The 281573-nt window shown below is 39.9% G+C and overlaps 2 protein-coding genes across 2 annotated transcripts; one reads left to right on the top strand and one right to left on the bottom strand.

Annotated features, from left to right (window-relative positions):
- Positions 1–13387: 13387 nt before the first annotated feature.
- Positions 13388–44298, bottom strand: LOC106500350 (interleukin-6 receptor subunit beta-like). Its single transcript, XM_067316474.1, has 15 exons — positions 44253–44298; positions 44006–44056; positions 39968–40079; positions 35487–35653; positions 34258–34397; positions 31705–31846; positions 31462–31544; positions 28784–28994; positions 26772–26930; positions 25608–25730; positions 24885–25037; positions 22993–23136; positions 20967–21063; positions 17925–17988; positions 13388–13876 (listed from the first exon to the last, which is right to left on the bottom strand). The coding sequence occupies exons 1-15, from the start codon at positions 44296–44298 to the stop codon at positions 13388–13390; spliced, it is 2181 nt and encodes a 726-aa protein (XP_067172575.1).
- Positions 44299–128828: 84530 nt separating this feature from the next.
- LOC106485819 (microtubule-associated serine/threonine-protein kinase 4-like) lies at positions 128829–266090 on the top strand. Its single transcript, XM_067316436.1, has 6 exons — positions 128829–129086; positions 191222–191375; positions 207263–207384; positions 243386–243460; positions 264542–264573; positions 264791–266090. Exons 1-6 carry the CDS (start codon positions 128829–128831, stop codon positions 264819–264821), a joined length of 672 nt encoding a protein of 223 aa, XP_067172537.1. The 3' UTR covers positions 264822–266090.
- Positions 266091–281573: the final 15483 nt, after the last annotated feature.

Genomic DNA, 281573 nt, shown 5'->3' with positions numbered 1-281573 from the left:
ATTTTCCTTACTAGTATATAACTCGTGTACCCCAGTCAGCCTGCCTAGTCTAGTCTACACTAGGTGTCTAGTAATACACTAGACTAGTCATGCTCTAAATCATATTAAACTATGTTCCAGGTCAGCCTGAAGGATAATCTATATTTCTAGGACCTGAGATATAATACAGAATAGAGAGATGTTATGAAATGGTGTATATTAACCAGGAGCAAACATGAGGCTTTTTGTTTTTGTTTTGGTGTGCCCACTTGAGTTCTCCTCCTGTCAGAGGAGGTTTTAGGAAGATTTGTTATTAAAGAGGATGTTAGGATGCAGATAGTGGGCTAACCTCTACAAAGGATGTGGAGTGAATATTTATTATGTTAATTGTAAAGCGCTATTTGATCTGGCCAAATTCCATTTGTATCAGCTAGGAGACCCTTATGACCAGTTAAAGATCCTATCCTTAGAGATACGATATGTTTGCTCTGTTACTTAGTCTCCAAAACAGATGGAAAGATGACAGCATTTATGGTGTGGGCCTGAGAGAGCTGGAGGCTGGTTTATAGTGTCGTTTCTCAGATAATGTGGGACATTCAGTCATTCAGTGTTGTGTTCTGTTCATTGCTCTTCTAATTTTCTATCAGGATTTACAATGCTTGCTTTGTTCAATCAAAGTGTGGCAATGCTGAATTTATAGCTCATTGAAAATAGACTTCAGAATCTTTTGATGGAAGAAGGTGTTAGATCTGGGTCATCGCACTGCACTGAATATATTAGAAATGGGCATTTGCTGTGCTTTTATGCTAGATGAAAGATGGCAGACAAGTATTGCATAAGCTCATTTTGTTCTAATAAATCAGATTCCTTTTGATCATTTTCACCTGGAGTAATTTATAATTCTAGGGAATGTAGTAACTCAGTAGATCATAATAAAAGATGAAAATCCTATTTTGATTTAGGTACTTTTTGGTCTGATGTAAAACTCTATTCCAATAGTAGCTCAACAATTGGAGCATATTCCATAGCAATTGGAAAGAGCAGTATACCCCTTTTGAAGTGATCTTATTTCCTGGTCTCTGTGTCATCCCCTGCCTTTAAAAGAAAAACTTTTGCCTTTATGATCTTTATAGAGAGACCTGTATAGAGAACTATAAAGATCATAGAGGCAAAAATTATTCTTTTGGAGGCTAGATCAGTCTTTTAGCTAATAGTTCTCAAGAGCTTTATAAAACTATTCAAGCATCATTCCTCTCTCCTGCCTCCCACATGTGTAGGAAAGCACAATGGGTGTGTAACTGGCTAAACATGCTGGTTCTACTATTAATTCAAATCTTCTGATTTACAGGTATGCATGCCAGATGCAAAATGCATAGAATAAGTGGTCAAACATTTCTGGCTATAGTACTGTGATAATTTATACCATGTTAACTGTTGCTGATGCTTGATGTTTAGCTAATAGGAAGCCATGAACAATGTTCCTGGGGTTTTTTGGACAACAGTGCTCCCTATTCCTTTTTGTATTATAAGGAGGTTGATGTTTTACCTAAAAGGTGGGACAAGATGTGAATGGTGTACTAAGAACTATGAATTGAAATAACTTTTGAGATGGAGTGGAAGTCCACATGTGTAGATCATGAAAGATTAATGGCTTTACTGGTTGAAGAGGACTGCACATGGGGAAGCAGGGTAATTGCAATGTGAAACAGAGGAACGAAAGTGATTTGTAATGAGGCCCTGCTGCTATAGGGAGTGTTTAGGCAGAATGCTGATATTGGGCTTACACCAAAGCTCAGCTTTACCACTGTGGTTTGATAACCCTGAACGTGGTATTCCAGTAAGCGGGTGGTCTCTTACTGTTGGATCTGTGGGCTATTGTTGACAGTACACCCTCTTCATCGCAATGCTTTGAATCCGTAAACAGGAACCTTGCTTTTTTACTATGGTTCTATATATCACTTATTAAGGCTTTGGAAATTGCAGTCTGGGATTTGCTGTAACGATGCTTTGTTTTGGAAATGTTCTTTGCTGCTGCAAACATGTGTTGGTTATAAGAGAGGTCACCAAGAAAGGTCTGAGCTCTTTGAGGCTTATTGAGGGAATTACAGTGGAGAAACAGAAATGATGAAGCCAGAGTCAGTACTGAAACTTCAAAAAATAAAGGTGTGATAGCTAGTGTGAGAAGAGCATCATCTTCAAGAAGTTATAATATACTTCATTGAAGTATAAAATTCAGTGTTAGAGCATCCCCTTTTGAGCTATCACAGAAACTTTTCAGATATCATTTTGAAATATTGCATATTTAGACATATAGTGCCATAGAGACTTAGTTACAAGCCTACTACAAAAACCACCACTATTTTTACCTTGTCATTGCTATTTTTAGTACCCTGATGCAGCAGTAATCTGCTAAAATACACTGGTATGTGATATACCTATTTGTACATTAATAGGAGATATTCTGTGCAGGGGTTACAGGGCATTTTTAGTCAAGTCTGCAAAAGCTTAACTGCTGACTCTGAGGACATGCCACATACGTTACCCAGTGCCTTTCACTGATACTAGGGGATTGAGGCTGATACAGGGTGGAGGTTTGTATTTGATTGCATGCAGCCAAGTGACTGAAGAAATGTATTTATTTGAACTTTTTTGAGGGGAAGGGTAATTTAAAATGCTTGGGAAGTTGCTTTTGCTTATTCTAAATCAAGAGGAAATGAATTAAATGTAAACTACGTAGTCCTTAGTCTGTGACATCAATGAGAGTTGGGCCAGAGAACACAACACACAGGGACAGTAAGTTCTGATTCTACTTACGTAGCAGTGTGCAACCCTGGGCCTCACAGGCAGCACCGCTCGTTCCAGGTGCATGAGATATTGGGGCTATTGAAAGAACAGAGTAGGTAAATGTAGGAGGATAAGGAAAAATAAACACTATGTATCTTCCTTTCAGTTCCCAGTGCTCAGAGCAGCCCTTTACTGTGTCTGTCAATCAACATGTTCTCTTTTCCAAACCTTCCTTTCTGTTCCTTGAAACTTTCCAATAAGCAACCCCTATTTAAAAAAACCCTAACCTTAGGAAGATGCTGTCCATAGAAGTAGAAAAAATAGCATTCTCTGTTATGCCTGTAACTGTTCCCCAATGTAATTTCTTCATGTGCTAGGATCAGTGCACCTTTTCATCAGGTGCACTTTATCGGAGCAGGAACTGAGTCACTTATAGTATTTCAAACAAAATAAATGACTATTTGCTAATAAAACATTTGGAAACAAAAGGCTGGACTTGAAGATCACTGCAGTAGGGCAATTTCAAATACAAAAACATTCAAATAGGAGAAATATTCATGATTGACGAAATACAAGAGTAAGAAACATTTTTATAGCAAATGGTATCAAAGCAATTGTTTAATAGGTTTATGAGTACACACAAAAACCTTCTTTGACTTGCAGACCCCTAAATCTTTCTAATGCAGATGTGGCCCATATATAATGTATTTAAGTATACTGATGTAGCTTGGCTTTTCTTCTTACCTTTTGTGAACTTCCAAGGGTCCTCTGACCAAGGTTGGATGGTCATTGAAATAGGGCAAATAGAAACACAGACACTGGTTTGTGTTTCAACAGTTTTGGAGCCAGGACTTTGGTGTTTACTCTCAGCATCCTCCAAAACTCTATTTTATTAGTGGAAATACACATATATTTTTTTTCAATAGGATCTTTGCTGGCATTCTTAATTTTCATTGAATCAATGTATTCTATATCAGCTTTATCTTAATCTTTCCACAAATGCTCTAAAGCATTGGAATTACATTTGTGTGCCCCAGACCAGCCTTAAAGTTAGGCCAGGCATAGTATTAAGCCAGTCCTAAAGTTAAGCCCAGCCTAAAGTTAAGCTAGATTTAAAGTTTAGTTAAGAGAGGCTTAAGGTTAGGTCCGCCTTAAGGTTAGGCGTGTGTCTATGCATATATGTGTGTGTGTGTATGTATATATATGTGTGTATATGTATGTATATTACCAGCTTCAGCTTCTCAGACGTACTGCAGCCGATGGTTTAATGCTAGACTTAGTGCAGGTGTAGGTCATTCATATTCACTTCTGTAACTTATTGTTGTGTTACAATGTTCTTGCAGTATATGATTATAGAAAGGGCTAATATAAGACCTCTAATACTGCAAATACAAAGGTCATTGATTTACAAAGCTATTTACTCAAGACCCTCACTGTCATACTGTTGCCAAGAGGCTTCATCTGAAGCCAGGTCCAGGTCCAGCTTTTTTGTAAGAGAAATCCTACACCTTCTTTAAGTGCAAAATGGAGCCTTAGAGCAACCAAATCCTGCGGGTCTCCATTTGTCCCTACTAATTATGCTAAACTGGCTTAAAATAATTGCAGAAACACAGGTAGCCTTTCCAAAGAAGCAAGCATGTAACACGGTGGGAATGTAGCATGCAAAATCACTGTGGCCACGCTCATTTCAAAGCAGAGGGTAACAGGCCGGACTCATTTGGGTTCCCTAAATGGCACAGAGGTGCATAAAAATACCTGTTAATTCTGGCCTGGTCAGCTACCCCTGCTCGCTTGGCTTCCTGATCCCAGTGCCTGCATTGGCGCAGTTCGTGCTGAGTCACGAATCGTTCTGCTGCACTTCTTCATGCACTGGGGAGGGCCTCTAGGTGCTCCTTGGTGGCATGCCCCCAAAATGTGTCTAGTTGTTTGGCTTGCATTGTCCTCATTGAGATGTTTCTTTGTTGGATGATAACCCTATCTGTTTTGAGGTGGACTGTTTTGTACAGAACTGCTCATTACCCATTTCTCACATCGTGTAGCCCAGAAAACAGGTTAGCTCATTCACAGACACCCCCCCCCCCCATCAGGATTGGGATGCAGAATATGGGGAAACTGCAGCATTTGTATTGTTCTTAAAAGGACTGTAAGACTCCCATATTCTCTGTGCTGTGGCATTACATTTGAATTATTTGAGTGCTACATCCTAGCTGCATGGTAATGATACCAAAAAAAAAAGGGGGGGGGAGGGGACATGACTAAAAGTGAAACCTAACACTTATAAATTTAAAATTACAACTATAGTTAATCCCCAAGTACAATAGGTTAGCTATTCATCCATGGTCGGAAAATACCAAAGCCAACAACAAATCAGACTTAGCTTTTGTTTTGGGGTTATTCCTGGGGTTTCCGCCACATGACTGAAATGTTGAATTCCTTTTCCTCCTGGCTGCACCAAGACTTTCAAGTGAGTCAGGGTTTCTAGTTAAGAAAGGCTCCATCTGACACGCTAATAATACCTCCAGTCAGCTTTACTACATCAAATTCTGTTCTAGGCAGTAGGATTTTTAATTAATTTCACTCTATATGGAGAGATGCATGAATTTTTCTGTCAGTGAATGTTTGTGGACATAGCAGACAACAGCATAATGGAGGCAGATGAGAGAGAGGGAGATAGAATGGAAAAAGTACGGAGGAAAAACAGGTTCTCTCTTCCAGAACTCTTCTTTACTGAATCTCAGGCTGGATATCAAAAACTCTGTTATGTTATTTCAGAAATGTTGGTCTTTGGGGAGAAAATCAGGACTATTTTAAGTGCATGCAATTCACAGCAAAATCAGCCCCCAACTGTTGATGGAACAGGAGGAGAGGACTCATCAGCATTGCTAACTGCAGTATCGGCTCTATAGAGTCTAAGCCTCACTTCTGCCATCTCTCTCTAATAGAAGGTGAAGTTTCATAAAAAGAAAATCGCTCTTTAACTTTAAAATTCCATCTTCCACTTCTAATATGGAGGGCTCTAGGTGATGAATGTCTGTATTGTTCATTTTTATTCACCTTTCTGTTTACTTCCAGATCAAGTGCTTTTTTTTTCATCTATGTCATTTGTACAGCTTCCTTAATTAGCTGTGCGAAAGATATCTGACTGATAGTCCTACTCACATATTTTGTAACACAAGAAAACTGTCTTTCATCAGGTACATGATCTATCTATCTTTAGTAAGATCATATAAATTTTATTTTAGTATATTTTTGCATACCGAATGCCTCTGATCAGTATAAGACTCCTCTTTTCTCCATAGCATTGGGGGATTTACAAGTGTTGTACCAGAACAGAAATGCTTACATGGCAGTAATCTTAAGAAGTGATTATTTCTAAATGTCAAAGATAACAGTACTCACAATTTAGCAAACTGAAAGTCTGAGTTAGTGTTTGGACCAGAATCTGATTTGGGAGTGAGGGGGACAAAGTGGCGTATGTTGGCCTGGCCTTTGAGATTAGCTTTGAATTTATGATTTTCAGTTAAAAACCAAAGGCAATTCTCCATTAAGGCCAGATAACAGGCACAATCAAGTAAAAAAAAATCCAGTCATTCAAGCTGGTCTAACTTAAGATAGTAAACCCTCCAGATGTTTATTTATAATTGCTTTGTGACAATTGAAATAAGAGTCACTAATGATCTGCATTGCCCCAGTGTTCTAGTTTCAGGATCTCCCTTTCTTCGCAGAAGCCACGAAGCCCTGCCTCCCCTGGTAACCTGTGGAAGAGGCTGGATGCCGAGGTGCTGAGCCATCCTGCAATAGAAATGCTGCTATGAGATGTCTTTATCTGATTAAATGGACTGGCACTTGAAGCTGATGTTCTTGTACTTCTCTCGCCAGGGGAGGCCCATTCTGTTATGGTATTTATTTGAGATGACAGAGTCTGATCTTGGGCTATATCTGGCTGCTCATCATCTTCCAGTGAATGGAACTGGGGTTTGCACACTCACCTGAAATGAAACTCCTCAGCAAGGCTTCCTGGCCTTCAAACGTTCCTGGTAAAATGTAAACTTAGTGCTAGGATGTTGGGACTATTTCTGTGCTGCTAAATTACATATACCAGTGATATACCAGTGATGACAGATGGCATAGAATTGCTTGTATTCTTATTATCCTTTTACACCCTCCAAAAAGGGTGTCTGCATGCAAACTGCCTGATGGAAATAGTGTTTTTCTCCTGCTAACTTTCAGACTGCACCTGGAATTTGTTTGGAACAACAGTAGTTGGCTTGGACCAAAACCATGCCAGATTCATAGCACAGACAGTGGAGTTCTAGTGGCAGGGAGTGTTTTCAGGCACTGTTTCTAGCACAGCTGTAGTCTTATAAAACAACTCTTTGAGCTACTGGTGATTTGCTTCCTATTGCAGTTGGCTATGAAAATACTGTTTTTGATGGTCATTGTGTGTTCAGAAGCATGGAAGATTTCTGAACTCTTGTGGCTGCTCCTTCCTTTCTGGTACCTTTTCATGGATAGGGTGACCTATAACCAGTCTTGGATTTCTTCTCAAGGCTTTCCTTGAGTTCTAAAACTTAACATTATCTGCTCTATTTATTTATTTATTATTTTTATTATTTTTTTAGTTCTTTAATTAAACCCCTACTCTTCCAAAGTTGAGATCACTCTTCATCTTTTCAGTGTTTGGAGGGTTGTTTCTTTTCACATTGACAGAATCAGTCCTTCAGATGATTCTCAAGGTTGTTTGTGTCAATAACTGACAGCACCGGAGGAACAGCCATTTCCACAGTGTTTAGACAGTCATTACAACAAAGAGACGAAACATAAGCAAGAGTCCCCCATTCGTTCATGTGAATGAATCAAAAAATTGATACAAAAAAGTTGGAGAATGGGCTATTGGGTGGAAACTGTGTGGAACTTCCTCTCTTCTATTCAGGTGCTCTCCACCAGCGACACCAGGGGACCTCTGACGGATGCCTCCATTCTTGAAATTTCTGATCAGCCAGTTGGAGCTCAAGACATCCTTCTGTCAACTACTATACCACTGCAGAGCCATTCAGAGGAGATGTGATACCAGGTAGAGCAGTCCTTGCTCAGGTAACTGCGAGTACATGGGTATTACCTGTAAATCATCCACTACAGTATGCACTTGTGGACTATCACCCAAAGATACTGCAAAGATGAGAAGTTCTGTGATCTGGAATGACAAAATATATCGGTGCATGGTGTGCAAATCCATGTGTGCCCTGCAATTTTCAACTTTACTGATTACAGGTGAGTAATCTCTTTCCTTTTGAGGACCTTCAACAAAAATCAGTTTTAACTAGAGACTGTGTTAGACCAATTTGGAAAGCAAAAAGTTAGCTACTAGCATTGTTGTGACTTGATGTACCATTGCAGATGGCTTTTATTATGAACACACAATTTCAAGTTTAAATATTCTAAATTTGTGGCAGCTGAATGAGTTACCCAATTCCTTATGCAGTTAGAAATCTTACCACTCATTTGCAGAAATTCTAGATAGTTTAATTTCTATAAAAATGCAATCATTTCAACTTTTTGATATATTAACATAAATGACTGGGGGACTTTCACTTACATTTTGTGTCTTTGGTGTAATGACTGTTTAAACATTGTGTCCTATTAAAAAAGAAAAAAAAAAAAAAGGACATACTGTTGGTACTCTGTGAACAATAAACCAAAAATAATACATTAATGTTGTTACACAGCAACATCAGCTCCACAGATTGAATACAAGCTGAAAGACTAAGGAAAAAAAGAAAAAAAAAGAGGCAAACTAAGAATGTATACGCTTCATTAAAATAATGCCATTACTATGTACCAGCACTTCCAACTTAGCCCCAACTTCCTTGTGATTGTTCTTTGGGATCATAGCAATGCTTCTTATTATGAGAGTAGTGAAGAGTGGAAAGAAACAGTCACGAAGGAATGATCCTTCAGAAATGTTATAGCCTCTAAGAATCCAAAGCAAAAAAAGCATGTCTTGCTTCATAATTCCCATATTCTCTCAGTCTCAGTGTCACTTATGCCCTCCCAAAGAATGCTCACAAATAAATTACATAGCTTTACAATCATTGTCATTAATACTCCTTTTTAAATTTTTGCTTTTTTTGTAAGGTGCATGTAAGAATTCTGGGGTCAATGACTCTCTGAAAATGATTTGCTGGAGAATTGTAATCAGTTTTCTGGCAGGTTTCATAATAGTCTGGCAATAAGGCCTAGAAATACGGGATTTCTGGCTATTTTAGCCTCTCAGTGCAGTGGCCCACCAAAGCCATGCGGGTACTGAACACACAGCCACATGTATCATTACCAGGATGGCATTACTGAAGGTATTTCAACCTTATGGGTCCTAACTCCAATGATTCCCAGTAGCCATTCACTTTAAATGCATGCTGGAATGGTTACTTAATTGCTGCTCACAAGAAAGGGGAAGGTTGCTGATATTTGTGTACCGCTACAAGCAAAGTTCAGCAACAGTAGCTGCTGTTTGGGAAAGGTCAACAAAGCTTTAGTGTCCCGCTATCTCTTTCCATATTAGTCATCTATCAAAAAAGGGCTGTAACCTGCAATTTTTCAGGCCAAGCAGTGTGTTTTTACTGTTCTCCAGCCTACCTAGGCTCCAGTGTCTCTTGTAAGGACTTGAACCTGTTCCACCACAAGATCCCTGGCCCGTGCTGACTACTGCTGGGCCTATGATTCCTCTGGGATTTTTCTGAGTCCTGCCTGTGTCTACCTCTTCGATAAATCCAGATTACTTCCTTGGTCAATCTCTTACTATAAAGTTTCCACCTTCACCAGGGGAAGGCTGTGTGCTAAGAAACACTGAAGGGGTCTCTGGAGGTGGAAGATGTGAATGACAGTTTCCAGCACAGTTTTGTTAGTCCGACTGGTGTTTCAGCTGTAGAAATAAAATAGATAGAGGGATAAGATTATTCTCCCTATAGGCATGAAGTGATTTGTCATAGTGGCTATTCTGTGTAAACAGTGTTCAGAAGTGATTGATGTAAGTAGTCCAGAGTTTTATTACCTTCTTCCACACTGAGCTCATCAACGCAGTACTAGAACACAGTTAATGTAATTCAGGCAATAGAAACATACTTCTTCAGAAAAACAGTACCATCACAATAGGGAAAAAAAGGTAAACCAAGAGCCTGTGACACAGAGCCAGAAGCTCTCACAAAAGCATCTTTTGTAAGTAGAGGGCTTAAAATAGGGGGGTTGTTATTTTACAACTTCTGTAACCATAACTAGCATTGGCTCAGATTGACAGGATCCCCATGCCCCCTGTAGTCTCTGCTTTTAGACACTGTGTTCTGTTCAAATGCTGTTGTAGTAGGAAGTGGCTTTTGAAGTTGTCAAAGTACCCCCCAACTCCTAGTATTTTAGGGGGGTTATAGATATTCTATTATATTATAATTTATAGATATTCTATCATTATTATTATTATATTTGATAGTTAATACAGATTGAAAAAAACTCTGGAGTATCGTGGTTACTGCAGTCTACTATATTTCTTGTACCTGAAACATTGCCTAGGTAATGCACTGTGGTCTGACCTTAAGTGTCAAAACCACCACCAGCAAAGTGTAGAAAAATATATTTTTCTTTGTGTATTAAATTAAAGTGTACAAGAACAACCTGACCTACTCAAGGTATGTACCAGAAAAATAGATATGTACTAGACTGGCTCTTTGCTGGTGCTAATGTGCTCACTACCATAACTATATTCTTTTTGGTACCACAGCTGACTCATTCAGTAATGTGCCATGACTTGCATAACTTGGAATGCACAATTTTTTATTTTTATTTTTTTTTAGGTTACCTACCTAACTGTTGAGTGTGTGTTATTAGATACACTTTAGAAATGGGTTTACTGAACAGAGTTGGTTCTTAGAAACATAAGGATGGAAGCACTCCTGTCCTAGCACAAGTTTTGCACACTTTGTCTAATCCTTTCTCTGGCATCATGCACTATGTTGCTGGCCACCAAGGTGATGGACCTTATCTGTGCTCTCCGCTCATCTTGACTATTTAAATGGTGATAAAGAGCCTGATATTGCCCTTTGTTATTCGAATAAAGGGCAAATTCACATATCTTTTGAGTTTACCAGTCTTACCTCATTCTTCATTGTTGTCCTATACCATGATCCTGGATGTTTATTTTTAAACCCTCTACTACTACTCGACAGGCCATATTAGAGCCTGAACATTAGTTTATTTTTTCTGTAAACATGAAATGCTAAAACACTGTAACCCTCCTGTATAATGCCCCATGCTCTACATCACTATGCTTATGTGCCTCCAGACCTGTAGGTAAGTATCTAAGTTTTTATAATGTCTAAATTCTTACTAATGCTAATAGTGCTCATCTTGAGCACCTTATGCTTACTAAGAAAATATATTCAAAATGCCTTGGCATTTATGGTCCTGAGCTTTTATATTTGTAATTTCACTCACAATGTGACACATAATACTGAAACTTAAGGACACTACTGAAACCACATGAACAGTGCTATATCACATAAATCACATATATCACATATATTAATAGAAGTACCCTTCTGCAGTCATTATACATATGTATATGCACACACTTCTTTTAAAATAAATTGCCCCTAATCTGAAGACCTAAGCACTATGTATCTCCTAATCTATGTCCCTGAGTAGATACGTTATTCCACCAAAGCCACCTTTTTAGTTTGATGAAACTGTTTAGCAAGCCTGCTGTTCTATTTCTCTCCACATAAAAGGTTCTTTCTTTGCTCTCAGAGGGTACATCATGATGGGCTAAATTCATCATTCATATGTAATCTCCATATCAGGATTTTGTATGTATCTTTCATTCTTCCAAATGTACCGTTTACAGTCATTATACAACTATTCAGTGTGGTATTGTTATAATAAGATATCAATAAAGAATTACATGTACTGTGAGCTTTACAACTGAAAGTGGAATATATTCATCCCTTATATTTGAGCCAAATATGTCCATGAATACTTTTAGTGAAATTCTCCTAGCTTGATGAATGGATTTTCTTGAGCAAGATGTCAGTCAATGATTACTGTCATGGAGGCAATACTGACTGGGTCAAAAGCCCAGAATGCCTTTTGAGTTTTACATAGGAAGGCCACTTCGTATATGCAAATGTTCACAAGCCATTAGTTTGATTCTACTTATTACCTTATACTTTCTACATCGTATAATAATATTTAGGTGCAGAGGTAAGAAAAAATGAATTTTTATGGCATAACAATGGTTTTTAAGTGCTGAGAAAGATCAGCGCAAAACCCACAATGAAATGTGGGTTGGCTCCTGCTCATCCTAACAGAGGCACAGGGTTAAAACCAGTGGACAAAACACTGAACCAATCAACCAGGGGATCTGCAGCTTATGTGAGCTCTTAGCAAGCATGGCTATTCTATAACTCGTACTGCCTAATGACCACTATGCATTGAAATATTTCTGTGAATGCTAATCAGCCTTCAATTTAATGAAAGAATTTTAAACATATCAGTCTAATGAGCATCAGGCTTTCTCTACAAAATAATTTTAATAAAATGCTTCATAAACTAGAGGAGACAATAATAAACTGGGTCTGCAAACTGCAAATAATGCCTACAGAGTTCATGGTGAGAACATGTTGTAAGTCACTGGAAAATCAGCTTAGACTCCTTGCATTGTGGAACTTCATAATAGCATTATATAGAGAGCATATTATGGAGATCCTTTTAGCCCCAATATTCCAATGACACCTCTGTGCCAGCTTTGGGGGGGGATGTCTAAGCTGGACTATCTATTCAATTCTTGAAGTCTGTTCTACAGATTTCATTATCTCATCCAGTGTGAAATGGTATCTGCAATTACTCTCATTGAATGTGAATGGATTTCTGTGTCCATATGGATACATATAGGAAGAAATAGCCATAATTTAATGTAAGTGAAACTCCAGTAATAATAATGATAGTTATCATCTTTACTTACACAATACTTTTTATCCAACATAAAGTGCTTTATGTAGGTGGATAAGTATCATTTTGCCTGCTTAAATTCAGGGCTTCTCACTTTTCTGTTTGGTCAGCTTGGAAGAACTGGGGAGCTTCTTCAGAGTGGTAGACACCTAGAATTTTTACTAAAGAACTTCAGACATGAAAATAGGTCTTAGATATCTAAAACTGATCAGAGAACTCTTCTGATGACTTGAACAATATTGTGTTGAAATGGCTTCCTGACTGCCCTGGAACTAGAACTGAAGTCTCCTAAATGCAAGTACGGTAACTGAGTCAATTGGCCATGTTGAATTTATTACATTCTCTGCAAGTGATCAGATTAAAAGGAATTAGCAAGGAGATGTACCTTACTGGAAGATTTTTCATACACTTCCACACAAGTTTTGCTCATGTGAAGACTGTAGGAATTAGCACAGAGTATCTGTGGTGAAATAGCTAATCTAATTTTATAATTAATCTATTTCACCTAGGAAGCTTATTGAAGTAGAGAATTACCATTGTCACAAACTCACTATTGTATATAGTCCTAATGTCTCTATTCAAGTCTCAGAGGTTTTGGAACTTGCTTTATGGTACGGGAAAGTATGAAGATGCTTCAGTTCAAATTGATGTGTCCTCTTAAAGTTGGTCCAGATGGCATAAATACTACCTGGCTTTGTTTCAGGTAGTCTTGAGGAGCAAACAAAACTTGTTGCTCAGTTTTTGTTGACTTACTGCTTAGCTCCATTTCCAGATGGGGATGAGCAGCTCTTGCAGGCAGCTTCACTGTCAGACTCATCAGGGCTTTCTGGCTGAACTCCATGCTGGTGTAGTCACTCAGGAGTGGTACTGTAATGGAAATGACCCCTTCATTTTCACTTGTAACAGCTTTTTCAGGGATTTGTGCATGCCTTAGGCTTATGTCTATGTTATTCCTAAGTGTTTCTGACTGGCATGTGTCACACTTGCTGTTGTCTTCTACATCATCTGTAAAGAGCTCTAGGTTCAAAGGAGCCTTTGACTCATGCTCTATGACATGCAGGCTGGTGGTATCATTGTCTGTCAGGGCCTGAAGCAGTGATCTTGAAATGGGTTTCCAATTAGTCTGTAAGACAAAACAAGGAGAAAGCAAAATTTCAGTATCAAAATTTGCATGTCAAATCATATCAAAGTGCAACTGGCAATTTACGGAAATAAATGACAGAAGAATAAAGCTAGGAGACAGGCAGCCTGGTCTTGCCTATATAATAAGGCTAACTAATGCATTTTATCTTATCTCCATTGGTTTTAGGAATATGAATGAAAATGCTTATTAAGAGGATTTCTCCCCTCCTTTAGTATTTAAGTAAAGTTTTTCTTGCTTTTCTGTGTGCTAGAAAGAAAATGTAGCACTGGTAAAATGTAGGTTTTAGGATATGCTGTTCTGAGACCCACAGCTTTCAAAAAGCATAACCCATACATTAATTGAAAAGTGCAGTGGTTTGAATTGAATGACAGACAAACTAGCTTTTGATATCAGCCTCTACCTGCAGTTTGTTATTCACCTTAATGCCATGTTGTGATTTGAGTATATATTGGGTTACAAGTTTTTGAAAATTCTGGATGATTAAATGGAGAACAGTTTGTAATGCCAAGCATCCTCCTTTTCTGCTTAGGTTGTTTTGCTGGGTCTTCCCTCTTTCTCCATAATATATTTTACATTAAGGCCAGGACGGTATGTTCTCTGATATATTTATTAGCCTCCTCCTTCTTTTTCTCCTCAGTTGCTCTAAATTTCTTTAAAGTGTTATGGTCCTTATGTGAGAAATAAATAAGGATAAGCTGTGTTTCCTTTCCTTTCTTCCCACAATTTCTGTTCTGAATTGGAGAATGAATGGACTCTTCTCTGAAATCTCAGCAACCCTACATAAAATATCAATATTTTTCTAACTAGCACTTGTAATGGGATAAGCAGACACCTGTTCATGGTCAGCATTTCCCTTGCTTTGAATAAAGACTTGTATGGTATTTGCCTCCGTTATCATGTTTATTATGAACAGCAGCCCAAACTCTACGCCTAACATATATGTAAAATAAGCTCCATGTGAACTTCTATCTGAAAGAGGGACTAATGTGTGAAGAAGAAGCATTGGCTGTAGATTTTCCACCTCCCAGGACCAACCTGTGCTGAAGAAGTAGGACAAGGGCTATGCGTGCCTGCAATAGCCTGATTACAATACCAAAGCACACTGTGTGCTGGCCTTTGCATGCGCACATGCAGGCATACTGGTATCTTCTTGACTCTTGATGTCTTAGGCTATTTCCTCAAACTAAGATCAAGGTCCCATACCATCCACTCTTACTCTTCAGTTGCAGCCCAGCACTGTGCCCTCACTTTGTCTGCAGTCTCACCAAGACAAGATTCTGCTCCATCCCCTTCTTCCCTGTTCACATCAGCTGACTGGCAATGCCTGCAAAGAGCTGCTTACTGTTCAGCTCATGGTGAAAACCTCTAAGTCGTTATTGTGTTGAACCAATTGCTTTTTGTGCAGGTGATTAACTATATTAACCTCACCAGGATATTCTCATACTGTAACCTGGGTAAGTACCTTTCAACAAGCACTCACTATTTGCCTTGGCATGCCATTTGCAAGTTTACAGGTGTCAGAGTTTGGTAATTCTTGCATTAAAGCAAAGTCCTGCTTAGCTCACTTCTGTGAATTTACTGCAGGCTTACTGACTGCAGTAGATATACATGTAGAAGTGAAGACATTGCAAATCCCGGTGACTAGAAAATACTGTTCCTACATCACTGAATATAAAAAATAAATAAGGGCAGATTTCAGATTTTTTTGGTATATAAGGAATGTTTGATGAATGGAAAAACAAATGCAAGTGATTTAAAAAAAAAAAAGGTTTTCTATACCATGTACAGTCTGGGAGAGCCATCGTTACAAGGTACATATCACTGAATTTAACAAGACTTGAATCAGTACCTGCCATATAGATGGTTGTTACTTAAAACCAATTTTCCTTGATTTCTGAAATCCCATTGCTTCGTGGAATAAACTGTTCCCTCTTGAAGTGAGGTTAGGCCCGTAACTATTCCCTACAAGAAGTCTGATACCCTTCTTTGAAGAATCTTGTCCAAGCATGAAGGACAGGACGCTGATGGGGTGACTGGCTGGCTGTGTTAGTCACCATAGTTCATTTTGCTGATCTGTCTGCTGTCTGAATTGAGAGCGATCTCAGTTCCCGCTGGTGCTCTGTACAATGGGATTTGTATTATGGCCTTACATTGCAGTATCAGGTGTTCTGTCTGCATTTAAAGTACAAATTCTCTTGCTACCAGTCTGGAATGTGTGTTTGTTCCTATCAAGATTTCATACATTGTGAGAAGGATCATTCCTGAAACAATCTGCAAATGTATATATATATATATACATACACACGCACACACACACACACACAACGGTAAAATTTCCTAATTGCTTCCCATTTAACAGTTTTATAGTGCTCATTGGGTATGCCTTTCTCCACATTTCATGAATTGTTGCTAATGTCAGCTTACTTTAGGAAAATCTCTGGTAACTGCTTTATTCTGTTGTCTACTCAGAGCTCTTTCTGCTTTCCCAAAAGACCTTCTCTGATATCTGTTATTTCTATTTCTGCTACATTATCAACCCAATAATATTCCTCTAGTGGACTGGGCTAATACAGGTTTCATTTACTTTTATAGCTGCTCTGCCTCTGCAGGAACAGTTAAATGGATTTTTAAATAAATGCATTTTTCTTTTAAAGTATTTATGGCATTCTAGTCCGTAAAACCTCTTTGTTCTTTCTGTCAGATGCAGCCTCAGTGTATTTCATTTGCACTTCTTCACAATGGCAAATTATTCTTTGGAGGGCATGCCTAATATGACATTAGGGTATTTAGACTGGTTGTTCTTACTTCTTTCTTGCTGACCTTCTCCTGTCCTTCTATCCAACTTGCTAACTCCTCATCCCCCCAACCTTATCACATTAAAAAAATCCTTCAGGTCTTGCTCTTTGTTTAAGGAAGCAGCCCTCTAACTGCTAAATATACTAGGTGGTTTTTTTGCCTTTGAGGAAGTCTCGTTTTGAACAAGTATTGAATTTTTAGATCTCCCACTTTCTAAATGCATTCAGAAGAACCAAGAGAATTAAGAGGAGTTGTTTTTACTGGAGTGGCCAATGAAAAACAGCTGAATCTGAGAACTGTGAATTGAAAGTTGCCCAGTGCTCATAAACAGATCAAGTTCTTTAAAAGAATAAAATAGTAGAACTACAGCCATCTAATAGTGTCACTTCTGAAACTCTGAACTTGTACATCTGCCCACCTGATCCTCCTTTGTTCTGTGACATTTTCTGGCTTTTGCAGAATGACTCCCTGAGCCTACACGTGAGCTCACAACCTCTTTAGATAAAGTAGCTACATTTAGGTTCAAGAGGCAAGACAAGGGAAAGGGAAGGCCTGCCTGTCAGGGTTGTCTTAAACTTTCTTGCTACTGATTTTATTCTGGTGTTTTCTGTCTTAGATCTTGGACAGTGTCTTGTTGTAGAGACCTTCCAGCTTCTGGCCTGATCTTTGATCATGCTCTTGCCTTTTCCTATGGGAATATTTGGCTTTGAACTCCCCAGTCCCTGACTTCAGCTTAGCTTGACAGTGGTATATACTTCCTGTCATCATCCTAATGCCTGGGAACAAGGAAGTGACAAATTTGTATCTCTCCAGCAGTCTCCTTCCAGCAGCTAAGTTTCAGGCACTACTTCAGGCCTGAAATACAGGTATCCTTATCACAAGCTATGGGTAGAGCAAGGCTTGAACGTGCTACTGAACTTTGGTACTTCTTCACTAGTAGATGCCTTTTCAGACAGCTACCAGCTGAAAAACGAGAGCCCCTGGATTGCTCTTGAAGCATGCAGAGATCTTGAGGGGTGAGGAATGGATTTTGGAAAAATACCACATATATTATCTTGTTTTTGACACTTTTGTGGCATTAGACCATGATGTATTACTCACAAGTTACAGGTTACTTTTGAGTAACTTGTGCTCTAGAGCTCTCAGAAAAGAATAATAACTAGTGTTACTGATTAATCACTAAGAAAAAGCTTCCTTGTATGTTTTTTCATACCATTGGAACAGTACTTGCCATATCTTGGATTGCAGTGCTGTTTCTTGGATTCGGTACACTAGGCCAGCACCATTCCTTCAACCTGTAAAGAAATACTCCAAGTTTATTTTCAGGTTAAATGACTGATATTTCCGATGCATTTATATTAACTGCCATTCATATACAAATTTTATTTACAGTCTGAATTTGGCCCTTACCAGGATCTATTACAATATTTTACTATTTCATCTGATCCTGATCTAAACATGCCTTTACTGAAAGCTCACACAAGCTGCCTCTGAAATAGCTATAGATGAAGGGGCAATTCATTCCAGCTTGCTACAAAACCCAAATCCACCGTGTTTGTTTCAGAGCTCAGGCCGTATTTCTGCCTTGGCACTCAAACCCCCCAGCGCCTGAATGAAGACGAGACTGGGGGGTTTCAGAGGCAGAATGGAGTTCATGGACGGAGCGGTTCAGGCTGGTTTCAGCTGCCTGCCTGTCGACAGCCATCTCATCCAGGTCATTTCTTTCGAGCTCCTTTCTTGAGTTCAGGAGCTCAGAGATAAGAAAACCCGAAATAACCGCCAAGCTCTCCAGTGTCCCCGGGGGCAGCGCTGCCCACGTGGGCGTGTGGACGAGGCCCCGGGCCCCGCCAGGCTGGGGTGCTGTGGGGGCCGGGTGGGAAGGCCGAGGCGCACCGCGGCTGCAGCGAGGGGCGACACGGACGCTCGTCCCACAGGCGGGCTGGCCCGTGGGGCCGAGGTCGGCCGCTGGAGGGCTGTGCCTACATCCCAGCTGTGTGTGTGTGTGTGGGGGGGGGGGCTGCTCTGTACCCCTCGCCAGGCGTGGGGCAGGGGCAGCCTGCAAAGGGGCGTGCGTGGCCGCCGGAGAGGGGAGCCAGCCTGGAGCAGAGAGGGCAGTGGGCACCTCCGCGGGCCGGGCCATGCCCCAGGGGCAGCCCCACGCCGGCAGGCCTCTGGCGAGCCCCGGGCTGGGGCAGCCCCATGCTGGCAGGCCTCCGGCGAGCCCCGGGCTGGGGCAGGCCGCAGGCGAGCCACGAGCTGGGCCAAGCTCCCTGAGGCACCTTCCAGACCGAACTTGAGGTGAGGGGTAAACGGGACAAAAGGCAGACCTGGATTTGGGAAGAGTAAATCTTTGTTACAGTCTCTGTATAAATCTCAGACTACTTTTCATTTTGTGCTTCTTTCCTCCCCGCCCGCCCCGCCCTCTGCTGATTTCCTAGCGTCGCGCTCCTTGGCTCTTTCCCAGAGGCCAGGCCGCCGCCGCCCAGTGCCCATAGCTCCCCTCGTGCTGGGCTCCCAGTGCCGGCTCTTGCCTCCCCCATGCTACCAGACGCTGGCTGTTATTCCCCTGTAGAGGGGAAGCAGTGGGAGTGGTATACGAATTTCAAGAGACTTTTCTTTTGGGCTGACTCTGATCCCATTGACATCAATCAGCAATGACCATTAGTCACCATCTTCTGTGGGAGTGGAGGAGGACCAGCTCTGAGCACTCCTGAGCTGATCATCTCTATCAGAAGCGGCTGCTGGAGCAGCAGCGTGTGACCTTTGGGTAATGATTCACTTCACAGAAAAAACAGCTGTGAGGTACTACGAGGTTATCTAGTACATCACTGCCTCAGTGTCGACTTCAGCATTGTCTGGTCTTCGAGTCAAATCCAGACTTCATTACATGTGAAATACTTTGTCTCTGTTTAGGTTGTGGTTTGAGGTGAAGCCTGAGGCTATAAAATTGTCTGATCTCTGCTGATCCTGTGAAGATGGGTGTTTATCTGGCCCGGTGAGTCCCTTTTTACAAATCTAACCAAAACGATTAAGAAGAGGGGTCCCTTGGGACCCTTTCTCTCAGTTACAGACATTCAATGCTACTACAATTCATTGTCATTTTGTAATGCTACACTGGGCTTTTGGTTGCTGTTTTTTTTCTAGTTATCTGAGAGTTCTTTCCTAGTGAGCTAGGCTAAGCATGATCTTATCTTTAACAAAATAAAGTCCTTTCTGAGGCAAAACTTTTGTGTAGGTTTCAGACACTCTCATCAGAGGAAAAAAAAAAAAAGTGTGACGTTCTTTAGAAAGGCCAGATCAGACATGGAACAACTTAAAGTAAAAAAAAGCTGAAAAAAGAAAGTGAATAGCAGGCTTGCGTGAAGTGATGTCTTCTGTTTCTCAACAGCAAAGGCAGGAGTTTAGCCTGATGCATAAACTAAAATAAGTTATGTTATGCATTACGGCTTTCAAGCCAGTTTGTACAGTCTGTTGCTCTACCCTTTAGCAGCTGCCCTTTTAATATCTGAGGTAGGTGCTTTTTAAAAGGAGAAAAAGGAAGGTGATATTCTAGGATATCACACTAATAATATGACTGGCTGCATGCAACTGGACTGGTTGTATCTGGAAATAAGTAATCTGTTACTTTTCAGGCCATTTTTCTTTCAGTGTTGGTATGTGCCCCCAATATTTGTACCTCAGATTAATTTGGGGGGGGCGGGTGTACTTTATCACTACAAAGAATAATTTTTCCCCAAATAAGAGGACCTCTTTCCCTCATCCCTATCTTGTAGGCATCCTTGTTATTCTCTCTTCTTCTTACCCATCCATCCCTCACTCCTTCTCATCTCTACAGATGCTCCCTACATACCTACTATGTGCTTAAATGGCAATGTCAATCTGTGTAAGCTGCTGGAAGCTGTTGTTGTATTTCAGTTATAAGAGACATGATCATCACTTGGGAATGAAAGACCAATATAATCAAGTGTACGCTTATTCTGAATATAACCTATTTTTGATTCTGAGAAATGGTCCATGTTCATCCTAATGGTGTTTGAGACAGGAGGTACTCAGATAACTATCAAAAGTAAAAGATTATGGTTTTTGTCAAAGTATTTTAATCAGCTTGTTACTGGTTTCTAAACGCTCTCACTGTATAAATGAGTAGGGTGGCCTTTTTGTCTTGTGCTTTTGAATTGAATTGCTTTTAATGACAAAAAAGACCCAGTGCTATGAAATTCAGGGTTAAGTAAAATGGAAGTGCAGCTAACAAGTTCACTCAATATTCCCTTACCTTTTAAGCACCAGAGAACAAGTGAGAGGTGCAAAAACCAGAATGAGCATCATGCTGAAGCAAAGGCCAGTCACAAAACCTTCAAATTCCCCTTTATCTGATGGGAAACAAACAGGGAGATGGAATCAGACTTATGGTACCAAGTATGGAGAGGCACTATTGCCTTCATTAGAGAAGCATTTCAAACAGAATTCAAAGTCAAACTTCATATATGTTCTGGGATTCCTGTAAGTGAAATCTAGTTCAAACAAGGTTTGGGATTTGGGGAGACTGTGAGGTTTTTAGGTTTGTTTTGTTTTTTTTAAGATGTCTGGGTACATGCTGATTTTTAAATTCACCACCCAAAGAAAAACACTACATAATAGAAGGCAGAAGTATACCTCCTCCCCATGCAAGCTCTATCTTGTTTAATGCGTCAGGACCCTGCTGCAGGTCTGGCTTTATAAGAAACTATTCTATAGGAAGTGGCTTTTAAACAGTTTCAGATTTTAGTTGTGGCTTTTTTTTTTTTTTAAATAACCCACCTGGTCCTGGTAACAGTAATGTAGATTGTGTATTTAGTAGGTGATATGCCTGCTTCACCTGCTTGGAACATTAAGATAATCTTATTCACAGTCAGCAATATGTCAGCCCTTGCCATGCACCTGTATTGCCTACCATTGCTTACGTTAGTACTTGCTAGAGATCCTTCTTTTCTGTCTTGACAGGAGACAAAGTACTTAAAAAAAAAAAAAAAAAAAAAAAAGCAGGCAGCAAGACTAGTATTGCTAACACAGGAACTGAAGCATCTGTGATGAAGGATGGATCGGTCAGAGTTGAGGTGTTCTCTACAGATAGTTAAATCAAAAATTTAAAAATAGCATCAGGAAAATGTGGTCAGTTCATGATCGTTTTGCTGATACTGACAAACCATACTTGTGAAAAGGCTCATTGCTTTTTCTTTTCCTACCCACCCTCCAACAAAAAGTACTTAGTTTTGCTTTAAAAGATATTTGAAAAGGTGCTAACTGCTTTGGTGCTGAAAAAGGGATTTATTAAAATAAGAAGCCTGAGATTCTTTTAATGGATTTAAAGTAACCTTTGAAATATTGGGGAGGCAAGAATAGCACATGTAATCTTTAAATTCAGTATAATTACTTGAATTAAACAAACAAACAAAAAGTTAAATTAACTCTGAGTTCTTGTTATTTTCCACAAAAACAGAATCTTATCTGAACATAGATTCAATAGGGTGGGTGGAATAGAAGTCTGGCAGATAAGCTCTGGTGAAAGCCTTTTGATTTCTTGTGTTCTTTGTCAGCAGAAAGGATTTTCATGGTAAACTTGATTTAAGTTGATTTCAAGGGAAAATTTTAATTTCTTTCCTCTTTCTTTCTGCTTCATGCCTTTGACCCATTGTATAAACACAAACAAGAGGTATAAACACAAAAAGCTATACTGGGGAGAAATCATTTGCATACTTCTGTCTCTCTGAATATCACAGGTTACTTTTCCTGTGGCTGTTATTGTCTCAGCCTGTGCGTGGGTTTTTTTTTAAGGACGCTTCACTTGAGTTATGGTTAATGGCTTAGGTGGCTAACTGGAAAGCAGTTCTAGATGATTGCTCAGGGTTTTGTGAAGCACAAAGACCACTGAACTTAACCAGTCACAGACAGAATTTAAACTGCTGCAATCTGTGGTTGGAGCCAGCAATAAAGAAAGATCTGTGAATATAGTTAGCACAACAAGGTTGCACTAACTGAAAAATCACCAAAAAGGTTTCGGTGATAAGGAACCTTAGCTAAATCTTCTCTGCATGTTAGGCAGTGATCTATAGACACAGTTGTTCCATGACATGTAGCTTATCTGTATCAAAGGAAGGATTTTGTGTGTTTGCTATCAGTAAACTAAGCACTGAATAATAGATCTTGTGTGTGAGCCCTCCCTGAAAAGCAGGGGAAAGGGAGAGCAGAGAATAATGCTACAGGCAGTGCATAAAGCCAAGACTGATGCCAGGCAGCACAGTTGCACAAAGCTTCCACAATACCATATTTTGGAGTCTTGAAAGGTTGTGAAAGAGTCTGAGGTCCTTCTCCAGCATTGGTGAATCCTGAAATCTGCACACGGTAGATAGTCTTTTCCTTAAGTCCAGTCAGATGGTAACTCGTGGTAGAAGAATTGACAGTAACGGCTGAAACACAAGAAGGGTTAGGGGATAAGAATATTAGATGAATTCTGGTGTCTGAGTTTATGAATATAGATCTCTAAGGGGAAGTAGCAAAATTTTATTTCTTGAAAAATGGTTTTTTTCTTTAAAAAGCTTTACTTGGGTAAAGCTGTGGTCAAATCAAAAAAGAGTCTACTGCTGTGTTAGACTCAGTCTAACTGATAATGTGTTTGAACCCAGAAGTAAAAACCATGAGCTTCTCACACACCAAGGATGTTTCAGTGGTGACTGCAATAGGCTAGGCACACTACATGACAGGAAATACATGTAACATGCTGAACAGTGTGTTTCATGAATATCCCTGGCTGTAATAGCTGAAATAAAGACTTGCTTTCACAGCAGTAGTAGAATGAATGTTCATGTTAGTCCTGTGTTTGACCCTGGAATTAGCAAAGGGTTTGAAATGCCCGTAAATAATCACTGAATAATATTTGCAAGAGTAGACCCTACGACATGCTTTACCCTCACAACAGCAATTAGTATTTACTCGCTTTGCTTAATACCAGTGCAATTACTTAGAGCACTCTCTACAGAAAATAGGCTATGTATTCTGTTTCACCTGCTCTGTAGACCTTTTTTGTTCAACTTTTTTTTTTTTTTCCTGATGATGCAGTGAGTTTTCCTCTGGCAAGAATAATGCAACCAGCAATTCTGACATGACAGAAATTATTTTTCAAGCTTGCCATTGAGAATATCTCTATAGAAGGAGAAATGGTGCTGTAGCCTGTAGGCTTCCTTCCTCCAAGTTCTTAGTAAAACTTAAAATTATTCTTCCTGCCTGGAGAACATGGCAATCAGCTGTTGTGCCACTGTTGTACTGACTGATTAGGGGAGAGTTAAATAATAAAGCTCAGTCCTGGGCACTACACTTCTGTCTCCTCTTGAGATATCTGATAGGTCCCTGTAGTGGAATAGAGTCCCCTGAAGACAATGCTAACTTCAGGGGAGCCAGGGCTTCATTCCTGAAGCTTTTGTTGCTTTTCTTGGCCCTTTAAAAGTATGTGCTGACATGAATCATAGAACCCTTGTTACTCTCCTTTGTGGGGTCTTAGGTGCTATTTGTTATCCATATGTCTTTGATTTTATATAAATGTCAATCTGTGCAAAGTTAATGCATTATTTTTCATGACAAGAGGACTTTCCACAGCAGAACAGAAGGAAAATGTTTATCCAAAGAGATGACTTTTTTGCAAACCTAAGTAGTTTGAGATCATAACTGTTCATTTTATAATGTAAAAGTTTAATCCTTAGTAGCTAAACACAAAAACTATCAATTTAAGATAATTTTGCTAAAAATGAAATTAATAACTGTCTTTCAAAACAGGTAGAAAATACATACTTATTTGCTGCTTGTTGGGTCAATAAAAGAAATGCATAATTTTTGAAGTTCTGTAGTAATGCTCAGAGTCAAGCTTGCCTAAGTTACAATGAATTATAAAAGTATTGTGACTGAAATCATAATACCTCAGAAATACCAAAGGCATGTATCTTCCTTTCACTGTTACTAGAAAATTCTACTGTAATCTTAGAATCATAGATTGTAAGGAAATTTTTTCTCATCACTGTTTAATTTGAAATGGCCCTATAAATTCCCACAGAAATCAAAGCAATTCAACTGTGTGCTGTGAAAGCGCTTAATAACTCTGTATGAAACTTTTCTGTCGCGGCACTGAGACTGAGCTGCCGCGTTGTTCTGAGTGATGGTGACTTACCCAGAGATTTTGTTCTTGCTGAATCTATGTATCTTATTTTGTATCCCCGGAGAAAGCCCAAACAGTCTTCGGCAGCTATTTCAGTCCACCTCACAAGTGCAGTATGCTTTGTGATATTCAGAATTGTCACATTAGTGGGTCCTATTCTAGGAACTTAAAAACCAGATGATAATGTAAGTTCTACATTAATACAAGGTTGAAACCTAGCTGCTATCTGGAGAGCTCCTTCCCTGATTCTAGTTGTCATAAACATAACACAAAGGGTGAAAGAGAAAAGAGAAATCTCATTGAGTAAAGCAACCTGATCTTAAGCAATATCAAAGTAGGCAGAAATTGTGACTGACTTGTTATGGATACTTTCACTGTAATAGTCACACAGCCCTGTTAATTTCAGCTTCCAATGTAAGCCGTCACTGAATTTGAATCAGAAAATCTGACTTCGGTCATAGATAATTTTGAACTATGGGGACTAGTAACTCAGGGACCCTCTTGCTGTTATTTTGGTAATGTCATTTGTAATACTAACATTTCAGTGGCCTGTCAGTAAAGAACAATATCCAGGTCACTCATTTTGCCAGTGCATAACTGCTAGGACCAAAGACAACACTAAACGGAGAATGCTGTTAAGTCACCTGAAAAAGAAACTTCTGGTAGAACTTTTTTATGGCTGCAGATAGGAAATGAGAAGAAATACAAGGGATGAGGTATAAAGGGGAGGAATACCTCCTTCAACTGAGTAAAAGTGGGTCACTCCGAAAGTCTTTTCATGTCTTGTGAAATTTTCACAGTGACACACATCAGATCCATGTACCATTATTTTGTACAACTTATATGGCTGAAAATTGTCTGGAAAACAAATAAACTTACATTAGTGATTACTGAAAATTTATAAGCGAGAAGGAAGGGGAGGAGGGACAACAGCTTGATAGCTTTTCTCTATAATGCTTACTTACTGATCCTCAAAGCATAGTATAAGTTTACAGTGAGTACAGCTTTGTACACTGACTACAAAATACATGCATCTTTCCTCATGGTCTCTAGACCATTCTTGCAAACAATTTCAAAAGTAGAACAAGACATAACACTGGTTTGCTTTTAAAATATGCTGGACCTGCTTATAGTCCTCCCTTGGAAGGTCTGAGCTGCATAATGAAAAGAAGGGAGCTAAAATGTCTGTAGATATCCTAGTTTAAGCATAGATATTCCCCCCTCAGCTAGCATATTTAAAAACATTACAACTAGATGTAATGTGGCAGTGCAGATGTAACAGGAGGACCAAGGAAAATGGTGGATTGATTTGTATAAGCCTGAAGTTAGATGTGTACATAAAAGCCAGTCCTGACTGGTCTTTGCAAGAGTCAACTATATGATTTCAGTCTAGATTTTTGAATGACTGTCCTGTAAACTGATCCCTGGCAGCAGCTCTTTGTGCCCAGCTTAGTAAGTAGAATATTGGAGTTGAGAACTATTGTGCTTTGACAGGGACAAACATGGGGATAAGAAGTAATCTAATGGAAAGCCTGTAACAGAGCAGTTTATATTTAAGGCTAAGTTTACCTAAGAGCAGGGGAAACATTTTTATTTTCCTGCTGCTGCATATGGCCAGTAGTGCATAGGTCCCTGTCTGGAGTTGGGGAAGGAGAGGCCTTGTACTGGCAATAGCAGTTTAATTCCATCTCTTGCCCTGATATGACCGGAAGAATCCTGCTGAAGACTATTCTTTTTGTCTGCTAAAAACTGGGTATCATCTCGGTGCAGAAGAAAGATACAAGTTGTACTTATCTGGATCTTCAGTTTGCTCTTAAAAACAGGATGAAAATCCTTTTCTCCCAAAAAATAACCAGAAAAGGAAATGGTGCCTCCATCAATAGATGTTGTTCCTGTTACCTAGTGTGAAATTTCCGGTAGCTGTAGCTATTATTTTCATGCGCATATCCTCTTTACTAGTGCCCCAGTCAACCACAAAACATTTTGGACTGTATTCTGGAGTCCAGGTGACAACTGTATTAGTTCCCTGAGGGTTGACGTTGATTTGGCCAGGCAAGTCTGTGAATGAATATACCGTTATAGATCAATAAGCAGGAAAGCAATGTCTCTTTTGCTCTGACTTTTTTTAAGAATCTTCGTTAAGGAGTTACCATGTAGGTGCCCAGTAAGTAAGGTTTACGCTACCATGTCAATAAAACAGATTTAGCACCTGCTACTTTGCAAAGGTCTCTGGAAGATCCTGTGTTGGTTGCTGCCCATGACCTTTAATTCCTCACAATCAGAAAGGGGGAGATGGCTGTTCTAAGCCTCAGGAAGAGGAAGCTTGACATTGCTAAACAACCTTGAACTGGTGTATAGAGAGCAACTGTGAAATAGCTTTTACTTGGGAGAGGAGGAGAGAGGGGTCAACTACAAATTATAGCTATATAATTTTATATTTAATCCTCTTGCTGAAAATACTAAATATTTTAAACATCTTAACATTTTCTAGGGCAGATTATCAAACTAGGAAAGACCTTCTGACTGAAACTAAGCTGGGAGAGGAACAACCTTTCAGTTGTGGTAAGAAAGGAATCTCGTGACAGACAGATACAATTCTCCATTTCATCTCCTATCTGAAAATCAATGTAGTAAAGTAGAATTCAAGAAAAATAGTTGTACTAGATGAGGAAGAATTCTGCATACTACAAATGAATTTATCTTGGGAACACACTTAATGCCTGCATCTTCCCAGTAATTCATCATAGATATAGAGGATCTACACATAAGTAAAAGCATTTGTTTTAACAAATGTCTAGAGAGAGCCATGGAGAACAAGGTGATAGATTCAGTAAACAAGGAGCTGCCAGCTGAATGATGGCTTGGGGTAAGCGTAAGTATTTTATTAGAAGACTGCTAAAGCAGTCAAATGCAAGAAGTGAAATAAATTATTAAGTATTTGCAGGGCAAAGGAGAACAGAATGAGGAGAGTGGGCTAGAAAATTTTGGAAAACCAGTTAGTTTCAGCTTTCTGGAGATCAACAATGGTACTTGCACGATGATTTACTTGTGCGTGCTGTATAGCTCCATTTAAAAAAAAAAAATCTTACCCTAGAAGAAAGAGTTTTTCTTATATTACAATAACTATACCTCAATATTTTTAGAAGATTATAGCAAATGAAACTGGTTTATATATAAACAGAATCATTGTTAAATATTGTTATTGTTGAAATGAAAAACCTGGGTATTTAGGCATCACAAAAGTTTAACATCATCATTTGAATATGATGTGTACCTCCTGCAGTTCCTCCTCCCATGTGCCAGTAGGGGTAGTAATGAAATAAAAGTTGCTTAACTCAAAAACGTAGATTTGCAGATAATTCTGAGAACTTTCCGTTTAAACTACTGACATCTATTTAACTTTGTGCATGCTCCACAAGCCATTCTGACAGGTAAACCTAATACATAGTTGTTTCTCTAGTCTGAGAAAACAAGAAGTTCTGCAAGTAATGTTAAATTGGTTGTCACAGAATCACAGAATGGTTGAGGTTGGAAGGGACCTCTGGAGATCATCTAGTCCAACCCCCCTGCTCAAGCAGGGTCACCTACAGCACGTTGCACAGGATCGCGTCCAGGCGGGTTTTGAATATCTCCAGAGAAGGAGACTCCACTACCTCTCTGGGCAACCTGTTCCAGTGCTCTGTCACCCTCACAGTGAAGTTTTTCCTCATGTTCAGATGGAAAATTGTCTGCTAGTTAATTTCAATAGAAATCCTTTCCTAAGAAACAATATCAATCTCACCATGCAAAAATAGCAGCCTAGTAAATATTCAAGAGAATGCTTGTCCCCACCCCAAAGACTGTCAAGGTAGTCTAAAGATTGCTCATTAAACTTCTCTACTGCTTTAATGAGTAAATGATAAAGTAAGTACCTGTTGCAGAGAAATCTGGGACGACGTAAATGGTTTGTGGAGATTCTCCTGCTTGGTTATAGGCAGAAATATTAATTCTATAATAAGCCATAGAGAGATTTAGAAGAACTTTTTGGTCCTTTAAAATGATGGGTTTTGGTAAATGCCTGCAACTGTTGGGTACTCTTTCTACATTAACGTAGTATCCAAGGACATTCCTGCTTTGTGCTGCCTAAAGAGGAAAAAGATTATCAGTGAGCATTGTTACTATGTCCTATGTAGAAAATCAAGAGCAATGAAGTCATATAAACAAAATGTCACCTTTAATGATGGGAATAAAATCATACTATTTTAATTAGGTTATCAGGAATCAATGAAGCAACTCATTTACTTAAATTAAGAGCATGCTTAAATCCCATTTAAATTTAGAGGATTTAAGCACAGGATTAAGTGTTTTCCTTAATTAGGATCTCAGTTATGTGTATCCAATTAGTAATAACAGCAGTGAGGCAGCTGTAACATTCTGTACATTTCACTGGAACATATCCCTCATAATTAGGAACTTGAAAGTTAATGAGAGGTGTTTAATTGCAGTTTATGCCTCTGAGAATCTTCATCTACTAGACTCTGTTAGGCATCTGGTCTCTTTGAGGATAAATGCTAGTAATTACACTACAACTTTAGAACATGTTATATATCCATTGATACAAATTTTTAACAGTGATTGTCCAATCCTTATTTTAGTGTACTAATCTTCAGGGGCTGGAAAGCGAGGGCATGGAAATTACTGCAGTCTAGATGGAAACTTAACTCTATACATAAAAGTTTTGGCATTCTGCAAGGATTGTTTCTGAGACGGAGCTTTGCTGCTATTTCTTCAGTGACCTTTGCACAAAAAGTAATAGTGGGATGATGACACAAAGCTAGGAGGAAGACTGGGTTATCTTAATGAAGCAACTGGATACCTTTGGAGTAACATAGATGGGATGATATTCAGTAATTCAAAAGGTAAAGACATACATATGGGGATGAATTTTTGCAAAAGCTAGAAGCTCCTGATTTGGAAGTAACAGAACTATTTCCCAGGATAGGGAGGGAAGAATTGGTACCATTATTTGAAGCTCTGGTGAAGCTGCCTGGAGAATAGTGTTATGGTTCTATCACTAGGCTTTGAAAGTGGAAAAGGTTCAGTGAAACTGGAAAAGGTTTCCATGTAAGAGAAATGATTCCTATGATACATGAAATAGAGGGCTTTATTGAGCAAGAAGAAACTAGAAGAATTTAGCCTTTTTAGGTTAGCAAAATGAGACTGGAAAAGGCTAGCACTGTCCTATCTTCCTTAGTCCTGCAGGAGGTCCTGTGTTAATTCCAGCTGTCAAAGTAATGCACACTGCTTGGTAGAGCTGAAGCCAGCTAACTCCTGCCTGTTGGTCCAAACTCAGTAAAGGTTGAACATTAGCAAAATGGAGAAGCTGTGGCTAGTCTCTAACATCTTAAAGGTTTTTTTGTGCTTCAGATCAGCTTAAACAAGTAGGGCAGTGGAGCCCAAGTTTTCTTTTTTCTCCCTGTAACATGTTAATAATTAAGTATACCCCTTCCTTTTAGCCTTTCAATGTTTATTGAAGCCCTCTGGACTTGAACATCATTTAGTGTAACAGGCTAGTACAAGTGTTTTCTTGAATGAAGGTCCTAGCCCTGATCCTATATTTAATCTATGTATTTTTAACTAAAGTCCTTGGATGGAGAATAATTTCTTCTTTTAGCTTAACATTTAAACTGACATATACAATCTATTGCTTTATCCCTAAATGAATTATTTACTATTCAGCTTTGCCTTCTTATCAGGAGATAAGGGAATAAGGGGGATATCTCATCCTTATCAGAAGATGAGGTGCTATTTCCTCAGCTAAACAAAAACACAAGGGGTAATTGCAAAACTTTCCCCATCTTCTGATATTTCAAAACTCTGCTAGTCTCTGTCTGTTCTGCCTCTGGTATTGAAGTTACCTGCGAGTGTAAATGCAAGACTGTCAATTGTCCATTTTTTTACCAAGATAATGGTAAAATGGTTTTCATCTAGTAAAACTGACTGAGGTACAGTAGTCAGTCAGCTGATAATGACACCTGTTGCAGAAGAGGGAATGCTTCTGTTTTGGAGGTTTGGACTTTAAATGTCATTATGGGAAACGGGCAGCTAGATGCTGTTCATGTAAGTCAGTGGCTCTTTTTCCTTCCCGATTAGAATGTATCTCTTCTGAATTTGTAAAGTAGTAGCTTAACTACATGTTTTTCTAAAAAGTTTTGGTCTCTTGAGAATATTGATGCTCCTTAGGAACATGTGAAATGCAGGGTGTTACTTGTATAGGCAAGCTTAATTCTAAGAAACAAACCTGAGACACACCAATTTTTAATGTGAGCTGAAAAGAATCTTTATTCTAGTCAATGATTCAAGTCTAGAAATGGCTGCTTGAATAATTTTTCAAGTTTACAGATTGGTGTAGTTTTTCCTTGCTAGCCTGTATCACTCAAAACACCACCCTACAAATTTAGTGAATCCTGAAGGAACAGTACAATATTCAATGTCTTTTGCTTGTTCAATACAGTCCCAATACAATGTGAAAGTATATTTTTTCCCTGTAAAGTAATGGATTAGTAGCATGGATATAACAGAATGAACCCATACCCAAAGTGAACATTACCTCCCACTTAAGAAGAACACTTCTTCTGCCTGGAGAGATTTCTGTAGTTATATTATATGATAGTGTTGGCTTCTTAGTGAGCTCTGGTAAACATGAAAAAGATGGAGATATGCACTCATATGAGTCAATTTGAGCTTTATTTTTTCAACAGTATCTGACAACCCTCTTTCATATGATACAAAATTTGAAAAGGCTTTTACATTCATGCTTATTCCCAGAACAACAAAACTGTATTTCACTTACTGTGGGGGACCAAAATCTCTCTACTCCAAACACAAACACAGTGATGATCATCCGTGGCTATGCATCTGAGCTGAACGATGTATGAAGACATAACATTTAAGTCTGAAACAGTGATGTTGACAGCATTGCTTTCTGTGGTCACCTGAAAACAAATGATGTTTAGTATGTGTGGCAGCAATAAAACATAATCTTATATTAACTGTTTTCTGAGTCAAGGACCAGTCTTATGACTACAACTGAAAGTAGGGGTCCCTATCATCAGAGAGGAATTACTGCACACTTTGTCCAATTCCTTTTTCATTCTTTGAGGGCAGGTTCTCTGATTGTTTTTCCTGAATACATTCTATTTAGCATGTAAGCAGTAGCTTAGACCTAAGCATTGCTTTTAAAAACAGTTAGACATTAAATATACTGAAAAATAATCACTTACTTAACTGAGGTCCTTGCTGGCATTCTGAAGAACAAGATGTCAAGGTTGAATGAAATATTGTGCACGCATGCACACACTCACACACACGCATTCTCTCAAATGTTACAGTATGTCTAAATGGATCCATAAGGCTGATATGAGGGGCATCGCTGGGCTGAATATGTGACTGCCTATGCCTTAGCACCTAGAACTACTGTGTATCTACAACTGATGACAGCATTAGAACTTCAGTGACTGTATAGGGAATGTAGATTGTCTTTGTACAAAGAGATCATCTGTGTCTGAGGAAAACCCTGAGCTGAAAATTGTAGGAAGCAGAGAAAATATCAAAGAACAGTATTGCTATATGATTGCACTATTTTATACTCTTCCCTAGCCATTCATTTTTGGCCACTATCAGAACAGAACATCCTGCATTACCTTTGCTCTGACACGTTCTGTCTGTTCTTATGTTATTGTCAAAAATATTATTGCAAATTAAAATATTTGTTTTAATATTTGCCTGCCAGGAAGTTTTGTTTTCTAAATATATATTTCTTAAAACAAAACAAAAAAACCCAAACCACTATTATGTGGTCAGCTTTTCTCTTTGGTTTTCTGAAATGCTTTGTTTTTTATAAAGGTTGTAATTATCTTTATATATTTTTGTTACTAAAAGTAGTGTGGTTACAATAGAAAAAAACTACGCAATATCACAGAAAGACTCTAAATCTCTTTGACTGTTTTGTAAAAAAGAACAAGCGTGAAGTGAGTTGGATTTAGGATCCCAAGTGTTCTACAGTACATTAATCATGTTCTTGGTAAATGCTTACTGTTGCTCAGCTGTTTTACATCTCCTCTGTGCCTGTATGTCCACACTCACCCTTTTCTTCCAAGCCTATGTGTAAATGCAGCCTATATATATGTGATTATGAAGAGTTCAGCACAAGTTCACAGGATCAGCTGGGATATGGGGGATGATGAATATTCATGATGTGCAGTCTTAGAGTACTCACTCATTTTCAACATTCAGTATGGCTGTCTCTTCTAGTCCTTCATTTTAGTCACTTGAATCCCATATCTCCCTTTTCTCCAGAACTTGTAGTGCACAGTCCCCTCATTTACTGTTCTTAGCTCTCTGTTCCTCCATATGGAGCATATCAGACAGCACATAGCTATCTACTGTACTAACAGGAGGAGAACGCATGAGTATCCGGCTGTCCTAGAACAGTCCAGGATTTGTGTCACTGAACAGAGACTCTTCCAAGGACTGCACATTCTTTGTACTGAGACGAAAACTTTCTTATGTGGAGCTCTTAATAATCCTAAGCAATAATCCTTTTTAAGAGGCTAAACAAAGCAGCAGCCAGCTACAAGAGAAATGAAAGGAGATCACAGGTCTTCTGAAATAAGAGGGAAGACCTGTAAAAGAAGCAGAGAGACTCCTGAAAGAGTAGAGATGTTTAAGAAGTGGAAACAGTTGCATTTTAGACCATTTCCTCCCTGGAGTTCTGTCCTGGCTGATGTCTTCATATTCCTCATCCAACTACAGCTAACACAGAGCTTGAATAATATTTTCACTGTTGTACATCCTGTTGTGCATCTGGAACTGATCTTGTATCAACAGCAGATTATGTGCCTTCTTGTCAAAAAAGAAAACTGGTGCAAAACAAAAACACGTAAGGTATGAATTGTTACCTAAAAATCACAGCAGCCTACTCTCTAATCTGTTTGAAAATTTAATGATATCAGCAAAAAGAATAACACTTAATGAAGTGTTATCAAGACTTGCGCTTATATAGCATTTCTGATACCCTTTGTGGATCTTCAACTTTTGCAGTGTTGATGCTTGCAGTGTCTCACTGACTGGTTAATGAACCAGCTGACATAGCATTCTTGTTTTTCTCCTGTATAAAACTATTCATCTTTCTCTCTCAGTTTAGAATTGATCAGAACAAAACTAACAGGAGGCCTTCATGTGATTCAGCTACAAACTGTGCATATTCTGTGCCACCTTGCTATCTGCATGTTATGTGGGCTCTTCAGTAGCATCCTGTTTATGTTCTGCCATGTGTGCCACGTATTACTGATCTTAGAGTAAGTCACTTCACTTTCTCAAGCAACTGTCATCTGGAAGTACTTACCAACATCCACTGAGTGGATTCTGTAAGTGCTTCTCTGTATCTCAGCTCATATTTTGTAGGAGTTGCAGGCAGGTCCCATTTTATTATCACTTGGTTTGTGATCTGATGAGCATTTATGTTAGATGGTGTCAAGCACTTCTCTAAAATGGGGAACATACAGATGTTATCAATACAAGTGTAGCAGGAAAGCTTTGATAATTATGTCTGTCAGGTGTGTTTTATTGAAAAGAAATTAGAAGACTTGGCTCAGAATACTGAATGCTGAGAGACTTTTAAAAGGCTGGAAATAAATAATTACTAAATCTTTATGGTATCAGCAGAACAGGATTGTTCATCTTGCCTTTCTTTTGTGGATGCTTCTACTGATTTCAGGGAGACCTTCTTTTGTAAACAGATGCTATTCTGAGTAAGCCTGAAAGGCAAAATCAGAATGTCAAGAATACCTATAGTCATGAATTTTAGAAAAATTTCCAGAACTTTTTAATGAGTTCCAACTTGAACAACTGTGTTTAGCTAAATAATTTTGTGTTCAAATACATTTTGTTTTCTCCTCTAATACATGCAAGGTGGCCGGAAGGCCATAGTGATAATTTGCGTCTTACTGGTAGTGCCCTCAAGCAGTGAGAAGCATCATTTTTTCTTGGACTATAATTACTCTGAGAAGGCCAGGTTTTGGGAAGCTCTTGAAGTTATCGCAGTGCTTGGTTACTATAAGGAATCTCTGAATAAACATCTAAAATGAATAGTTTTTTTTTTTTTTTAATCTCCTCTGCAGCACTGTGTAATGGATGAGTGGCCTTATAAAATGGTCAAAATTTGAAAAGTTTTCTCAAAATGCTCATGTTCTATTACTAGGATTCTTTAAATGCAGGCTACTGAGTCAACCTGCTCTTTGTAAAGCAATAAAGAAGTTCAAAAAACCATCAAAGAAAACACAGGAAACTGGTTTAGTACTATACACGTGTTACTATATATTTTTCTGGATATGACTTCTTTATAGTCTAGCAAGTGATTTAAAGCAAAATCCTTCTGCCATAAAAACTGATAGATTTTTGCTATTGACGTTAGTGAGGATTTCATCCAAGGGAGCCAAACTGTGGCTTAGCTCTCTGAATCAGTAATAAGAACAACTGCATATTGGGAGTTATAATTTGGGAAATAATCTTTAATAAAATTCTATCACTGCATCAGCTAGGGCTGCAGTAATACAAGTTGTGAAGATGCTGTACCTGCTTTGCTTGGTGTAACTGAGATGTTCCTTCCTTTCAAACAGCTCTCATGGGCATAATTCACAGCTATCCAAATAGATGCAGAGCGTTTCATGTAAAGATCCTTTCGTTCTATTTTGATGAAAGGCAATGACGTGTTTCTTTGCAAAAGTTTTGTGATTCTTTCCCTTCAGAGAAAGGTAATCAGAATGAAAAACAAACATTTGATTGGATTATCATATACTGTTTTTTCAAAAAACATCATTATAGCAATTGATAGGTTTCCAAGTAGCTATGTACAACATTCAGCATTTGGAAATCTTGAAGGTCAGCTCTGAGCAGCTTGAAACAGCGAGTGCAATTCTAGCAACCGAGTAATTCTAGCTAATTTATACCTGCAAAAGCCTTGTTGTATGGCAGAGAACTACTAAACTCCTTAAACTTATAAGGTACAGAGAGATACAAGGAAAAATCTGTATAGCCTTCACTGGTGCTTAAACTGGGATGTAAACAGCATTTGGAAGAAATGAAATTAGGTTAGGAATTAATTCATAAAGTCTACAGCTATTTGCCACCTACCACTGAGGCAACTACATTCATTTTGAACAGCAAAGTTTCCCAGTTGCCTAAATATAAATTACCACAAAGGTATGAAAAAACTCTGGTCTTATGAGTTAGGTTCCTCTCTGACTTAAACTCTGATGCTTTGCAGGCAAAGATGTTTAAATGCCACCTAAACTTCTCATCCCTGTAGACTTGCCCTTTGTAATCTACGACGTAATCTACATAGTACAGAAAGTCCAGGAGGTATCTTTGTTTTCATCTACACACAGTGGTTGCTGGTGCCTGTGGTGGCTGGTTGCTGTGTGTTCACAGTTACGACATTCATCTAGGAAGGGAACTCCAGGTTCTTCTCAGCCTGAAGGTTATTAAAAGTTAGGCCTCCCAGACAAATATCCTGTTCTCCAGATTTTACATTTGTAGCCTATACTCCTGTAGGTAGTGCAATACCTAAACTGAAGGTGCCTAAGCAGGTACTCTTCTTACCAACCTGAGTTACTTGCCTTCAAGAGCACTTTTCCACATATGACTGACTCAAAAGAGACTGACTTTGTGTGATCGAATGTGAGTGTTTGGAAGAATATCAAGAATATCAATAATACAAATGTATGCCAATTATACTCTTCCAGGGGTATCTTCAACTGCTTTACCAGTGTCTCATTGTGCAAGTTTAACTGTACTCCACATCAGTATACAGTATCTGCAGTTCTTCAAATACTCCTTTTCCCCGTCAGCAGCCTTGTGAAATGGCTGAAGCTGAGCCAGCAGGAAGGGGCACAGGGCAAGCCTCCCAAGTACGGAATACATTTGTAAGATTGCGGAAGAGTACCTTCAACTCGTGGTAACCATACAGTCAAGCTTTTATGTATTAATGATTTTCATAATTGTCATGTGCTTCACAGCAGGCAGTGTAAAGATACTTTGTGCTATGTTGATTCTCAGCCAAACCAATGACTGGCCACATCTTTATCATAAATTCAAACAAACTCAGTGGCCATAAAGTATATTGACTGTCAAGAGCTATTTGGGGCCAGTTAGGCACTTTGATCTGCTTTGGCTAAAACCTTTTACTGCAGGTAGGAGTTCACAGAATCACAGAGTCACTGAGTCTGGAAGGGATCTCTCGAGATCATCTAGTACAACCCTTCTGCTCAAAGCAGGGTCAGCTGGAGTAGTTAAGAGTGAGGAGACAGCTGGTGTAGGGGCCAGTCCTGCATGCACATGCCCTGTCCCCTGATTCCCTTTTACGGAGGCAACCTACCAGTTTCTGGGCTGCCTGAAGCCAGCTGAGCTTTTGGCCTTTTCCTGTCATCTACAGTGAAAGCTGAAATTCTACAAAATGTTCTACATGTATCCAGTAGCTGCAGAAATGTGGTCTTGGAAAGCCCACTATTGGGGGACTCTAATTGAACTAGGATGTGAATGTAAAGAGTGTGTAAATACAGAGGATAATGAATAAACACTTAAAGAGAAGAGGTTTAGCTTTACTGTGTCCTCACCACTCAGCCATGTTTCCTTAAGGAAAAGCCCTTAAACAGCAGGCTGTTCCCATCTGTCTGGTCTCTTCCCTTTCTCTCTCTTTCTCTCTCTCTCTCATTTACCCTCTGCCTCATGCAGGATTTTTCAAGGCTAAAGCTGTGCTAGTTCAGTGTTCTTAGAAAGAAATGGAGTGCATTCTTAATGCTAGGCATAATAATTGCCTACCCACATATTTCAAGTATTAAATGTGCTAATAATGATACAATATTTAATAACTGAAAAAAAAACCACTTGAGGGTTCCATCTATCTTCTGCTTCAGCCTAGCTGTGAATCAGCCATATACTGCAAATATGCAAATATATAAAAATACTGCAAAGCATGATTTTTGAATGCTTGGTTAGAACATCTCTGTAGGAGTGTTCTCTTTAATCCTTTTCTTCCTGACAACTAAATCATAAGGATAAGGAACAATTTCAATTTCAAACTGATGTTCCTTCCAGAAAGCGGTGATGTCCTCTTCTAGGCTTTTGAAGGGGCTTTTCACTTGCTTTATTGTTTCTCTTTTAACCCAATAAAAAGGGAGAAAAGTTTTTGTTTAAGAGCATTGAACTGAAGTTTAGGAGGCTGTGGTTCCAGTCCTGTCTCTGCTTTGGGAAAATCGGTATCTCTGTGATGCAGTTGCCTCCCTCTTCACCCACCTTCTCTTCACTCTTTTTCTGCCTTCATAACAGTTCAGAACTCTGCAGTTCACATCATCGACTCTGCAGCTTAGGAACAGCACAGGCTGTGTTTGGCTGGGGACTCCAGGAGCAACAGATGCTTTAGCTGATAGCATCTCTGTAGAAGCAGAGCTGTTTCACAGGTGCTGCTACCATTCCAAGAAATCAGGGCTTTGAAGTCTGAGGAGGCAGGAGAGCAAACACAGGGGGGTACTATTGCAACTAGGCACCTGCTGCTGCATCCAGCGGGAGAATACGGAAGCCGGTGGGGGAGTAAGCACAGCTCTGAGGTGGCTGCTTTGCTGCTCTGCAGTATGCAGAAGATTACCCTGGGGAATTTCCCAGTGTAGTGACATTTCATCAGCATTAGGAGGTGCTCCTAACCACAGCCCTCTTTAATGCAAAGAGCGATGTGTTATGTGGCAAAATAATCAGTAATGAACATCATAATTTGCCAGTGACATACCCCATGAGATGGCCCCAAGACAAAGATTTTGCCTTCTGATCTCAGTTCTCTCTTTTTAAACATACTCTTAATGTCACAGGAGATCCTAAATATGTAGATATAAAATGAGGAAAATCCCTTTTTAAATGCAGGTAGTGAGACAGCAACCTGCTTCATCATTTTAACTAACCAGTGGGCAGATGTTGATTTAATCTGCCAGTCTCTATTTTACCTGGGTTCTTTGCTTTAACCTCCTCAGTTAATGAAGCAACTGAAGATACCCATATTTTAAGGTCATCAATTTGAGGTTAACCCATACAAGTTCATTCCATCTATTAAACGAATATTCAGTAGTTTAGATGTGCAATAAAATACTTCAAAATTTATTTTTCCTATGTGCCACATTTGACATCTCCCTGGATACATGTATTGCATAATATGTAAAGCAAAATGAAAAACAGCTTAACATGGTTTTCACTTGGAATGCATTACAGTGTAAAACATTCTATAAGAGTCAATAGAAGTAGAGAAAAATAATTGATTAAAGTGATATTTGAAAATAGTATTTCAAACAGATGTGCTGGAGGCATGGCAAGATGTATGATGCTCTAGCAAATTATCAAAAGAAGAAATCATTGTTTCTCAGATAAGTATGATTTGCTGAGCGTTTTTTACAAGATCTTTTCTGTGATCTCCAGTGAACAGTGAAGAAAACTGCAGGTTTACTGACCTCATTTCCTTCCTCCACAAAATAGCTACTAATTTATTTACACATTTGCTCTGTTATCTTTTCTTTAAGACTGGGAGGGGTGATGGGGGTTTCCGGCTGGTCAAAGCTTAATGAATTGGTGCAAGAGGCAGGTACTCACAGTTGCTACTCATGAAGTCCTCCCATTTTGGTCCTGGGGTGCTTTGCCAGTTGTCCCTCATGAAACTGGGAAGTGGTAAGCCACTCTTCCTCAGATTAGACAAAGTGATTGTTGACTCTATGCACCTATTTCAGTGTTTTCTATAAATCTGTTCCATTCCTTTTTTTTTCTGCATTGTCTACTAACCTAAGTTTTGTTTTGGCACTCTGTGAGCTTTTCAGTCTTTCACCCTCTCTCAGTTTGGAAAGCGCAGCTCTCACCAGATCAACAGCTGGTGATACAACTGTGAGGTCTGAGGAAAGATTTTGACCGTTCTGGTGTAACAACCTACAACACGACGAATATATCAGGACAGAACTCAGGCAGGTCGGAATTATGCCAAACTGCAGTGACAGCTTTTCATTTTCTGAAGTGACGTTTAGACTTACCATTTTAAGTTTACAGTATAAGTAACAGTATTTGGAGCATTGGGTACTGGCAACCAGGTACATGTCAGATCCTCACTTACTTCTTTGTAGCATATCAATTCATTGTCCCAATCTGCAAGATGAAAACATGTGGACTGGAAAAGACCCATCATAGGCAACTATTTGCTATTAACAGGGGCAAGCTGACTACTAGAATCAAAAAACAAACAAATATAAAACAGCCATACCTCTTGTGTAAGAAAATAAATACTAGCTGTATTGTATGTATGACTACTTATGTCAGGTTTACTCTGGGTTTACATTCATTAATGCTTAGAACAAGGGACAGAGACATTTAGAGAGATTAAAGGTTACCAGTCCTAATGTTTCCAAGTAAAACCTAGTTTTCCTAGGTGTATGTAAAAAAGGACAAACTGTCCCGTGTTTTATGGTTCCATTACTGACTATTACATAGTGCTGAAATGTGTGCCATGGTGTTTCCTCAGTTTTGGTGTTGTTACACTTTTGAACCGTTTTTCTCTTGTAATAGTGACACCTTGCTTGCTGCTTGTTTCTGCACTAATTTAAAATTTAAATTGTTTTTTCAACTCTGAATGGAGTTTTTTGTGTATAGAAGATGCAGGAAATATTGCTGTGTTCTTTGAGTACAAAATTTGCAGAGACTAATTGTATGTATACAAGGAAGCATTTCTTGCTTTTGACCCTCTGCTTGGGTAACTTTGAGAAAAGGTATTGCCAGGTAATCTGCCTAAAGCAGACGGTAAAATTACTGTGCACCTCTACCTCAGCAGGCTTGCGATTTTTATCTCCCAGCTCTGCTCTCTAGTTTCACACCTTCACCACCTGACAGACTGTGCCTGTCCTACCTTCAGCGGTTCTGCATAGTTCAGTGGGAACTGTGCGGCAGGGCTCAATCGTTTGCTGTTAAGCACAAATTTGTAGATATTTTTCAAAGTACAAGGCCAGAACTGAGGCTATCATAGACCTCACGCACATTGTGAAACCTCTTAGAAATTAATTCTAAGCAAGTAAGTGGAAAAAAAGAGAAGAGAGAGAGACTGCATTTTAATGATATCATGGGCCAATGTGATGTTTCCAAAATTTCCAACCTGCAAGAATTACTGGGGAGTTTTCTTGCAAAGCATTATACCGCTGTAGCTTTAGACTAATCAGCAGCATTAGAGCTGATTGACCAGACTGCAGGATTACTCCAAAACTACCAATATCATCTCTATCTGGAGTTCAGAATAATAGATTATTGCTAAAGAATGACAATATGCTGTTTATACCAGCAGCTTTATACCAACCACATTATGAAGCAGCAGGAGAGTAAGTTTAGAGACAAAATGACTCTTGCTTCTTTTTTGTAAGAAAAAATATATGCTTTTTGCAATTAAACATATATTTTCCAGTGGAAGGGAAATTAAACAATGACACTCCTAAAGAAACTAATCTTTTCATCTCTAGTGTTTAAGCTTATTTCAGTATTTCAGAAATTTTTCATCAGAAACTTTAGTCATAAAATATGACTATATTCCTTTTTGCTTTGTGTCTTACTGCCTGAACTGTTAATTCAGAATTATCAGCCATTATGTCTCTAAGTACCACCCAGACTTTGAAAAAAAGATGCAGAAATAAAATGTAGTGTAGGGTTTTTTTCTCTGTAGAGATGTAGATAAGGATTTTGACATGTACACAATACTTAAGGTGATAAAAATGAATGTTTCCTTATAAGTACAGTCACATGTTCCTTATATCTAATAGGTTTAGCAAGTTACCAATAGGCTTATCGATCTTGAATAAGAAATATTTTTGCTATTTGGAAAGTATAGATGAACACCTCTGGAGATGGTGTTACAACATGACTATGGTTCAGAGATTCATCTAGGATATGAGAGCTAAAAGGGCAATTGTCCTCTTTTCCTGATTCAGAGCAATTTCTTCTTATAACCTGAGTTATAGAGGATCTTCAGTATTCCTTTCATCTTTCCTATGGCAGCTGTATATTTAAATTAAAAGCTAGTTTGGACAAAAAAGTATGTCAGATGAGTATGGCTCAACCAGTGGTGAAGTTAATAAACAGTCAGACTTCAAGACACCCCCCCCCCCCATGACACCTCCTTTCTCCTACCAGAGAAATGTGTTTTCCTAATGAATTAATGCATCAGTTGAGGTGTGTGTAGCTTCCTTTTGTGAAGGTGGAGATCAGTTCTTCCTTGTTTCTATGGCAACGTGAACAATTGTTGAATTCTTTTCTTTCCTAGTCCGACCACCAAAGCAAATTTTGGTCACCCACATCCTGGACACTGTCACATCCTCCTCTTCTCTTAATCTGAATCTAGCCTTTCATTTCCTTGGTGTTTCTTTTTTTCTTTTTGGGAAACACCTGGAAATAAAACCTTTTTGGAAATGCTGAAACACTTCACATCAATATGTTTGTAGCATACTGCTGCTGAAACTATTTGCAGCAATAGTTCTGGAGAGACTGGGGAGGGGAAAACAAGTGGAAATATTTTGACCCTTCTAGATTTCTACTAACTTCTTCCCCAGATCATTTCTATTAACTGAGATCCCAGTGGTGACCACAGTACTGCAGACCTGTCTCTATTTATGGACAAGAGGGGCTTGTATGCTTTGAAGAAGCAGAAGGCTTGTGATCTTACCAAAAACCCTGTTGTCTCTATGAGAGAACATTAGAACAGACAGTGTCAAAAGAGTAGATTTTAGGGATGGAAATGGTGTATTAGCTCAGCCAGCCCTCCCCCACCAATATACTATGCTGCATTCTCCAGGTGAGTTTTACATTGCTCATGTGATAATCTTCTTACCATTTTATCCTGGATATAATGAATGCTACACACTGGTTCCTTATTTGTCCTATATTTGTGTATGTTTGTGTGTACATGCACATTCATTTTTATTGTGTTCCTTTTGGTTTTACTGTACTGCTTCCCCTTAAAGAAATTATGTATTATTAGTTTTCCCAAGCCTTAGAATAGTACTAGTCTGGTACCAAGACTGCGCTCTACGAGCTGTGCAAACAAAGCAAAAGCCCCTTTCCCTATTCCAGAGACCTCACAATCCATCTTATTCAGAAAAGAAAAGGAAAAAAAAAAAAAGGCCTCATTTTTACACTCTAGAACTTTTTGTTTTCCTTCTCATTTATCTGGTGTTTTCAGCAATGCTTTAGTAGATTTTAGTCTGATGAAGCAAATAGCAAGGAGTGGAAAATTATCCATGGCTAATTTCAGAAAAATACCATCCACTGATGATGTCCCATCCAGTGCCATTACGTATATAAAATCCATCTTCCCTGCTGTGGCTAATAGCAAGTAGGATTTTTCTGCCTATAATAAATTCAGTATGAAGTACATCAGGTGACAACAGCTGCTGTGCAACACCCTCTATCCAAATGTGTTAGACTTTTGCCATTATGTTACCAGTAATTTATCAGTTGAATCTGAAACATAAAAAATTGACAAATATAAACATTACAGCTTTTAGTGTCTTTTGAAATCGTGGTAACTGGTCCCGAGACTATGAATTGCATAAGATACACTCCCGGCTAGCTGATAACCTCCACCTAGCAGCAAGCGCTCTGTTATCATCCAGCCAAATCTGTCCATGCTATGAATTTCTTGGGCTCTTTTTTCCCTCCAGAAATCTGAAAATGTTTCTTTTCAAATCAGATCTCGATTCCTAACATTTGCAGTCAATTAAAAGTGGTCTTAGCAGCTTTAAAAGAGAAGAGCTGAAGTGTTAGAGAGGCAGGTAGTGGTGTGGGTTTGTGGCGCGGCCACCAGGCGGCCTGTAGGCACAAGAAATACCGACAGTTGTGCCTTCATCCCTGCTGAATGTGCTGGGTCTCTAAACTGACAGAAATTCATTGCTTGTACAGGCTGGATTTCAGCCAAAAAACTATACACCAATATTTCAAATCAAAATTAACCACGAAATCATTTCAGCTGGCTGATTTCTTTCAGCAATGATAGTCATCTTTGCAATTACTTAGTTCTTGCGTAAGAATTATTTACCTACCTGGAAGCTGCTTGCAAAATGGGAAGTCCCAGCCTGAGCAGTTGCAAGCATCTGGGGAATAAAAAGGGATAAATTTAATAAGAAAGCTGCAAAAGAAATGGGAAGAAATGTTACAGATTGTTGCTTCTTCTGTTCAGAGAACGTAATTCAGTCATTGTTTTAGTCAGACACGCTTGCCTTGGAGTAACGATAAGATTTTTTTACTATTTATAAACAGTAGTAAATTATGCAGCAAATAAAAACTCACCTGTTTCAAATAAAAAGATAGCAACGAGCAGTGAGAAGTTCTTCATCTTCTCTGAAAAGAAGCATAATGATTACCATCAACATTACACTCTTCAGTCTATTTTTCACACTTCCTCTTCAAACTTCCTATTCATTCCACTACCTATATTATTACTGGCTGAATACAAATAACTTGCTTGTTAGTGACACACTCAGTTCTACTGTGAGGGGCACTCAGGCTCCCAGGTATTAGTTATATTTTTGAAAACCTAACTTAACCTTTTTGAAAAACAGAAACTTCCCCCTTTGCATTGGTAAGAAGTCATGATGAGATTCTTAAAGGTGTCTAAGCTAATCGGCAGTGCAAACCTAATTAAGTTTATTAAGCTTAAGTACTTCAAGCTCTTTTGAAAATCCTAGTCTAAATGTCTATGTGAATTACAGATACTGATATCAATGACAAGTAAGTCAAAGGCATAATATGAATGTTCAGATACTGTAAAAATAATAGCAGTCTTTTCCTGCCCTCCTCCCCCATTCAAAGAAATTTCACCACTGCTAAGACACTGTGCCTTCACATTGTCGGTAGCAATGTTGGAAGCCCTAATGTAGACAAAAACCACCATAGCTGTAATCGGATGTGACTATAAACTCCACACCTATTAAGTCTGGTTAGAGAACATTTAAGATGACTCTGGGCATGGCAGCCGCTAGAACTATTGTAGCTGTTGCTACTGAAACAGTAATGGGAAATTTTTGGAAAATTTCGCTAGTGTAGGAAATTTCCCTTCTGTGCTTAGTTAGCTGCAAGTAAACACTGGATTCAAACCTACCTGCCTACCTGCCTACCTAGGCAAATTATTAACTTATCTTGGGAACCATTGCGTATTTCAGGTTGAGTACTGAATAGCAAAAAAAAAAAAAAAAAACAAAAAACAAAAAACCCTCTTTAAAATGAATCACTATCTTAAAGAGAGAGTTACAGGCATGCCTCTGAGCAGTCTGCAGTGGGAGTGGGTGACTAATGCATCAACTATATCTTATCAGTTTTTCTGAAGGGCGCAGTCATGAAATACAAGGGAACAGGGAATTCTACTGACTGCTGCAGTGGGTTTCCTAGTAGTGAGATTGTATGAGTGCGGGAATAAGCTCCAAAATGCTGAAGGGTGGTGGTGGATACAGTGTGTATGGGTCAAAATCCCTCTTATTTGAGTGATCCAAAAATCAGCCTTGGCAACACTTTCCACAAGGAATAACAAGAGGATAGTGTTAATTTATGAGCAGTAAGGCAAAACTGAATGAGAAAATGCAAGTCATATGGGAGAGAGATTTGACAGTGTGGATTTTAAGAGTTACAGACTCAAAGTAATGTAAAAGTCAAGAGATGGAGAAAACTGTATGAACTATATGTATTGATCTGAAGAGATCAGGATAATCAAATTTAAAACAACCTATCCCAAAAGAAAACTGTGTAAGCAAGTCAATGCAACAGCAGGAAACTGGATTCAGCATACATAGAATTATGGCAGAGCATACTGGAGAGAAAAAAACAATCAAATCCAAATTATCTTTGCTGGACCTCTAGGTCTCCATATGAATGCTACTGTCATTAAAAAAAAAAAAGCAGAATACAATTCAACTGTAACAAGTACAGAAAGTACATTGCCAATCAAAATAGTGGAGATGATAGAATCTCAAAAACTGGAATTTATCATAGGAAAGAGTAAGAACACATTTTTAATTATAGCTCTGCTATCAAGTTGCCATAGTAACCTTTTTATGTATAATGAAAGCTGAATTATTATCTTTGAAGTAAATTTTGCATAGAACCACTTTTTCAGATGTTTAATATTTCAGCTCTTTTGCTGTCATGGACTTGTATCAGAATTCAATTGTAAGCACCCTAAGTTTTACTGTTATTCAAACCAGGATAAATTATGCCATCTTCTGTGATGTGCCCAAAAGCACGTAATGACTAGAAGAGATCACCAACTTTGCTTTGTTTGTGATCTAAATGATTTCTGAAACCTAGGCTTAACCATTAATATAAACGTGGTACTGGATTTCTCTCAATGCTTTTCCTCACTTTGTCATTTGCTTATTTAAATTCTGCAGTAAAAGACACTGCAGGCTCTCAGTCTCTCCAGAATGCCACCTTGAAATAAATAGTAGGTTAATGGAAAACCCACAGAATCCTTCTCTGTTCTCTGCCCAACTTCATCTGTTAACTGCTGCCCTGCAGAGGGAAAATAAGTGCCAAAGGCACGCGCTCCCTGGGGGGGAGCCTGCTGCCAGCCCTCTCCTCCTGCTTTATACCAGGGCAGCTCCGTCTCTTGTGCCCTTGCACATCACGGGGAGAAGTGGTCAGGCTTTGATCTCGGGAGCGCCTTTCTGCAGGTGGGCCTCATGCCCAGGAATCCTAATGGAACAGAAAATGTCTGAAATCTTGTTTGCTCAGAGGCTTAAATAAGTCCCAAGACTGTGTGGGTTGTGTAGGACAGCTGGCCTCCTTAAAGCCTGCTCAGCATGCGGTGGGCAGCTGCAGCAGAGCGTAGACTGCAGATCTGTTGCACAGGGAAAGGAATATTGAATTTGTATTTGAAGTCTTACCTTTTCTGATGGGCAGGTAGTTGAGGTCTTCATTTTCTTCTGGTTGAATCTGTGCATATATTTGCTTTAAGTTAGCTTTTTGTTTCTCTGATGGAAAGTTCAGTTTCAGTTGACTACGGTTGATCTGTTTCATGCATATTTTAACAAATTCAGTACATTTTGGCCTATTAATAGGACATGCTAAAGTCCTATGTCTTTCCTCTAAGGAGATAAAGTAGAGCTATACTACTTCCACAAGTTATTTCTTTATGTAACTCTGCTTCCGATAAGCAGGTCTCCAGGTCTGTAAAATATCTGACAGATTCTTATGGGGTGTTTTTGCCAGAGGAATACATAAATATCTGAATTCACGAGCAGTTCTGATATGGTCTTTAAAAAAAATCCCACTCAGCCCTCAGCCACTCCCCTTGAGGGAAATTTGCTGTGATAGGGAAAGTCTCCACCACACACTCTTTCATTCTCCCTGAATTCAAGTTACATTGTGAAACAGTCTATCATTCAAACATTTATGTGCTATCTTAATGAAAATCACAGTGTTCACCCTAACACATCCTCTGAGCAGAGACCATCAAAGAGTTTATATATGAGGTCTCCTCTAGAGGTTTAAAAAATCCAACTACAGATGAACCATAAATGTTACTAAATAAACTAGTGAGTTAATGTGTAATGCAGAAAAAACAGCAAGTTATGTATCTGGGTGAAGATTCCTCTGAAGAAAAATAATGGAGAAAACTAAGTTTATCTTATTAAGAGAAAATGTGGAGTAAAATTTGCTTATACTGGAGTAGAGCCAGGATCTCACCACTGACAGTGACATGATGCCAGATCACCTTAAGTGTGAATGCAGAGCTTTACCTAGCACATCAGCTAGAATATTTGTAAGAAAGAAGGAAATATGATTATATGAGAACACAGACAACAACTTACCTTTTACTGCAGCTTCTCAGTTAGGCTTACAGGCTTGTTTGTGGGATGATGGGAGAAAATTCTCCCTGGGCTGTCTCAGACCTCTGTTAAAATAGTGTTCTGTGGGCACAAGTTGGCCAAGGCGTGTACAGAATCAGAGTTTTGAATCGGAAACAAGACCTCTGCTATCTCACCTTTGAGTGTGTCTTACTTAGCAGGTTCGACTGAGTTGTAGTCTCTGACTGCTTCTGAAAATAACATGCAATAGTGTTTCTGCTTTTAAAGCTTGGCCTTTTCATATTTATCTGTGTTTGTCAGTGTTCATCATGTTTTCCTGTGCAGTCAGAGGAAGAATCAAGCACCATCCTTAACAAATATTCCATCATATATGAGGCTTTATTAAAGGGTATGTGGTGCCCTTTGTACAGAAGTAGCTGTGCCAGAGAATAAACTTTCTTCCTTCCCATCTCGTCTGGCTTACCTAGCAGGCCTGCATCTGCTTGCTACAGGGCGTTATTTTGGGATGCTTTTCCTTGCGAGAATATGTGGTGTGGAGACAAAGAGGATTTGACAAAAGCGATGGCTCCCCAACACGCGCTTGTGGGAGTGAACTGTACCTTTTTGAAGTCTACAGGAAAGGTTGTTTTTGTTGTTTTTTAATGTCTTCCCTTTTTCATCCTTGAGGCAGGTGGGAGGAGATATATATATATATTTTTTTATCTGAGTCACACATTTTTTCCTGAGACTGCTCCGGGGCAGAGAAATGCTTTCTAGTGAAATACAGCTATTGTAGGAAGTGAAACTGTGGAGAAAGCCTAGGAAAGCAGTATGAAGAAGCTTGCTTAGCACAGGGTAGAAGGTGAACTTTTTGCATATTGCTGTGTTCCTAATGCATCATCCTGCCCTTTCCATTCCAATAACAGTGCATATTTTTGTGCTATTAGTATATTTCTTTTACAGTTAACTTTTCACCATGGTAATTTTTCCCTACAAATTTTCTCTAGAATTGAAATGGGCTTTGACATTTGAACTGCCAAGTCATTACCATTTCTTAATTCAAATCTTTTCAAGCATCTTTCATGTCTTGGAACCAAATGTTTTAAAAATAGTAATTACAGTTAACAGAGTTATCAAGATTTGTATACACACTTGTGGATTTATTCCTCTTGGCCATTTTCTTTATCCTCCCCTTATTATTACCCTGTAGATAACCTGGGAGAAATATTTTTGAAAAATTATTTAATTAGCTTTGACAAAAGTTACTTTAGCCATCTTAAAGTCTGGTCTTTGCAAAGTTTTTTTTACCACAGAAAGCCATTGAGGGGGCTAGATTTGCCAACCTGGAGTAATAGCGTCATGATTTTAATTATCCCCTGTGTCTTCCAAAGCTCGGTGATTAGAATGATTGCTCAGAAGGTGAGAGTTAGGGTTGAACTTACTTTGACTGCATGAGGGCTTTAAGACTGTCTGGAGTGGCTTGTTCTGAATCTCGCCCTCAGGTTTATTTTGCCTTATATAAATACTAATTCACAAAAATCCCTTAAGCAGGGACTGGTATCCAGTGAGTTACATCCCATCTGAGCATCTTAACCATAGAGCTAGAGCATCAGATTATAGCAAGAGTGACCAAAGCATGCTCCTGCCCCAAAATATCCAGCTGTCCTATTGGTTAGGATATTCTCCTGACATCTGAGAAACCCAAATTTGTTGCCTGGCTGGTTAAGAGTAAGGATCTGAACTGAACACTTTTGCAGCTTTTGTTTTGCTTTGGTTACCAATGGATTAGTCACACAGCCATGGTTATGGTCCCCTTGGAGAAAAAGTTTGTCTGCTCATAAATTCTGTAAGTTTGTGGATTTCTTGCCTTCCTTTTATCACAGTGTGAACATTCATGCCCAAATTTAGCCTCCAGCTTAGGTTTGTGGCTAGGAACGTAGGAATACCAGGGGTGTACTGGCTGCCTGAATCATGCCCTGCTATCATAGGTAACCACATCCTACCAGCTCTGTCATGGACTGAACTAGTTCCATCTTAAGAGTCGTGGATTATTTTGTCTTCACCACTCATACTGGAGGCTGTTCCCAAATTTAGCAATCCCTGGTGAGACTTGCTTCCAGCTTTATATTTATTCCTGGCTAGATTATATTTTTGTTATTTTTTGTGCCAGCTTTACCCTAAATATTTTCTTCCCTCCCTCATACTGATTGTCAGCCTGTGTTTTGCTAGGCTAAACAAGTCACTCTTCTTAATTTTATTTTTACATGATAAATATTCCACTTCCCTGATTATCCCATTAACTTGTCTCTGCACAGTCTGATTCTCTGAGATTTTGCTACTAATGAAGTTGTACTGAACAAACCCTGAGCTTCAGCTCTTGCTGTTGTTGCCCCTATTTCCTGTCTCTTTGGCTAAGGGAGTTGCCACAGGGAAGTCTCTCTTTTGGCCGCAAAGGGTCATGCTTTCATTTCTGAGTTGGCTTTTAGGAAGCGTGGTTCAGTGATCAGTCAAGGAGTGTGACAGGCTGGGTCTGAACTGTCTCGTTGCCAAAGAGCCTCTGGGCACTTTCTCTCTGCTCTGTCTCCATCTCTGAACTGTCCAGAGCTCCCTGGGGCAGTTCTTGGCAGGTTCCTGCTCCCTCTCGCCCTTTCCAAATTTTAGGACCTGCTGGCACAGTGAGGTTGCTTTGAGTGCTGGAGGGATGCTGGCATAGGAAGGTCAGAAGTTGGGCAAGTAACAAAAGGGCTTATTTGCAAGTCTGCTGTGAGGACCTGGAGGGGAAAGGGCTTTAAATGGGCACTGGGCTGTTTGCAGTGTGGACATCCACTGCTTGCACACCAAGAGTGTGTAATAGCTTGATACACCTTTGTGGGGCAGTCGCAGACAAAGCAGGGCAGACATGACCCTGCTGTTTGACTGATGTATGTAAAATCCATTTGGATTAAAAAAATCCCAACACATAATGACAAAAAGCCGAAGGGATATCTTTTATAAAAAAGAAACATTTCAAGCAAAGCTACCCAAGTACTTGTTTTTTGCCAAACTCCCACGTTCTCTCTGCAAATTTCCTTTTCCCATTTGAAGAATTCAAAACCTACTTAAATGCCTCCTGTAAAAAAAAGTTTACTTTGAAAATGTTCATAGGATTTTCTTTTGCTTTCTGATGCAAAAAGATGAATTTAGATCTGTCAAATATTGGCTAACTTAAGTTTCTCTCTCAGAACTAATTAAAGCAATGAGAGAGGGAATATGAAGTGAAAGCAGTTGCATGAAGCAATAAAATCTGCATAATTATCATAACTGAAAGCTCCTACCTTCAAAGGTAGGAGAATGCCTTGGAAGGAGCAGCATTCTTTGGCATGACAGGACAAAAGGCATGCTATTCGAGTAAAAAGACATACAAAAAAGTAAAAGAAGACATTGAACTGAAGAGGATATAAGCAACCGTGAAATTGGGGAAGTTTGAATCTAATCTTTGTGGCTTCTTCTCATTTACCTAACAAATTAACATCAATGGTTTAGTGCTCAGCTTCCTCATCAAATGCTGATTTTTGGCAACAAAACAATATCTGGTCAATATGTAGACTCTAGTGCTCAGCTGAGAAGGGTATGAGAAAAAAGTGTGTGAAGGACAGGCCTTCAAGGTCACAGAAAGGGTCACTGCAAGATGAGAGGTACCTGCAGTCAAGAGAAAATGCTTAATCATAATTTGTTAATCACAGAATTGGACTAACTTTTAGCAAAGCAAGAGCTAGGGTGAGAGACGAGCTTGACTGCCTATGGATTTCTTACTGTATTTTTCAGTTCTTTCTGCATGTTCAAAGGAAGATGGATATAAAACAACAGGTCTAAGCACACAGAAAAAAATTACATTTTTTTCAGTAAAACAATTCAAGAATTAAAGTATCTAATTCTCTATTACATTGCATCATGTATGGCTACATATGGGCACAAAGCAAGTGGTACCACTCTGGGGTGATATGCTTTGCAGAGAGGTTCAGGCCAAGTGATAATCATACTCAAGATACATTTTTTTGAGAGGTTTGCTTTGGCTATGTGGTTATAAAAGGATGTGAATGTAATCTGTTGTCTGTCTATATCACCCTGCTTTTCACAAAAGCAAGGGCTGGATGAATAGAGTACTGTGGGGAATGTTGCTGGCCATCAGTTAGTGCAGGGTGACGTAAACAGCCTTGTGGTGTCCTACCACACTCAGAGCAGGAGCTTCAACTGCCCCAGCAGGAGACTCACCATGAATATGAGCTGGGGAAAACTGCAGGCGATTCTTGGCAGCTATGTTGTTTTGCTTCTGAAAGAGAGAAGCCATGGCCTGGCTCTTCAGACCCAACTTGCTGTGAGCGTCACTTCAGTGGTAGAAGGACTCTGGAGAACAAAGTCTATGCTCAGCTGTAAATTCGGCTTTCTAGAAGTGAAACAAAGTGAAAAGTGCTCTCTCACAGGCAGGAGCATGAGAACAACACTGCAACAAACTGAAGGCAATTTTTATTTCCTTTATCCCTTCTGCCTCCCTTCTTAAGTGAAATAAGGGAGCTTCTGAGTCATCAGTTACAGTCTTGTTGTAAGCATTTGCATTCAGCCTGTTTGTAAATTGATCAGGCTCTAACTTAAAAACCATTTGTTTCTGTTTCCTATTACTTCTTACGGAAGGCTATTCCAGAAGCTCGTGTCTCTGAGAGCTAGTTGGGAGAAAACTCCTGAGTTTCTAGTTTGTTTTCCCTTTTGGAATGATTTAGAGGAAGAATTATGAAGAAATGTAACAAACCACTTTTCTTTCTTATACAAAATACAATTTTGGAAAACACTGCTATGTTGAATCCCTCATCTTTTGCATGGCTGTGGCAATCTAGTTCCATGTTTAATGACAACTTGGAGGGTAGCAATATTCTCTCCAAACACACATAGACTCTTTATATGATGAAAAGAATGTGAAACATCCTTTGACCTAATCATTCCTTTGCATAGCTCAATGGACAAGGTCTGAATTTCCTTAATTTTCGTATAGTAGGTTCCAAGTGGCACCACAAATGCATAGCATAAAAAGCATTCACAATTCAATAATTTTTAATAGATGGATTGGTCTTTAATGATACATCTTAATCAGTAAACATGGATAGGGAGTGAACTGTAAAATCTAACTTCTGTCTAAGGTTTCATATTGGCTCTTGATGGCCCTCTTTTCACAGTTTTCCTTAGTCCCTCCTAATCTTTTGTTAGCCATCAAAGTGCCTAGAAGTTTCTACTGACTAGGAAAATACTAATATTAAGACCAAATAGGGCTCAAATAGTGCCTATGTCCTGAGCAAGCCACAGTAAATGGAACGGAGTATTGTCACCTGGCTTTGGAAAGTCGTACTCTGAGCACCTCTCATGGGCTAATAGTGGAGTGGGGCTGTTGCTCGCAGGCCAAAGGTAGCATAACCACATGGCTGCAAGCCCTTTGGCAGTGGTCTTCCCTGGGTGGAAAGCAGAAGATCCTGTCCCTCCGTCTCCCTCCTTCAGCAGTTTTGCACATAAAACCTGGCTATGATTTATGTGAAGACTGCTTAAACTTGGCAATGTGTCACTGTGACACACATCCAGTAATGCTTTTTTTTGCTTAACTGCGTTTCTGAATCATGAAGAGTAAGAAAAAAAGTAACATACGCATCACAGATCAGAAACTTTGATAAGTTTCTAAGTAGTGTTGTGTAGGCTTTGTACATCTCTGTATGATCAAGTTCTCACTCATGGTACTGGATAAGTTTTGCACAAGAAAAGAAGCAGTTAATGGAGGGAAAAATCCAAGAAAGGTCACATTTCTTTACGTCACTTTCTTACAGCAAATTGAAAGGAAAGGGTTTTTCATTAAAAGTAATTTAACAAGTGAAAATTATAGTGCAGGCCAGAAGCAACTGATGTGCATCCTGTACTAGTTAATCTTCTGCTCACCTCAAGGAAGTTTATCTTCAGAGATCAAAAAGACAAAAGTCAGACTCAGAAATATGTTTTCTCACGTCACCTTCCATGCTTTAAATAGCAAACTTCAACTTATAGTTGAAAGAGAAGCTGATGCTCATGTTAAAATATTTCTTTAGGGACCCTGTGGAGTTTGACAGAGTCAGCATTGTCTTAGCAAGTGTGCAAGAGCTGAAATTCACATTAGCTTCAAACTTGGTTTTCCCAATCATACCAAGAAAGTTTTCCTTATTTCCTTTATTTGACTTATGAAAAAAGGGAAACATCTAATCGGCCATTACTAAATTACAGAGAAAACATAGAGATCTGTTGTTTTAGAATGCCTTTTCAGACAGTACTGCACAAGAAGTTGCATGATTTCAGCTGTTACTAGTAAATTATGGCACTTGATTGCTGTTGCATGTGGCAGATCACAATTCACAATAGCAACCATAGGAACCAGCAGTGTTCTGAATTGTCAAGTTATATTTTTAGCAGCTTGTGCTTGTCGGAAATTCAGTTTTATCTGAAAAAGTCTTGTCTGTGCAAACCTTGTATCCAAGTAATGCTATCAGTCTTGACAAACTCTGTAGGTTAAAAAGCTGCTTGAGAATAGTTCCTTTTTTGATAGAAAAAAATGACATAAAGCTTTTCTTTATGTAACAGCTGTTAGAAAATCATTAGTTGAAATAGAACAAAACCCTAGGCTTTTCTAACACGTACAACATTAGATAAAAATATATTTGCTTTTTAACTGGAGGTGACTGGGAAATGATTTATATTTATAGAAATGTTCCCCTTTCTTGTAATCAAGACAAAATCAAGAGCATTCAAAAGTTGTTATGAAAAACTTAAGATGAGTGAATACTTCAGCATGGAGCAGCTTAGTGGTCATGGCACTCTGAAAGGTGAGAGAACCAGGGTCAAATGTGAGCTGGAACAGACAGGGGGTTATACCTATCCCAGCAGGATGCTCTACTCATCGGTATTTGGATATTCTTGGTTTCTGTGCGCCTGTCCTTCGTCACTCCCTCCTAAGCAAAGGTTAGGCAAGGCTGGTAGAGATGCACAAGATATTCTCATGTATTAACATTTTTCGGAGAAAGAGTGCAGTCAGAAAATTTCTCATCCATTTTTATGTCTATGTCTGATTATGGTATATATTCTAAAACAATAATACAATGAGTTACATAATTGACTCACTCGTAAAGGCTATAACAACCTAATTAGCTAGTTTCCCAGACATGTGGATATCAAATTGTTATAAAAGCGAAAATACAAAACCACTACAGAGATTAATAAAGCCATCAAACATGAGTTGGAGTTCTGCAGCAAAACCTGGAAGTTCTGCTCACATTTTTCAAGTGTGGCCCCTTGGAGTCATTCTTTTTGGCCCAGAGCTGCTGAGATACCAGAAGCATCTCTGTTTTATTTTGCATTTATTACATCACAGTGACACCTGCTGGCACAGGCCCTTCATTTAGGCAGGTAAGATGTATTTTTACCATAATTAGACATTAAGAAACATCAGAAACAGAAGTAGGTTATGTGATGTTGGGAAAGAGACATAGAAAAGACTAATATAAGTTAAAAATACAAGAATAAAATTAAAAGAACTTAAGAAAACCACCACTACCCTGTACAGCCTCTTGTTTTGTTTTCCTAAGGACATGTAATGATTGATGAACAGTTTAATAAATGTTCTGTACCACTTAAGTCATATTCCAGCACTTGGTGGACTTTGTTGTATTTCTCTTTATGGTGACTTCTGAGGAGGCTGAACATCATTCCCAGGCATCTGGGACCGGATCTGTAGACGGAACAACAATTTTTCTCCCATACCTATAGTGAAACTATTCTTTCATGTATAGGGTGTGTGGTTTGAGTTTCTATTGGTAGTACTTATGAATGCCAGTTCTCTTCTTAGCTTCCCATAGGATTCAGAAAGCAGAAGAAAGGCAGAGAGGAAATCTTCCATAGAATATGGAAAGGAATCATTCCTTTAAAGTAGACATCTAGCATTTAGTATATTGAGACTGAAAATACTTTTCCTAATCACAGAAACACCACTAGGTGTCACTAAATGCCAGGGATTATGAATACTGGTCTGGTAGGACATGCATGAAGGTATAACACCATGAATATTCCATAATTACACCAGGTTTGTAATTACGGCCTTTTAAATGACCTAAATATGAAGTCATTATAGCTTTTAGAGAGATTGAGTTTGTTTTGGGAAATAACCCCAGCTTCTGAGTTGTACACATAAATACTCTTTTTTTAAAAAAAAATAATGGAAATAGCTTATTTTATGTACAACTTGGGTAAAATAATCATGGTCTATACAAGCTGTTAAATTATACATGTTTGCATTTGAGAAGAACTACTTTGTGCTAAGGATTGAAATAATGGTGACATTCCACGTGTGGTTTTCTGGTTGTCTTTGTTGAGTGAGATTACATTCAATCTAACTCTCCTCGTAGTCTCAGACAGACAAAGTAGAAGCTGCCCTGGCTGTATTTATTTTAAGAATTTTTTTGTATATGCACGTGCAGCCCATATACACGTGTTAGAACTGAGGCTGATAATTTAGTTTCAACCAAAGTTTTGAGCAGCCCTTCTTTTGGTTTGTGGAACGGCCACCATATGGACCATTTCTTTCCAAGTGCAATTTCTATCTCAGATTGAGTCTTGTTTTCTTTTGGGGCATGGAGGAGGGCATGGAGAGGAAGGTTTTGGGTACAGTGGCTAAGTTGGTTTTGAGAAGAGAATCAGAGTCTGACAGCAACCTATTAAACAAACTCTGACTCTCTCCCTGCCCCTGCTGCGCCTGGTCTTTCTTCTTCAGAAAGGAAGGGTGAAGATTCAGGACATAGATGGGGGCACAACTGGAGATGGAACTAAGGGTTGTGCTACCAAAAACCTCTGCCCCATGGTAGGGACATAGCCACAGAAGATGTGGCTACTTCTACTCTACTTCTCTCTACTTCTACTGGCTACTAATTGGCTCAAGTGATAGAGATCTGTGCTGAACAGTTAATGCTCAGCTCCGGCTAATGGCCCAAGGTGGGTCCAAGTGTGGTTCCATAAGGCAGAATTTCCTTAAACTGGCAGTGATAAGGATCTCTTGGGAAAACCCCTAAGATATTCATATTTCTTCAGGTGAATCAAATATTTGGCACCAAAGAGGGCATGGAAGTGTATATTGGATAAGGATATAGAAAAACTGAATACAGAATAACCATTCATCCTACTGAAGGAACAGAAGCTCTGCAGAATAAAAAGTAGTGTTTGCACCTATTAGTAATGTCTGTATCATAATGTATGCAAGAAAACTGAGCTGAAACTACCTGGTCAAGTTCTGTGCTCTGCATTTCCTATCATTTGATTTTTTCCTTTGCCATATGTACACTCCTTTTAATAGTTTTTTATATACGTTCAATTTAACCTCTCCTCCTCTGAGAAAAAATCTCCCCTCTAGCACCCCAGATTTTACAATTACAACTTTATCTGACAGTGAATAAGAAATAAGTCTGTCATTGCTCTTATTGTTTAGCTTGCTTGTGCTTCTCTTCCCCACTCAGACAAACCATCTCTGATTCTGATCTTGAATGCAGTCTTCTCACACATGCAGCAGTAAAATCCTCTCTGGCTGTTTTTTCCATAAAGAAAATGAAGATGATCTTATCTGCTTCACCAGAATGTTTTGAGGTTTCATAGATGCATGTTTGCTGAGCATATTGAATGAAAAGCAATACATGATAAACATTACTTCACAGTACTTTGATCATAAAAGCCACATTAGTGCTTTTCCTAACCTTTCAAATCAGCAGCAATGCTGTCCTGTCTTAGACATTCACCGAAACTATATGTATAAAACAAGAAGAAGAATTATAAGATAAAGAAGATAAAGAATTATCAACAAACAAATAAAGAAGTAATTTATTTTAAGATGACAATTGGAATCTCTTTCACTTGCTTCTTTTGATCTGCTTGAGGCTCATAAATTGTGGACGGCAGACTCTGCTTCCATGTTTGAGAAAGAAGCTAGAGTGCTGCTTAAGCACAAGCAAAAGTTTCAAAGGTAATGAGGCTTGGGACCTATGGACCAGAAAGTATAAGTTGATTTGCATGCATTTTCCACCTCCCCTGCTGCTTATTTGCATTGTTCTTCATTTTCCAGGCAGCTCAGTGATTCTCAGCTGATTTGTTAACATTTGCACGGTGCCTATGAGCATTACTGATATTCTTCAGGTAACCGGGGAGAAAAAGCACTGTCCCGGTGAACTTTCAGTCAAATGACTGAGTTGTGACACTCTCACTTCTATCTGTTACTTTTCTTGGAGGAGCATCAGGGATTTTCCATAGCAACTGTGAATACAAAATTCACAGTACTGGATTCTTAATTGAAAGCCTATAACTAGCAAACAAAAAGAAGGGGTGAAAAACCATTTCCTTGGATTCCATTTGTAATGGACACATGCACCCTCTGTTTTCTATGTAGGGCCTGTTTTCTTTTTGGTTTTTGTTGGTTTCATTATTGTGGCTGTTTTTTCTTAATGTTCCTTTGCTTTTTAGGGTTCAGGTATGCCAAAAACAAAGATTTGTGTTAGGAGTGATGTGGAACTGCCTCAACAAAGATGCTAAGAGAAAGATGGCTCTTGGACTCCTGACCGACTGCCTTTGCACAGCTCGTGCCATGCTGTGTGATGAGTTAGCTCTGTAGGCCAGTGCTATGCAAAAGCGTGGAGGTAGGTGAGACCACCTGGATGTGGAATGTACTCCCATGGCAAGGAAGGCTTGCCAGCTTGAACCTGTGTTATTGAACAGAAGTAGTGTCCTAATGCACTCACAAAATAAAGAAAACAAAGCCATGTAAGAGGGGAAGAAAATAGTTTCAAATAGCCTAGGTAAGCTAAAATAACAAAAGCAAATTCTAAATCCAGAAACAGCTCATACTGCAGTGAAGTTTACTGGCTATATGTTCTGTAATTTAGTCTTCCCTTTGATCCAATGTGTAATAGTTCTTCCTTTTTGCCAGTTGACTTAGGCAAGGATATGCATAGTAATATGCTGAGGTTTAATAAATGAATGTCTGCAAAGTATCTGGATGATGAAAAGAGCTATGGAAGAATATATGTACACATACTACTTGCTACTAGATGTCCATGACATCTTCAAGCACAAAGCTTGAGAATTTGCTATTGTAGCGAGTAGCTGTGTCTGTGTCATCACACTCTGCTGTGTGGCATCAGGATGGGCCACTGCTCTAAGTTACAGGGCAAGAGCCTGTGCATATTTTAATGGCAAATTGAGTTATCATTGTGCTCTAATTTGCGCTTTCGGGGTATTAAAAAGATCAGGAAATGTGGCAATGGAGATAAACTTGTTTGTTTTTATTATGAGTGACCTTTCAGGCACTGTCAAACGTCAATGAAGAAGATCCAATAGCAAAGAGAGTTACAGAAAGACGGAAGAGAGTGGAGAGAACTGTTCACCCCTAGACAGCAATATGGAAGCCTTTTGTGTCATCTGAGTAACCTGCATCATCCCTTTGTAAATATAAGCTCTGGCTGAGGCTGACTCCTAACAGCAACAAAGGCATAGTACAAGGAAGCTGATATTGCTTAAACATGCACTAGATCACTTTCTCCCTCGTTTTTGTGTGGTTTAAGGAATGAGCAGCAAGCACCTTATGCTCCCGGAATGCAGCACTTTTAGAATGCAAACAAAATTTGCTTAAAAGCTACAAAGGAGCTCCTGAACATATGTTGCTACCAACACAGTTTTTGACAATAGACTGGCATAAAATAGAAAATATACTTTTTGAGTAACACTCCTATAGATTCATTGAAGGGTGATTGTGAAACTGCAGTACCTCTCATTAAGGCAATTCACAAAAAGACCCACGAAATCAAAGGCACAGCTATGAAGCATATAATCAGTTGTTAAAACAGAAAAAATAAATCATGCTCAGAGAAGAACATTTTGCACTATAAAGGCACCAGCCTGCAGCTACAAGCAGGGAAGCGAAAAGACATTCTGTTCTGTTTCCAAACAATACTTGTGCACAAGTGTCTGAGATCTGAAAAGATTTACAACTTCCTTTTTTATGTCAAAACTGCTATGTTTTGACGCAAAGTAAAGACTAAAAATAGTATGGGGATAATGGCTGGAAGAATTTAATAGCGAGATGTTGTGACTGTTTCCTAACCTCATTGACAGTAGCTGTTGCTAGAGATGAGTATGGGGTTTGCTGAATAACATTGTGGGATGTCAGCTGATTTTTGTCTTCAGCTGTAGCCCCTTCGGTGATGAGCCAGAGCAATTAGAAGCCTGTTTGAACAGAGAAAAGGAAAAATATCAAAAGGCAAATTGGAATTGGTGTTAAAATGAATAGTCTGAAATCTCATAGTGAGATTACTGGGGTAATGATAACATAGTCATCTCAAAAAGAAGGCTGTTATTTTAAGAAATAGAATTTCACCAAAAAAGAGAAAGGAGAATAAAGAGATCAGCACCAGTGAAACTGTGACTGTCAGATGGAAGATGAATCTTTAATATGAAATGCTTCTTTACCTACTGTCATGACATTGGCAAATACGTTTATATTACAGATTTTTATCCTTATCCAAACCATAATATTCTAAAATAAACAAGAATCACAATTTTATATTTTCTACAGAATCTGAGATAAAGAAAGCAAAGGGAATTTTCGGATTAATAATGTTACTTGTAGCAATTTTAGATTTATCCTTACAGAATAAAAAAACCACAAGCTGCATTATAACTAAGATGGTGGGTTTGCTTTGACACTAGGCAACATAGTTATTAATCTATCCTCTTTTGCCTGTGTATCAAAATGTATGATACTTCCCCAGTAGTTGCGCACAGCAGTGTTAATGCATGATGAGAAAATAATGTTATCATTAGTAATCATTAGTAATGCATTAGTGATCAACTAGTAATCAACTCCTTATTTAAAAAAAAAAGTGAAAAGAAAGAAACCCAGTGACTGAGGGAATTCAGATAAGTTTTGGAAATCTGTTGTCTTTACTGATGGGGTTCTTGGGCAAGGATTGGGACTAGCATCACACTGGGTCTGATGGGACAGAAGTTTCTTCTCAAAGGCTTGTCTGTGCAAAAGACCAGGCGTTTCCATGGGTCCTGTCCAAGATGTGGGATTGATTCCAACAGGAGTTAAAGACAATAGCAAGCGCTATCATCTTCTATTATGTCTATGTTGCTACCTCTTTCACAATGTGGCTAGCAAAGATATATTTTAGGGATGTTTGTATCTAATGGAATCAGTATCTTCAATTTAATCCTGCTTATTTATAAAGTCTATACACTAGCCTGTTTCCTACATACAGAAGGAGTTGAACAACAGGAAGAAATGTCTTTATTCACTGCTCCAAATCCCTTTTAGTCATCTCTCACCCCCAAACTTTGTAAGCTTTTGTCAGCCATCCCCATGGTACTGCCTCAGGCTCTGTCTTTGCTGCCTTCCCTGAGCTTCTTCATTCTGCCTGCCATTTCTTGTACAGACACAGAAGCTGTTAGTGAGCAGTACTCAGTGAGACCTGGCTGCCCACATGTGGCTTGTTTTAAGCAATGGCATGGGCCTGTTTGGTGTGGTGCTGTCTGGTTATATAAAGCTTTTAGAATTTCTTTTTATTTATTTTGATTGAAATGTCATCTATTCAACTGTCATTTGTAACAAGGGTTAACTGACTCTGGAGAGAGAGAGAACATATCTGAGAGAGGTGGCATTGCCTAATTCAGGTATCTGAGTGTTCTCAGATGCTGTGGTGGTGAGCAGAATATAAGCAACTGTGTGGAACTGAAATGTGTGGAACTCATCTGTGATGCCCCATCTCCATAATGTTGGTACCATGTTGTTTTACAAACAACCAGAAGTAATGAGCCAACAAGATCATTGTATCTTCTGTATAGCTCTCCTTAATTTGACCTTTCCTGAACACAATGTAAGTGTACTTTTACTTGTTTTGAACAGGAAGAGCTAGTGCTCTTTTCCAGGCAGGCAGGCAGAAGGCTGTGGAGTTTCCTTCTGAAAGCATCTCGCTGCTCTCTCTACCACTGCCCACCCTGTTCTGTTTGAACAGTCCAGTCTGTGCTCTCACTCGTGGTCTCAGTGCCAGAAGCACAGTCGCTTTTTGCTATAACTAGAGAAACAGTTTCCAACAGGATTACTTGTCTTCCTAAGCCTTGTTTGGTTGGCAGTGTTCCTTCTCCAGTGGAAAACTGAGCCTTTTTTCTGTTCTAACCAGTTCCTTTTACGGAAAAAAAAAAGACCAGCATTTTTTGCTCCTTTTGAAGTTGCCCTCAGAGCAGAACACTGCTCCCACTGCCATATCATTAAGACGACACTTCACAAGCAGAACATCTGACAAGCCTCTCCTATTGATGTTAGTGTGGAAAGTGCATCCCAGTGACCAGATGAGCTGTCACAGATTGGCATCTGTTTCTGCATGCGAATTATTCCCTGTTTATCCAGAGGGATATTCTATATCAGCATTGATGCCTTTAGTGGCTTGCATATTACTTTCCTGCTCCGTAACAAAGATGTCTCTGCTCTAGCTTCCATTCTCATGACAAGCAACACATCTGCCTGCAAAACTTGACTCATCAGGCTGTCTTGTGCCTAAGCCATACAATATCCCAGGCTAGATAGGACAGGACAGGACAGTTGGATCCTAAATTATTCTAAAAAAAGGAAATTCATGTGTCCCGTATTGCGAGTTTCTCCACAACTTTGTGCCTCAATTTTTTTTTCTCTTTCCCCTGCATGTTTCCTACCCACGTCCTACCTCCTTGAACAACACAGCGTATTACAAATAGAACATAGGACTGGCAGAGGAGTGATTTCTACATACCAATGAAAGAACTGAATGTTTGTGTCTTCCTTGCCCTTGAAAGAAACTGAAAGAAGGAAAAAAATCCTGTGCAAATCCCCCAGCTCTCATAGATCATCTTGTATTTCATTTGGTAGTTTGGAAAGAGGGGTAATACATATATAAGTGTAAATGAAAGGTAAAGGAAAGGACATTAGTTACAAAAACATAATCATCAATTGCAGACATTTTGATTAGGTGCTGACAGAATTCAGGAATCAGTTCTTCGCTATATTTACTGGCAGGCTGTGTTGAAAAACAGCTAACCACATGGGAAGGCATGGGCTTATGGTTTGGGCTTTTTTCTAAGCAAAATGTGCACCTCTGGATCTCCTGATTGCCTGCAGAGGACTAGCGGCTTACTGGCCACAGGCTGAGCGGTGCGGAGAATGACGCAGCTCAAGCTGGTGTGATCTTGAGAAAGGGCTGAGCCTGTGTGTATTTCTGTGTTTGATGACTGTTTCACTCATACAAACAGATGAAATATTTGGAATTTGTAGTAATGATGTCTCTGTTTTCATTGTCTTGCTGCATGTGGATTATTGCTGCGAACATGACGAATATCTTTTGTGTTGTATTGCATATTTACATGCCAGTGAGCATCCAGACCTTAGGAAATATGGATGAAAAGAAGGTGTCACAAACAAGTAAAGGAGCCTCCATTGATTACTTCTATAGGTAGGTTTTTTTCAATGTATCTAAATATTATTGTACAAAATCCACATGCTGCAAAACACTGTCAAAAAAGTACCCTGATGGAATGATTTGAATGGACCAGCTTTCTTTATTTCTGAGAGCTGATCCAGTTGACACAAGCAAATGGCTTTAAAATCCAAGTTTGTAATGCATCCAGGATATTGAAAAATGCTTGAATAAAACAAGAGATATTCTGCAATCATTAGACTTAGATGCATCTAATTTGCATCACAGTTACTGAATATTAGTCTTGCCTTCTTCATGTAGTATTAAATCACCAGCTTACTCAGAAATAATAGCAGGGGACAGGGAATGAGAAAGTCCCCTGTGTGTACCCAGTACAGGTTACCTGAGTGATGCTTAGGCTAACGCATATCTCATGCTACAGAACATTTTCCTTCTTTTACTGAAGACAAAGAAGTGTCTTAATCTTAACCCATTGGGGTCCCAGTTTTTTGCCCAACTTTCATCCAGTCAGAGAAGTATCGTTAAAAGTCAGATCTATTCATTTGAATCAGATTAATCAGATGAAGGATTTGTCTAGCTGCCCTAGGTTTTAGGGGGCCGTGATTACCCTGTGCCTTGCACACAGTCTTGGGCTCTAGGTTTCCCTCATGAGACTTCAGCTGTAGCTCTGAGAAACCTCGCAATGCCATCTGCCTAAATAAAAGGTAGTAATTAGACTTCACTGGATGCATTTCCTTTGAAACCCCCTCCCGTCCATGAATTTGCAAAAGACCACCATACCAGAGATTATCCTGATAAACTACTACATTTGCTTTGGAAATTTTAAAATATATCTTTGATCTGCTATGGCTGATTCATGTACCTTTCACAGGATACTTGGCAACAAAGCAAAGCAATCTGTAATAAGAATCCACTGCAATATTAGTATGGAGGTATGTATTAGGAAAACATCATAAAGCATGTAACAGGAAGGCATCAGTCGCTAATTCTTAATTGCTACCTGGGAAAAAATTCAAAAATTTTTAAAACTTTCAATAAACCTGCAGTCTAACCCCATGTGAATTTTAATTAAATAAGTTACATAGGCAAATGAGTGCATCAGAGATTCTAATGATTTTAAATCCTTCTTCTGTACTGCCAATCTTAAGAAATATGAGTGCTAAAATTGATACTGCACTTGCCAGCTTAGAAAAGATTTAGTCCTCCTAAGCCCTGCCAGGGAGATGTAGTTCTGCAGCTCTGGTCTCATGGCAGTAACTCATCAGTGATATTTCTTCAGGTAAACAAGTGTCGCCAGCTGGGCTTGCTCTCTTTGCTTTGCCATACTCTGCCTTTGGAGGCTTCACCCTGCTAACAGCTCTGAGTCCGCATTCTGTGGACTTGACACAACCATAAATGGGAGGGCTGGCCACAGTGCAGGAGGCACATAGGTATATGCTTAGGTCTTTCTGAAGTCAGTAGAACTTAAATGCATGTTAAAGTGCTTTGCAGAATAGGTATGGAATTAGTTCGGCACTTAAAGTTCATTATGTGTAACTGAATTATTAAAAGGAGCTTCTGTAAGTAAGTATTTACTGTGATTGCAAGCTGAGGTAGCCTTGACAGCAAAGCTTGCATAGGGATTTTACTAACTGTCCAGATGGCACCAAATCTGAGCTCCGTGTGGCCACAGCCCAACTGTTCTTGGTCCCGAAGTAGCTGCAGTCCCACCTTTGGCTGTAGAGAAACAGATTAATAATGAGACAGGAAAGTTCTGCAGTGGTAGATAAAACTGTGTCTAGCAATTCACGGCTACCTCTGCTAAATGAATCTAGAAAATTTCTCAGATGCATCCCCCTGGCTTACATCTCAAAGGATAAAAATGTCAGTAGGCGCCATAATATTTACTCTGTGTAAGCAGGCTAATATCTGTCATTCTGAAGAAGGAAGGCCACTGTGTGAGTGTCTGTCAGTGTGATGGCATACCATCTGCTCTCATCAGAAGTGCTTTTATCTTGTTTTGGATTCTAGGTGAGAAAGATTACATGTGAACTATGCATTAGCACTGCTGGTAATTTAGTGACACTCAAAGATGCCCCCAAGCCTGTCTGTTCTTTACTAGCAGCCTTTCTTTAACTTTCAAACAATGATTATTCTGTTTAGCAAATTCTCAAGTGCAAATAGTATTTGTCTTATCTCTAATTTGTGTGCACATGGCATAATCCCTTTTTCTTTCTTTCCCTTGAAAGGATTTCCCTAAGTGATCCTGTGGAGCAGAGATTACTCCTTAGTGGACCTCTCATTCTACACCATTGTCATGAATAAATTGAAGAGAATGACTGGGATACTCTGCTGGTTATTAATAAAGGAAAGGGGTTTTATTGGCAATCTAATTTTGAAAGTCGTCTTCTAAGAGCAGAATATTCAACAGGATAGATTTTTACATAAATAATGCGTTGAATTCATTATATATATTCTTTCTGAGAGCCATAGGGAATTTCCCACTTAGAATCACAATTTAAGTTATGAGTTGTTGAGAGCTGCAATGTGCTAGAATTTCTGTTTGGAAGACCCTGTTTTCCAGGGCCCTTCTGGTGAGCTGTTGCAGAAGCTGTATGGTTTCAGTTTTCATTTGCAAAAATAAAACTGTGTGTTCCAGCACTTATCCTGGAGCTTATAATGTAAGTTAATTTTGAAAATGGATTGAAGTAGGAAATCGCATACCAGGGCAACAGAATAACTTGTATATGACTCACAACACTGAAAAAAACAAACTCATTGTAACAAACAGGTATACATATATTTTCTAGGCTATGTTTTGTAATGAGGTAGTTTTGATTTTGTTTATTCTTAACAAAGGAATTCATATATCTATCCTAGGTCTGTTTAAAAAGTGGCCTTTCATTGTAAATGTTACTCCCACGAACATATGTGAATTAACATCCTCTTGTTTTGTGTTGTGATCTCAACATTCTACAAAGATGGTAATAAGGTAGTAACAGCTTCTGTTCCTGCTCTCTATTTGTGCAGTCCTCCTCAGGGTAGGTTCCAGTCCATGACTTGGGCTTCTCTGTGCTGTTGCTGTACTGGTAATTTCAAATCTGAAATTGAAGCAGCAATTACCACACTAGTGTGGGAGCTTTGTAAGTCTGTGTTGCTTATTCAAACCCACTGACTGCAGTTTTACATTTCCTTTCCAAGCAGCTGAGTTCTATGTCCTTGCCAAGTCTTGCTCCAGCTGTGTTTTCCTTGACCAGGTAAGGACAACAAGACAGTTGTAATAGCATTCTTCATGCCTGATATACATGCACACTCTTTAAAAGAGATCACTCACCTGGCAGCTGGCTATTTGACCCTCTTCTGCTGAGAGAGAAGTAGCCAACAACAGCTCCAACCTTCCTGCTCAAAAGCCTCTGTTTTCTGTTTGAATCAGTGTACAGAGCAAATTTCTGCACAAAGTGCTACTGTACTGTGGTTGATTTGTGCATCAGAGCGTCTGTGTATAATGATTTGTGCAGTGCAGTCTTCAAGTATTCAAATCCTCATGATCCTAGGACACTGGACTGTAAAACTCCCCAAACGAAACAAATGATGACTACATAATGTGAACTATCTCCAGGGTAGAAGCGGGATGGACATTATTTCCTGGTAAAAACAGCTCTTTTGATTGTGCATAGCACTGTGTTGAGAGGACCTTTTGCTTTAGGCGGTATAGCATAGTCTCACAAACTATTTTTTCACTCTAGGATTATAATTTGCTCCCACCAGCCTTTACCGGTATGTGTTACATATGCGGTCAGTTGCACAATGTATTCAAGTGACCTACAAGGCTTTTCAAGGTAATGACCTGCTTTGCATTAAAGAAAGATAAAAGTATAGTCTTGAGAGCATTAGAGAAAGATAGTCAGATGGAGGGGAACCTACAGCACAGAGGCACAAGGTGAACAAAGGAGTTTAAGCATATGAGTAACTAGGACAACAAGAACCACTAATGCTGACACAAGTTGGCTGGGGAGGACTTAGTACGTCTTCTGCTAGGTCTGTCCCCTGTATTATTAATGTCATGGATGGTCTGTAGCAAGAGCTAGTGGTGGCCAAGAGATTGCAAAATTAGTAAGTGAGTGTACAGTGAATACTTTTTATCATATTTGATGTATAAAATATTGTGGCAGCCTTGAAATAATTGCAATCCACAGAAAGTCTATATAAACTGGAAATATAGAAAATGGTAAGACTGCAGTCTCAGAAACCCCTAGGAGGAGCAAAGGACCTTACTAACTCCTTTGGCATTTTGCAACCCAGCTCAGAGAAGCAATGGTGGGGGAATAAGTCATTTTCCAGAAAGCAGGGGAAGGAAGAAGAGTGAGTTATCATAGCTGTATTTAAGCTAAGGTAAGAGAATTTCATATTGCTAAAGCAGAGAGGCATGGAGGGAGGACCCAGGTTGCCACATGCCCAATTTAGCATTGAGAGTGGTGAAAAGTCTTTGTGACTGCATTTCCCACAGAGCTAGCTTCAGTTTGGGGGCTGATATTGTCAAGTGCTAGGACAAGGGAGAAATCTCATTAAATTGGTGCCCCGTTGGCAAGAGCTGAGCAGTGCAGAGACAGCTCATCGATTCTGGAAGCCCTATTTCATAACAATAACTTAAAACTTGATGCTTAATAATATTGTATGGAATTCTGTAGTCTTCAATAGAGTCATGAAAATGCAGAAAATTGCGTGACTGTTTATGAGAACTACAATCCTGACCTGTCTGTAATCTATCAAGACAGAGGTGCAGGATTTAACTGCTACATACCCACACTTCACAAGAGCAGGCAGGTTGCATACAGCTGACACAAGGTCTGTAATTGCTGCTGTGACTGCATTACAACACAGACATACCCGAGATAGCTTTAAAATAAGCTTGGCAAATGCTAGCGATATTGTTAATCATCCAAGTACTTCTCTGATTTCATAGGTGTGTTTTACATCCTTCACTGAGCTCTCTGCTGCAAGAACCTGTATTATCTGCTACAAAACTGATTCAGATATGACTACACTACATGATCATTATTGTGATGGAGACTTGCTCAAAACACTGCTGCCTAAAGAACTTTGTAAAAATTGATGCACCTGAGAAATCGTTCCTCCTCTCAGGCCATGTTTGCACAGTGAGGAAACATCAAGTCATTTATCTGTCCTGAGAGCAACATTAGCTATCTTGAATCAATGTATAATTCATATCACTTTGTTATGCCAGTTTATGATTAATAACGACATTTATTTGACTTTGCTCTTGTTTGAAAGAACTATTCAACACATGTCCCAGCATGCAGTCAGTGGGAAGTGGCAGGACAGGGTACATTTGTGGAAGTGTGATAACCAGCAAAGGCAGATGAACTGTGGAAAGACAGAAACAATTTCTCCCAAAATCTTCATAGAGCTGCAGTGATAGTAACAGATATGAACCTCCCCTTCTCCAAATGCAGTCACTACATGGAAACATGCAGTGCCCAGGACCAGTCAGGTAACAGCTAAACAGTTTCTGGCTGAGAAGTTGGCTCTTGGGGTGCTTGTGTGATTAAAAGCATGTTGCTACATCACACATTTCCTTCCACCTTTTTCAAATGCTATTCCCCATTCCTTTCCAAGCCTGCAGTTCTCCTTGAGTCACGCCTAGCATCAGCTTTTGTAGCAAAGGCTGGGTGTCTAAAGCTGAAGTTGTATTTTTAGTATGGGGTAGTCAATAATTTTGATGGAGCCTAGTGTGCCTGTGTTTTACATAACTGTTTTACGCAACTCAGTGATTAGGTCCAGGCTGGACTAGGATTAGATATAGCAACTGCAGGACAGTTTTGACACTGTTTCCCCTCCTGGCTGGCTGGCAGAGTGCAGAGAAAGCAAAGGAGGTGTATGCACACCTGGACAGGCTGTAAGCAGCTCAGAGCTGTAGAAGGAAGTGTCCTGTTCAAAAAGGCAAGGGGTGAATCAGGGAGATATGCAGTGGTACCGTTTGGGAGTATAGGGTCTTCTCAAGTGGCATAGGAATGGAAGAAAATACCAGCCATACAGGCAGTCCTGAGAATATTGCTTTGCTATACAAGTTCATGGCAGAATTAAAAGACTATCTTTGCTCCAAGTTCTTTCATACGATGTTTACAGATCAGCATAAAGAGAGCTGCAAAATTAATAGAATTCTGTAGCAATTGTTGATGATGTAAGTGCATTGTCATGCCTTAAAATAGCCATGATTTCTGAAGTGTCCCCGTAGCCTGATTCAAGCCATGCCATTTGGCTCTTGAAATCTCAACTTCAGGGAAGACTGAGTGCATTCTCAAAACTTCAGGTTAGGGTATCTCTTCTATTGGTCTTTCTTTTCTCTTTTTTTAGCTTTCTGTACCCGAAGGCACAATGCACAATGTGTTTGTGTGTCTCTGTGTAGAGATATAAATATGTGACTGCATTTGATTTTTCAACCCCTCTGGAGCCAGCATTCTGACCTTTGTATGGAGCTTGCGAAAGTGAGGAAGGACAGCAAGTTGAGAGTAACCCAGGAAGGAGTTGGTTGACAAGTATGGGCAATGGCCATGGGATTTCACAGTACAGGGGAGTTCACCGACAAAGGTCCGATACTGAGTGTGTTGTGTGAAGGGAGGTCAATGCCACTCAGAGAGATGCTCTTGGTTCTGCCCTACTTAGATAAGGACAGCCTGACCCATGCCCTTCCTTCCCTCCTGTTTTGTAATATGTATGACACTGTTCTGCACAGTTGTGCTAGTGTGCCTGTTTTCGTAGGCTTCTAGAGTGGGATCCAGATCTCTGGGATATAAATTTGTTGGTTCTTCTGATAACTCCCCTGCTGGTGAAATGCCATGAAGCATGAAGTCAGAACTTCCTTGTGAGCTCCTGGGGGAAAAGGTTTGTGTGTGACATACCTTCCTTTGGGCTAGCTGTCTCCCACATTATTGTGTATAGGCTGGAGGCATCACCTGCAGAAATGAAGGTTCAGTCAGTGTGGTATAAGCACACTGGGACAGTAGCAGATACCTTTTTTTCCATCCACTGCTTATGGCCTGGGCCAGAACTCCTTTGCCCTGACACTGGATGAGTTCTGAGCACTGCTGCTTTCCTTTACTCTAACAGTGCCTTTTAAATACCTGCATCCCATGGCTCTTCCCCCGTGGAGGCTGAACATGAAGTGCACGGTATAGGCCAGGTCCTCTGGCAGGGACTAGGGGGACCCAAAATGGCTGTTACTGAAAAGGGCACTTCTGGCTGCCCACCGTGATTAAACAGGTGGCATCCAGTCAGGACAAATCCAGAAGCAAGGATCCAGTCAATTAAAAACAAACTGACTGTGAACGAAGGCTACTGCTCCAGGAAATAAACTATGGCTGGAGCCTGGTACCATCCCAGGCAGACTGGCTCTGGTGATCTTAGTGGCCCCAGCTAGCAATGAGAAGCAGAACTATGCTTCTGTACCTTAAAAGTATCTTTTAAAAATTGTTGGTCCTTAAGTGTTCTTTTGTAACACTGTCATGTTATTTCTCTTAAGTAGTGATTCTCTTGTCCCACATCCGGTGAGGTTTTTTTGGATAATTACTTCTGAGTATGGAAACTGGTGGGTGATCTTTCCAGGATGTTACATCAGCTGGTCTGCAAATGCTGCTTAATTTAGGATGCCAGCATCGTTGCATTCTAGAACCACAATTTGCCTCAGATAATCTATTTCCATTTAATATGGCTACTCTTATTCTAGCAGCCCCTGCACTAAAAGGAAACATCTCTCCAGCCCTGACATGGGGTGTTGTATCTACATGTGGATGAAAGATATGAAATGTACCTGCAAAATGCTGGCCAGAATGAGGCTCTGACTGATGCAGGTTTTAATAAGAAGATACCCTGTATTTTGCCCTGCTGCTTTTTCCTGCAGTTCACAAGGTCTCTGCTCTCACTGATTTCAAGAAAAACAAGGAAACTATGGTGTATATAAGGACATTGATTGGTTTGTTTTTTTTTTTATATTATGCTTAAGAGCTGCTGACATGTACAAAAACATCTTACTAGGTATGATCGGAAAGTAAATTGTCCCTGCCCTCCAGCATGCTACAGTAATTAGCTTTAATAGCAAAAACTGTAAGTTAATCACAGTATTTGCAAACTCAATCTCATTGTCCATATGCTGAGTCTTTTCCAGCAAAGTGTTATCCCTTGAAACGGAGTTTAAGGAAGATCACTTGAAGCAGGCATTTCTTACTGGTAAGAATACTCTAATTATTATTTTCTAATTAAATTAGACTTTTTAAAAAAGGTTAACCATGACATTTTAATAGCTTCAGCTCATACTGATATTCTGAGGACACACTTCAGCTCTGCCACTTGTGACTGAAAAGGATGTTTTTCCAATTAAGAAATCTCTTTTTAAGGGCTTCTCCTAAATGACATCTATTTTACAGAGGAATGTGGACTAGAATATAATTTGTTTCCCTGGCTACACAGTCTTGTAGTTCATCAGGTAGCCCTTTCAAATCTTTTTTTCACAAAATTTTAGCCTTAATGCTGCAATGCATTTATAATGTGAAGCATTCAAAAGTAAAGAACTTAAAAATTTATGATTAACCATTGTTGTTACTCCATGCTATTTTGTTTCTATGGCATCAGGGGAAATACTAAACAAATCCACTTAGAATTGACGGACATACTAGATTCATTAAACAGTATATCTGATACTGCAAAATATTCCATGCAGTAAGTGCAATGCAGGGGGATTAAAGTTAGACTTTTCTTTCATTCTGTCTTTATTCTACAAATAGTACTTGTCATACGGATTCAGACTGCCTTGTGTTAGGTATTGTACAGACAGAAGAAAAAGGCCGGGTGCTACCCCAGATGGCCTGCAAATGAATATAAGACAAGACTGTATATGAATACAGTCAGAGGAGGGGTTAAAAAAGTAATGAAGTAATATTAGTCAGATGGACAGTCAGCAACCTCAACAAAGCAAAAACCAAATCACCCTTTCGTTTTTTTGAAAGTTTCCCAGACAAAGGTGAGTTTGAAGTAGAAATCTGGATGAGAATGATGTGATACTTGTGCATGTGTGACCAGGGAATTCCCATTGAGAGCAGGGAGCATAAAAAGAGAAAGAAGAGAACATTTAAAGAGCGAGAGGAGGATGACAGCGTGGTCTATTTGATGTTGGAAGCTAACTTCTCAATGCAGAATGGTAATAGGTTTGTGATAGTCCACGAGTGGCCTCAAAGATGAGGACAAGCACTTTGTCTTTGATGAAGTAGATAAAAAAGTATTATAGAAATACAGAGCAAGGAGTGATGTTACCAAAGTGTCAGGCCAAAAATAAAAAGAAGGTCTTGTGGCTGTGTTTCATTCTTCTCCTGGTAACTGCTAATCTGTGGTAATTATCAGGCCAATATTAGACTGAATAATATTGTTTCCAAACAAATTTTGAGAGATCAAAATCAGAAAGAAGCATTTTGATTTCATTGATTGTTTCGGTCTGGAGCTATATTTTTCTTAGTTTAATTTTATAAAACATCTTGAAGATTTTTGTCTTCATTCAAGTTCACAGCAAAAATGAATGTCAACCTATGAGTCAGGCCCCTTGTACAACAGAAATGTCAGTCTGGTGTCATCAGCAAAGCACCATCCTTACATTTAGATAAGAAAAAGCTTTAAGGACTGTGTCTTATCTAAAGACAGGGCTTACCCGTCTAAGATAGTACCCCAGAACTGACCTGCAATGTACTAGTGGATAGCATAGGTTAGTCTGTGGCTACCCAAATTGTATTCTGTGGGTTTTTCTGTGTATAATTATCACCTGTGAAATTTTCATGAACACTGGCATTGGTGGGAAAAAAGCAAATGACTCAGATCACTTAAATTAAGTACCCTACCTTGACTATAAACCACAATATAGCTTTTAAGAACTGTTTGTTTGTTTAACCAAACTGAAGGAAAATTAATATTGTGTTTACATGAGCTTGTCTTAAGTTTAAAAATGTTTTAAAAACCAAATTGTTCCATATTGAAATATTCTAGGACACTGCCTTATTTTGGAAGGAAGTGTTTTAAGTGAGATTAGCTAGTGACAGGAACAAGAAACCAATGAAGAATTTTATCTCATTAAATCTGTGTGTGATTTGGCTTTGTAATACTGCTCAAACTGTATCTCAGTAGAGTCAGAAGAGGAACGAGGAACTCTTTGATAGGACAAAGGAGCAAGAAATGCTGCCCAAAAGTCCCCATTAACCTAAAAAGCAGAAAATGATGAGAATCATGAGATACCTTGTTAGCTGGCTTTGGAATCAGCAGTGCCTGCAGCTGATTATTTCTGGCTCTGTCAGAAGGTCTAGCTGTAGTGAACTGAATTATTGTAGGTGGTTTCAAGGGATAAGGAAAGATAAATGAGCCAAACAAAAAAGGCCTGCAGAAAATTAAATGAAAACACAGACTATGTGTTCTAATGAAAGATCACTGCTAAAACTGACTGCAAAGGAAATAATGAATTTGTTAGAACAAACACAGGGACACTAAATGTTATTGCATCCAAATAATGTTTACATAATTTTTTTTTGTAGAACAAAAAGACGTGGTAACACCATGCATACAAACTGTGTTCATGTTTCAACTTCGAAGGGTATTTAATCTTCTGTTCTACTAATCAGACAAGATTTAGGCAATTGTGCATCATACTGCAAAGACAGTCATGCAATGATCTCTGAATTATGTAGTGGTTTCTCACTTTTCCTTGTAAGGTATGTTGATTTGCTTTCCTAGTTTATACTAACTAGCGAAAAATCTATGAATAGATATTCTTGTAAAGGATAGAAGTAGATTTTGTTGAAAGTATGGTAATAAATAGCAAAATTTGCAAATCCAAGATATGTCTGGAAAGAATATTAGGAACAAAAGACCCATAAGCTCAAAATACACCGTTAAAATGATAAAGACCACATGAGCCAGAGCATGCAAAACGTATGAGCTAACCATCTGGTGTAAAACCAATATAAAAGAGTTGAAGGTCAAATTACCTAATGTATCTAAGCCTTCTGCAGCCTGGCAGTATCAGATGAATAAGGGAAAGCTTGGTGAAGCCCCATTCTCTTCATTTGAAGAAGAAGAAGGAAAAAAAAGATTTTGCTCACTTGTTTTCAGACATGACACACACAGTAAATGAAAATCTCCTTTTAGAGCTCACTATTTAGTCTAGTGGGAGGTTAGGCATCCCAAGCTTTGTAATATACTCATTAATTTACTTGCCAGTGGCTTAGCTTTTATTGGAAATAAACATGTATGCAAACATATTTACAGACTTTGCACTCTTCTTCCTCTTTCCTCCTTCGTTCAGAGTGCCCCAGTGACTGAAGGGGAAAGGGAGGATTTCTCAGGTAGCAGCAAGATGTTGAGAATTATCTGTACAGCTGACCCCTCTTTCCCTCTCCCAGCTTGCTGATGCCCAGCTGTCTGCACTGTATGGAGGACACAGGGCACAGAGAATTTTAAGTAACAAACTATGGGAGGAATGAATGAATTTACCTCTTTTTTCTTCATTCTAAATAATCTATAAAGAACAAATACATTGCCTGCAAGCAATTTTTTACTGTTTCGTTGGCTTAAAGCAGCAGGAAATTTGGGGATCCAAGCCAGGGCTTTCTCTAGTAGAAACCCTTTGTGTTATGGTCCCAGATAAAGTGACATATGTAAGAAAAAATGACATGACTGGGTGTCATTTTGGGGCTGCCACCTCTGACTTGTCCACCTTGGTCCTGGTGGTACAGAGGTGTCCCTGGTCTATGAGCCATATAGCGCTCATATGTACCTACTCTACATCTCTTACCAGCTGAACGCATGTGAACTAGATTGAGGAAAGAGCAATTAAGTACATATAATAAATATATGATGAGAAATTTATCCAGTGTCAGAAAAGATTTTGGAGTCTGGGAGGTAGGAGTGGAAGGGAAGGAAAACACAAACACAGAGAAGAGACAAGTTATTTTTTCCCTCAGAGTTCCTGCAAGCACAAGAGTCCCTTTTCAGTTCCTTTCAATGATTGTGACTTTACACCACTGCGATTTAAAGGGTAAAATGGGTATAATTTTTTTCTTATGCTAAACTTAAGGATAAGTAAAATTAGTTGCTCAGGTCTGCCGCAGACAGCTTATGTCTTCTACCAAGCATTAAGTGGGTCTCCTACATTCAGCACTTTAACATACTGCTCTTTTTCTGTTAGTAACTGAGGGAAGGAGCAATTAGGATCTTTTGGAGAAATTTAGATGAGGATAAATGATGATCGCTAATTATGACGGGGCTTTCTATGAACAGATCTATTAATGCTAATAAGACTTTCCTCTATTTCCAGCAAAGCAAATCCATCTCCTCCTATCAAAAAGTCATCCACTGATTTCCTATATCAGGAGTCTAACAGGAACTTCCTGTTCTTCCCCTGGTGTATGTGCAAGAGAGTTATTCTGACCCTTACCATTGCTCAGCTGATTAACTGGAAAGGGAAAGAAGGGGATGGACTCTTAAATATCTGATTAGCTTATCTTTCTCAGCAAATTTGAACAAGTCTGTAGCACATTAAGAATATAGCAGCTGTTGCTCAAGGATGTTTGTTTGAATGTGTTGAGCTAACTTTATTCACCCTTTTTGCAAGGTGTTTTTTCTTACAAGCGATCTTTTAGCATTTCCATGATACATATCGTGGCGTTAAGGGTTATTGAAATCTTTCAGGTAAAGATTTTATTTTATATTTTGAGGTTTAATTCTCCTGTATTATTTTTCATTCTCACAAACGTCTCTGTTTAAACTGAAGTAGATGAAATAGCAGGAGGTGCTGGGAACAGCTGTAAATATAATACTTGGAAATGAAGTTACGTCTGTTCCTTTTCTCCGTGTTAACAACTAAAGGCAAATGACACAAACACCTAAATACAACAGACACCTTCTGATGAGTTAAATTCCATTTGAGATCTCATTTTGCTAAATTTAGGAATCACATCAGCTCAAGAAAAATGCTTTGGATTTTTGGAAAAGCTGAGCACTTCCAGATCCAGAAGGAGAGGGCACTGGATTTAGCAGTACTCAGGTTTTGTGTAGCATTGAGCACTTATTTTAATCACTCCCTGAGTGCCTGTAAAGCTGGCATTTCTTTGAGGAGTGACTATCTTAAGACATGGTGTCGTTGAAGCTCCCTGACTCTCCATTGCTCTGCCAAGGGGAAAAAATGCTCTGACAGGGCTTGTTCCAGTTCTTGCCGTCTGTTGGGTGGTGGCAGACTAGATGTGTAGCTAGCTACTGTGGTTACAGTCGCATTAAATTGTCAGTCAGTGCAGGGGTGCTTCCCTGAACCACAGGCTGTGTTTGTTCGCAAGGGGAGGCTAGTTCTTTCCCAGCCCTGGCAACATTAGCAACTTGCTCCAGACCCATTGCTGCCTGGCATCCTGGGCAATCTCTGCAGAAAGCAGGCACCTGCAGCCCTTCTCCTTGTGCAGGACAAAGGTCCTAAAACTCTCTTTCTCTATGAAGGATTTAGCTCCATATGGTATCAGAATGGCTGCACCTTCCCCATTTTGAAAGACCCTTCATAAAGGGTTTTCAGAGGCAGCTGGCACATTGCCTGAAGGGCAAGCTCCTTGGAAATGCCTTCCTGAGGGGGCATTACGGGCATGTCCAGGGAGCACCGAGCAGCTGGGCACGCCTGGGCCTTCTGGGGAGGCTCCAGGCAGGAGCTGGGCAAACAGCTTTGAAGGTGGCCTTGGGGTTTTCTTCAAAGGCAATGTAGGCATACCCTGTCTTCCAGCAGACCTGCACTGAATTCTTGGGGACAAATGTCCTCAAGGCTCATTTGATTATTTGCTGCTGTTTTAAAGTGTTGCAGAATAGCCTGTATCTTATCCCCACAATTTAGCAAGGTCATAAAAGTGCTGTAGTCCCAGGGGATCTCCAAAAATGATAGGAATGAAAGCATGCTTATTAGATTTGCTAATGACACTAATCTGCAAGGGACTGTGAGTATATTGTAGGACAGGATTAGAATTTAAAGTGATCTTGAGAAATTGAAGGTACAGTCTGAAATAAATAGGATGCTATTCACTGGGGATAGGTGTGAGGAACTGCGTTTAGGCAGGAATAATCAGCTGCACAAATAAAGAAGAGCAACTGTTGAAGTAGCAGATCCTTAACTGTGGATTTTGTGGCTCCAAACCTGAGTGCTAGTCAGCAGTATCATGCGCTCCCTCTTCCCCTCTACGAAACAATCCCAAGAACAGATACCCTGCAGTGGTACATAAATGTGATCTCCGGCCTGTGGGATGTTCAAAGTAATCCTCCTTTTCACCACAGGGCGGGCAAGGCCTCAGCTGGACCGCTGTGTCCCCTGGAGTATTGTCTCTGTCCAAATAGGCATTTGCAGTGAGACCAGAGGAAAGGGAAGCAAATGGCTAATTCCTGCACCTGCAATTGGAAATGTCGAGAGGTACAGAGATCTTGCAAGGAAAAGATTTAAAGCCATTATGTTAGAGATTAGAAGCTGCTTGTAATGGCTTGGAGCAGGCTGCCTGGGGATGATGTGTAGTCTCTAACTGGGGACGTCTTTAAGGAGAGGTTAAACAAATATCTGCCAGGAATAACACGGACACAGATGTAGTTGATCTTTGGTCAGGTAAAGGGGTGATACTGAGCTGCTGATCCTTTATGTTGCTTCAGGAAATATTGCTTATGGAGAGGTTCCTGTCCTGCTTTTCTTTTGCAGTTTCTTCTGAATCTTCTCTCTTTCCATACATCTTCTTTCCCTCTCCGTTTTATCATTTCCACATATGCCTTCTTTCTTTCCTTTTTTTCTCCTTCTTTTGTATACAGGAGTAAATGGGGCTGTCCCTCAGCTGAGAATAAATTCAAAATGATGACTCCACTGCTGCTCTAGCAGGTATTGTATTGACCCTCACCTTGACCCTATTCTAACTACTGGCTCTTCAGGGATGCTTCACCAGGCTGCTCGGTGTGTTCTCATCTCAGTGTTTGAGGAGATATGCAAATGTTTCAGCTGGACAGGCAAATCAATCAGAGATTGATTGTACATAAACCATTTTGACCTGAAGCAGAATTTATCTGAATATTCAATTACAAAATGCTGTCATTGTTAATGAAGCACTACGTACAGTTCAGGAAGATGCAGGCTGAAGAACGACATTGTGCAGGTGCACATAGGCAATTGTTTTTGTGGGAGATTGAATTTTACACAGAAAAAAATGAGAGTTGAATCACATACGAAATTCAGAGTGCAGGCAAGAACAACCCCTTGTAAGAAAAATACAGGGGATCAGGACTGGTTTAGAGTCAGGGCATTTCTTCAATAGAGACACCTTCCCTTCTAGTGTCACACAAACAGAAGGCACACCGTTCATCCAGGCCAGGGATCTTGAGTCAGCTTGCAGCTTTAACACTAGATTTATGTATGGCCTTGGGCAAATTGCTTCTCCATTCTGACCTTTCCAAGCTTCTGTTCGTCTTAATTGTTTATACTGAAAATTCTTGGATTTGAACAAAGCCTCATATTATATGCTTGCACTGTGCTTATTGCAATGAACTCTGATCAGTGTCACGACTGCTACAAATAACTATGACTGTACTGATGGGAAGAGAATTTGAGGTTTGGTGCTTGCTGGGGCTTGATACCTTTTACTGGCTCGCTAGCTACAGGAATCAATCTCCGTATTTCAAAGGCAGTAAACGTTGCACAGAACATTTCTGTAGTTGCTATTTTGGTCTGATATTTAGGACCCTGGAATTTTGGTGAGTTCAATAAGGGACCAAATCATTCTATAAGGGATATAACTGATACATGGATAAAATATATACTAGTGGTATGTATACTCAGTATCATTTATGTACCTATTTTTTGCAAAGAAAAATCCTATTTGACACAGCCTTAATTATGATGATTCAAATCTTGTTTTTTATTAGCAATACCGCTGCAAGCTGTATTAGCAGAAAATGCCACCTACAGCAGCTGGGGACTGTAGCCAGAAACCATATACTCCATCTTCATTTTATCTTTCAGCACTGAGTCCTTTTTAAATTATGTAGCTGTGCAAACTGTAGGCAAGAAAAGCAAAACCAACACCTGCCCTCTTGAGAAATAAACCCCAACCCTCTAGGTAGGGGTATAGCTGACATTTACCCAGATGCTGCATGGTAGCTCAAGATACTTCTTTTATTTATTTGCATAGGAAAAAAACAGAGTAAGGGGATTCCATTGGGAAAGATTCACTTAATACACAAAAATAATTTTAATAGACATGGATTTTTACTAAATTGTGTAATTGCAGTATATATAAACATGTAGGTACCCTGAATGGATCCTGCCTTGAATACGAAGTATGGACAGAAGATCTTTTAAGGCAGATACCATAGCAGAAAGCAGAAGCAGGATGCATTATTTAAACATACTAGTTGTGAGTATAAGTCATATAGTGAGCTAATTAGATTTCAGTGTTTCAAGACAGTTTGGAGCTCTCTTTCACACTCTTCACCCCCTCCGTCCCAACAACTCATGAAGGAAAAAATTGCAGATTTAGTGACTAATTTAATACCATGCACGCAATAAGAGAAACCTGCATTTGAGGGACTGGTAGAACCTAGGCGGCCACTCAGAGCAGTAGATTTTTCTTAGTGATTACCTCTTCCCTCCATAATGCAATTTTCCAGTGTATAGATGTCTAGGACAGATGTTAACTGAGGATGAATTAAAGAGTACTTTTTACTCTGCTAATTTGCAAGAATTTCTTTTCAATATATCTATGACTGGAGTTCAGCCATAGGTCTTTTATGCAGTGTCCTTTGTTGCTGGTGTAGATATCAACATGTTTATGTAGCTTTATGGCATCTTTGGCAGGTTCTGATCTGCTTCTTATGGCCTCTCAACAGGTAGAATGAAAGCATGGCTTAGAAACAGTCTGAAAAAAATCAATGAAAAAGCAAACCAAAATGGTGGGAGGAGGGGGGGTTTATATAAATATTCAGCAAGCTATCAAGAGTTTCTTGTGTACATACTTAAGACATTTGGATCTTAGTACATTTACAGGTCTTCCCTATGCCCTGCTTTTAAGTTTCTTGACAAGAAGAGAATTTTTTTCTGATGCAGTGTCATCTGCAGGTGTTTGCTGAAAAGAACCCTTGTAGTGACCTACATAATAAAGAGCTCTTTGCGCTGATAGCTGACTCAGGTTCTCATCAGCACTGAGCCTCAGCTGATGCATAGCCTTTGATGAAGACAAAGCAGTCTAGTCTGCAATGTTATTAGTGCTACTGGTAACATAGGTGATGGTGCTACATCTCTTGGCATTTACAAGTGAAACAAAGTACTATGTCCTTCATTTATGACTGCAAGGACAAAAAGACTTGAAATAGGACATGGAATGGAGCCAAAAATTGTTTAGATGTCAGTCCTGAGGAATTAGATTTGATCTTGTACAGAAAGCTGAAAAATGCATAAGCGTTGATCCACCTTGACTTAAAACTGCAATTTTTGCAACTAATAGACCTATTTATGCAGGTGTCTAGAGATTCTTGCTGTGGTTAGTAAACAAGTGCTTAAAGCTCTGGGATGTGAGAAAGTTACACAGATATAGTATCTGTAAACTGACCCAAATTTTAGGCTTTTAAAGTAGTAGACTGATATTATGAGAAAAGTCCTTGCAAACAGAACTAGGTAAGTAATGCAATGCTAGTATGTGGTTGTTAGAGATGGGGAAATGGTGATAAAATGAGATCAGACAGGCTATTTTTACTTTGTCACAGTATAGGTTTTGGATTTTTCTCTCCTACCTTTTTTAGATATCCACAATGAAGACATTGACATCTGACAGGCTAACTAAGTTCTACTTATAGAAAATGGAGATAAATAGGGATTTTAAGGCTTGATACATCTGACCTACTTAGAGGCCTACTTTAGCACTAGATGAATCACATCCTAGAAATGCTGCTTGGCAGAGATGAATTGCACTCTCAGTATTCTGTCTCAGTCCTCCAGTGATGGAGGACTATCATAAAAACATAAGAAGCCTGATGCTTGGGACATCATCGGTTTTAAGGGATGGAACAGCTAGCTCTAAGGGACTTGATCTATGGGGCTTTTTTTTGGAGAGCAAATAAAGATACCTGTAACATACTAATTCCACAAAGTCCACCATCTAAATCCTTTGGGATGAATGCTCAATAGTTGGCTTTGAGTTCCAGAGCTGTTTGGTTTTGTTTCTGAAAGTATTTTGGGTTGGATTTTCTTTAACTCCTAATGACCATTCCTGCCTTATGTTCAGACAGATTCCAAGTTCAGCAAGCCAAGTGTCTTAGACTATTAAAGCTAACAATGAAAGTTTCGGAAATGGTCGGTTTGGGGTTGTCTGGTTTTGGTCCTCCAATTTGGAGCATTTTTAATGGGCCTGAATTTAGAGAATGCTGGCCATCCTCCTCTCCCCCATCACCTCTTGCCATGCAAATTGGTTGGACATCTATATAGTCATTTTTTTCTGAGAATTATAGAGAAATCTTGTAGTTGCATAGCTTGGTACAGGTAGGAGCACAAGTCTGATGATAATACAAAATGAATGCTTAGGTTGAACACTTATTATCTTGAATGCAGCTGCTGAACGATAGGGTTCATGAAAGTGTAAATAAGAGAATGCAATATGTAACCAAACATAGGTCAGCAGGAGGATGTGTTTTTCCTCTAATTTGCTGAATTATTGTAACAACTCTCAATTGTATCCTGATTAATCCTGGTCTGCACCTCTTAGAGCTGATGGAGCGGTGACAAGTTGTTTGGTATGAATAACTGTTTACTAGGGAATATGTCAAAGAGCTCAATTACTTTTTTTGTTTTACTTCATTTTGAGTCTTCCTCAAAACTTGAAGCTGGTGTCTGGAAACATTGCAGTGACTGCCATCTGTTTTAACTGGGCAAAAATTCAGGTTTTTCTGTACTTCAAAAGTAATTTTGATAAATCTGTTGCAAATCTGTTACACTGTAACATTTTATCCATTAAAACTGTATGTTGCCTCTCAAATACAGTAGATCTTTCTGTCCTGCATTTATTCTGCCTATCCCACTTGCCCCCTTAGAATCTTGGCACAACATTATCCTTCTTTCAGTCTTCTAGAATTTCCTGGATAACCCAAGATGAAAGAAATGTTAAGATAAGTGGGCCAGAGAGTTCCTCAAATAGTGCTTTTAGGAATTAGATGCAAGTTTTCCAAGCCTGTTCATTTAAAAATGATTAAACAAAGTAGCTATTTAATGTCCTTTGCCACGAATAGCTTGGGAAGTACTTCATCATGCATCCTTGTGTGATCTCTCTTCATTTCAAATACAGAATGGAAATGTTTCATAAACACATCTACTTCTTCTGAACTACTGTGAATAAATTTACCATCTCTGTTGAGTAATGAGCCTATACCATTGTTAGAATTCACTTGTTCAAAACAGACTTCAAAGACTCAGTCCTGCCAGCCACAGATTCTTCTGTCATCTTTAGCTTCCCTTATCAATTTTCTACATTTTAAACCTTCTGCTCTATATTGTTTGCTATCTGTTTTTCTTTTATTCACCATTTGCAATATTTCTTTATTTAACAGAAGTTAAAGCCTTTGCAGCTCAAACATCTCTGCTACTTATAGAAGCATGCCAAGTGCTTCAGATTCCCAAGAAACTGTGGAGTCTAGATAAAAAGAAAAACAAATTGTGAGGGTAGGCAACTCAGCTTTGGGAAGAGAATCACAATTTGAGTATATTTCAAAAGCTGTTGCAAGGATTTAACCATTAAACTTTTCATTTTGTTTTGAAGAAATTATACGTTATATTTTTAGATAGCTATTAGTTTTATTTCCTTCAATGACAGGAAAACAGGGTTTGTGAATCAAGGACAAACACAGATATTGTACCCTGATTTTAGTAAGGCTATTGGTATTCTCCCATGACAGCCTTATATGCTAGCTAAAGAAACATGACCTGTGTGAATCTGGGTCTAAAACTGGTTTGAAAGAATATTGAGAGAGTATTTATCAATGGGTCACTGTCAAAATAGAAGGATGTATAGAGTAGTGTCTATTTCTAATCCATATGCTGTTCAATAGTTTCATTAATAACTGGGATGATGGAGTACAGAGTGTGGTTATTAAATCTGCAGATGCAGCCAAGCTGGGAATGAATACTGAGAGTGGTATAAAAATTTAAAATGATCTTGACAAATTGGAGGTATGATCTGAAAATAATGAGATGCTATTCAATGGGGACACACACTTTAGGTGAGAGTCGCCAATTTCATAAACAGGATAGGTAAAACTTATTTAAACAGTTCTGCAGGAAAGGACATAGGGGTTAAAGCTGGTCTGTGGTGGACAAACTCAACATGATTCAACAATGTCATATCAATAGAAAAAAAAAAACAGAGCTCTTTGGGATCAAATGGAACATGTAACCCCAAGTGTAGCCTGCAAGACATGAATGAATCCTTCCTATTGATTCAGCATTTAAAGGCTTCTCTCAGAGTTATTTGCCAATTATGCATGGACATTCTTGGAGAGAATACAGTAGAGAAAAATGAGAATGTTCGGGTGTCCAAAAATGTGACCTATGAAAAATGACTGAAAAAACTGGGTCATTTAACCTAGAGAGGAGAGGGCTGCGGGAACGAAACAATCTTCAAATATAAAAAGGGTGGCTGCAATGGGAGAGAATAATCCATTCTTCATGTTCTCTGCCTAGAAATAATGTGTATAAACTGTAGCTTAATTGGAAGGAGAGTCAAGCATTGGAATAAATTGCCTAGAGAATTGGTGGAATCTTCCAAAGTCTTTAAAAACCAAAATATCTGTCAGAAATAACATTGGCATAATTGTTCTTTCTGGAGCAAAGAAATAATGGACTTAATGTTATCCTGAGGTACCCTCCAGTCCTGTGCCTCTGGAGAGTTATTGGATGTAAAATATATAACTATGGAGAGACATGAAAAATGCTACTGTTTCCAGTAACTGGAGTAACTGAAGGTACAAGAATTAGAAGATCAAGTCTACTAAATCTAACTGTGACAGGTGAATTCACACCAAACTTCCTGGACCTCATTCTCAAGCTTTGATTAAGCTTTCTGGGTCCTCGTTTAACCATTTGTAATCTGAAATATAAAACACAGAGGTAATACTTGATATCACAGCAAAACTTCAGTTGCAATATCAATAAAATTCAAAGCCTTGTTGTTTGTTGAAAGGTATTTAAATATTTCTATCATATGGGCATAATATTTTAAGAGATTTTAAATCATCCACAAAAAATGCTATGAATTTGCTGAAATTAAACAAAAATAAATGGTACACTTTCTGTGATTCAGAGTGATTGAAACCAATTATAGTTTCCCCCAAGAATAACATGTAATGAAAAAACAAAATAAAACATTCCTCCAATTTTTTTATCAAGTTAGCCCAATGAGGATCCTATATGTGCTTTATATAAACAGTTGAAACAGTAAAATGAAAGCACAGAAGCACAAGGACAGGTTTCATTAAAATCAGGGTAGTGGGGCAGAGCACCAGAGTCTGATGGAATGGACACAGATTAGAGCTGTCCACAACAGACTTGTCTTTTCTGATAAGGAGAAACTACAATTTTCCTAGCTAAGCCAGAACTACCCTGCAGAAACAGAAATATTTTAGTTTAGAGAGGAAAAAAAACCCCCTCTAAATTTAAAGTGTCCCAGCACCCTGCAGATCATATTCTCCAAAAGCCATTAAGAATCATAAGGAAAAATATTGCTACTTTTTATCAATATGTTATAAAGTTTGTAATATATATCTTCCCCAGAGACAAAAAAGTTTCTTTTTTCCTACTCACTGAGGCTAAAGGAATGTTTATATTAGAGTCACAGATTATCAAGCTAGAATGAACCAACCTGTGATTATTTAGCCTGATTTCTACAGCACAGACTGTATGCCTAAATAAGTAAATTCTTGTTTTAACTATGGTGCCTCTCCCAGAAAACACTGAAGCTTGAACTGAAAGCTGCCAGTGATAGATCATATCACAACACAGTTTTTGCAATCGTTCCTTAATTAATTATTCATTATTTAAAACAATAAAAACATTTTTATTTCCAGTTTGAGCGGCCTTACTTCAGCTTCCAGCTATCTGATCTTGTCATATATTTGTCTGACAGACTGACAGGCTTTCCATTATCCTATTGTTGCTGTGCATGCAATTACTTAGACAGTACAATCAAATTGCCTGTGAGCCTTTCCTGTGTTAGGTTAAAATGGATTGACCCTTTACAAGCTATCAAAATAGGACAAGTTTTTTAATATTTAATCCTTCTCATTGCCTCTTGGAACTCTTTCTTATTTATTGGTGCCAAAACAAGTTTTTCTAGCTATTGCAGTCCTGACACGTAGAACGATAGAACCTACTGTGCTGTGTGAGCCCTTCAGATATCTGAGGATTGGATTAGCATCTTTGGCCACAGTATCACATGAGGACTTCCTATTTAGCTGACTATCTATTACAATTTCAAATACTTCTCAAATTGGCGTTTCCCTGGAGAAAACTCTCCATCTCTGACAAACAGCTGTACTATTTGCTTTTATGTGTATATTTCATACTTCCTGGGAGGAGCGCGAATATTCTGCATTACCCTACTGTGTGAAAAGGTTCAATTAACTGGTAGCTGGAGTTACCATAAGATTTTTCTTCTTATACAGATACCTGGTAAAATGTGAAAACGTATTTCATTGCAATGCTAACTCTTAAATGAACTCATAAAGCTAGGTGGAAATGCTGGAGCCATGTTTTATGGTTTTAGGCACTGCAAAATATGTATCATCACAGTCCTGGAAATTGAATTGCTGGGTATTTGGCAGATACCACAGAAATGCCCTTAGCTTTCAGCCATGTAAAGGTGAGAGCAAATTCAAATACGTATTTGTGAAATCCCTAATAGATGGATTCAATTATAGGTATCAGAAATGAAAGAGCCATACTGTCACTGCTTATCCTAAGGCCAAACCTAAAACTGTTCTCTGTCGCCTGTCTGGCAGACAACGCTGACCTGGCCACGTGGTTACCGACCCATTTTGTACACCTCCAGCATCAACAGGTTAAGGAAACTAAAGCCAGAGGGGCACTATGTATACTCAGCCTTCCTTTGAATCACTGGCCGTTCCACATCCTCACTGATCAGCCAGGCCCTGCTGTCTCCCTGCCTGACCTTAGCATGACCTGTTAGTGGCTGCCCCAGATAAACTGCTGCTTGAGCTCTTTCTAGCTGAGTAGCCTTGTACTGCAGTTCTGCACAGGGCTTTTCCCCTCACTGAATCTCTACGACATAGAAAACCTGTGTTCTGCCAATCAAGTTGACATAATTATATGAATGCATGTGGCTCAATACTGGCTTTTGTTTGAAACCCCAAAATGATAGTGAGTAATCACTTTGGGGTGGTAATGGGCACAGAGGAGACCAATCATCAATCATCACTCTGGAGATGGCGTGAGCTTAATTTTAGCCTTATTAAATGCACATTGTCTGTACCTGGCTTCCAAGCATTAAAATTATGTGGGGTTAAGGTTCTATTCTCTTATTTGCCCATCCATCAGTCTTTGTGACCATTGGAAATGTTATCTGTAATGACTTTGTTTTTTTCTAGGCCATTGATTAAAAAATGTGACATGCCATAGGGCCATAGGTTCCCTGTGGAACTGCGTTAGTAAATGTCTATTCAGTGCTGGCTCCCCAGTTACACACTGTTAGACAGCTGAAAGCTCCACACGTATTGATGAACATGATCTAGACCTGGACATGGATACTCCAGCACAAATGGTATACCCTTGCTATGGTTAAACTGTTGTTTGTTACAGGTCTTCCGGGACTGATGAACTTTGAAAGTAATGTGCCCTAATGGCTCCAAACTTCTGGGGAATTGTTGCTCAGTCAGTGATCCCCTCTGCTGATAATTTGCCAGGCAACGACATTACTTCAGTCACAGATATTGACACACTGCCAGGTCAGTCCCCCGGTGCCTCACCAGCCATCATGATTTATTTGTGACTGATGAAGCAGTGAAAGAAGAAGCTAGAGCACTACTGTCAAAAGGTCACTGAATTTGATTAATTTCAGCATAGAACATGTTTATTTTCCTGTGTTGTGGCAGTGAAAAAGGTGAAGAAGTCAACCCTAACACAATATTTCTTCTGATTGAAAACTGCTCGAGGTATTTTTGAATCCCAGGATATGGAAATAGGGGAAATACTTGTGAAAATGCTGGAAAAGATGAAATGTAACTCTGTGGTTTTCAACAGTGCAATAGTAAGGGAAGATGAAATGTGACATGTTGGGGGTGATCCTGAAAGTACTTACAAAGGCGAATAACCTTATTTGTCTGAGGAAGATATTAGACTATCTGATGGGGCTACTCCCATTAAATTAAACATTTTTAGGATCAAGCATTTGAAAAATGTGTGCAAGTGCAGAAGTTATTATGATTGGGTGTTTCACATTTCACATTGAGTGATTTTGATAAATTATATGAAAGATTGCATTTTTAAATGGCGTTTTCAGTAGAAAATAATCTAAATATTCTACCTGTTCTTTAGGAACTGAAGACATGTTGCAATTTTAGAGCTGCCAGACTTCATATTTAGGTGTCCAAGTATGTATTTAGGTATCTCTTCTGGCACCAAAGCTTAGAAGAGGTCCAAGACATCATTCTAGGTGACCAGACTAAATGAGAATAAATCTAAGTAATGAAGCCAACTGAATTTTTAATGGAAAGAGTGGAGAATCAAGACCTTTGCTTTATTTATCCAGTTGTTTCCATACACACACACACACATGCCATAGCCTAGGTAATAGTGCAGCCAGAGCTACTGGGTTAAGGATGGTAGTGAGAAGGGACAAGCCAGCTTTATAAACCCTTTGAAGCTCTCCACTCCTGGGATAGTAAGCACAAGCAATCAACATCTCGTGATTTTGAAACTGAAAATATGCTATGGTTTTGGGTTTTTTGTAATCTGCGTTTTTTTATGTTGTGTATGCTATTTATGTGTATTATATATTTACATTACAAACATATTAGAATATTATTGTCAAGGTTGACAAATCATACACTCACAAGTTAGGAAATGCCAGAATTAAGATTGCCAGTGGAGAGCATAGTGCATGACTGGATAATTAAAGACCCACATATGCCTTACGAGACAAAATAATTTTGAACAAACAGCCATAATTCTGGAGTTTCTTTGGCCTTCTGTTAGAGAACTTGTGAGTTAAAATTATTTGCTTGTTTTTTAGTAGTTTCATCAAAAGGTTCCTGAAAATATACCATTCTGTTTTGAGGATGATTGACTGGGCTTAAAAATGCTTATTTTGGTGGTAAATGTGTTGTGCAGAACATGTAATTTAGTTCATATATATGATGGATACATCACTAAGCACCATCTGAAATCATGATGAAAAGACCTAATAAAAATATCAGTCAGATTCAGCTTTTGAATGCAGTTTAATGTCAGATTTGATTAAAGTCTTTAGCAGAGAATTAAGAAAAGCATGCATTATCCCCTGCTGCAAGGTTACTTTCCCCCTTAGCTTGCTCAGACCGTGCTCTATGCTTCTGTCGCTGAACTCAACAGATGTCCCTAACCAGTGCTTCATTTAATTTTTTGGCAAGAGTAGCTGAGTTTTCCAATACAAAGTACTTAGCTGTCAATATTCACACTACCAACCACTAGAGTTATAATCCCCTTCCTTCCCCACTATATTTTAGAAGTGGTCTTTACTTTCCGTATCCACTGAGTTAAAATAGGTACTGAATTCTCTTTAACAAATACTGGTTATATACTTTGAATTTAAGGTATTTTTATTGGTGGTTAGTTGCTCTTTTTGCAGTAGCCTGAGTAAAACTATATTGCATGAAAAGATCAATTCCCACCGTACTACCTTGTGATAGAAGCTGGGAAGAGAAAAGGAGGAGATGTCTTCAAGGAATAAAAGTGTGAAAGCTTAAAAATATGTTTGCAGACATCTTGAAATTTGATTCCACTAGATATATTTTACAAAAACAGTAGAAAGAGTTCTACAGTCCTTTTATCTGTCACACTAGGCATAGCACTTCTGATTTATAGTGCTTGGGGATTTATTTGATTTTTAATGTTGCATTTATCCAGACCAGTGAACAATGAACTCCAGATGGGGTTTTGTACACTCAATTTACATCCGCACACTTTAAATCCCATCCTGGTAATTAGCCATGGATAGTCAGGTCTACATTGCTTAAATTGTTCTGAGTGCTAGTCTACTTAAATGGTTTGCACATGTTCAAGTGTTTTGATTAGTCAGGATCTAAGGGAGACAGTGCCTAACTTTGGTCTTAGCCTTGCGAGAACATATTGTTATTTGTGTAACGGTAGCCCCAGCTCATAGAATGACACTTTCTGTATGAATATAATCACTGTCCCATTAAGCTTATAGTCTAAAAAGATAGAATAAGAAGAGCTATAAGGATATGATATGACTAGAGTAATAGGATGGATTTTTGTTATCTTTTTAAACATGTTTTAGCTGGGGGGATTAGTTAAATGGCCACAGGAGAGGGCCTGGAAGGAGAAAGCCAGAGCTGGGGACAAGAGGGAATGAAGGGGAAAAGGGACTGTTGGCAAAGAGGCTGGATGAAGGCAGAGGTGGGGAGGGAGTTGCCTGCACCACTATTAGATGGAAACTGCCAGTCAGAAAGTAAACACAGCAAAATTTATAACCACAGGAAGTTAACCAAGTTTTGCAAGAGTCTGTAAGTATGAACTTGAATCACAAAGCTAGCTTTCTTGGTTGAGTGGAAATCTCTGAATTCACCAGAACTTGGTCTACAATGAGGTTATGTGTGTTTACGTGTCGAGGCATGAGTATAGATACTTCGGTACCTGCAGCTGCATATGTATGAAAGGTGGGTTGTATCAATAGCTCCTCCTGCAGACTGGAAGATTTTCCACTTTGTATTCACTTTAAATTCAAATAAGTTAAAATGATGTTTGTACATTTAGGTGACTTTTACCCGTAGTTTTGTTTGCAGTCTTGCTTGTCTTTCAGTCCCATCTTTAGTAGAGATCATAGTAGACAGAGAGCTGAAATGAGAGGTGCCTTTTACATTTTTTGTTGTTTCCAATCTGAGATCACTGAAACTTGGTCAGTCAGTTGTTTCAAATATTTATCAGCCAGGAACTTCACTAAGATGGAAAAGTAAATTAAGTTTATAGCTAAAGCTCTCCTATAGCCTCCCCAAAGTGGATTTTCTTATTTGTCTGAAAACAAATGCTGAAATGATTTATAACAGATATAATGCAGAGGACAGAAACATCTGGCTCCCAGTGAAATAACAAAAACTTATCAGCATATGGTGCTGATTCATGTTTATGCCTCTGTAATTTCAGCTGATTAAAATGACTGTGAACTGGATTAATTAACCTGCCCTTTCTGCAATCAATTACACCTGGGTAAAGTGGATGTAAAATGCTGTTAATTCAGATCTGACATTGTTTTATCCCCATACTTCTATAGTTTAAAAGATTACACAAAGTGCAGGACCATGCTCAGTCCCTGTGTTTAGGAGAAGAGCTGTCAGAGGGGCAACTTCAGAGCAACCAGCACTATAGGGAGAAGAGAGCTCTTGAGCCTCTCTGGTCTTTCTAGGAAGAAAAATGTTTAACATCTTCATGCTAGTCTGTTTTTTGGAGAAGTACCAGATGTGCATCCATATTCTATCTCCATCCACTACAAAATGTTAAATAAATTTTACATTCATAAAGGAGAAGCACGTACCTTCAACATGGTTTTTATTAAAAATTAAGCGACAGCACTGAAGTCAGTTCTGGGTGAAAGAGCACAGTGCGTGCCTCCTGTCTAAACTACACTGCGACTGCGTCCACATGCCGCCCACCCGCTTCTCAGCCGGCTCTTTCTAGTTCTTAGGAAACTAATGGGGATGGGGGGGAAAGCAGCTTTTTTGAAGTGAGGTGCTTCATTTTGGATATATACTTAGCAAAACCCTGTAAGGTGCTTGTCATGGTCTGGGGGTAGGGCAGCGCTGGCAGAGCTCCGCAGCCTGCCGGGCCGCGCAGCGTTGTCGAATGAGCCTGGGAAGCTTGCATTGACGTTACGCGGATGGGGCAGGCGGAGCTGCGGGCGGGGGTCTGCCGTGGTCAGCACGGGCCCTGGGGGAAATGCGGGGCAAAACAGACTTTGTGTAACGAAGGCACGTTGGGGCCATCTTTGGGAATTCTTCAAACACAGCATGTGTGAGTGTCTGCGGTGTCAGCTGCTTCCGTGCTGTCGCCTACCTGTGTCAGGGGAGGGAGCGCAAAGAAGAGGTCATGGTCTGTTTGGGAGATTTGCTTATATAAGCTTATATGTCTGTGTGGGATTTTTAAAATAGAGGAGGGTAGGTCTGAGTGTATAGAAATGCTTGGCTTTAGGAAAGAAGTGAAAGGCATCCAAACTGGTAGTTCAACAGCAACAAAAATCTTTTTTTCCTAACAGTGTGAATGCATAGATGTGTGAATGCTGAGCAAACCATGTAAAATGGAAGAAATGTAGTGCTTTGAAATAAATGACTAGGGAGGTTTCAGTATCAAATCCTTTTGCTTTTGGTTCACTACAAATAAGTGCATAGCTGCTGCTCGCCCTGGTCTGTCTTCCTGGCGGCTTGGTAGGAATCTTTGGGCCTGGAATGGCACCGGTGCATGTTTGTGTGGGAAGCATCAAAGGCCCTCGGCTTCCACAACCTGCTGGTTTTGTTGCCATACTGGAAGGAGCTGTGGCTGGTCACTCTTGCATGTGTCCTGCTGCTCCCGACATAGGGAGTCCCTCTAGTCTATCTTGACTCAAGCGTTCCCAAGCTTGAGGCAGACAGGACCTCAAAGCAATGCAAAGGGGATGAAGGAGAGGCCATGTTTAAGGGAGTGTAATTTTTCATAATAACATTTGTCTATTTGTGATCTCCATCTGCAGTCCCTGAGCATTCCTATCATTTCCACACCATAGCAAAGCTGAGCTCTGCTGTAGTCCTCTCTTGGGGCCTCTAACTTGTTTTCATACTGTCTCTGGTGCATTTGCCCGCATTCTGACTTAGGCCGGTCGCATTCATGTTGCCCTTTGGCAGGAGCACAGTAGAGTTTGCCGGTTATCTCATCTGTCTTTGTGCCCCTCTATCCCAAGCCCTTCTAGCAAATATGTCTTGTCCAAGTCATTATGCAACATGCACAACATATGACTTTCCAGGAGATATTAATATAAAAGCTCTACCTGTCTTAAGTCAGTCAGCATGCAATACATTGAACTTGTTGGACAGCTATGTCACTCCTTTCTTGCTGCTAATGAGATGTACAGAGTTGGACCAGGCCCAGGAAACCAGATTTAGAGCTATTTGTGCAAACTGTACCAGGTTGTGTAGTCTAGGGGATGGAGGGCCAAGTGGTTCTTCTGCCCCATGCTTGACACCAGAACTGCTGCTGAGAGATAGGACTCCAAACATACAGCTTATTATATATATTGTGGCGGTTCCATCTGACTGTGGTCACAATCCTCCTCCTTCTGTCCTTCAGGAATTGTCAGGACTGGAGAAGAGAAATCGTCATGTCCTGGTGCATCTACACTGTCCTCAGCACGTGGAGCAACCAACAGTGGGTTCCCAAAAGGTAAGTCTTGCTGTTCTGGAAGGTCAGTGGAGATCTCAGGTGCCAGGACTTTCCACTTCCATGTCCCAGTTCCACAGCAGGGACCAGGAAGCTTGGACAGATGAAGCAGAGGAATCTTAGGTTACAGTAGCAAGATGTCATCCCTGTGATGACTGACTATAGAGACATCATTTCTGGCTATTGCATCCAAATCTGGGGTTCATACCGCAAACTAAGTTGGGAACGTTTCTGAAGTAGGCATGAGCATACTTGTGATCATGTGTAGCTACTCTGAGTGACACTGACAATGCCATATAACCGATCGCAGTGCCAGATAGCCCATAATCTTCCTTGGGATTACAAATGGAGACACTGACATCTATCATTATTTTGTCTCAACTGCTGTTGTCTGGGTTTGCAAACACAGTTACAAAAGAAAAGCATTTAGAAAAAGGGTATAAATCAGATTTAATGACCAGGATCCTTCCTAGCTGCAACAGTGACTTAGCTTAGGAAACTGGCAGCTTAGTCCCCGGCTGTTAGGGCTGACCTCCCCTAAATCAGCCTCAGTGTACACATCTCCTCTGCCCCTTTGCTAACTATAGCTCCCTTTAGGGCTGTTGAGATTTGCTCGCTCGCTCTCTTCTGTTCTGATTAAACCTTTCTTCCTATGCTCACTTGGATTTATATTTCTAAGGCCTAAAACTCCTTTCCCTCCCCCCCTTTTCATAGCTGGATTTAAAAAGTGCAAGTGTCTGTAAGCAGCTTTGATTTCTCTTTCCCTTCCTCTCTATTCCCCCTAGCTTCTTTTTGTGTTCCCTTTCACTGCATTTTTCAGTCAATAATGCTCCTTTATTTTTTGTGTTTTATAACAGTAAAATATGACAAATCAGATGTCAGGAGAAACACTGAAGTACATAAACTTCATTGGCTTCAACCCTTTTCAATGGTGATTTTTGTGTACGGACTAAAGATTCTCTATTTACAATACGAATGGTGAACTTAATCTCAGAAGTGCTTTTTCCAGGTTACTATCATCTCCTCTATCACATTCACCCAGTTCTAGAAAACCTGGGTATCGCAAGGGCTTTATACAAACTTCCCAGTTTCTTTTTTCTCTTGGTCAAGCCCAGCAGCTTTCCTTCCGTTCCTTGGTCACAGATCATTTAGCAAGACAGTGAGGGGGCTGTGGTACTGTACTGCAAATGCATGAAATATAGGACTGCCTGGGAGAGGCTAATGCTCTAAAAGCCTGTTGTGCATCTCCTTCTCCATTTGCAATAACTTGACAGGTTTGCTCTATAGATAATTATGAAGACCAGATTCCTATCAGAAGGTACAGGCTGTGTATTGTTTGGCATATGTAAGAATCATATCTGTGTTGAGTGCATCATCTACTCTTGGTGATATAGCTGGAGCTGAGGGCCCCATATATTCCTCTTCTTCCTTGCTGAGCCCCAGGGGCATCCTCAATGCTCTGTAAAACATGGAAATTACAGCCCCTGCTACAAGGTTTATCATTTAAAGCAATATGCACAACAGCACTTAGTAAACTAGCCTTGCCTTTATTTAAAAAGTCTCTTGCTATGAGAATTGATCAACTGTCTTGGGCTGTGTCAGGTTCTGATGAGTTTCTAACTAACGTGAAAGCTAGCAGTGCCCCCTGAGGGCTGGTAATGCTTTTGGAGTACTGAATTCTTTCTGCTTGGAATAGCTGGTCCTGTAATATATACATCCAAACTTCCCTCTGGCTATTTAAGGAGGAGATCAATAGTTCTTAAAAATGCCTCAGCTTTTTTCTTCAAAATACACTTTTTAAAGAGTTACCATTGGCTGGAAAATATTCCCTTGCTCCTTGGTACTAGCGCTCCAACATTTCTTTTATCCTTGTTTTGGAACTATATAAGCACATACTACTTCATGCTTACAGAAAAACAGAAACAAAAACCCTGAGCAAAAGAAACCCAATTTATTTTGCTTTAAAATAATTTGATGGTCAAGTTCCTAAGCATTAGACCACCTAATCTTATTAGAAGCACTACCATGAATGCCTTTCATTTGAACACAGATGTCCTGTGTGTTGGGGCCCTTGCGGTACTTCAGAACAATAATCTATATGAAATATAGAGTATGGAACTACACTGTTTAGGATTAGTTGCTTAGCACAACTTGCTTAGCATAAGTAGCTAAATTTGCTGAAGCCTTAGGCCTCAGACTGTAGCTGCTGCTATGTGCTTTGAAGTAGTTTACCAAGGACACTGGTGCAGCTGGGAATGATACATCCTGAGAAAGTACAGATAAACTAGCAGAAGCCAGTGGGAACCAAGGTTAAGGGCTAGACAGCTTTGCTAAACAAGCAGCAAGGTACAAGGCATGACCGCTGCGTGCGTGATCGGTGCAATGATTGGCTACCTGTGACATAATCTGTATGAACCACAAATCAAGGGCCAGAGCGCCGAATACTTGTACTTATAAAATAGGCAAATTGCTGAATAAAGATGGAATTGAACCTGCATTCTGTGAATGCGTATGATTCATTCCCGTCACTCCCGCGGACCGCGACATCTGGCGACCCCGACGTGATACTGCGGAGGAGAAGCCGGCTTTGCTAAGAGTTCGAGTAACGGGAGTGGATACCGCCCGGGAGGCTCGTGCCCGGGGAAAACGAGCCTGGCCGTCTGAAAGAAGACGGGAAAAGAAAAGTCGTAGCTACGCAACTCTTCTGACCGGTGAGTCAGGCGCCCTTGTGAGGCGGCGGGCGGTATGGGAAACGCTGTATCAGCGGTAGAAAAGGCCACGTTAGAAAAATTGTTACAAGTGGCAGCACAAACAGAGCGCCAGGTGGAGCGCCAGGCGCTGGTGGACTTGCTGTGGTGGAGAAGGCGGCGCGGTTTGTTACGGGAGTCCAGCCAGGTCTTTAGCGCGGTAACCTGGAAGAAGGTCGGGAAGGAACTGTGGGAATCCATCCAGAACGGAGAAAAAGAGGCCAGGCGTCTGGCCAAAATATATCGAGACGTGCGGCTCATGATCGAACAGCTGCACGGGGAGGCACAGGCGACTGCTGCCATACGGAGGGCGCTGCAGGCGGAGCCCTCTGCGGCGGCACTTTCGCCGGGGAGTGAGTGCGCGGAAGGAGCGGAGTGCGCGGTGCCCGGAGCGGAGTGCGCGGTACCCGGAGCGGAGTGCGCGGTACCCGGAGCGGAGTGCGCGGTGCCCGGAGCGGAGTGCGCGGTGCCTGTCTTTGATACACCATCCGCGGGGGGGCCCTCGGTGACAGATGAGCCCTCCCTGCCGTGTGCGGCACCTCTCTCTAAGCTAGAGCGGGAGGCTTGGGGGACTGGCACAGGATATGAGGACTTGCCACCGTACAAGAAAGGGGACGTTGCTGATGCCTTTGCCGCCCCCCCGCAGCCGTCCGCTCCCCCTATGGAAGTGGATCCGGCCACTGTGCCTTTACCTGAGGAGAAAAGCGTTGATCTGACTGAATATTCAAAAAAAATGGAGGAACTGTTGGAGGAAATGAGGAGGTTGGATAGGGGGTCGAAAAAGGCGCATGTGAGGGAGGCGTATAAGAAGGCACATCAGGCTATTGTGGACGGCCTGAAGGCGGTTGAGGAACGGTTCTCCGGGGATCCTGCCGGCGGATCCCAGGAGAACCAAGAGATCGCCCCCAGGGACTGGGTGATTACCAACGTACTCAAAGGGACGTGGTCCCTTGAGGAGGCGGAGCAACATCTGCAAGCCTGGAAAAAAACCCCTTTAACACAAAAGGAGTATCGAACGATTTTGGACCGTTTACCGAGAGCACCGGAGAAAGCCCTACCACCTAGGGACCCTGACTTTGACATGGCAAAAAGGTGGCGCGGGATCATTCAGAATGCTGAACTGGTTGGGGACATGCAGTTTTTCCCTATAGTAGCCCCGGTGGTGACCACGGGTCAGGGACAGACGAGGTGGGAGCCTCTGGATTGGCAAGTGGTAACAAAGCTGCAACAGCTGGTAATGCAGTACGGGATAAATAAACATCAAGTGCAAGCGCAGCTGAGAGCACTGGTAAAATATCAAAACTTGGTGCCGAGCGACATCCGCGCCCTTGCCGAACTGATTTTGGGGCCCACCTCTTTGCTGGTGTTTCTGAATAAGTGGCAGGAACTGCTTGGTCAATGCCAATTATCTAATTTGGACTTACCGGCAGATGACCCGTTACGTATGACATCTTTGGACATGCTGATGGGCAACGGAGCTTTTAGAGACCCCGCTCGACAGGCGGCACTGCATCCCCGAGTCCTGATGCAGTCAAAAAACGCTGCCTTAGAGGCATTCGCTGCACTGCCCCAAATAGGGAAAGCTAATCCGCCTTACCTGTCAATAAGGCAGGCGGAAGACCAACCGTTCCTGCAGTTCGTGGACAAACTTAAGGAAGCCGTTGATGCGGCCCCGAACGTGCCACAGGATATGAAAACAATCATGGTTAAGGAGATCGCTACGCAGAACGCCAATCCAACCTGCACAAAACTGCTCGCCACCTTGCCTCCAGGAGCGACTTTGCTCCAAATGGTGGAAATTTGCTCCCGAGCACCCATGGAGCTAGAAAAACAAAAAGCGAAGATCCATGCTACTGCATTAGCTGTAGCTATGAAACAGGGCCCTACACAAGGAGGGGGCGGCCGCAAAACAGAGAACTGCTACATCTGCGGACAACCTGGGCACTGGAAGAAACATTGCCCCCTCAGACGACTGGCTAAAGACAACCGTATCTGCCAGCGTTGTGACAAGTTTGGGCATCGGACAAGTGAGTGCCGTTCAAAATGCAAGAAAAGCGGCACCCCGTTGTCGGGAAACTGGAACAGCTGCGCCTGGGACGCGGCGAAGAAATATCCCATGGTTGCCTCTTCGAACACCATGCAGCCACAAGAGGGAGCGCCGGAATCGATCTGGCCCTGGCAGAATCAGTAAGCATTGCCACTGAGCAGGTCCACTTGGTAAATTCAGACGTTTGTGGCCCCTTGGGGGGGGGGCTGTCAGCCTTACTGATAGGATGATCATCTGCCTCTAGACAGGGAATTTTTGTTCTCCCTGGATGCATCGACGCCGACTACTGTGGACCTATAAAAATCATGCTGAAGGTCTTCTGTCCCCCAGTTACAATACCAGCAAAAAGCAAAATTGCCCAATTGATCCCTTTCAAGTCTGCGGTCCCCCTGGCCAGCGGAGATGATAGAAGAGGAGGTTTCGGCTCTACGGGGACGCCCCTGGCCTTGTTCTCGACTGCTGTGTCCTCGACTAGACCCATTCGAAAGGTCATCATTACCTCTCCAGACGGAATGAATCACCTAAAAGCCGAGATGATGATGGATACCGGTTCCGACGTCACCATAGTACCTCGCGACTCCTGGCCTGCCGCTTGGGCGCTAGTGGATAGCACCACTGCAGTACAGGGGATTGGTGGTTCAGCCCCCACCTGGAGAAGTGCGAGACCCGTGAAGATCTGCGACGAAGAAGGTCATTTGGGCGTGGTAACACCATACATAATGAATACCCCTCTCTGGATCTTAGGCCGGGACCTTCTGTCTCAGTGGGGCCTAGTTCTCTCGTGCCCTTTTTAGTAATGGCCGCTGCTGACACTTCTCCGCCCACGCTGAAAATTACATGGAAGACTGACGAACCAGTGTGGGTCGAGCAGTGGCCGCTGCAAAAGGAGAAGCTAAGGGAACTTAACAAATTGGTAGAAGAACAGCTACAATTGGGACATATTCAACCTTCAACCAGCCCATGGAACACACCTATCTTTACCATACAGAAAAGGTCAGGAAAATGGAGACTGCTACACGATCTGCGAGCTGTGAACGCAACAATGGAAGATATGGGAGCGTTACAACCAGGACTGCCATCACCTACCATGCTCCCGCGGGAATGGAGTCTGCTAGTAATTGATCTGAAAGACTGTTTCTTTAGTATCCCCTTACATCTGGAGGACTCCAAACGCTTTGCATTCTCAGTGCCAACGATAAATCGATCTGGTCTTTCGAGACGCTATCAGTGGGTCGTTCTACCCCAAGGTATGAAAAACTCCCCCACGATATGTCAATGGTATGTAGACCGAGCCTTAGAACCCTGGAGGCAGAGACATCCCGAGGCTATAGTATACCACTACATGGACGACATATTAGTCGCAACAGAAACCCCGCTGCTAGAAGAGAGTCAACGGGAATTGAGTCAACAACTCCAGGCCTGGGGTCTTACCATCGCCCCTGAGAAGATCCAGCAACACGCACCGTGGAACTATCTTGGTATGGTCATAACCGAGACCCGAGTCTACCCAATGAAAACCTCGATCACGCGGAAGATCGCAACAGTGAACGATGTACAGAAACTTCTTGGGGACATTCAATGGATCCGTACTTACTGCGGCATTACCAATGAGGAAATTCAACCGCTGGTGAATTTACTTAAGAATAGCAAGAACCCCAGAGAAGCAAGAACGTTGTCTCCTCCAGTGCAGGAAGTCATGGCTAACATAGAGAGGAAGCTTGGAAATGTACAAGCCTATCGCTATGACCCCATGAAACCCATTGACATAGTGTGCTACAATAAACAACAGGAGGTGGTTGGCATAATTGGTCAAACAAACGAGACAAATCAGCTCACGATCCTGGAGTGGGTGTTTTCGCCAGTCCAGCCACGCACAGTGATTATGCCCAGGAAAGATGCTGTGGGAGAACTGTTACTAAAAACAAGACAGCGCGTCCGCATCATATCAGGGAAGGAGCCCTCACGCATCATTCTGCCCCTGGTTTCTTTGGATCTCGTATCCGAATGGACCCAACAGAGCATTTCATTCGCCCTGGCGACGTGTGGGGTTCCCCTCGACAATCATTATCCAAAGCACCCACTACTGCACACGCAATTGATGCTTGAAGAAAGGAAGGTAATGGCAGATGGCCCCATCCACAATGCGAAGTCCGTCTTTACGGACGCTAGTGGCAAAACAAAGAAGTACGGATACGAATACGTGAATGTACGAGGAGAATGGGCTCGAAAGATCATGCAAGGTGCCCCCGAGCACTCCGTGCAAATTTTAGAACTCATGGCAGCTGTACTCGCGTTGAAGGACTTTGCAGAAGAACCTCTTAATCTTATAGTTGATTCACTATATGTGGCGGGTGTGTTACAACGACTACACTCTGCTCTTATTGGGCAGACCGCTAACCCCAAGATTCAGGCGTTGTTGATACAAGCAAGCGGCCATTTAAATTCTCGCGTTCAGCCATTCTGGTGCACACACGTCCGTAGTCATTCGGGGCTGCCGGGAATATTGGCGGAGGGCAACCAGCGCATAGATGCCCAAGTCTCAGCCGCCGGTGAAGAAAAAACTAGGTTACAGCTGGCACAACGATCTCATGCGTTTTTTCACCAGTCAGCTAGATCTTTGCAAAAGGAGTTCAACTTATCCCGGGCAGAAAGCAGGGCCATAGTGGCCGCGTGCCCTGATTGTGCACACATTCCCCCGCTGCAGGATACAGGGACAAACCCACGCGGGTTAGAACCTCGCCAGTTATGGCAGACCAATGTCACAGAAGTCCCTGCCTTTGGGCGACTGCGCTTTGTCCATGTATCAGTCGATACATTCAGTAAAATGACCTGGGCCACTGCTGCAACCTCCACACGCTTTACTGCCTGCCGCCTGCATTGGCTGCAAGCCTTTGCCGCGCTGGGGAAGCCGGCTCAGATAAAAACCGACAATGGACCTGCCTATACGAGCGCCGCGTGCGCTGAGTTTATGAGAGCTTGGGACATTACACATTCCACGGGGGTCCCCTATAATTCCACTGGCCAGGCCATAGTGGAGCGCCGTCATCAGGATTTAAAACGCCTTTTTGCTATTTTGAAAAAGGAGGGGGAGGTATCTCTCCCCGTCCATGACATCGTAGCAAAAAGCTGTTATGTGTTAAATTGGCGCAACCTCATTGAAATAGACCAAGGGGAGTTGATCAGCCCAGGGGCACGCCATGCACAGACTACGAGACCTATTAAGACGCTCGTGTCCCGATGGGTACCACAAACACATTCATGGCAGGGGCCTGTGGAATTACTCACTTGGGGCCGAGGGTATGCTTGTGTCATTGCAGGTACTGGTACGGAGTGGATACCCGCGAAGTGGGTTCGACCGTGGTTGAAGAAGAGTAACGTTGGACCTGCGGACGACTGCCCACTGGAAACAGCCCGTGAGTCAGCTACTACCTGCGCTTGAAGACCAGCGGCAGGAACTGGAAGCTCTTGACAGAGGACGAAAACAAAGCACCAGCCTCACCCGGAACGAACGGGATTGTGATTGTGAGCGTGCTGCAATGACTGGGCACGAACAAAAGAGTGTTGGGGGGGTTGGTGGAAGAGCGGTCATCAAAATGGGTAACCTTGAATTCCGCCTTAAGCAGCGGTGACGTGCATGGCCAGGTGTATACGAACTGCAACGCAACAAGCCACATAACAGCGAAAGCACTGCCGCCTGGTATATTTCTGATATGCGGGGATAGGGCCTGGAACGGTGTGCCACGCATCCTGCGTGGAGGCCTGTGCTACCTGGGGAGATTGAGTCTGTTCCACCCCAATCTCACCCAACTGCAGAACTTGGTCTTGATGAAGCGCGGGCGGGGCAGAAGGAGTGTGCATGAGCTAGAGTGCAAGGACATTGGCGATCCCGTATTTTGGTCAGGCTTCCGGCAGCTGGCGACTGCTACGCTACTGCCGGGAGCCGCTGGGCTTAAGGCGATGAAATTGGCAGAGCAATTGGCTTGTTGGACCAAAAATGAGTTAACTATTACATCACGAGTACTAGATGAGATGTCTCAGGATGCACTGAGCATAAACCACGCTGTGTTACAAAATAGGGCCGCTATAGATTTCTTGCTCTTAGCTCATGGACATGGGTGTGACGAGTTTGAGGGGATGTGTTGTCTCAATCTTACCGACCATTCACAATCAATCCACGCGCGTATACGAAACATTCAGAATGGGCTATATAAGCTGAAGCAGGAGAATGGCCTTGGGATTGACGGGTGGCTTCGGGGGCTGGGGATCGGGCCCTGGTTGGCAGCAGGATTAAAACAACTGATTACCATAGGCATTGTGGGTATGTTCCTATTGATTTGTGGGCCTTGTATACTACAATGTATCCTAGCTCGGGTACAGAAAATGGTTGATCTATTATTTGAAAGAAGAGGGGGAAGTGTTGGGGCCCTTGCGGTACTTCAGAACAATAATCTATATGAAATATAGAGTATGGAACTACACTGTTTAGGATTAGTTGCTTAGCACAACTTGCTTAGCATAAGTAGCTAAATTTGCTGAAGCCTTAGGCCTCAGACTGTAGCTGCTGCTATGTGCTTTGAAGTAGTTTACCAAGGACACTGGTGCAGCTGGGAATGATACATCCTGAGAAAGTACAGATAAACTAGCAGAAGCCAGTGGGAACCAAGGTTAAGGGCTAGACAGCTTTGCTAAACAAGCAGCAAGGTACAAGGCATGACCGCTGCGTGCGTGATCGGTGCAATGATTGGCTACCTGTGACATAATCTGTATGAACCACAAATCAAGGGCCAGAGCGCCGAATACTTGTACTTATAAAATAGGCAAATTGCTGAATAAAGATGGAATTGAACCTGCATTCTGTGAATGCGTATGATTCATTCCCGTCACTCCCGCGGACCGCGACACCTGTGTTCTCATTAATAGTGTCCAGTCACTGGGACCTCAAAATAATGCCTATCAAAGCTTTTACATTAAAAAAAGAAAAGCAAAATATATTCTTAGTTACGAGTTAGGTGAATTAAAATAAAATCAATTTCAGTGCATCAATGTACAAAATTTACTTTCATCTAAAGGCTAATGGAATTTAGCCTGAATAAGTCTAGTAAGGCCAGGTGCTCTATTGTGACATACTCTAATAACTGAATTGCAGAAGATGCTTGAGATCCTATTTTCAAGAGAAAAATTGCCTGGCTAAAAGGATAATTGCTATGCTAAATATTACCTCTCTTCTTGCTTTTTGCAAACAAAGCTGGATAGCAAAGTGATTTGATGTATAAAATGTTTCTGAATATGAGAAGAAAGAACTGAAGCATTGGTGATAGGTAAGCTTCATGTTCAATATGTGGTATGAAAGGACATTAAAACATTGCAAATTGAAATATTCAGCTAAAGGCTATCTTTCACTTTACAAAAAGCCATAGTACATTAGTCAGCTTTACAGGGGATTGTAGATGTTGTGATTTAAAAGTTACACAATACACCAGTATGTAATAAGGTTTGAAAGTCAAAATATAACTTCTTTTTTCTTCCCGTTTTATTTTGAACTCTCTACATTTGCAGTTTTCCTTCCCAGAACTTCCCAGTTGACCTTCTTTAAGGTTAAATATTCTCCAGTGCTTATGTGTGGGCTAGGAGGAATCTATTCTAAGGAGCTTAAAGAATTATTTCCTTTCCAGCATTATTACTATTTCATTAGAGATGAGCTTAGATGGAAGAAAACTATTTTGGAATTACTTATGAAGTAAGCTCAGCCTGAAGAGAAGTCAATGATCACTCATAAGTGAGGCATACATAGCAGTAGATGCTTAGTTCATCTCTCCAGGCTGATGAAGCCCCACAATGATTGTGGGTAGTTAGCAGGTTGTAGCATAGTATTCTGAGCTCCTGCCCTAATACAGAGGATAGTCTGTATTCAACTAAACTGCCTGGATCTGACATACAGCTAATGCAGGCATCACTGAAAGAGCATCTTTTCATAAATATTTCTTCACAACAATCAGGAAGACTAGGGAAAATGTGGGCCCTTTGCTGAATGGAGTGGGTGCCCTGGTGACGAAGGATGCAGAGAAGGCAGAGTTACTGAATGCCTTCTTTGCTTCAGTCTTTACTGGTCAGGCCAGCCCTCAGGAACCCCAGACCCTGGAGGCAAGAGAGAAAGTCTGGAGAGAGGAAGACTTTCCCTTGGTGGAGGAGGAGTGGGTTAGAGATCATTTAAGCAAACTTGACACCCACAAATCCATGGGCCCTGATGGGATGCACCCACGAGTGCTGAGGGAGCTGGCGGATGTTATTGCTAAGCCACTCTCCATCATCTTTGAAAGGTCATGGAGAACAGGAGAGGTGCCCGAGGACTGGAAGAAAGCCAGTGTCACCCCAGTCTTCAAAAAGGGCAAGAAGGAGGACCCAGGGAACTACAGGCCAGTCAGCCTCACCTCCATCCCTGGAAAGGTGATGGAGCAGCTCATCCTGGAAGCCATCTCCAAGCATGTGGAGGACAAGAAGGTGATCAGGAGTAGTCAGCATGGCTTCACCAAGGGGAAATCATGCCTAACCAATCTGATAGCCTTCTATGATGGAATGACTGGCTGGGTAGATGAGGGGAGAGCAGTGGATGTTGTCTACCTAGACTTCAGCAAGGCTTTTGACACTGTCTCCCATAGCATCCTCATAGACAAGCTCAGGAAGTGCGGGATAGATGAGTGGACAGTGAGGTGGATTGAGACCTGGCTGAATGGCAGAGCTCAGAGAGTTGTGATCAGTGGCACAGAGTCTAGTTGGAGGCCTGTAGCTAGCGGTGTCCCCCAGGGGTCAGTACTGGGTCCAGTCTTGTTCAACTTCTTCATCAATGACCTGGATGAAGGCACAGAGTGCACACTCAGCAAGTTTGCTGATGATACAAAACTGGGAGGAGTGGCCGATACGCCAGAGGGCTGTGCTGCCATTCAAAGAGACTTGGACAGGCTGGAGAGGTGGGCAGAGAGGAACCTCATGAAATTCAACAAAGGGAAGTGCAGGGTCCTGCACCTGGGGAGGAATAACCCCATGCACCAGTACAGGCTGGGGGTTGACCTGCTGGAAAGCAGCTCTGCTGAGAAGGACCTGGGAGTGCTGGTGGACACCAAGTTAAGTATGAGGCAGCAATGTGCCCTTGTGGCCAAGAAGGCCAATGGTATCCTGGGGTGCATCAGGAAGAGTGTTGCCAGCAGGTGGAGGGAGGTGATTCTCCCCCTCTACTCAGCCCTGGTGAGGCCACATCTGGAGTACTGCGTCCAGTTCTGGGCTCCCCAGTACAAGAGGGATGTGGCACTACTGGAGCAAGTCCAGCGAAGGGCCACAAAGATGATTAGGGGACTGGAGCATCTCTCTTATGAGGAAAGGCTGAGAGAGCTTGGCCTGTTTAGCTTGGAGAAGAGAAGGCTGAGAGGAGATCTTATCAATGTGTACAAGTATCTGAAGGGAGGGTGTCGAGAGGATGGGACCAGACTCTTTTCAGTGGTGCCGAGCGACAGGACGCGAGGCAATGGGCACAAACTGAAACACAGACACTTCCATCTGAGCATGAGGAAAAACTTTTTCACTGTGAGGGTGACAGAGCACTGGAACGGCTTGCCCCGAGAGGTTGTGGAGTCTCCTTCTCTGGAGATATTCAAAACGCGCCTGGATGCAATCCTGTGCAATGTGCTCTAGGTGACCCTGCTTGAGCAGGGGGGTTGGACTAGATGATCTCCAGAGGTCCCTTCCAACCTCAGTGATTCTGTGATTCTGTGATTCTGTGATATCCATCACAGGAAACAGAACAGGTCTGATCCCTGTAAACTTCATTAACTTCAGACTTCTCTAGAGTCACACAGACATTCAGCAATTAGACCCCATATGCCACATACTTTATTTATTAGAGAATATGTTAACACATATTATTTATTGAAGCTTGTCTGTAACTAAGCATGTCTGTGTAATATAACCCTTCTGCAATATCTTATTAAGACTGCAGATTCAGAAACAAGCCTTTCAATATGTTATAGGTAACCTTTACCTATAGTGCCTCATGCTGTTTAAAATAACAGCTAGAACATGGATTAAATCTTTCCAAAAACAACCCACACATCTTGCAGTTACTCACAAACCATTTACAATACTGACTTAGAGAGAAAATGGACACTGAATACTAGAGGTCTAATTCTGGGTGAGTCTATTCCACCACGAGAAAAAGCCCATATGGCTACTCAGGATTTTCAAGCCTTTCTACCACACTACTTTAAATACTTCTGACCAGATTCTGGCTGCTTGTGCTCAAATATGAGAAAAGAGCACTGGGGACAGTCGGGCTCCTGATAGTTGTACTGTCACAAAACATTTCCAAGCAGAGAACACCTTTATGGTAACAAGTGGAGGAGCCACATTTGAGCCTGTTGATTTCAGGGTCAAAAGAGCCTTCTGCTGGTCTCTCCCTGTCACACTTTCGGTCACTGCTACCAGTTAAGTGTGTATTTGCACACCTTCCCCAGAGACCTGAAGAATGAGGAGTACCCTACTGTACAGCTGACCATCAATCTGATGTCCATAGTTTCGTGGGGGCTGAAGGTACTGGACTCTAAGAGGTGAATGAAAAAGTTGGGTTCCATTTGCTAAAATAAATCTACAAAACTTTCAATAAAATTGAGTTTGACTTCCATTATTTCATAAGCAGCAATGATTCTATCCCACCTTAATTTGTTGCAGGGTGTCATTTGTCTTGGATGATTTAGAGTTTCTGAGATGCTTCTTTCCTTTCTTTGCCTAATGTTTCATTTGGGCAATATGCTTAATCAACGTTTGCTGATGTTTATGGTCTAATGCTTACTGACAGCAGGTGTGAAAAAAGTAAATCCCCATCTGCATAAAAATCTTGCTGAAATTCAGCAGCATGCTGTTTTGCTGTAATTTTCATAGACAGGTGATTTTTCATGATACCTCCAGAAGGTTCCCCCAACTCCCTGCTGTTGCCTCTGTTTTCCTACCTGCTGCTATCACAAGTTATGGCTTTGTTTGTAGCCCTACATGAGGTGCCATTTCAAAGTATTTCTATTTGTTCTGTTTGATGGACTCTCCTTTGAATTCAGTTCAGGTACATGCTTAGATTCCACGTTCCATTCCAGTAATTTGATAGTTGTTTGCATCATGACTTAGACTATTCTGACAAGTGGCCTCCTTCAAAATGCTCTTGCCTTTTCACTGGGGCAAATGGATGTCATGACTATGGCTCTCAAGCAAAGGTGGGGGTCCTGCATCCTGGGGACCAGGCACCTGTGACAATTTCATATGGATTCTGGCAAGATGTGGTGGCTGGTGTTAGCATTTGGGGGGTAGGTTTTTTATTTTTTCTTTACTGTTGGATAGCAGTATGTTAATGTAAGGTGTATAGATAAACTGCTATATGCTACTGCTGAAAACTTTTGTTCTAAAACTTGGATCAGTGTTTTGAAGATTGAGGACAAGAAAAAAATATAACAATTTTTTTCTAGAAATGGGGAAATTTGTGTAGTTGCTTATTTCATTCATGTTTAAAGGTCAGTGTTGCTTTCCTGTCCCTCTTAATATACACCCTCAGGAAGAGGGATGGTTTGCTTACCCTGCCTTGCCTTGCTTTTTTCTGAGAAAACAGAGAGGATGTGATTTATATTATCTAATTTAAAGTCACAAACTGCTAGAGCATGTCTTAATCTTTTCCCTTGATTATTTTGAATAAGTTGTATTAGTGTTGCTCTTAGAGGCTTGCCAAAGATCAGAGCCACATAATACAATAATGTGCATAATCTTCTCTCAAAATTTTATAATCCTGAAAGAAAAGAAGATAAAAGGCACAAAGTCTTATCCACTGTTATAAAGCATTATTGGAATCCGGAGTAGAGCACTTGACCCCTAGCCAAGTACTATCTGCTGGACCGTATTATCACCTAATATTCCATTTCTTAAAATTAAACAATTTGATGCCCTTCAGGAAGGACCAGGAAAAGCAAAATATAAGGAGATTCAAGAAAACAGCTTAACAGGAAAGCTGCATAAGGCTGTACTTACAGAATTAGTAAGCAAAGTAACATGATATTATACCAGATGAGATATGGGAAAAATGACTATAAAGATCAGGAAAGCTACAAAATACATATGTTATAAAAAAACAAAATGGTACATTTCAAAATTAAATAGAATATGAGAAAGAACAGTTACTGGTTAGGGGATTTCTTTTTGTTTGATTCACTGAAGGACTGCTTTTTTTAATTGTAAAACTGTATAATTCCATATATAGTTTTGAAAATCTTCAGCTATTTTATCTGATTTTCAGGTAGAAAAGCTAGGAAAAATTAGATAAGCTGAACTACTGGTTCAAAGACATAAAATGAAAATCAGAAAATAATTAAACCAAGCCACGTGAGAATAATCTCAAAGCAAGCCGAAGCCAAGCCAATAGAAACTCAGGCTCAGCAGTGCCTATACAACAAAGGCAAATTGCAGTACAGTGGGGAAAAGCTTTGGGAAGAAATACATTAGAATATTATCTATTGTGGTATGCCAGAGAAAAATGAGACTCTCTTCTATTAGGTTTGTCAGAAAAGCTTTTGGGTAAAAATCAGCAACTAGCCAAAGCAAATGTCTTAATATCATTATTCTGCAACTGTTTCAAGACGGTGGTAACTGGGAAGATTTCCACATGACATGTGGGATTGAATCCCAGCAATGGCTGGGGCTTCACTTGTAACTTAGCAGTCTTAGCGTATCTTTTATTGGCAGATGGAAGGTTAAACCGACCAAAAACATTGCTGTAATCCATTAGGTCTTTTCAGGACTCCAGTTAAAGGCAAGAAATGGAAAGGCTATATTACCAAGCAAGCTGGAGAGAAGACTTTGAAGAGCTGGTATTCTTTAAATGTTGTCTTAGTTGTCCTAGTTGTCGTAGATCACTCATGCAATACTGCGTGGAGATACCTGGAAATTAAATGAAGTGTCAATATAAAACATTTTCAGTCCTTTTGCACAAGCAGCCAGAAAATTGTCCCAGTTAGCAAGAAAGCAGAGGGCAATGCTACAGCAAGTGAAAACCATCACTCAGCTGGCCAAAATTAAAAAGAGATGTAGCTCTACAAAATAAATATTTTGAAAGATATTGGGAGAAACAGATTGACAAGACAAAACTACCCTTGATGACTGATTAGTCTGTTGATTATCCCTCAAAATGTGGAGGACTTTTGACAGGAAAACAAACAAGACAACTTGTTATACTACAGACAGCTTTCATATTCAGTCATAGCCATGGAGCTGAAAACTGAAATTTGTCTCAAAGAATATTAGTCTCAAAGTTCTACACCAGGGTTTCATTTTTCTCATTTGACATGCAAGGGAATGAAGTATTTTTTCTTGTACATGCTTATTCTGTTCTAAACATCAGGGTTGCAAAAGCTTACTAATTGTATGACACAGGTCAGAATTTCCTGCCTCCAGTTGCTACTGTTAAGGTAATTGTATGCACAAAACTCTGCAAAAAACAAAATCAGAAATAAGAGGCATTCAGTATAGTTCTCTCCTTCAGTTTGTTTTTAATAAGTTTTAAGCATAACAGACTTGTGCAGCTGAAAACATTATCTACATCTGTTAAGTCTGAAACTCCAGCCTAAATATTTCATAAGTGGTGTTTCTTTCAGCATCTCCTATTATTGCCCTTTTAGGTTTCTCCTTTAATCTTTATTGTCAATATTGTTGATGTCAAAAGTTTACTCGACCCCATTCTCGTTATTCTGCAATCCTGAATGTTATGCTTGTGACATAACAGACTTTCCCACAACAATCAGCTGTGAGGTCATAAAGCAAAAATGCTGTGATTTCAAATGAAGAATAGGCTATAGGAGCATGAAAACACTGTATCCCTAAATAATGGAAGTTAGGAAGACTATTAAAAATATTTTTTCAGCTCTCATATTTTTATTGTTTTCCTAATTCATTTTCAGAAAATTAACTGCCAATACTGGAAGCATATTATTTACACAGTAATTTTGGGGAGAATGTTGCACAGCAATGGGGAGAAAATATAAGGAAGAATTTCTATTAGGCTGTTTGTAAGTAAAAGCACAAAATTTGTCAGTATTTGTTTTGGTTTTTGATTCTTATTAAACAAAAAAGTCTGAGAGGGGCAATGCTTTTGCTAGAAGATACCTACTGAAAATCTCAAAAGAGCAGGCCTGAATGCAATGGCATGTGAGCAACTATCTCTAGCGAAACTCTTGCAAGCTGTCAGTTTTGAGGTCTCACGTTTGCAAAGCCGTCCCACCAACCATGAGCTGTGGAAGGGTGTCCTTTAGCATGGCAGCCTGCACCTTGACCTTCCTCTGCAGTCACTTTTAATCATCTGGATCGCCCCGGTTACAGAACCCTGTGGATCACCTGCACGTGCCGCAGCACATCAAACTTGTCCAGGTATGGGCATTTCTTCCTTTTAGGATCTCCCACCCACAGGGGACCCACAAACAGCTTTCTCTGTTCAAAACATGACTAATGACTATGACAATTCTAATAAGAAAACAGAGGCTAACAGAAAATAGACTTATTTCAGTTACTTTAATATTTTTTCCTTTTATTCTTAGTCAGTAGTGATCTTACTCTAGTTAATTGAACTCTGTGTGTCTTGTATTTTATTTGTTGTCCATGCCTGCTCAGTTGACCTTTAGGCACCATCCATTAAAGGTGTGCTGAAATCTTGTTCTGCTCTGTGGTTTCTGAGCCTTGATTAAACCAGTTTGGGTAGTTCAGCAGAATCAATGTGTGTTATGCCAAAGTCAATGGGGCTGAATATTTGCTGATAGCCTGATACTTCTGCAATTGTGCTGTTTGTGTTTCTTGACAGACCTGCAATTGAATTAATTCCATGTATGCACACAGAAAGCAGCATTACAATAATAAAATGGAATACGTAATGTTTAATTATTACAAATCAGCCCTATCTCTCTCTTCTATGGTTTTACATGTCTTCTTCTGTGACTTTCCCAAGAAACATTGTCAGAGTGAAGTTAACAGGATGTGGTTTATTTTGCTGCTCGTGCTTAATTGCTTCCTAGACTAAGGAATGCAAATGAGGAGCTTGAATCAACTTTACAAAGCTGCTGCTTTCGTAGTGGGCTCCACCAGTTTGCTTGTGTGAATGGAGCATGAGGGGGGAGGAGGGAGCAGAGCAGACTGTGCATTTGGGAATTCATCCTTTCACTAATCACAGGCTGATACTGAAACTGCCAGAAGCTGCAGTTTTCAAGAGGGCATTACCTCTGACTTTGGCAATTCCTCTTTGACCCCCAAATATTTTTAATATGTGTCTCTAGTTACCATTGCTCAGTATCTAGCAACTTTTTCAGGGTTTGTTTAGAAGTTCCTCACTCATCTAGAGATAATGACTGTTGTCAGTCCAACATCTTTGAGCAGTACAAATTACATTTGTAGAGGGAAGATGTGCATGACTGGTATTTTGGTTGTGATTATTTACACATATAAAGTCAATTCATCTTATAGCTGAGATTTATGTGTAAATAATTCAATAAAACCTTGTCTACAGAAGGATCTTGCTGAAAACTAGATGCTGCTCATGAGCTGAATAAGACAACAAACATACATTTTCTTCCTCTTGGCTAGAGAACTAATCACTGAATAAGTAGTACACTTAGGCTTCCTGTGTCTGGAGAGACCCAGAATTTCCTTGTTCAGGTTTCTGGTATCAATTCTTTCCTAGTCCAAAATTGTTTAAGCGTTACCAGAAAACCACTGATCTCAGGTAACAGTGCTCTATTGTTAATCACATATAATGCTGAAGCGTCCACAAAAGGTCTTATCCCCTTTGTGTCCAGCATAGTAGATAAACATAGCATGTATATCAACAGCATTTGAAGTGCAAGGCTGAGCCTCTACTTAAAGCTAATCTCACTTTGCTTCCAAAGGGCTGTAAATCCTGCTGAGGTGGCATTCAAAGACCAGGGAGAAAATCTAGACTCTCACTATTCCTTTGCATGCACCAGAGCACTAACCTACTTGCAAGTGCCATCGGGGATGCCCAAACACCCCAAGCTTTCCTGCCATGAGGGCAGAGGGTTTTGCTGGTGGCCTGATCTCAAGGTGCCTTTACAGTAAAGGGGCACTGATAGCCAGGCTGGAGGCATCCTGTGGAAGCAATATGTGGGCATGCGGAGCTGAACCAGCAAAGTCTCAGGCTCTAGCCAGCTTCCTCAAGACACTGTATAGATATAACCTGCTCCAGAGAGCTTTTAGTCAAACTATTTGATAAGAGACATGACACAGACCAGGCAGGAGGTGCTGCGATAACTTCTGGATGTGCAACATGTGGCCACAGATCATTTTTAGTATATTGAAAACATGACAGAGACGGATTTTAATGCCAATATTAAACAAATTGGTGCTCTCAGTTTAGTTCCTCTTGGCAAAGGCTGTCAATCATAACCAGCACTTTTGTTTGTAATTCCAGCAGTGAAAGGACTAAAAGGAAATGACACTTTGGGGATTAGAGTTAAATAATGCTGGCTGGTCAGCTTGCACTTATGCTATATATCCTATGGATAGTGTCTACGTACTTCTCTGGATAGAGGCAATCCAATGCATTTAGCAAGTGTTCTGTAAGACACGCTTAAAACTTGCTATGCAAAATCTGCCTCTTACTCAAACAGCAAATTTATAAAAAAATGGTGCTTCATTGTCAATACTTGCTGAGTGCTACTTTGTCTCGCAGAAAACTAAGATTGTTCTTGCACACCACAGAACATGGATAATTTGTAAGCATCAACTAAAGCTACTACCCACTGCACATCTAATTCAGCCTGCCACATATAAAGCAAGGAACCTGAATAATTATTGATGTATATCACACTTTACTTAAGAATTCGAAAAGGCACCATTGGAACTATATATCACAGTGTTTTATTCCCAACATGGTTTAGTTTCATTTCTACTAAAAACTGTGTACTGTACCAGCATTACTAGTGTTGCATGATTCAATAGGGAAATATAAGTGCACATTTCAAGATAAACAGCACCACAATGCTTCTGGCACAATTTCTGATTACAGAAATACACACGTATTATAGATGTGCGTCCTGTGGCTGATACTTCACTTTCCACAATGAAAACGTTATTTTGCCTAGCTGGGATTTGCCTTGGGAAGAAATGAAGCTGTATGGAGAAGTAATGTAATTGGGAAAGACCTGGCCATATATGTCTCCCCATCTCAGGCAGTTAGATCATAAAAGTGCTTACCCTCCTCTGCAGTTCTATATGGTCTCACACAGTGAAATTCAGCACTTTTTAGTGATGGCATTGCATTAGCTAGGTGCAGTTATGCTTTGGTGTAAATGTCAAATTATATGAGAAGCCAAAAAATTCCACATTTGTCATGGTTCTTTAGAGTTAACTGTGAACAATTAGTTATGCCATACACTTTAATAAGTATTCTAGTAATTGTGGTTTCTGGGAAGTTAATTCTTTTTATTCCTCTTTTTGAAGAGACTGAATAACTTAATGTTTTGTTTGTTTTTTTTCATGTTTTTGACAGTTTAAATGCTCCTTATGGAAGAAGAGAGCTCACTTCCCTGCAGTAGGTACCCCAAATACCATGCTTTTGCTGAGCCTGCTGTGAATCAAATTAAACTGTGTGCTGCATAGTCTAAACTAGTAACCTTAATCTTCAAGTGGTCCTTCAATTCTTTTTGGCACTGAGATTGTAAAAGCGCAGGACTACAAGTATTTTGCCCCTTTGCATGATGACAGATGTTAACCCTGGTACAGTCTATGCCATGAAATAGCTGGATATTCATTTTCCTTCTAGAAAAGCATGTGGGCTTATTGCAGCAAGTGTTGAAATATAGTATTGAATAAAGCCACTCTGCCCTCTTCCCAGTTGTTATGCTTTCACACTAGCGCTGTCAACACACACAAATGACTTATTAGAGCCCAAAATGACTCTCATAAAGAGTGAACTAGAAAGACATGCACACTTCAGTGACCTGATCCAAAGACCTTGTAAGCCTAGCATCCAGCACATAAAGAATAGCTCAAAATCTTTTAGTATTTCACTTGTCTCAGCTCTGTTGTCCACCCTTTATACCGCTGGTAAGTGTCTTGCATTATACAGGATGCCCATCACAGTATGATAAAAGCACCATTTATACCGGTAATGCTGGTGAGATGAATAATAGCAATAGCAATAACTCAAAAGAGCAACGAAATTGTGGTAAAAAGTATACTTTTTCAGCTTAAAATAGAAAGATTTTTGAACAAGGATTTCTCCGTAAAGCAGCCTACTCTTCTTCCCTTCTATACAGTCTCTTTTATGCACAGCACTTACTTCTAAATGATTTTAAACCAAAGTAATGGGAAAGGGCCCTCAGATTGTTCCTGCAGGCCTAGACATAGTGAAACAAAAATAAAATGTCATCACTGTGTTAAGCATGGAGCTGGCTAGAATGTCACTCTCTCTGATCAAGTCAGTCCTGTTCATACATCACAAAGATCTGCAAACTCAAAGTGTTAGTCGGAACAGTTTTACTGGTTACATCTGCTCTTGTTGAAGAAAAATAGCATAAAATTGTATGAACCTCAATGGAAAAAGGGCCGTTTCTAAAATAACAATGCCAAGCAGAGTCACATTTGTGCTTTCATGTAAATAAGTTTGACTCAGAAGCCCTTGCCTGGAAAACTCTTATTACTGAAAGAAAGAGAATAGAAACTGGCACGATTTGTGTGATAATTTCTAGGTTTCTGTGGATGCAATTGTAGGACATATTTGGAAGAGACAGACAATTCAGCGCTATATGTTTCTCAAAATATGAATGGCAACAGGCAGAAGGCAGTCACATTTTATTTTTTTCTCACTCCATGCTTGCCACATGCACACAAGAGGAACAGTGCTGCCACTGGTTAGAAAAGCTGTTTTGCAGAGGAATGCTTTCTGATCTGCATGCCCTAGAGAAATCCTGCTTGTTAAAAGACCCTAATGTTGCTGAAAAATAAATAAATTTCCTTCTTTGGATTCAGTGCTGTTCATTTTAGCTAGGTCGGATGTGCAACTGCCTTTCGCTTGAAGAGGAGTCTGCCATAAACACCAGGTGGCAAGGTTCTGATGCTAAGAGAAGATCACAGTTTAAAACGGAGATGTTGCTATGCAATTTTCAGTATGAAATAACATGACAACTGTGAGCCTTCACTCTTTGTTTTCTCTTAGTCTTTAGTAGTGTTAAAGTTAGTAGTGTTAACAATATTGCTTTGATACCACTGTAACTCCTAGCCTTTAGCTGAGGGTTCCTTGGGGCGTTAAGTTATGATTTAAAGTGTTATGCACTGTCTGTTACCAGTTGAATCAGTTTACTCCTAGCTGGCAGAGATCTGCCTCTAGGGTGCCCTGAGGTTGTGAAGTGCTCGCAGGATTTGCTCATGTTTTTGTAAACCAGCCTGCTGAAATGCAAAGCTGGATGGCTGCTGAAGCCTGATGCTGTGGTGTTTGGCTTTTATATCTTCGTTTTTGTTTCTCAGCCCTTCCATGACAGAAGGAGACACAGACAGAGAGACATTCCATGCCTCTCTTCGGGGAAATGCCTGAAGTTAACTCTGGGCTTTGCTGTATTTTTGCCTGGCTTTGATTATCTGCAAGGAATGGTAGATAAAAACAGATGTTGCCAGGAAGTAAATGTCTTGACATCTACTTGAACAATTAGAAAAAAAACTTGATGCTCCAGACACCTGAGTCCTTGAAAATAAGCAGGTTTATAGTCATGGTACTTTCCAATGGGTCATGTGTCCCCTGATGGTCTAGATGGAGTTGTGGCCTGGTGGTAAAAAAGAAAGAACAACCAGGAATAGTCTATAAATGTGGGAATTTCAGAAGATTCTCTAATCTCAGCCTTTTTCCCTTCTCCCTCCTTGTTCTATCTCTTTTACTTTTTTGGACTCCTGTGTTATGTTTGTAATTACTTTCTTGGTACCAACACAAAAACTGATGATTTTTAAGCATACTGAGTGGCTGTAGCAACATTTCTTATACAACTGTGTATGCATATATAAGATTTCTGACAACCATTTGGCTTTCTACCATGGAAACAATGCCAAAATGCACTCTTTTACACATGAGTAAGGCAGACATGAAAAAAACACTCTGATTTTGACGTGGTTTGTCTTGAACCACTCTATGTATCTCTGCAAGTTTGTACGAAAATTAACTGAAGAGATTTAGCTTCTATAGATACAACACAGCACTTATCCTCCTCTTTCCAGTTCATGAGAAGAGCCAGATCTACTCCTTAAAGCTTTTTCTAGGAGAAGAGAAATGACTGATTCTCTCACCTTCTGCTCTGCAACATTGAGATGTGCACGGGACCAAGCAGGAAATAAATGAAGAAAGTTTATAAACTTTATAAAGCTTTATGACACAGGTGCATACATTTATGCGATTGTACATATTATATGCAACATATTTATAAATACAGTTTTTATATATTTTTTAAATAACTTAATATTGCAGGAAAGTTGAACGGTCTACTCTTTTCAATGACCATGCTAGCCTCGCTTCTATCTGTCTCACATATTGCAGGGTGATTTGGGTGATAATAGACCAGCGGAGGCACTCAGGTGTAGTTGTGATATTAAGGCTAAGTCTAAACTGTGGGAGCTGGTAGCAGTTCCTAGTTCTCAGGTCCAGGTATGCACCCTGACTGTGTCCCAGCTGTACATTTGGGTGCTATCACTGTGTACACCCTTGTTTTTTCACACTTCAGAAACCTGTCGTGATTTCTGCTGGAAGGAGTGCTGGGTACCTGATCCAAAAAGAAGTTGCAGTGCTGTCATCTAAGTTCCCCGTCTGGATGGTTGGAGAACTGAGACGCTGGAGCCTGGCACATGGCTTAGATGTAGCTATTTGGAAATGCAAAGAATAAACCGCATTCTTCCCTGAGGCACTGGCACCTGAGAGCTGGCTGAAGAAAGGTGTGTTTGCTTCCATAGGGCTTCCAGCCCTCTCCTGGACTTGTGCTCTTTGACCTGTCAGATTTAATTGTATTTCTTTATACAAACCTCCTTAGTCAACTGGGTTCTGTGGCAGTAGTAAGTCATAACATGATTTGTTTTCGGCTTTGTGCTTTAAAAGCCGTACTATTCCTTTCTGTGATATGACATTATGTACTTTAAAATCACTGGTCTAATATACACATTTTACAGTATTCAGAACTGAATTTTGTCCAAAAACATATGTTATTATTTAAACACACATACTGTCTATGAAATATAAAAAAGACAAACCACGAGCTTAGTGCATGTTCAAATCCCTTGATATTTATGGTTTTCAAATATTGGCTCATTTCAATAACCAAAATAGTTGGCAAGACAAAATTTAGCAAGTATTTCAAGTTAGGCAAATGATAACTACATATACTTTAATGTATTTACCCAGCTGAAAATCTGGATAAGTATTCTAATTGTTAAAAGAACATTTATAACATAAAAAAATATTGCACCACCAAAAGGAATTATTTTGTAACTAGCAACATAGATTATGCATTGACAATATATTTATTTTTTATAGAAATATTTAAGTACTGCTATTAGTCTTCAGTAGTTCATATTACTAGGAACTCCAAAGTCGGTCACGATAGACGTGCCCATGCGTGTATCTCACTTCCTTGTGTTCCCACTGAGACTTGTCACAGGAGATAGAGGTGGGGTACCAGCGCTGGCCAGGCTGGGTTCCTGCTGCATTGGTCCCCAGGTGGAAACCCCTGCCTGCACTCAACCGGTCCCTGTCAGTAAAGGTTAGACGCTCTCCACTGCTACCAAGCCTGTGGTCTCTGATGAACTTTCTGACCTCAGTTTTCTGTATGTTAGAAAAGTTAAAGGATTATTTTACTTTACTTACCTTATTTCAAGCTGGTGTTCATTTAATGAATTCTGCTTTAGTTATACAACACTATAGGGTGTTTGCATTAACCGTGCTACATAAAATATTATGGTGGATTAATAGCAGAATAATTTCCCTGTGGAAAATAATTATGGTTCTGACCCTCTTGGATTCAGAATAAAATGCTTCAGGGATAAAAGAACTTATTGTTGTTAACTCCCTAAAATCTACCAGGCCACTGGAACTGAAAAATATCTTATGATGTGGTAAATTTTTCATTCAGCAAATTATCACAATGCAGAGTTGAGAGATACATATATATTATCCTTTCCAAGTCTTCTTTAGCTTTTATGTCATTGAAGATGTTTTTTTTTTTTTGACTAGATCTAACATTTAATTGTTTGATTTGCCTAAAATCTCATTGTAAAAGTCATTACTAAATCCATCAGGACCTGGAACTGTGTTAGCATAATTTAAAATCCTTATAAAGTTCCACTATATTTGCTAGCAGTTCTAATTATCACATTAAATGCATGGCAATGACAGAAAAAAATGTAACTTAGCAAAATGATTATGAATGGTTTTGAAAACTGGAAAACATTCTTTTTGAAAGCAGAAAAGTGCAGCTATTGAAAGAGCCTTTAAGCGGCTTTTTAATATATAGCTAAGAAGTCATTGAACCTCTTTTCATTTGACTGTTGATTGCATTATTGGAAATAATTGCTTGTTTTCATTTTAAGGGCTGGCTAAGACAGTTTACTCACCTTAGCATCTCATAAATTTGCTTCAGTATATATTGCTATATACCTACAATGATAAAAGGACATTAAAACAGGTAAATCATCTATTGAATTTGGAATAGGTCAGAATCAAGGTTTCTTGGCTAACTGTAAAATATCATATGCATATGCATCATGGTAGCATTAAAAAGTAGTCTCATGTTACAAGTTGCATCTCCAGGGCTTGCTGAGTGGGCATCTTTTTTACAGTTCTTTATATCCCCTTGCCTCATGGATGACCTCAGACCTGACATACCTCATAAAACCCAATCCTTACAATGAACATAGAATTATTAATTTTTGCCTGGAGTTTTCTGTGACATTCATTGCTGTAATACAAAAGTTTCATAAATTAATTAATTTCTTATTGCAACAGTTCTGTGAGTGAAGTTGACTTTGTCTTTATTCAGGGGGAACTGGAATTTCAACCACTAGGGGTGCACTGATTTTTGAGAGTTTTGATGAAGATGCAACAGGCCAATTTTTCAAAGTGTTCGGTAAGGCTCATTTAAAAATTTCCAGGGTATTTTTTCCATTCAATTTCTTTTTAGCAATATTGATTGAAATTAAACTTTGCCTTGGGAAAAAAAGGAAGAATATTCTGATATTGTTCCAGGATAGTCTGATTCAATTTTTAATTTTGCAAAGATTTTGTTTCTTTGTATTTTTTTAAAGTTATATTTGAGTTTCAAAATAGCAGTATTGTATTTGATTTTTACAGTTTAAGTAGCACAAAATAGTTAAGCAACAAAGCAAAAGATATCCAAGTTGTAATTGTTTCATGGGAATTTCTATTCTTTTCCTTCTGTACAATTTTGGTTCTTGCCCAGCTTTAATACTTTTCATTAGACAGCTTCAATACATTATTTCTCGCTCAATAGTAGTCCGTTTTGCAGTCCCCTTATCATTCAGTACACATTTTCCAGCTTCTGTTGCAACTAAGAGAAGAGCCATCTAAGTGATTGTCTCATTCCCTACCTAAGTCCAATTAATTCCTGCATTATCGTCTCTCTGTGCATTGAATGGGGCAGACTTTTTGAAAAGACTGTTATGTTGAATATGTCATTAAAGACCATCATAAAGCACACGCACACTGGCAGAGGCAGTGTGCCTCCAAGCTAGGTTACCGGGGCAACCTTCATTCTGACATTTCCTAAATTTTGGGTGCTTAACTGTGCAGCCATACTGTTCTTTTATAGGATTGTATTGTAGAAACCCAAACCAAACAACCGCCCTAAATCTTCTGGTTCTCCCTTTTTTAACCTCAGTCTCAATTGCTGCTTGTTGAACTAGTTTGAATGTCATCAGGCTCCTTGATGCGGTCCTCCCCCACTTGAGTTCATATAGTAGGTGGAAGCAGTAGCAGCCTGTTACCTTTTATGTGAATGAACCCCTAGCAGGGAAGAAATGTACTCCTTACCCAAAGGTTTTGCAGCTAATTGTTTGACAGAAATGAAAACAGCAAGTTTGAGATTTTGGGATCACCTGCAAATGCTAGTGCAGATTATCCCCAAGGCATTGTAGGCTCCCCTGTCCCTGCCTCCTTTGGCCTGTGCCACTTCTGCTCCCACACGCCTCTTCCTTCTTTCTTGAGATCCTGCTCTTTTTCCTTCCAACAGTTTCTGCACCTATTCATTGCCCCTATCACACTCCTGCTTCCTTCCAAGTTCTTGCTCTGACTCACCTTTTACTCCTGTCCTTCCTGTCCCCTGTGTCTTACCTTCATCCTTCCCAGCTCTTGTCTTTGTCCTCCTGCTGTGCTCCTACCCCTTCTTTCACTTCCTTCTGGTTTGGATCTCCACGCCCTTGACATTCAAGTGACACCATTTCCCTTTTCTCTTCCATGCTACATGGGATTCATAAGCAAAGACAATGAAAGCACAGGAGAGACCACCCATATTTGTCTGACGTGCACAAAGATGTTTCTACTGGGCATGTATGAACTAAGATAAGTCTATGGTCACGTTTGGCTACATTCCCATAGGGTTGGTAAAATCACTGGCACCAAGGTGATCCTTCCACCAAATTTTGATTCTGGTTCTAAAGCATAAAAGCACTGGATCTTTGTATTGTATGGCTGTGAGATTTTTCATAGTGCTTATACAGCATATTTCCTCTAACTTTATTCTTGGAAATGGCTGAATTGTTTTGGCTTAAAAAATTTCCCAGATGAAAAAGCAACAACAACAACAACAACAACAACAAACCCTAGTTGATCACAGCCTCAGCTAAATTCTCATCATGTAAAACTTTAGTTTGAATAGTTGAAATTTTGCATAATTATGAACAACCCAAGGCAGACTCTTATAATACTGAAAGTATGGGGCAACATCATTATCAGATTTCAATTTAGTATAGAGTGTGTGTCATTCTTTTAATATATGTCCTTAATTTTTATATATTTCTCAAGGTATTTAAGTTTGTGTTGGGAAGGCTTAGACTGAGAAAGTAATTCATACAGCCAACTTTTTTATTAATGTGTGCAATTATATTTTTCAATTTGAATATTTTTGCCACATCCCTGAGGTCTTGGAATCAGTGTATCCCTTATCATACTCATTAGTTACAACAGAGAAGAACGATCATGAGAGAAGCATAGCCTCTCCACACAATAAATGAAGACAAGTTTGTTTAAGCATTTCATATTTATTACTTTTTTGCCACAACAGGCTAGAAAAATGAGATGTCACAAAAGCAAAGATTATTTGAGCACAAATCCCAATATTTAAAGTTGCTGAGAAGAGAAAAGAGAGAGAATAACACTGAGAAGGTGCAAATTTGCTCTGTGCTGTTAACATCAAAACTGCTGAATTATGAAATTAACTATAGAAAAATTCATTTATATACAGATATCTTGCATTATTTCAGAATGAGGGTTTTTTGTTGTTATTTATCTCATTTTGAAGCTCTTACTCATTTTTGCCTGAGAGAAAAAGTTGTTTCCTTAGTCCATTTGACAGATCGGGTGGGTTTCCGGAATCTAAAATGGTCTCCTTGCTAGGAAGCCATCTGGCACTTGCCCTTAATCATTTCCACAATCCATATTGCCCAAATGAGCAACAATGACCAATATTTTCACAGTTAGCTTTCTCAAATTAGCTTCCTAAATAAAAGCAACCTGGTTTCAGAGGATTTGCAAGCATCTTTAAGAATTCTTTGTATGTATTCAAGAATCTGATTTCAAGCATTTACTTTTTTAAGTGTTGACCTTCTAATCTGGTACGTAAAAATGGAATGTCTGAATTTCAAACATGCAATGTTTGGATAAGTTGAAGGTTTCCTACATCCCTACTAATTAGAGTTTTCCTTCTAAACCGGCAGTTGCTGACATAAATAGTATTGAAATTTTGGCAATAAGAATATGGATTTGTCAACTTCAGCTCCTAAGATTTAGCTTCGTACTACTTTAAAATACTCATTTTTAGACCTAACTGTCCTAGTATGAAACTACCAATCAGGCAAACACAACATAGAATAATAGTTGAAAAATGTACATGTTAGGTAATATTTTTGGCAACATATACCAGTGCTTTCAGAGTACTACTGATGTAATTAATATATCTAGTCACAGGTAAAATAAAGACCAAATTTTGATCTAGAATCCACTGAGTTGTTACTTATCCTTATTTCATGCCATGCATAAAGCCCAGACAAAGGTACATGAGATCTGGAAACCAAGCATCCCTCTTGACTGGAACAGGAGATAAGGTAAACTGAGAATTCAGTCATTTTAGAAAACCTTCCTCTCACAAAAATGTTTATACCATAGTAAGAATGACACTCAGACACTCAGACATTCCCTGGTAAGATGGAATTCAGTTTTAATATATGGCAGGACACAAACATAGTCAACAACAACAACAACAAAACCCTAAATCCCTATATTCCATAGGTTCCATATGGGACCCTATCCCATATGGTTTTACTTTGAAAATAGGAAGTAGGCCACAAAGATGTCATTTTTGCTATTAAAATATTATGGCAAAGTGATACTTTGAAAGAAAACCAAAACTCTTTTCTGATTCTGGTAGACTGAGTGAGGACAGATTTGATTTTAAATATTTTACTTTACACTAAGAATTGAATGCATCTGCTTAAGCATGTAATGCCTCCCTAGCTTTAGCGTCATGAGATTTTGAGTTTGGGAGAAGATTGCCCTATTTATGGGCACCAGGAGAGAGAGCAGAACAGACTGAAACTCAGATTATTCATCATATTTGCATGTAGAATGTGTACTTAGTGTTTATTCTCTCTGGGAGTAAGAATGTCTGAACAAGCAAAACTCTAGCCTGTACACACTGTGGCACCATTTTTAGGGCTCCCACACAATGGCTGATTTCTCAGAGAAAATCACAGCTTTCCCCAGACGCTGCGCCTGCTCTAATTAGGAATTGTGAGGCTTGGGATGAGGGCAGGCAGAGCTTCGAGAAACCTCGTGGGCTGCCTCAAACCTGTTCCTGCCTCAGTTGTTGCCATGGAGCTTTGGAGGGTTTGACAATTCAGGGCGATTGCTGGGTCTCGTGTTCGCTCCCCACTTGCCTGTTGTTTTTCAAATAGGCTCTGGCTAACATTTGCCGAGGCGGATTTCTCTCCACAAACTTAGCATTCCATACTAAAGCCTTCAACTATGCCTTGAAATTTAAGGAAGGGATGCTTTGTAGACACTTGAGGACCTCTAAACCTGGTCAGGGAAGTCCATCAACCCCGGAGGCTGGAAAATCCATCATTTCTCAAGAAACAGGTGCATTATTGGACAAGATTTAGGTGTAAATTAGGTTTACTTTTTTCTACCAAGATAAAGATTAAAACATGGTTTTGCAATGCTAAAAACAGTGACCAAAATGTTTCACAAGATGCAGCCATGTGGGTCTAGATTATATTTAGCAATCCGTAGTTGATTACGCCTCTCAGCTAGACCATGAGTCTGGCTACCTAGCCATGGTGCAGGAAGGGTCTCAAGAGCTCCTCTCCTCACTCTGTCTGCACCACAAGTTTTGGTTATCTCTAATTTCCTTCCTGGACCTGGACCAACTCCTCCTGTCTGTCTGTTCTTTGCAAGTGCTCATGACTGGACACTAGGATGCTGCATGGTAAAACAAGAAATCATCTTCTTCCCACTTTTCTAGTTATGGCACTGTGAAGGAACAGTGAACAGGAACATTTGTTAAAATGTGTTGTGAGAAACAATAACTTTTCAGTTATTTTATGAGAGTCATAACATTGAATAATACATAATACAACAGAATGTGCATTTGGGAACAGGGCTCTTAGACTGAGTAACCCCCTGTCGTATGCCTCCTCACAGACCGGTTGATAACAGGTCGGTGCCAAGCACCCACTGCTCTTCCCTGCCGTTGGCATGTCTCTGTATGCCTCTGCTACACAGATGTTGTGAAGGAGAGGGGGAGTTTGTGGAAGACTCCCTGCTCCAGGATATTCATCAATAAACCTAGCACCTCTGTCAGCAAAAGATGTGCAAAAACTCTAGAGAATGCTCTGCCAGTACATTTCTGTGTCTGAAGTGAAATTAAGATGGTATCACTTATGTTGGTCCCTGCCTCCACACAAGGCTGACAACCTCCCTGAATTTGCCTGAAACTGAGAGCGGGGATTTCTGATGTTTAGTCACTGTGGTGTAACCCCACTGCAATGCCTTCAGGGAGACCTAAAACGGGGATAAATGGGGTATATTCTGTTGGGCAAAATTCTCATCTTTTACCCTGAAGTGTCAGAAATGTAAATGTCAGAGTGTAAACATTTGCCAGAGGTTTCCTCTGAGCATGGTTTTCTGCAGGCCTCCTGACACTGATTCTCTCTCATGCAGTTCCTCAAGTACCAGTAATCAGGAGAAGTGGCTTTAGCAATTATGCTGTTTAGGCCTGATCACAAACTTTCTAGCTAACAAGATGGTAGCACTGCTTGGACTTGATAAAATCACCTGTAGCAGGTGGAGGCCTACACTAGCTAGTTAACCTCTCTTGGCAGAGACACCTTACATAGCCAATTAATATATGATATATTTTTTCCAGTTTTATTACATGTTCCACTGACTTGAATGGGATTTTTGTGTTTAGGCATGTACCTGTTGTTGGTAGGGTTTACAATGTAATGTGACTAGCCTGTTAGTGCCGTTTGAGATGATCTGAAGCTAATCAGCATGTTCAAATGCCCTTGCTTCATGCTCTGCGAGTGCTATGGAAAGTACATTGTGCTTCACATTCATTGTCAAAAGACTCTTTATTGGAAAGAGAGACTTGGACAGAATTGATTCTCTTGGGAAGAAATGAAGTGGGTTCTGTTTACTTTAAAGTAGAAAGTTCATTCTATCCTAAAAATCTAAGAATACTCTCATATATAAGAAGGAAAGACTTCCAAACTCTGCTGCATGTACCACTACTGGTACTGAAACAGCCTCAGTGGTGCTGCCGCAGCCCAGAGATGAGAGTTGCCTCTATGTGTTGTTTTACCTGCTACAAACCTGCCGCTGTGGTTGGCATCAGTATGTATCCCTACTGCTAATGCCAATGGGTTGTACCCTTCCAGATAAAAGCCTTTGAATTCCTCATCTTTGTTATTGCTAGAGAGAGAAAATGTAGGGATAAGTACATCAGATGAAAATTTAAGTTGGTCTTTATGTCACTGTAACATAGTTTTTCAATAAAGCCAGGTTCCCAAGGAAAGGGTTCTGATTCCAGGGCTTACTGCTGGAGCTGAGAGGAGGACACAGAAAGTGCATCTTCCGCTTTGTCCATCTTCTGCTAGTACTTCAGGTAGACAGCTTTTTTTCCAGAGGTAAAACAGAAATAGAAGTAGCCTGAATGAACCACCTCTTACAGAAAAGAGTGTGCTAATGAAACATTTATACGCCACCAGTGCAAAAGTCTGGAATTAAAAATTGAAAGGCCTATTCATATTACAGTTTGCTTTCAGGATTGGCACTAATTGGCAGTGCTGTTGGCAGTCTCAACAGGGAGGGCAAGAACTGAATAAGCATGGAGACTTATTCATCCAAAGAAGTGGTTCTTCCAGGTCAGGCCTGATGCACATTTACTATGCAGAAAAGGAAGCGGTGCACTGTTGTTGCCAGCAGTGGAACTGTATTATTTGGAGAAGCCTGCATTTGCCAGAGCTGTCAGTCTATCTAGTGATTTTCTCAGGTGCTAACCCCACTCTAACAGTATGTTTTAAAAGCTGCTTTTTGCAAATGTGGACTTTTGCATAAATACCCAGAATCAAAGTGTTAGAAGAATATTCTAAGCTGTACAGGAAAAAAACTTGACAGAACTCTGCCTAATTCTAAAAGGGCAATAATTTGAAGGCAAGTAATGTTATAAAACTGGTGCAGTAACTATTATAAAAACTTCACTTTTTGCATTTGACCCACTAAAGCTATAAAATGGGACTGTGGTTTGCCCTGTTAAAATCCTTGTTATGCCTCTTTCAATTTCTTCCTGGCAGCTGCAAACTTTTTCTTTCTGACTTTCCTCTGGTTCATTCAATACACTGCTGCTAAGTTCACTTTCTTTGCCTGTTATTTTTACCATATATCTACTTACCTCGCTGAGTCCCTTCACTGAGGCCCCTGCTTATATTATATCTTGGGAAAGACCCTGGTCCTTACCGTAACAGCGCAATAACAAAACCAATACTTATCTGCCTGTGTGTCTTGTCATGCCATCTTTCTCATGTATTGCTATAATGTACTGACCATTTTACTACGCCTCTTTTTGCTTTTGTCCACAGTGTCCCTAATGTATGGCGTCCTTGTTCCAGACTTGTCAATAAATCTGTTAACCAATCATTCTTCCAATCCTTCTAAGACCGCATAACTGCAAGCATTTGCCAAGAATTAACTAAGTGTACAATCAAGAGGTTTTGAGATGCATCTTATTTCTTTTCTTGTATTTTTTTTAAATTAGCTGACACAAAGGGATAGTAGAATATATAGTGAGCAGCTGTACAAAACTTTAGGACTACTTTCCTTGATTGTAAATTATGTGAGAATTGTCTTTTGCTCTCTCTTTGTGCAGGGCTGACCACAACTTGTTGGGGGGAGGTAGGATCCTCTTGGAGGAAAGGGGAGGAAGGGGAACCTTGCCTGAAGCGCGGAGGCAGAGGAGGAAAAGGGAAGCAGTGGCAGCGGAGTAGCTTGCTGCAGCTGTGAGCGGCAGAGCGGCTGGCTGCTGTATGTACTGGGGAGCACAGGAAAGGAAAGGTGAGCAGCCCTTGCGGAGGATCGGGGATGGCTGCTTGTAAATAGGCAGGTGGAAAAAGTGTGTGAATGCCCCAAACCTGAATCTGGCTCCTGTAGTAGCTGAGGTTGGACCACCCTGAGCTACACAGCTCTTCCCCCGCCTCTTCACCAAATGAATCTGATATACCTGACAAGAGCTGCTCAAAGCTTGTTAAATATGGCCATCTTCATTAAAAAGTTTTCAAAATAAGGAGCTAGCACAGAGGAAGTAATTAGCTTCTCAAGTCGTACCAGATATCCTGGGTTTTGTCATAAACTGCATCATTGATTTGTGACAGTGAAACATAAGCGAGAGAATTTTCCCCAGGATGAAAAGCAATGTAAACTTTTTTCTTTACTGTTTTTAGCTTTGCCTCCCTTTTTATGACTCCTGGCAGCACAGCACCCCTCTTCTGTTTGTGGAAGAACATGCTGGCGCAGCATGGGATCTGGCAGCCTATAGGCCACGGCAGAACAATGCTGTCACTTGTCTTCAGTAACGCTGGGGTGATATTATAAATCTTGAGTACCTTCTGGGATTTCAATCTGTGGCATAAATGAGAGCAGTTCAGTGACTATTCTAATATATGCTTTGCTGCCCCCAGATTACAGGGACTGTTCTGGCAGCTGATAATAGCTGAAGTGTAGAAGCACTTTGGCTAAGCTCTGTTTTTTCGAGTCTCATCTCCTGCAGTAAGGGAAAGAAAAGGGAGTGACAAAGATCTGCAGTATTGCTTTTTGCCACCTGGCAATTTTCTTACACACTGTGACTTCCCACGTAGGAAATCAAGCCAGTTATTCCGCTATGAGAATGACACTAAACCAGAGGCAGAATCTGACTGGAGGAGGTTTGGCTTTAAAATCCGAGGACTCAGGAATTACGAGTAAGTCCAGGTTGCAGAGGTGCAAGAGCTGGTGTACAGAACCTAGAATACTGAAGAGGAACTCTTTTGTCTGGTTAGTTAAAACTAAGAAAATAAGATAGTTAGGTTTGGAGTAGTATATAATTCATTTAGCCAATATTAGTTTTTCTGTTTCCTGCTCATATCTCATATTTTCTTATCAGTAAGTGCGGTGCAGAACAATTCCTGGGTCAAATTCTGTCCCAAGTGACTATTTTAATCCTCCTTCCCAACAGATTAACTTTAAGGCATTTTAAGGGCCTGATCTAAGTAATGACAAGAAGACATAGAGAACTATCAGCATTATTATCACCTACTATCCAGTTTTAAATACCTTGTTCAAAGCAGAGAAGGACTAAAATTTGGAGAATTTTATAGAGTTGTTTTTCCTTCCACTATCAATCTAATAATCCATAAAGTCATTATAACATTAAAAAAATTGATTTCTCCATTTACCACCTGGGAATACTGGATAAGATGGTCAAATTAAAAATCTGAAATAGGGGAGACTTGCATTCTGGTTCCTACATTCATTATCTACATACTCTATTACTTAGAGCACATCAGTTACTAGCCTGTGCTCACGTTTCTTTTTCTATAAAATGGAGATGATATCTACTCCATAGTGATGCTGTGGGACTTTATTCATTGCCAACGTGCTTAATCTGTTCTGATTCCACGACTGGATTAGCCCAGGGGACCCTGGGCTGTACAGACATGGGCGAGTAGGGCGCTGCCATATATATAATTAGGGCGCCAGACTAGGACCGATGTCATTGTTATAGGCACGTCAGGACAAAGAATGGAGACAAGAAGCATATGTGAAAACTGACAGGGGAGCCGGGCTTAAACGCCACGTAGGTGCTCAAGGACGGAGCAGGTGTCCGGGAGGATCTGCAGAAGCTTTCGGGTGCCTGCCGCCTAAGAGCTGCTTTGGTCCCAGGGCCGCGAGAGCCCGGCCGCAGCTCGCAGCGGCAGCGCACGTCCCGGGCGCGGACACCCGGGCGCCCGCTGCTCCCGCCGCGCCCGCCGCTCCCCTCGCCGCGCCCGCCGCCGCCCGCCGCCCGCCCCGGGCACCTGAGGCCCGCGCCGGCCCGCCCCGCCTCGCCCCGCCCCCCGCCACGCGCCATTGGCTGGGCGCGCTGCCCGTCGCGGCGCCGGCCCCGCCCGCAGGCGCCACCCCGCCGCCGGGGAGCGCGGCGCCCTCCCGGCCCGGCCCGGCAGCGCTGCCGCCGCGACGCTGCGCCCGGCCATGGCTGAGAAAGTTTCGGCTTCCGCGGAGCGTCCGCGGGGCGCCGGCCGCGCCGCGTCCTCCTGCTCCGGCTCCTCGTCCGGCTCGGAAACTCTCTCCGAGGAGGGGGAGCGCGGCTTCGCCCCGGGCACCGGCGGCGGCGGCGGGGCGGCGGCCCCCGGCGGGGCGGCAGCGGGGCGGCGGCGGGGCGGCGAGGAGCGGGCGAGCCCCGGCGGCGGGGAAGCGGACGACGCCTCGCTGGAGGAGCGGGATGAGGAGGTGCGGCGGGCCGGGGTCGTGGCCGGGGTCGTGGCCGGGGCCGGGGCCGGGGCGGCGGCGCCCGCTCCTGCCGCGCGGAGCCGCCTGCCCGGGGCTGCCCGGGGCGCCGCGGGCGGAGCGGCGGCGGCGGCGGCGGCGGCCGGTGCCCCCGCGGGAAGCGCCTCCTGCCGCCGCGCTGAGCGCGGGGCGCCCTGGCGTCTGCTCCGCCCGGCTTCGGCCCTTCTCGCTGCGACTAAGGGGCTGGGGGTTGCGGCTTCCTTCTCTTTGGGGGCGCGTTGGGTTTTTTTTCCTCTAAAAAATCTTGGTTTTACTCGCGTGTCTCTGTGGATAACGGTGCTGTAAGGCAGAACTCCTCGATGTCGGACGTAAGTGATGGGCGAGCCCCCCGCGCTGCCCTGATCCGCTTGGGAGAGATGATGACAGGCTGTGGATTATGGAGGAGCCCTGTGGGTGACAGATCTGTAGGGTGATACACGGATACGTGCGTTTCCCCCCCCCCCCCCCGGATCCAGCTGTAATACCTTGTAACAGCATTCTTAAAAGAACTACGTTACAGTAAAATCACCCTTTTGTGTCTGAAGCTGCGTTTTTATTTGCTGCATGGTTCGCACTTTGTAAAGGTACTTCCTTGCTACAGCTCCCAAACCAGCTGTTTGATCCGATTGCTGTTTGACATTGCCCCTGTATGTAATCTGTTGTAGATCTTAGTTTTGTGGCTGACGCGTGCTTTTTTTATGGGCAACTTTTTAATTTTCTGCTAGGTGATGTTTCTTTATTCTGCACCTTTATGTAGCTGGTTGTGCAAGAGTTTTGGAAGACCCTAACATTTTAAAGGGATATCTGTGAAGCCCTGGCTGAAGTTATTTCCACTAGTTAAGCTGTGATTTCCAGGAATGTTTCCTTCCACAGTAATGGCTTATTTGTATAGCTCCTGTTTTCTCCTTCTTCCCTGGTGCCTCTTCTGTTGCATTGATGCAGCTGTAGGACAGCATGGTGAATTGGATCTAAAAATAACTATCCCTTTTTTTCTTTAAATACTCAAACTTGGATCAATTTCCTGCTCTCTTTCAACTGCATGATCCCACAAAGGGTGGGATGGATTTACGGCCAGGTGCATTTGGGGTGGCAGCAGAATAAGTGATCCTATGTCCACGTCTTTTTTTTTTTTTTTTTTCTTCAAAGAGATGCAAACTTGCTTTATTCTCTGAACTGAGTAGGAGCTCTGTAGCTGCTGTTAGCATGCTGCTCACCTTGGGTAATGTATCTTGCTTCTCAGCAGGTCTTGTACGTGTGAGCTTGGGGCTGTTTTTACCACAACTGTGTGGTGTCCAGTTGGTTTGGAGCTCAGCTGGTAAGCCTGCAAAATACTGTGTAGAAATACACAGAGGTTGTCTGTTCAGTTAGCTCACCTCACAGTTGCTGGCAGACCAGCTACCTTCTCATCAAGCCTGGTTACTTCTGTGTGTGCTTTGGAGATGAATTACAGACAACTTTTGAGCTGAAAGTATAGGGAAGATAAGCCCCAAAAGAAGTCGGCATCCAATTCCGCTAAAAGCCAGTAGAATTTGGCATTTCTAGATGGGCAAATTCATACCTCATCTGCAGTAAGTAATACTAGAACAGATCAACATAAACTAATTTTAATGTAGCGGGAAAGGTTGCTTAATGTATAAAACTGTCTTCTTCCCTGTCCTTTATTACCTCTGCTAGATTGCTTCATTATCTGAAACCAAGTTTTTTTTGTCTTTGCCTTTTGTGATATGGTTTTGCCAGTCTTTCCATTTTGGGGTAGTTGGTGCTTGCAGCTGAATTCCTACCTAACTGAAGAGCCACCTGACAAATCGCCCTGTGGAGTCATCCTCCTTTGAGCAAGGACCCAGAAATGCATTAGAGTACAGGAATAAACTAATGCATACCAATGTAAAACTGAAGTAACAGCTGTTATTTGTGTATTGAAAGCTGTAGGGGTAGCGGTGAAGGATGAGAGCAAGGTCCGAGACAAATGCGGTGATGATTTCAGACACTTCTATACATGCTACCTGCCAAAAGCATAGCACTGAGGGAAGTACTTGAAGGTACCATTTTCACACTGGCGTCCTACTAACTAATGTCAAATAATGAAAGCTTGCATGTTGTTCCAGCTTTGTGAGTTATTCTAGTTTTATGGTTCATCAGTACTTTATTCTGCTCTTCCAGGTTTCATTTTCCCTCTTGCCCTGTATTTGTTCCTGTTTCCAACTTGGCAGAATTGAATCTGTTGTCACTGCTGTTTAGTTTCCTTCAGACAGCAGTCATCATAGTCCTGTTACCTCTGTTGTTGCTACTTTAGCTGTCAGTAGAGTATGTGTAAATTCTTTAGAGCCATGACATAAGAATTATTTTCAAACTAAATCTATAAATGAATAATTAGGAAACATAGTGCATATGGGGGGAAATGCACATTACTTCATGTGTTGTTCCCAGTAGACCTATTTATTCCCCTTTGACATTGTATATAACATACTTGAGAACTCTGATCTTGTCTCTTCCTAGACCTCTTCTTTAGACTAAACGACCCCAGTGCCTTTAATCTTCCCCTATAGAATGTGTTTCCAGACATCTGATCATGCTCATTGCTGTCTTGTGGACTCTTTCCAGCTGGTCACATCTGTCTTAAAGTGTGACATCAAAAAACAGCATGCTGTACTCAAGTTTAGGCCTTGCCAGAGCTGACTAGAACAGAAGGATTACTTCAGATGTCTCTCAAGCGATGTTATTGTTTATATAGCCCAAACTGCTCTTGCAGTTTGTGGTCCATTATAATGTTTAGGTCCTTTCCGGCAGAACAATGTGAATGTTTATATTCTACCAAAAAGAATGGTTCAGCTCCCCAGCTCAATGGGCGAAACTTGATGCTGTCACTTACAGTAGGACTGCTTCTTTACTGTCCAGAAATTAAACAGAAAAATTGAAGGATTGATAGTCTTATGAGCATCATGTCTGAAAGAGTTAATTCCTGGAGGGGAATGGGGAAAGGAAGGTCAGGGTGGGAAGAGAGAGAATATCATTCCTTTTTTCCCCCACTATCATTATTTCATCCTGATGTTCCATAAATTTGACTAAAAAAAAAAAGTTTATGAAATAACTAAAGAAGCAGTCTTTCCTCTTATTTCATGTATGCAAGAGCAAATGATAGTTCATAAGATGTTCACCATCAGTTATTAAGGATTTTTAATATCTTACTCTGAAGTCTTAGATGCATGAAAATGAAACCTGATTATAACCTAATGTGGGAAGACTTTTTCTGCAGCATCAGTGCCTTGAAATGCTGTGACTAGCAAACACCTGAAACTCAGCGTTGTAATAGTATGTTAATGAAGTAACAGCGTATTTGCCTGTGCTCTTGTGAGGTGAGTGGTGAAAGTATGCTGACAGAAGCAGGCAGGAGTAGGATTGCATGGTGAAGGACACCAGAGGCAAATGCTACATGGAGAAGGGCTAATACGTCCTAATACACCATGGTTCTTAATCTTAAAGGATTGTTCTCTACTCTGCTTCCGACAAGAAGATCTCTAGAGAGTCTTTTCCAGACCGAGGTGCGGAGGCAAGGCTGGGGAACAGCAAGATCTCTTATAGTGTGACTGCTGCTTCTGTCTGAAGTTAGTACAGACTGGGATTACAGGGAAAGGGGTAAATTCAAAAAACCCTCATGATTTTCTCCGTCTTTTCTACTGCATTTCTATTTTCTGTATACTAGTCATTCTTCTGGCAAAAAGTTACTGGGAACAGGGAGCTTGTTTTATTACATTTATTGAAGCAAAGGGTACCCAGCATCGCTGGTTGCCTCGATTTCTCTCATTAAAAATGCCTTACTGTCTTTCACTCAAGTATGGTAAATGTTCTTTGTAGATAGTGGCTTCCAAATCTTAGCCTGTGTTTTACAGAGCGGGTAAGAGCTCACTCGGGTTCATCATGTTTCTTGAAAAGAAGAGACGAAGGCAAGCTACAGATTCCTTGCCTACGTCAGTTATCTTGAGGATCTGTGAGGGAAGGTGAGATTGTGTCCCTCGGAGAGGTCTGTCTTTTCCACCTCTGTCAGCTGATCTGCAGACAGATTATCTGTCTGCAAACCTTGTCACAGTAACTGGGAAAATGCTTTGCTTACCAGAGCTCAGTAACTGCTCTGGGAGGGTCAGTAGTTGTTCGGAGAGGGGTAATACTTGGAGATATAGCACAGCTGTCTTTGCCTGAAATTGGTTTTAAAAGCTTCTGAACCTGCCAGTATCTCCCAAATTAACATAGTGAGTCCTCTTCATTATTTTAGCTGTCTTTTTTTTTTTTTACATGGGGAAGTATGTGGTATTTTGTTCTCAAATAATTGTAATGCATGCTCTGGAACTGAAACATTTGGTATTGAAGTGGCTATCAAGAGTTAATAGAGTTGGTCCTACTTTGAAAAGATCATGAGCAACATGAAAAGGCAGGTTTTTCTCATGAAAAATGTCTGCTGATTTTTGGAGTTGATATACTACACTTTTTCCTCATCTCTAGTTAATGTGTCTCTTCTATTAAAAAAGATACTTGATGGTATAGAATGAGAACTACGGAAGCTTTATCTGTTGCTGCTTGCTGTTCACCTGCATCTGCCTTCTTGCTGTTTGTATTGGAGTCTGTTGTGAGTTCAGGAGAGCTGTATGGAGGGAGTTAATTCCTGGGAAATGAAGATTCTGTCATGGAGGTATTCATGGCAAGGTGAAGGGGGTGGCAAAGAGAACACTGCTCTAAAAACTGTTCTCTCACGCATTTATCCTTAAGCGCATGTCCACTAGAGAGCTGTAGCATCTCTAGCCTCACAGATTGCCTGCCAGTTCTTCACCCAATAAAACTGTCGTTTATTTGGGGGAGAGGGGAAATCAAAATGCTTTGGGATAGAGTGACAAGTGTGTGAAGTGATGGCAATGTTTACATGTGCATCTGTAGGTAATGAAGATGGTGGTACTTCTGTCAAAATGTCACTATGACCTAGCTAGTTTTTTGCGTCTCCCCCCCGCCGCTTTTCCTGCCAAAGCGCTAACCAGGGGACATGCTTAGACAATGTGGGAGATATCACAGATAGATTTTTCTTTTAATTGTTTCAGACTTTCTTGTCTCTGACAGTGATGGATCATTCCCTGTTGTAGCACACCCTGAACGCTGCAGCTACCTAAAGATGAATTGCCTGATTGTTAGTGTGATTCTTAGATCGCACTAAGGAATAGTAACGCCGTCATGAAATGTAAACTTCTGTGTGTTAGAATGATTGCAGTGGGATTAACTAAACACTCATCTGGCCTAGTGCAGCCACAAAATTGTTCTTGTCATGTGAGCCAGAGAAACAACGCTTTCTTTGTTTTTTAGTTATATTTGTGATATTACTTATAAAGTTAAACACTTTGCCCTTTAAGTCTGTAGGGCTGACTCAACAGTCATTTAAAACACTTTTTGACTTGCTTTTAGCACTAAAAAAAATGTGTATTTCCCTCCTACTTAAAACTCTCTGTGTGCTGGGTAGGCATGTAAGGTGTGTGCTGATGTGCACCATTAACTGTCCCAGAAGCACCCCGGGACGTGGAGAGGCTCATGGTTGTGGGCTTTATCAAATGTTGCTGTGTGCTCTTGCCTGAGGTTTTAGGTTATCTATACTAATGTTTGCAACTCTTTGGAGCTTGTTTTCAAGATGTTTAGTGGGTGTAAGTAAGGCAATAACTGCAGCATCTCTCTTCTCACTTATTCCAAGCGAGAGCTGAAGAAGCAGATTGATGTGATGAGCTGCATTTCTGTTTTCATGTGCCAGAGCTACTTAGATACTTAACGTCTTCCTGGAAAGAGGTGGGTGAAGAAATGATAATTCCAGTCTTCAAAACAAAATTTGAATGCATTCATAAAAAATGATTGAGTGGGCATTTTGTGCCCTTTAAAGTTTACAACCAAGAAGAAATAGTCCTGAGATGAATCTTTAGGATCCCTTAGTATTTGTATGCTCAACTGTGAAATGAAATGTGAAGAAACATGTTCCCTGAAAAGCTGCAGCTCATTACAAGGAGGACAGTGTCAGTCCTGCATAACCTTTGCAACCTTTGCTTTGGCAGCGTTTTGGCTAGATGTAAACCAACTTTGAACTGAATGTCAGTAAATAGAATAAGGTGGTGCTATGCCTGTATTATGAAGATGCCCCATACGATGGGGCCACATTGCTAGCAGTAACATAGCTTGTGTAAAGTTGGGTTTAAACAAAGGGAGAAGAGTGCCGAGTCTGGGGCTGGTGCTCCTCCCTGAGGTATAAAATACGAGTGCTGTAAACTGCAGTGTAAATAAGAAGATGCTCAAGCCAGCAGTCTGAGGAACTAGAGAGCCTTTTACTGTGGCAGTCTGTGTAGTGGGGTACCTTTTCCCTTGTCTTTACACACTCTGCACTCCCCCCCTCGCAAAGCACAACTGCAGTCTTGCACATTGCCATGCTGAAGCATTAATGTGTATTGATTTACTTGATGTCTGATCTTGCTGTTTGGGTTATGCAGCACTGTCAAAAATCTGAAGTGCAGAATTCAGGGACTTATGAAAACAGATGTAATGAATCTGAGAAAATTAGGAATACAAACTCCTAAAAGACTCTTAAAGCTTCCTCAGAATAGAGTTGCTCTGACACCAGGGTGAAGATTTTTCCATTATGCCCAATGCAGTGAAGCAGATGCCTGTTGTTAAGAACTTGGGTGAGGCAGGCTCTGCCCGTTTGCCCATTTTGCTGCTGGGTTGGGAATGGCCTGTTCATCCTCTGATCTGAGTTCAGTCTTTTTAATATCTTGATAAGTGGAAGAGGGAAGGATGAAGAGCAAATACTCTGTTTTTTATTTCTTTATTTTCCCCCCACCCTCCCCTTTGGTGCAGTCCCAAGCCCAGCAGCATTCTGATTTGCGAGTGGAGCTTCCGAGTGTTGTATCACAAGCAATACGTGCATGCTATTGCTAAGCCCCTATAAAAATCATGACATGGGCTTCACAGCCTCTACAGTCTAAAGCCTGTGATTTTTGTTTTCTCTTGTTTCAGCCTCAAGATTGGTGTTTTTCAGCTTTCTCTTGCAGCTGTGAGATCTAAAATTCTTTTTGAAACAAGGTTTTTGTGGTTGGGTGTACTGAGGCTGTAAGATGTGTGACTGATAGGAGACTTGTGCTTATAATCATGAAGTGCTGGCAACTCTGTTAAATGAAAGGAGAGGGGAAGGAGAGAGATGCTGGTATTTGAGAACAAGCAAGCTGAGGAGGTGAAAGTAAATGTGGGTGAAGTGGTGGCAAACAATCTCTGTTTTGATATCAAGCCAGGAACCTGTTTTCACTTTTGTTTTGCTGATCCAAGTACTGCTGTAGAGCTCTAGCTGAGAGGGATGCTCTCGTCAAACTTCCTGGCTGAGAGCGTCCTGCGCCAGCCAGGCCGCAGCGGGACGAATATCCTGCCCTCCTGTCCAAACATAACTGAGCTTATGGATCTGCTCTGTTCAGAAGTGAATTGCAAGTATGTCAAGGGTTAAAGTTCAAGTGTTGTGGTGTTCTGTAAATAGCTTGGCAGCCCTTTTCACAGCCTATCCTTTCTTTACTGAGTGCTCCACATTTCAAGTGGGAAGCAGAGATGAGCAATTTTTTTTTTTTTAAATATACTAGTATCACCTACAGGCTTGAACTTGTAAAGGAATTTTTTTTTTTTTTTGCTTGAAAGTTCAAACAGCTCTGTAAGTGACCTTCAGTGGAAGCAAAACAAACAAACAAAAAAGCCATAAATAAACTACTCAAGCCTCTTCCAAAAAGATTGAATGTGGATGAAGATAACTGATTATAAGATGGCAACCTGTATAGTCAAGCAAGGAAGATGAATTCCATGTTGCTTGACAGAAAATCTTGTGTATTACAGACACTTTGCAGTATTGTATTGTAACAACCATGTATCTCTCAATATATCCTTCTCCCCGCCCTCCCCTTTCTTAATCCCCATAGTGTAATGCTTATAAACTGAGTGACAAACTTTCTTTGTGAGGCCACACTGCCATGCTGCTGGGACTGTATAATTAATTGCACCTGGACTACTAATGATCCTGTTGTTTTCAATAGCCCTGCTACCCTGAGGAAGAGGGCTGTGGGTGAATGGAGCAGATGAACTGCTGCACTAAACTACTAATTTGAATTTTATTGTTACCTCAGGAAACTTTTACTAGAATGTAATGATGTTATAGCTATGGCTCAGTGGATGCTTTCATTGTCAGGCCGTTTTTCAGACCATATAACAAAAATGTCTTAGATGTCTTTCATGCTGTGTTTCAGGTTTCATGCTTAGTGCATAACAGGGAAGAGAGGGAGGGGATGTGCATGATATATTGTGTTCTGAGCTAGCTAACAGAATAAATTGTTTACAAGAAGTCATGGGAAAACCTTTAGCTCGACTGGGTCTTTACAGTTTTGATAAGTACCTGGGCTAGTGTAAACCTTGTGGATGTGTTTTAACCTGTTATCACTGATCCCTTCCCCCCCTATTTGTTCAGACACTGTTGTATTTGTGGACCAGTGGTGATAACGCTACACTGCTGGAGAACACGTTCCAAAGTTAAAGCTGCCATTGATTTCCTTGGGGTAGCTCTGCAGTAAGTTGCATACTGCACTTTGAACGGGTTATTGATGTGTTTAGAAAACATGGGTCTAACTCACAGGCTGAGTAGCAGAAGCGGCAAGGAGGTAAACTTGGACATACCACTTACTGGCCATTGCAGGGCAGTGACAGTCATCAACTTGGGCAAGCTGAGTTCTGGAGTTTGCTGAACCACAAGCTATATATTGGAATTATAGCTTGGGCTTAGTGTTGCATAGAATTCTGCTGAGAGAGGGTATGTAAGCTCAAACTAAGTGTGTGTTCAAGTAGTTGTATAGCATCTGGTCTTCTCAAAAAGAAGACTTGCCTTAAAGAATATCTGCAATGGTTTACAATGTTATCATACACTATGCTGAATACTACCTTCCCTCCTGGCAGCTGATTTTGTGATCTCCCCTGGTTTGCTTCCATGCAAACTTGGCATGCTTGGTTTTAAATTCTCATAAGGGGTAATAACTACTGGCTGGAAACTGAAGCAACTGAAACTCTAAGAGTTACAGAGAGACAGATCTCATCTTACAGATGAAGTAGGAGACTTGCAGGAGAATGGTAAGGCTGTGAAGCTTGACATATGAAAGGATGTAATTGAAGATGATGAGGAGGAGAGAGGTTCAGTTAAGGTATAATGACGCTAGGGGAACCTTCTCCATAGTGTTCAATAACCTGTATGCTTTTAAGTACATGACTATCTTCATTTTGTGCCTAATGGCCCTGTTACACAATGCTAAAAGAGGTGTGTTAAAAATGCATAAAACTTAAAACCACGCCATCAGCCACTTTAGATGCATGTCTGTCTGAGGGTGAGGAAAAGAAGCACACCCTCCCAGCTGATTGAGTACTTGCAAGCCTTGCGGTTGGGGACCTGCATTACCTTACCTGTGTGCTACCTCGGAGCCCAGCTGTGCCAGGAGCTGCTGCACTGTGCCTCGCACACAGCAGAGCAAGAGCTCTATGCGCCCTGGTGATTTACAAGCAGGTACAGGCAAGTTTTATAGCTGTAGGAACTAAAGCACTTTCATTCCATGTCTGTATTTCTCAATGTGATGCTTGTAAGTAGTGCTTTTGGCGTGATAATTAAAGTAAGAAAAAGTAAATTGCAGAAACTGCAGATGACAACTGTGTATGTATTGTCACAGATTTGTTGCTATAAAAGAAAGTCAGAATTGGGTTTAGCAAACTGAACATCTCTGAGAGTCTGGGCTCCTGTTCAGATCAAATAGGGGACATTTTTAAAAGTATGTGTGTGCTAGTGTCTTGTCTGTAGCTGGTCACAGTTACTGAAATCTTGCGTGCCACCTGAATAGCTTTTTAAAAAGGAAAAAACTCCAACTTACTACTGTTATAAACAAATGGCTTTAATACTAGTGAGCTCCCCCTAAATACATTAATGCATTTTCTTTAAATCTTTTCGCATGGGAGCTTTAATGGATTGTGTTGTAGAGAGGTTACTTTGAGACTGAAACTTTTTTCCATACACCTTCTGGAAAACTGATCCTACAGTTGGCTGATGATGAGCTTTATGTAAAGAAAGACTTCTTACAGAATTTCTAGTCCTACAATGCAAATAGGGTAGCAGAAAGAGTCTTGCCTGCATAGGCAAGTAGTGCAATGCCAAGGGAGTAGATTTGTGGAGTGACGCAGTTGGTGCTGAGGACTGTATTTGTGCTATGTGTCCAAGGGGGAACTGACTTCAGACCAGCTCTGGTCTGATCCCATGGGGTGTCCTCTGGTGAGCAGCTGGAATTCAGAGCACATCTTCCACTTCAGTTTCATCTGAAAGGAATCCATTTGCTTTAGGACCACTCCATGTTGCAAACTAGAACATGGTAAGTGGTGATTGGCAGACTGATTTTTTTTTTTCAATCTGAATTAAAGAACAGAATGAAAACAGTAACGCTGACACACAACCAATTGTACAAGAATTGGATGCCCTTCAGGGCTTGTCAAAAGGGCAATGAAAGTTTAATTGGGCCCAGCCTTGCTCTCTTGGGCACTGCTATGTTGCGTCCACATCAGCACTGTTTAGCCACTTGAAGATTTTTTCTAGTGTGTTGAGCTTTATGCAATTGTTGATTTTTTCAAAGTGTTTTTCTGGATAAGATTAGCATGAGTGCATTGCAGCTTTGGTTATACTGTATGCATAAAATCATTTCAGTTGAGGCTTCTGTGTATGGCTGGGTGTGGTGTCTTTCATCTGCTGCTAATCCCACTGTCTTCATTGATTCCTGTTGAGGTCATGTGCTTTCATAAGAGAATTAACGGGTGGTTGATGAGTTAATCCTTTCTGTTTTGATTTGAGTTTGGTAATACACCTCCTAGATGTCTTGCCTGTCCAAGGCAAAGTGATTTCTGTCTGTCTTGATTTTTACAGGAACTTTCTTTCTATGCATCATTACTCCTAGGCACCGTCTTTCCTCTGTTTTGGTATGGTCCCATCTAAACAGATTTGTCTGTCTCCTAGGAGAGAATATGGTACCATTTGGCATGATAATAATCCTTAAAGATATTATACATACATAAATAAATGAAATACAAAAAATTACATAGTCTTCGCTATACTTTAAGGGGTGTGGACAAGTAGAATGGCTTGGCCTGTTTTAACTGATCTCTGGTGTTGCTAACAGGTACCTCCTGGGGTTTGTTGTTGGATAATTATGTGGTGTCTGTACTTGCTTAGATCCAAATAAAGCTAGTTAAGCTGCTTAAATAAACATTTGGGCAAAAGACGTTCTCATAACAATAGATACATGTTTACTGTAAATATAAAGCTAGGTCCCAGAGCGCGCACGTGTGTGTGTGTGTGTGTGTGTGCGCGCGCCCACCGTGCTCGCTCGCTCTCTCTATATATGTGAATAATTCCACTGAATAGCAGTTTTAGTGCATGTGTGTAATGGATATTTGCTCTTTAGTGGGTTAGTGAAGCTTATGTACCAGTAACCTTCAAAAAAGCTTCTTGAATTTGTTTTTGATATTGTGGAGCATATACTGACAGAAGTTGGGTATAGAATGTATATCTGTTTTCATTTACCTTTTATTTAACTTCAAAGTCAGGACCGTTATTACTCTTAACTTTTCCCACAAGATTTTTACTAGTATAAACAAACACTTTTCAAAATAATTAAAGTAGCAGTGAAGGGAATTAACTTTGAAGGCTTTTTCCTGCAGACGTAGCACTTGAATAAAATAATTTTGGTGGGGAGATATTCACAGGTGATAAAGTAGAAGACCTTCTGAAATTACTGAGAGACTGCCTATATGTTGCTGATCACTTCAACCCTATGCCTAGGTTTTTGGATTTGTAAAACAGCACAAAAGAACTAACCACTAAAGCACTTAATGGTCTGATTATAAAAGCTGCTCTATCAAAAGTATCACTGTCCATTTTACTATATTGTATTCATCAGGCGTTACTCAAGTGCTCTTACCCATTGGTGATTATCTTTTAAGTGCTTTTATGTGTATGTGCAGACATGAAGTGTAAACTCATAAAATGTTATGAGGCAAAAACTGTATTGGACACAGATAACACAGTTGAGTAAAACCTTTATTATTTGACTCTTGTCTATGGTTACACACAGCTGTAACACTGATATTTTTGGGGCTCCCTGGAATCTCTATAGAGTTGTCAAGAGTAATCATGTCCCTGTTTTCCTATCCTCTTCCCTGCGGCTGCTGCTTGCTTGTGCAATTAGTGACCAGAAGTGTGGCTTTGCAGATCCAATCTGGATAGCTCTAGGTCAAGTTTGCTGAGTGTCTGCAGGCAAATATATGTCTAGTCTTGCAAAACGTGAGCTGTGTTTTGCCCCCTCTGTTGTCCGAAGCTGGAAGCCACATTTGGTGCTCATGTACACCTATGTAAATCCATCATATTTGGTACAGTTCAGTAAGTGCCTCTCTTTTTCAGTAGAGGCCTTTTCAGATGTTCTTGTTATCTTCAATAAGTACAATTTGTTCATCTCCTTTATTTTATATGTTTAATGCATTTCAAAAACTCTAGAAGGAAATTCTGTCTGAAAAAGATGGATATGTATGTGTTTAGATGCATGTAGTTCCATTCACTGTTTGGTGGTACAGGTTGGCAGGTAGAACTCTGCTCAGTTTGCAAGTGAAGCTTTCTTTTTCTTTCCAAAATGCAGCACCATAAGCTCATGCTGGGTTTACAGTCCAGTGGGTTTAACACCTTAAGTATCACCTCTGGTGGCTAAGGTCCTGCATGCCAAGCTGGACTCTTGGCTCTGTCTTCTCAGCTATAACCTTACCTTTCCTCTACGTGTTCCCAGTGGTCTTGCCCACCTAACAACTAGTCTGGAAATCAATTAAAATTTGTAATAATGTCTGCATAATTTATGAACAGTAAAGTCATGTAGCCGAGACAAGGCATTGTCTTGTCTGCAGAGTTTGGTGGAAGTGGCAGTGTGATGTTCTCGAAAGAAGCCAGCTCTGCCATCAGAATCCAGGAGCTTGTTAGTGTCTGGTCATATGCTGTAGGTATGGGATCATGGAGTTGTTTGTTTAGGGAAGAACTGTATTTGATTTGTTTGTGCAAGAGTATTTTTAAAAGGTCACAAGTTATGCATAAAATATTTTTCTAGCTTTTTTTTTTTTCATTCTCCCCCCGAAGTTCCCTGAATGTACCTAGAAAACTGAGTACCATTGCTGCTGAGGTGAGTAGAACTGAACGCAAATGGGCTCAGGGATGGAGCTGTAACAACTAGCGCCTTGGAGCCACAACCACAGTGTGTGTGTGTGTATTTGTCAGTTGTCATCTCTTAAGAAGAAAAACCTTTCCTTTGAGAACTGGTAAATGTAAACAGTAACATTGATACTGACTTCGTAATGTGAAGAGGTGCATTTCAACTATGTGGATTTATTAGGTGGAAAGGTAAGACTATTTGATTTTATTCTGGGAGACGATAAAATAAGTCCATTGATAAGATGGATACGACATGAGAACTTCAAAAATTGGATTATGTGATGTGATCTACTTTCCCGGTTATTGATACAGTCTTGCTGTTGCCTGTTTGTTCATCCTGATAGAGGTATCACTTTTTTCCATTAAGAGGGAACAAGACTAAATTAGTAAATGGAGTCATTAAAAAGGTCCTTAAAATCAAATCAGTCTTTGTACTGTACACCTCTATTTCAACAACTATTGTTTTAAAAATGTGGAATTTGTCAAAGCTATGTGTTTCAAGTATCTTAAGAGTAGGAGTGTGTGGCAGGGGAAGGTAGCATTAGTTACAACTTTTTAATGGCATATTTACTTTCAGTGAAATAAAATTACCAAGAAAAAGCTTTTAATAAGTTATAAATTGGGGATTTGTCTCTTCAGATGCTGGATTTTCCAGTCCTCTCATTGCCAAACCTTCCACTTCTAAAACTATTTGGCGATCTTAAATCCATCAGTCTCTCCTATGAATTGTTGCGTGTGAGTTTAGGGCTCTGAGTTGCAAGGAGGCTGGAACTGTGCTATTTATTTGAAAGTCTGAGAATTCCAGCACTAATTGGATTAAGATTATATATTTTTTTCCTAACAGGTGGTCCCTTAAGAAAGGCACAAAATACTTGTTACTTTTGCCATTGTTCTGCTGCTGATTACCACGGGCCTTCTGCACAAAGAAAGGGAATAGTTTTGAAAGTGCCGCACTGTTAAACTAAGGGACCTGCACTGCTGGACCCCATACTGATGTTGTCCATGGTGGCTTGCAGCACGCAGTCCTGAGGTTGTCCAATTTGATGGCTCCATTCCCTGTTCACGTGACATGATGAATATACACAGCCATGGGCTTGGAGCCCTGGTTTGCTGCCCTCATTTTGTTACTCCATGTGTCTGGCATCAGCCTTGAGTGTTTACTAGCATGACTGATTATATGAACTTTGTTAGTGCAGTGATATGGGCTTAAGAGTATACAGAATTGGCTTTGTAGACATGGCCCCCCCCTGCCTGCCCCATATTTTTCATATATTTTCCCCAAACTAATTATTGCTGCCTTTCTCTTCCATGGGTGGTGGTTCTGGCCATAGTTCAGCCATCAGTGTGTGCAACTTTAGAAAAATTACGTAGCATCTTTTGGTGAGCTTGTAATGAAGCTGTATCTCTTTCAGCAATATGATTTCAGGTTGGATGTTAAATAAGTTGGATGTCTTTGGTTAAAAAATAATGTGTGATTAAAAAGTTTTTACAAATAAAGTCAGAGATAACATGACTACTTAAGAACAGAGAGAAAAAAGAATAATAGTGGGCTTATCTGCACTGAGCTAATCTAATGGTTTCCAGCAAACACTACTACTGTGTCTGCAATGTCAGCAGCAGGTTCTTTCATGCGTATACACAAAATAAAACTTTCAGCAGCAGAAAAATTGGAACTAGCAAACGTTTTGCTTTCAAAGGGGAGTCTGTGAAGAGAGGTGAGGGGTGTGTGTCTGTCTGTCCATTCCTGGGGAGGGAGCTGTCTTATATACTGTGCAATTATCTTCCTGGATGTGGATTAGCATACCACCTTTGTGTTAGTCACTTCATCTGCCAAAGAGCCCCAGTGCACACAAGCCTTTCCATGTTGGCATTATACTTCTGGGGAGACCTTGTTTATTCTCCTCTAGTCTAACAATCTGCAGTGTCAACTAAGTGAAGCAAAACACTTTCTACTTCCTGGGGTTCAGCAGTAGTTTTGTGGTTTGTAGACCATGGAAAAATACATTAATTATCTATATTCACAATGTTAGAAGAAGATGGATTTTGATTTTTTTGTGAGTCAGTCAAGTTTTAGTACTTGGTTAAAAAAATGGATGTTGAAATCTAGGCTGCTGTTTTGTTTGTTTGTTTATTTTCTCTGAAAGAGGCAATCAGATAAGGACATAGGGGGGCAGAAGAAACTACTGATAAAAAAACGGGTGACAGCTAAGAACTTTTATTTCTTTAGTGAACACAACTGAGGAAGACTCCTGAGGTAGGGACAGTTGGTACTAATGTCTAAATGCAACATCCAAATTTTTGAGCGTACCAGGTGGATGTAAAGTCTTTTTACTTATAAAGACAGAGCTTTCATAGTCTTCTCCAGAGCAAGAATGACATATGGTAAAGCACATGCATTAAAACTCCACTGTGTGAGCAGTATTGTGCTGACCCCAAAAGGTGACGCTGGTAGGGTGCTCCTGCAGAAACCTACTTCTCCATTCTGAAATATTCTTTGCTACTGCTGAGTAGCAGTACTCTGGTACTGCTGCTATTTTGGGTTTCTGTCACTTGAAGAAGATTGATTACTATTCTCACCATTTTCTGAATGCAAGAGGTACAGAGGGGAGAGGAGGGAGAAGGAGGTGTCCTTTTTATGTGAGTTGACTGAAGGACTTAATAGAAGTTAAGTCTAGACATCCAACATCACGGCCTGGAGAGTGTCACAAGAAAGGGAGGTAGTTTGATGCACAGATTCATCTGGTTCTAGTTAGGGAGCCACCTGAAGTCGTTGGCATCTGTCAACCCAGCAGCTGAACTGAAGATTTTCCAGGAACTTTTGCATTGCAAAAAGAATACCTGTAGAATAAAAAACTGCTTATAAAACTTCTACACTACTGAGTCTCAGCTTGATTACCTTGCCAAGTTTAGTCTTATCATTAGGGAAGGAGTATTGAAGCCCACTGATTGTCTCTGTTAAGCCTTTGCTTTTCTTCCTCAGATGGCTGTTTCCTGCCTGTCCAAATCCATACAGGTGTGTGGCTGGTTGGTTTATTTTGTATCCTCAGTATTGAGAGTAGCCCAGTACCTTTGCCACCTGAGGTGTAGGATGGTAACATTTGTCTCCTTATATGCACACTCAAAAGTAGCTTGTGCTTCTGTCTATAGAAAGTATGTTTCCATGTAGCTGTTCATCTAAGAAATGTGTGTGAGATTTACAATGGGCCAAGCTGCTAAGTAGTACAAACTGCTGCCATTCGTTCTGTCCGTAGTGCTCGCTTCTTTTGATAAAGCACCTAGGGATGCACCTGAGGAGATGAAACAGCTGCATATATGATAATATGTGTGACTGGCTAATGAGACGGTATTATTCCTGGAGTAAAAACTCAGTAATCCATCTTCTTCTTCTGATGAACTGTGCAGAGTTGTCTCCTGCTTTGCCACCAACAAGAACACTTAAAACTAATGAACATCTCAAGTTACAAAGCCTGGGGACAGGTTCCTACCCTACCATTACCTAACAGATAACTGAGGCAAGTTGCTTTTGCTTGAATGTATCAGGCCACTCTGAGGCAGTGTGGTTCAGATTGTCTACCCCTTGGTGAGATGCTGATTGACAAGAAAATATAAGATGACACCATGTTTCCAGAACAGACATGGTGCCTAGACTTGGAAAAAAGAAAGAAAAGGAAATTTCTTTAATCTTCTTTCCACTAATGTCCTTGCAACAAACCTGTTGCAGATACTGTTCACACATGCAAGAGTTCAGGTTTTGGAGGACTCATGAATGCATTTGAAAATCCTGGAACTTGGAAACATGTGACTAATCTGCATAGCATCCCACTTGCTCATTTTAAAATTTTACACTGTGTACCCTGGTGTTCAGTAAAACTGTACTGGAGCCTAAAAGCTGTTAAACTCTGGGCATGGTGGTGTTAGCATGGGATACTCCTTGACATTGATAGTGCTTGCCCAGCAAATTTAGTCTGTCGCCGATAATTATGGCTTTAGAGGTGGTCCAATATTTATCTGATATTCCATTTTCTGCATGCGTGTGTCGGGGAATGGGTGTCTGATAAGCTTGCAGAGGTATCTGGGCCTGTCTTCTACTGACTTCTAGGATGGCTTTCCAAATGAAAGCAAAAACAATGTAACATGTAGACTCCTACTGATGTTTTTCATTGAGGCGTGCTACAGATGTAGGTGTAAACTTATGTTTGCCTGTCGGACTTCTATCTGGTCACAGGGTACTGCCATCAGAAAGTCCATCAAGACTTGGTAATATCTAACTCGTGAGGTGCAAGGATTTAAAGTCTGGATGGGAGCATCTTGACTGCGTGCTTTTCAGATCAGGTACAGACTGATTGTACAAGCACAGGCATTAGACTGGTGTTGGGTCAGTGAAGGAGAAACTGATTTTTAAATGCTTTAAGGGCTTTAAACTGATAGACTCTAAGCACACCTAGATGTGGCTGCTGAAATGACTGTCTCGTGTGTCCCTACCAAAGGATTTATGCTGACAACATTCTAAAGACATAATTACTTTCCTCTTATTGGGGGGGAGGGGGGTCAACAAGCACGGTTAGAATCCAATACTCTGGATTTTTCTGGACAAATGTTAGCAAAATAATTTCTTTAATATTTGTCTAGCTTAATTGGAATGCCATAGAAAATTGCATGATTTGCTATTCTTAGTTTCTCATGTCTGTTTTGATGATACAGTACATTAGATTGCTATTATATATTCTAAGCCATTGTAGTTGTTGTCATATTGCATCTGCCTATGAGGAATTTATTTGATCATTAAGTCGCTGGGGAAAAAAATAATACATCTCTGTGCACGCTCACGCTCTCTTTTTTCTTTTTTTTCTTTTTGAAGTAAATAATTCTGAAGCTGAAGTGTTTCTAGGTATGCTGCTAGTGGCAGGCTTCACAAACATAGCAGTGACAGCATTAAAATAGTCTTCCTTTAAAGCCCTAACAGCAGGCATCAGCAAGACTTCAGTCTCACTTGTTTAATTATCTGTTCAAACCTTGAACTTCCTCAAATATAATAAACTCGGCATTTTTTGACTCCCCCCCCCCCGATACTGCTATGCTCTTGCATATTATATTGCTATAAAGTTAAAACTTGATGAAAATATTGGTAGCTACTTTAGTTGCTTGGAAAAGATGATATGTATTTTTGGGTAAGTTTTGGATACTGAGGAATGTTTTGGTTGAGAATCTACAGTACATGTAGAATAATCTGCAGGCAGTGTAACCAAACGAAGCTGACTGGATGGCATGCCTGCATGATTGCTTACTGTATGAGTAAAGGCAGGAGATGTGAGAGTTCATGTTAACAACAAGTATTTAAACTATATTTTTTTAAGATGTGCATATTTCGGGAGCTGAAACATCTGAAAATTGGCTTCTCTTGATCTGACAAGTTGAAGTTCATGCTTTGTTGGTCTCTCTGCAGCAGCATGTGACATCAGGTGTCATGACCACTTTGTTAACCTATTTATCTTCTGTTAGAAAAAACCTGGGTAATTCTAGTGGTGCAGCCACATAAATGAGCTCCCCTTCTTCCCAGTAAATCTCAAAAGGTAGATGAACTAGCCTGTTTTTCTTTGCACTGTATGAAAACTCTTAATGATTTGTTAGCTATTATAGTGTTGAATTAACAGCTGAAGATGCGTGTTGCACACATGCATAATATTTGATGTGAAGATAATTTTGGTGTGTCTTCTTTTTCATGGATTTGGTTTTGTTTTATACAACAGAAAGCCTTATGTATTCAAAGTTAGGTTAGGGGATTGTTTTCCCTAGTGTAGAAGTAGCCTGCTGATATATATATATATATATATATATATATTTTTTTTTATGATAGCTTATTAATAACTTCTGTGTGTGCTCATCTCTGTAATGATGGGAGGCTTAAGAGGGGAGAGAAGAAAATTACAGCAACAAATTTGTGTTAAAGTGATTGACGCCTCAATATGGTAACACTGAGTATCCAGGAACTGGCAGAAGAAACATCAACAAAAAACATTTTTGTAAACTAATGCAACTTAGTCATCTTAGGGAGTTGCAATTCTCTCTTTAGCCTTCACTCTTTCCGCAGACATCTATGTGCTTCACTCATCTCATAGCTGCTCCAAAGCATGTAGATGTTGCTTGCAGATTTCTTTTTTTTTTTATATCTGTACTGAGGCTCATTCCATCAGGAGTTTCTTATGATACTGATAGTTCATCAAACTCATTGCTCTCTCATCCCTAAAAGATGTTGGCAGTATTTCTAACCTTTCTTTTTTGATGCTTTTTAACATGCCAGCTTCCATTACTTATTGCTAAACCATTTTTTATAATTTACTCTTAAAATCCAGTTGAGCCTCTCTGTCAGCACATTTGGAGAACATAAATGTATATTTAATTTCTGTCCTTCACCTTTCTCACCTTTGTAGACCCTTCAGCGTATTAGTACTATGCAGAAATGACTGGATGGCCTCATGCAGGGACAAAGGCAGATCCGGCCCTACAAAGCTACTTGAGATGGCAGACTGGTGGGGAAGGGAGGGCAAATAAAAATAATTGTTAAGAAACTTTCAAGTTTTGTAATGAGTTTAGAATGAGTGCTTTACACTCATTCTACAAGAGAAAGTAAAACAATTATTTTTGATGAAAGCACTCCGCTGCCAAATGGAGGGACCAAGCCTCTTTGAAGTGAGCTTTAAGTTAACTATTTCCTTGAGCGGATTTCAGATAATGAATAGTTCTCAACAACTTCACTCTCTACAATCTACTAGAATGGCACATCTCTATGCACACTCAGTATCAAAAAAATTAAAATAGAAATGTGTGGAAAAAACCTGCCTGAAAGGTCAAACATTTAATTTTAAGAATGCTGCAGCTCCGCCTTAAGCATAGAGCTGTTTTGAATTTAGACATTCCAATACTCAAAGAAGTAATGGCTCCAAATATAGTGGAGAAATCTCACTTACTTTCTAATCTAGCAGCATTTATTTAAAACTACATCTTCTTGACCACTAGCTAGGAGAAAATATGGTCATAACAGAAATAGGGAAAGCTATCATGAATGCTTATATATTATACTGTGAGGCAAGGCAAGATTGGATCAGAAATCTTAGAGATGAGAAAGAACAGCATGCCTAGGTAGTAGGACTCTGCATTTATAGAGTTGTGGGTGGTAGATGAACTGAAGAGATAACGTAAAGATGAATGCTGCTGAAATAATTTACTCAGGACTCTTTTTGTGGGCCACATAAGAATTTTTTTCTTCCTTCAATTTTTGAAGGATCACCTGTAAAAAGATAGTAGCAAAAGGCAGAAAGCAAAATTTCTGTAGGAGGTTTTTGACCTGCACTGTTTTGCTGCTGATCTGGCAGGGTAAATGGAAAATATGTCCTCTGAGACCTGCAGGCTTTAAATTTACGTAATCCAGCTTGATTTGTTTTTTGTTTTGTTTTGTTTTCTCCCTTCCCCCCTGGATTTATAACAGCAGGTGTTTAGCGTGGGTCTTCCTAATTGAGATGTGCTGTCCAACAACCTTGTGAGCTGTTATTGTGATTAAAAATCTATATGCGCTTGATTACAACAGTAATGAAAGTCACTGTCAGATAGCTTGCTTTACTTCAACTTCTTATAAAGTTTGGGTTCTTGTATCGTGAAATGTTGCAGTATAACTTGCTATTTCTAATACAAGTTTTACCAGACTTGCAGTCTGATCTTTATTGAATTCTTCATTCAAAAGGCTGTCTTTAAGGTACATTTTAAGGTATTCCATTAACATCCTGGAATACAAGTTCATAAAGTAATTGTGAATATCTGAATCTATACCCTTGTGGTTCATGGAAGCTGCTGCTGCTTGTATCAATTTTACTGTTCCATACAGACAGTCTCAAGCATTATTCAATATTGAAACCATTCCTTTAATGTGCATCTTAGTTCTCAACTTTGTTTTGTTCTGTACTGTTCCTGGGACTTGCTTGTGATCCAGGCTGCTGTGACATTGCAGGCCCACTGCTTCAGCGACCGCTTGTTACAACCAACGTACAACCACCCGTCTCGTCCCTCTTCGTGGTGGTGGGATTTTTGGTTTTGTTTTTGTTTTTGTTTTTTAATAGGCAGATGGGAAGAGGTAAGAGACTTATGGCATTACTAGACATTTTGATGTTCCAGTTTTCACCTGCTTAATTTTGCTTGCTGATTAAATGGAATAGTCCTTTTCTCTCATGGAAAGGGGGTGCTCTTGGAAAAACACCTGGTACTCGTTAGCACATATCACTTTTTGTCCTAATGTTATATCATAAATCATTTTGTTAATGTATCTTCCTGCTTGTTATATATCTTTTTCTAAATGAGTGCATACTTGTCTCAAAAACCAGTATGCTGTGTGTATCGTATTTTGTTTCTAATGTCTTGTAGTTCTTCTTAAAATATACTTTATATACTTTCTCTCTTGGTAATAAAAAACATGAAAATAGTATTTATATATACTAAATAAATTTTGTATTCCATTGTCCATTTTAAAGCACTCCACCTTGCTTACAGAGCAACAATCGCAGATCAAAAAGAAATTATTCCTGTGACTGAGGAATAGCTTTGTCATATTGTGGGGAAAATACCTGCCAAAGTGACAGGTCAGGTGCAGAAATTAATCTGTTACATTGTGCCAAGGAGTGTAATTGTCATAAAATTCTACTTGTCTCTGTCAGGTGATGTTACACGTTTATTAACTAAGTAGAAAGTTGGATTTGTGCTTTTTGAGATGATAGTGATTCCTGTTTCTTTAAATATAATCACCTTTGATAAGAAATGGCTCCCTCCAACCAGAAAACAACAAAAAGATGTCTAGCACTAAACTATGCCTAATTATTGAATAGTTTTAACACTTGACCTCTGTTTAGATCTAATAGTCCTGCTCTGCTCTCTCACGTGCTCAAAAAATGTAATTACAAATGCAAGGTCATTTGGATTAACAAAAGAATAAACATATAAAAAGATGCATTTTGATGGTAGGGATAGAGAGATAATCAGTTGGCATTTTGTTCTCCGTTGCTTCCAAACAGGACATTTGACAGTGTGCTCATGTGATTTTAAAGAGTTCTTGGAATAAATAAATAAAATCACACCCCAACCTTGGATATGTTAAAGTGGGAAGTCTTTGGCTGGCCACCTTTGCTAGAAGATCCTTGCTGTAAGGAGTGTTCACTGTGAGCTTGTGAAGTTTCAGTTAGGAACATTGATATTGAATCTTGAACATCCTTAATCACAGAGTTGCTGCAGTAACTACTTGCTGAATTGAAATGGACTAAACGAAGAAGAAATTGTGCTCAGCTGCTAGGTGTGGAGGCTCTGTTGCACCGGTGGAGCTTACATGCTCAGTCCTTGAGTCTTTTCCCAAATTGGTCTTGCATTGAGGAATGAAACTAAGCTGTTTGCAATCAGACTGTTTTGATAATACTGATAATGAGTTGTGGGGTGGTTTGTTTTTTTTTTTTTAAACTTTCTGGTCAGGAGAGAATCTCCTTTACAACAAAGATGCCAAGGCACCTCTGTCCATATAGGAGGCAGGTACTAGGATTGTGTGTGGTAGGAGCATGACAGGTCTGGTTCTGCATCTCTTCGCTTTGCTTGATTTGGACAAGAGACTCCAATTCTGGGTCTCCTGCCAGATTCACAGGGCCATTGAACTGCGCTGGGGCAAGGGGCTCTGTTTCTGTGTTTGTAGCTGTTGCGCTTGCAACTTCCACTTAAACATTCATTAAGCCAGATGGAGCCTGACTTAGTGTTCTGAAGCATTTTGTGCAAATCTTGAAGTCCTTTAAAAATGAAGTTCAATCTTAGTCTAGTTTTTAACGTGAAAGCTATCAACTTACACTTTTCAGTGACTGGAAGTTTACTGGAAAGGCTGGGCAGCCAGGCAGGGTCAAGGTCACAGGTTTTGAGATCAGTCTCTCTGCCACTAAAAAAGGTGTCGGTCTTTGATCAGACTGTAGATGGGAATTGCCTTGGGGGCATTTTCTGGTAATGCTAAGGGCAAAGGAAACCTTTCTTGAGGAACCAGAGTAATTCCTGGCTGTGAGTGTGGAGCTGCAAATCGCAGCACAAGGAAATGTGCTCCTTGCCACACTGCTGGGAGCTGTGAAGCCCCATTTGGTGACACTGCTGCTGTGGCTTCACCATGTCACTTCCAAGTGGTAAATATTCACAGAATGAACCCCCAAATCTTCAGTGACTCAAAGCTGTGCTTTACGAACTAGTAAGTCTGTACTTTACCCTGCCAATACGCATGCATGGATTAATTTTACTTTTTTTTAAAATTTTGTGCTTGCATGGAAAAACACTTTTGCCCACGTGCAAAAACTAAGGGAAGTTTCTGCTACCCTCCCTTTTTGTGTTGGAATATATGGCCCAATGATAAATATTGGGGCTGCTCAAAAGATTTCATCTATGTAATTTCAGTAGTGCCTTGTACTGCAGGCAATTTGTTTGTTATGAAAAACAGAGTAGCATTCGTAAGTATTTTGAACATAGCAAGCTGAACTGATCCATGAATATGTCCTAACTTTTACACAACTGAACTGTGCATGCAGTTTAAAAGCTTATTTATAAAATTAACAGGTGGAATTGTTTTACCTCAAGGCTAATTATTTTTTCTGATAATTACTATGCAGGACTAAACTTATGACCATGGTGATGCTTTAATGATGTACTGGAGCTCTTACCTAGGAACCTGTAACTACTTCTAATACTGGAAATATTGAATAAGCTGGGAATTTAGAAAGGCCAAAGAAAAATCTAGGATCTTGTCTATGTAAACTTTTTTTATTTTTTTAAATCTTTTTTCCTACTTAAGTTAACTTTCAGGCATCTGTAGTTCTGTGTTATACAAATGTCAATTCAGTTATCTTCCTTTTTAATCAAATGTTTTTCTGCTTTCAGGCTAAGGGGATGAGATCAAGGGATTGTACCAAAATAGAATTGTAAAACCTCTTCAGTGTTGCAGATGAAACTGGACTTCTGGACTTCAATGACTCATTTCTTGTCTCTAACTTTTTAATAATTTTGGTGAAGGCATTCATGGCATTCATGGGTGGATCAAGCTGTTTAATATAACTTGGAAAAAATAATCTTAACTTAAAAATAAATAATATTTTTTTAAATTCCAAGAATGAAGCTAAGGAGGGGGCATGATCGTTACCATTACTGTCAGTGTGGGGTTTTTGGTGCTGTCACTTTCTTGGTTTAGACAAATTAAAATTGTGGCAGGGAACAAAACATTCAGTTGTGTGGTGGGTTTTGGTGGGTTTTGGTGGGTTTTGGTGGGTTTTGGTGGGTTTTGGTGGGTTTTGGTGGGTTTTGGTGGGTTTTGGTGGGTTTTTTTGAAAATCCACGTAGCAATACATTTCTGGAGCTTGTCAGAAAATTGGTCTCTGGGCATCAATTCAGTCATTCACCCATTCCAGCAGACAGCCTGTATCAACAGTCTCTCAATTCACTTGCCTATCATAAAGATTAGTGCAGAATAAACTTTGTGAACTTTTTACATTTTTAATGAAGGAGATTGCTATATAAAATCTAAATCTTAGGTGTAGGGATGCTGTATACGAAATTTTTTCCTAGCAAGTAGTGAATGCTGTCCTGATAGCTTCAGGCTGATATTCAGAGCACTTCCAGGGCAGTTCTGACATCTAATCTCAAGAAGCAAATTTAAAAAAGATTGCTATGATTTGGTGTTATTCCTTCCCTCCCTCCAATGTTCCAAAGAAGTTGTATTTCCCAAATGAATTTTACTTTCAGTCCCATTCCCTCACCTTGGCAGTGGTTGCCTGATACATGGAAAGCTGGATACTGGGAGAAAGAATAGTTAATTTGCTGTAATGTGATACTCTCCCATCGTGCCTAAAATGGGTTAATGCCAGAGATAGCGATTCACATTTATCAGCACAAATTATTTTCTAGTGTAAAAAGAGAAAATAGGCCCTGGAAATGTCTGGTTTTTTAAATGAATTCTGTCTGACTGCTAATGAAATGAAAAAGATTTTGATTCTGTCACTTGGATAGAGTAGTTAAAGAAGGCGTGAAGAATTAAGCTTGTAGTAAATTCTTTTAATCTATTTATTGCTTAATGGTTCTTTAAGCAGATACTTATGATTAAGCATTTCCCTAGAACTGGAGAAAGTGTCTTGCTTTAGGTTCTAAGTTTCTAATGTAAATTTTATTGAAGTTGTCATTTAGATTAGTTCTTGGAAAATCAAGTACACTTAGAATTTCTGGTTAAATTGTTTTACCAGAACAGTGTTCACCTGTGGTGCTAGGATGCTGGTTACTATAGTACTAAGAGAACTTCAGCATACCGTCAACATGAAGGTGGCAAGCTAGGAAGCCCCGTTGTGTGTCCTGCGACAGTGAAAGAAGAGGCTGCTTTGAATGCCAAGAGTGGAAAAATATATGCCTGTACGAAAAGCCATGCCCTTTTGTGGCCGTATAGATTAGAAGGACCGTATATTTTCATGAGATACAGCTATGGTAGGGAACCATGGAACGCATGTTCCTACTTGTAAATAGGGAGGGCTGAACTGGCCCTGTAAGTACTAGCACCCAGAGCTTCAAGGAGGTGAAATTTGGAGAGGTTCAGTGACTTAAGTGCAACTCAAATATCAAGGATATAAAAATGTTGGAAGTGCTTTGACCTTATCTTCCCTGAAATAGTCTCTTGCTATGTTAATTTAAGCATTTGCAAGGTGTACAGAGTTGAAGGGAGGAAGTACTGTGGGATATCCAGTATTAAATTTGGGAAATGGAAGGCATTTCCACAGGATGAGTTTTATTGGTGGGTTCTTCAAAAGGTGAAGGAGTCTGCTTTGTATGAAGCTCTTAATGTTTTTCAGGACTTTTATGAATTTGAGTTCTTATATGTTAAATACTTAAGGCTTTATTTTTTCCTCTGCAGTAGCAGGTTTGTTTTAGGTGATAATGGGGTGTTAGTTTTTAGGAGTTAATCTTTTCAGCTTTGTCTGATACTGCAATGCCTTGCTGCTTACACAACTGCATGGTAATTTTGTTTATGTATTATGTTTGTTACCAGTTTTCTAATGTTTGAGTCATTAGACAGTAAGATTTCTTCCTGTGTAACAAATAAAAAGACTTGACCTGTTTTGAGAGTGTTTTGCTGTTGTAGTAAATAAAACTGAAAGATTCATTTGTTTTCTTGGGAGGAATATTAGTAAAATAGTTAATATCATTCTGCTAGGTATTTAGATGACCTATAATGTGCAAAGACTTACACATTGACTGCATCATCTCTTCTTGTCATTTTTCTAATGTAAAAGGTCTCTGGGCTGAACAAGGATTATCTACTGAGTAATTGTATTTATCTTGTCAAAAAAGGAGGGAGGGAGGGGAAAAACCCATACTTTTCCTAACGCTGTTCTTCTTCCCTGGGAACATGAACACAGAGTGGAGTGCTTTGGGAGCTTCTTACATACAACTTAAGAATCCTGTCTGACAGAAGGAGTCTTATTTAACCACATGCTGCAATTTGAATGGTGTCTTAGCTGTCATGGGTCTCTATTTTTGAGATGAAATTCTGAGGTTGTGTGGCTCAGAGCTAATAGTGACAGGTTGTTAAACTTCACTGAAACACAACAAGAAAGTAGCTTTTCTGTGTGTAACTCTTGATGTAAATAAGGTGACTGATTCTGTAGGTATTTCTTGGGGTGGTTTTCTTGAGTGCTGAGCAAGAGAGATGCTGGAAGGTGAAAAGAGGAACATCTTTACTCCTATTGGGGAGAGGGAAGAGTGAAACCATCAAACTTGTGCTCTAATGGAAAAGCCATGGGCAGGAGAGAAGGAAGAAGAGACTCCAACTCTTTAGGTCTGAATGCTGAAGAAAACTTTAGCAACAAGAGAGAAAAGCAGAGAAATGCAGACAGATATATTTCTGTATGTTTCCTATACTGTCCAAATGAAAGAAAAGTAAGCACTTGCAGCAGAAATTTAAATGTATCCTTCAGTTACTGTGTTTAGTTGAAAGAGCAGGTGGTAAACCAGACTGCGCCACCTCTTCTAACTGTGAATGTACCAACACTATAGCCTGGCATATGCCCCAGGTGATGTTCTGTCCTACTGATTTGTTATACCCCTGGGTTGGTTAGCACAAGAATTTTGGAAAACTTTATCCTCTGGAGGATTACATGCTTTACAAAAGACTGGATGATAGGCCTTTATTTAGTGTAATTAAGACACCACTGTGGGCAACGCACATATTTTTAAAGTTGAGAACTGCTGAAGTGATGCTATTAAAACAGTGATTTTTCTCCTTCCCCTGATCACCACTCCATTCTCCCCAGAAGGATATCTTAGGCTACTTTTAGAGGGATTTTGGAATATCTGGCTGTAGACTTTAGTCTGCATGTGTTCAGGCATATCTAAAAAACTTGCACTTCATGGACTCCTGGAGCTGGTTCTTTTCTTCTGTTACAGTCTCTTACTCCTGCATTGGCTGGACTTTTTTTTTTCTTTTTTCCCTTCAGTTAGCAACTGAATAGAATTCCAAAACTGTAATGTTTTGCTATAACTAGCCAAAAGAAGGCAAAGTTATAACTTTGTATTGAATCTAGCAAGACTATTTCTGTGATGCTTAGTTGGGCACAATAGGTGGTCACATGCCAGACTATTGCTCAGTGCATGCTAACAGCTGTTAAATTTAACCCTTTGAATTTTCAGCAGAACTAAGTAACTTGCAAGAAATGCTTGGGATAAATAATACAGGATACAGAGTTTCTGTAGGAAGATGAAATCACAGGATGGTTATTGTGCTTAGTGAAAATTTTTATCTAGCTTTTACCTGGAAGGCACAATGCTAGCTAAATTACTGGAAATGAAGAAACATGCAGCATACATTTAGGATTTTCTCCATGTGTCCCTCAAGGCTTATAGAATTCAAACAAAAAGTACTTGAGTGACCAATGTATAATCCATATATGATGACTGAGTTTTAAATTACTGGGGTTCGGAAAAACATTTGGTTGTAATTCTGTAAAATAGTGATTCATGCTAGAAAATGATACACTGATTCATCCATGTAGATGTCTTTGCTTTAAAGTATATTTATGTATATACTCTAAGGGATGGCTATGAGGTTTTCTGGAGTTTTTCAGTTACAGGGAAAATTGCAAAGGCCCCTTAAGAAATATTATATCTTACAATTTTTATTCTTTACAATACTCATGTAACTCTTCTCTTCCATCCCTCCTAAATATTGTATGTGATTGATGGTAGAAATCCACCTGCATAAATTTCACTCAGTAGAATATTAGTGATGGTTATAGCTGAGTACAGAGTCATTTCAAACATTTAGGGAAATTTGGAGAATTTAGTTGTCCTCTGTATTATCCTCAAAAGACGCTCTTCCTCCCCTGCCTTTTTCAGACCTCCAAGATCCCATCAAGCATTTAAGAATGGAAAAAGCAGGAGCAGCCTACTGCAGGGTGGCAGTGCTTTTATTCTATTTCCTTTCTTTCCCAAATTTAAGTTTCCAGCAGAGTTTTGGTGTACGTGCCCCCCACCCCAACATGATGTGACCTCTGTCTCCTTTGGATTGTAATCCAGAGAGAGCTGGGATTTTGTTCTGTGTAGCCGGAGGGCTCTAGCCTGGAAGTACCATGATGCTTCTCTCACCAAAATGCCTATGCTGGGTTCGTAGCAGAGGTGGTTCTGGGGTGCAGCGGTTTGCCTCAAGGTACGGCGCTGCTGCTGCCGTGGCCCTTTGCCTCCCCTTCCAGGTTAATATGCTTTCATGTTCCCCTGGGGCTGTGCAGAAGCCCCGTAACAGGGATTGCAGGGCACTGAAACTTGCTGTCTTGGCCAGGACTTTTTTGTATCAGGGAAACTGAGACCGGGTTGGGTAAATAGCATGAGGTGTTGTGCTTGTGGGGGTCTGTGTTCAGATGATTGTTTTAAATAAATGTTTCATTTTGGTCCCATATATGTCTTTTTATAAACAGTTTGGAGAATGGATTGGTTTTTTGTTCAGCAAGTGGCAGGTAAGTGTTTTGTGTGTGACTTTCAGAGGAAAAGCTGCTGATTTTTCTGAAGCATGTCGTTTGATTCAAATGCTTTATTTTGGAGGAAGGGGTAGTAACAGAACTGCTCCTCCCTGCCCCACGTCACAGCTGCTGTGTCCTGCTCGGGAAATCTGCCGTACCTTCTCTGTGGCTGACTCCTTGGACAGATTTTTATATTTGCTCTTCCTGTCTGACAGTTGATGCCGTTGAGTCCTAAGGGCTGCTGTGTGGGAATCGTGTATGGTTTGCCTCCTTGGCTTTTATTTGCACGGCTGTTTTATTTGGCTGGCTGTTCCAGAACCCTTTTATGCAAGTACGGCTCCGTGGGTTTGCTGAAGGATTTCACAATGCGCTTTGTCTCTGTGCTTTTACCTCTGAGGATGCGAGGGCACAAGTAGCAGCTGTATCCTAACGAAGGTAAAAGTAGTTTTGGCAGTCCTGGTAAGACTTAGTGCTCAAGAATATATTGCAGAATTATTAGCTTATTATTATTTTAGTATCAGAAGCAAGCATGCCATTTCCCTTAATGGGAGACAGATGTTTTACTCAACAAATCTGCATGACATTTTAATTAACCAGTTCAGTTTGGCAACTTTTTTTAATATAGTCACTGATTAGAACACAAGAAGGTGATACCATCTGATCTACTACAGAACAGACACTGTGTGGCTTTCTTGAATGCTTTCCCTTTTGAGTAACAGTACATCTTTGGGGGGGGGGAAAGGAGGATTTATGTTTTTCAACTTTATGTGAAGAATTAAAAATTTGAAACCTGGTGTTGCATTGGTGCAAGGCACTTTTTGGGGAAAAAAGATTGTTAGACTACTAAATATGGAAAATCCTAGGGGGAAAAAAAAATCATTCAAATTGTGTAATAACCAGATTTTAAAGTCTTAGCCAAATAACTTGCTTTGGTTCCTACTTGACTAGAAAATGTTCTTCTAGCATAACCTTGCTATGTCAGCACTGTCTGGTGGAACATCACTGCCTGCTGCTCTCATGCAAATTGGCCAGAGCTGAATTAAGAAATAAACAGAAAAGCTGTATTTAAGTATTCAACAATTTCCTGTTGCTTTAAGTAGAAGATGACAAACATTTCTCAGATGAAGTAGAAGAGGAAGAGGAGTCTCCTTACAGGATACTTGCTGTTCAAGATAAAAAGTCAATTTGAAGTCTTGAAGTTAAAGATATTTTAACATTTTGTCTAATTAAAAAAGTGTTAATTTGATACATGGAAAGGCTGCACTTCCTTGCCCTTCCTAATCAGGAGAGGTAGGCCTTTTTATGAAATAGGTCTGAGCATGGATGATAATTTCTTCTGAGCCCCTCATAGGCAATGGTGGAGGCTGTTTTCATGTTGTTGCTGTACTAGTACTCCTGCCCAGAAGGACTTTGTGGTGGACCCTTGTCTGGGACTACTGGCAGCTGCTTTGGCTGGCTCTTGGGTGCTTGAACAGACCTGCTCTGGGACTGGGCTCCTCTGCGGTGGGCTGCTCTCTGAGCCTGGGATATACATAACGCTTCAGCATGCGGTGTCCGTGCTGCTGGGCATTGCAACTGCTCCCAAGTCTTCCTGGGAAGCCAGGTTATTTTCCAGGTTAGCTGTTCCCTGCAAGGGGCAACTGTGCCTTCTGTATAGCAATCCCTGCTTATTTTGCCTCTGCTACCTGTTTTTTGTATTGCTCTATGAGGAGCTGCAGTGACAGCAACGGGTATTGATGGTGCTGCTGCTCAGGAGGATGGGTTGAGGGCTTGAGAATAGATAGCTGGCATGGAGGTGAACACTAAGTTGATACATTAAGTGTGTCTGGATCTCAAGATACCTTACCTAAAGCTTTGGATGTGCATTTCTGTGTCTGGGAAAAGTCCTTTCACACAGAATCACAGAATGGTTGAGGCTGGAAGGGACCTCTGGACATCATCTAGTCCAATCCCCTGCTCAAGCAGGGTCACCTACAGCACTTTGCCCAGGATTGTGTCCAGATGGCTTTTGAATATCTCCAAGGAAGGAGACTCCATAACCTCTCTGGGCAACCTGTTTCAGTGCTCAGTCACCCTCACAGTAAAAAAGTTTTCTCATGTTCAGACAAAACTTTGTGTTTCAGTTTGTGCCCATTGCCTCTTTTCCTATTGCTGGGCACCACTGAAAAGAGTCTGGCCCCATCCTCTTTACACCCTCCCTTTAGATATTTATATACATTAATAAGATCCCCCTTCAATCTTCTCTTCTCCAGGCTGAACAGGCCCAGCTCTCTCAGCCTTTCCTAAGATTCTTCAGTCCCTTAATCATCTTAGTAGCCTTTCACTGGACTTGCTCCAGTAGCTCCATGTCTCTCTTGTATTGGGGAGCCCAGCACTGGACACAGTGCTCCAGATGTGGCCTCACCAGGGCTGAGTAGAGGAGGAGGAGAAGGATTACCTCCCTCGACCTGCTGGCAACACTCTTCCTGATGCACCCCAGGATGCCATTGGCCTTCTTGGCCACAAGGGCACATTGCTGCCTCATGGTTAACGTGGTGTCCACCAGCACTCCCAGGTCCTTCTCGGCAGAGCTGCTTTCCAGCAGGTCAACCCCCAACCTGTACTGGTGCATGGGGTTATTCCTCCCCAGGTGCAGGACCCTGCACTTGCCTTTGTTGAACTTCAGGAGGTTCCTCTCTGCCCACCTCTCCAGCCTGTCCAGGTCTCTCTGAATGGCAGCACAGCCCTCTGGTGTATCCGCCACTCCTCCCAGTTTTGTATCATCAGCAAACTTGCTGAGGGTGCACTCTGTCCCTTCGTCCAGGTCATTGATGAAGAAGTTGAACAAGACTGGACCCAGTACTGACCCCTGGGGGACACCGCCAGCTACAGGCCTCCAACTAGACTCTGCGCCGCTGATCACAACCCTCTGAGCTCTGCCATTCAGTCAGTTCTCAGTCCACCTCACTGTCTGCTTATCTATCCTGTACTTCCTGAACTTGCCTATGAGGATGTTATGGGAGACAGTGTCAAAAGCCTTGCTGAAGTCAAGGTAGACAACATCCACTTCCCAGCAGTTGAAGAAATTTACACCTTTCTGGCATGGGGGGAAAGTTCTTCTGCATGTTGAGAGTAAGGATGTCATTACATCTATGGAGTGGTCCTTTTGTCACTGACATCCTCTCTGCATGTTCCTCACCAACTTGTGGGATCTCTGCTGCCCTCACCTAGCAGAGCTAGGCCACTTGCTCCTCCTATTCAGTGGACTTGGGTTTAAAAGAAAAGTGAAAAATATAAATGGAACAAACATACTTTGGTCATTCAGCATTTTAGGACTCAGCTCTGCAAAAAAAGGCCAGTGTATTTCTACTTCTGAAACAAAGGCTGGTAGGTGCCAAAGTAGGATGTCTCTTTGTCAGATTTTCAAGTACATGCTGAGTAACGTAAAGCTTGGAATAAAATTGAGAGTTTGTAGTGCTAACGGCAGTTATTGGATTGTGCTGGTGACTAGGGTAGTACCTTGTTTAAACATGGAAAAGCTGAAAAAAAACCTGTAAGCATCTTAAGAGCGTATTATATAAAAATGTAGGCAAATAGATGCCACTTGTTCAAGGGTCTGCATTGCATCTACAAGCTTTGTGCTGTTAGCATAAGTGGTCGTATTCATTGCGCTGTGGGTTCTTGGAGTATTTCTCACTGGTTCTTGTCTATTGTGTTAATGGGGGAAAACGTTCTAGCTGCATAGTTACATATATGTGCACAAATACCTTTGAAGTTCTTGCTTCTTTAGAAGTCACAGTACAAGTTGTTGTGCCTGTAGCCCTTCTAAAAATCTGTAACATTTCAGAGAAGGCGAGTCCCATAATACTGTCATCCTCAAGCTGATTTCTGTAGCTCCTCAGAGGAAACCTTCCAGCAGAACTTGAGGTAGACAGTAATTAAAAAAAAAAAAAAAAAAAAAAAAGCACAGGGAGGAGAATTCTACAGTGTCTTGAAAAATACTAGTTTATCTTCCAGCTACATTGGAAGCCTTTTCTCTTTTTATTTTATATCCTGTTTTCAGGGATTGCTAGTTAATAATTCACATGTACTGCAGTTACCAATTAAAGAAAAATTGAATTTGAAACAGCAGTAGGTTCAATTAAATATATTTGGGAAGCAGCTATTTCTTCTATTGCTCAGGAAGGGAGTTTAATAATTAAAGAGGTCCTTTCTTTATACACTTTTCTTTTACATGAGCAAAATGTACCAATGGCTAATTACCATTCCTGAGGATTTAAATATTTTCAGGCTCTAAAACTGGGATTTAAAAACAGGAAAAAAGCAAGCCAATTCAAGATGAAATAAATGTTACTTAGTTGGATTGAATGCGTGCTTAATACTGATGACAGCCCTTACAAAAAAAAGCAGTCAAACATTGTCAGAAATCAATTTGTTAGCCTGAATATGCAGTGTAGAGTAGCATATTAGATTAAATGTACCTAAAACTGAAGTAATTAGACATAAATGGAGAGAGAGATGGAATTCTTGCTCGGTTACAAAGAACAGAAAGTGAATCTGTTCCTGTTAGAGTGCCTTGGTTTCTCCCCAGCCCCCAGCAAGCACTCCTTACCAGTTATGCAAAAAAGAGCATGAAGATGAAAAGGTCCTTCATTACATGGTATGCTTATTACTGAATTGGATTGGGCTCACTTTTTTTCCTACCAATTTATGTTCCATAATTGGCTGCAGCAGTATGCCATATTAGTCATGTTATGGCTATTTGCCATGGACTATAGGAAAAAAGATACTTGTTTCTAAGTGGAAACTTGCAGAATTTCCTGTTTTGTGAGAAGACGCATCTAGTTAACATGTGTAGCTGTTTGTGATTTACTCCTCATAAGCCAATTGCTTCTTTTTCCGGAGCAGCTATACTAAGCAGGGAGTGAACAGTATTGAAAACACTATCATACTTTTAAAAGGAAATGAGCTTCTCGCCTATGGTAATACCATACAACACAAACACAAAGGTGGCCATGTCCAAACAGCATAAGGAGAGATCTAAGTTCAGCTACAAAAATTCTTACTGGGCTGTAATGAGGCAGAGATGATTATTGTTAGCTTTTTCTGTTAAGTCTGCCTTTCCTACTAGTAGGGACCTTTGACTTCTCCTGTTGTGGACACAGCTTGCTACCAGGCTCAACAACCAGGTACCTGCATAGCAAGAATAGTAGTTGGCTATGCTGCGGGTCGTACAGCAGCACGCAGGGTGCAGCGGTCCAACAGCACATGTCTGCCCTTCCCTAGCCATGGCTTCCTCTTATGTAAAGAAATAATCTTTGCATCCAGTTGGGTGTTTGCTAGTTGATTACATAGGTCACTGCATGGAGCCTGGTAGCTTGAATACCTCAGTATGTGTCTGGCACGTGCACCTTTGCTATGTTTGGACCTACTCCAATTTGCAATTAGCCTTTTGAACTCCAAAGCTGTTTATGGCTACCTAAAAGTCCCATTAAGTCTCAGCTGGGCTGCGAGCAACCTTCCCCTCCTGCTGCCTTCCTCTGGGCTGGCGGATGGGGCGAGCCTGACTCAGCATCGCTTTGCCTCCTGGAGCTGTCCCCAGAATAGGCTGAGAGTCTGTCTCCGTTGTTGTCTAATAAACTTGCCTTTGTGGATCCAAAGTTCCCGGACTTAATAGTTTTATAAAATCTGACTAGGGCATACTTCATATTTTTTGATTAGGTAGGTGTCTTGACTCAATTGCTAGGATTTTTTATTTTATTTTATTTTTTTATCGAGTGACATTTTAGAAATGTTAGTCTCAATCTCCCAGAATTATTATTAGTTTTAACTGGAAGGTTGAATAACAGGACTGAATAATTGCTATATTGATGGAAAGAAATATTCAAGAAATTATTAATTAAAGCAATATTAATGCTTACATTACTGACAATATTCTTCATTAAAAAAAAAAATTGGCCTTCCAGTGCTTTGGGGTTGATGGGAAATTGCAGAAAGGTTCAGGATGATTAGAAATGTCAGTGGAGAAATGAAGTTTTGTCATGGAACACTGGCAGAGGAACTTCTGCTTGAAATCAGATTCCCTTTGCAAATATTACTTGAGAGCAAAATCACTCTGTACATTTGGATAACTGCATGTCCAAGCAGTTTTCCATAAAATTAAATTGTTTTCATACATAAAGGTAAATTAGTTTCTTAAAGCAAGGCTTATACTTTTTCAGGTCTTTGGAGGAAGAATAAATTTCCCTGGAATAATGCCTATATCTAGCATTTAAGAATAACTCCAAATGTGAAAATGAATTTGTAACTGTCAATTTTTCTGAAAATGAGCTAAATGTCAGTCCTACCTGAACATATTTCAAAAGGCTATACCTATGTTTAAGATTTTTATGATAGTGACTTGAGAGTTTCTGCAGCCCCCGTATCTTGTGAATCACCTTTGTGTGCTTGATCAGGAGTGGAATCAATAGTTTCATCTAGCAATGTTTGGTGTGCTTTGGAGTACTTCAAAATGGTAGCTGTATATTCATGTCTCCATGATAATTGTCAAGTTCGGTACTTATTTTAAAGAAATATCAACTGAATCTAATAGTGTTGATTTGGAAGCTGTCAACATAACTTTCAGTTCTAATATTGGCACAGTTTGTTACCAAGTTAGAGAGCAGAAATGGCTAGTTATTGTGACTGAGACTCAAGGGACCCAGGGAGTTGCATCTATTAGACTTGCATCATTTGTGTGGCATTTTAATAGTAAATTCAAGGAAAAGTGTGGATTTCACCACCTAGAGAGACAGGTGAGCTAATTGTTTGCTCTGGTACATTAATAAAATACATGCATTTGAGTACTTTGCAGATGCTGTTTTTCTTACAGTGTGCACAAGCCAAACTTTTAATTGTTAGTGAAATTTAAACTGTTTTTTTTAACATGATACATTTTTAGCCTATTTAGGAATAAATTTTCCTATAATACAGCTGTCTTCAGATTACTTTTATCATAATAGGTAACTTTTTTTTTGTTCTTGTTTAGCTGCAAACATATACTTTTGCCATTTACTTATTAGGCCTTACCTTCTGTTTTAGGTAACTTGAACTTTGTAACTAATACTGTAGATACTCTGGAGAAAGCAGTTATGCACCTTCAAACAACTCAATGTAGTTATTAAACATCAAATATAATTGTTGATAGTTGTTGTTTTTATGAAAAGCTTTAAAATATTGTCTGAAAGGGGAAAAATGAAATTATTGAACATAGTGCAAGTTGTCTTTGTACCAGCTTTGCCTACCTGGTTAGTTCTTAGTTAAACCCACTGTTAGTGAAATGCGGATTTTGAAGTCTTTTCACAATCCTAATGACAGAATCTGGACACATCTCAGTCTTGAAAGTGTATTTTTTCCCTATCACTTATTGTCTACATCTCAGTGCCGTAAAATAAACGGGTTAGCTAAGAGTACGCCGTGGGTCATTAGAGAACTTCAAAAAGTAACATTCCTTTTTAGTATAAAACAGCTTGTTTAAAAGTAGTTGATAGTTGAGTAACTAGTGTGCAACCAAATAGTTTAAAAGTCCTTTAGTAGGAAGATCTTGGTAGCTTTTAGTGTTTTGTTTTTTTCTTTCTTTATTTTCTTTTTTTTGACACTCTGACCCTTGCTTTGTCTGTTTTTCTTTTCCCTTCTTCTCCCCTCCCCCCCCCCCCTTAAAGACAGTAAAAAGGGAAAGGAGAAAAAGAAACACCACCACCACCACCAAAAAAAAAGCTGGGATTATAACAGGTACCTACTGCTTGGTTGATATGAGCCTGCAGTGACTGGTAAGGAACTTCAAACTGGTAGCTGCTTTAAAAGCCACCTTGGCAAGAAATTAGTGATCCACAGGTAAGGTGAAGGTGTGCGCTCAGGTTCTGGTGCATGGCAAACGGTGCCCTTTTCAGCGGTTATTTCTGTAGCTTGGATTTGTCACAGCTGTGTATTTAGAACAACTGCTTCAAGGTCGAAAACTGTCACCACAAAATAGTCAGAAAAGGGGGCCTTGATTTGTTCTTTCTGTCTCGGCTAATCTTCAGAACAAACTGTTATGCCTCCGCTGTCTGGACAACGGCCTCGGCCTGCCTTGCTCCCTCGGGAAAGGGGCTTTCCCTGGAGGCTCCGCGCTGGCCCTGCGCACGGAGAGGCCGCCGCCAAGGTGCCCCAGGGCTGAGCCTCCCCGAAGGACTGGGGAAGGGGCAGTGGCTGGGGAGGGAGCCCCGCGCCGGGCACGGGGCTAACTGGGAGTTCGGCCCGCGAACTGGCAGGGAGGCGATTTGCAGGAAAGCGGCCCCAAAAGCTTCTCCGCTCAAGGAGCCCTTTTGCATGAACAGTGTCCGCGCGTGCTTGAAGCCTGGCTGGGTGGGTACAGCCGAGTCGCTTGGCAGCTCTGCCTTCACGGGTTGTCTCAGTCAGGCCGGGTTTGAGCGGCTGAGGGGTTGCGAAAGCAGGGGGCTGGGCTCTGTGACCTGAGAGGTGCCTTCTGCTCCAGCGTGGGGTGGGTTGGTTTTTTTTCCCCCTCTTTTTCCTCCATTTTCTGTTCTCCTGCTGCTGCCACTGCTCTTCTGCTGTCCTCTTGCTGCATCAGCCGTGCTGTCTTCATGTTTTCTTGTCATAGGCAGGAAATGCGAATTTTCTCATGAGACTGAGCAGTAAGAAGAGGGCAGAGCTGGGTTAAAGAGGTAATCTATGCAGAGATTCCCCCCCCCCCCCCAGCCCTTTCCTCTTCTAAGGGCAGGACAGGAAGAGATGATGTTTTTCAGAAGACTTCCTAATAACTGAAGTAGAACAGTCCTTGCAATAGCCAAGGACCTGATATACCCAATATCCTGCTATAATACCTAAAATACCCGATCACCATTCAGAAAATGGAAATCAATTCCTTCTATGTAATACAGTCGTCATATGTAGTGATGTATATTAACATCAGTATCAGTGTGCAAGAGTAAAATGGTTCATTTTAAAGCCTACTAGTAAATGTTATTCTTTTGAAACTGCATGAGAAAATGGACTTTGTCCAAAATATAGTAATAATTCTGCAGTATATACAGACTTTAGAAAACTAAAACAAGTTGGTTATTAAAAACACTTTAGCAATGTGTAATGAAGATCTTATAACATGTTCATTTGTTGCTGTCACTTAAAAAAAAAAAAAAAAAAAAACCTACCTGTGACTGCAATCCTGTTTGTTACTTAATGATGTAGTTATCTGAAAATCAACCATCAGTTTGTACAAATGATCAAAAATAGGAAAAGGTAGTACACCTTGTATAAAAACCAGATGTGCCCTCAGATGCTGAAGTTGTGCTCTGCCACTCCTGGATTTCACAGAGGGCATGTAGGCTTGCCATGTACTTGCAGCTGTAAAGTAGGGGCATGAGTGTAGAGTAAAAATACACAAACCTACTTAACACAACTCGTGGTGTTATCTCTGCTTTGGTACCACCTATGTCAGGTGTCAATTCTTCCATTGCCAACACTTTGTCAGAAAAATGTCGCCTTGGAGTCCTTTTTTCAGTGGCCCCCGGCCCTACCTGCACTGTGTGTTTTCACTCTGATCAGCCTTGCTGTTGCCCGGTGTTTGTTCAGTGCCGGATTCCCCCTTGCTGCCGCCAGGAGAGGCACCAGGATGGCCAATAACCACCCTTTCAGTGAGGAGCGGAGCCTCCGAGTCCTTTCCCCTTTCTTTCTAGCCTACTCTGTGGAAAGCGCAGAGATCGTTTGAGATCATCTTTCCTTTCTCATAAGATCATTTTGAAGCTGTTTGCTTACAACCGTGCATAATCTCTTTGCTGTTGCTGGTAGACGGTAGAGAAGACAGACTCTGCAGCGCTGCTCTCTGGGGAAGAGGAGGCTCATTCTGTTCCTCTCTGTGTGTGTGCATGTGGGATTTTTTTTTTAAGTAATGGTATCTGCTGTTTAAACAGACTTCCTAGGCGTCCATTCCTGCTGCATTACTTGGCCTGTGACTTGTGACCCTGTGCTGGGAAAGTCTGTGGTGACCGACGGTTCTCACGGGCCCTGGCAGGAGCATCTTTTGGAAGTGGGCAGGCTGCTGTGACCACATCTCCAACTGGGGCCTGTGGGCTGTCGGTGTTGGCATCGGGTCCTAGGCATGTCCTGGGAGTGCAGTGTCCTTCTAGTGCAATGCTCCGATACCCTTTGTCCTGTGATCCCACAATCTGCCTGCTCTTTTCTAGGATAATGAATGATTGAATCAGAAAAATACTTGGTAAAAGGCTTCTAATTGATTACATTAGGTAGCGCAAGTGGAAAAACACCAGCTGTCATTCTCTGCTCCTGGTATTCTTCTTAACTTTGAATATTTTTCTGGGAATTTCAGGATTTGCAAGGAGTCAGTAGCTGCCTCTTTCCGATATATCATCTTCTGAGTTAAACCCTGCATTGTGTCCCTTAGTTTTGGCTGATCTGTTGATTTAAAAAGTTCATTTTTCCATAAACTGGTGCTTTTGTTTCAAGCTGCCCCTATGTGAGTCAACAGGGTTTGTCTTTAGAAACTTGTTTTAGTACCTCTTGTTGCTTCTTAGGAAGTTCCATTTCTTCAGATCTATCCCTTTCATGAAGAAGAACGACTCTATGAACGGTAAACTTAACTGGTAGAAGAGGAGCGTGGGTGTGTTGTTGTGGTTCTCTCTGACTCTGTCCACCTCTGACCCTCTCTCTTTCTCTCTCTCTCTCTCTCTCTCTTTTTTTAAACAAAAATGGGACTAGCTTTTAAGGAAACATTGAGGTCTGTTCCTTTTCTTAGCATGTGGGTGGATGTAGTGTATCTAGATGATAAAATGAAAATCTCGAATCGTATTTGGTAAACTTGCATATGAAGTGATTACATGGGCAGAAATAGAAATTGAGTATGAACAGGCAAAGATGATTCATAATAATTTGTCTGTTGTTTGTGGGCTGTCTCTCAGTAGACATTTCTAGACATTGCAATACTCCCCTAATTAACCATAACCAATGCTGCTACTGTTTTTGTCACTATTTTATCTTTCGATGCATGTATTGTTTTCTCAAGCAAATCTGAAAAGACCACTATTATGGTATTTGTGTGTGTGGCTCCCCCCCCCCTCCCCCCCACAGTTACAAATACAAGCATATTTGTTTCATCTGTGATTTTTGTTTCTCCTGAGTTTATGCGTACAAGACAAAGTAGTTTGACACACAAAAGACTACAGGACTACTTATTTTAAAAAAAACATACTGTCACTGCAAGTGCTTTATCCCACTGATTTCCAGTGGTAATAATTGTTGCTTTATCAGTCTGAGAACAATATAGTAAGTTGTTTTTGCTCTTCTCTCGTTCTTCTGATTTTCAAGATCTTCCAACAAAACGGAAAATGAGAAGTAACTTGCTGTCCAGATTTATGGTCATCCAGTTAAGTTTTTCTACTTGTCTTCTCAGAGAAACTCATTTGGCCTGAGTATATTTGTGAATTTTTTCTGTCTTCACCTTTAGTGTTTTCTCTCTGGAATCTTGCCTTCTAGTTATTATGATCAAATCTTAAATAGAACTAATAAATTTTACATAGATTGCCCAAAAAGCTGTAAACAAGAAAAGGCAGCTTTATAAGGTTCCGCCCTGTATTTTAGCTCAGAGTCATAGTTTAAATCTTTAAAACTAAATATTCAAAAGTTCAGTTTATATGATATAAATTTATATTTCCCATTCAGTAAACAAAGTTCATTACATATTATCTGCAAAGCAGTAGATCTACTTCCAAGTTAACTGATAAAGAAAGCTAAACATTTGTTAGCTTTAGGCACTTCCACTATATTTGTGCTTAGTTGTCATTTTAAGCACATTAAAGAGTGCCCATATCAAAAGCCACCCATTTTATTCAGAGCAAACAGTTCTGTCTTCTTTCCCTTGTCTTCATTAGCTAATCTTAAATTGTTTGGGAAGGGGCAAAATGTTCCTTATTAATTTGGTCAGTACACAGGGTCATGCTTGTCAGCTGAATAAACATGAAAAGGAAGAAAATATTTTATCTGCTAGTGACTTTCCTCAGGATTTGAGAGGGCATGCTGCACTACTTATTCTAGAGCAAAATAGGTCATTTCTCTTGATTTGAATTACCCTGTTCTTTCCCACAACTTCCATATTACTAACAGATCACATACCTGAAAATTGAATAAAGCATTGGATTTCCTTTTAGTTGTGCAACAAGCTTAAGTCTGCAAAAATAAAATAAGCTCTACCTTCTGAATGTCTGGTAATAGAGTACCATTGTTCCACTTGATGAAAAGTTAAAATACTTCAAAATGGTAAATTCCTGTGGCTTTTTAAATCTGATCTCACTTGCAGAAGTAAGTAAACCAAGAGATCAAAGAGAAGTGTCGTACATTGATCTTTCTTTCAGAGGCTCTGCTTTTATAAATCCATAATGTTATGGAATGGCAAATGCAAAGCAAAATGTATCCCTTAGATGCACATTAGATTCAATTGTGCTAGTAACAGTAGTTCAGAACTTGCTATCTCTGATTCATTGTCTTATGCGAGCTGCCACGGTATGATTTATTTATTTATTTATTTAACCCATGCTTGCTCAGTATGTGTAGATATATTTTTGGGAGTGCATGTATATATAAATAAATTTTCTTTTTCCCACTCCTTCTGAACATCTTTTTTTATGCTTGACAAATGTCCATTTTTACCAAGGATACATTTAATCATCCTTTACCTACTCCCATATGTATGTAACTGCATTAAGCTGCAAGTGTGGCAGTGTTTTCCCAAAAAAAACCCCCCCAAAAACTCCAAAACCCAAACCCAACAAGAACAACAAAAAAACCCTTGAATGTTTCCGTGATTAAAACTCAGAGCAGATTATGTAACTGAAGATTTTCTTAGTGCTTGAACCTCTTGCACAAATTTGGGACATTTTTAGCAGGTTTATGATGTAAAGCTTTAACTTTCTTTAGTGTGCATGAAATGTAGCTATTTTCAGGGACTGTGGTGTTTCTTTGAATCTGGAACAAATATTGATTAAAGTAGGAGAAAAATGTTTGTATGAAACTTCTGTGTTTAGCATAATTCTGCTGGGTGCTGCCCATCAATAAGCTGTAGTACTGATTCTTTCTGAAGCCCTCTTTTTATCAATCAACATTTTCTTGCTAATATTATTTCCTTTCTGTGAAACACTTTAGGACTTAACTTCTTGAGCACAAGGCTGCCTCCTGAATTCTCATAGTGGTGTGAGACTTTTTTGTTTGAGCCTGAAACATCAATTTTGAGTTTAAGATTATATATTAGTAAGTGTTTAGATCTGTACTAGAATCCTTTTACCGTTGGCATTTCAGGTTGGGTGCATTAGCTCTTAAAGCTTTGGACTCAAATTTTTGAATGATAGTTAGAAAAATGACAGCTTTTTGCAGCATGAAAGAAAAAAGGTTTTTGAAGGATGGAAGAAAATTCTGTGTGTGTGTGTGTGTGTTACAATCTGATCCTTTTCACTGAGACAAAACACTCCTTGTCTGCCTCTGAACTGCTCCAGCCTCCTTTCTTGTATGGAGCATTTTGTTTTCATTTTGGATGCTCTATACCAGTGCAGGTGCTTGCCCTCCCCCAAATCCCCCAAATAGCTACGCGTTTCAGTATGTGGGCTGTTAGCACAGAACCCTACCAAAGTAGGAGCGACCATCATAAATCATGCTGACAGCCTTTGTAACGCCAGCCATGTCACCTAATGCAGTAGTCTCGCCTGAGCTCAAGCGCTTTGAGTGGTGCTGTTGTTCAAGAGCACTGTTCTGGCACAAGACTTCTGGGTGTTTGCTTATCTAAGTCATGACCAAATCAGACTGAAGTCAAATAGGAAGGCTTTTAAATCAGTTTGAGGAAGAAATTCCCTTATTCTGCTGGTGAAGGTCCTAATAAGTGGATAGTGATAGTTTAAGATGCTGATGCTTTAATGTCCTGTTCTAAGAGAAGTCTCTGGGCAGTGTGTTAACTCATCTGCAGTATGGACTGCAGAAGTAGTCTCTGATGTTGACTATGCTTGGCTATTCTTTTAAATGCAGACTTGGAGTTTTGTAGCATATGAGTAGTGTGGGCTTTCCTCTGTAGGATTTGGGATTGGGTTTGAGTATGAGCAGATATTTCTGATTCACCTGAAAAGCAAACAGCTTAAGCCTGACTCAAGCTGCTACTTGCTGAAAAGAGACTGACTTCTCTGCTTTACCTTTTAAGCAAGCTGCTATTAGAGACAGGATAGGAGCCATTAGGTAATTCATTGTAGGCAATGCAAAAGAGGGAGCCACGGAAACCTTCCCCAGAAAGGTTCTACTCTGCATAAATCTAGTGCTTCAAGACTGTAAACAAGTGATCAAACAATTGTAAGGAAAGGTTTGGGGTTAGTGTTTACAGTTGATCTGTAAAACTTTACACAGGAATAAATGCAATTTAGCATATCAATCTCCATTGATTTTTCCATGTTCATGCTATGGCTTACCAACTGTAACTTGTTTTATGCTCATATACTAACTAAACTTAATTTCAGATTTCTGAACGTGTAGGAGAAAAACCATTGGCACTACTTAAGTTTGAATGACGGTGAAACTGACACAGGGTCGTCTTGTTAGACCAGCATTCTAGATCGATTGATTACTCTATATTTATATATCTATATCTATACTTTTCCCTTGACTGTAACGTGAGATTGTAATCTAGGTCTACAGTACTGCTTAGAGGTTAGTGGTGTTCCTAGCAGTAAAGCTTGGGCTGTGTGTCTAACAGCAAGTCTAAAATTGATAGCTAAGCTGATTCTCAGTGAATCTCAGAACTGATGTGAGCCTCAGAGGGAGAAACTACCACAGCATATACTATCTAAATACCAGGAGATCTTCAGCTGGCATGGAAGTGAAGAGTATGATGGTTCCTTTTTCACTAGAGAAACCTCAACAGATCACACACAAAAGTTGGACTGATAGGTCCACCTTCTGTTTGCGCTATGCTCCTTTCCTCTGGGAGGGATTTGAATGGGTCCTGCAAAGGTTCAGAGGAACAGGCTCTGACATATTCCAGAGGCTGAGGATGAGAATGTGCCTCTCCTGACCTGGAATTTTGACAGGCTTTTCTTAAGGTGTAGATTTCTCATTTGAACTATAAATGTTGGCTTGAAATAGGAGAAGATGAGGAGGCAAGTGAAGACTGAGCATTTCAGTCTTATCCTTTGTTCCTCTTTGTTTCTTTAACTCTTTACATCTTGGGGGATGCATCTATACAGTCAGTGTACTGTCTGTGCTTGGTTTTCCTCCTCTGCTCGCAGAGAATCAGAAAGGGTGATCTGCCCTTTTGTCTTCAATAACCTTGATCCTGGTGGGCTCTAAAGTGAGCATCTGAAGACTGAACAGCTAGTAAGATGTCACTCACATTTTTTCATGACTCTTGGTTCCTCTTGTCTGGAGGAACTGGAGCACTATCCTTCTCTGGACCCAGATGGCTTTGCAAGATGGACACAATTAGGAGAGCATACTGCTCTGTTTGAGCAGTTGTCTTCTAGACTCGGAAGGCAGAGGATAACTCTGTTAACTGAGCCAGCTTGAAGCTTGAGGTCTCTAGACACTCAAGCTGGTTGTTCAGCAAATGCTACAGTATTGAGAATTCAATATAGGCATTGTGATGGTCAGGCACTTTGTAAGGTATTCTCTCAACATTTAATCTCAACAAATGATTGTTTTTCTGACTGGGCAATCTGCTGATTTAGAAGAGTGTTATCTCAATAGTGATGTTAACTTCGCTTACTGCTGTTGTGAGAAGAGGCACGTCTGCCTGCTGCTGACAGGACCTGCAGCCTCACCATAGGGGTCAGGTAGAACATCTCAGGATATCTTTCAGTAGTCTGTTCCTGAATGTTTCTAGGACTTTAAACAAGGACAACAGAAAAAAAATCTCTGAGATCATTTTCTGCTTTGTGCTTTATTACAAAAATAAGTGTTTTACAGGCATCCAAAGCTGCACGCCCCGAGGTCATTGTTCAGTAGATAAAGCACTTGCCAGTGTCAGCCATGTTACGAGAACACTAAAGAAAAGCATATTTGAAATGTAAACTAGAGAATAATGAAGACTCAATAAGGTGAAGGTGAAAAAATGTATTAAACATTTCTAGGTTTGCATTGCTTCCTTCCTGGTTCCTCTTTCCCTTTTTCACTGCTTTGCTTAAGAGTGGCTGCAGGTTGCTTCATTTCTTGTACTCAAACTGCTTCCAGTAAATACATGTCAGTGCTGTAAGTCATAGAAAAAAGCATCCTCTGTGGAAGCGCATCAGGTACTTGTGAAGACATGTGCCAAAGAACTTGGCTATAATAAAGGGCCCCAAGGGAAGCTGAGCTGTCTGAAAAGGAAGATGAGCAGGGACTAGAGCCAAGCAGGCTGTTAAGGACAGAATTGTCTCTTCCTTCTTGTCATTGGCCCCCCTGTCCCCTTGCAGGCCCCTGCACAGTTTCTCCCCTCCCTGCCCTTTTTGGGAAGGTCTGAGTGCAGGAACTCTGAACCAGGAACATAAGATAAGGTGTTATGAACTTCTAAAGGTGACTATTTTGATAAAATGCTATTACAGTGAAAATACTTATGCTAGTTTTGCTTTTGAGTCAGGATTTCTGACAGTGTTGTATTTCTTAATAACGCAGTTATGTGTTTGCAACTACTGCATGGTAGAAGCCCAGCAGAGATGTGTGTTCCTACGCATTCTGCAACACGGTTGCTCCTTGAGAGTTCATTGTTTTGTGTTATTCTTGCATGACCTCCTGGTATGCAGGTGGTCTGTGACATGAAGCTGTTTGATAAACAGCCTTTATACAGGGCATGAATAAATGTGGTGTGGCACTCTGGTCTTGCCCCATGCGTATGGTTCTACAGCTTTGCATCTGCAAAAAATCGACACAGCAGCGATACTGTTGGATAGAGGATAGCTTTGAGAATCCAGGCTGGCCTGCCTGAATATAAGGGATGATTTTGTGTGGTTACTTTTTTTTTTTGGTTAAATAGATGTGCTAATAGCTCTAGTTCCTATATGATTTTTGTAAAATGAGACCATGCACGCAAACTGCCCTTCAAACGGGAGTGGAAAACCTTGCTAATGTCAGGGCTGGCGTTTTGTTTTATTGTCTTTGGCCGGCATAGTGTGTACTTCTTATAGGAAAGCAGGCAGGAGCTCTAAGTACTATAGAGGTGGTACCCAAGAAACTGAGATCTGGCCTCCTTGGCTTTTAAGGGAGAGCTGGCACAAAAGCGACCTTCAAATGTTTGGGATAAATACAAAGGTTCCTGGGGAGGAATATGCTGCAGAAATGTTGCATGGAATTCCCAGCTTTGATAGGTTATGATGAGAGTCGCTTAGATGCTGACAGTTTTCAGGAAAACCAAGTGTTAAGCCTAAACTTTGCTAAGTCTTTATTCTATTGAAATTATATACTCAACCTTTTTTTTTTTACATAAAAAATATTTTGTCTTTCTTTCCCAAATGGGTCTTGTCTTGGAAACCACTAACTAGAGCGTGTAAGTAAGGAAGCATTTAAGCAGTAGCCAAAGGAAGCTTAGTGAATTGTTAAAGTACAAATAATTGTGGGGTGGTTTTGAGATTCAAAATTGTTTGCTCTCCTGCCTGTATGTTATTCAAGTTCACTGTTACCAGTCGTTTCCTGAGGCCACCATGGAACTAATGAGGAGGTCGCTAGGAAACGTCTGTGTGTATTCCAGTTGCTCTGGTTTTCCTTAGCCATTCGTGTATCTTTATTCTAAACTCCAAGAGGGAGCACACTTCTAGCAAAACAAGTAGTTGCTACAACTATTGATTCTGCACGTTGGTGCAGATGAACCTGGTAGCTGTTTTTACTCTTTTAGAAGTTTACTGATGAAACCTACTCTACTGTTTAGATTCTGTTGAGAAAGTTTGTTTCTGAACATTTGAGTGTTCAACGGAAAACCTTTTAACAGTGCTTCCTACTGTATTGGGAGTGGGTTGTTTAATAGATTGAATGATTTCTAGAGAAAAATCTGTAGGTAAGTTTTGGATAAAATACTGTGGGGAGAAAAAACTTTTTTTCATATTGCTCTAATAGCCAAATGATGGAACTGGAACTTGAATTTTCGTGGTACTACTTGTGGGGTTTGTTTTGATAGTTTGTTTATTATAAGCTGATATATAACATAAGATGGAGAGAGTCTTGATCCTAGTGAAGGGCAGTTTTCTGGATGTGGGAAATGCTGCCTGACTTCTGCTGAGTGCTGCAGAATTCTGCTTAGGGCTCAAGCCTTGTGCAAAGTAATTGGTTTAAGATGATTTGAGATCTTTATTTTTGTGAAATAGTTTTATTAAGGAACTTTACATTCACTATTAAAAATGTCTAGTTAATAGAGCAGTTGAACATTATTAAAAAAACTAGGTTAACTCCCACAGTGGTACTTAACCACACAAATCATGAATTTCAAAGCTTTTCGTACTGCATGTTTTTTCTTGTGGGCTCTTGTTAGTATGGCTTGGCAATATTGTCTTGTTTGTAATGTAGGCTACCGTTTCCTGGATTGCAGTCTGCTATCTATCAGCATATAAGAAATCAACTAAAATAAAGTGAAATGGTACTATAGGCAATACAGATATTTCCAGACAAGATGTTGTTTGTAGGTATGGATGAAGCTAACTTATTTCAAAATATTTCTTGCTATACTTGAGAGATCCTGATAAATTGTGTGTCACTTAAGAAGTTGCCTTGGGCCCCTTCTGTATATGTTATAGTAAATGCATGTCTTGGTCTCATTCTTCAGGAGCTTGTATGATAAATATTTTTTACTAATAATAATTAAAAGAAAATCAAGTGACCTACTCCCGGAAGAATCTGACAGAAGAGCGTTTGGTTTGCTAGGGGAACTCATGCTCTCTGTCAATATTTAAGAGAACAAACTGACCTCCTGTTAAGAAATGCTCATGACCTATCAGTTAAATTTAGTCAGTGGCTTTGAAAACCCCAAGATGCTTTGACATGTGAAGACTGTATTTCTCTGGTAGTTGTAACACATGATTGATGTCAGCATGTCAACTGTTTGGATGGAAAATGATTGGTTTCCAGAAAACTTTGAGTTTCCTTACATTATTAGATGACTTTTCCCTGCTTGCATTAGTTTTGAGTATTTATTAATAAAATGTCCATTTTCTAATCTATGCTGTTATGTCTTTTAGAGATTTGTTTCCTATAATTTGAGAAATTACAAAACATAGAAAAGGAGTATCTTTGTCTCCTAATGGCTTTAGTTTGTTTTTTAACTTTTGAAATGGTAAAAATACTTCTGTATTTTAAAGTTACCAATGTGGAATTCTTCTTGTCCATAATCTCTGCCTGTAATTAGGCAGAGATAAAGAGACTGTGTTTGATTTCAAGTTTTCAGTGTTCATGTTCGCAACTTCTGTTGTTTTATGGAAGCTGCAGGGTCCCATTGTTTTGAATAATAAGCTACAGCCCTGAGAATACAGGATATGGTAGGATGCTCACTTGGTGTGAGAGCACGTAGCTGATCTATGAGTCCAAAGTTATGTGGTCTGTACCATCTTACAGACTTGATGTATCACAGCAGACCCTGGTAACTGTGGTGTGCATATGGTGGTTGTCCTCTTTTTGAGAACACTCCACTTACGCAAGTGGAAAAGGGAAAAGAGGGAAAATAAGACTTAGGAACACAGAGTGAAACATCATGGGTGGAATCATACTTTGTTTTTGATTAAACTAGATTACTTTAGCAATCTATTATTAGAAAAAAAATTGTAACAAAAGGACAGAATTTACTGCCTTTTTGTAGACCTTGTAGACCTTATGTACTAAGCTCTACACTTAGACATTTTAGTAAAACTTGGGTTAAATTACTCAACAATCATGAGATTCATTGTGATATCAGTGATCAGCTGCTATAATTTAGTATACAGCTAATTCTTGTAATTTGGAGAGTATTGTGTCATACTGAACTTTTAAGAAAGTGTGTATAAATCTCTGAGGTGATATGATCTATAAATAGAACTCTAAAAGCCATACAAGTCATCTTTTGCTCTTGATCTTAGTTTATCTGTATTGGAATGAAGAAACCCAAGTAGTTCTAAATTGCCCTGTTTATCAAGACAAATGTAGTCATTGTTTTGAGTTGGATGTCTATATTTTCATCTCTTTTTTGTACTCTTCCACTTACATATACATACCAATATCTTATCTTTCAGATAGAATTCATGATATGTTTTGCTATCATTTTCTTGCCAAATTAATAGGACTTAATATAGGATTTCTTATGAAAACAGGAATCTTTCCTTCTTCCATCCATCAGTGTCATTATATTTATAGCTAGACTTTTAATGGGAAAAGCCTGGATAAAAAGACCAAGATGAGTGAAGATAAGTCTGGTTTATAAGCACAGGCTTTAAAAGGAGGATATTTAATAAGTATGGGCAGTTACTTGTTTAGATGACACAGAATTAAATATATGGGTGGAGTATTTTGGATTATCCCTTATCACTGTTCTGGTTACATTCTCACTTTGTCTTCATGTTTCTTTAGTTTTAATACCTACTTCTTGAAGTCTTCAGGCTAAAAAAACATATCTGAACCAGATAGTGTTAATAAACACTTCCAGTAATGATAGACATGGGTAAATTGTCTGAGATTGACAAATGGCTGCTGACAGAAGATGTGAAGTGCAATGCAGGCACTTAAAATTACGAATGCAGTTTTTGACTGCTGTCCTTAACTACAAATCTCTGCTGAATGCAGACTGGATAGGGCACTGTGCTCCCTCCTCCCCCCATCTACGCTCGCCCTTCTGGTATTCTTTTGCAAATTGTGTTGGTGAGACTAAAAGAGAAGCATCCAAATCTCACAATTTTGTGTTATGTGCATATGGAAAAATTATAAAGCTCTTAAGTACCTTATTCTAGGTCACTTTCAAAACAGTTCAAGAATAGGCTTTTTCATGGTAGCTACTGTTCGATTTTTGTGCATGGTATCTTTCTCAGCACTGAATGGGAAGGAAGAGATCAAAAAGCCCTTGTCTGTAAGGTCTCTTGTGGTGAGGCTGCATTATTTAAAAACTTAGGAACATATTAAAAGGCTAAGTCAGGGAAAAGCTGCATTTTCTGGAACCGTATATGCTGCTTATTAAGATTAATTAAAAAATATGAGGAGATGCACCTACAGGTAACTATTACTAATTTGTGCTTAAGTACACATACACATCATTTGTACATTGATTAGGTAAAGCATTTCTTTTCTAAATCAGACTGTAAATTAACAATGCAGTCCCTTCACATAAATAAACTTGCTTTCATCTTGCATTGATTTATGGATCAACTTCAGCTCTGTTACATGCTGAGAACCTTTTACTCCAAGCTCATTTCATCATGGGTTTATCTCCCCTTTGTTTTGTACCTGCCTTGCATAAATGTTTTGTGATTCCTTTTGATATGTTGCTCCTAATGAAAATAATTCTGGTCTGGAAGCTTTACGGGGCAAATGGATTATTTAGTATCTTTAATGGTCTAAACAAGGAATAATAAATTGAGAATGAAAAATTTTTCTTATGGTGTATAATGATTATGGCCCCTGTTCTTAAAACTGGGGTACTTCTGAATTCTATAGCTGGAGAGCCCAGTTAAACTTAACAGTGCCTGGACGCACTTATTAGAAAGCTGCATTACAAATGCATTTTCCATTTGCCAGAGGAATAAGTTAATGAATGGGAATTTTGTAAGTCACTGGCTATTTCTCTCAAATGCTGTATTATGGTCAAGAGCCTCTTGCTTTACTTGGATCTGCAGTTGTTCAAAGAGCGGCTTGTTACAGCGAGCTGGTCAGTGCAACTAGGAATGTTTTACCTTGCATTTTTATTTTTAATTTCACTGTAACTGAGGGAAAAGTGAGACCTAATTGAGCATGGATGGAGCAGATAGACTTGAATAAACAATTAGTTTTCTGAGGCCTCCAATGCAACAGAGTAAATGAAACCTTTATAGGTAGCCTAGGAGCTCATTGGTGAATGTGAATAGAAATAGATTTTATAAAGAACTAAACTGCTCTCACTTCATTAGTATTCATGGTATAACAACAAAAAACCCCCCTCTCCTTCCAGAGTTATATATTCTGCTCCTGATATATATATTTTTTGTGAGCCGAATGATGGTGGTGTCAACAGCTGATGAAGATAAATAGGTCTTTTTTCTTATGTACTTTTTTTTTGTAATTGAAAGTGACTTTGAAGGTAAGTTTTACTAAATTTTTATCCCCCTAGTTAAACATCTAGCAGAGAAATCTCTCTCAAAAATCAGTTTGTATGAGCAGCAGTGTTGAAAATGTTTGAAGTGTGCGTGTGGATGCCTGCACATGAACGGAGTATAAATACATATTTCTGTGCATTTGTCATGGCTTTCTTGTGCTGTAAAAGGGATCATTAAAATAATTAAGGGTGAAGATTTTGCCTGTGGTGTCTTAAAAATCAAAGTCCTTTCCATTTTCTGCATAGCTAATTTCTCCTTTCATTGAGAAATTAAAAAAAATTCAGTATGGCTAGTTTGATATTTTTCTCTACAGCAGAGAGCACAGCGTATAGCATTCCTAATGTTATGAATAAATACGCTCATGATAGCAGGGAAATGAATACGACCGTAGGATATTAAAGAATAAAAATCTCTGTCAAAAAAAAAGAAGAGGTTTTATGCAAGGGGAAATAAGAAGACATTACTTTAGGTCACTTAATGTGTTTGTAGTGATAGGCGCTGTTGATAACTTTCGCTTAAGCTTGTTGACATTTCTAGTGTTTCTGCTGCAAACTTGGTTGCCTTTGTCAGCTTTTGGCTATTACGAATGGGGAAGGTGGTGAAGCGAACCCAGCGCCCGAAGCGTGCGTTTTGCAGGGGGAAGCACTGATTCTGCAGCAGTGGTCTCCGAGATGCTCCCGTGGGTCCTGCGGGGTGAGCGGTGCCGCCTGGCCTCCCTTTCCTGCAGCGGCAGCTTCGGGCGCCAGCAGGGCCCGGGCGGCGGGGCCGGGCTCAGCGCGGCGCCCGGCAGGGCTGTGGCTGTGGCTGTGGCTGTGGCTGTGGCTGTGGCCGCCGCCACGTACACGCTCAGCTCCCAGAGCCACGGCTGCAGCGAGCTGGGGCCGCTGCCCTGTCTGCTCCTTCCTTAACGTTTGGGTGCGTGGGTGGCGAATTCTCTTTTTTTAACACCACAAGTATGTGGTTTTTAAACTGTTGCGTCTTTTTTCCAAACAAATGAGGCTTCCAACCCCCTCGCAGCTGTCCCGCGGGGCTGAATGGTTGCGTTATTTCCCCCGGTTTTGTCTGCGGCTGGAGGCTGGGGTGTTGGAGCAGCTTTCTGCCAGCTCTGCCCTGCTGCCTGCCTGTTAGTGGCCGAGCCTTCGCGGGCGGGAGGCGGCTGTGGCAGTGGTCACCAATAGCAAATTTCAACACCTCCAAGCGCTTTCTCCTGCCACGACGGAGAGGAGAAAGCTCGCCAGCAGGACAGGACGGGAAGGGAAGGGAATATCCTTCCTGCCGAAGCGCCGTGGCACCGGCCGCTGCGCAGCTGGGCAGTGCCGGGCGCTTTCTGTTGATCCCTCGTCGGCTCTGGAGGCGAAGGTGAAATTGCAGCACGTTTCCGGCGTTCATTTGGGCGCTTGGCGGGGCTGTACCTTGTACCTCTGACAGAAAGGAGGGTTTTTCCTCGGCTGATACGTTTATGACGGAGCTGGGTGAGCTGGACAGAAGAGCTAAGCTCTGTGCTCTGCTCTTGAGGTTTTTGGACTAAATTAAATTCCCGTACAGAACCCGGCGTCTCCGGGCCGCTCCCTCTGCGCCCCCCCGGGGGGCCTAGCCGCCAGAGCTGCTGCACTTTGACACTGGCTGGCAGCTCGCAGATGACCTTACGATTTATCTCCCCTTCCAAGAGCGTTGGCTTGCCTCCACAGTTTTCCTTAAGTCGAAACTGAAGTTTTTCCTTTCTCCCCTCCCCCCCCCCCCCAAGAAGCAAGTGCCTTTGTACATCATGTGCATTCTTGAGATTGAAGACGACCCGTATGAGTGTGGGATTAAAAGAAAAAAACAACCAAGAAGAAGTCTTGATACTACCAGCCTGTAAAATATCCTCTGTGATTCGATTTAGCCAGGTTTAGAGCTATGTTTTATATAAATTTAGTTAAAACTACATTGTGTTTTTTGGCTCTCATTGTAGGGCCTAACAAGAGATCTGCGGATACTGCTGTTTGTTAAACTTTTGAGTATTTATTAGGGTTGTGTGGGTAAATCCAAGGAGCCTTAGGGCCGGCTGGGCTGTCGGGAGGAGCACCGTTGGCGCCCCTGCTGCCGCAGCTCTCCCCGTGCGCTGGGAGAGCCGTGAGCGGTCCGGCTGCCGCGTGCCCGGATCCTGCACCCGGGAGCCTTTCACGAGCGGAACGGACCTGTCACGCTGCAGCAGGGCTGTTCCCTCTTAGCCAACATCAACTACTAATTGGCTCCGAGGGTGTCGTACATGCATATTTATAGGCCAGGTTTTGGCCTTGTAGAACGCTGTGAAGGCTGCGTTTCATTTTCGGTGCAACCATGTGCAAATATGTTTGTGAAAAAACACTGAATGTAAGCTGACTTTTAAACTTAGCTATGATTCTTGCTATTCCTCTGGGTTTCTCTTTTTTTTAATTAACCAAAGGTCAGACTTGATTCCAAGAAAAATGCAGCTATTTTAAAGGCAAATTTGCATTTACCCACTTGAAGTGGGTAGTAAGATAAAGTAGCTGCATCTCTAGTGATCCTTAGCAGAATGTTTAAAATATTTCTGTACTGCCTGTGACATGATAGCTAAGAATGTGTGTTTATATATTTAGAAGAAGGGCATAAGCTTTGTTTGCCGATTCTGGTTATTTGTACATCAGCAAATATTCTGCATAATAAATTAGACAATTTTGAATAGCAACTTTAGTTTTCAGTCTTGTGTGTATATGTGTAGGATTAAAAATCCATAAATAAAATGGTTAGTGATGCTTTGTGAATAAGAGTCCATGTCCTTCAGGCTTTAATGCATTTCTCCTCTACTTTGCTAAGGACATGTTTGCAGCATTGGCTGCAGGGGGTGTTAATATGTAAATTGAGAGTTGCTGTACAAATGATTATTCAAAGCAAATTATAATTTGACTATAAACAAGACACCTTTTGTGCCTTTTACCCTTTTCCTTCAACAGTGGGTGCAGAACCTGATTTATTTTCTCTCTGTACAGTAGTGATGAGCTGGTGTTGCTGTCTTAACAAAGAAACCACAAAGGTTACTGTGTGTGGTGGGATAGCTGAAAGGTTGGTTTTGTCAAGAAAAATGACAAATGTCATTCAGCTAGAGAGCTAGTGAGGTGTCCCAGCCCAGGGTCCCCTGCCTGTCAGGAGACCCTTCCTATGGAGGGAGGATGGGAAGGCAATGCCAAATCTGAGAAATGCGAGATGAACGATTATCTTCCTACTGACCTACAGAAGGTGGGGTGCAGCTGGGGAAGAAAACCTGTGCTTGTTTTCAAGGAAGTGTGGTAGGAAAGGGGCAAGAAATGGTATCTTTCCTTGTCCGATGACATCAGTGTGGCTGGGTGAGATATTCTCTTTATTGTCTCTTCCCCTTCATTATCCTTGGTGTTTTGGAAGTGGTGCTAATTTTTGGAAAAGTGTTTCCCTTTATCTGTGCGAAATTAGTTTATTCATGATTCTCTGCTCTGCAAAGCAGAGGCTGCTCTAAGAGCTGTGGATATCCAGAATAATTGCCCAGTTCTCTGAACTCTCCTCAGAATTGAGATGGATTAATATTGCTGGTGGGCAAAGGGAATGTTGAATATTCCAACCATCCATTGATTTAATTGGGACTGCAAGCAGTTTCATTCGGCTGTGCTGCCTGTACAAGCTGGCAGATATTCCTCCCTGTCCCCATGTGATCCCTGCTCGGATTTCATGCCCAAATTGGATCCTTCAAAAGTTGATGGTATAACTACATGCTGTGGAGCTGCTCCTCACAGAGCTGAGTTACTGCATCGTGCCTGTCAGAAATTTGTTTGCACCTGTGCTTGTGAAATTGCAGTAAGACCGACCTCTCGGGTGCCTACAACAGTGTTACAGCATCTCCTCTGTAATGCTAATTTGGCTCTACTGAATTCTAATGAGGCATCTGAAGTAACTAAAGTGCAGTGGATTCTTAATTGGCTAAAATTTGTCTTATGAATCCCAAGATGCCTGTGTTTTTTGGAAGATGAGATGATCCTATCCATTAATAGGATCATGTTCAGTGTTGCTCTCTGTGTCAATGCAGCTCATCAAAACTCGTATATCTGGGCCAAAATTAATTGCATTTAGGGAGAGAGAATAGTTTAAGAGATAGCAACATGCTTCTCCATGCCTAGTTGAAATAGGTTTGTACAGTTTGCTTCAAAAAAGCCCTTTGCTGGGGCTGTTAAATTTTGGTGTCTGTGCTTAAAATGCTCCCAAAGGAGCCAGACAGAGCCCAGTGTAAAAGGGAGGAGATGGGCTGTTTTATGTTCCTAGCAGTCTGCTTTGCTGCAAAGTCAGTTGCTCTTGAACTAGTGGTAGGTTTTGACTGGCCTCAGAAGGATGCTTGGTTCTCACACTGCCAAGACCTGGAGGTACAAGAGACAGGAGTAGTTTGGTAGGATTGTGAAGTTATGCTCTGCCTAAGCATTTAACTTTATAAAGATCAGAATGCTTACTGGATAATTTAATATCTTTTTGATATCAAGTAGGCTCCTATGCATTTTGTCTGCCTGACACTTCAATGTGATACTTTCCATTCTCACCTCTTTTAACATTTGGATAGGTATGATGTGATTTGGCATGTTTGATTCTAAAATGCTTGTTAGTAGAATGTTATTTTGGGACTTCTGGTTGATAATGAAGAAAACAATCTAAGCAGTGAAAGTATGCTGGGTATTTTTCACTTTCAATGCATTATATGTAACAGTTTTCAGGTGATACTTGTTTTGGATTGATGCCTGACTGGGGGAGGCTTGATATGGGTTGACAGCACACAGCCTTTTTATGGAAACTTAGGATTTAATGTGTGTGTAAGACATGACCTGATGTATAGTGAGTTTTGCAATATTCAAGAGGAACAAATTAAAATGCCTTAACAGAACATTTCTATTCATATTTTTAAGACAGAATGCTGTACTTTCCTGTTTTTGTGGGAAATCAGAATATTGTCTATGGAGAGATTAAGGGAGGTGGGGGGCAAAGTATTTTGGACAATAAAACAATAGTGGATATTTCAACAGAAGGTGGAGCTGAACAGATGAGTTTAAATTCTTATTACAATTTCACTTTTATTGGAACAAAACTGTTGCAACAAATCTCAGCTGTTTAGAATAGCTTATTTTTATTTCCCTGGTGTTATCAGTGTGATTATATTATCTTAGCTTCATTCATGTTCTTGTACCATGAATTTCCTCTCCTGAAATCTATTGTTTTTTTTCTGGCTGCCTCACAACTGATTATGAGCTCAGATGAAGAGTCTAAACATTCATACTAGGTCTTATTTTGAACTGGTTGCGATGCCCTAAATTTTCATAAGGACATGTGGGCTGTCATACATGATGTGACTACTTGATGATATAATTATCAAACAGGGAATTCATTCCAGCTGTAGAATAAATACACCATGGTAGACAGCTGGATTTAATGCTACTGAGATTTTTCAAAACATGAAGATAATCCTTCTTGCTGAAAAGGTGAGCCGTTAAGAGTCCATGGCTAGTATAGTGGGAGAATAGTTTCCTTTAGAAGAATGTAGTTGGTTCTATTCATACAGAAAATGAATAGCATATATATATGTGTGTGTATGTGTATATATGTGTGTGTGTGTATGTATGTGTATGTATGTGTATATATATATATATATAAAGTTTGAGGACAAACTGATTCTGTCCTGATTCCCTGGATAAAGTTCCTGTAGAATTGGCAGAGGTTGTCACTCCATTTCCATCCGTATTTGTATAGAATCTTTAAGTTTATGCATAAATGTCTGTCATAGGGATATTTTAATTCTATTCCTTTTTGTAGGTGGGAGGGGGGATAGGGTTTTGTGAAAGATGTTACATCTGCTAAATTTTACAGTGCTTCTATAAGAGATTCATCATATCTGCAATATAATCAGGCAGGTTTGTTTTAATGAATTTGAAGAAATGAGTGTTGTGGAACAGTATATGTTAGTTAGCTTGGAGTTTGCCATGTGTTTTCTGTCTCAAAATGCCTTTGTCGGAAAGGAATTATTCAGTATTTAACACTGGGAATGTTTTTACTTAAGTTACTATCCATGCACTTGTGAATATTAACAGCAAAGACTAGTGGTGAGATATGTGTATTGATTTAAAAATACATCTCTAACCATTCTATAGAAACTCAATGGCTAACTTAGCTGCCTTGGTGTTAGAGATATAGGACAATCAAATACACTTGTTTTCATATACCGTCTTACCTGTTATGAGTCTTACATTGTAATTTGCAAGCAAAAATTATGAAGCAACTTCTCAAAGTTTCTCATAGTCTCCTTCCCCCTGCCCCACAATTCTATAGACAAATGGAAAAAATGTCTTCCATTTTTCCATCACTCCTCCTTGAGTCACTAACATCTCTTTAAAACGGTGTGGAGAGGAGAGGTGTATGCTTGCAGTGTGAGTACTGTCAAAAGACAATGGGCAGAGTATGTGATAGCCAAAAAATCAAAATATTATATGGATGTCTGTTCCTTGGAAACTGCCTGCAGGGATACAGCTACTGTATTTCTGGCAACTTGCTGTCAAGCAAGTTTCAATAAAGAAAAAGTGTGACCAACAAACCCCTGTTTTTTCTGTTGTGCTTGTATGCCGTCCAACATTGAAGCACATCCAAGTATCTAATAAGGATGTAAGTACGATGTAAATATCAGTAGGGTGATGACTGGCTGGGCAGGAGTGTTTGTGCTGAGGAGAAGCAGCTTGAGTATAATTATTTAAAATATTCCTGGTATTATTCAATACCAGGAATACCAATTCAATATTATTCAATTATTCAATTATTCAAACAAGAAAAAAACCCCCAAGATACTTGCTTTGACCTCGTCTTGGGGACAGCAATGTACACTCTGTACCTGATCAGACACGTAACCTGAACTTCTCAAAGTATTCCATTTTTCAGGAAGTCTTTCAAATGAGCATTAAGAAGTTTGAACAGATCTTGCTATTACTATTTCTTTAAACTTGTGATAATCCTGTCACTGAACAGTAGTAGTGTCATTTTGGCTGAATTAACCATTTCGTGCAATTTGAATGTGTGCTGTGCTATACCTCTTCAGAATCGGCTGAGTGTTTCAAGAAAGCAAGACTTATAAAAATATTCTCTGTTGGTTTTACTTAGACAGACGTGAACGCTTTACCTGGCAGGAAGGGAAAGCTGTTCTGCTGAGGACAGAAAGCCTTTTCATTTGCTGCATAGGCTTTTGCTTGAATTGGAGTCTGAATTCTGCCTCAAAAGCCCCTTGGGGTCAAACTGGTGGTTTGTGTAGCCTACTAGTCTGTCTTTTGAGAGTGATGCACCATGTTATTTAGGGAGAGCTTGCAACCCTGGCTGCTTTCCAAAATCCATTTCCCTCACATTTTCCTAGCATCCAGAGTTACTGTACTGAGGCTGTTAAAGGATATGTCCCTGTAGGTTCTTCTCTGCCTACTACATCACCGCTTGCAATGTACACACTCCCTTCCAATATATACTGCACATGTTGTAATTCTTATTTTGCCCTTTGGAAGGAAAGTAAGATTTCTGAGAGTTTCCAGAAACGTTTTGCTCACCTAAGTGTATTTGCTTTCCTTAAAGCAGTAGTTGGCCAACAACAGGAAGTTACATCTTGTATTTCCATATTCTCTCTTTGTAGTGCTAGACCGTGTTAATGTCTTTTAGTTGCGTTTGCTTCATGTGGTGAGATATGCTTCTCTACAACCAGCTGAAACACAGTTGACAAGTAAGTGTAGTCTACTATGTTGAATTGGACTCTTCCTATACTAAAATAAACTCCTGTCCCCAAGAAACTTTTAGCAGTGAAACCTGATATTGATGTGATATTTTGGTCTCTAATTTGTCATGTGCAAGAATACTTATTTTTGTTTTGTTATCCCCAAATAGTAGAATCATGGCTCCCTTCAACAGAATCTGAATTTCAGCCTGTTGTCTTTAAAAACGCAAAACTGGAAAAACACAAGAGTGAAATGCTGCTTCTTATGTCAAAGAAGCTTACGTGTGAACTTCCAAATTGAGAACGTCAGTGTTGAAAAATGTTTGTTGGAAGGATGTCTCCCCTCTTTCCCCTCCCTTTCCTTTCTCCGCAGTCTTGTTGCGGAGATTCTCCATGCTGGGGACCTCTGGCGAGGTTGGTTCGCATGGTGCCCAGGTGACTTGCTCGGGGTTGCCAGCTTTGTCCCGGGCGGCCCAGGCCCGCTGCCTGGCCAGGGAGGCCTTGCTGGCCGCCCCCGCGCAGGCGCTGAAAGGCGCTGCTGTCGCCGAGAGTTCCTGCGCTGAAATCTATCAAACGGGAGAATTCGGTCGTGGTGGAGTCACTTAGCAACAAGGAGGTAGCGTTAACGTGAGAGAGCGTTAGCTGGGTGTTTCTGTTAAAATGGTGAGCTAGGGGGTTGGTATCTAAACTGTCATTTAGCTTTCAAAAATAATACTGGCTGGCTATGTGGACAGCGTAATAGCATCTTAAGTATGAAGTGAGGACCTGGACAGTAGCGGGCTGCTCTGTACTATACCTATATTTCACAGTTTCCTTTGAAATCGTGTGTGCTTTAATGAGAGCTGCAAGAGGAGCACAGCTCAGTTGTAAATAGTGAATTTTGTAAGCAAGCTGTACGTCATGAATACACAAATCTTTATTCACTGTAGGTGGGAGATGCTAATTCTGTTACATTTTGTCTAGGCTTAAGTGTTAATATGCAGGGAGCTTCATGATATTAGTAGAAATTTTTTTCTGTTTAAATCTTTGAACCTTAAGCAAGAAAAAGGAGATTTAATATACAGTCAGTTACTTTGAAGTGTGAACTGGTTTTAACAAAGCGTGTGAATTTCTGACTAACTCACCTAATGCCTTGATCAGATCGCGTCATTCTCAGGTGCTTGGAATCATCCTGCACCCAGCCTTGAGCGGTCATTGCTGGCTGTCAGTCAGTGAATAATTTTGAGTTACTTAAGAAGTTTTGAGTATTCAGTTAGTAGACTTCTCAAACATTCTCAAAATATGTTTCTTCATCAGAAGCTGGTAGGCAAATGCATTACCTTTCTGCCTGCTGCTGGCAATCGTTTCCTTTTTAACATCACTGATTTGTAAATTCATCTCATGAGGTATCTTATCTCTTGGAGTCATTTGTGAATCTTGCACTTGTGCGTGATAAATGGTAGCAATGCTTAATATTCTGTGTGACCCCCAAACCTCCTGATTTAGGAAATCACTATAGGCATGTGCTCTGTGTTAATGAGTCACCTGAGTGTCTGTCTTGAATGGGAATGAGTCTTAATATGCTCAAGAAGCAGATTCAGAAACCACTGTGTTTCCTGGTATTTTTAGAAGTGTGTACCTGCAAAACACTTCTAATAAGCTTCAGGTTTCTGGTTTTTTTTAACAGTAAATATCCTGAAATATTAAACACGAAGGAAACTGTGAAATCATGGAATTTAAAATACATTGTACTGTGTGCAATACTTTGCTGTGGAATTAAGTAAAAATGGACTTGACTGTGCATCTTTGGTTGTAGTGACCTTGACCCCTTTCTGAGGACAGAGAGGGTCAAGCAGTCGGGTGTGCTACTGACTCAGAGATTGCCTGAGACGTCTCGGTGCGTGAACTGTCAAAATCTTAGAAGCTTTGTTGTTGTACTTGACTTCATACAAAAGTGTCGTAAGAACTAAGGCTTAAACATTATAGAAAACAAAAACTAGAGTGGTTTGCAGAATAGTTGCACTATATGACTGCACCAGTTTGGTTCAAGGAGAAGGGTACTTGTAAAACTTTTTCCAGTTTGCTTTCTCACATTCCTACTCTTTTCCCCTTTGCCTTTATTTGCTCACTTGTTTTTATTTTGTTTCTCTAAAGTTAATCAAGTATCAAGACTTTAAATATAATGTCAAAACCAGAGAGCTGAAACTTTGTGTACAAATGATGAAAGGAACAGAATTTGAGGGATGAGGATTTGTATTCACACTTGAAGTCAGTGTGAATGAATGCCAGTTCTGTAAACAGAATAATTTAAAAATAGATTTTTTTTTTTAATTTTTACACTGATGTAGATAAATCTTTTTTATTTAGGTGTTTCCCTAGACTGTGTAGTGAGTGGTGTTTTGTTGAATATACAGTGCCATCTAGTGACTGCTTACATAAAGCTGTGCACAAATCGCCCAGGAAAATCTTTGGCAAAAAGCAGATCACATAGGTTGCAAGGTCAGGTGGCTCACAGTTGCAGAAAGGCTCTTTTATGGAAGGTCCTATAGGTTTAAGTCTGATCCCTTTGCACCTTGAAACAGCGGACCGCTGAAGAAAAATACTTTTTTGTCTGACATTTACAAAATTGCCAGTTGGCAATTTTATTACGTTAAGTTCTTCTTAAACACATTTTTTTTCCCCTCCAAACACTGTGATAATCTTTAGGCAAATGTAGAATTTTTTTTCCCCAGTGAAGGTAAACTTTTTTTTGATTCCCCCCCCCCTTTTTTTCTTTGCAGCTTGATCACATACTGTCCCCTCCACCTATGCCTTTACGGAAATCCAGCAATCCTGAGGTGTCTTCTGGCCCTGGAAAGTCTTTTAAATTTAAGAGACAGCTGAGTGAAGATGGGAGACAGCTCAGAAGAGGAAGCCTTGGAGGAGCTCTGACAGGTGAGTTTGGAGCGTGTGATGTTTCCTGGAGGCTGGGGGGCACCGTGGACCCAGGAGCGCCAGCATGGCTGGTTGTGTTGGTGGAGGTGTGAGCTCCAGCTGGAGCTCCCAGGAACCCTCTCCTGCACGGACTCCCTTGTAACCAGTGGGGTGAGCTCCCAGTTGACCTCTGCTTCCTTGAGGCGCTACTAGGTCATTCTCAGACACTGCTTGACTGCCTATTTCTTGAAATTTTCAGGAATGGAGTATTTGTTTGGCAGACTTAGTTTGATAGCTTAAGGGTTGTTTGAGATGTGCCTGCCTGCATTCGTCTGTGGGATCACACGCATCTTGTTTCCTCAGGAAGCAAAGCTGAAGTGCACAGATGGTCCATTTAGACTTGATTTCACTGAAGGAAAAGCAGTTTGGCCTCATTTATCTGGTGGCATTCTCCTAGTGGAGAAGGGTGATTATCAGCCAGCTATGGGCTACGGACTGTGACTTCTGGTCTGTGGAGAGCTGCACTGGTAGTAGAAGGCCAGACTCCTGCCAAGTGCTCAGCCCCTTCCTCTCCTGATAGCTTCTGTGAAAGATATCCTGTGCTGGAATTGGGATCGCGTCGTGTCATGTCCTGTCAGCTGTATAGCTGCAGCATTCACTGAAGAATACTTTTTTGAGTAAATAAGTAAATGAGTAACACTCTTCTCCCCGCCCCCCCCCGCTTTTTTTTATTTTTTTTTAATTTAAGTGAAATGAATATGAAAACATTAGGACACTTGGCTGGAACTTTTTATGTATTTCAAGAAGATTTTTTAAAATTCCCTAGAAACTGGCAATTATAAATGCTCTTGAAATAGTCTGACTGATTTGTCTTGAACAGAAAATTTAATAGTACTTCATGAGAGGGGCAATAGATTTTAGTAAGTTTACTGGAGGCAGTAAGTTTGGGACTCAGTGTCTTGTTTTGTCTGTTCAAGTTATGTTGATCACTGTCAAAATCAGACAGGTGAAATTCAGATTACAGAAAGCTGACATGGCATTTACTAGAAATGTGACTGTCTTCAGTCTCTAAATTCTGTACACTGTTCAAAGGTGATTTTGCTTGGAGATGAAAAATGGTGTTGAGATGGATACAACTGATTCTTCCCTCTTGAGGCTTTTGGAAGTGCTTTTAAAGTATCTGCTTCTCTCCCTCCCTCCCCACTTCTCTCCCTGTCCCTGTGCTACAAGGAGCTCCAAGAAGCTATTGCAATACTTCATCTGTAATCAGTAACTTTAGAATTGCCTAAAATGCTCTGAATGAGTGACATGCATTATCAAAGGCATATGTGTGTTTTTAACCTAAGTAACTTAATTCTTTGAGTCGGCTCAAAGAGAGAGGATAGATGCTACTACAGAAACTTCTTGTGTTACATCAGAACATTACAGTGGTTGTGATTTTTAGTGTCAGCAGGATGAGATCTGTTTTCCTTGCAACTTCATTTTTATCAGGACTTGTAGTATGAGGGTTTCAAAAACTATTTCAAAATTTGTATGTGCTTTAGTGAAAGATAAGTGACTTACAGTAGCCTGACTTGTCAATTCTGCCAGCCCTGTCAGTGAACTCTCTGACTTCTCTGGAGTGTTACTATTTTAAAAACTTTACTAGCAGACCAAACTAGTGCTTTATTGAAACTAGAAATTGCCAGTTTACCATTTGTTACTTCAGCAGGAGTTGTGTGGGTGTGTTATGTATTTATTTATTTATTTTACTTTAAAGTAGTGTAGTGGTCTCTTAAAATCTGAACTTCATACATAAACCCTCCAGATGAAGAGGGAGAGGACAGCCTAATTAAAAACAAATGAAGCAAATGTGCTCTGCTGCTGTGGAGTCTCTGGTCTTTATCTCTGTGCTTGAGTTATTGCTTGAGGTCTTTATAAAAGGTAATGGATATGCTTTTTGTCTGCTTACAATATGTTGTGCTGGATTTCATGTCAGGATTCAGAAATATAGTGTGCAATAATGTTTAACTGCTTTATTACTAATGCACTTTAAATGAACCTCAATACCCTAAGGTTTTAGTGTCTTAAAATAGCTTAAATATCTTAACAACTTTCATGATGCTGATTAGATTAATCAAAGTCATTCTGCTGCCAGAAATTTCTTAATATTCTTTCAGGATTATTTGAAAAAGTGATTTAAGTGAACTGCTGCAGGTAGACAATTACTATAGAGTACCACAATATCACTTAGAAAAAAAGTCCCCTGCATTAAAGTGAATAAACTGACACATGTCCTTGGTTTGGGCTTATTTTCACACTCACTTACTGTTTCTGAAAAGATACTAATTGACTATAAGAAAAAAGTTTATTTTGAGACATATCATTTGGAAAAGTACTTGATCTTTAATATCACTTTACACTGCCTACTGTTGTGCTTTATTCTTAGCTTCTGTTCTGTTGCGTTTGAACCTGCTATTAACTACTAACATAACAATGGAAATCTGTTTGCAAAATGGAATAGTATTTTTCAAAATAGCTTAAGATAGTCTGTACCTCTCTTACTCAAAGATGTTGCCTTTGCTAAACACCCATAAATACGTTAAATGGAAGTAAATCAAGACAGAAGATTCCTAGCTCACAAATTTGCAGAGTATTCCTATGCTGATGGTTGTTGCTCCGAATGTTAGAAATGTAATTAATTGTGCTTTGTATGTTACTTTGACTTTCCCTTCTTTTTTAAAAACAGAGTAGTTGAGCAATAGAAGATAAGTAGTATTAATGATAAAGCTAAAAATAAAATTTTAATTAATTTATATAAAACCTGATATTTCAAATTCTGCAAGACTGAATACTAATAGAGATAAATAGATAGGTTTCTATCTCTGGCAGTAGATCCCAAATAAATGAGTTTTGGGGCTTTGCAAGAAGCAATAATGTTATGCATGGCATACAGGAAGAAATAAAATCTATATTTTTGCAATATATAAAATGAAACTTGCAAAACCTGAAGGATTACAGCTACTGAGAACCTACTGCTCTGAACTGGCTAAAATAAATTACAAAAAATTTTGTGTAGGGATTTGAGGAAAATTGAGAATGATGTACAAGGCCTTTCCAATGAAAAATCAACACAAAGGAGAGAAGGTCTGAAAATCTGAAGCAAAGTTAAGATAGAAACTCGACTTAGATTCTGCACAGCCTCAAGGAAACTGGAGCACAGGTCTTTTCCTGAATTGCACTATTTTAAGCATTCTAGCAACCATACATTTTCAGTGACAAGCAAGGAACACTTTTCAAATTTAGAGAAAATTAAATCAATGTTTTTGAGAATAAATCTGCTGTTGCTTTCTGTTGAAAGTCACTAGGATCCCCTGATATCAAATGAGGTCCGGCCAATAAAAGAAGCGAATGCTGCTTCCTGGAGATACCAGACTACTGTCACTGACTGAGGAGTCACTTCAATCTTAATTGTTGTGGCAGTGTTGCCTTACTTAATCTTCATCCCTGAGGAAGGGGAGGAAAAAGGCTTTTGGAGAAAGAGAGACTGAATTTGGAATGAAAAGACTTCACTGGATGTGGCTTGATACCAGTCAAACAAATCTTAATAGTTCCTATTGCAAAGTGCTAGCAGGACAGCTTAGTGCAGAGGAAGGATCCAAAATAATCTTTCAGAGTGAGGGCTGCTGAACAGAAGCATTCATGAGGTAAAAACAACTTTGGGGCAAAAGTGTTTTGTATAGTTTAACTTGGAAATAATTTATGACCAGTTCCTGTATAAGGTTTGGGTAGTAAAAACACTTGTACTTTCTCTGGATTCTCTCTGGTCTATTGTAATATACCTGACTACGGTAATGGAGTGTTTGCTGAATAATTAGCATTTGCCTTCCTCCCTTTCCGCTCCTTCTGCATCATAGCTCCTGTCCTGTTCCTTCCCCCCCTTCCCTTCGCACACACATTTCCATAACACTGCTTGCTACGTCCTTTACTTGGGAAGTAAAATGGAGCTGTAAAGCTGTGGTTATGCTGCTGAGGGTGTAAAAGACTATCTTGTGCTGTTCATTGAACTATGAAATAAGTCTTACCATACAGCTGAGCTGTAGCTACTCATTTAATAGCCACAGTTCAAATACAGAGGAAAGAGCATTGCTTCCAAACAGCGCTGCTGCCCTCCAAGTGCTGGGCTCTTGTGAGGAGTGGCAGGCAGCAGGGCTGAAAAGCAAATGTAGTTAGTGTGCAAGGTCAGCTCTGGGGTCTCCTCAAGGCAACAGGTGTCTGTCCTCAGTGGGAACCTGTGTGTGCGTGTGTATATAAATACCTCTTCCCCTAGCTTTTAAATTGCCTTTTCAAGGATTCCAAACAGCGTGCAGACTGGAGCTTTAAAACTTGTTTCTGCTCAGGAGAAGAGATGATTAATTAAAAAGCTGCTTTTTTGCAGTGGCTGGTTTTCTTGATCTCCACTGACTTCAAAGGACTGTCTACAGTCAGAAGGTTTTCGGCTTAAATTGTCTACAGGTTTTAGTTTGCTGTGTTCAGAGATGTTTAAATAGAATTCATGGCAAAAAAAGATGCAAAAGGCTGAGAAATTAAATGAGCTTTTACTGGGGAGGAGGTTAACCTGGCGAATCACTGAGACAAGCAGGTCAAATTGGCCTTGCTTTCTTGTCCCGTTGCTGCTTCTCAGTTTGCACTATGGTGGGCAGTGCAGCTCTGTTCAGTCTCCTCAGTTGCTCTGATGCAACATTTGCAAATTCCTAAATACCTTTCTACTGCTGCAAGGCATGGTTACATATCACTGTGAGGAGTTTGACTCTTGCAGAGTGCTGCTGCTTAGCTCTGTCTCCTACACTGCACTGATAAGCTCCACAGTTGTTGTTATAATTAAAAAAAAACCTTTGCTACCTCTAGTTTGAACTTCTTATTTTGCCTCCTGTTATTCATAACTGCCTGGAAACAGACTTCCTGCCGGGCTAATTGTCTCTAATTGTGGTATGGCTGTTATCTTGCTAACCCTAAATTGATCTGGTACAAACACTGGTGAGATAACATGTACAGACTTCTTTTTACAGCATCTGTAATCCAGAGATCCTAAAGCACACTCTACATTAATGAAGTTACCTCATTATCTAGTGAAGAGCTAAAAAGTAAGAAATCTTGGGATGTATATGTTCTTTTGTAACATTCCTGCTTTGATCAGCTTTCCACCTCTAAGTTATCAGTTTGAATTTAGGTGTGCTCAGCAATGATTGTTATTCCCTTATAACAAATACGTGGTTGATTTGAAATGAATTCTCAGTCTGGTTTTTGCATCAGAGATTCACCACTCTACTTGCACTAATTAGCAGAAAGATCAACAGCTTTATGGGCCGTGAAGAACAAGCTGCTCTGTTATCCATGGGTTGGCACACGCTGGCAGGACTTCATGGGGGAGGCTGTCCTCCTTCACGCAGGGGAGGGAGCAGTTGGCAGCGCTAGTAATCCACAATTTTCACCAACATTAAGCTGTATAAAATTTATAAGGAATATTGCTGAAAATGCAGATTAGCTCATTAAATCTTAAAATGTCAAATATTTGATACAGTTCGGCTGTGGAAAATTGAGCATAAAAATCACACAAGTGTACTTTGAAACCTCTTTGGAGATGGTGCCTTCCCATTCCATATAACTGGTTATCATAATTATGATGTGATTACTTCAGTGATAGCATTTTAAAAAGGGATTTTGTTTTTATTAATGATGCCAGTCAGTGCAGATCAGAGGAAACGGGGAACATTTCCTATTTACAGTATCAAAACTGTTTACTGGTTTCTGGTTGTGGGACCAGTTATACTTGTACAGCTCCATAAAAAGCCTTGTGATTGCGTAGATGCCTCTAGGGATATAGTTTGAAGGCAACCACATTATATGGATTCTGGAACTGGAAACAGGTCAGCAGAATCTTAACTACGATAGGACGTTGGGGGAGAGGTGCTTGTCTGTTCATAAGCTGTATAAGACATTGGTTTGAGTGGGAAACTTTATTTTGTGGGTTTTCAAGCTGTCAAGATTCCCCCCCCCCAAGACACGCACACAGCAGCAAGGGTATGTTTCAAAATTGCCTTCATCTTCCTGAGCCATGAAATGACTGGACTTAATGCAGTTTAGAAAGTCTTTTTGGCTGCACTCAGCTGAGAGGTTTCTGTGACAACAGCTGAGAGAAGATAACAGTCCAGCATTGGGACCAAAAACATTTGGTTACCAGGTACAGGCGGAGAGAGGGTTCAACAGCCAGATGAGCTACGCTCCACTGCGGTGATGGGGGAGGCGCAACCCACTTCAGTCAAAATCACCACATACTACTAGTACGCCATAGGGTGTTTTCAGTGCCTTCCTCAAACACTTCCTTGAAGTATTCTTACCGCATGTGTTAAATGCCTTCCAGTATTAACAGAAAGATAGAAGCAGTCTATTATATAATTACATATCTGAAAAATACTTTTTTAAATTGTGCAGTATAAAAACATCTTTTACAGATGAAGTAAATATATTCTGCTATGAAATATGCATTTTTAAAGGATTCTTGGTGCACTAGTGGTTGAGAGGATGTTAGATTATGCTTGTCATTATCAGCTACTTTTTGTTGTTTAAGGCTTCAATCAACCTGTATAGTTGAGAGTTGGTTTTTACTTCCTTGTGTGTCTAGTAAGATAATTTCCATATTCTTTGATGTTTCTGGATTCTGCATCATGTAGTCTGAGATGAGAACAGACGATACTGTATTCCTGTCTCATTATTTTGCTTTTAACTCCTCCATTGCTGTTTAATCATGCTTGTATCATCAGAACATGAAGTTGATTGTTGTTGAGATCAAAACAAACCATAGCAGTAGAGGGGCTAACCAGCAGATAAATTTTCAATTTGCTGCTTGTGAAAGGTGGAGAAGTAGAGTTTAACCCTCTCAGGGGCACTTTATAAAAGTAGCTTGAAAGTTGTTTAAACAGTTACTTGTCGTAATGGAGAAATAAAGTGGGGAGAAAAAGAATATACATATGAAATTTCTGAGGCTCAAGTTGTAACTTCTTTAGAAATACCCCGAGAGCTGTCGAGCTAGCTGGCTGAAGTGTGCTTAGCGGTGCAACTGTTGAAGCCTGTGTGAAAGAACTCGCCTGTACTTAGTTAAACACTTGTGCGCAATCGGCTGGTTGCCCTATGCTGAGCGCTGCGAGGCTGCAGTCATGTTGTTGCTAGTACCCAGGCTGGTTAGTGCAAAACTGCCTTACCAGTGTATTTACAAATAAATTATAACTGCACATCAAGACTGCATTATTCAAACTCCTGGAGATTTAAGCCTTATGTTTCCACCCCCGGACTCCCTGGAGCGGGGAGTGTGAGGCTGTGCAGCCAGTGGTCTGACTGCTTGTGAGGGAAACGGCGCGTGGCTGCGCTAAGGCAGGTGCTTTAATGTAAGTTGAATGTGCAGCTGAGAAATGTCTGAGAAGAGGGAACAGTACCCTTTTATGCTTAGCCCTTAAAATGATGGTTGAAGGTTTGAATGAAAAAGTTAGATGTTTTCCAATGAAAACAGAGCATGGCTTTTCTCTCAGGAAACTTCTTCCCTCCCTTCTCACTCCCTCCCCAAACAGTTACTAGAAGCATATAGTTACAGACCAGCTCTTGAACTGTGTGGCATAGCAATGTATACCTGAACGAAAATGGGGCTGACAGCGCCTGTATGGAAAGCAGCGTGGGTGCCGCGTGTCACTTCATGCCTGTCATGCAGAAGGCAGTCTCTGGGCATTTTCTTGCTAGCGCTGTGAAAGAAATCTGTGTTGTATCTGACTGTAATTCCTCTGAAGTAGGTAGCCAAAAAAACAGTGTAAATGCTGAGATGCTGGGGAGTTCATAGTCAAGAGAATTGACTGCTTGCTGAAGTAGCAGTTCGTATAGTGGTTGAACTGAGCAACTGTGAATTTTCTGAAGTCTGTGAAATTAGACGAGATGCTTTCTGTGCCCAGCCTGGTTGCGAGTTGGCCAGTGTTCGGTGTTGCAGATGAGAGCTACCTCTCTGAGCCCTTGGTGTACAGGATTCTTGTTTTTGCAAAATTGACTTTGATATCAGAAGGAACAATGCAACTGTCTCACCGTTACTTAGATGTAATCCAGTTTAATGTGTTTTTGGTGGCATTGCACATTTAATCTGAACTTTAACTTTTTTATCAATTAGATATTGGTGTCACCAGCTGAGTAATGGTGCTATTGCAGTTGACTCTCTTAGTATGGACAAATTTACCCCCCAAAAAAGAAAATCTGAAGAAAGCTGAAGATATTTGAAAGGCATTGGGGTTCACCAGCAAATATTTTGTTGTTTTCATAATGCTTCGGTAACTGATTACAAACAATTAATTGAAATGTAAATGTAACTTCAACTACTATCTGTTAGCAGGGGAATTTGTATGAATAATTTCCATATGACCAAAGTTCTGTATTGTCTTAAGTGCCTTTCAGGTATTGGAATAGGGTAAGAGTAATTTCTTGCAAGTATGGAAATGATAGGCTATTCTGAGTATTTCCAAAAGGAAGGATAACTCTATGATTTATTATTTTTGGTAATAGACTTATAAACAGTCTCTGTTCTGAATCCTTTTTTTAGTTAATGGAGGCTTGATTTATTGGATACAGTTCAACAGATCTAAACCTGCATCCTTCTAGTTTTGATCCCAAACTAGATGTGTCCTTTTCCAGCTCAAGTTTGGCAAGTAGAGTAGAAATCATATTGATGAAATTTAAGGACAGATCTATTGCTTTTTAGTCCATAATCTCACCAAAAAGTTCCAATTTGTAAGTCTTAGTTTTGCTGTTGGTGGGCCACGTTTTTTTCATGCATGACCAGATACCGCTTCTTCAGCTAATTTTAGAAAGTGAAACCAATATAGAGCATTTTAAATGTATCTTTTTTTTAGTGCATCAGAAAGTAAAAATTTATTATGAGTTTAATAGGATTTCTTGTAATAAGTGCTTCCTGTAACAAAAGAAATGATAGTTGATTCAGCTGTAATTCTGGGCTTGACTGAATGCTATGTTTAGTAGACAGATCAGCTTAAAGAAAGTTTCCCTCTTACATTAGGCTGGGAAATCAGCATCGTTCATTAACTTTAACCATGTACAGCTGAGTAATATGTATAACATGCCAATTTTTTTTTTTAAGTTGCAAGTAGTAAATGATGCATGAATAAAACAGTAACTTTCCATTTTGCCTGCTGGCAGCCATTGGAAACTGTAGTTAAGTAAAGTTTGTTGATGCAACCACAATAAAATAAGGCACAACGTTGAAAAGTTTCCTAATGATGGCTTTTAATCCAGGCATTATTGTTTTATGTTCCCATTAATGCTAATGGGAATTATGTACTTTAATTCCCCACACGCTGATGTGAGAATAGACCCTAAAATTTACATCCTCCACATCATTTCCTACAGCTGGGCTGTCTGGAGCAGTTAAATTTGAAGTAGTAAAGTACGGTGCCCTTAAGGGTAACCTGATGGCAAGATGCTACGGTAGGAGGTTCTGCCCCTTTTCCCCGTACGCCTCTGAAGGAGCAGGCAGGCAGCTCTCCTGTCCCTCCTTGTCTGAGAGCAAGAGCAATGGTGTGCCGCCCCAGGTGCGGTTTCCGTTTCGCGCTCGGGCTGCCGGGCGGCTGCACCTGGCCCTGCTCGGTGATGCACTGTGGCAGCTGGGGTGCTGAGGAGGAAGGGTGGCTTCAGGCTGCTCCCCCTTGGCAGTGCGACCTGACGGGAACTGTTCTGTCCCCTCTTGTGGCAGAAAAGGGGAAGGAATAGGAAGAGGAAAAGTGCCCAACTGTGTTTCCTTCCTGTACATCTTATGCACCAGAGCGACCTGCAGGAGGTTTTGGTCCTGTCTTGCACCAAGCGTGGTTCCTGCTGGGCTTTCACAGCTGCCTGGTGCTCCCCAGAGAGTGCTCGGCATCGAACACCCCCAGCTCGTCCTTGGTGGATCTCTGTGCGCCACTGATGTCAGTTCTTGAGCGAGAATCAGTTATTTTTTGACCTCAAAGTAGTGAGGGAGAAGAATCTAGTTTTCTGAATTGTTTTCAAATAATCAGCATGCATGTCATAAATGTGTGTAGTTGATTTATCAAGACAAGGAAGTAAAATCCATACTTCTTGGATTTCTCTCACCTCCCTCCCTCTCCCCCCAAAGGGCAGGATGGCAAGAGACTAGTTTGAAGGCTACTGCTTCCCAGCAGCTACAAGAACGGTGCTGCTGCTTGCTTCATTCTGTCTGTGGGATGCTGTAATCAATGTGCACCTTCCATTTTGGGCTAATTGCGTCTGTGGCTAGTATCAGCCCAAATACAGATGCTTGAATTTTAGCAAAGTGCATCCCTATTTTTCCTTTCCATTTGTGGAATGGAGAACTGCTTTAATATTTTCCTCAAAAACAATTATTTTCTCTTTCAAGATGCTTCCTCTATATTTATTCTTATAATTTGACTAATTACATAACAGAATCTGCTCTGTCCTAGACACTTTTGTAAAGGCAAAAACTTCATTCATATGCCAGAAGTTTTTCTCCATTATATGCAATTTTTAAATATAAAACTGCTGAAAACTTAGGGCAAGTAATTCCTAAATTGTATCTAAAAATGAAAGATTTATAGGTATTAGATTTAAACTCTCATTTTCTTTCCATTTAATTATTTTCACTGACTCCATTAGCTTATGGACTTTGGAGAGAGAGAGAAGATGAGAGTAATACTTTAGCAATAGGAAAGATTTTTTTAATTAATGAGAATATCGCAAAGCCACCTTTTGTGACTGATTTTTGCAGCAGTATATGTGGTTTTTAGGTCCTTTCTAGGCCTCTTTACAGTAAAGCATACCTCAATATATACACATTGAACACAATAGAAATAAGAAATAGCAACAAAGGTTCCTTTGGCATTTTCTAGAAATACTAATTATGAAGGAATGTTGACATGATAGGGAAGTTCAAGGGGAAGATGACCCTGAACTTGTGATGTGTGCCCTATGTCCACCAACATTACTATTATGTAATACCATTAAATAATGTTAAGTAATTACCATTATGTAATCAGCTTAGGTCACCTTTCATTGAAAAATGTTTTGATAAATGGGGTGGACTAATGAGGATTGCATCCTGACATGGAAGGATATAATATTGGTACCAAACAGTGTGGTGACAATATTTCAGTCTCTCTTGATGGTTTCAGGCACAGGAAGGGTGGCAAAGATACCAGCAAAGCCTCTGCAGAAGACATGGAGGAAGTCCAAGGCCAAGCTGCGAATGAATGGAACAGCAGTAGGGGACCTGTAGCTGTAGGCAACTCATCTGTATCGATAGCTGATGAAAGTAGTGATCAAATTGCAACATGATTTGTTGTTAGATGGAGGTTACCCGGGACTCTGGCACAGTTTCTGTGCTATTTATATGCCAAAATCCTGACTTATGATAGAATGAATGAGGTGTAGTTGAGGCAGTGTCTTCCTCACCCTCTCTGTCCCTGTTAAGTCAGTTCACTCAAAAAGCAGAGCAGTCTCTTGCAGCTTGGAACGGGGAGGCAGAACTGGGTGCAGTGTGAAAACCAACCATCCATTGCAGCTGAAGTGTCATGTGTAATACTGACATTTAAATCACTTTTAGTAGTGGGGAAGGTCTGGATGTGTGTAAATTCAAGGGCTTTATTAAAGAGAACAGGAAAAATGTAAAAGAGGAAAAATTCAAACAGTTATGAATAGTTTCATTCCATAGCAGGAAAAATTATCCTTAGGGACACTTTTGGGGTTGGGATAATGTGGGAGTATAGGGACAAGGAGCAGCAGGAGTGGATAGCCTGAAAGTGAGGGGATAACTGAATTTTATACGGAGGAATCTAGGGAGACTTGTTGACTACTTCACTGCAGGCAGGGACTGTTCCCTTGTGTAATGGTTTAACACAATGTCGTCCTAATCCCTCGAAGAGAGCTGACTGAATTTTGGAAAACTTTTTTTCTGTAAGAAATGGTGATGCTCCATTTGTGTTTGGAAAGGAGAAGAAGGTCTCGATTTTTCTGTAGAGTATGTCCAGCTTTTCTTATTTTAAGAAATACAGTATTAAAAGTACAGTTGTTATTGTCAAGGTATCTTGTTGTAACTGGCTTTCTTGTTGGTAACTGCTATTCTGGTAGTTTCTCTCAGCAGAACGGTTAATCCTATTCCCAGATAAGAGTCTTGTATCTGCTACCATCTTTCTGTATTTGCCATTGCTATTTTTGTTTGCATAGAAGGCATTTTTACTATGTACAGTTTCTGTATTTAAAACTATGAATGTACTAGGGTCCTAGATAGTCTACTATACTTGTCTTAATTTTTGTATGTTGTAAAATCTACTGTGCCCTCAAGGCTCCTCTCTGGGGGTAAGGGTGGGAGGAGAAATTATTCCTGCATCACATATGCTTACATTTCTGTTGGTGATTTTGATCATGCTGTCTAATTAGTTACACCACAGGCCCTCCAGCATTGCTTTAAATATTTCTAGATTTCTAATCATGCAGGAAAAAACAATGGAAAATCAAGTGGATTCTTACAGTGCAGACATTGGCCCTGAGTTAATCTGCTCTGTTCTCTGGTCAGTCAGGCAAAACTCTTACTGTTGAAGGAAGGACTTAGAACAAAATTCTGCTGTGTGGTGAACACTAGGACCGCCTCTTCTCTGGCCTCTGTATCAAAACATTATAGATTTTCTTTCAAATGTTTGAGTAACGTAAAAACTGAATAAGATATAGATGATGTAAAGGACAAAGAGTAAAGTTGACTGAGAGGTATTTTATGTCAGCACAGAGCTATGCATAGTAAGATGCAGAGTGCTCCACTCTGCTGAGTAACTTGCATGAATAGGAATCGCAATACCAGCTCTCCGTGTTTTGGGTCTGGCTCCCATTTCAAACAAAAAGTAAATATGAGCAATAATAATGGCACTTATTTCTTATATGTTCTTCTCTTTCCAGACCCTGCTGATTTATTAATTAAACCTGTTGCACTAGGGGTCCAAATCTAAACAAAAATAGATTCATTTCCGAACAAAATCTAAATTGTTGTTGTCTTCAACGTTTGTTTGGGAAGGTCAATGGGGTTTCCATCTAAACTGAGAGTAAGTGCAGTCTGGAAAAGTTCTAGTGACTATAGTATGAGTTTGAAACTTTTCTAGAAACTCACTATCAAAGTGCATTGGTTAACCAAGAACAGTGCTTTTCCCCAGTTTTAGAACAAACTTTGGAATTAAAACAGATCTACTTGCTTGCACTCTATTTTGTTCTTCAAATCAGAGGAAAAATCTGTAGCTTTTCAAGAAAAGTATTGATTCCTGTGGTGATACAGTGTGCTTAAGTGTATGGTATGGGGAAATCAAGTTGCAAATTGTTCAGCATAATTTTCCTGGTGGCTTCTGATTTGAGTTATTACAGAGTTTCTAAGAAATTTGTGTGTAATGTATGTCTACTTTACAAAACAAATCTTGCCAAAGCATTTTACTAGTGTTACTGCTGGTGATAGGAGGTTCTGTTTGGAGCTGTGTTGATTTTGATGGAATTTTAGGAGCCTTCTTGCAGATTTTCATTCCGTTTTTTGTAGTCTGTGTTCTAGCCTGAGAGTCTTCTGTAATCTGGGACTCAGCAGTAGTAAATTTCTGATTTCATCCTGAGAGCCTTGTCTCTCCATTGACTCTCTGGAGAGGAGGCAAAGAAGCAACTAAAGAAAATGAATAGACCTCTTTTGATGTGGAAGACATTGAAGAAATAAAACACATCTGTTTAAATGGAAAGTATGTGTGACTTAATTTCTCCACTTCTTTATTTTTATTTTTTCCCACTGCATGAGAAGAAATTGCCCCTTTGAGGTGATAAATAAGCTATAGCTGACTGCATATGTCACTGGATATGTCATTATCTGTGTCATTCCAGGATTAACATGAATGGAATATCAGATATGTGGCATTGCAATCAATGCCTTGAGCTTTTTATAGCTTCCATTTAGTGGAGGATGCTGGCAGCACATGTGAAAAGGTAACCAGGGTTTGATAGAGACTGGCAGAGAGAACAGCTGGGGAAACTAGTTCAGTTTTTCCAGTTCTGGAGAATGTTATACCCTGGATAACTGGGGAGTACAGCTTTACTGTACATCTTTCTTTGAGTCTGCAGCAAGCTGTTAGCAAATTGGGTGACAGATGTCTAAACTGGGTGACAGATGTCTAAAAGCTCTGCTTTACCAGTATATTAAAGAGCAATACCATGTTCTAAAGACTACCTGAGATGTTTTAAAAAGCTTATCCTGTACTGTTGCTTGGGAACTCTCTACCTCCTAAGAAAGTCAGTTTCCAGAGGCCACGGAAACTCTCTTGTGGATCTACTGTTAAAAATAAGCTTGTGCAGGTAAGGACTTTGATTTCCTGACCAACCAGTACACAATTAAAAGGGTGCAATCGTGTGTCAATGGGTCACATGCATACCCACTCTGTAGTTCTCTGAGGTGACAAAGTTAATGAAATGGGAATTGGTCTCATTTCAGGAAACAAATGTTTAGTATGTGTGGTTTGGAAGATGACTTTCATCTGAGCTGATCAATCGAAATCTCGAATTGTGATTTTTGAATATAATTTGTTTAAAAATATATATATTTTTAATGTCTTTTTGGAGCTTTCATTTGCAGTCTCTGCATCAGCCTGTTGGTTTTCTGAGAAAAGATGTCGGTTGTCCGAGTAGTGTGATTCTCTCACTTTGATATAGTTTTCAGAGATAACTAAGAACTAAGGGTGGACATATTCAATAAGACCAATGTCTAGCCCAGTATCTTGTCTCTGACAGTGGATGAAAGTAAACAAAAAGAAACAGTATCGTTACATGCGTGTCCTCTTAATATATTTCCCTGACAACTACTCCTGCTTCTGTTTTGCAGCTCTGGGACTTCCTGAACCAGAGATGGTTTCTCCATAATTAGTACCCCTAATAGTTCTCTTTTCTATGAACTTTTTCAGTCTCTCCTTGAAGACATAAGTTTTCATCCTCATTTAGCAAGGAGTTCCACAGACTCATTATCCACATATGAAAAATCATCTCCTATTTTGAAACTGTCTCCTCCTAACTTCCTTTATTTCCCTCTAAATGTTGTACTGGAAGAGACAATGGCAATCTTTGCATCTCCCTTGACATTCCTACTCCTTCCAGTTAGGATCCTGTCTTCTGAAAGGATGTGATCAGGGCAAGAGAATATATGCCTGTTTTCTTTAACAAAGACCTTCACCACTGGAACCGCTTCTCCCTTCACCAGGTGTATTTCAATCTCTTTGAAGAGACTATTCTCATCCTTAAAACAAAAGGGAAGCTTTCTCTGTAGAGATTTTAACATAACCTTATTAGATTACCATGATTGATAAGGACAGCTGAATTTTTAAATTAATGTGAGTGTTAAAGGGGATATGGCTTGTTGTAATTCTTTGATACAAAAATATAAACTGTATTGCATACAAGGTTTGGAATAATGCATTTGCCCAAAAAACACCCCACAACCCTTTTTTGCTAGCCTTCAAAATTTAGGTTTCTTTGGTTCAGACCCACCATTCTGGATGTTTGCATCTGTTGCTGCATTAGTTATGATTCAGGGTGGAGGGAATGTACAGCTGTGAGAATATTAAATAAAATGAGTTTGCATAAGAAAAACTTAGCATGTGGAAGGGCTGACAAGTGAATGGTAAAAATTCTGTTTTGATGGAATCCCCTCTGATCAGGGCTATAGTGAAAGAAGCCAACATTTTAGAATGGTGGATGCCTGCCTGAGAAACCAAAAATATAGGTAAGAGCTTTACCTTATAGTAAACTCTGTCCATTATATTACCTTGTCAGTAACATCTAATATTTTAATGTACTCTTTCTTAACTTGGCAGGCAGGTACCTCCTTCCTAATGCGATTGGACAGCAGCTGTGGCAACCTGCAGAAACCTCTAATCTTGTTCGCATGCGCAGCCAAGCACTTGGGCAGTCAGCACCTTCACTTACTGCTAGTTTGGTGAGTAAATTTTTTCAAAGCTAGGAGTCTTCAGAAAAATCTATTGCGTCTCCTTGATTTCATAATTGGTGTGGGGATGGGATCAAACCACAGTTTGTTTCCAGACCCGCATCTCCTTCTTAAGCCACATCTTTCGCATAACTGTAGTGCATTTCTGCATACAACGTTACTTAATATGTTGAGTGTGGCTGAATGACATTTATGGTAGCAGTAACTCTGAATTGCATTACTGAGTTTTGCATAACGTCTTAGCTGAATGTTGCATTAATATAGCTATTTGCATTTAAATAGTTTCTTTCTAAAAAAAAAGAGGAAAAGGCATGCTTTTTAAGACAGCAATAGAAGGTAGCCGGCCTTTCTCTTGGGCATTCTTTTCTATCGATTTCTTTGTTTCCGCTTTCTGCAGGACTCTGCTCTCCGGAGAGCATGGGCATGAAGCAGGAGCTTAATTAAGTATTTTGGATAAAGTGATAAGGAGAGGAAGCAGGGTTGATACAGCTCATACATTTTAACTTTCGTTTTTTTGTTATCAAGCATCCATTATACTGCTTTGTCCTTATGTGCACTAAAATCATGTGAGGTCTTGACATTTAATGCAAGACCCCATACACTGTGCTATACTTTTCTTCAAAGAATTGTTTAATGAATGTATTTAATGTTGATTGAAAAAGCAGAAAAGCGTTAGGAGTGATTCCCCCTCTCCTGCCTTTTTGGCTGGTTAAAATTTTGCTGTACTAAAATTTTGCATATGTACTTTCCATGGAAGACTTGCTCTAATACACAGTCTTCAGGTCAGAAAGAACTCTGATCCAACATGCCAACTTTTAGTATCATATAGGTATGTAGATGGCTAGTTTCTGTGTGCGTCTAACTGAAATAGTATTTTATTATGAAGAGGCCAAAATCTGCACTTACAAATGTAATTGTGGTTTCTGCTTAATTGTATTGTAATTACTTGTGGCTCTTTGGCGCAAATGTGGTATATTAGATTCCTTGCTTACTACAAATGCTTGATTCTATTGGAAGTTGTGTGCTTTGTGCCCAAATGTTTTCCAAGCAACTAATTATAAACCTATGTATTTTGTTTTACGGTTTGTTAGGAAAAACAACAGTTCATTGTGAAAGAGATATTCTGAGATTATGTACGGTTAAAATGATGAAGAATGTAGATAAGAGTTCAGAAAACAATTTTTAAATTTCATCAGAACTGTCCATTTTTCCTCTTTTTCTCTAGTTGGGGGGAAAAAAATCTTGTATATTCTTCTAACAATCAGTTCACCAAATAGAAAAGAAAAAGTGCTGTGTTGCTATTTGATTATCTCTTTCTGCAGGCATAACTATTAGATATCATGCTGCTAGCAACATTGTGCTTTTGGTGTAACGCTTAAACTATAGTAAGAACAAGATTCATCAGTATGTTGACAAAAAGATTTTAAATGGTCATAAAACAGAAAACTAATGAAAAATTCAGTGAGTCATATTTCCTTAAGGGTCTTTCACTCATCACCTATTGAGGTTTATGGCATATTTGTCATCTTGACTTTTCCTGTCTGTCTACATCTTTTATCTGTGCCCAACTGCAACTTTTTTCGTGCATTGCAAATGCAGAGGAGAGCCTTCTGTTCAGCACATGCAAGAAGATTGGCAGTTCTGGTAAGAAATATACTTCTATGAGGAACCTGCATCTCCACCTTGCGCACAGTCAGACTTGCCTGGTGAGGAGCCTAACATCACGTTGTCAAATGCGCAGAGCTCTTCTAAAATTTGCTTTGCCATATATTTTGCTGTCAGGCTTCTGAAAAAATGTGGCTTTGCTAAATAGGGTAGATTAGGTTCATGATCATCCCCTCCCCACTCCCTTTGTTTTGTTTTGTTTTCCTCTGTGCCTCAGTGGAGTTGGGCTGTGGAGGCTTATCAGTTCCTCATGATGGGAGTTTTAATTGCATTCAAAAGAAAGTTTGGCCTTACATAGAGATTTGTATGGAGAATTTCTATGTAGCTGTTGGCAGTCTGAGTTGAAATTTCAAACATATCATCTTATGCACTTTAAAACAACTTAGGCCATTATTTTGTTCTTCTGCTAGAACTGGTCATTGTTCTGGGGTTGATACCCTTGTGGACTTGACTATAAGCCATGGTTGTTGAGAGTAAGGATATGCAAGAATGAGATGAGAGCAGCTCGAAGGTACTTACTAGCACTTAGTGGAATTGCAGATGGAATACAAAAGACTTATTTTCTTTTTCCTCCCTGTGTCAGTAATTCGTAAAAACTTGTCTAGATCACTTATTGTGACACGAATGTAAATCCCTTCTGTGGGTTGGTATAGATTTTTAAGCAAGTTATGGAAGAAATATTGATTAAAAATGGCCTCAGATGTTGCTTTGGATTGAGATCAATAGTTATCCATAGTTTGGCCTTGCAGTATAGATATTTTGACTACAGATTGAAAATATGGTTTCCTGATAGAACCATGTAAGCATGTTAAAAGTGTTTACGGGCAAGGCTCATTTTCAGATGAAGGGGACAGTGCACTGCCTTTGCTGGGGGTCCTCAATTTGGAAGTAGTTAAGAGATAGTCTTGTCATTCTTCCACTTTTGACAGGAGCATGTTGTGCCAGCCATGACAGATGGATTCTGTGGTGGTCAAGCAGACCACTGGGAGAATGGAATGAATATTAAAGTGGATTTAGAAACATTAAGAAAATGATACAGAATATCTTCAACAGTAAATAGAAAGGTGAAGCTGAGGTGTGAAAAATTCTGCTTAGAGATATTCTCACAGGGCATTGGTACCTTCCCTCTGTAGTCAGCGGAAAAAAATATGTGCTCCTAGAAGGCAATTCAGAACATGTCTCTCAGCACCAGGTGTTGAGGGAGCTTAGCGAAGTTAGCTTATCTGACTTTCTTGCCCCATAGGATGACTATCATCTTGCCTGACTTCAGGCAGCTATATCAGGCCCTTGGAAGTGCTCCTCTTCTACTGAGGTGACCCAGGGAGTTAACTTAGATTTGTTATCTCATTTGGTGTCCAAAGTTTGAGAGTAATTTTCCTCTCCCTGTCCCCTTCCCCCCAGTGTCTACAAATAGCATGGCTGCTTGCGATATTGGTGTGTCCATTTTTATTATTGCCATTAGATTTTGGGGAAAATATTTCAAAATTAACAAAAATTTCTTTATTTCAGTTTATTTCATTGTAATAAGCTGATGTGCTTAAAGTGATGATAATGAGTCTTAAACTGTCTGAGCAATTACTTGCATTTTTTATAGGCAGAAAGATGTTCTTGTCTCTCTTTGAGTGGAATGGATTGAGTGAATTTACTGTTTTTAACTTTTGCTAGATAGCTACATATATAAAATCTGTAGAAGCCTGAACACAAGGTACCTCTACAATAAATGATGGCAAATATGTAGATGAAAGGAAAATGATTTGTCCAAAATCAATTGCATAAAACTTTTGTAGTTTTGTTTTGCCTCCAACATTAATAATACAAATCTCCTTTAAGGCTTCAGGATACACAAATACAACTGTGGCTTAGAACTTAAGTTTAGGAGGAAAAGGTAACATAATTTTGAGGAGCATGAAGTCTTTCTTTTTGTGTATCTATGATTTATGTAACAATATACAAGACTTCTGATAGTCCAGAAAGGTTTTTAAGAGAATGTATTTCATGTCTACTATATGCTGACTTTCTCTTTTAAGTTAAGGAAAGGCAAGAATATTACAATATACATGTCTTATTTGAAGCTTTTGTTCATAGCACATTTTATTATGTGGATATTTCCATAAAGATAGCTTCATTTTTATAGGAAGTACTGAGCGTAGGTTGGCTGTCCCTTCTATTGTGGAAGATGAATATTTATGGTCTGATGTAAAGCAAATGCTCAAAGGCAGGTTGTTTCTTCTCTTGGAAACTTGAATGGTGTCAGTGAAATGACTAGACTTCTACCTGATTTATTTAATAAGTGTTTTGTTTTTTTCTTTCCCCTCTTCACAAATGTACTGGGAACATCTTTGACTGCTTGTAAATAGTATCCAGTAATTTGCGATCTAATTTACTGGAAAAGGGGTAAAACTGGCCTTTGTGAATGGCTGATGTTCTTTCCTAGTGCATCCAGTGCAGTGATGTTTTGTCTAGGTGTCAGTACCGTTATTTACTACTACTTAGCACACACTATGTACCTCTTAAATTTTGTCAAAATTAAAAAAAATATATTGTTGATGTTGCCAAGAAAAAACTGAATTTGCAAGTATCTGTATTGTGGTATACTTGCTTTTTATTGCCACTTTATCAGAAAGAATGGTCTTATGGAAGTGTGAGGGTAATAATTATATAATCTACTGTTTTATAAGATGGATTGCTGAAAAGAAAAAGTAAAGCTGCTTTTCACAGACACTGAACGTTTATTTCTTCAGAAAGGGCCTTGTCTCCTCCTTCCTTTTAAATAGTATAATACTGAAAATGAGTAAGTGTGTCTTTGTTAAATATGTCATTAACTTCAGCTAAATTGACATAATGTTGACAGTTATTATGAGGACTGTTTCAAAACTAATTATGCTAATTAGAATGTAACTACCAGTAATTGCATGTATTCAAACAGCACACCAGCACCCTTTTGTGTGTTTTATTCCCCAGATGGAAGACAGCCATTTGTTGCCTGAGAAGCAGCAAAATTATAGCTTAGATAACAGATGATTGCAAACAAATAAAATACATTCTTTAGAAACACTAATTGGTTAGATAAGTGAATGACAGCATCAATTGTGCTTGGGTAAACCACATAATTAAAAAATAAGGCCTATATTTAAAGGTTTTGTTTTAAAATTGTAGGGAATTTTTTAAATTGTTTTGCATATTTAGTTTTATGAATATCAGGAGTAGCTGACTTTCTTAATACAATTATTAGCGAGTGAGAGGAGTCTGCATCTGAAACTTAGGTTCTAAAATTTAGCTCTTTCTGTCCAGGAATCCAGATCTTCAATGGCAAAGATTCTTAGTTGTATATGTGAGCAGCTGTTTAATACCTTGCAAGTTAACGAGCATTTACAAGAATAGCATTTCTAAGAAACCTGATGAAGATATAACAGAAATCTTTTAAGTAGCTAATCTTGTGTCTGTCTCTTATCTGAAATCTCCTCAAAATGGTTAACTAGATTTCAGTAATACTGAATGTGAACTGACGAGACTAAGCTGTTGTGTAGGTCTGAATACGTTGTTCTTGTTTGACTTGAAACCAGCTCAGGATCTGAGACTAATCACTGAGTTTTTTTTTTTAATGGAAAATATTTATTCCTGTGAAATGCTAAAATTGCCAAGTAATGGTAGCAGCTTTTTTCTGCTTCAGTTGCTTTTAGCTTTTAGGACTAGCATTATTCTCCCTTGTGTATTTCATTTCACTAACTCCTTATCCCTGAATATGTATTTGCATTCATATTTCTTTCTGTATTAGCCTTCTAACAAATTCTTAACTGCAGTTCTAATTTAGTAGTTAGTTCTCATCTGGTAGTAGAGAGAGGAAAATGAACATTCATCTTTATAAGCACTTATACCCAATATGTGTACACCGTGAAAGACTGGAGAAGACCTGGTCCAAATATGTGAAATAATAATATTTTGACAAACTGATAAAAGAAGTTGATGATTGGGCATTCTGCTTCATTTAAAAAAAAAAAATCAGTTTTGATATTTAAAATATCCACTTTACATTTGGGTTTAAAAGACCTTTGTAGATTCAACTGCGTGACAGTGTTCAAAGCATTTTGTTTTCTAGGTAAAGTTGGAGAGAAATGTCAACTCTTTTTCCTAAATTCTCTCATTAAAAATACTGGCTTTGTTCCTCCTGGTGCTTTTCCCATTCATTTTTGGTGGATGAAATCCAAAAGTTGTGATGGCCAGGGCTAACTCTTCCATAGATAGCTTAAGTCTGTCAAAATCAAGAACACCTCTTGTGCTGCATAATATCATTTATTAAAGAATAGTAGGAAAAACAAGTAAAATAATAACCTTCCATAACAAGATTGACCTAGTTTAAAAAGTGTTGCAAGCACATGCAACATACCTTCCAAACATACCCACTGTGTTGCAGTGGGTCTCCTCCCATCAGCTTTGGTTAGCTTCCAGCTGACAGAACATAATCGAGCATATTCTACAACTGAAAGGGGAAGTTATTCCAAGTAGCTTGCACAGTTTGTTAGCTGAGTGTGGGTATAATCCTCCTCTGTATCCTATTAGAACTGCACAAATACAATAGAGGAGATCAAATGTATACAGGAGCTAGCAATACATTCCTATTTTGCACATGAATACAATGGTTCTATTTTCTGGGCTTCCCATATAATGACCATCTTCCCTCATGAGAGAATTCCCCCAAACAGTGAAGAAGGCTCACCAGCACTGTTTCCTTTTAAATAATGAAAAACCTAGGGCTGTTAAAATTGCCTTCCCTGGCCTACGCAGCCAGTTGTGCATGCCTTATTCCTGCAGATTCTCATTTGGTTTGTGGGGCCTGCACAGTTGAGATCAGTAAGCTAGGTTACATGCAGTACTTCATCCCTAGAACTGAGGCTTGTGGCTGCATCTTAGAGAGCAGTGACTCTGAAAAGGACTTATGTTGCCTGTCCATTGTGATTCTGGAGTTCTCTGTGTGATGCTGGTGACACTTGTCTTTAAAATATTGCATAGAGTCGTGCTGTCAGGTTCTTTAAAAAAAAAAAAAAAAAAAAAAAAAAGTTGTGGGGAGCATTGAAAAAGTAGGGTCAAGAACTTGCATGCTGGTAAAATCAGCCACATGAGAAACAAAGGTGTTAAGGGTTGTTAGCCAATAAACTATACAACCAGAAGAAACTGTGTGATCATTTATAGCGTTTGGTGAAGTTTAGGTGCGTTTCTGGGAATACATGCTTTCTCAACTTGTTGAACTATGTTTAAAGGATAATTGGGTAAAATGTTAGAATCTGTGATGAACAGGGAATAAAACTCACACTCAGGTCCTTTGTGGCCTTACATCAAAAACTTCTCTAAACCTGTAAAGGTTTTATGTGGGTGAAAAAGGAGGAGTGTGTGTGAAAAGGATAAAAAGGCTGTGAGAAGGGAAGAAAACAGATTGGAAAAATGACTAGAACTGGAATGGGTTTAGCTAAATTGAGCTATAATGCTTTCTGCTGGTCTCTATCATAAAAAGTAAAGGAAAACTGACTACTTTGTTTTCAGTGTCTAGCCAACTGACATGATAGCTCAAACATTGCAATTTGCCCGTAGATTTCAAAATTTAATGAGGAAAACATTTAATAGTGAGGTGGAAGGAGGTAGTTCTTTGCTTCAGGAGTGTGTGTTGATGTACAGATCTGTTGCTGATGGCCTGATTCCCACTCTCCAAGTACTTTTAAGTTAATGTTGCTCACAGCTCTGTCTTTAAAATAAATGAGGTAAAGTTGGCACCAGAGAACACCATTATAGGTGTAGGAAAATCTTTAAATAGCAGATAGCTAATTCAGTTCTTCCATTGGCCTTCTGTATCTGAAGGCATAGTGAAAGGTGTTGATAACCTTAGATGCGAGTGCTCCCTGTGTTGCTTGGGTAAGCAGCAGTAGGTTGGGGTACTCTTTGGTTCTCATGATGCAGTCACAACCTGTATGGCTGTTCTTAGCACTCTTAGAAGTCTAGTATCTATGCGTAAATAAGGTGAGAAAAGCAATTTAAAAATGCTTTAGAGGATGAGGTACTACTTCACTGATGTAAATTCTAATAGTGAAGTTAAATATTGTCAAGAAACTTAATTTTGAGCTAACAGAAATGCAAATATTGAAATTTTGAAATTTTCAGTCAAGTTTGACCTAAAATGGTGGACTTTGTAGGAAACCCTTGAGGTGTATTCCTTTCTGTTCAGTTTTTGCTGTGGGACAGTATCCTCAGGAGGGATAACTAGGTGTGGTAACTTTTTAAATTGCCGAAGAAAGATTTTTGTTTTCCTCCTAGAGTCTTTCTGCCAACATGTTTTCATGCCTATGGTACTTAAAAAGTGATTGTAATGTAGCAGAGGATGGAAACAGACAGCATGGGAATAACTTGTATCCCTCAAGCTCAAGTATTCCTGTGGTTCTGATGACAGTCATAACTCTCAAAGGAGAGAGACTCGGAGAGATTTGAATGGCTCAGCTGACTTAGAGGCAGCGGGGGAACGTAGCTTATCCAGAACTCTCTGGTAGGAATGGAAGTCCCTCCTCTTTAATTTTTCTTAGTTCCAAACAAGCAAAAGTGTATACCTAGGATCTTTCTGCAGTCATTTTTCAGTTTGAGGGCATACTGCAGAGCCTGCTTCTGTGTTGGGTGATGGGTAGATAACGCACTGCTGCCTCTCATCTCTTATGCTTCTAGGCTTAAAAACAGATGCAGTTTTATTGGTTTAAAATTTTAAGTGGGTTGACTAACAGATTGACTTTGACACGTGCTGCTGGGTATCTGTATACCTGGGTTGCAGTCATGCTTTCTCGTACTTTCATGTGGAATCAGGCTTCCTCTTGTAGACTGTGCTACTCTACTGCAGAAACAGATGGGGATATGGACTTATCTCTTTTTAATGTTACATTACCTGTTGATTTTCCTGCAGGCCCTCCCTCAGGCTGCTATCACAGCTAAGTCGTTTTGTGACTTCCCTGGACAGATGAAGTCACCACGTTTGTTCCAGTGTTCAGTATGCTGCCACAGCAGATTGATGATTTGAGAATCAACTCTGTTAAGTGTTCATCTCAATAATTCTAGAAAATGTTCCACTTGCTTTTCTTTTATCAAAATATGCCCTATCTTGGTGTACATATCTATATCCAGTTGCATCATATTTTTAGTATTAGCAATAATACAGCAAGATCATTGCATCTATTATGAATTTTCTTTCATCATGTTGTAGAGATTAAGAAATCTAGATAAGTGCTCAAGTTGACCTAGTGTCACTTGAGAAAGAAATGTAATAATCAGCAGGAGACTGGTTAACTGCTACTCTCTCATGAATACATTTAACCTCTTGATCATTGTTGAATATCTGTAATTACATGGTGCAAATGGAAGATACTCAGTATATGGTCAGTTAAATTTAGAAATGATCATAGACTTTGTAATGGATAGAATAATTTGATAGTAACCTACCTTTTGCTGATCATGGATTCCTAATTTTCTGTGTTAGGGTATCCAAAAAAGGGTGAAGGCTTGGTAGTAAGAAACAGACTTGAATTATGAGATTTGCTTCTGTAAATAGGGGAGAAATAGAACCAGCTGAAGTTAACTAAGACAACTAAGCTACAATTAAAGTATAGTTCGATTTGAGTATAATTCATCATAATGTGGCCGGTAGGAGCATATCCTGAATGAACTTCCCTAGCATGACGATACTCTTCCAGAAGCCTGTAACTGAATAAATGCTTCTTGGTATGCTTGTTAAACATGCTCTTCTGTATCAAGTACTGGACAAAGTAAAACCAGTGATCAGTAGGAAAACATTCCCTTTTATTCAAAACTTCCCTACTTTGTCTGGTTTGTAATGGATCTTTATTCCATGAGCAGCCAGATTCTGGCATTAATTAGAATGTTGAAAAGCTCAATTGCTGCTTTCTAATGAAGGAGGGTTGCTCTTGTGAAGAGGAATGACCAACAGTGGGAAATGTTGAATCTTGGAGCAGAAGGAACAGGCAAAACTCATCAAGAGGAATTATACATCTTTATGGGAAAGTTAATTACTTATCTCACTGAGAAAATAAAAACTTTGGAATATTGCATTATTGCAAGTCTTAAGATTATATACCTCCAAAAAGCAAAGTCAGGCATCAAAGGTTAATGAAGAGACTAGATGCATCATTGTTCAGAGTGATTTAAAAATAAAACAGCAACTTAAACCATTCCCACATTTAATAACTGTACTTGAAAGACTGCTTGCCTATTATTGTTCTCACATAAGAACCAAACTTACAAATATCTAGGAGGGATTATTCAGAATGTAATTGCTATTGTTATTGTTTTGTCATGAGAATTTTTTCTAAAGACTTTGTTTCCTTTTCAGTATACATAATCTAAAATCATTCTGTTGATTGTTAGAAAATGCCAGATAGTAAAACCAGCTCAGAGGCTTCTTTTCATTTGTTCTCTGAAAATTGGAATATAGGTAGATATGTAGAACAGCAAACTTTCAGATATTAAATGAGAGAGCTCCTGTATGTTCGTTGTTTGGCATTCCTTGGGGGAATATTGCGACTACTTCAGAATTTTTTAAAGGAATAATACTTTTGTATGGATGTAATTTTTCAGTTCTTCTTGGAAAAAAGACCCACAAGAGAAATCAAATTATACTCATAATACCCGTGCTTTCAGAAATAATTTTTTTTAAGCTATTGTATAATTATGGTTTGGAAAAGTAGGGGCAACACTGTATCACTGAATAAGGGCTTGCTATTTTGGTGGAACCATTATGTGATTGGTTTGGTGACTCATCTATGTATTTTACTGCAGTAAGATGCACAATATTCAATGCAAACAGCAAAACCATTAAAGTTGAAATGTCTGTTGTAACCAATGTTCTCCTGTATGTTCTGTCATTGAAGGGGGAGCTTGTTTACTACTACCAGTTATTTCTTTAAAAAAAAAAAAAAGTTTGCTGCTGCAACACTTATTTTTCTTCTGTTTTCACGACTGATTTATTACCTTTCTATGCTTGCTGAATGGCTAAACCAGAAATGGATTGGTGCAAGTGGTATTTTGTCCGGCAGGTGGCATGAAAGCCCAGTGTGTACATACTGTCTATTCATGATCTGTGGGTCCTCATGGGGACTATTGTACGTATTATTGAGACTGGCAATGTGTACGTGCTTCAGTATGAGGAAGCAGTTAGTTTTCAAGAATCTTAAGATACAATATATAATCAGAAAACTAATAGTATTTTCTTTTCCTAAGAAACAACCACAGTCGATTGTATTCTTTTATAACAAATTGATGTTGCACTCCTACAATGACCTGTGTATTTGAACAACAGGAGCCTAGCCTCTCTTCATTCGAACAGCTTGCCACTTACCTAAATTTGTCAGCTCTAGAAGGGTATTAGTTTTGCTAACTAAAGAATCTTGAATTTCTCCCTGTTCATGATGTGTATTCTGAGTCGTATACCGTGGCTCAGAAGAGCACTGGAATCTCTTAGTGTACTGCTGGACTGGATGCCTGGAGTGCTCTCTTGGATACACAGCGAAGCAACCTGGCTTGTCTGAGTGTGTTGGGTGTAGCGTAATGGCTGTGCTCGCTACGCGCAGTGCTGGTGAAGGGGAATGCAAATCCAGCAGTGCTCTACCAATCCACTCTGCATGTGCTGACTGAAAGTCTCTGCTTCTAAAATGCAGAAGGTGTGTGTGGGGTTGGGATTGTCATACTGAAAGGGGAAAGAGGTTACTGCTAAGAGACTGCAATTTTGTTGTCAGGCCAGCAGTGCCTTTTGAGTGCTATAGCTAGGGGGCTTGTAGGAAGCTGTGCCTTCAAAGAATTTGGCAAAGCATCTCTCTTCTTTTCCTGGGGGGTGTTGGTTATCATGTTGAGCCTTGAAAGGGAGCTGTCAGTGGCATGGAGAAAAGGTATGGAATAAGTGCTCCAAGTCCTTAAAAGGGACTTTAGGTAAACATATAGAGGTGCATAAATGGTATGACAGAGATTTTAAGGGCAGGAGAAAGGAGAACTGGAGATACGTCACATCTGTTTAATGTGCTACTGCACTTGCAGAGGATTTTCCTAGCTTAAGAAAGAAAATACAAATTCTCTTTGGGTGATCCAATTTTTAAAATTCTTTTTGGCTTTTAAATATATATAAAGTATTTTATTAACAATTTGCATATTGAAAAGAATATCCTAATGAATTATACAGTAGTTTATGGAAATGCATGACAGCTTTCTGGTTGATGTATTTGATGCTGGAGAAAAAATTTGATTTAGTAATGAAAGTTCACGTTGTGTATAATAATCTCTAACAGATTATATCTCATGATCCAAGATGAACATGAGAAAACTGTACTAATGAGGTATCTAAAATACCTTGAATATATTGAATGCATTACTATGTAGTTTGTACTCTGTGTATCAAAAGCAAATGTATAACTTTGTCAGGTGAGTAGTATACAGGTGACTTAGGAAGAAATGTTTACTTCTGATTCTTGTAAGAAGTGACAGTGATATTGTCACTGTCTGATATCAAGAATACCAGAATTACAGCAAAAAGGAGCATACATGTAACATTTATCAAATGACTTGGGGAAAATATACTTCATTCTGGTATTATATGCAAACATTTATAGCAGTAAAAATATCTAGATGAAATACTTTGTTTGATACTTCGAATATTAAAGTGTGAATTGTTTAGAGTGTCTAGACTTGCATATGAATTATTATGCCTTATTAGTAGTTAATGACATAATTATGGATGTTATTTGATTCTATTAAAATGAATTAGCCTCCCTGGAATGTAATGTATGTTAATGATGATATTAAAATAGATTAGTTATCAATGAATGAATCAAAAATTTTAAACAGGGCACCTTGAGTTCCTAGCACTCCAAAATGGGAGAATTGCTTTCCTTATTCCCCTAAGTAATTGCAAGCTTGATGTGATATTATTGTATAGGTTCTATGGGTATAGTAGATTTAGGAAAATAAATCATGAAAACCAAGTGGTGGATTTTCATGACCTGATTCAGATAGTTTGTGATAAAACTAGCATATATAGCTACACTGATAGAATATCTTAGTTAAAATATGTTGTCCTGTTAGCAGTGAAATGAATGAAGCCTTCCTATGGTTGTATAAGGGACAATTCTTGCTGTGCCTAATGCAGAGCTACAGATGTACTGTTTGGTCGCCTAGTCCATGCACACAAACGAGGAGGGTGTCCGGTGGTTCTTCGGGTGGATCACAGCCACCCTTACCTTGGCAGGAGCATGAGTTTGGGTCTGTTGTCCATACTTGGCTGCCAGTTTTCAAGAAACTTCTCACTTTCCATCCTGTAGTCGATTTTGGCAGCAGTTTATAGAGCACCAGAGCTTGCAGAAGCTGAAGGAGCAAGAGGCAGATGGATAATGCGATTTCATATCCCCCCCCCCCCAAAAAAAAAAACCACTAAAACATTGCTAGAAGTTGAAAGCATTGTATTAAGGACAACTCTTTGGGAATGTAACAGCAGGTGGCATTATCATAAGGTTTTTGATTTACATGAAGTGGCTAGGTGTTGATCTGTATAAAATGTTTTAAAGATCATCTTCATCTTGGTTCACTTCAACAGTTATTTTCAACCTTATACAAGACTAAGATGTATACGCTTTCCAGGTTCCAGTACCATACATGACTTTGACTTTTATTCTTCTTGATAAAGGTCCAGTATCTATTATGACTTCTAATGAAATCTCCTTGTTCCGCAACATTGCAGAATGACAGTATTGAAGGTTGACTGTGGATATATGCACATGTGAGGATTAAAAAATTGGGTGATCTAGTGGTTTTACAGATTTTTTTTTTTAGGTGAAATAAAAAGGTAGTATTTCTGTATAGACCGTCTTTTTCAGCTATGAAATTCAACATAAAACATGTTCCTTTAATAACTGTTTTCAGAATGCTGTAGAACAGAAATGTGACTTCTGCCTTAGGAGTTCTTAATCCTATGCAGAATAGGAGCATTGTATTGGTATGAGGATTAAAAGTGGCTCGAGTTCTCTTATGACCATCCAGAAGGATAACCTTGGCTTTCTTTGTGGAACTGTAATGTCATCTTCCTTTACAGTCTGTGCTTTAATCAGTCTGTAAAAGTAAGTTCAAAATGCTTCAATACATAGTTTTTGTGTGTTTGAATACTTTGAAACCTATGGTGTGTCTTCAGGAGAAATAATCAAAATGGGATTCCCTTCTGGGAAATAGTCAAAGACATTGCCAGAATTTGATTCACATTTCATTCACAGTGGATAGGAAACTATACTGTCATAGGTTCTGGAGGGTCTTAGAGGGAGTCAGCTCTGAAATATCATTCCTAGAAGACTTCATATTCTCCTGGTTCCCAAGTCTTTGTGGTCACATGGATGAAATGTATCTCCTTTGTGATCAAGAACATATGCGAGAAACTTTTTTTAGGCTGAGGTTTCTGTATGTTTTTGTGTTTTTCAGTTTTATTTTATACCTGATGTTTGTCTTTAGAGTGCAAGGTCCTAGAGAATGAAAAAAAAAAAAATTTTTTTGTTTGGATAGTGAGTACAATTTCGTGAATGCTACTGAATGCATTCCCTAAATCATTAATTCCAACACCAAATACACCTATAGAATAGAAAGTTTTTAGTTTATTTTTATTTGGAGTGAGGGAGATGAGCTATCCAGCTACCAGAGAGCTTGGTTATCAGAAATCTCTGCTAGTTTTGTATGTCCCTTTGCATCTGTGGTGAGACAAGAACAGTCCTGAATGGCCCATCACTCTATGCCTTATATTTAAGCTGTGTTAAGAATCCACTACAAAACCAGGATGTTTGTGTTTCATTCTGAGATCAGATTAAAAGCCTTTGGCTAAGAGGACAAGCTCATTGAACTTGGAGGCTCTAGGTAGATTTAAACTTGAGTCAGCCTTGTGATTTTGGTTCTAAAACAAAAGCCTTTTTGCTTTATGCCAGTACAATTCATACTCCAACCAATGTTTCAGTTTTCCTTTTCTTAAATTCTATAGCTAGCCTTTTAGAATGTTTCTCTGCAACATTTTTAACATGCTCATACTTTGCCTGATTATGTTAAGCTTTTTGCAGTGGGAAGACTGAAAAGGAATTTATAGAAAAGTATGTAAAGTAAATGTTTACAAAGAATTTGAGTTACAATAACTGTCTTGTATTAAACATTTCCATTCTAGAATCTAAAGTTTCAGTAAAAGGTATGATACAAAGGAAACCCTTCAAAATATGAAACAAGAATTAACAAGGGAACCATGCTGCGTTGCTGAGAGAAACAACAGTTGTTACTTATGTGAGCTGCAATTGGGCCTTCTAGGACAGTAGTGCGAACACCCAGGAGTAGCTGCTCAACTGGTAGCTGCTGTTTGGCAGAAATAAACCAGCAGAAGCATGTGTGCTGGTAATTGTTTGGATGTTTTGGTGGTACAGGAAGATTGTCACTGCCTGGGAGTGGGTGAGATACCAAGTACAAGGAAAATTGATTTCTTTCCTCAAATTTGGTCTGTTTTGTCAATGCTGTCAGCGTTTTGGGAGGGGACAGGATGGTAGAGAGAGATGTAGGAGAGAAATGTGATTTATTCTTTCCTCAGTGCCATACCTCAGTTAAAACAAACAAAAAAATTAAGCCATCTCCTTCATCTCCTTTTTACATTAGTGTTCCCTTATCCAGTGTTGTATGCTGTTGCAATTCCTCTGGCAAATTACCTATTGAAATTGGAAACTAGTTCTTAAAATTGAACTTGATTGATTAGAAAGATAAAATAGCAATTGTGTAGTGATATGCAGTGATGGAAAGGAGACAATGTGCGGAAAAGACCGGGACAAAAATCTTTAACCCTGCTGCATAGATTAGGCCTGGTTTGATGCATGGGAGGTTGTGTGTGCATACATGCATATACATATGGTGGTCAAGGTAACTTGCACCACTTCTGTTTGCCTCCTTTACACATGCAAAACGAGCATTTAGTTTCTTTGAAAAGCAACAGAACCACAAATCCAGCAGAGTGTACACTCATATGCTTTTTGGTTATTTCTCCTATCTCTAATATGCCTCAAGAAAGGTTGTATAGGAATTAGGCTAGTTTTAAACACTTACATGGTTTTACAAGTAGAGGAATGGAAAAATATGCATCTTGGTTATACTGTGCCCATTTGTCTGGACTTCTGAAAATACAGCACTTAATTTTTCTACTAACACTTAAATAGCTTTAACAGTGGTTAAGAATACAATAGAAAGTTTCCTTTTTACCAGTGCTAGGGAAAAGCAGTGTCTATTCTGGTGGATTGCAAGTTATCGAAATGTAAGACAATTACTGGATTGCTTGTTATCTATTCTGAGCTTTATTTTTTTCACATTTGAGAGGAAAATAATTATTTTAAAAATTCAGTGATGGTGAGTTGATGCTGTGGAGACACGTAAGGTATTGGAAATAGCCCTGACAGAGATAGATTTAGAGGGCAGCGTACAAGTGAGTTGTTTCATGGTGCATAATAAATACAGTTTATCATATACTGTCACCATGTGTAATATGAAAGTGGCAGCCACACATGGGATATGCATATACATAAATTTAAATTAAATCTGTATTGTAAAACTTTAATTGCATATTCATATATATTTTCACATGCTCAGGTTTTATCTTTTAATTAGGTGATTCCAGTAATCACAGTAATTTCTACATTTGCTCAGAATACAGAATATTGACTGACAGAACTAAATGAAGCAATACGATTAGTGTAGTAAATAACAGGTGAATGAAGAAATAAAATAAACTACCTAAGTTTTTATAATTGTCCTGAAAGTTATCTGTTACCATGTTTCTCTTCAGCTTTAACAAACACGTGCTTATAGATATGTACCTAAATTAATACTGACACATTCTTCACATTTAGTCAGGTCAAATGCTGCATTTACAGAGAAGAAAGCTTTCTCAAAAAGTTGTGGCTATTTGTTTATTGGTTTTCTTAAAATAATTTTGCTTTTCCTGACAAGAAAAAAATTAAGATTCCTTTTCTGTATATCTGCTCTATTTTGTGGTAAATGTTGAAAGTGTGCCTTTTTCTAATATGATTGTGAAGAAGTCTGTGAAGCAATTTGCTGTATTTCATATGTATATCAGGATAGCATTGTTAAAAATGTTCCATAGAAGTATTTACAATTTACACTACTTGATTTCTTTTTCCTTCTAGAACACAATTTTTGCAATACTACCATATTATTTGTCTATCATGTTTTTGATGATTAATATGATGATGATAATTTGCTGAAAAGTGGTGGTAACCTCCAGACACAAATAGCAGGCTTTATGCTCTATCAAACACATAGATGCACCTTTGGTAACATCTAAAAAGGTTCATAGACTGGGAGAAAATTCAGTTAATGCTAGCCATGTGTTAGTTGCAAATCTGTGCCTTTAAGTATCTTCTGATGTGCACTATAGATTGCAGCATAAGCTTAGGAAAATGCCATTTTTAGAATTGATAGCAAATATATTGCCAATGAAAAGTAGGTTGTACTTTTCTGCTTGGGATTAATTTCATCTTCCACTGGAAGGCAGTCTTCTCTTTGTTTCATTCTCATGCCTTCCAGAATTATTTAGGTAGCTGTAACAATAATCTTTTGTTTCTCACAGAACCAAGTAGTACTTGTACTGTATTTGTCTTTAGTTGAAAAGTTATTTCTTGCAGGAGACCTCCTTGTTCTGCGTGGTCATAATTCTTTCTGTAAGTTACTCATATCCACAAATGGATGCTTACGTAATACTTGGGGTGGTTTGTCAGGCTGTGGACCTCTTGCATCTGTGCCTGTCAGTGGTATGTTATTTGGTGGTATTACTTTATAGTGGTGTTGTCGTCTGAGTAATGAGCTTGCAGAATTTTTCTTGCCTTTATAGACCTCTCAGCTAGATGAGAGAGAATGCTCTTAAATGATATAGCTACATTAGTCAGTTATGTGTAGTTGGATATGCTAAAATGATTGCCAGAACAATACCAATTAGGCTTCAGTATTCTTTGCTTAGTATGCTGGGAGGTAGACATATGGGAGATTTTTCTGTATTTCAGTGTTTTAAATGAAACTTGTGTAAGCACATATTTAGAATTTGGTAAATATATACAAACAGCCTTGCAGCTGAAACCTGTGGTGGGCCACATGGGACAAACAGTAGGGTTTTGCCTCTTACCCTTGAAATTCCACAAGCTTTAGCTATTGCCTTGAAGTCATTTGTGCCATCCTCATTTGAAACGTAATAATGATATTTAAGTTGTGATTCAGTTGCCTGTCCCTTCTTTGGAAACAAAGAAACGGAAAAGATGAAATATGAGGGCACACAGATATGAATAGGTGAAAGTTTGAAAGTGTAAACAAAGAAGAAAGACAAGGTGGCTACTTTTTTTAAAGTGGAAATAGGAAAAGAAAATAGTTTTGGGAGGAATTCAAAGGAGATACCTGTATCTTCTTAAAATAAACCCTATTTCCCTTTGTTTCACAGAGGAGATGAGAGATCTAGTTATGTCAGATTCTCCAAAATGAAAAGTTTTTCATCAGGTTCAGGATGCTGTTTAAAGAGACGCTATACTTCAAAAGGGAATTAATTCACAACAGTTGAGTGAATTGAGTTGAGGCCTTTGTTACAGAGAAGGTCAGACTTGACGGTCACAGCTCTTCCTTCTGACCTACTAATCTATAAATCTATCAATGTTCTTGATTGCCTTGCCTTGCCTCCCCCTTGTTGAACTGGAGTTTTGGTCAGTATGAGCTTCTCCTTTGTTTCTGAACTGAAGAAGAGCTGTGATCCTGTAACTGAAATTGGGAATGGAAGAGTCTGAGCCATTGATCTGATATTATGGATACATTTTGAGTTGGAGGCATGGAGAGACAGGGGAGGGGGAACATTTTAAGTGATGTCACTGTGTAACTTCTTGTGCAACTCTAGTAAAAACTGACTTTTTTCTTAAAATTTAGTTGTCTTAAATGCTGAAATTCTTTCAGTTATTTTAAAACTGTATTGACATTATTGTTCTACATTCTCAGTCATATGAAGAAATGTAGATGGGGGCAAATACAGCAGCCTTTTCTTTCTCTGTTCTGTAGATAAGCTGTTATTGCTTGGCCTTATCCTTTCAGCAACCCTTCATTTTTGTTACAAATGTTTTTGCCCCTAGCAGGTTTTACTACTATGAAATGTATGTGGACCACTCTTCAAAATGATGCAATCTGACAGAAAATCAATATTTTTTCATACTAGATTTAAGGGTGTGATTGTCATAATCCTCATCTTAGACTCTTAATGGGTAAATACTAACCTTGAATTTTATCTCTGTTTATATCCTTTAGTAAGAAATGTACTTTTTGCTTCCTTCCTGCTCGCTGCTCTCTAGAAGTGGTTTGAGGTGTGTTCTTTTTATATGGAGCTGGTGATTTGCAGGTATACCTGTATTTTATAAGTAAGGCATGGAGATTTCAACAGTTGGCTTCTGTTATGGGCTGTGGTGTCATTCATAGGATCAGACTTCTGAAACAGAAAACTTTCTTAAAATTGACCAATTAGCATGTTAGCTGTAAGTGGAGTAACCCTCTTTAGGTAACAAGTTTAATTTCCCAAAGAAATGGAATTGTTGCCATTTGTTACATGTTTGTGGTAGGAATACAGAAGTCGTGTTTGTGTTCAACTTCAGTTTATAGTTTCTGACAGTCTGGTGTTTTAGTTTTTATTTATTTGGCTTTGAAGAGGAGAGCATGAATCGTAGTTTGAAGACTTCCTAATTTTAAATAATACCAGATTAAGATGCCTAACTGGAAAATATATAGGTATATTTACTGGGATGTTTCTCCTGGTGTTTAGTATTTGACAAGACTTCCCCTTGTAAATCTAGAGATGTATGCAGCGATTGCTTTTGAACATAAAATGCAATCAATTTTACTCAGTGACAGGGCTCTTAAATCTCAGAGATATTTTTAATGACATTGCATAATCAATTGATACCAAGGCTAATAGTGTGATGACAGCTTTTGGAAAAAATCAATGATTTGTTTAACCAGCGGCTTGGCTTACCTGATAAGAAAAGTCAAATACCTTCTTCCTCCTTGGAATCTGCTTCCAGACGCGACCTTTCCGGGCCCGACGTCGGCCGCGGACGGAGAGGCGCGGTCCTCCCTGCAGCCGGTCCGGGGGCGCAAGGCCACCGCGCGGCCTGGCGGCTCGGGGCCGTTTCCCCCCGCCCGCGGGGCGCTGCCCGCCCCCGGCGCTCCGCCGTCCGGCGCGGGAGACCCAGCGGGGGCGGTGTGATTCCTTGGGAAGCGCTGGTGTAGCCCGTTATTACCGTCGCGTTTTGCAAGTAAATGAAAACTTATTATTCATCTCTTGGCTGCCCTGAGTTGCAATAAAACGAGACGGCGCCAGGTAAACAAGCCGAAACTAACTGTGAAATTGCACGTGATGGGAGCCCTGGTTTCCGATGCGCATCCGAGTGCCGGTAGCCAACGCTTCACCCGGCGGCTGCCTGCGAGCCCGTCTCGGCGCGGAGCCGCGCCCGCGGGCGGCGGGGACAGCGCGGCGCTCCGGAGCCCCCAGCCCGGGGCTGACCCGGCGGGGCGGCGGCGGCGGGGCCGCGGCCCCTCGGCCCGCCGGAGGCCTCGGGGCGGCGGGGCGGGGCGGCGGCGGGGCGGGGCGGGCGCGGCCTCCCCCCCCGCCCCCGCGCGGGGCTGCCCCGTCGGCGGGCGCCGAAGTTGCTGGGGTGCACAACTCGCCCGGTCACCTGACTTGCCGCCGCCAATCAGATAAGCCGTGATGTCAGCGCTCGGCAGCTGCGGGGATGCGGAGCGGCGCGCGGGGTCCGGGCAGTCCGGCATGGCCAGGCGCCGCGCGGCGTGAGGGCGGCGGAGCGGCGCCATGGACGAGCCGGGCATCCTGCGGAGGCGGGGGCTTCAGGTAGGGCCGGCGGGCAGCGCTTGCGGGAGCGGCCCCTGCCTTCCTTCAGTTTCGAAGTTCCCCGTACCTGTCGTGGGGCGCGGAGGGGTGCCGGCGGGGCCGTCCCGCGGGCCCGTCCCGCGGCGCGGCCACCTGTGGGAGGCAGGGCGGGCGGGCGGGCGGGGCAGGAGCGGCCGTTGGCCCCAACGGCCGCACCGCCGGGCTCCAAGGTGCGGGCGGGGGCGGCCGGCGGCTCCGCGCCCGGGGGCGGCGGGCCGGTTCGCGTCAGATGCTCGCAGCCGCCGAGTACTTCTCAGCGCGAACGAGCGCGGGTCGCGTTTCTCCAGGCCGGCTCTTCCCAGCGGATTGGCAAAGCACACGCACGCGAAAAGTGGATAAGCGGCAACGATATGCGCTTGTTTTCCCCCGTAGCGATAAGGCTTGACTGTAATCTTATGTTCTATTCTAAATACGGCCGTTATTTGGGGGAGAAAGTTTTGTTTGTTTACCAGTTTCTGATGATTTGTGCCACACTTTGTAAAAGGGCACAACGAGTGCTTTATCGTCTTCAGTCGTCTTTTGACTGACTTTTCCGTTGGCGTTCATAAACTCAAGCAAAGGCATCTCCCAAATGGAGTGTGGGTTATGACAAAGCGTTGGTATCAAATATTATTTTAACTCAAGACTCTCTAGCGGTGTACACTGGTTAAATATTAGGCTGTTTTGGTCCTTCTGGATAATGCATTAAATGCTAAAATATTAATTTATGGAAAAATAAATAGCATGTGACAATACTCAGGCATAGGATGTTAAGGCTTTTTTTTCTTTTGTATTTCACCAAAATGGAGCACCACCTCAAACTACATCATTCTCACCCATTGTTTAGAAAGCCCCTTGCTCAAGTCACTCTCGGCGATGAATGTACTTCCTTTCTTTTGTTTTCCTTTACATCCGCGGTGTTTCAATGGGAGGAGGGAGAAGAGAGAAAAGGAAAGCCTCCTTATATTTGAGATTTTTATTCTTTTGTTAAGTAATGTAAAACTGATTATAATATCTGGAATGTACTGAACTTGCAAAGTTACAAACTTTTCAGAAAGATGCCTTTTCTGATTTGTGCTTTCAACTTAGCGCTGAACAAATGTGGCAGAATTCTTATTAGACAGATAAATCCAAATCTGTGGTGCATATTGTTGCACAGCAGTGAGAAATCTGTTGCAACTCCTCTGGGACCTCTTAGTGTGTTAAGAATCCATTAGCTTTTCTTTAACTTTTTTTCATGATAGCCTTTGTCTGTGGAAAGCAAATAACTTTTTCATAAAAACAGATTTGGAGATTTTTTTTAGTCCTTTAAATCCTAAATCTTTCATTTATATTAACTGGTTGTGAAGTGGAAAGGGGAATCTGTACTGCAGGTTGAGACTGCCAATGACAGCTTTTAAAAGAGGATTTAGAAGTTTCAAGAGGTAGATCTTCACAGCAAGACCGGATTTCCACCTCCTTAATTTGCTGTAATCCAGAGTAATGTAAACCGGATTTCTCCCTTTTGACAAGAATTGAACAGCAGTCTGTGCTGATTAGGGGACAGTTTAAACCTTAATGTGAAGGCTGTTGTTGAGCTCTACAAACCTTGTTTTCAAGGTGATTTTTTTTCTTTTTTGGTAATTTGTGTCTTCTGTAGCTTTTACAAAGTCATCTTGAATACCAAGGTTATATTTCAGAATGCTTGCTTACTCCTACTTATGCTTAGCTGAGCACTTAAGAGTATTAAGAGCTATATCATGAATAATCACAGGACCAGAGAGCACAAATCACACATGCTGTGCATGCAGTAACAAATTGTTTTTGAAGATGTATGAGATGTGCATCTCATGTCTGTGATTAGAATCTGGTCCTAGAGTGGAGAGAAATTAGCCAGCAGCCAAATGTGTTCAAGTGGATGTGCTATGATCTAGGAAGGATGGAGGGAGAGAGCTCCTATTTACAGTCAAGTTGCATTCATTAGCCTTTTAACTGAACTTACTATATTGTCGTCTTACCCTCCTTCCCTTCTCCCATCCCTCTGTCACCATCATCTGTTGTTCGTGCAACTAGCCTAGAGACTAGGATGATGGATTTGCAAGCTGGAGAACAGATCTTACGATGCGACATGGAATGTAGCCCTGTCTGATTGTTAGTAAATACTGATTAGATGAAGTCCCTGAATTGTCCCCTTGCTTGACATTTGCTTTTCTTTATAATACAGCCCTGCCCTAAAGTAATGAGTTGATATTTTATAATAGCAATAGTATGTGTGCTTACCATTAAAACAAACAAACCAAAAAACTGCCATTCTGTTGTTATGTGGAACTAATCCATGTATTTTTTGTCCCCTCTTCTCTTTTCTATGTTACTGATGCCCTCCTTCTAAAGGCCGTTGAGAATATTCAGAATGGGATTAACAAAAAAAAATTCTGGGTTAAGCCTATTCTGAAATACCTGTGATCTCCAGTGAAAAGTCAGCTAACTGTTCTTCGTAAGTCTGTGTCAGTTCCTTGGGTTAGAAATAGAAATACTAACAGCAGATAAATCTGCTTAGATGATGTGTGCTTGCTTAGGTGAAGATGCATTTAAAAATCTTTTTTTTTTTTTAATGTGTCAGTCATATGGTAGAAACAGTATATGCTCAAATTAAGTCTAATTTTTGCAACTGTTTTTTTTTCTGTTTGTACACCGTTTGCTCCAAAGCTTGAGTTACAGGACACCAAAACTGTTTCCTTTTGGGTGGGAACCTGATGTAGTAGTGTTTGATCCCATCCACCATCATGCTGTGTTTAACAACACCCCCCCCCCCCACCAAAACAGGAAGCAGCTTGAATTGAATCTCAAAATATAAGCCTTAACTAAATATGTGGGCTTGGGTAAGTCTTGTTTTGGGTTTATATATGGAAGCTTTCCTGGTGCTCAGGCTTCTTGCATAAAAACTGAGCCGTTCATTTGTTGCGCCCTGAATACAAGCACCTATTTCATTGTTTTACAGCTTCTTCCTTTGTCCAGTTACTTGTATTAGTTATATTCACAGAGAAATAAAAGCCTCAGACTACAGGTTTCTTTTAGGTCTGTAATATGTACTCCTTGTCACTGAGCAGATTCAGTGAAACAACCTCTGAAGCTTTAATTAAAAACAACACTTTTTATTCATATGAAACATTGGGAGAAGTGTAGATTGAAATAGATCTCCTGAAAATAAGTAATACAAACTAAAACAACTAACTGCTTCTTGCATATTCTTCAACACAGATCTTGATTGCTTCCTGCTAACAACTTATGTTTCATTGTTCTTCCATGAATTTGTTTAATAGGTGTTGGCCTCAAGTGGTATGCTTTATATTGCCTTAAACAACCCCCCAAAACCTATGTGATGGTGGGTATGGCTAACAGAGTGCTTTCACTCGCTAAGGAGGATGTGGGTATGTGGGAGAACTCTTATTGGCATATGGAACCAGCTTCAGTCATGCTTCCAGAGCTGATGAAACTTTCTTTTTATTGAAGAGATGTACTAGATGTTTTGGGCCTTTGGGCTTTCCCTTTTCCTTTTGCTAATTTCAGTTCTGCCTCTACACTGCTGGTAAAGGATGTCTGGTAAATCTTGAGGTAATTACATGAGCTTTTTTTTTTAATTATTATTATTAAACTGCCAGTGAAATGGGCCAACAACAGAGAAATGAGCTATACATGAAATCTCTCAAATGTTGAATAAAATGCTATATGTATTTGTTTTTTTGTCTCTCTGTATTTTTTTTGTTTGTTTGTTTTTAATAAATGATGGAAGTTTTTCTTGACAAGGATCTAAGGCTTCCTTAAATTCAGGGTAACTGCACTGCATTACCTTTGCATGGTTATGGTCCCAGGCAACATGGAAACTTTTCAGTTGAAAATCTTCTAGTACTATACTTCACACACTGATTTGGGGATTGAGATGGAAAAAACTCATTCTTAAATTCAGAGTCATTGCTGTAGAAATGGAAACAGGCAATGTAAATGAAAATATGGTATAAAGGAAAGTGTGGTGCAAAGACAGTGTTGCTATTTTGGTGGAACTGATGGGTTGGTTTATATTCCATGTATTTCTAAAAAAGATGGCAAGTGTCACAGTGATTATGAAGCCTTGACTTCCCTCCACCTCCAGTAAAGAAACTTAGTTGGCTTTTGTAGGCACACTTTTTGAAGTTTTGTATATAACGTGTCTTTGCAGACAAATAGACCTTTGCAAAAAATAAGAAGACTTTTCCAAGGCCTTGCTTATTTCTGAGGGCACATTTTTAGGAGAAGCAGTCAGACAGAAAGGAAATAATATCCCAGGAAAAATGACCTCATTTGTGGCTCCTAAACAGACATAATTCCTTTGGGGTAGGAGGCTTCATGAAAATGCTTCTTTCTGAAATACTGAAAGTTGGTATATGTGTCAAGTAGAAGGTTCAGCTGGGAAACCACATTGTATATGAGAGGAAAGGAAATAACAGGGAGACTGTAACTATCTCTCTCTTCTATGGGTATAGTTGATGATTGGGAAAGTGTTTTGGGGGTAGTCTGCTGAGGGGAAAAAAAATGATAAAAGCTGGAAAATACTATCTAGACTTGACCTGTGTTACAGACTGAAAGTAGCCAGGTTCATAGATGCGGTTCTGGAAGAGTTCTTAATATTCTTCCCTAGTTTGAATGTTGTGTATAACAGTGTTCTTCATCCCGTTAGGCAAGAGAGGCTTGATCCATTTTCTCTGCAGGTGTTTCTACACTGTTGGCAATGGATTTACAGAATGGGAGACAAGTAACATCATTGTGAATCTAGTCTAGTATGTGTTTCTGCCTTTGAGTGTATGAAAGAAAAACAATCTGAGGGGATGGAACCTGAAGCAGATGCAGAAAAGGATTAAAAAAAAAAATCGTGTAAGCTGCAGTTTCCAGTAGATTCAGATTAATTTGTCAAGAAGACAGGACGTAGGTCTTCCTGCGCACACTAGGGTGCATTGTGTGGGTACAGCTATGTGGCTGTGTACTTAATTCATCCTTTACTTAGCAGTTGTATCCACTCCTAAAACATTGTTTCTTCAGGGGTTGCATCTACAAAGAAATCCTCAGAATTACTTAAATTGTGACATTTTACTCTTCTATTTTTGAGAGGTTTTTGCATGAGCAGCATTGTGGTTATAGATTTAAAATGTCAAAAAATCTAATTTTGTATATTCTTGGTAAATTATTTTTTTCTGATAGAATGATCTATATTTTTAAGTCATTCTAGGCACTGTTATAGATGGTATGACATCTAAAAAAATTTTTTTTTGTGAGGGTTAGAATAGATGTTTTGTGTGCTTAAATACTAGTGATAGCTGCCTGTAGAAAGCAGAGATGGATAGACCAACTGTCTGAGGGATGAGACACTGATGTAAAGAATGTTTTTCCTTTCCTCATTAGCTGTCACTTCTGCACTCCTAATAGTGTATAATCTCTTGATCAGTTAATTCACTTCTTTCCAGGCATTCATGCATTGTTTCATGTTTGTCAGGTCCTCTAAAAGGCTTTGTGTCAGACATATATTTTGCTATTATTGGAGCTGTGAAAGCTTTTCTGAAAGGGTTAACCTTTTCTTCTGTCTTTGCTTCTTCTGGTGTTGTGGTCACTTTATTGCAGGGTTTAAAATCAAAAAAGAAAAAAAGCTCCTTATTTCATTTGATGCTAAAATGTTTGGCATGAGGCCAGACTTGGTGTCTGTAGCCCATGTCGTACTTCTCACTAATGTCTTTCGATAATTGCACTAACATTTCTGCTAATGCCTACAATATGTCACAAAACTGACTGACTGTTTTGTATTAATTTGGAAGGCAAAGCATAAACTTAATGTTCCTTCATGTCAAATCCTTCGGTGAGCTCAGAAGTAAGATCTATAATAATTTGAACTGAGCTCGATTGTCTTCTAAGAGCTGTAAAAGAAACCAGTATTTGAGCCCTCTGTGCTCTAGTTAGCTCCTGTGCTTTGTCAATGGACTTATCCAAAGTATATGTAGCATTTTGTCTGTGCCTGCTAATTTAGTAATAATAGGAATAGTATCAGCATGAAGGATAGTAACTTCTGATTAAAACTTTTTCTTTGATTCCATGTATAGTTCTTGATTTGACAAATAGTTTTGTTAGCACTGGTTTTAACTCACTTTATGCTACATCTAATAAGTAAATAATTCACTATCTCACATCTAATGAAACTAGTAATTTTCCATATTGTCTTTTAGAAATTCTTTGTAAGATGCTTCATTCAAGTTTTTTGCATTTTTCTTTGAAGTTTGTCTATGATGCTGCTTTGTATGTCACGTTTGACCTAATGATTTCTAAGGTTTTTCTTCTCTCGTTGATACACTGTTTGCTTTTAAAACCTTTAATTTTTCATTTCTCTAGTTAGGGGTTTTATCAAAATTGCCTACAGGCTTTGACATGCTGTTAATTCTGTTTTCTGTTACATTGAAGCAATAAACTTTTTTGCTTACAGCAGTTACAGCCAATTATCCATCTGGATGTTAAAATTACATTGAAGAACCTAAATGATTATTAAGACCACAAAATAAAACACTCAAAATGGCAATTTCATAATCACTTTTAATTTTGTTTTCTCAGCTTTTACTTTGTTCCCTTTAAATATGGCACTAACTTCTTCTGTAACTCTACCATTCATAGGGTTCTTGCTTCCTCTGAAGTAAAGTGGAAAACACTTTTTCCATCAGCAGCTCGCTCACTCTTTAAACTTAGGCTATTGTTCCTAGCTTCTTTTCTTGTGTTCCTCTTGGATTCCACTCCTTCCCCCCTTCATTCAAGTCAAGCCTTGTGGGGGTCAAAAGGCTGCAGAGTACAGTAACTGGAGTCCCCCTTGATTTTTGCGCCGAAGTTTAGCACTCCACAGTGACATGCAGCCACTGGGATTAGTGCTGGAAAGAATAGTTGTGCTCGGTGTCTGTGACCTTGAAGAGAAGCACACTCAGAATCTGCAGAGACTTTGGGTACTAAGCTCTGAGTTTCTACAGAGCACATCAGAATTGGAGTAGTTTATCCTTTTTGAAATTTCTCAGTTTGTTGTATATATGGTTGACTTAGTTTCATAGGGATATTAAATAACACATCTATGACACCTGGGTATCATCCCTAACCAAATTTCAGGACACTGTCAAAGCAAGGGAACAATTGCATTGAAAACTGTTGAAAGAATTTTTAAGCTTTACTCTCAAATGTTAGGACTAGTGTAGCTGCAGTATACCAAAAAAGTCATCCCTGTGCAGACACTGAAAAAGAAAAATGTCAAGTGATCAAATTCCAGCAAATGCTTAAGTAACCAAAACCATGATCTTACAGAAACTAATAGGCAGCCTTAGTTATAAGATGGGACTGGTAGCATTACTGGTTTCTGGTATCTAGTATCTAGATATTGTCCTGGATTTCATTTTCAGCTCTCTGGAACATGATGACTTTTTAGAATACCTAATTTATACAATGGACTAAAGCGTATTAATATGTTGCTTGAAGGTAGATGTTATGCTACACCTTTTTTGATAATATTTTAGGCTTAGAAAACTAGACCTTCAAGCATGTGTACGTTTTCTTGTGTTTAGATATTCTTGATATTCTCTATGGATAAATGATGCTATATGAAATACAAAAACATTTCTGAAGGTGCTTTTAGAGTAACACAGGTTCCCCTCCTGTCCCACAATGTAACTTTTTCTCCCTGTGTGGAAGGCAAGGGAGAAGAGACAGGTGTAAGGAGAGAGAAGACATGGCAAAATAGCGTATGAGGTGTATGTTTGCATTAACTTGTTTTGAGCTTTTTTGATGTGGAAGGTTAAAAAAAAAAAATTTTTTTTGGTCTTAAATTATGCCAGGGGAGAAAGATAGTATTTCAGCCATTCTAAAAAGCTAGTTGTACACAAGTTCTGTATGTATGTTAGGGAATTTAGCAGTCAGAACTTGTGTGCAGAACCTGAAAATAATCCCAATCCTTTTATGTTTTCTGAGCACAACATTCACAGGCACAGCTGGAAAATTTAGGTTGTGAGTAGAAAATTGATTTTAGGAATCCGGTGCCCCTTGTGAACAGAGTTTCCTAGTTCTAAATCACTTCAATTTTTTCAGAATTTTAGTAAATGTAGAGAAGTACAAGAAATGAAGAAATAATATAAATGAAAAGGTAAGAAGAGCAAACATATGTGACTGGGGTAAAAGTTATGGTACTGTGATTCTTTATTAGGTTGTGTTGCTTCTTTTCCCAGTTCCTTATATAGTAATGTGTGTTTGTGTTTAAGTGTTAAAGATTATAGTAGTTTATTTGGTGTGAGCTCAGTAGTGACCAAGTTATTAGACTGTATATCTGACTATTTGACAGTGATAAATGGGAGACTTGACATGCAGGCATGAAGCTGCATCGCTTTTTTATTTTATTTCAATTTATTGCTTCGCCCTGAGTAATTGCTCTTGTCTGTAAGCTACAGTTCAGAACTGTTCTCAGGGCAAAGTGGTCAAAATCTACAATTTGCTTGGGTTTGTTGGCAGGTGTGTGCATTTTTTCCCCCCTCTTCACTTTCCATGTATTTGTGTGTGTTTAGATTGATGCTTTTTTTTTTTCTTTTTTTTCTTTTTTTTTAATGGCTTCTGTAGCACCTTATGCCCATTGTTTCATTCCAGCAGAGTAACACTCTGGTTAGTTTTTAGAACTGATGCAAAAGCCATAGCAGCGTATGCTTTTAGATTGCCTGTTTCCCCCCAAAGACACTGTCAATTGTTTCAGTATTGTTTCTTTCTGATGTGGAGTCTATCTGACAGATCAATACTAAGCTCTTCTGGTGCTGAACTCAGTAAAGCAGGTTAGGCTTATAGATATGTGAAGCGTGTGTTCTTGTCTTCAGGCTCTAACGAGATGCAGGGAGAAAACCCAGGCACTTTTAAATTGATGCATTTCTGCCAAGGGGCTACTCTAGAAGAAGATTGTATTTAAAGTACCTATTTTTCATGTGTTCTCTCTCTAGCCTTACCAAGGAAATGCAGTAATCGATGAGAATCCTGTCAGATATTCATTCTTGCCTTTCTCCTTCAAAATGCCCCAATGTTCTGTGTTCAAACAACAACTGTGGTGATTATCTGTGTTCAACAGGATGTAGCCAGGGAGAAGAGGGCAGTGCTGTAACTAGCAGTGCTAAAAGGAGAGTATTCGGCAGACTAATGGATTAGACTGCCAAGTGATTTGAGCCAACCTGTTAGTTACACATTTTTGTTACGCAAAACTTAACATCTATGGCTGTGATTCAAGAATGGGATACAGTGAGTTACCTCAGATGAATTTTTCCCTTGCTAGTAATTTCTCTTGCTGGACAGATTAATTGGTGCAAGATACACTCCTGGCCCCTGATTTCTGTTCTCTTTGGGAGATAGCTGTCTAGGGTCACAGTTTTCTTACTGTTTAAAAATGAAACTACAAATGTGAAAAGGCTTTTCTTGATTCAATTCCTGGCCTTGGAGAGATGGACTGCCTAACATACCATAATGTGAGATTCTTTGTCAAATAATTGACAACCCATTACTTTTATTTTTTTTAGTTCAATGACTTTGTGGAAGTCTGTCCTATTTATTATGCTTTGATTGTGCTGTGAGATAGTTCTTTAACAAAGCTTTTCTGATCAGCCTATGGAGCTTGGCACAGAGCCTAGTTAAGTATTACGTTGAAGATCTGAATTTAAGTCATTGGAGGTCAGCAAGAAATGAACACCTTTACTTATTAGTAAAAAAAATAAACATCATTTCATGCTTGCCTGAATCTAATGCTAAGAGGGGAGAACTGTGTGTAGGAATTTGTAACTTAGTCCTGCCTCTGCACTTAGCACTCTGTGTTGCCTCCTGTCTAAAGATCTATTTTACAAAAAACAAAATCATGTGAATACACACTACTTTGAAGTCATGGAGACCGGGATGGGAAAAGGTGTATTAAGTTGTCTCATATTTCTCTTGCATACATTTTTTTCTTTTACAGCTTATTGTCAGAATGTTCTGAAGTTCCAGGCTTCTGAAACTGTGCTACATAGTTGTCATGCTCAGGCTAAATTAATCCTTTCAGTTTTGTCATCAATCTGTTACATTCCTGTGTGTCACCTTGAATAATTCGATTTTTCCATACTGTTTATATCCTTCAGTGCTGATGTGTTATCAGTGTCATTTCACTTAAGCAGACTATATGTTTGTTATCTCTAGGTTTCTTCTTTATTTAAATATTATTTCTTCTAGTTTTGTGAACATTTTCTGGAACAGGTCAAGTCCAAAATTGCATGTGACTTCCCTTCTTCACTGCACCTCCCATCTGCCTCTTTCTGCATATGTAGAATTAAACTGTTTTAATGCCTTCAATTAAGATGTATGGGAAAAGGACTATTGCTTTTATAGGCATTGGGAGTCCTTTTCTATAATAGTGAAAAGCTGATTAACCAATCTGCAGCCATAACACTTAAAACTCAAAACTAGTTAACCTTTTGAATCTCTCTAGATCCTTTGGCTTTACTCCTTCCTAGGGCCTTGTTATCATTGAAACAGGGGTAGCATGCCATTATCTGTTCTGTAAATTGAGGTGCACAGAAATTAAGTGATGTATTCTAGACTTTAAGGCTGCTAGTTACCTCAGAAGCACCTGGTTGTCTCTTACCATGAATTACATAACCTTAGAATATGCTGTTTTGTTTCATAGCAGCTATAACATAATATGGAGATGTCAAAGTTTTGTCTTTTGCTATAGTTCAAAAGCTTGGAAGAGCAAGAAGAAAGGTGGTTAGACTGAAATGCCTGTAGTACCTGGAATGACCTAATCTAGTCACCAGTATTTTTTTTTTATCAGATATTTATCTGATAGAGGTAATCCTGGTAGTGTTCAGAGATCTGTTCAATAGGTAACTGATATTAGGAAGATGTGTGTATGGAGAAATGTTATTGCTTGTGCAGTATTTCACTTTCTGAGTTGCTTCATATATAATAAATAAAATTATAACTGGATAATATTACATTGGTGAACTAGTCTTGCAGTGATACCGCTTAAATTTTCAGTAATGTGGAGTGACAGGGTTGTGTATCCGTCTCTCAATATTTACTGCTTCCTATGCTACATCTTAAAGCTTTCAAGGTTTTGGAGGTTGAACAGGACCTTTGTATACGGTGCCTTGGCCCTGGCTGCAAAAGAGAAAAAAGCTGCCCAAACATAATAAATTCTAGAACTAGATTTTTTGCTTTTAGGCTACTTACTTGCTTTTTAATGGCTAGAGTTACCCCTTCAATGTTTAGTATTAATTAAAAATACATTAATGGTACACACTTCAGTGTTATTGCTGACTTAATGAAATTACTGGTAAATTCTGTAGAAATTAAAATATTAGGGTAAGTAGGTAATAAAAGTTCTTACATGCTTAAAACAAACTTCAGTTTTACACTTTATATATACGATTGTAAATGTTACATATCTCATATTAAAAATACATCAGGACAGCTTTGCTTTAGTTTAGTTTTTAATGGTACATTTCGGTACATGATTTTTCTGAAATTTAAAAAATACATACTTCATTAAACTTTTGTAAAGCTTCATCAAGTACTGGTATAGCCACAACCTTAGATCCATTCTAAAATATGGTGAAGTTCTGAGAAACTGATTACTGAGCAGCTAATCTTGCAACTTGTCTATTTGTTCTCATCATAGAAGGTGGTCTAATACCACTTCACTTGGGTGTCTTGTGCTGTTACTTGAGAGTACCACACCACTGGGTGGGACTCCTGCCTTTTGTATATTGTGAAGTATATCATGATTGTTACTTGGAAGTAGCTAAATACATTGATTAAAAGACAGTGTTTCACCTTGAAGCATACATTGCATGTTTTTTGGAAAACTATGGATCACAGAGAATGACAGTGAATTGGGGTCAGTAGAAGTCTACACCCCTGGGACCTAAAGAGAGAGAGTAGATTAGCTGGGGACTCTTGTGTGTGAGATGTTGTTTCCTGCACATGTGGAAAATTTGTAAGAATAGGTAGCTTGTTTCACATCTCTCTGCCTTTCTGTCCAATTCGTTGGGCTTATAAAGAGAGTATTGGCTGGATCCAGTCACTGTAGTTCACTGTAGTGAACTAGTTCAACTTGTGTTTCCCAGCCTCCTCTTACCATTTATCAGATGTGCCTCTAACAAACACGCTTATATGATAGAAGGAAGCGACTTGAGCCTCAGGCCTGTGTTTTCAAAGTGAGGCTCCAGATGCCTTACAGCTGCTACATTGTGCTGGCTGCGGTATAACACTGTGACCTGCCCTGTCTCTGTAACATTACACTCCAAGCACAGTTGGTTAGGAAATTGCATGGAACAACTGCATCTAGTATGAGAGATTATAGAGCAGGAGGTGGATCACAGTGCGTAAAAATGTTCAACGTACGGTCTTAACAGTGACAGCAAGCCTTGGCTCTGAGCCTTTGCTGCCCTGCAGCTCTTTACTAGATGTAAATGGTGAGATACTCAGGCTGGAGTGCAGGGCACTGGAGGTTGCAGTGTCTGGGGCAGCAGGGCCTTAAATCATGGGTTCAGTTTCATCTTGAGGAGATAGCAAGGCGTGGGAAGGAGGAAGGGGATGTTAAGATCACAGTTTGGGGATATATGAGGAGGTATCCTTAAGGAATGGGGTTGAATATGATGGTTAGTAACATAAAAAACGTTGGAATAGATCTGCCAGCATTAGGATTTGGCCAGTGCAATGTGGATGGATTTGTTGCTGTGAGGTTTTTCTTCAGTGCTAACCACCTGCAAAGCTGTCAGGTGCCAATTTGTGTTGCTTTTTGGTGAATTCATCTCCTTTATTTGAGATTACTGCCACTGTTGCTTCTGATCTTGGTCTGGCAGCTAATAAAGATGGGGACTAGGGGGGGAGAGGACAATTGCCGCTGCGATCTGAGCCACTGTGGTCTGAAGGCAGAAACCTCTTCATGTAAGAGGTTTTTTGTTTTTGTTTTGTTTTTGTTTTTTTTTTGGTGTCAAAGAACACAAGTGGATGCCCTTTAGTCTGAAGGTAGAAATGTCTTCAGATAAGAGAGCATGTTTTTTATCACAGAACATAGGTGGATTGCTCTTGATATCACTCTCTCTGAGAGCTGTGCTGTTAATGGTAACTGCTGTCATATGGAAATGTTTTTTGGTTGCAGTACTAAGACCTGCACCTTGCTGAGTTAGCTCACCAGCCTATGCAGATGAAAGCATGTTTTCTCCTCATAACTGCTTTCAGGCTTCTGTGCCTTCAGAGTTAAACTATTTCACATATTCAATACCTGATGTCCCTTATCTCCATTAGTTTTTCTGTAGGAACCTCTGTTTTCCACAAGCCTGTTTCTTGGACTACTCATCTGGGATGTGAAACAAATCTCTCTGGCTCCTAATACCTGGCTGGTTTTCTGCATGTCACCTGCCTAAAGTAGAGGCCTTGGCCTGGATAGGGATTGTTTGGGATCCTTCCTTTTTCCCTTTGGTTGTCCTTGGTGACTGGAATCATGTTGGCTTTTGTAAAGTTTTTGCCTTTACAAGGCTTTCTGACTGCTGTCTCATTATATCAACTGATCAATTGCAACTGGCCTATTCCTTTGAAAAGGACAGTCACTGTGAGAGGGTGTCATGGAGCCACAGGATGTGCTTGGCCTGTAATAACTACAGTTTCTCTGAACGCGTAGCCTTCTCAGTGAGGGGGTCTTTTTTCCCTTTTAAATGAAGGATAGCTTTACTTCTGAGATGCTGACCCTGATCCTGGGTTTTCTTTTTCTTTGTGGTTTGTCTGCCACTCAGTTCTCTTGGAGCAGTATATGCAGCTGAAGTTTGGATGATGCAACTGCAGAAACTGTTTTTATCAGCATAAATTTATGATGCAATGAAAGACCTATATGCATACAGCCTAATGCCTTTGCATACTTCAAATGCCCTTTATTGAATTCTTCTATACTGAAAGAGCTAGATTCACTTTGTTCTTCACTGTTACCTTTATTCTTTATCTAAAATTCCAGTTGTGTGTTTTTGCAATGTCCCAGCAGCTTTTATTAACTGCTCATCTCAATTGCACCTCTAAGATAGCTCCGTTCATTTGTTAACAAGTCCTGATGATAAACATTCGTCCCTACTTGGATTTGCCTGTTAGGTTTTGTTCACAGTTTCATTATAAAGAGCTTTAGCAGCCCTGTTAGACCGGATCCTGTTCACAACAGCTCTGTTTTATGAGTTCAGCAGAGAGGCTGATGCTGGATTGGGAAGGATTCTTCTGCCCCCATGGGAGCTATATTTAACCCCAGTCATTTCAGTGTTCTGGTTTACAGGATAGAACCACAAACAATTGTGCTGATACAGCAGAGGGAGTAGCGAACCGCGGCTTCGGGGGCAGGAATGAACTGGTGGGAGATAGGGGAGACGAACTTCTTAATCTGGCATTACTGCTGAGGTTTTCATATTGGGGAGCCACGGCTCTCCTCACATCCTCACTTCTTCCTTGTTCAAGCAAGAAAGTGAAGTCTTTGGTACCAAGTGAGTAGCAGCACAAAAGTGAGTGGGGTATATTTATGATTAAAAATAGAACTAAATTTCCCTTGGTCTTTGCACAGGAAATAATGAAATCCAGTAGACTTCTTGAATTTTACTACCTGTTAGTATGAAAACTACTCTGGATCCTCTGGAATGCAACAGTGTATCGCATATCTGTTGAAATTAACCCTGTCAAAAGACAATGTTTTATCAAGTCTGCCTTTCTGCTTATTTTGTGCTAACAAAATGAGTTGCTAATATATTCTGTCTTAGAAAATTGTACTGTCTTAATGTTGCTGATGTCATTGGAAGCACAGCCCACATATGCATCTTCAGTAGTCTGAAGACTCTTTCTTTTGTCATAGGAATAATCACATCAGTTTATTACACTTTTATGCTGTGCAACTTCTGAAATTGATATAAAAATGTCAGATAGTGTAAATACTTGGGAACAGCAAGATGAATCTTTTTTTAACTTCAATGCGTGCATCTAGAAATAAAGTAGGCATATGTATTTATGCGTATATATGTGTTTTTGTAGTGGACAGCATCATTAAATGCATATGAATAATACATATGTAAAAGCCTCATGAGGTTACTTCTAGTAAAATAATTTCATTTTCTTTCTGATACTTGTATGATGAAGTTATTGAAATTGATTTCATAAAGCTCTTACAAAGTTAGTGAAAATACAGTTCGGTTAAATACTCTCCCTCTCCCTTCTCCAACATCCTCCATTCCATCCCCTTCATGATCCATTTTCTCCCCTTTTCTCTGTTCTTCTCCCTCCCCTTTCTCCATTCACTGTCAGGAAGGGGCGCCTCAGAAGAGTCATTTCAGCTCAGCACGGCACCGTCAGAGACTAGTGGAACCAGCGGCTACAAAAGTGAGTGCCTTTATTGAAGGACCATTTAAAAAATGGAGTATTGTGCCAGCAGAATATTTGTTACTAAAGAGCAGCTCTGCTGTGTGCTTGATAGGCGGCTTTATTATTACTCATCTGCAAGTGATACAATCACTCCCCCTCTAAAGATGATTTCAGTACTGGAGAGATCCATGTGCAATTGTTATATTTTCTATAAGAAGTTGGGGTGAGTGGTCTTTTGTTCACTTTTTAGATGTATGTGCAAAACTATGAAATACAAAGTGTATAAAGTGTTCTACTTTCTGGTTTTCTTATTTTGCTTGATGTCTGTGTTTTCTTAAACATGATTTGCAATTCTTTTGTCTCATTTATAAATAAAAGGCTTTAATTTAAAAACAATTTGGAAAGGGTACGAAAATAATCAGCTGGTCTATTATCAAGCCCTAATACGAAATTTGGGGGTTAAAAAAAACCCAAAAAACCCAACAACTTTGTCATCAAAAGGTTATACTAGCAGCTATATTACCAGTACCAGGTAGGTTCATAAGACTGGTCCACTTTTCTAGAGACATCCTTTGTTACCAGTACGCAAAGTAGCTTACTGTTTGAGATATTCAGTCAGCATGATGTTAGTTATTACAGTTCATTTATTTTCTAGACTAATAGAATGTATTATAATGCATATTTTAGAACATCCATAACAATTCAACTGTAACTGTTTTGATACTTTTTGAGAGATTCGAGCAAAAATGAAGTCATGTATCCATTACTACCTACCTCTCAAATATCTTGTTCTCCATTTCCCTTTAGATTTAATACTTGCGGAGTTGATGCCAAGATTTGCATACAACCTTTGATACAGTTTAAAATAGATCAATGGTAGTAGTCATAGTTTTGGAATGGACTTAAAGTGCATCATACGTGGCCTCACGTTGTCTTACCCTGCTAACTTTCTAAATTATGATTCCAATCACTTTTGTCAGATTGATTTTTTGCTGCTAAATGTGTTGCCTAAGTATTAATTGTGTTGATTTTTACTGATGCTAGCTTGTTAGATGTTATTTATTTATTTTAGCCTGTAAAAACATTGTCAATACTAACCTATCCTTTTAAGGAGGAACGAAAAAGTGCTTCTGGGGTTACAAATGCAAAAGTGAGTGAAGTGTATTTTTAACTGATGTAATTAAATAAGAGCATAAATTAATTTTATGCGGTTCTGTACTGTCTTTGGAGGAGCTCATTCTTGTGACTACCAACTTTCAATATGCATTAGTGTACACTAGACTTGCTCCAGGTAATTCCCTTGATGTGGAAAGTCAGAGGAAAATGTATGCTCGAAGTCCAGTCTTGTGGATATAAACTGTGGTAGCTTTTGCTCTCTCCTCTTGATCTAGTTTTCCAGCTATATTACTCCTCTCTCCTCAATACCTTGCCATATCCCTGCATGCATGTGCCTTGTCCAAGGGAGATATAGTATAAAAAACTAAATTTGGTATCTGCAAAGCAACCTTCTCTGTATTTGCACTTTGGTTTTTATGATTCAGGGACCAAAGAAGGTCTTGGTTGGTGTTTGCTGGACCTTTTAGTCAGTGCCCTTCAGCCAGTGTCTTTGCTGCTGGGAGGATATCCTTGTTGGGAGTGAGTCAACTGGCAGCTCAGCACTGCTGGATACCAGCCCAGCATCCAGTGGAGGGCTGTTATCACAGACCACATCATCCTCCACCTCTCTCCATGCAACCATTGTCAGCAGCCTCTGAATGACCATCTGCTTGGAAAATGCTCTTCAGCACATGGTAGGAGTGTAGCTCTGGTGAGTGTTCTGTTTTGATTAAAATCTCTATAGGGAAGAGAAAGGAGGCAAACAAGCAACACTGTTTCATTGCCAATACTGCGTGACAGGAAAGAAACTGCAAGGTCATAGCTCCCAAAGGTATGGACCAGTCTCCAGATCATCCACCCAATCTCATTCCTCACTCTCCCCATGCAAGAGAAGTTGTGAGCTCCTAAGCAGCAGGCTTCTGAGTCCTGTTCTTTGATAACCTTCCATTAGATGGATAATATTTCCACATGGCAGTTCAACAAAATTGGTTCTGACAAGCATCTGCACCCGTTTGTGGAGTCGGCCACCTCTTCCCATCCTCCCCTCCCATACACACATCTTGATGTGGAATAGCTGCCACATTTCATGTGTTAGATATCTAATCCTTCTCTTCTTTTCTCACCATCCTTGCTATGTTCTTGGAACCAGCTACTACAGCTACTTCACCTCAATCAAACCAGTAATGTTGCATGTTTCCCACTCCCTGTTGCATGCCTTTCTCTTCCTTCGTACCTTGATCAACCTTGGAGGCACCAATTCCGTGTTTTTCCTCTTGCTTTCCTAGATCTAAAGTCTGAGAAATGTTCACCAGTGATCAGACCACACTCAGCCTTGCTCGGTTGATGGAAGGTAGGATCTGGAATAGGACTTGGCAGCTCAACAGCTGCCCTTCAGCAGGAAGTTTGGGAGTTGGGGAATTGGTTCCTGAAGTTCATGAGATTCTGGGGCAAGAGGGACATAGCTTGCTTCTTTGCATGGGACATGCCCTGAAAGTGGGCAGGAGAGCAGTGAGAGGGCTGTGTTCAACAGCCTTGCTCAGGGCTATTAGGATGGTACTATTCTGTTGACTGTGAAAGCTACTTGGGAGAAGGGATGAAGGCAAACCTGTCCTGCAGCAGGTGCTCCAAATAATTGAGTGCTGTTGGGAGGAGTAGCTCATCATTACCTGAGCAATCTTAGCTGTATGTTACAATGCTTCACTTCTAGATTTGGCTGGAGAGCAGTGGCATATGGCATATGCTTAACAAACAAGGGTGATACTATGTTCTTCAAAGACTCATCTATGTTCCAGGGGCATGCTTGTGGCAGTGTGAGGTTCTCAATATGTGTTTGCCATCCAGTTCAGGCTATAAGACCAGAATAGGGAAGTGCTTTTAGCACAGAGACTCAGAGACAAGCTCCTTCCCTTCTTTGTACTCCTGCTTGTACTTGCTAAATTGTCCTTTTCTTGCAGACTCGCCTACAGACTGCTGAAAGACTGCCATCAGAGTCCTGTCACCCTTCCTTCCTATCTTGTGGCTAGCAGTTGCAGTGACAACCTGACTCTTCTTGATGCTCTTGAAGCAATCCATTTGCAATGCAGTTGATAAAGCCTGAGGCATTCTTTTACAAAGTTGTTAATCTGTCTGACAAAGCTGGACTCAGTCATCTCAAAAGGCACCAACAATGCAGCCTGTCTCCACTGCCAAAGACTTAACCTATTGGCACTGCATATCTCTGCAGGCACATCTGCTGCAGCAGCAGTCTTAGCAGTGCCTTCTCGGCAGCTCCCTCCAGCGCTCAGGTCCTGGACTATTCAGCACAAGCATGTCTACCCCCAGGCCATTAATGTTATATTCTTGGGCTGTGGGGACCAGGGAAACTCTCCTGATTGAGACTAGAAGGACAGGGCTGAGAGTCAATTCTGCAGGCAATTCCAGATGTGGGAAGCTGTAGGAAGGCAGCAGGACTCTCAACTTCCCTAGCAGCTTGTTTTGTCACATTCTTCAGACCTTCCTCGTCTTCCTCCCTGGAAGAGCTGGCAGCCCTCCAAGCCCTGGTGGTACAGTAGATGCACAGGAGCCAGCAGCCTCCCACTCTTGCCCTCCTGAAGCAAGAGCAGGTCCATCTTGTCTGCTATTATTAGGCTGGAGTGGCAGAGTGAATTGCCATGAAGGAAGCTTACATGACTTTCTTTAAACTTACTAATTTGGCTCTTTCTACTTAACCCCCCCCCCCCAACTTGTTACTTTGAAATAGTATGTTGTCTCTTGGCTCTGTAAAGACTGGTTGGGTCTCTTTTATTCCTTTTGCCTTCCTGTGCAGCAGCTGTTTGCACAGGTGGCAGGATGTTATGGAAGTCCAGGCTGCACAGCTTGCAGTGACTGTGGCCTGTATCAGGGACACTGTGGGTGAGGGAAGAACATCAGTAATGGAATAAGGTGTTTGTGGCTGGGAAAGCATGCTGGTAGGCTTGTAAAGGTGTTTTGTTGTGCATGTCTGACCCCTGGGTTTTTTGTGTATAGCTCCCAACCTCATGGGTATAGATGAGGACTTTATTTGAGAGTCTTGGAAGCAGAACAGCATCTCGCATGTTAAGGAAGAAGCAGCAGGGAGGGACTGTTTTACGTCTAGTGCTTTGTATGGTGAGGAATAGCTGCTAATAACCCAATTTGTGAGAACGGTGCTTTTGTTGTAGGAATTGAGTAGAATAGTTGAGGGCACTGAAAAAAGCAGAGGCCTTGCTGTTCTGTTCAGGCTTGTGTTAGTGTGAACTCTGAGCTACATGTGTATAGATGGCATATGATACTTGTTTCCCCTTCCCAGGAACCAGGCTTACTGATGGCAGCAGTGTAAGGCTGATCATAGGTGATCTGGGGATCCTAGCCCCATTTTATCTTCTCTGTGTAGTGGCTGGCAAGCTCTTGCAGAGCCAATATACGGCTTAGCAGTTTGCAGGATTCAGGGGATGTTCAGGTACAATTTGCCCAGATAATCCTCCACCTCTGGTCAGCTGACTACAGATGATTGACCTAGATCTAAGCCCGCATTCTGTAGATCATCCTGGACCCAGATGAAGTGCGTTTGCGGGTCAGTGCTTTGAGTGACCCAAAGTAGTGAGGGACATGCTGTGTTGGCTGCTGATGTGGAGACTATTATCGCCTGAGGGAAGAGGGTCTTGCCATGTCCTGGCAAAAGACAGTGGGGTTATAAAGATCCTGTGTTGTGGACTTGGCTAGCGTGGCCAACTGCAGCATCTGTGTGTTCTTTATGATTGTCAACAACTCTCTGTAAAATGATAGAATGATGATAACCCTCTAGTTAACGTAACTGAAGTCCTTGCTGTGTATATCCTGTTTATTTCCCCAGGCCTTCCTCTGGAGCTGGGGAATCCTTGCGCAGGTATCCTGACAACCTTGGTAATGTTGCAGGAATGGATCATGTGCATATGTGACCTACATTGTTGCATTGTTGATCTCATCTACCAACAGGTCTATTTATTGTGTCCAACCCTGATGATTGTCCATTGGTTTGGTATCACAGAAGCCAGGGAAGAGCTGCAAACCAGGAAAAGTTGGACTTCAGACAATAATGATGGGTATCTTCTCTATAGATTTGTGTCTCTGGATCTCAAATTTTGGGACGTAGAGCTGGTGGTTCTAGGTTCCTAGGGTAGTCCCATCTGTGAATCTTCGTGTCTTTAGTCTTTCCTTTGCCCAAAAGTTTGGGTCAGGCTGGAGAGTTTTTGAGATTGATATCTGCATCTGAAAGAGGAAGTGATAAAAATCTCTTGGGAGAGACTACTTTGCATTTTCGTCAGGTTTGGAAGTAGTACTTGCTTCATCCATTCGTTATTGATTTGCCTGATCTCATGTTTTGGGATGAGAGTGGCCATTTGACAGCAGAATGAGCAGCAACAAGGCAGTGGCAGGAGCATTTAGTATGCTTACATAACTAGTGCTAAGCAGCTGCTGAGGGCATGAACAGGACCTTTATATATTTGCTGTTGTAAGCACAGAGCATGCAGAAGGTAGATAAAATCACAAAGTGTGCAGCCAGCAGGTTGAGGGAGGTGATTATTCCCCTCTATTTGGTACTTAAGAGACACATGAAATACTGCATCCAGATTTGGGCTGCCATACAAGAAAGACACTGAAGTGTGTGATGTGGGGAGAAAGACTGAGGTAGCTAGGTTTGTTTAGCATTGAGAAGAGAAGGCAAAGATGGGATTTAACTGTTGTCTTCCACTGTCTCATGGATAGATATAGAATAGACTTGAGTCACTGTTGGAGGTGCACTGTAGATAGATGAAACGCTCACAGGTTGCTAGAAGGGAAAGTCTGAATAGATAGACGTAAGAAATTTTTCTCAGTGAGGGTGTTTAAGCACTAGAACAGGTTGCACAGGGGGACTGTGGAAACTCCATGCTTGGAGGTATTCAAAACTTGTCTGCACAAGGCCCTGAGCAACCTGATCTCATTCTGAAGTTGGGTCTGCTTTGAGCGAGAAGTTTGAGCAGATGACCTGCAGCGGTCCCTTCCAGCCTGAGTTATTCTGTGATCATAGAATAGAATAGAATATGCAGTGTGCTTGCTGCATATTAGCCTCTGCCTGTTCTGTGATGACACAAAGCTCTGAAGTAGCTTTTTCACCATAACACCTTCTAGCTGATACGCAGTATAGGCAATACAGAAGATGCTGAAACTTCTAACATTGTAGATCCTAATTAGTCCACTTTGACCTCAAGCGCAGGGTTTGTTCTCAGATGTGCATAAAAGACACAACAGGTGTAGTGTCTGCATACCTTTTGGTGAATGTATTTTATAACTGGCTGGTTGCCTGAAATAGAAGTTTAGTTTAAAGGGTTGCTGGGTAATTTGTTTCTTGGAACTTCTTTGTGGATACCAAAAGTGAATACAGGTAGACAATGGTAAAGAAAGTGTTGCAGGAATAATAATTGGAAAGACAAAATAAAGCACTCATTTATAAAGCTGGGAAAGGCATTTGTGAAATAAAAAAAAAAAAATTGATCTGGGGATGTGGGGGTTGAGAAGACAGTATAAGGGAAAGCATTCAGTCTGTTTTCAAACTCTTGTGGTGTTTCAATACATAATAAGAATAAAGCTTTATTCCGGATGAGCTGCCTGTATAAATTGGGAACACTTGGTAACAGTTATGAAGATTGCCTTGAATTTTGTTAGTCTGGAAAAAACACTGATAGTAGAATGAATCAGATGAAAATCTTCAAGCTGATTGTAGAGAGGACATTCCAGTAGCAATTGAGTTTTTCTGACTCATTCTGATATGAGTACTTTATCAATTAGTTACAGAGCACAGTAATCTTTCCTAAAACTATACTGAACAATTTCTGTAACATCTATGAAGACAGTTACAACCCCCCCCCCCAAAAAAAAACTCACCAACTTTCTTGCTTATGAAGTCAGTCTTGTAGTTACAGTAGTCACTATTGCACATATTCCACTTTCTAAGCTAATAAAAATTCTCTAGGACTCTGTTTTCTTCTCTGCCTATCTCAGTGACTGGTGACTTTTGAAATTGTAAACAAATAGTTTGCTGTTGAGAACTGTCTCCAGTGGCTAAGCCTAGACCGAAGGTCTTAAGTAGGTGGGAAGCTTCAATAAAAATAGTTATGCCAATTACACTGCTAGCTTTCAATAATAAATGGCTAGTTTAGGTCACATGATACTGTGTATCTTGCTAAGATGCATCTTATGTTAAGGTGTAAACCCACATGTGTTTGTAGAATTTTACTGCTTTTTGCAGTAAATTGGACACATGGAAGAGGCTAGTCTGAGAAGAGGGTATTACAATAACTTGTTCATCATGTGATCCACTCATTTAGAGAATAATTCATCTGTTATGCAGGGGAGTGCAAAGAAAGAAGTACTGTTCTGTAATGCTCCTCTCTAGTAACAGCTGATGGTAGTTTGATTTGATGGCCAATTGACTACTAGAGGGTTATGTTTACCTGAGGTTAGAAAAGTTGGCAGATGTATAAACAGAAGCAAAAGATGGTTTGCAGTCAGATATTATGGATCCTCTTTGGCAGGTTAAGGTTGACTTTCTTATGAAATTGGTCTCCTGAACAAGTAAGTCACCTTTTTCTCCAAAACAGGAACAAAATAAATGTACAGAACTCCCTTTTCTTCTGCTAAAACTTTGGTTTTATAGAAGGTAATACCAAGTTAAAATTAGAGATCTGGAGCTGTTACTTAGAATGTGTGGCCTCCATCCCAATGGTGCTTGCATACCTCCCAGTTGATTATTTCCACCACTAGCTATCTCTAGTTTTAGTATTAGAAATCATTTGTCTAGCATAAATGCCACTATATATGTAAAAGATTATTGAAGAAATGCAAAGTTAAAGTGTTAAGATTAAATTAGCGAGTGTATGTCATCTTGAAAGTATGGGTTGTCTGCATAGTATGCACGCAGAGAAAGGGGGGAGGGGGCTGAACTGTGGTTAGAATTTGAAATGGTTATGATGTCCTGGAAAAAAATAAAAATACACTGTTGGGAGTTACCTCAAGCACACTGAGGTAAGATTTGTATCATCCTAAAGATGGCTGTTCTCTCCCTGGAGGGGTGATTTTATTCTGCATGTGTTTATATTTGCTAATGAAACTAACTATCTAAAATACACCGGTGCTTTTCTGTACTCAAATATCTTGGTCTTGCTGACCTGACCGCGGGAATGGTGAAAGCTGCTGGACTTAAGCTACCAGGCTGACTCGTAAATCAGTATAGGAACTCTCTTTAGATTTTCTTTCCTGTTAATGAATAGATGCATAACTGAAGGCGTTGTCCTGTCTGAAAGTATTTGCCTGTTTGGCCTGCTGTTAAAGTTTTTGCTTGCTTGTTTTGTTTTTTTTTGTTTGTTTGTTTTGAGGGTGTTTGAGAGGGACAGTTCTGCCAGTCACACAGGAAATTTTTGTACATTTGGAAAGTTCTTTCTATTAGTATTAGATATTTCAGGACAGATGAACTTGCAGCCACACATACTAGATTGAAGGTAAATTCAGATAACTTGCATTTATCCTGTAGGCCTTATTAAAGTAATGTAAATAGGATTATCTGTCAAAGGTAAAAGAGAATTTAAAAAACGTAATGCTTGCACAAACTTAATACAGTTGCTGATGTGATTTACTGTAGTTTGACTTGAGACAATCTATCTGCCATATTGGGCAAGGAGGGGGATGAAATTGGCTGTAAAATGGCAATAGACCAAAAGATTACCTGGATCCTAATCTCAATTTGCCTAGAATGTTAGTAGTCCAAACAAAAACTATAAAGTGTACCTGACTTTATTGCTAGCAGATACAGAGAGACCAAGTAATGATATAAATTGTGGAAAAGGATTTATCCCTGTTATGTTTTTGCTTTCTATAGGTAAGAATTGTCTGTCTGCTGTTATTTTAGTTGAAAGCCTCACCCAGACTGAAACAGTGACTTACTCTGTGCAGGAGTTCACAAATTCTTATATGGCGTTCCAACATCGATCTTATCATTCCCATCATTGTGTCAATATATTCCTTTTTTTCCCCTCCCTCTTTTTGGCGAAACTGGGGTTGTGCCTAAAGGCGATCTTCTGTAGACATGGCGCACATTTTGAGACCTTTGGATGAAAATAAAAATAGCAGACAACTGATGTTTGTGTTTTGATCCCTTTCTGATAAGGAAGGAATACTTGTAAAGAGCATTCAAATCCCAAAAGAAAAATCACCCTTCTCCATCTTACCTTCCCTGCTGTGGATGCTCAAAATTGAAATTACAGCTAATGAGAGAGACTTGGGTAAAAGCATCAGGGAGAGCAGTGTAGTATCAGTAAAAATGATTTTTGCCATATTGTCTTTGGAAATCCATTTTTCTTGCTTTGAAGCATTGACTAATAATTGGAGGTTCCTGGAGCAGCTGGTAGGGAGGCCGTCATCTCTTGCCCACCCTATAGGAAGAGCAGTGTCAGTAGCCTTTCTTAGCAGCACAGCAGCAAGAGTAGCAAATAAGCAGGAGAAGGGGTGGGAAAGAGGTGCGTGATGAGAAGCCCGTGAAGAACAATGACTGAGTTTATAGTAGTGTAAAAGATGAAAGGCCGTGAAAAGGTGGCTCCAGAAACTTGACTGGGCTCTCCTTTGGGAGCGGCAGAAACTAGTGTGGCTCTTTCAGATTTTTCAGGGTGTTTAAAGCCCTGTGGGAGATGACTGAATTCCAGCTTGTTGGGGGAACCATCCAACTACAATTTTGAAGTGGGATTTGTCTGAAAAAATTAAGCATTTGTTTTACCAGAGTTGGTCTCACAAATAGGGTTAATATTTATCTAGCTTTTCTCCAGCCAGTCTTAATTTTCCAGTTTGACCTTGCCCTGGAATTTGAATCTTTCTTCCACATCGGTGGAGTATATTACCAGTAAGCTGGGAGTCAGACAAACTGATCAAATTTGAATTTATAAATACTGATTAAAATGTCAACATCAAGCAAAATCTGTTTTTGAGACCTTTAGTTGCATGAGGGGCAGGAGATCTGGAATCATTAACAGAGCAAATGCAAACTAGCCTTTTTCTACAAAAGAGATATTTCTGTTGTCTGTTGAAAGCCAAAAAGGGGGAGTTTTGCAACTGCTGCTCTAGGTAGATTTTGGGGAAAAAGTGGACTATTTTGTTCCTGGCCTGCCCAGCAATGTCACGCTACTGTTGCATGCTAAGAGTAGCTGCAGGCCTCAGCTCTGTAGCTCTTAGGTGAGGCAACCCCGGACAAGACTTGTGACTCAGGTCAGCACAGCTTAACAGCACAGTACTTTTCCCTATCAGCATACATGGTCTGTTCAAAATGATGTTCGTGAGTGTGTCAAGATGGAGCAGGGCTGGCATTTTGCTAGTAATCAGTCCTGGGAAAAAGAATAAACATGTTTGTGGACTTCATCTTAGCTCTTTCCATCCAGTGCAAAAGGCCTAATGAAAACTGTTGCAATCAAAGCCTAAATGCAATCAAGTCTCTTCCATGCTGAAGACAAGTTTAATCATTTTATCTTCTAGCTACTGATTTGGACAGCAGTTTAGGAGCAGCTGCTGAATATATTCATTTTATAATCAAAACTTTGTCAGCTACCATGATCTGAAGCTGGGAAAAGTAAGGCAATTAGGTTCCTGTAGGCATAATGCTCTCCAATAACTGTGTTGTCAAGCAGTACTGTACTAGTGCTGAAACCAGCCGCTGCATGCTGCTTCGCGTTGCTTTTTTATTTCCTTTTTTAATGGTAGGCAAATGTCTGTGAAGGCATGCCCATATGAAAGTCACTGCTCTGCTTTCTGTTTGATGAAAGAAACTAGGGAAGTCCTTGGCTTTACTCAAAGTGGATTCAGGATTTTCCAAATCTAAAATATACTAAACAGTGGTGGTGTTTATATTTGTTCAGCTGAACATTTGCACCAGCAGCTGGTGTTTAATGTCTTGTGTGATTTTTTTTTTTCCTCCCTCTTCCCCCTTAATATATGGTAGCGCTCTTAAAGTATAAAGATGGGAATATTTGTGTAAGCTTGGTAGCTGGACTCTGTATCGTATTGGTGTTTCAAGCACTTTGCAGTCAGTGTGTTTTCTCTACTAGTCCTGTGGTGATGTGGTACTTTGCCAATGGGTAAAATAGATTGTGCAACAGCAGGTCAAAATGGAGCATGGATTTTCTAATGCTGTGTTAGATTAAATGATTTTGTGTACTTTGAAGTGGAAAACTCGATCAGAATTTTCACACTTTTTATTTAAAGAAACATGGTTGTCTATTGATTTAGTCAGACTTAAGAAAGTACAGAATGCAACATGGTAGGCAACAAATAAAACTTAGAGTAATATTTTTCTGCTCTATTTTACTGCGAAGTATTTGAAAGAATTAAAGATCAAACCACTATAAAATGAATAATACTAAGATTTACTGCATTAATGTTGGCAAGTATCAAATTACTCTCTTTGAAAAGGATTTGAGCTTCTCATTAAAGGAGACTTTCACCTTTTATTAATAGCAGTAGCTACTCTCCAAGTAAGTCACATTGCATTAGTGTTGTTAGGAAGCAGAGTTCATGTGTTTTGTGACTGCTGCTTTCAGCTGAGAACTTGAGCTGTAGTCCCACCATATAATGTTAGTAAGGATGGTCTGAATAATTCTTAACTGCATTACCATTTCTCATTTCTCAACAGGTTACTGATGCAAAGTGTTTTTTTTTGTTGTTGTTGTTTTTTTGATAATTGCATTTCTGTGTCCCTGAAACATTGAATATTTATGAATTTAGGAGGTATAAATTAGAAATACCAATAAGACTGCTTTTTAAAAAATTTGGCTTTTCTCCCCCTCATTTATATTCTATGTGATGAATTTTATTCCCAGGAAGGATATGTTTTGGTGCCCACTTGTGAACCTGCTAAACACTGCTGTGAAGGAATACAGAGTATGAATATTTGTAGTGCTCCTGTTTTGTTTTGTTTTCTGGCCATGTCAGTTTGTTTCTCTTTCTAAGGAAAATAAAGAGATTGTACTCAAAACATCTTCTAGTGACTGACTTGTGCAGTATACTACCTTTTCAGAGAATGTTTTTGACTCTTAGGCATTAATCTAGGTTCTTGCTACTGCGTCTGAACCATTTTGATACTTTCTCTACTTAAAAACACTAGTTAAAGCCTACGCATTCTGGTGTGGGAGCTGTTCTTCTCTTAATTTCTCATCTTCTAAAATTAAATTTAATTTCATTTCAAATTTTTAATGATTAGAGCATTTTTTGAGTGGCATATCTTAAATAATATTATTCTTAATGAGTGAATTCTTTTGGTTGCTAAATCTTATTACAGACCCTGTCACTGGAAGATCTTTAGACAGTACACCTGGGATCATTCTGAAATATTTCATGTTGTTCCGTGGGGATCAGTGTTTTTTAAGGCTAAGAGAGTGTGTAGAAGAATGGGTGGCAAAGTGAAACAGTTCTAAGTTCTGTTTACTCAGTTCTTTCTAGTGTATTATAAATCTTAATGTTGCCATAGTATCTAGTTCATCTATAGGAAAATACATTTAGATTGTTTAAATTGGTTCCATATTGTACATGATAAATTTATTTCTTTTTTTGTATGTTTTACTTTATATACTTACACTGTTAGGCAGTCTTGTCAAGCCAGTTAATTTGCATCTAAATTGATAATGCCTAGCTTTAAGTAGGCTTTTGGGTATTCCTTTTACATCACATTTCACTACCCCTAGAGCAGATCCATAGATATGTTTCTGTTTTGAAAGAGGCAGTCAGCAGTGCCTGTAACAAAAATTTGCAAGTAAGTTGAGGAGACAAAAATAAATTGTGTGAAATGCAGAATATCGATGTATACAAAATGTGACCTTTTCTGGTTAAATCTGAGTGTAATTGGCCCTTTAATTTCATAATATATCTCCTGTTAAAATCTGCAGTAGTTGTTGCTGATTTGTTACTTAAGTTTGTTATTTGTGTGGGTTTTTTAGTGTTGGGGAGAGAGAGTTAATATGTCGAATAATGTCTTTGTATACTGAAGTGCATAGTTAGAATATTAAAAAGCAGCCTTGCATCCTTTGCTAAGGAGTGTACAGAAAATTGTTGGAACCATCCGTAAGTGACGATGAAGAGCTGTGTGTGGAGTCTTGTTTCCTGAATAGTATTAACTACCTTCCAAAGCTTGCAAATGCAGAAGTGGCAATTTTAATTCATGAAAATGCTTGTAAAGAGATGGCTTTTAATTTAATTGATGTGGGTACACACTAAGCAAAAAAACCTTGGGAAACTGGTGCCTGCATCTGTATGACTAGAAAGAATAGGAAGGCCAGGCTTTACCATAAGGTATTAATAATGCTTTGCTCCTTGGCAGCTAGTGCAAAAAGGGAAAGACAGTGATCTTAACTGGGACTTATGTTGCCACTGATGAAGACATCAGTACAAATTAGTTTTCCTAACAAAATTAAATACAGAATTGCATCTTAGACCAGCCAGGTCAGACTAAAGTTGCTGAGAAATAGATGGTCCAAGCAGATGAGCTAGCTTGGGCCATCTCAAATTGAGAACAAATTTACAGTTATCATTGTGCTGTAAGGGGCCAGGTCTGAGAGAAGATGTCTTGATTTACAAAGAGAGAGCTGAACATCTTTCACCTCCTTTTTGAAAATTAGTTAATCCTGTCTTGAACTGGTAATATAAAGTCGACAGTCACGCTTAAAATTCAACTAGTGTTAATGGAAAACCATTTCTGAGACAAAGAAACTTACTATTCTTGGAACCAGGAAACATTATAAGTTATTGTAAGAGCAAAGGACACCTTTGACAGAGCTAAAATTACAGCAGGGGAGAGATGTTTGATGGTAGTGTGGGACACTGAGCACCTGATGTGACTGATTTATTTCCATACTGAATCCCTTGATAATGTCTTCTGTGAATTTGGAAGAACACAATGGTGGTAAACTTGGAAGTAATCAAATAAAAAGCATAACCTCCCTTTGCCTCACTTATGAAATATTTTGAATGGATTAATGTAATGGCTTGATATATTAATCTTACAAAGGGGTCAAGATTAGCTCATAAAAAGCTCTCGCACAGTGGAACTGTTTTCCCAGACAGATGAAAGCAATCCTGTGTTATATTACTCTCCCTGATTTCCACCCCCCCCCCCCTTTTTTCCCCCAGATTGGATTGCAAGATCTGCTGTCAATCTCCTAACTTTGCTTCTGCAAAAATATAGTAACACTTAAGAAGAAAAGCCTCTGTGTTCATTCCTCAAAGTACTAACTCGTGCTGTCAGTGGATATGATAAGAAGGCAAATTGTGTGCCATAGCTGATTTCCTTCCACCCCCACACTGTTGTTAATGCAGTGTATTAAGACCTAACACACATCATCAGAAAGCCTTCAAATGCTCATGACCCTATGAAGGATGGGTAGAGCAACAGTGAGGAAAAAACAGTATTAATCTTACTATATTTAAGCTCTCCCCTGCTGAAGAATGACTACACTACTGAAGTTTTTCTTAAAAAGTTTGTTTTTCAGAGTATTTCATTGACAACTGAAAAATCTCTAAGATAAGATGTCCAAATATTTGAGAATCTTGCAACTGTTGTTGAAAGATGGAGCAAACTTCTGCTATGGTTTCAAAATCCACCTCAGTAGACAACATTAGCTACATCTTTAGCAATTTATGAATGTGCCAGTTTTTTATTGATTCTTGAAAACTGAACCCAGCAACAAGCAATAAGTTAATTGCATCTTTCCTTCCCCTTGTATAGGGGAGGAAATTTAATATTTTGAATTTTCTGTAACTTACTAGTAATACATAGAAGAAACTAAATGAAGTTGGTGTTTTATAAGTCACCACTGTTATGTAAACCTCTTTATTTAAACTTTGTTGTAGGTCAAAGTCTCTACTTCACTAGCTGGAAGCAGAGTTTAAATAATAGAATTAATGTGTTTTATTCAGTCAGTGTTTTTTATAAGACTGGGTATCTACACCTTGCCATATTTATTAAACTTGTCCACATTGAAATGTCGTACAGATGTGTAGGACCAGAGAGAGAATCAAACTCTGGATTTGTAGTAGTAATAATAGCTGAAATAATCAGAAAACATCTGTGGTTGTAAAACCATATTATTGATAGTAAAAAGCACAGAGCAGGACATGTGAACTGATTAATGATTGCAGTTATTAAATTAGGTGTACATAAGTCTTATTGCATCATCATAGCAATCTGGCCCAGACTTGCATAGATCTCTTAAACCTGAGACAAGGCTTATTTTGTTTTCAGACCACAGTTTTGAGAAGCAAAGGGCCTCAAGGGCAAGAGTCTCTGATCCTTAAGTCTGCTTTGTGTGATTGCTGTGGAATCAAACAGCTGAACCTAAAATCAGCTGAACTGGCCGGAGGAGGATTCCACACAGGGCAAGAGCAAAAGAGTGTAGTGTTGTCATCTGGTGCAGAGCTGGTCCCTGAGAATCATACAGAGTGGCTGTGAAGGATGTATTTTTGTATTTTTGTATTTTTGTATTTTTGTATTTTTGTATTTTTGTATTTTTGTATTTTTGTATTTTTGTATTTTTGTATTTTTGTATTTTTGTATTTTTGTATTTTTGTATTTTTGTATTTTTGTATTTTTGTATTTTTTAAAATATTTTAGGGTCTTGCCTGATAAGTACACGACCTGAAGATCTTGATACCACCAAGTTCTACCGTCAGCTGTCCACAGACTTGTGTGGATGCTGTACAGCAGAACTAAGACACCTGGCATTTTGGTGTCTGGCATATTGAGCCTTTCAGAAAAGAAGAAATGCGCTGTCTAGGAACGCTAAAGTAATTACAGGTCACTTGCAGTGTAGCTGGGAGCTGAGCCCTAAGAGTTCCAAGCCTAAAGAATGGAGTGATTTGTGATATGGTATCGTTCAGTGCTTTTCTTTTTTCTGCAGCTGTGAGTAAATCAGCTGAGAGCAACTGAGTAAAAATTGGGCCTTTAACTTGTGAATGATACAGCTGTTTTATGCACCTCCTAAATAAATGATTTTTTCCCACCTAAACTATAACCTAGCCCCATGTAGAGTGTTTCCACTGCTTCTACCTACAGGCATACCTCATTTTATTGCGCTTTGCTTTATTGCAGATAATGCATTTTTTACAAATAGAAGGTCTGTGGCAACTCTGCTTTGAGCAAGTCTGTTGGTGCCATTTTTGCAACAGCATGTGCTCGCTTTGCGTCTCTGTGTCACATTTTGGTAATTCTCGCAATGTTTCAAACTTCTTCATTATTATTATATCAGTTATGATGAACTGTGATCAGTGATCTTTGATGTTACTATTGTAATTGTTTGTTTGAACCGCACCCATATAAGACGGCAAACTTAATCGATCAGTGTTGTGTGTGTTCTGACCGCTCCACCGAGCGGCCGTTCCCCCGTCTCTCTCCCTCTCCTCGTGCCTCCCTATTCCCTGAGACACAGCAATATTGGAATTAGGGCAATTAATAACCCTACAATGGCCTCTAAGTGTTCAAGTGAAAGGAAGAGTCGCACGTCTCTCACTGTAAATCAAAAGCTAGAAATGACGAAGTTTAGTGAGGAAGGCATGTCGAGAGCCGAGACGGGCCAAAAGCGAGGCCTTTGGTGCCAAACAGTTAGCCAAGCTGCAAATGCAAAGGAAAAGGTCTTGAAGGAAGTTAAAAGTGCTACTGCAGTGAACGCGTGGATGATAAGAAAGCGAAACGGCCTTCTTGCTGAAATGGAGAAAGTTTTAGTGGTCTGGATAGAAGATCAAGAAGATCAAACCAGCCACAACGTTCCCTTAAGCCAAAGCCTAATCCAGGGCAAGGCCCAAACTCTCTTCAATTCTCTGAAGGCTGAGAGAGGTGAGGAAGCTGCAGAAGAAGAGTTTGAAGCTAGCAGAGGTTGGTTCATGAGGTTTAAGGCAAGAAGCCATCTCCATACCATAGAAGTGCAAGGTGAAGCAGCAAGTGCTGATGTAGAAGCTGCAGCAAGTTATCCAGAAGATCTAGCTAAGCTAATTGATGAAGGTGGCTACACTAAACAACAGATTTTCAATGTAGACGCGACAGCCTGATATTGGAAGAAGATGCCATCTAGGACTTTCATAGCTGGAGAGGAGAAGTCAATGCCTGACTTCAAAGCTTCAAAGGACAGGCTGACTCTCTTGTTAGGGGCTAATGCAACTGGTGACTTTAAGTTGAAGCCAATGCTCATTTACCATTCTGAAAATCCTAGGGCCCTTAAGAATTATGCTAAATTTACTCTGCCTGTGCTCTATAAATGGAACAACCAAGCCTGGATGACAGCACATCTGCTTACAACATGGTTTACTGAGTATTTTAAGCCCACTGTTGAGACCTACTGCTCAGAAAAACAGATTCCTTTCAAAATATTGCTGCTCATTGACAATGCACCTGGTCACCCAAGAGCTCTGATGGAGGTGTACAACGAGATTAATGTTGTTTTCATGCCTGCTAACACAACGTCCATTCTGCAGCCCATGGATCAAGGAGTCATTTTGACTTTCAGGTCTTATTATTTAAGAAATACATTTTGTAAGGCTTTATAAGAGTGATATAAGAGCCATAGAGAGTGATTGCTCTGATGGATCTGGACAACGTAAATTGAAAACCTTCTGGAAAGGATTCACCGTTCTAGATGCCATTAGGAACATTCGTGGTTCATGGGAGGAGGTCAAAATATCAACATTAGCAGGAGTTTGGAAGAAGTTGATTCCAGCCCTTATGGATGACTGAAGATGTGACTGAATTGCTGCAATTTCATGATAAAACTTTAACAGATGAGGAGTTGCTTCTTATGGATGAGCAAAGAAAGTGGTTTCTTGAGATGGAATCTGCTCCTGGTGAAGATGCTGTGAACATTGTTGAAATGACATCAAAGGATTTAGAATATGACATAAACTGAGTTGATAGAGCAGTGACAGGGTTTGAGAGGGTTGACTCCACTTTTGCAAGAAGTTTTATTGTGGGTAAAATGCTGTCAAATAGCATTGCGTGCTACAGAGAAATCCTTTGTGAAAGGAAGAATCAATTGATGCGGCAAACTTCGTTGCTGCCGTCTTTTAAGAAATTGCCGCAGCCACTCCAACCTTCAGAAACCCCCACCCTGATCAGTCAGCAGCCATCAGCATCGAGGCAAGACCCTCCATCAGCAAAAAGATTATGACTCGCTGAAGGCTGAGATGATGGTTAACGTTTTTTAGCAATACAGTATTTTTTAATTAAGGTATGCACATTGGTTTTTTAGACATAATGCTATTGCACGCTTAATAGACTACAGTGTAGTGTAAACATAACTCTTATATGCACTGGGAAACCAAAAAATTTGTGGTACTCGCTTTATTGTGATATTTGCTTTATTACCGTGGTCTGGAACCGAACCTGCAATATCTCCGAGGTATGCCTGTACTTTGTATAGACCCTGCTGTAGAGTTCTGCTGTACTATTGTAAAGCAAGTATAGTACTGGCCAATCTTGTCTGGAGTAAAAAAGCTTACACTGACACAGCTGATAATGTGATAAATTTTTTTAGGCTGCACAAAAATCTCTGGGGCAGGTGAGGCCTAAGTGACGTGAAAAATCACTTAGGAGCTGTAAAAATTAAGCTGATGTGAGACAGAAAAACAGACTTCAGTTTACTAGGAATTATTTTGTGTTGGAGATGCTCAAGCTGGAGAAGCATGGAAGAAGGGACCTGGCATTTTAATGACAATCCTGTGGTATATTGGAAAAATGAGGAGATAGTTATCATCCAGAAAGGATGTGTGTTTATTTCATTCCTCTCTTTAAGTGTGTGCTGTCATAGTGTTTTAAAATCCAGGTTCATAAAAATGTTATTTGCAGTGTGTTGTTTGTCTGCCTGTGTAAATTGCATGCTCAAGGTTTTGTTTCTTTTTTTTTTTTTTACTTGGTACTTTGGCAGTCCTTGCATCTTTACTTGCAAGTAGGTAGAGGGAATCCTTTCTTAAGGAACCTTATTGAGAAGCAAAAGCAGTGCTTCAGGGATGGCACGCGTGAGAATGGGCCAAGAGACTCATGTGACTAAGTGGCCACAAAAGGCAGTGGCTGTCATCTGCTATGCTGTTATAATGATAAAACTAAACCACCAAGCCTTTGTATTTTGCTAAGGAAAATCTAAATCTTAAGAAACAATTTAGAGTATGTGTTAATTTAGAGTACTGTTAAATTAGATATAAAACCAAGTATGATTCTTGCTCATACATTTTTGGCAGTTTTTCCACAATTATTGTCTATTACAGTGTGACTGTGCCTAGAATTACAAGTAAAGTTTTATGCTAGAAATGGAACACAATAGCATTATAAATACCTAAAGGAAAATCATACAAAGGGAAGTACATGGGTTCTAAATTGCAGTTACATTTTGTTCTTAATGAATGTGACATTTTCAACTTAGTAGAATCACACAGCTTCATAATGCAATATTGTATGCAGGTGTAACAGTTCTTTTGTATGTAAGCACATGTTATGTTAAAAGATGTTGTTTTAAATTGCAAATTCTGTACAGTTGCTGGAACTTCCTAGGAAGTGCCAGAATTTGTTACCAAGGCCTCTAATTCTGCTCTCTTATGCCTATGTGTTATGATCTCTAATTACATTGTTTCACACTATTTTTTCCTGCCTCATTCAGTGAACAGGATGGGTGGTGCTCAGGAATTGAGCAGCTACTTGATATTTTAATCCTTATCATTCAGTTAGCAGCCCCTGCCTTATTTACTGCATACCATTTAAAAGTTTCCAAAGAATACATAATTATTCATTCCCTTACGGTCTTTTCTAAGGTGACCAGCTGAACTATTTTTATCTATTCAATTGTATTTTCATGTGCGTTGTCTGGTCAATGGCCAAAACTTCATTTTATATGCTGTGTGAAATTAACACGCGTGAACAGATATGCATGCATATATATATATATTTACTGTTTAAAGAAAATTTTGGTATCATTCCCTTTGATAGCTTTTAGAATGGAAATGGGTAATCTTTTACATGCTTTAAAACAGTGTTTTATGGGACTATTGAAGGTAAACATAAAATAATGCAAATGAGTGACTACAGACATTCATTTGCAAACCTGAGCCATCTCTTATGCAACCTTATTTTCTGTGATGCTCTTTGACTTTAAAAATATCTGCCTTCATGTCCTGTAGGTCAGACAAAGTTGTTCTGTTGTTTAAAGGCCTGGTGTACTTCATGCTGAATGCAATTAAAAAGAAGACTTAACAAATGTAGCATTTAGAAAATAAGTTCGTATAAGAAATGGAAAGAGGTGAAAGAAGGGAACCAAAAGCATAAGAGGACATGAGACATGAGAAGCATGTGAAAGTAAAAAATGGTAATGATGGCAATAAGCACAAGTTGAAATACAAGAAATTGTATTGAAGCATAAGAGAGTGGTTGAACACTGGACAGGGTTGTCCAGAGAGGTTGTGGAGTCTCCATCCTTGCAAATATTCAAAACCTGAACGCTTTGAGCAACCTGCTCTAATTGACCCTGTTTGAGCACAGGGGTTGAACTAGATGATCTCCAGAGGTCCCTTCCAACCTCAACTATTCTGTGATTCTGTAATTAATTCTATACCAGAAAAATCTATTTACAGGTGTATATATCGTGCTTATTTTTGATGGGCAGAGCTTCATGGATCCTGTGGTTTTCTCCTACATTGAAATGCTAGTAAAACATTTATCCCCAATTCTTATTTGGCTAATGGATTATCTAATTGTTCCCATAAACAGTAGTTTAATTATTCTCCTCAGCAAAATGTTGGAAATGTTTGTATAACACAGTTCTGTTGTTACACTGGTACTCTGCAGAAGATTGTAATGAATTATTATAATGCATTATAATTGATGAAACTGTTGTTCTTTTATCCAAAAAAGATGAAGTCCCTGTAGTAGTGCTTCCAGTTAAAGTAAGTTTTATTGCTAATGTAATGTAACTTACCTTTTTTCTTTTGCAGAAGGAGTTGAGCCTTCCAAGAAGAGGAAGTTTGTAAGTATCTGAAGTTTCTTCTGTTGTGTTCACAGTAGTGTGTGATTCTGACAGCTCATGGGTAGGCTATTCTTCTTTACAGGGGAGTTAGAAAGAAGGTTAAATGTGGCAGCTCTTTTGCCTTATAATACATTAAATAAATAAAAATTAAGATCGTGAATGTATACCCGTGCATTGTGCAGTGACCTTTTCTTATGTCCTTCCCATTCTTATACAGGAGCTATTTGAAAAAGATTTCCGAGATTTAATGACAAAAAATATTTTTCATGTTGAAGCTTTTATTTTGTATTGAAGGTTTTTATTGTTATGATCAAGGAAGAAATATGGTTTTCTCATTACCGATATAAATGGAACTTGAAATGTAAGTAAAACTTATTACTCATGAAAATCTGTGATCAGATCTATGGATGAAAAAGCAGGAACAAAAAATAGATGAATTCTGTTAAATGTATAGAGTTGGATAGTTAGTATTTTGATTAGTGGAAGTAAAGGTTGTATGTGTATTCTTGTCTGCATTGTTACTGAGTTTGGGTAATACAAATTCAGATACTGTGATTAGTTGTGCTTTGTATTGATTTCTGTACCTTGGCTTTATTTCTCGAGCCCTTTTGAACTGTTTGGTTTTTAAAGCTTGTGCATTTGTCAGTTTTATTTCTTCTTCTGTGTTCGTAATTTATTGAGAAAGTATTAGGATAATTTAGCAAAATGTCTACATTTAACAAAACGTATACAGAGTAAGCTCTGTTTGCTTACTACTTCTTAACAAAAATGGTATGACTAAAACTGTTATCACTGTACTTGAATAAACTTGTGTTAATGTGACAACATGTTGTATGTGGGGAAAAAAAACCCAAACCCTTGTACAAAAGGCCAGTTATTTGGTTTTATGTTTATATATTTGTTTTCAACTTGATCTGTATAATTTGTGGTGATAGTAAAGATAGGTATAAGAATAACAAACTCTAAATGCTGGGAAGGCACAGAGAAGCATGGTACATCCACTCTAAATTCTCTGTTGTTATGATTTAAATGACTTAAAGGAAATGCAGCTTGTAGGGCATGTGCTGAAGACTTTGTTGTTTCAGGTTCTGACAGATGAAAAATTATGTACTAAATAGCAAGCAGTAATGTTACTTCATGAAAAGTCAGTAAGTTATAAAACTAATTCCATATCAAGTATTTGATATTGCATAGATACATTATAAGAACAACAGTTAAAGAAAAAGATTTTTAGTGCCTTCTAGAAGCTTTGTATCAACCTGAAACTGTTGTGCGGACAAAAGCCCGCTTCTGTTGAATTAATGGCTTCACCCATAGCAGAAAATGGCTCTAGAGGCTCTTTTTTATCCATGGACAAGACTTTGCTTATTCTTGTTATGTTGTTTGACATTGTATGTTATTAGTTACCTATTTTTCTCAAAGTTTTGAAAAGTGTCTGTGAAGCAGTCACCTCAATTCCATTCATACACACATTTTTATAGCCTGATCATTGAGATGTAAGTGCAAATTTTGTAATGTTGCTGAAATTTTAATAAAGTATAATAAAGAAATAACCCCTTGTCAGCATAGTCGTATCTAGCTTTTAAAGTGGTTAGGATTCTGCAGGTGGTATTTTAAAATATCTTTATTACTACTATCTTCGTCAAAAGGATTCACAATGCGGAGGTTAGCAAGGGCTGTATCACAGGTTGTGTGTGGACCATGTTGGCTGCTGTATTTCCATGTTGTTTGCATGTTTACAAGAAGATTTGAATTTCGAAGTGTGAAGGGTCCTGTGTTTTCCTTGGCCTAAAAGTCTAGATACTCTGAGTAGCTGCCTATATGGGCATATCACTTTGCCCTCTGGGGCTTCAGAGCCAATGGCCTGCTGAGGATGCAGCTTTAAGCAGGACAGTGAAGGAGAGCCAGCTCAGGGGTGATCAAATATAGGAACTTGGAAAATGAAGTTTGGGTTGATGAGTTACTTTTTTTATTTCCCCCTCCCCTTACCTGAACTCATCTCTTACCTGCTACAGTCGCAGGTAGAAAGGAAGGAGGGCTGCATGGGGAAAGGTTTCTTACTTGTGGCTCAGCATGTAGATACGCATGATTTAAACAGCCAGAATGCAAAATAATCTTTCTTTTAGAGCTGTTGCATTATTTTTATACTTATTTTAGATGGCTGCTTTCTGAACCATAGAGTTGTTTTCCATCTGTATGCAGATAAATTTTAAACAATTTTTTTTTATGACAAGTATGGTCTACTGATTCCAGCTCTAGCTGGGGATCTGGTATAACGTGTTAATATGGAATGGTAGGTGTTTGGGAGAAAGCAGAGTGAGTAGCAGATCAGTTAACAAGAAAAGGTATTTGACTGATATGGAGTGTCAGCTTTTCCTTACCTGTTCTGCTGTACCAACCAGAGCTCTTTGACTTCTTTAGCCATGTCCTCAGCTTGATGCCAGAAGTGGTATTCGGGTTTTCCTTACTAAGTTCGTCAGATATACAGTGAAAAAGGGTAATCCTGGCTTATTGCCAACTAAACAGTAAGCGGTGGAGCCTGCCTGTGCAGTAGCTGTTACTCAGAGTTCATCATCATCAGCATCCATTGCATCCTGTATTCATTCCGACACGTTGTGTGCCATGCTGGCCAGTTGGCAGCGCTTGTTTACTTGTTGAACCTCATCTGCCATTCATCTGCCAGGGTATCCTGACTGTGTGATTAAGTACATATGTTTTTACCGTGTGTGGAGCTATTCCACCTTGCAGTTGACCTTTTGAGCTGGTTGTATAAATGCCAATCTACAAGCCCAAGTGGCTTCAGTTAAAGAACATGTCCTATGTTTTCACTGACCTATTTGTTACCATTGCTCAGCCCAATATAGAGGCTCCTCTGGTAACCAACCACTTCCCTGCTACTTGTCACACAAGAGTCAGCTTATGTAAGGGACAGGGTGGTACGAAACTCTGTTGCTTGGTTTTGAAATAAGACTGAAGGTTAAAAGCATGATGGTACCAGAAGTCAAGAAAGAACCTAGAGAGCTTGGAGAAGGAGGTGTGGGGCCTATAATGTCTTATGTGAATTGCGGAGGAGATTGAGGACCTAAAAGTGCAGGAGAAGGAAAGAGAGGAAGAGAGAGAGTGTGAATGTGTCTGGGGAAGATGTGGAGATGTTAAGCTATTTCTATTATCTTGCTGTAGCCTGTGGTTGTGGGGGACTCATTTTGGATTTCATGATGCAAGTTTACCTTTCTGTGGGCATCGTACAATTAAACCCAATTCAAACTTTACAAATTGTTATACAGCAACTCCTGAAGAAAAAGAAATGGAGACAAAAATGCATTTACAGGTTAAAGCTAACTTGAGCACAGCTGGCATAAACTGCGATCGGTGGTGCTGGTTCAGAAAGAAGCAATCTTTTCTGTCCTCAGTGTTCCCTGCCTGTGATGGCACCAGTGTTTGTGTGGACACAGGCACAACTGATCCAGGTTACAGCTAGCTTCAGGTGGGTTCTTGAATGTGTTTGACTGTGCAGCTGCACAAATGCCTTGCTGACAATTGTGTATGGTGGCATGGAGGCCGGATGAGTGGCAGGGGACTGTCTCTCGGGCTGTCTGTAGCAGCAGAGCTGACTTTATTCAAGCTTAACCTGATTATAAAGCTGTGTGGCTGTTGCTATCCCATTCTGCAACTCCTAATCTGGAAGTTATATGCATGTTCTCTACTGCAGTATAAACTTAAAAATGTATTTCTACACACTGCCACTACAGGGATGGAACATTTATATATTACTATGATGGCTTTTTTCTTTTTTTCCCACCACTTTCTACACTTGAGGCAGGCATTTAAATGTGTGCTTTATGTTAGGCCAGGTCCAAAAATAAAGGTTTAATTTGGTACAGTTAAGTGTTGCTAACATGTTTTCCATTAGTTTATGAAGCATGCAAGTACTCTGAACTAGGCAATTCCTCTTTGCATCTAAAAAAAAAAAACCCTATCCTTTATACATGCAGAGTGTAGCTAGCTAGAGTGAGCAGCTGGAGAAGGTCTCTGTTTATACTGTGTGTTAAACAGGTGAGTTTCCATCAATGTATTTAAGGCATGGGCATGCCCTTATCCTCTTCCGTTTCCTTTCCTCACCCACGGAGTACAGCAGAATGGGAGCTACAAAGAGACACAGCATGAGCTCACAGGTTGTGATACAAAAGCTACTTTCCCTCAGTTTTATTTAAATACCTTCTGGTTTAAAATATCCTTCTAAAAATGAATTAACAGTGGACTTTCATGAGGTGGGCAGGAACCTTCAGAAACATTCATAATTAGATAGAAGTAAGTGGATAGGTAGAAGGGAGTCCTCCTTTCTGTAGGGTCTCAGTGGTCAAAGTACCTACCACAGAAGTAAAATACCAGACTTTTCCAGAGTAAACCAGTTTTTTCCTTTTTCTTTTGTTTATCAGAGATATTTCAGAGCTAGATAATTTTTGTGTATTTATTTCTGCAGCATCTGTCATTCTTCTGAAGGCTCTGAAACTAATTTCAGTAATTATGAAATGTGAACTCTTGTTCAGTTGCAGCAATTATATAATCTACTTGCACCTATGAAAATGTCGAAGTTGGTCACAGAATGGTCATAAAACTCATTTACACTTTACAGTGAAGCAGCTGATGTCCTTGGATAACAACAAAATAAGAGTGTGACTAGCCAGGAATTCAAGAGAAACACTAGCTAAAGCCACTGTTTGCTTAAGAACTTAATCTAACAAGTTTCAAAGAACTTGATAAATGTTTTGTAAATGAAGTTTTTAATCAATGACAAATATGGACTCTCAGTTAATTCAGTTAATGTCAGGAAAAAAGCAAGAATGAGAAACTGAGTGGAATGAAAACATGCCAACCATGCTTAAAAAAAAAAAAAAGAGAGAGACCAAGTGTTCTGAGCCCAGTGTTTTGCACATGTGGAAAACTGAGATTGATTGAAAGTGTATGTGCACATATGCATGTGTATGTATATGGGTGACCTATGATAAGGAAAAGTGTTTAGATTTTGATGCCAAAGCAACCCTTGAAAGTGAAATACATTGGTACAATCTTAGCTCTCTCCAAATAGCTGCCTCTGAGTTTTGTCTCTAATGGCATAGGTTTCTTTGTGGCTTGATAGACACAACTGTCAAAGGCTGTCAAAGCAATTATTTGAGAGACTGTGAAGAATTGAAAAGTAACATCACAAACACACCCCTCTGCACCCAGCACCCCAAAACATATAAGAGAGATAGCTACTTCCTTTGTATTATGTATGTATACATTTACGTGTATGTATGTATACATATCTCCATCATATTTGTGTAGAAAGGCAATATTGTGTTGAAAGCACTCATGTAAAGTTGCATGAAAAGTCAAATACGTTATTTGCAAATTGCAAAAATTCAAATATGATTCATCATAGCTCAGCAGAGAAACTTCATTTAAGCTTTTATGAATCTTGGTTAATTTGTTCTAGATAATATTTAAACAATTTTAGTCATTATAAATGCAATTTTGAAGCAATAAGAAAATATTTTTCTTGTTAATTATAAAAGTCAAAATGCAGCCTTGATATAATCAAGTTACTAAAAATGTGTATTCTTAGTTAAAATAAAATCTGCCTATTTCTTTGTTTATGAAAGGTTTTTTGGCTTTGTTTGGATTTTTTTAACTGAAAAAGCGCCTCTAAAATCTGTTGTTTACTGGGAGAAGTTTGAGTGCCTTAAATTACAGTAATGTGCAACATGCCGTTAAAATTATTACAGGATAAAAGTTAATCCCTTGGGAGCACTTTGTGGAGAGCATATCAACAGTGATGCCTTCGTTTGAGGAATGCATTTCTCATGCTGCAACTGAAAATCTGTACTTCAGTAGCTTTCTGCTGCTGTTTGTATCTGTATTGAGATGAAGTAAAAAGTTGACCTGAGGCGAGGACTGTGATAAGTACTGTTGTTGCAGTGAATGTATAGCAGTTGAGATCAGTCTATTGTATAGTGTGTCTGCCTCTGTAGCAATGGCTTATGCATCTTCTGTTAGAAGATATGGCTAGTGCAAATTAATGTATGCCGATAGAATACTCCATCTGATGGCCACTTAAGGAATTTGATGTGGCTGAACAAGGGACATGGGGCAAGGCTATCTCTCGGGATGTCCTCATTGCCCATCTGCGGTATGTTGGCCTTTGGCAGGAAGTGGGTAGGCAAGAAGGCTTGTGAGCCGGTACTGCCCGGAGCTGGTTTTGTCTCTGGTACTGGTTAGCTTGCATGGTGCTGTCTGGACAGTGGGTGCAGCTAATGCTTAGCTCTGAACACAGGTATTCATACAGTTAGTCTTCCATTTCCATTGCAGAAGTGCAAGATGCTTTGGTTGTTGTAAATGTGATTTACATTATAAGACTTCAGAAGATCTATACAGGTATAACATGCGTGTATACTCAGCAGTGCTTGTGTACTATGCCAGCCAGTCACTTAACCGCATGCACATACTTTGTCTATTGTCCATTAAGCTAGATGAAAGGCAGCTCACCAGCCCTCCCTTTTTTGGTGTACCTTCCGGATACCATTGAGTATGTTCATTTCAGAGTAAGAAAGAAGTGAGAGCAATGGTAAATCATCAGAGAAATAACCATTCTTTCCCATAACATGTCAAAGCTCCTTATTATAAGACATAGTATAACTTAAAAACTGCTCTGGAATGCTTGAAAGTGCCATTCAGTTTTTTCTTTAGACCAAAATCCACCGTAACAGATCCTTCAAGGAGGCTGACCAGACTACAAATAGTATTCCACACTCCAGAGGCTGAGTGATGATGTCCCTATTTACTTGTTCACTAAAGCCAGCTAGCCATTCAGCACTAGTCTTCAGCTCTCCATAGCCCCCCTTTAATTCTTAAGTAGTATATGCTTTAGAGTTAAGTGTTATTAGCGCTTTCTTTATGCATTTCTCTGTCAGAGTGCTCATTTACCTGGTTTTCTCCCTGGCGGCAGTATACTGTACAATACCCAGTAACCACATTTCTTTTCTATCTTTCTGACAAACTAAGTTGTTTCGAGTTCTTCACTTCCAGGGTTTTTCTGCTGCTGTCATAATTCTGGGGATTTCTTTTTTTTCCCCGAGAATCTAATTTTTTGATGTTTTGGTGATGCTATGGGCAGAAGTAAAAATCCTACTTCCCTCTTGTTACTGCTCTGCTTCACTGTTTATATAGCTCTGTATTACTGTTCCCATTAGCGCCTTTTGTCACAATGACACGGAATAGATTGATTTGTCTTCTAAGCACCTGTAAGTTATTTTTCATAACAGCGGCTTCCTAGTTGCAGTTGCCCACTCTAAGTTTCTAGATGCTTAATGTTGCATTTGGCATTAAAATGGAATCTCATTTGAATGAGCACAGATCACCAAGAGATCCAGATTGTTTGGTGTGTGACAGCCTTGTTCTCCTCAATATTTATCATTTTTCTGATGTTTCACCTTTGAGCTTTCAGCAGTGACTTTTTCATATTATTTCCAGATCACTGATGAAAATGCTGAATAGCATCAGGCATGTGTTAAAACTTTATGAACCTCTAGAAGAATCATCTTTGTACAAAGAAATTTCCTTCACTGACAACTGGTTTTTGAGATCTGTTAACGAGCTCAAAATCCACTTAATATATGTTTATCACTAACATCTTGGGATTTTGATGAAAATTCTGAGCAACTAATTCAAATATTTTGCAACATCTATGTGTCTGGCCAGGGTCACTTGCGTGCAGCACAGAGGACAAGGGTCTCCGGCTGTTGAATTCTCATCATGTCTCTTGCATTCCTTGTGACTGATAGTGAATAACTGATTTTTGGATGTGTTTTGTATGCTTTAGGAGCCTGCAATTATGGTAGCATGATTCTTTTCCCTTCTGAATCTTGCTTACTTCAGTCTCCATAAATTTTAGGCAGATCTGCTGCCCATTGTCTTTGTTTCCTCATTGTAGGCTGTGTGGGGCTAGCAGGAAGAGGAACGGCACGGGCAGCATGCTGGCGCCTTGTTGTCGTCTTCCTGTTGTCAGCGTAGGCTTGTCTTCTGCTGGCCAGTCCTTTGTGCTCTGGAGAGCATAGGAGAGCAGAGGCTGGGGGCTGCTTCCCTGCTGGTGTGCTGCTAGCACTTGTGTTCTTGGTTATCAGTGAAGCTGATTCTGTTAACCCTTGTTCAGCTGTTTCCTTTGGTGCTTTCACATGTGTTCTATCCATACTTTATTCGTACCAATCTTAATATTGTTACAAATCTGTGTTTGTTGTCTTTTGACTCATGTTCTACTATTAAAAGTATGGATTTTCCACAGTGAAGTCCCTTCTTTACCATTTCTCCCATCATGTAATAGAGATGGGAATAATCTGCTTTAGTATGATTCGTCATGCCCTTTCCAATGAAAGGTGTATGTGCTACTTCAGGGTATTCTGATGTTTTGTGAGACCTAGTTACTGGTAAATTCACTCACCTGTTTGTGTGCATGCATACAATCTTTACATATGCATACAGAAAACAGATGAAATACCTTCAGTAATTTTAGAATTAGAAGTATACTGTATAAACATCAGCTATAATACTAGCCTTTTAATGACCTTTTTTTCTCAACTAAAAATATTTCTATTAAAAATTGCTTTCTTCTTCTAGTTTTGTGTTTTAAAGGTTCAAGAATCCAAGACCCAGAGTTTGGTTACACAAATTCGTTAAGGGAGCAGGTTTTCACATCGCCTGAACAGATGCAGGAAGTATGATGCAACTAATACTTTACAGTAGCTTATGTGACCTGACATGCAAATTGGCCTGGGAAACCTTTAAGAAGAAGAAGGGTCTGTCTGTTCTAAGTTCCAGTGGTGGAGCTGTTCGTGAAAAAACTTTTGTTTAATCAAAAAAAAGAGCTTTAAATAGAGTTGACAAGAAAATCATCTTTTTTCTTTTGCCTACTGGTTGCCAGTGATGCACCTATTTAAGTAAACTCTGAATGGGAATCTGTATATTTATAGGAATTCAGCAGTGAAGTGAAATAAAATGGCTTTTATTCAGTTATACTTGATGCAGACTGAACAACTACATCAGACTGTTCAGAGAGTAGCATAAACACCATGCTAAGCTGTTAAACAGCACTTACCAAACTAAATGTATGCTTTGGTTATCTACCAACTAATCAGTTATCCCCGTGGAAAGTCCTGTCAACAAATGCTCTTCCTGCTAGTCCTTTCATCCAGTTGGCTTTTGTTTTCTCTTTGAAATGGGATTAGTGCTGTTTAAAGTTGCCAGGTTGTCAGCTGTGGGAACAAAGATTTATTCTGTCCGTAGAATGATTCCCGTATTGGCAGGATCACTGCAAACTTTCTGCAGTTTTCATGCTATCGACATGATTTGATGAAATGATTTTTTGGTAACTCTTAAGTGGCTGTCAGTGGTATCAGTTCTTCAAGAAGGTTGCAATAGAAATATGTCTTTGAATAATTTATTGAAGAGAATTCATACATAGTGGCTATGCTGCTTAGTACATTAAACAACAGTCAGGTAGTGATTATTGGGTATTTTAAAACTATACTTTGTTGCATTAGTAGGCCAACATATTCATACAGCATTGCACATCATACTCTTTAACCATACAGATGTGTTTACAAGGCCCAGAACATCACAAAATTTACTGCAATAATGATATGGTTACCTGAGGGATTGATGTCCAGAAAATGAAGCATTTGGGGTTTGAAGTTTCATAACTCTGTAATACCTGATATTTATTCATTGTTCTGTGAGTGCTGTAGTGTTTTCTGAGTACTGTAACTTACCTCCCGTCCCATTCTTGACTCATACCATCTGTGTCCCAACAGAGCTCTGCATGCGCTGTGCCCTGTCAGAACTGTTTCAGCTGCTTAAGCAAGGACAGGATAATGTCAAGAATGAAAAATAATCTTAAACACTTCCTTATCAGATTTGTGATCAGATTAAGCCACAGGGGAGAAGTAAAATAAAATCAGCCTCTGGGATCAGATCATGGTCCTCAAGGAATGTCTCAGGAATTTCGGGGTGGGGGATCACATAATTCTTGAAGGGAGCAAAGAAAGTTAGATCTGGGTGCCTCTCTGCTCTGCCTAAATCCAAAAATGATTTTTTAGTTAGAATAGTTTATATGAAACTTTAAATGTCCATGCATACATGCAAATAATTCTTTTATAGCACATTAAGTTCAACCTAGACATTTGATGTAGATTAAGAAGGGTCAGATCTCATGGCTAACTGATTGCTAGTGAACTGAAAGCAGGTGATGAGATGTAAAATAAATGAATCTGTACAAATAAATTGCAGGACAAAAGATCCCATCACTTTACAACTAAAACTTGGGTGAACTTGACAAAATCACGCAGAAAAGAGCAACTGAATGGAAGTCAGACAAATTGTCTAGCATACTATTCTTGCTCTTCCCATGTGATGGTCCTCTCCGCTGAGCAGCCTTTTCAGCTTGCTGCCTTTTTCACTAAACTGCTCCGCTTCTGGTTTTGCTCTTGTACTCTGCATTACCAGTTGAACCAGTAGTTTGCCATGTTTGCAGTGTTTCTATGTGCATAGAAACAACGAAGCACATAAGAGCAGAGGGAAGATGTTGAGGAAATTTCATGGCGGAAGGGTGAGTGCTGAGGAAAGGCAGTAATAATCTCTGAGCAGCAGGTTGGGTTTTAGGGGTGGCTTGGTTTGTGAACACAATAATTATTACATTGCTTGGTTTCTGACGTTCAGTGGCAAATATGATAGGCTCATGTGAATAACAAAAATATTTCAGAGAAATACTTGTTTTAAACATCTTTAAGTTAGCATTGGCTGTCCTTGTTTGCTTTGTGTACAAAAGTTGCTTTGCAAATGTGTGAGCAAAATTTTACTAGAACAAATATTGAAGAAAAATAATGTTAAACTTGTATGGCATACACCAAAAGAGCAAATGACCATGTAACCACCTATTTCATTCTGCTGTCTGAGAAAGTACTTACCAGTGGGAAAACAGAGAGAAGACCATAATCACCACTAGTCAGTGCTGCTTGAATTTCAAATAGCAAACCTTAGGAAAATCTGATGTACTGAAACAGTATCTTGTTCACTGTTGTTGTTGTTTGTTTATTTTTTTCTTCCTAGTTGCATTAATTTTGGTCTGTCCTGTTTCCTTTAGTTAAGGAAAATTAAAAGTTTGTCAGAAAGAATTGTTTTTCACAAAGGAATTATAATGTCCTTATGAACTGCATGATCAAGTCTACTCTATGCTGTATTGATTAATTGATTTTTTTTTAGGGGGGGGGCACTGATACCATAAAGGTTTGAATAGTCTCTTAATCTACAGAGAGAATTTTCTGAGGCTGTGCAGTTTCTGGTTTGCACACTTTTAGCCTCTGTAGGATTGGGGTCATGGTAGGTTTCTGGAGAGACTTCATGATTGTTTGAATCTGTGCTCTGCTTAAAGAATCATAATAATAAATTTTGTTGGTTTTTTTTTTGTAGAGGTTAAAGGGGAGGTATGACCTATGAAGAAATGCTTGGTTTTGTTTTTAGGAAAGCAGCACTCAGGTTTCTGCACAATATATTTGTTTGTCTGGCAGTGATAAAATCACCTGCATTCTAAATAATTGCTCTTAGGTAAAGGAGGCAATTGCTGAACAGCAGGGATCTGCCTGCCTTGCATCTTCTGGCCCATTACAGATTTTCCCCTGGAAATCCTCACTATTATTGCCCTTCCATTATATAAAGTATAGGCTGACTTTCTAGAGATGTCAAGATCATGAAATCCCAACGAGCCACTTCTGTTTTCTTGTAGAGGAGAAGCGAATTCTTTCTTCCTTTCCTCTTTTCTAGGAAATACAAATTTGAAATTTTTATTACTGTCACTCTTCTAAACCAGTACGTTTGCTTATCATAAGGGTATTCATGTATTCATATTTATTATCTGCACCTTCTTTGCACCAGCTGGACTATCACATCATTTGGGAAACTCCCATTAATGCAGAATGCTTCAGTATTGAACCTGCTGCCTTGTGCTGGCTTCCCACAGAACTCCAAGTCAAGGTCTTGGTCCTAGTTGCTGTACAACTTGGGACTGAAGTACTGAGAAGAGCACCCGAAGTAGTAGTTATGTTATATGGTTTCTAATACTAGAATTATACTATATAAATATATTATACTATATAAATATATATTATACTATATAAATAATACTAATACAAGCCTTTTGGCTTGGAGCAGTAGTGCGCTTCTGAAGAGAATCCCCAGACGTTCACTTGTACTGTGCGTTTGGCTTGCAGAGCAGTTCTGTTACCTTCAAACTGGAGATTTATTTTGGATGAAGCCAAACTGGAAGATCCTCTCTAGGGTGTTAATCTGATGTACTCCATTCCCTAAAGGGGTAGAAGGGTCCAGACAATGAGTGTGTACAGAGCACATGTGTACCAGGAGAATGCTCTTGGACCATTCAGTTCATGCAGTGTCTTCAAGTCTGTCTGTTTCTCCCTGTCTGGCTTTTCTTTTTGTTTGTTCTTTGGTTTTGGGTGTTTAAACCCACCCTATCTTCTATGGCAATCTCCACTTGTTGGGCCCCTTTCTGAACCTTTTGGCTCTTCATGAGTGTCTCTCTTAGGCCTTTTCTTTTTATAACTCTCTTTCCAGCAACCCTTTACCCTCCTAAAACTGCCAGCAAGGTGCTGTCTGGAGCCTGGATGGATTCTGCTCTTTAACCTGTGCCACAAGAAGGGTACAAGCTACTTTATCGTCAGTATCAGGAAATTGCTGCTGGGTATGAGAGGCTGGCAATGACATAAAATTTCAGAAGACAAAAGCTTCATTCTGGAGGTTCAGGAACAGCAACTAGATCTTGGAGGAGCAGCAGATCTGGCATGCCCCTACTGGCAGAGCTCTTGAACAGAGTGGGAGACGCTACCAATCCTGACACATCTTTCTCTGAAGCCTCTATCCTGTGCTCCTGGGCAGTGATGGGTGAGCCAGCTGTAGGAAGAATTGTAGAAGTGGGATGGTTGGTTTGATTTTGAGGAGAGATATGTGTCTATGGTCCACAAACACACTTTTAAGATCTAAAGTTGACCTGGATGAAGGGACAGAGTGCACCCTCAGCAAGTTTGCCGACGATACAAAACTGGGAGGAGTGGCGGATACACCAGAGGGCTGTGCTGCCATTCAAAGAGACTTGGACAGGCTGGAGAGGTGGGCAGAGAGGAACCTCATGAAGTTCAACAAAGGCAAGTGCAGGGTCCTGCACCTGGGGAGGAATAACCCCATGCACCAGTACAGGTTGGGGGTTGACCTGCTGGAAAGCAGCTCTGCCGAGAAGGACCTGGGAGTGCTGGTGGACACCAAGTTAAGCATGAGGCAGCAATGTGCCCTTGTGGCCAAGAAGGCCAATGGTATCCTGGGGTGCATCAGGAAGAGTGTTGCCAGCAGGTGGAGGGAGGTGATTCTCCCCCTCTACTCAGCCCTGGTGAGGCCACATCTGGAGTACTGTGTCCAGCTCTGGGCTCCCCAGTACAAGAGGGATGTGGCATTACTGGAGCAAGTCCAGCGAAGGGCTACAAAGGTGATTAGGGGACTGGAGCATCTCTCTTATGAGGAAAGGCTGAGAGAGCTTGGCCTGTTTAGCTTGGAGAAGAGAAGGCTGAGAGGGGATCTTATCAACGTGTACAAGTATCTGAAGGGAGGGTGTCGAGAGGATGGGACCAGACTCTTTTCAGTGGTGCCGAGCGACAGGACGCGAGGCAATGGGCACAAACTGAAACACAGACAGTTCCATCTGAGCATGAGGAAAAACTTCTTCACTGTGAGGATGACAGAGCACTGGAACAGGTTGCTCAGAGAGATTGCAGAGTCTCCTTCTCTGGAGATATTCAAAACCTGCCTGGACACAATCCTGTGCAACATGTTCTAGGTGGACCCTGCTTGAGCAGGGGGGTTGGACTAGATGATCTCCAGAGGTCCCTTCCAACCTCAGCAATTCTGTAAAGCAGCTGGGATGTGGTGTGGCAGCTGGAGGTACCCTGTGGTGGTTACCAGGACCTCTCCTGTCATGGTGGCTATTTCTTGTTGTTCATTAGTCCCTTGTGGACATGCTGTATGATATTTGTGGCAGTGGCTATTTTGGCGTCTGCCACCACCTTTGTCTTTGCCTAAAATTTCTGGTTGGAGTTGATGGCTTATTATGAGCCTGAAGGTTGCAGAAACCCTGAATAGGGTGCTTCAGCCAAAAGCTTGCTCAATTAGGTAATGTTTATGTAGGGCTGAAAAGTAAAGGGAGGGGGGCAGCGGCAGGATGGAGCTGCTCTTTTGCATTCTTTGCAGGCAAAGGTTTCTTTGGCAGAAGGAAGGATACTTTTCTATTCTGCAGGGCCTAATCAGCTGACTCTGCCTCTTTAATCTGTAATAAGCCTTCATTCCTTGAGCTGTGGCAGCAGCTAACACAGGCATCAGTGTGCTTTCCTGCTGTTGTGTGCTCTCTTCCTCTGCCATCTCCTAATAGTGGGAGTGAACAGATCATTTCTGTCCTTTCATCTTTTTTCCAAAATATTGTGGTGCCTCTGCTTGTCAGTCACATTTTTCCTTAGCAAGGCAATCAAACTTATACCTGTGAAGTTTACTGAGGTCTGTTGTGACAGCTTTCATAGGCATGTGAAAAGGTCAAAAGGACCACTGGGAATAAGTGAATACCTAACAGAGCCATGCTTGCCTGAAAGGGATGGCAGATCAAATGCCATGGGGGAGCAAGCGTAGGGGCTAAAAGTCTGACACAGGTTTTGGGAGTCAGTTGCTTTGTATTCATTGCATCTTGGTTGCCACAGTGCAAAAGGCAGTGTAATTGCATATAATCACATTTCCTCCTGTCCCTGTTGGTTCACTCGTGAATGCTTAGAGTGGCCATGCCCCTGGGCAGTGAAGGCAAACATAGCATCCAAGACAAATATGCTATCCCAGGTGCCCCAGACACGTGCAGGTGGCTGAACATGCAGCTGCCAAAGAAACTAGTTCTTGCTGTTCTAGCCTGAATGGAAATGCGCATCTGTACCTTTGTAAAGGTTGTGCATGGTACGTAGGCATTGGAAGTGCTTTTCTTCCTTTGTTATGTGGTGATATTTTGCAGTCAACCAACCAGACACGCATTCCACTTCAACACAGCATGTGGTACAAGTGTGATTAAACCAGGCGCATGCTTCATCCACACAGCCCTGTGACCCAGCAGCACAGGGGGCACACATGCATATGCTGCGAACTATCTCCCTTCTCATGGGAAAGAAGGTGCCAGTGTCCCCTCTGAGTCTGAGGTTGGAATTAATGACCTGTGAAGCTTTCCCAAGGCAGTTTTTAAGTCTACTCTGGTAATCCAGAAAAGGCTTTAGGCCAACCGAATGCTAGATCTTTGCAGTGTATGTAGTTGTAACTGCCCTGGGATGGGCACTGGGTCGAAACATGGAATCCCACCTGCAGTTTTCAAACTTTTGGGGACTGAAGGCCCTGGACGTATCGTTGATGTCTCCCACAACTATTCAGAGCTAGAGAGAGTGGAGAACTGCCTTGAAGACCTCAAAGTCTGTGGTTCACTTGTCTGTTCCAAGCTTTTCAAGCCACTGGTAGGATATAAAGGGTTGTGGATCTCTACCAGCTAATACTCACTCACTTGAATGCAAATGTGGTCTCCTGAAAGCTCATCTGATGATGAATTCATGACACCAGCTTATGGCAGTGGGCTTTGAGTATTACTCTCTGTATCCAAAAGTTTTTTGCCCAGTACCAGTCACCCTGAGGATTGCAGTCCCATCAGTCCAAGTTTGAATCCCAGGCATGGTACTTCTGATTAGCCAGGACCAAACGGTTTAAGCAGGAAAAAAATGCTTCAATCTGCTATTCTCTCCTATTACACTGCACTGTTTGCTAATGTAGACATATACTTAGAACTACACAAAAGTCAGTCGTAGAAGTCTACAGTGAAGCCAATGCTTGCACTTGCAGGAAGTGGAATTTTCCTAGAGACTAGTGAGTACTGAAAACTTACAGTGGGAATGAGGTCAGTAAAATTGATGCCAGAATTTTGTGGTAACTTTTACTATAGCAGTTATTAGTTAAGTATATTTGTAGCTAGTGCAAAATGTAGGTTCAATTAACCAGTCAAAGATGAACTAGACAGAAGAAGGTTGTTCAGGTCTTCTGTGTTGTTTTGAGAATGTAATCTGAAATTTTTTTTTTTCTCTCTACATCTTTTCTTTGTACTTTGCTGGAATAGGAGGCTCCATAGCCCTTACTTACAAAGTAATGGCAAAGTCTTACATGGAGACCAGGCAAAGTATTTGACTGGTTTGGTTTCCAAACTGGCCCATACTTTATAGCCCTTATTTCATGAATGAGCCCAGCAGTGGAGTTGTAACTAATGACTAATTTTATACAGGCAAGATTTTATTTTAGCGAGTAGGCAGTAGTCTGAAAGCAAAGATCAAAGGAAGTTCAGGCCATGAGAACCTGAAGCTCATTGGTGAAAGAGGCAACTCTCTCTCAGAGAAATTTCCAGCCAACAAAAACCGTGGAAGTTTGCCTGCTAGATTTGGTCCACAAATGACTCATAATGGAAAGTCTGAGTAGAGAACTGGGATCCAAGGGGAAGGCCTAGGGTAAAATACTACCTAACTACACAATCACAGGCTTTACTCAGCTGTTTGTTTTGAATGACGTCCAGGGATTGTTTGGCTTATTTATGATGGCGTAACACTGAAGAAAGGTAATATGAGTGAAGCTAGCAGAGCATTCATCTGCTAGGAAGCAGCAGTTCAGGGCTGTGAGGATAGTCACAAGCCCTAAAACCTGTCCTTGGTCACTCCTGGCAGTCATACTGTGCTCTTGTGTACCTGGCTCGCACCTGAAATTGTTGCAGAGCCATCTACCTTTTCTTTCAGTTGCAGTAGCACAAGTAAAGTGCTGGGAAGCTGGGGACTTAGCTTTGCTTCTTGTTTATCTGATGGCAG

Source organism: Apteryx mantelli, chromosome Z, assembly GCF_036417845.1.
Source record: "Apteryx mantelli isolate bAptMan1 chromosome Z, bAptMan1.hap1, whole genome shotgun sequence".
NCBI lineage: Eukaryota > Metazoa > Chordata > Aves > Apterygiformes > Apterygidae > Apteryx > Apteryx mantelli.
Note: the sequence above shows the minus strand (reverse complement) of the source record. Positions and strands in the feature narration are given on the sequence as shown.

What these genes read in the sequence shown, in the direction of transcription:
- LOC106485819 (XM_067316436.1), top strand. Translation starts at nt 128,829, where the DNA reads ATGGCTGAGAAAGTTTCGGCTTCCGCGGAGCGTCCGCGGGGCGCCGGC. An exon ending in CCTTGGAGGAGCTCTGACAG is followed by an intron (nt 191,376 to 207,262) that starts GTGAGTTTGGAG and finishes TTAACTTGGCAG; the next exon opens with GCAGGTACCTCCTTCCTAAT. An exon ending in CTTCCAAGAAGAGGAAGTTT is followed by an intron (nt 264,574 to 264,790) that starts GTAAGTATCTGA and finishes ATTCTTATACAG; the next exon opens with GAGCTATTTGAAAAAGATTT.
- LOC106500350 (XM_067316474.1), bottom strand. Translation starts at nt 44,298, where the DNA reads ATGAAGAACTTCTCACTGCTCGTTGCTATCTTTTTATTTGAAACAG. An exon ending in AGCAAGAACAAAATCTCTGG is followed by an intron (nt 23,137 to 24,884) that starts GTAAGTCACCAT and finishes CTTGTGTTTCAG; the next exon opens with CCGTTACTGTCAATTCTTCT. An exon ending in TGTTCTCTGGTGCTTAAAAG is followed by an intron (nt 17,989 to 20,966) that starts GTAAGGGAATAT and finishes ATTTCTTTACAG; the next exon opens with GTTGAAGGAATGGTGCTGGC.